The sequence below is a fragment of the Puma concolor genome, chromosome C2 (assembly GCF_028749965.1).
Source record: "Puma concolor isolate L17-30 chromosome C2, mPumCon1.1.hap2, whole genome shotgun sequence".
NCBI classification, from domain to species: Eukaryota; Metazoa; Chordata; class Mammalia; order Carnivora; family Felidae; genus Puma; species Puma concolor.
Window position 1 is genome coordinate 144,339,741 of NC_141675.1, and position 213,503 is coordinate 144,553,243.

A 213,503-nucleotide genomic window follows, 5' to 3' on the forward strand; every position below is an offset into this window, starting at 1 on the left:
GTGAACTTACACTGATACATTGTTATCACCTGAAGTCCATCGGTTACATTAAGGCTCACACTTGGTGTACATTCTAAAGGTTTTATCAAATGTATGTATGTTTCACCATTATAGTATCATACAGGATAATTTCACAGCCTTAAAAATCTTCTGTGGCTCACCTTCATCCCTTTCTCCTCATTAACCCGTAGCAACTACTGATCTTTGTACTGTCTCTATAGTTTTGCCTTTTCTGGAATGTCATACAATTAGAATCATATGATATATATAACCTTTTCAGATTGGCTTCTTGTACTTATTAATACACATGTAAGTTTTCTCCATATCTTTTCTTGTCTCGATAGTTCACGTCTTTTTAGGGCTAAAAAATAGTCTATTGTCTGGATGTATCACTGTTTTACGCATCCATTTATCTACTGAAGGACCAAATAATCTTAGTTGCTTCCAAGTTCGGGCATTATGAACAAAGCTGCTATAAACATCGGTGTGCAGGTTGTTGTGTAGACAGAAGTTTTCCACTCAGTTGGGTAAATAAATACCAAGGAGTGTAATTACTGGATTGTATGGTAAGAGTATGTTTAATTTTGTAAGAAACCACCAAACTGTCTTCCAAAGTGACTGCCATTTTGCATTTCCACCAGCAGTCTATGAGAGTTCCTACTGCTCCCATTGTTAACTTGAGATTTCCTAATAACATAATGTTGAACATAGCTTCATATGCTTATTTGGGATCTGTATAATTTCTCTGGTGAGGTGTCTGTTCAGATCTTTTGCCCTTCTTCTTAATATGTTTTTTTTTTCTTATTGTTGAGTTTTCAGATTCTCTGTATATGTTGCGTAAGAATCCTTTATCAGGTGGGTCTTTTGCAAATATTTTCTCCCAATTTGTCTCATAGTGTGTTTTTGGTTTTTTTGTTTGTTTGCTTTTTTGTTTTTAGAGAGAAAGCACAAGTGGGAGAGAGGTGCAGAGGGAAAGAGAGAGAGTATCTTAAGTAGGTTTCACACTCAGCATGGAGCCCAAAGCAGGGCTTGCTCTCACAACCTTGGGATCATGACCTGAACCAAAATCAAGAGTCAGATGCTCAACCAACTGAGCTACCCAGGCACTCCTGTGTTAATAGTGTTTTGTAAGTGTAATGATCAACCTTGAAGGATTGATGCTTTATGGAAATTAAAAAAAAAAAAATTTAGGGCGCCTGGGTGGCGCAGTCGGTTAAGCGTCCGACTTCAGCCAGGTCACGATCTCGCGGTCCATGAGTTTGAGCCCCGCATCAGGCTCTGGGCTGACGGCTCAGAGCCTGGAGCCTGTTTCCGATTCTGTGTCTCCCTCTCTCTCTGCCCCTCCCCCGTTCATGCTCTGTCTCTCTCTGTCCCCCAAAAAATAAATAAACGTTGAAAAAAAAATTAAAAAAAATTTAGAAAGAATTCTTTGGTTGTAAAAATTTAGAATGATTTTTAAAAGATGTACTTAATATTAGCTATTTTAGGCTCATGAATTATTTCACTAACCACTAGACTATGGTAGAATTAACTAACACCCCCTACAAAGTCCCCTTATATCAAGAGGAGACTTGTAATCAAATTAAGATTTGGGCCACTCTTGGATTCATGGAGAGCTCCAGCTGCAACTTGTGGTTTCTACTAAAACACAAGCCATGGGATGCTTGGGTTGCTCGGTCGGTTGAGTATCTGACTCTTGATTTCAACTCAGGTCATGATCCCAGGGTTGTGGGATCAAGCCCCACATTGGTCTCTGCATTGAGCATGGAGCCTGCTTAAGATTCTCTCTCTCTCTCTCTCTCTCTCTCTCTCTCTCTCTCTCTCTCTCTGCCCCTCTCCCCCATTCACACACTCTCTCTAAAATTTTTAAAAATGCAAGCCAGGCTTAGGTGTGATAAGAACCTGCTAAATAACTCTTGCCAAAAAAAGGGAGAAGGGGAAGGGGAAAGGGAAGAAGAGGAAGAAGAGGAAGAAGAGGAAGAAGAGGAAGAAGAAGAAGAAGGAGGAGGAGGAGGAGGAGGAGGAGGAGGAGGAGGAGGAGAAGAAAAGTATACCTTTTATACTGCAAGAGGCTTGGACCAAAATCTTTTTAAGAGTAAACATCTCTTGTTACAATATGCTATTAAACTCTGTTGTCTCGGAGTAAAGTGAATCCTCACTAGGAAGATGAAATCAAAATGCCTAAACATATGATCCTAATACCACACCGCCAAAACCACTAGCAATGCCCCTAAAATCTAAAACATCTCTGAAATAAGAAAGCAGTACTGTAATATACCAGAAAATGCCACGAATCCTCATGTATCAGTGAGGGTTTTATTGCATACAAAATCCACTCCAGTTTGGTTAAGCTAAAAGGAATTTATTACAGGATATCTAATGGGTATCATAGTCATTGGGAGGTCTGAAGAAGATCAGCTCTCAGCTGAGCTTCAGGGAATACCTCTTAAAGCCACGTTATAGAACTGAGCTTGTGGCCCTGCCAGAAGCATTTGGCTGCTGCAGCTGTTGGCTCCAGACCCAGGCCACCTATGACACCATCCACGGCATCAAAATAAAGAAGCTATGCCCTGCCTCTCACCTATGAAGCTAGAGCTTTGAGAGCCCTGCCACAGTCATTGCAGGAAAATCAAGCTCCTCTACAACCTGTCTTGCCAGTTGAAATAACAGAGGCAACAGAAGTCAACCTCTACCTCAGCGTGTTGCCTGTGTGCCTTCTAAAACTCACGCAATGCTTAAAACCCAGTTGGTTAAGTGTCCGGCTCTTGACTTTGGCCCAGGTCATGATCTCACAGTTCATAGGTTCGAGCCCCGTGTTGGACTCTCCGATGTCCAAAGAGCCTGCTTCAGTTCTTCTGTCTCCCCCTCTCTCTGCCCCTCACCCACTAGTGCATGCATGCATTCTCTCTCTCTCTCTCTCAATCTCTCTCTCTCAAAATAAATAAATAAAATCTAAAACTCCTATGTTGTAAATGATTAGTGGGACCTAAATCACATCCAAAACTAGAGCTTCAAGGAAATCTAAAAAATGTAGTTCTGAAGGTTCCGGCCTCAGTATTTCAGGAAGGCATACTAAAAGAAAGATGGAAAGGATATTCAGTGAGGTGATACAGTGTCCCGTCTATCTTGCAAAGAGAGTACAAGGCATGTGATTGTCAAAGGAAAGCTGGGAGGGATTCCAGAAGAACTCCACGTGTAGAGGCTGTGGACGCAAGTTATTGGAAGGAATGCTGGAGTAACTACCAGGGTGGCTGATTTCATCAACCCACAACCAGAGCAGAGACTGGAGCACTGGGTGTGAATGTTGGGCTGGGCCAAGCTCCGGAGGAGGGGAGAGCTCCAGTTTCCAAAGAGAAGCTACCGTATAGCACTATCTGGCAGCTAAACGCGCCCTCTTCTACAATCCCTGTGGCTGGCTGTGGTGCACATACCACCTTCACGCATAGGCTAACCCAATCTCAACTACAAAGATGGGCACGCAACCAGAAAGTACACATCTAAAGTAAGCAAATACCATGAAAGAGTAACATGCAAGCTAAGGAACAAAGGAAAGGTCACCAGATTAGAATTTATACAGCAAACACATGGAAACTTTGACAAGAGTATAACTGAAAACCTCAGAGGGAGGAGAACCGATGCTGCATTCATAAAACAAAAGATTAATTGTAAGAAATTAGAGGGGCGCCTGGGTGGCTCAGCCGGTTGAGCATCCGATTCTTGATCTTAGCTCAGGTCTTGATCTCAGGGTCATGAATTCAAGCCCTGTGTTGGGCTCTGCACAGGATGTGAAGCCTACTTAAAACAAAACAAAACAAAACCCATATTAGAAAAAAAATGCTTACCAAATAAAAATCTCAATAGATAAGCCAAAAAGCAGAATATATTCAACTGAAGAGAGGATATGCTAGTTGGGAGCCTGAATTTCTCTCAAAATGGCAGAATGGTATAATGGGTACTGTGGTGCACTACCCAGATTCCCCCTGGGGGCCAAGGCACCAGTGCTGCCACCTGTTGGCTGCTGGCAGCTCACAGGCAAGTCTCTCTCCAGGAATTGCCCTTGGGAAAGAGAGCTACTTTGCCCAGGGTTATGTCCTTAAGAATTTTGAGTCATTCCCAAAGTCCAGTAAACTTTTCTTTTTTAAAAAAGTGTTTATTTATTTTGAGAGAGAGAGAGCACTCACGAACTGGGCAGGGGCAGAAAGAGAGGGAGAGAGAGAATCCCAAGTAGGCTCCAAGCTGTCAGCTCAGAGCCCAATGTGGGGCTCAAATCCATGAACTGTGAGATCATGACCTGAGCTGAAGTCGGACACTCAACAGACTGAGCACCCAGGTTCCCCTCAACATCTTTATATGTATTGGGATGGGGTAGAGGGCAGACAGGGGGTGATCAATTAGAAAAACCTATGCAAATGACAGCATAGTTACTACTAGGTGTTGCGGGTTAAGTCACATTCCTCAAAAAGATACGCTGAAATCCTAAACTCTCCCCCACCCTGCCCCTATATACATACATGTGTCTTATTTGCAAGTAGCATCTTGGCAGACGTAATCAAGTTAAAATGAGGTGGGTCCTAAATCCAATGACTGGTGTCTCTTATAAAGAAAGAGGCTTGGAGACAGACAGACATACAATAAAAAAGTCTACTTGAAGACCAGGGCAAAAATGCCTCAAGCCACGAAATGCCAAGGATTACGGCCAACCACCCGAAGAGAGAAGAGGCAAGGAAGGATTCTTTCCTAGAGCCTTCATAGGGAGTATGGCCCTCCCACCACCATGATTTCAGACTTCTGTCCTCCAGAAGTGAGAGAATAAATTTCTGTTGTTTTAAGCCATCCAGTTTGTGGTCATTTGTTATGGCAGACCACGGAGATTCATATACCAGATGATTATTAGTCTTAAGGAAAGCAAAAAGTTGCGCAAGGACAAAAGTAACTGGTGTCATACAGATATCAGTTCCAGAGAGCATTTCTGTTCCAGGGAGCATTTCTACAGACAGAATAATGTAAAAATAAATAAACAAACAAATAAATAAATCATGATATAAACTTATTGGGCAGATAGGGAGAGGGGACCTGGCAATTACATTTGTTTACTGGAGGCAGGAGAATCAAATGTTTGCCTTCTATCATGCAAACTTTACCTTCTATCATGGGAACTCAACAGATAATGCAAAAATTGAGAAATGAAGTAATATCATTATAAGCTTGGTATGCAGAGACATGGATAAATAGCCAAAGAAAGAGCTAAAAGTTGAAAATGGTCACCACTGGAGCAAGACACGTGAGAAACTGGATACTGGTGTACAAGAGTGGACTGGTTTTTGTAAGAAATCATGTAGAATTATTTGGCCTATTAAATTACGCATGTATCAACTTTGATGAAAATAAAAACAAAATTAAGAAGGAAAAATAAGCAAAAATGAACAGACAATTCAGAAAGAAACTCAAATGAACAACATATAGAACACATGCCTAAACTTAATTAGCAATTAGACCATTTCCATTTAAAATAAATAAATAAATAAGTCTAATAATATTAAATCAAATACTAAATCTGCCACCAACTAAGCACAATTAGTTTGGAGAGAAATCTGGAAACTTGAAAATGTTTAGTAAAATTGACAATGTGTATACAACACGATTGATCCACTCTGGCTTCAATCCTAGGAAACTTTCGTACAGGCCCAGAAAAAAACCATGTTTGAGAAAGTTAATTACAGTGTTGTTTATAATAGTGAAAATCTGGAAAGGATTAAATGTTTACCAATAGATATTTATCCATTCCAGATAGGATATTTATATTTTCATGTAATACTCTCTCTGGCAATTAAAAGGAATAAACTAACTTTATATATATGAAAACATAGAGTGAAAATTGAGTGAAAAAAAATGTGAAGAACCGTATGTCCAACCCATTACCAGTGAAACAAATCTGGTAACACACAAACCATATGCTGCTCATGATTATCTGAATGTAAAAGCATAAAAACATTGACTAGAGAGATACTTGCTAAATTCATGACAGCAGTTACGTTGGAGGAAGGGTTACAAAATGGAGCTGAAGGCGAACATCCACTTCAGCTGTAATATTTTAGTTCTTATATTTAAAAACTCTTTTGGGGCGCCTAGGTGGCTCAGTCAGTTAAGCGTCGGACTTCGGCTCAGGTCATGAGCTCACAGTTCCTGAGTTCGAGCCCCACGTCAGGCTCCCTAGTCAGCGTGGAGCCCAATTGGGATTCTGTCTTCTTCTCTCTGCCCATCTCCGTATCACACTCTCTCTCTCAAAAATAAATAAACATTAAAAAAAACAAAAACAAAAACAGTAACACTCTTAAAAACTCTTTTAAGGATGGGAAATCGGCTCTGCAGATTTTGATTTGCCAGTCTCCATAACCGTGTGAGCTAATTCCCTATAATAAATATTATATTTAACACACATATTAAATAATAACATATAGTATGATATAATATGTACTTAAAAAGGTAAAATAAAAACTTTTAAGGAAACATGAAAAAGTACTATTAATTGTAAATTCCAGGTGGTAGGTACTTAGGGTTTTTAAAAATGTAAACTATATTTTTCTGTATATTTATTACGCAAATTTTAAAAACCAGATGTAAAAATGTTTCATTGGGAAATTTCAAAAATTGACTCAAAAAGAATGTAAATGCCTGAATAGTCTAATAACCTATAGAAGATGATCCAAAACATCAGAGAACCACCCACTAATAAAAACACTAAGCCCAGCCAATTTTATGGATGAGTTCTACCAAATGTTCCAGAAACAATGTCCTAACTCATCCCGTGAGGATAGCATAATCAAAACAGAGCTAGATTATAAGCATTCCAAATTCAGCAGGGTATTAAAAGAAAAATCATCTTGCCTCAGTGAGGTTTATAAAAAGAGTGCATGTATGATTTAACATCAGGAAGGTCATTTTTATAATATACAACAGTAAAAAAATTAAATGAGAAAAAAAGCTTAAGTGTTCAGTTGATGTAACAAAGGTAAAATTTAGTAACCATTATGTCTTTTTTTAATTCTTTGCAAACAAGAACAGAAGAAAACTTTCAAATGTAGAAAAAAGAAAAAAACCACCCCCCTTAGTCAAAAACAATCGAGGATGCCCTGCATCAACTGCTAATCCATAAAATGAAACAAATTTAAATACTCGAAATAAGAAAGCAAATATCAGCAGTTGCAGATTATGTAACTGTTCACTTACAAAATCCAAAAGCATTTACAGAGACTGCTAGAAAGAAGCCCCGATTTGCCTCTCCGCCTCCGAAGCCCCCCCCCCCCCCCCCCGCCGAGCTTGCGCACGCGCAATTTTGGCGCATGCGCGTGGGACGGAGAGAGAAGCGAGATGGCGGCGCCGGGTCTCCCGACGCCGCTGCACGGACATGTGGGCCGGGGCGCCTTCAGCAATGTGTACGAGCCGGCGGAGGATACGTTCCTGCTGCTGGACGCGCTCGAGGCGGCAGCGGCCGAGCTCATGGGGTGCGAGGAGGGCGAGGGTCCCAGCGGGAGAGGGCTCGGGCGTCCTGGAGAGGCGGTAGCGAAGGAGGGCCAAGGAAAGGACCGACGCTGTCTGCCGGGAGAGGAGACAGTGTCAGCCCACTTGGCGAACACTGAGACCAGAACGCCGTTATTAAGGATTTGCCTGTAGATACATGTAATGAGCGTGCCAGGGATCTGTCTACTTTTGCCATTTGTTTTGGTCTCAGGAGCTCCATAGCTCCCTACCACGGTAGGATGGATCTTTTCCTTCCAGCTGTTACTATGCAGAACACAAAGCCCCCGAGCGCAGCGATATTATAACACGTCCAAAAACCAACATTGCTTAATATTACATTTTTTAGTAAATGTTAAAAGTCGTGCGGCACTTAATTTACTCAATACACAGAAGCACCCTCGAGCAATGGAAGAGCACAAAAATGAAATGAAGTGAGATACTGGCTTGGGGAAGTATTTTTAAACGCATTGAAGAGCATGCTCTGTAGCAGTTGCCTGTTAGCCACGTGTGGCTACCGAACACCTGAAATGTGGCGAGTGCGACTGCAGAACTTAATTTTTCATTTAATTGTTAGAAATGTAAATAGCTACATAGCTAGCAGCCTATAGAATTTTTCCTAGAGCACTTTATAAATATTAAAATTGACTTGTTGCAGTGCCCCAATAAATTTTAAATAACATTAGAAAATGAATACCTATATTGTAATTTTTTTTAAAAAAAATTTTTTTTTCCAACGTTTTTATTTATTTGTGGGACAGAGAGAGACAGAGCATGAACGGGGGAGGGGCAGAGAGAGAGGGAGACACAGAATCGGAAACAGGCTCCAGGTTCTGAGCCATCAGCCCAGAGCCTGACGCGGGGCTCGAACCCACGGACCGCGAGATCGTGACCTGGATGAAGTCGGACGCTTAACCGACTGCGCCACCCAGGCGCCCCGTGTAATTTTTTAAATGAAAGGTATTTGAGTAATTAGATTTATGTAAAGATCAAGACTTGAAATTGGTTTTCTCAAGATGAAACAGCTGTTAGGCTTTAAAGATTTATATTGTGTTTATTTATCTGTCTTAAATCTGGTCAGATATAAAATGTCCCAACTCTTATTAATAAAACTAGCTTTTCATTGTAAACGATGGAACTTTTGGATTTACTGGAATATAGAACGGAAAAGTACTGTTTTTATAACTTGTCTTTTAGTCTCAAGATATCCCAGAAAGATTTACAAGCACAAATTGCATTGCAAAGTATGCTGTGAAAGAAGTTGATTTTGTTATAAAGTGGGATTACTTCTGGTCTCGGAATTCTAATTGTTTATGAAACCATGATAGTTATTTTCAAATAAAAGCCGCCTGGTAAGATTCAACAGACCTTCCCACAGAATAATAAAGGTTTGTCAGATGATGTGGACGGTTCCAAAAGTTAGAAGCAGCTAGCATTTTTTGTTGGATACTTGAGGAGTTAGGTGCTAGAAAGGCTCCCTAAGTCTAATCAAACCCATTTCTGTGATGGAGATAATTGGTGCTTTTGATGCATATATAAGATCATAGGGAAATAAATTCAATTGAAGGATAAAATATAACAATTTATTCAAAAGCATTTTAAAGATTATTGTTAATATTCTAAAACCAGATACTCTGGTATTTTCCCGGTTCAGCATACAGCTGTGCAAATATGGAATTTCTTTGCTGCTCTAAATCTGTTAGAAAGGGGGAACTTTTTTTTCCCTAGGATATGCTGATCAATTTATGAATGTTAGGTACTTTTAAATTATAGAGAAAACCTCTTTCATAAATAAATATTGTAATAACACTGACCCTGTCATTTTAGGAAATACTAAACCAGAAGCTCCTTGTGGGAAGGGCTGATGTCTTTCATGTTAATATTTTCAATCCTCAGTTTTATTCCACAGTTTTTGTGTAATGTTTTGTAGAAATTAATTGAAAGCCATCTATGTTATGAACTCAAATTACACACCCCAATTTTGAGTTAAATAGTACTAAATATGCAGAAAACAGTTGTCAGAAATTAGCATGTTTATCTTTTTTTTTTATATTTCCATATATTTGCAGACAACTGATGATGCTGGAGAAATATACATTAAAAGTAGGATGAGAGTAATTTCCTGTAATGTGTATTTTAATCTTACTACACTAATATTTATTTTATTTTGCTTTTTTTAGAGTGGAAATATGCCTTGAAGTAGGGTCAGGGTCTGGAGTGGTATCTGCATTCCTAGCCTCTATGATAGGTCCTCAGGCCTTGTACATGTAAGTGTAAGTATATCAAATTTATCCACATCCTCCGCTAAGAAATTCACTAGGGGTGTGACTACTTGAATGGAATCATTTTTGTAAATAAATAATATATATCTGAAAGGGTCTATTTAAGTGTAGTAAGGACTCATTGTAAATTATTCTTCCCTAAAAATTATAACTGCATGTTCAAAACTGTTCCATCATGCTACATAATTATAGAAGCAACAAAACAATTTTAGGTCATTTCTAAATTTGAATTTGTTTTTTAGGTAAACAGTCTGATTACTGGAAAAAAATGAAAGCTACTTAAATTTTTAAAGAAAATTTGAGAGTATGGAAACTATAAAGAAGAAAATAAAAATTACTTCAAAATTTTATCATGGTCCAAATGTGTTTCCTTCTTTTTTCCTCATTTTCTCTGTTTTTCATTTAATATTGTATCATGAATGTTTTTCAAAAATTCCTTTTAAATTTCATTTTGTGGGGGGTACCTGGGTGACTCAGTTGATTGAACATCCATCTCTTGATTTCAGCTCAGGTCCTGCTCTCACGGTCATGGGATCAAGCCCCAAGTCAGGTTAAACCTGGAGCCTGCTTGGGATCCCCTCTCTCCCTCTCTCTCTGCCCCTCTGCTGTCTTCTTTCTCTCTCTCTCTCTCTCTCTCTCTCTCTCTCTCTCTCTCACGCTCTCTCAAATAGATAAACTTTTTTTTAATCTTAAGAAATATTTCATTTTTGGTGGCTGCATAGTATTCATTGGATTCGTAATTTATTTTTACATCGTCAATCTCGATGTTTTATTTATTAAAATTTATTTACTTACTTTGAGAGAGAGAAAGAGCAGGGAAGGGGCAGAGAGAGAGAGAGAGACAGAGAATCTCAAGTAGGATCCACACTACCAGTGCAGAGCCTGACATAGGGCTTGAACTCACGAACTATGAGATCATGACCTGAACCAGTATCAAGAATCAGACACTTGGGGCGCCTGGGTGGCTCAGTTGGCTGAGCATCCGACTTCGGCTCAGGTCATGATCTCACAGTTCGTGGGTTCGAGCCCCGCGTCGGGCTCTGTGCTGACAGCTCAGAGCCTGGAGCCTGCTTCAGATTCTGTGTCTCCCTCTCTCTGTGCCCCATCCCCGCTCATGCTCTGTCTCTCTCTCCCTCAAGAATAAATAAAACATTAAAAAAAAAAAAAAAAAGAATCAGACACTTAACCAACTGAGCCACACAGACGCTCCTGGATTCATAACTTAATAAATTCCTTCAGATGTGTATGCATGTATATTTTTCTACTCTTGCACATTTATGTCAATATAACAGTCTTTTTCATTAATATGACAAGTCTTTGTTCTTTTCATTCACCATTATTAAATAATTTTCATTTTTTTCTAAATTTGCTTTATGTAAAAGCAGTGGAACATTTTTAAATTTTTCAGTAATAGATGTACCTCCGGGATGTAAGATACAGTTTTCTTTCTTTTCTGTTTATAGGTGCACTGATATCAACCCTGAGGCAGCAGCTTGTACTCTGGAGACAGCACACTGTAACAAAGTCCACATTCAGCCAGTGATTACAGACTTGGTAAGCTGTTAATCCTTGTCTAATAATAGTTCATTTCCTTTTCAAATAATGTTAAGATGATTTAGGTCAAAGAAGCTTGAGTCATAATTAACTTCTAATCCACTAAATAGTATACCCCATCATTTTCAAAGTAAATTCTTGATTGATGCAGTCCATCTTGTCCACAGTTCAAAGGTAATTTCTAGTGGTTTGTATGGATCAGTCATCTTTTGGATAGTAGTGACAGAGAATCCAGTACAAACTTAAGTAAAAAGAGTGGGTGGCTTCAGGCACAGCTGGCTCCAGGAACTCAAATGATAAGACAGGCATCTTTTTCTTAGCTCTGACCTTCTCTCTCTATTGGTTCTATTTCTAGGTAGTCTTTAATTTCATGGTAACAGGATACTTGTGTGTCTGTATCTTATTCCTCAGCAAACAGCTTCTTCACCACCACCCACCCCCAACCCCCTCATGGTAAGAAGCTCTTTCTATTCAGTTAGTCTGACAAAAGCCCCAGAATGAGTATTGCTTGGATCAACTTGGGTCATATGCCATCTCTCAATCTCTCACTATGGCCAAGAAGGATTGAAATATGGAGACGACTGGTTTAGGCACAGTGATTTGCATGGGATCACTGAGGTGGTTTTGCCCTTTAAAATTTTAACTTGTTTCTTTAATGTGTCCATAATTAGTATTAAATATGTTTTTGATATAATAATAAAACTTTAGAGATACAAGAAATTCAGAATATCTTTTTTTTTAAACAGAGGTAGAAACTGAGGTGAGATTCATTTTTTAAAGTCACATAACTAATAAAGTGATAAATCCAGAATTTTAAAAAAAGTGTTTTTTAAAATTTTTATTTATTTTTTTAAAATTTTTTTAATGTTTTATTTATTTTTGAGACAGAGAGAGACAGAGCATGAATGGGGGAGGGTCAGAGAGAGAGGGAGACACAGAATCTGAAGCAGGCTCCAGGCTTTGAGCTGTCAGCACAGAGCCCGACGCGGGGCTTGAACTCACGGACTGTGAGATCATGACCTGAGCCAAAGTCAGACGCTTAACCGACTGAGCCACCCAGGTGCTCCAAAAGTGTTTTTTTTTTAAGCTTTATTTATTTTTGAGAGAGAGAGAGCATGAGTCGGGGAAGAGCAGAGAGAGAGGGAGACACAAAATCCGAAGCAGGCTCCAGGCTCTGGGCCGTCAGCACAGAGACTGATGCCGGGCTCGAACTCACAGACCGCGAGATCATGACCTGAGCTGAAGTTGGACGCTCAACCGACTGAGCCACCCAGGCACCCCGATAAATCCAGAATTTAAATTCAGATCTTGGGAATCTAAATGTAGGTGTCTCACAACTTTCAGGACATGGCTCGTGGTAGCCCATGCCGGAGTCAGCTCTTCATGCTGACGTGTGGCAAAGAAAGAAGAGGTGAGCATGAACATAGGTATTATGATCAATATACAAAACTCTACGTTTGTTTATATTCAGAACACTAGGCATAGATTATCACAATAAAATCATTGTTTTGGGTAACTAAGCTTACCTGTTTACAAAGTAGTACTTTTGCTTTGTTTCTTTTTTTAGTTTTAGAAGAAAGACTTTTTCAAATACATCGTATGCCTCTCCTTACATTCCTAAAACAAACTAAACATAACTACCTTTTACTGACTCAGGGCCGTTATTATGCACATCATTTATCATCCTGTGCTGTGATAAAGAGGCTTATTCAGGTGTTTCTGCCTTCACGCTGAGGGGCTATAGCCTGCAGAGATTTGAGTTCTTATTTCCTCTCCTCCTCATCTTCTCCTTTTACCTGCTTTATGCTGTCTTATTTTACTGCTACCTGTTAGTGGCATTTCCTCTCTCTCTTCATGTGCTCTGTGCTAGAATACCAAACAAGTGATTTAGTTAGACTTGTATTTAAACTAAGAGTTCAGGGGCTCTGAACAAGTACCTCTCATGAATAAATAGCACATGTTTTGCTATACGGATTTAAAACTTCTTGTCAGAGGCCTCTTTGCTTACTTCCCAGTTCTTGGATCTGTTCTAATGCTCTGAGACCACACAAAAGCTGAATATGAGTGGGTGAGGGATGCCTGTGATTAGACTTTACATCAGTAATTTTCTCATTTAAATCCATTTTCTTTTAAACTACATTATTTTCCATGTTGTTTCCTTTATTTAAATCCATCAGTTTTTTCCTTTATTTAAAATCCAGTACTGCAATGATTATTAGTATATAGTACCTCAGGGCCATTGTAAACAATTGCAAAGCAAATTCTTTTCTAGTTTCCTTACTGAACATTTCTGGAAAATTACCTTCCGGACTTCTTTTTACAATGTGAGAAGCTTAATTTCTTTATGGAATTGAAAATAAAGCTCTCGGCTGTTTCAGCTGTATTTCCTCACTCTCCAGTGTTGCTCCTAAAGGGAACAGCAGATTAACCTTAGTCATCTTCTACTTGCAGACAAGGATGCATCTTCATTACTTTCCTCAAAAATGGCACTTTTCTCTTTTGAAAAGAATAGAGAAAAAAAAGTTACCTTACAACATCTCCTCAAAGCCAGTGTTCCAGTATTCTCTTTGAACTACATAGTTAACAGGCTTAAAAATGATAAAAGTAGTATTTCTTTTAGAAACAGGGTAAAATGGAAGCTCTAAGGCAGTGTTTCATAATGTATGTAAATAATAGGCCAGTGATGTGCCCAACATTAGAAGGTATGGCTGAGTTTTAAATAACTTTGAATCATATAATGTCAAAGCTGTTTCCTCTTTAATTCTCTTTCAGCCATTGTGATTACATCCAGGAGAAGGTCTCAGTTTGTTGTTGTTATTTAACACCTTTTAAACACTTACAGATGTCTCTCTAATAGAGACAGATGGCTTGGGTCACTCTCAGCCTGGCAACAGTAATGATTAACTGTAACTATTTTTTTTAATTCTTATCTCATTTATCCTTGTAGTCATTTCTATTTCCAGAAAGTAATAGTGATTTCCCTTTACAGCAAATTTATTTAACAACAAAAAAAAGCCCATTTAAAGAAAAATAGTAAAAAATGGTAAGTGCGTGTGCATAAATGGGGAAATTGCAAGAATGTTAATAAGAGAGCTAACACTTTGGACACTGCCGTGAAGTACCTCAGCTATTCCATCTCAAGAAACAACCTCAGAAGTCATGGGTGAGAGTCTGTACAAAGTGATAATTGAAGGAAATGGCTTTAGAGGTGAGAACCCACCCAGATACCATGTTTTCACTTTACTGTGCCTGTGAAGGTGCAGGGTGACATGACCAGACACGATTTTTTTTAAATACTTACTTAATTCAATCATCAGAGGAGTCAAAGGAAGAAGACTTTAAATCACATCTTACCCTGAAAAATACCCTAAAAAGACATTTTTATTAAAAAAAAAAAAAAAAAAGACATTTTTATTGCGGTTTCACAGAAAATTGGAACCCAGTTTAAAGATTTACAAAATGCCAAACAATTAATGTTTTCAGTGTCTCTTCCACTCTTTTCAGTCCTTTCTTTGGTCTCTAATTGTTCCAGCCAATACATTTATGAGTCATTAAAGAAGTAGAAAGTAAATATATATATATATATATATATATATATATATATGTATGTATAATACGTTATACCTCGATGATAGAAAATGTTTAAGTTACAGCTATAGCCTTAAAGTGTGTGCATATCTATGTAGAACATAGGAGTGCTCGCTTTCTTATTTAATCTTCTAAAAGTGAACCCAGTGTGTAAGCATTAGCTGTTGAAAAACAGGCTTTCTTGAACATTTTCTGTTCATTCTGATAAATAGTTTAATTTCATATTTTTAGGTAAATGCATATAATCTTTATATGCATGAATGAAAATGTAAAAATATTTATCTCTATCTCTGTCTACATTTTTGGCCCTCTCACACATTTTTCTCTACATGGGAGGAGAGTATTTTTAAAGATATATTTATTTATCTGTTTTAATTCCGAGTCCAGCTTAACATTCTGACTATTGAACATTTAGGTCAAAGGCTTGCTACCAAGATTGAAGGAAAAAGTTGATCTTCTGGTGTTTAATCCCCCCTATGTAGTGACTCCACCTGAAGAGGTAAGACGTGGAACAAAATTTAATTATTAATGTTTTCAGCTATTTTCTTTATAAAATCAAATGAACTTCATTATGACATTAGTCAACTGCTGATTAACACAGACTGCTCTGATATTAATCACAATTGCCAATAATTGAGTATGTCGGGAGACGTAGGAAAGGAGTCTAAAACTAATGAAATATAGTGACCCATATTCATCCTTAAAATTCCCATTGAAATCAGGCCGTGTGTTTAAATTTGCTCATGTGTGTCTTTTATCACAAATGGCAAATTTGCAAAAGAGCATTTCTAATCATCCTTAAATTCATATAGTAATTATTTCTGAAAGTCTCAGTTTTCCTCCTTTCACAGGTGGTGGGGGAGGATTCTTATTTCAGGTAGGGAAAAGAAATCATCTTGGAACAGATGATTTGGAAAATCTTCAATAATGAAGAGGTAAATCAACCATTTCCCAATTTAAAGAGAGAATGGTCAAGGCAGACAAAGTTTAGTATTGGACTAAGGCTAGCTTAACTAAATCATGGTCTACAAATTTCTGGCAGGACTGTGAATGCAGAGGAGATTCTGGAAACATGGGGATGCAAACAGGCTTCCTTTCTTCCACATTCCCATGACTGAGCTACGTACTTGCTTCTCCTGAGCCTTACAGCTGCTGGGACATACAGATAATTGAGTGTAGACAGCACCTTGGGCTATTTTGCAGTCCCAACAGAGAGAGCTAGTGTCATAATTCCCATGAGCTGAGCTATTAGCTGGGGAGCAGAATCACAGTGCAGCACAATGAAGATCTCCTGGAGCCTAAAAACATATTTTACAAAATAAAACCTTAGGAAAGGAATTAAAAGAGAATATGGTCTCCGTGAAGACCTGAATTAGTGTTCTGGAAACCAGATGAAAGATTTAAGTGCATAGAGCATGAAGATAAAAAGAAGGAAATCATGAAAGTAAAAGATAAGAGACTTAGAGGTTAGATCCAGGAGATATAAAAATAATAGTTAAGTTTGTGTCTATAAAAAATTTTGGCTATGCTTAATAGTATATCTAGAGACACGAGGTTAGGAACCTCTGGCTTGTACCTGTGAGCTCTGAAGGAACAGGAGCAGGTCTGGCAAGGCTCATGTAGCAGGCAAACAGCAGACCACCAAACATGACTCCTCCTTGTAAAGGTGGAAACCCTCCCTTTGTGGCCTTAAGAATGTGCCTGGTGCCAGGAGACCTTCCTGTAGGAGCATTTCTAATGCAAGCAGATACACCTGGCTGAGCATCCCTGGGGAGGCGTATGAACAGGGTCTAGCACAGAGAGATCCTGGTCCATTCTGGAAGAGAATGACAGGAGACAGGCTTGGCACAACCTGTCATTCACCATGCAATCTGTCCACAGACCACTTTACCTGATAAAACGTCCAGGGAATGGGCTCCACCAAAATAAGGGGGTAAACCAAGGAAGAGGAACACACGAGCCCCAGAAAAAGAGGTGATTCTAGGAATGCCAGGAAGGGGACATCTCCAGGAGGAAGGAACTGATAAATTTCCCAATATGATTAACTTTGTGGAAATTGTATTGAGAAGTGTACGGTAGATATGGGAATAATTTAAATTAGATACAAAAAAAAGTAAGTAAATGAACACTTTGGCTGCCCATCAATAGCTACATTAAGATATGGTAACTTTTCCATTATAAAATCGTAGACAGCCTTTAAAAGAGTAAATTAGAACCATACCTGATCACATGAAGAGCTCTCCATAAAGTGTTGATGATTGACAAAAGCAAGATATGGTGCAAGAATGTAGAACATAATCCTGTCTTTGTAAAACATGGACAAAAAGGAAAAACATGTGTATATAAGATGAGGGAGGAACAGACCAGCAAAACAGTAAAAGGGGAAAGTGCAGTTCTTTCTAAGGCAGGTATATGAACATATTTCCCTTATTTACAAAATAATATATGTATATAGTTACAGGCATAAGGAAATTTATTTTAATGGAGAAACATGCCATTTTATATGAATAAAAGCAACAGGCATGATTTATACAATTAATTTAAACTATAGATATGGAAAGAAAATAATTGTTAGGGTTAAAATATTTTTTGAATTCTTTAGTTTTGAAACCATATACAATAATAATCTAAAGATTTTTAATACTGTATGAACTCTCACAGGTTTTGCTTCTACAGTAGAATTAGATTGTTACAGGAAGAAAATGCTTTGGTGAGCCTTTATATATTAAATGGATTCCTTAAAAAAGGTCTATACAATTCATACTTTAATCTAGAAAAGAGCCAGATGCAGGGGGGCATTTTGAAACTAACTTCCTGCAAAGTAGATATTTTATAATATAGGATCTCTCTTTTAGTTTCTTCCTGATTGTTCTATGTTAAGTACAAGAATTACCTATGTCTATCAACATAAGCATTGCAGAAATAGTAACAGCTTAAGCACTTGATATGTACAGGGCCCTGTTTTCAAACTTTAAATATATTTCTTCAGTTATTCCTAAAAATGGAAAAAAATAATTTTTATAATTTTACTGTTGAAACTATTGTTTTCCTGGTTTTATAGATAAGGGAGGAAACTCATAAAAATTACAGATTCACATAAGATCACATGGCTAGGAAATGGTGGGGCTCAGACTCAACTTTACTGCCTCCTGGACAGCAGTAAAATACAAAGTGTATACAGTACTTGTTTGGTAAATGTTCCTTGTCAAAAAGATTCTGTTTGTGATTCTAAATGTAACTGTTTGTGATTCTAAATGATTCTAAATGAATAGATACAGAAGTCTTTTTTAAATGGTCACAGGTGGGAAGTCACGGAGTAGAGGCTGCTTGGGCCGGTGGCAGAAATGGTCGAGAAGTCATGGACAGGTTCTTCCCAGTGGCTGCAGATCTTCTGTCACCAAGAGGATTATTCTATTTAGTTACCATTAAAGAAAATAATCCAGGTAATACAGATCAGTTTATCTTTTAACCACTGACTTTGCTGAAATTGTAATTTAATCATGTTAAAGAGTATAATTTATAAAGTAGCCTGAAATATTGTCAATATAATCACTGACAACAGCTCATACAAACATAACATTCATCTTGAAAGAAGAGAGAGATTTTTAAGACAGTTTTTCTTGGTTTTAGAAAGTACTGTTTTTTTTTAAGGGGGGGGCGCCATTTTCCCCCCAATTAATAAATTAATATTCAGACACAAAATCTGTAATTTCTTCTTTTAACACCTCATCCTGAATATTTTGAATTTTGTCTCCCCCTTGTAATCTTCATGCCCTTGACAAGTTGTGCTACGTAATGTTCAGTTCAGGTGAAGTTCCATCATGAAAGCTATCTCATGGTATGGATGTTGAGATCTTGGTTAGATTACTGTGTAAGTAAACTGACCTGAGTCCTTCTTCTCTTTCTGTACACAAGTTTGATTTTTATCTTTACCTTATGTTCTCAGCCCCTTAAATCACATCCTGATGACTAAGTTTTGTTTCAGTTTGTTTGTAGCTCCATTTTCTTAACTCAGTCTTTAGTATTATTTATTTACAAAAGGGAAGATGTTGCTTTTTTCAATGTGCCCAAAAGAGATAAGCTACTTCCTTCCACTGTGTACTGTCACTATACATTTGCCCACCTTCACTGACTTTTTTCATCCCAGAGGAAGCGTGTGAGGCCAAGATTGGAGCCAAGCAGCTGAACAAATCACTTGCTGTAATGACAAGTGTAGTTCATATTTCTGTTGAGTTCGGAGTAGCTTCCACAGCAGGGCAGGGCCTTTCAGTCTGATTGAGACTCTCAGCGACACCTTGAAAATACAGAGTGCTCCCATCTGACTCAAGTCCATTTTAATAGAAATTTACTTGGAATACATTGTTTTCGCAGATGAGTAGAACTTGTAAATCATTGTCTGTCTTTATCATCTTATTAAACTGTTTAGTGATCATACCGTCTTCACCAGATGGTTTTAATTGGATTTTACCTTTTGTTTTAATTTTCATTTTAGAAGAAATTTTGAAAACAATGACAACAAAGGGTCTACAAGGGACTGTGGCACTTTCCAGGCAAGCAGGCCGAGAAGCCCTCTCAGTCCTGAAGTTCACCAAGTGCCGTGTATTGTGCTGAATGTGCGTATATTGATAATATTGATGATGTTGAATGTATGTATGAATATATGGAGAGAGAGAAGCGGAATATATTCAGCATGTTGTGAAACTGAAGTCATTTCTTGGTTGACAAGTATAGAATTGTCAGGTTATATAGAAGAAGGTAGAAGGATATAGCATTCCCTTTTACCCAGGTATCAAGTCTATGGAAATTTTTGCATAAGTGCAAGTAAATGCGTATCCGAGATCTATTATGTGTATTTTACATATAAAACCTGAATGGGAGTCACCTATCCAGCCACTAAACATGAGTTAGGTTTGTGTGCACTGAACGTGAAGGGGTTCATAATGTACCATCAAGTGAAAAAGAGCAAATTACAAAACAGGATTATCCTGTATGTATAATTTTAAAAAACCAACAGAGAGGGCATGTCTATATGTCTATATAAGTAAGTCTCATGGGGAGCCTGGGTGGCTCAGCTGGTTGAGAGTCTGGTTCTTGATTTTGGCTCAGGTCATGATCCCAGCGTCATGGGGTTGAGCCCCATGTTGAGTTCTGTGCTGAGCCTGGAGCCTGCTTGAGATTCTCTTGCCTCCCTCTACCCTTCCCCCCTGCTCACATGCTCTTTAAAAAAAAAAAGAAGTCTCAGAAGGGAAATGGCAGGAAGGAACAGAGGGACTTTCACTCTTTTATGGGTTATTTGCACAACCCCAGTTACTTGTATAATTTTAAGAAGGTTTTCATTATTAAAAATTTTTTTAATTTACTTTCACTTGCTCATTGTCTCCATTCTATTTCTATTATTTAGAATGCCTCCAGCCTCCATGTTTTTCACTGGTCAGATTTTTCCTACCTTTTATGCTTTTGTCATATACTTCTATCTTCTTCTTGCATATATCTTGCAAACTGCTATACATTTTTTCTTAGATCAAGGAGAGTTGTATATAAACAAACTCACAACTCTTAGGTTAATCACACTTTTAAAAGCTGACAAAGGGGTGCCTGGGTGGCTCAGCCGGATAAGCGCCCGACTTCAGCTCAGGTCATGATCTCACGGCCCGTGTGTCCGAGCCCCACGTCGGGCTCTCTGCTGACAGCTCAGAGCCTGGAGCCTGCTTCGGATTCTGTCTCTCTCTCTCTCTCTCTATCTCTCTCTCTCTCTCTCTCTCTCTCTGCCCCTCCCCTGCTCAGGCTCTGCCTCTCAAAAATAAATAAAAACATGAAAACAAAATTTAAAAACTGACATGCATCTTTTAGGAAATGTCAAATTACCTTTACTAAGTTTAGGAACCTCTTCTTCCATAATTTCTCTACCATTTAAAATAATATTTATCAAAATCAAAGAACAGGACTATAGGATCTGAGTGAGCAGAATCTAGAATTAATTTTTAATTCGGCTATGTTTAGCGTCACTTGGAGAAGCTTTTTAAGATTATAAATTCCTGAACCCCACCACAGACCTGTGGAACCCTCTGCTGAGCAGACCCAAAACCTGTACCGTTTAAAATGTGCTTCCCGGGGCACCTGGGTGGCGCAGTCGGTTAAGCGTCCGACTTCAGCCAGGTCACGATCTCGCGGTCCGTGAGTTCGAGCCCCGCGTCAGGCTCTGGGCTGATGGCTCAGAGCCTGGAGCCTGTTTCCGATTCTGTGTCTCCCTCTCTCTCTGCCCCTCCCCCGTTCATGCTCTGTCTCTCTCTGTCCCAAAAATAAAAATAAACGTTGAAAAAAAAAAATTAAAAAAAAAATAAATAATAAATAAATAAATAAAATGTGCTTCCCCCTGTTACTTAAGGTAGCCCACCAAATTTTAGAACTACTGTTTTAAATAGCATTCTTATTTAATCCTTAGGACAATCCACAGAAGGAGTGAAATTACCTTGATGTTCAGAAAGATTAAATAACTTGTTCAAAGAAGCTCAGTAGTGAAGGGTCAGGCCAGTATGGCAGCACTTAGACACAGGTCAGATTCCCAGATGCTTTCTTTCCATTTGCTTGTGCTGAAAGCAGCAAAGATGCCAAAATTAGTATTTACTTAAATCTAATATCTGAAAATCTATTCTCCTTCCCAGAAATAGTGCCATCTGAAATCTTACAGCCAATCTCTTGTATCCCAGGGGAAAAAAAAAAGGTTATGAAAAGCTTAGAACTTTATCGTGAGCTTGGGGAGTGGGGTCTTGAATATTTTCAGATAATGTTTGAAACACTTTAAAATTAGCATAGGGGCGCCTGGGTGGCGCAGTCGGTTAAGCGTCCGACTTCAGCCAGGTCACGATCTTGCCGTCCGCGAGTTCGAGCCCCGCGTCAGGCTCTGGGCTGATGGCTCAGAGCCTGGAGCCTGTTTCCGATTCTGTGTCTCCCTCTCTCTCTGCCCCTCCCCCGTTCATGCTCTATCTCTCTCTGTCGCAAAAATAAATAAACGTTGAAAAAAAAAAATTTTTTTAAATTAGCATAGAGGACTTCTGTCAGCTTAAATTAGAAACACAGAAATAACTTCAAAAACTCCAAAACCTCACTTGTATAGTTGTTATGGAGTAAATTGTGTCTCCCCAAAATTCATATGTTGACATTCTAGGCCCCAGTACTTCAGAATGTGACTGTGTTTGGAGACGGGGCCTTAAAGAGGTGATTACGGTTAAATGAGGCTGTTAGGATGGGCCCTGATCCAGTCTGGCTGGGGTTCCTACAAGAAGAGGAAATCCGGACATGGAGACACCAGGGCGGGGGGTGGGGGCCGGTAGGGACATGGAGACACCGGGGCGGGCGGTGGTTGGTGCTTGGACACAGAATAAAACCCTACAAGATGCAGTGAGAAGGTAGCTGTCTGCAAGCCGAGGAGAAAGACTGCGGAAGAAACCCAACCTGCCGGTGCTTTGCTCTGGGACTTCCAGGCTCCAGAACTGTGAGAAAATACATTTCTCCTAGGGTCATGGTGACTAGGAGACTAATACAATAATTAAAGACAGGGAAATACCTGCATTTCTACAAACAAGAAAAAGCAATAGTAGTGTGAAAAGTGGATGCTTACGTCCTGGTGGTCAGTTAGAACCATGGCCCTGAGCCTTCAGGAGGAGAGTTGCAAATCCAGCTGTTTTTGTGTTAAAAAGAGCTGTTAAATACAGGAAAAAAGAGGACCTGTAAAACCGCATCATTTGGCCCAAGGGAAGCAACAAAAAAAACTTAGTACCTTGAATGAAAAGAAAAACAGTAATAATCTATGAGAAATCAGACCCTGGGTCTGTGCTACCCTCTGCTGTAGGATTTAATTCATATCTATATGAGGCAGCAACATTAACGTGAAAAAACTAAAATGATCTAAACTGTTGATCATGGAGAAGCTACAATCAATGAGAACAGAAGGAAAAATTAATAGAATTGGACACCTAAGGAATATAAACAGTGGAATTGTTACGTTCAGATTGTGGAATGTTTGACGTGTTTAAAGAGTTAACATAATCAAAGAAAAGCTCAAAGAAGATACTGTTTGGAAAGAACAAATTGAAGTCAACTTTTAAAAATGAGAAATAGAGACATGGAAGTGCATTAGCGTTAATTTATACTCACCAAAAATAACACAGTGTATTTTAAAACTGTTAATATTCCATTCCAAAATTGAGTTGTAGTTCTTTTTTTTTTTTCTTTTTCCCTCATACTTTCCCTCATTCCTTTTTCTGGGGAGAAAAAGAAATACAAATTGAGACAGGACTGAAAAAAGAGAAAAATTAGGACAGGACTGAAATGACTCAGGAACAGATGAAGAGAAATATAGCCATGTTAGGCACCCTTATGAATAAATGTAAATCATCCTATGTGTAGTTGATTCATACATGCACTAAAATTACTTTACATACAAAATAACACAATACATACCAATGTCTATGTCCATCTGTTTTCATTTTTCTTTTTATGTAAACTTTGTATTGAGGTGGAACATACCTTATGGACTGTATATGTTGTGTCTAGTTCGATGAATTTTTATAAAGTCAACATCCACTTATACTACACCCAAATCAAGAAACAGAACATCACCAGCATTCCAGAAGCTACACCAGATTTCATTCCCAGTCATGAATGGGAGATTTCCCCAAGGGAAACCATCGTCTGGCTTTTTGTGTTAGTTTATTTCTGCATAGCTGACGACTGTAACTTTACCGGTGTTGGTGTCAAACAACACAAATGTGTTGTCTCCCAGTATCTTTGGGTCAGGGCCGTGGGTATAGTGAGCCGGATTCACTGCTTAGAATCTCTCCAGGCTGTAGTAAAGGTGTTGGTCCTGGCTATGATCTCATCCAGGGCTCAAGGTCCTTTTTCAGGTGGTTATAGGACTAAAGCTGCTGTTTTCTGGCTGTCCGCTAGGGACAATTCTCACCTACAGGCTTCTCTCAGATCTTTGTACCATAATCACCTCCACAGTTCACAAAATGGCTACTTCTTTATGGCCAGCAGTAGAATTTCTCTACCTTCAAAACTACATGAGGGCCTAGAGGCCCTTTTAAAGGGCTCACCTGGATAGGACAAGTTCACCCAATATAATGAAGATTATATAAAAGGAAGCTTTTATTTTTTAAAAATTTTTTTATGTTTATTTAATTTTGAGAAAGAGCATGGGGGGCAGTGGGTGGGTGCAGAGAGGGAGGCACAGAATCCAAAACAGGCTCCAGGCTCTGAGCTGTCAGCACAGAGCCCGATGCGGAGCTCAAACTCATGAACTGTGAGATCACGATCTGAGCTGGAGTCGGACATTCAACTGACTGAGCCACCCAGGCACCCCCCTTTTATTTTTTTTATGTTTATTTTTAAGAGAGCAAGAGACAGAGCATGAGTGGAGGAAGGGCAGGGAGATGGGGAGACAGAGAATCTGAAGCAGGCTCCAGGCTCTGAGCTGTCAGCACAGAGCCGCACGTGGGGCTTAAACCCACGAACAGCAAGATCATGACCTGAGCTGAAGTCAGATGCTTAACCGACTGAGCCACCCAGGCACTCCAGTGTTCCTTTTAATTAATTAATTCAGACTCCACTGTTGAGGGACCTTAATTACAACTGCAAAATTTTTTTGCCATTGCCATTTAATGTAACTTAATGACAGGGGAGAAATCAAGTCGTATCCACAAGTTCTACCTACAGTCAGAGCGTGGGGATAACACAGTGCATGTACAGCAGTGGGAGTGAACCTTGCAGGCCATCTTAGAATTCTGTTACATTCCTTATACTATAGATTAGGTCTTCCTCCTTTGAACTAATGTCCATGAGTCATGAATTCTTTCACTCAATAGTGTTTTTATGAGATTCTTCTATGCAGTTGTCTATGGTAATGATTTGTTCATTTTCATTTTTTGTATATTCATCCTTATTATTTCTATCATATGACTATATCAAAATTTATCTATTCTGTTGAACATTTGGATTCCTTCTACTTTTTTTCTGTTGTGACCACATTTGTATCTTCCAGTGTACATGCGTTTGCATTTTCTGATAAATATATACCAACAAGTTTATCTTATCTTAAATAAGAACAGTTTTTCCAGAAGTTATTTTCTAAAAATGAGAAGCAGAATTCCTAACATCAAAACCCACCATGGACAGGATAAATAGCTAAAAATAGAATTAGTGAACTGGAGAAAAATTCATATAGTGCCACCCACAGAGACCAAAGGAAAATATGAAGGAGCAATAATGATTATGAAGGATAGAATGAAAAGGTCTGGCAAAACAAGAGTCCCGAAAAGTATGTAAGAAAGGCAATATTTGGAAAGATAATGGGTAATATTTTTCCAGAATTGACTTTTAAAAAAGAAGATAGATTCTAGAAGCACAAACAAAAAGAAAATATGCTAGACATATAGCAGTGACATTTCAAAACATCAAAGGCAAAGAGCTCTTAAAAGGTAATCAAGGAAGGATGGATGCGTGGATAGCTCAGTTGGTAAAGTGTCCGATTTCGGCTTAGGTCATAATCTCGTGGTTCATGAGTTCGAGCCCTGCGTTGGGCTCTGTGCTGACAGCTCAGAGCCTGGAGACTGCTTCAGATTCTGTGTCTCCGTCTCTCCCTGCCCCTCCCCTGCTTGCATACTGTTTCTCTCTCTCTCTCTGTTTCTCTCTCTCTCTGTCTCTCTCTCAAAAATAAAAAATTAACATTAAAAAAAAAAGGCTTTAATCAAAGGGAAGGTATAACTCACTCCAGCAGGGGCTGGCAAGCGTTTTCATCACTAAGATGTTAGAACACAGCCATGCCAGTTCACTTATGTGTTGGGTGGGGCTGCTTTGGCCTCTAGTGACAGAATTGAATAGTTACAGCTTAGACCCCAGAAACCATATGGCCCACAAACCACAAAGTATTTACTATTTGTCCCTTTAATATATTTGCCAACACTGCTACAAAGAAACTATAAAGTAACAACAGATCTCTTGAACATCCTCACAACAAATGAAAGCCGGAGGCTAGTGGGATAACATCCTCAAAGTGTTGGGACTAACAGTCTATCTATTTTGTTCCAACAAAACTTGCATAAATGAAGGTTTAGTTTTGTTGTTGCTGTTTTTTTGTTTTGTTTTTAGAGAGAGTACACACAAGCGGGGGAGAGAGACTGAAGGAGAGAGAGAATCTCAAGCAGGCTGGTGCTGTCATCACAAAACCCGATGGGGGTTTGGGGGGGGGGGGCTGGGTCCCACGACTCTGGGGTCATGACCTGAACCAGAACTAAGAGTCAGACACTTAACTGACTGAGCCACCCAAGTGCCCCACAAATGAATGGTTTTTAAAAGTAATATTTAGAGATAAAAATGACAGAGTTTACCAACAAGAGATCTACAATAAAGCAACTTTTAAAAGACGTATTTCAGGAGAAAGGAAAAACATCCCAAAAGTCTCAAATGGAAGAATTACTGATGACAAATAAAATGGAAAATATGTATATAAATGCAAACAAACATTATATAAAATACTACTAATAATTATAGTGTGGTTTCTGTGGTTTGAAAATAATAACTAAAATACTGAAAACAGTTGCATATAAATTAACTAGGGCATTTGTTAAGGGTGAAAGTATTCTAAGTCCTCTTTGTATTATTGTTCAGGAGGTAAAGATATAACTTAATTTTGATATGCATGTGTGGTAGGCTGAATAATAGCCCCCAAGATATCCATGTTCTAATCCCTAGAGCCCTGTGAATGTTACCTTATATGGCAAAAGGAACTTCACAGATATGATTAAGGATTTTGAGATGGGGAGATTACCCTAGATTAGCCAGATGGGCCCTGAGTAGAATCACAAGTGTCTTATAAAAGACAGGAAGAGGGAGGTTTTAAATCAAGAGAGGAGAGGGTATTATGATCATGCTGCTGACTTTGAAGAAGGAGCAAGGGACCACAAGCCAAGGAATGCAAGGAATGAGCTCTAGAAGCTAAAAAAGGCAAGGAAATGATTCTCCCCTAGAGCCTCCCAAGGGAGTCAGGCCCTGCTGACATCTTGGTCTTGGACCGGAGAGACCCGTTTCAGACTTCTGGCCTCCAGAACTGTGAGAGAGTAAATATCTGTTGTTCTAAATCACTGAAGTTGTGGTAATTTGTTCCAGTAACCCTAGGAAACCAATACAGTATGGTCAGAGTTCAAGGGCAACTATGAAAATAGTAGAAACAGGAGAGGTAAGCAGCAAATTAGAAAGCAAAAAGCCTAATTAAAACAAATTAGAAAAGGGGGCAAATCCAAAGGTAAAGTGATAGGGGGCGCCTGGCTGGCTCAGGCAGTACAGCATGCAACTCTTGATCTCAGGGTTGTGAGTTCGAGCCCCATCTTGGGTGCAGAGATTACTTGAAAACAAAATCTTTAAAGAAAAAAAAAAGATAAAGTGATATAATTTAGAATACCTCCATTATCCAAATAATGGAAGTAAGCTATGTAAATAGATATTATGATCGATTTTTTTTTTAATTTCAATTATAGTGATGATAAAAGACTTGAAGTGTAAGTACATTTTAAGACTGGAAATAGAGGGATGGAGGAAGATACATCAGACAAACCCACAAGGTGAGATAGCTACATTAATAGTTGACTGTACTGGGTTGAATAGTTGTCACCACCCCCCACCCCGCTCCCAATTCATGTCCAACCAGAACCTATCAGTGCAATCTTATTTGGAAAGAGGGTCTCTGCAGATGTAATCCAGTTAAGAGGACATTAAGGTAAGGAGGGGCCAACATGGTGGAGAAGTAGGGGGAATCCATGCTTCCTATGTTCTCAAACAAAGAAGTGTAGAAGCCAAAGGACTCTGAACACCAGAGTCTGGGAGGAAAAGAGACTGAATCTACTAGGAAGAAAATGGGGAAGCTGTAAAAAAGGTGGGTAACTGCAAACTGGGGGAGATAAAAAAGGCTGCGTGGGCACGGAGTGGAGGGACCCCCTTTGCAGAGAGACAGAGGGAAGAAGAGAAAGAGTGGCTGGGAAAGTGCAGGACCCTATCTGGCCAGGAGAGAGACCTCGGACTGAGGCTGAGAGGGATCCCATCTCTAACTGGGGGGCTTTCTTCGGACCGGAGCCGGCTCCCTGTCCGTGCCCCTGGGGAGGAGGGGAGCCGGGCCTGGGTGCGGTGGTAGGTCAGGGGCTCAGTCCGCAGCTGGAGAAAGCGGTTCCCTCCCTGGAGGGCTGCGCGATAGCACAGAACTGCCTGCGTCTGCCACCCTGGGGGCTCGCGGGGGCAGCGGCTCTGAGTCCGCAGTAGGAGAAGTCGGTCCTCCCAGAAGTGTGGCGGCACAGACAAAGCCAGCCGGGGCCACACATCGCCGCACTGAGAGGCGCTTTCCCAGCGTCAGAGCGCACGGAGCGGGACTTTGAATCCTAGCCAAGTGCGGGGTCAGGGGAGTTGGCCAAGCGAGAAGGACCTCCCCGTCTGTGCCCGCCGCACAGTGAGGACGAGTCAAACGGAGTCCACCGGGTGGGCTCCACGGAGAAGAGACTGGGGATCACCATTCCATTCCCCACCCCCCACCTCCCACCATGACCAAAGCGGGGCCTCAGGGATCACTCCCGGACCCACAGTAGCGGTGGGTTCAGAATACGCCAAACCACGCCCCCTTGCACTGGGTAACTGCTTACCCACCCGAGGGGCACCGACACCGCGGACACCTCCTCCCGACCAGACCAGCCACGCAGCATTGCCTGGATTAACTCTAGGTCAATTCTGGATATACAGATATATTCTCCCCCACCCACCAGCCCATTTCTCCTCCTTACCTCTTCCCTCCCCTAGGCTGGTTACTCTGGTTATTGGTCTGTCTAAACAGACATATTTAATCCGTTGTCTTGACACATGTTCTACACCTCCTTCTTTACGCGCCTTTCTCTCTGGAATAATCAAGCGGTAGAGTTTCTCTGTCTGGGTAACTGTATCTTCGTTTTGTTTTCCCCGCCTCCTTCTTTATTTTCCTTTCTCTCTCTCTGGATTAAGCCTTTTAGTCTCTCTGCCTAGTCAATGTTTATTTTTTCTTTTCTCCCCCGCTCCTGTCATTTCTCTCTTTGTATGTTCTCTTCCATCAGCACCGCCTCCACCCTCTTCTTTACTTGTAGTCAGTGTTTGGGGTTTTTTTGTTTTTAGTCTTTAGGTTTTCGTTTTTGTTTATTTGTTTGTTTGTGTTATTTGTGTGTTTGCATGTTTTTGTCTCCTGTTTGTCTATCTGTTTTCCTTTACAGGGATACTCCAAGGAACAAATCAAAGCACATCTGGTGGAGGGTCCAAAATATCACTACGAGTACGGTAATAAAATAACCAAAGTCACAGCAACAGAGAGCAAGTAACAATCCCTGAGAAAACACCTCCTGAAGGGCCAGGCCCAGGACAGTGTATGACCTTCCTTTAATATAGCAGTGCTCACAGGTGTAGAGCACACAACAAGCTTTTAAAACGTGTAAGGGACAGAAAACTAGCCAAAATGACAAAATGGAAGAATTCTCCTCAAAAGAAATTCCAGGAAGTAGCGACAGCTAATAAATTGATCAAAACCAATTTAAGCAATATAACAGAACAAGAATTTAGAGTAATAGTCACAAAATTAATTGCTGGGCTTGAAAAAAGCATAGAGGACTGCCGAGAATTTATTGCTACAGAGATCAAGGGACTAAAAAATAGTTATGGTGAATTAAAAATGCTATCAATGAGGTACAAAATAAAATGGAGGCAGCCACAGCATGGATTGAAGAGGCAGAGGGGAGAAGAGGTGAATTAGAAGATAAAATTATGGAAAAAGAGGAAGCTGAGAAAAAGATAAAAAAAATCCAGGAGTATGAGAGGAGAATTAGAGAACTAAGTGATGCAATCAAACGGAACAATATCCATATCATAGGAATTCCAGAAGAAGAAGAGAGAGAGAAAGGGGTTGAACGTGTACTTGAACAAATCATAGCTGAGAACTTCCCTGATCTGGGGAAGGAAACAGGCATTGAAATCCAAGAGGCACAGAGAACTCCCTTCAGATGTAACTTGAATCGATCTGCACAACATATCATAGTGAAACTGGCAAAATACAAGGATAAAGATAGAATTCTGAAAGCAGCTAGGAATAAATGGGTCTTAACATACAAAGGTAGACACATGAGGGTAGTAGCAGACCTATCTACTGAAACTTGGCAGGCCAGAAAGGAATGGCAGGAAGTCTTCAATGTGATAAACAGAAAAAATATGCAGCCAAGAATCCTTTATCCAGCAAGTCTGTCATTCAGAATAGAAGGAGAGATAAAGGTCTTCCCAAACAAACAAAAACTGAAGGAATTCACCACCACTAAACCAGCCCTACAAAAGATCCTAAGGGGGATTCTGTGAGTGAAATGTTGCAAGGACCACAAAGTACCAGAGACCTCACTACAAGCATGAAACCTACAGACATCACAATGACTCTAAACCCGTATCTTTCAATAATAACGTTGAATGTAAATGGACTAAATGCTCCAACCAAAAGACATAGGGTATCCAAATGGATAAAAAAAAAAAAAAAAAAAAAAAAAATAAGACCCATCTATTTGCTGTCTACAAAAGACTCATTTTAGACCTGAGGACACCTTCAGATTGAAAGTGAGGGGATGGAGAACTATCTATCATGCTACTGGAAGTCAAAAGAAAGCTGGAAAAGCCATACTTATATCAGACAAATTAGACTTTAAATTAAAGGTTGTAACAAGAGATGAAGAAGGGCATTATATAATAATTACAGGGTCTATCCATCAGGAAGAGCTAACAATTATAAATGTCTATGCACTGAATTCGGAAGCCCCCAAATATATAAAACAATCACAAATATAAGCAACCTTATTGATAAGAATGTGGTAATTGCAGGAGATTTTAATACTCCACTTACAACAATGGATAGAACACCTAGACAGAGAATCAATAAAGAAACAAGGGCCCTGAGTGATATATTGGATCAGATGGACTTGACAGATAAATTTAGAACTCTGCATCCCAAAGCGACAGACTATACTTTCTTCTCAAGTACATATGGAACATTCTCCAAGACAGATCACATACTGGGTCACAAAACAGCCCTTCATAAGTATAAAAGAATTGAGATCATACCATGCACACTTTCAGACCACAATGCTATGAAACTTGAAATCAACCACAGGAAAAAGTCTGGAAAACCTCCAAAAGCATGCAGGTTAAAGAACATCCTACTAAAGAATGAATGGGTCAACCAGGCAATTAGAGAAGAAATTTAAAAATATATGCAAACAAATGAAAATGAAAATACAACAATCCAAACGCTTTAGGATGCAGCGAAGGCATTCCTGAGGGGAAAATACATTGCAATCCAGGCCTATCTCAAAAAACATGAAAAATCCCAAATACAAAATCTAATAGCACACCTAAAGGAGATAGAAGCAGAACAGCAAAGACACCCCAAACCCAGCAGAAGAAGAGAAATAATAAAGATCAGAGCAGGAATAAACAATATAGAATCTGGAAAAACTGTAGAGCAGGTCAATGAAACCAAGAGTTGGTTTGTTGAAAAAATAAACAAAATTGATAAACCTCTAGACAGGCTTCTCAAAAAGAAAAGGGAGAGGACCCAAATAGATAAAATCATGAGTGAAAATGGAATTAATACAACCAATCCCTCAGAAATACAAGAAATTATCAGGAAATACTATGAAAAATTATATGTCACAAACTGGACTACCTGGAAGAAATGGACAAATTCCTAAGCACCCACTCACTTCTAAAACTCAAACAGGAAGAAATAGAAAATTTGAACAGACCCATAACCAGTGAAGAAGTTGAATCAGTTATCAAAAATCTCCCAACAAATAAGAGTCCAAGACCAGATGGCTTCCCTGGGGAATTCTACCAGACATTTAAAGCAGAGATAATACCTATCCTTCTCAAGATGTTCCAAAAAAATAGAAAGGGAAGGAAAACTTCCAGACTCATTCTATGAAGCCAGCATTACTTTGATTCCCAAACCAGACAGAGACCCAGTAAAAAAAGAGAACTACAGGCTGATATCCCTGATGAATATGGATGCAAAAATTCTCAACAAGATACTACCAAATTGAATTCAACAGCATATAAAAAGAATTATTCACCATGATCAAGTGGGATTTATTCCTGGGCTGCAGGACTGGTTCAGTGTTCGCAAATCAATCAGTGTGATACATCACATTAATAAAAGAAAAGATAAGAACCGTATGATCCTGTCAATCGATGCAGAAAAAGCATTTGACAAAATAAAGCATCCTTTCTTAATAAAATCCCTCAAGAAAGTCGGGATAGAAGGAACATACTTAAACATCATAAAAGCCATTTATGAAAAGCCCACAGCTAATATCATCCTTAATGGGGAAAGCCTGAGAGCTTTATCCCTGCAATCAGGAACACAACAGGGATGTCCACTCTCACTGCTGTTGTTTAACATACTGTTGGAAGTTCTAGCACAAGCAATCAGACAACAAAAGGAAATCAAAGGCATCAAAATTGGCGAAGATGAAGTCAAGCTTTCACTTTTTGCAGATGACATGGAAAACCTGATAGGTTTCACCAAAAGTCTGCTAGAACTGATGCATGAATTCAGCAAAGTCTCAGGATACAAAATTAATGTACAGAAATCAGTTGCATTCTTATACACTAATAATGAAGCAACAGAAAGACAAATAAAGAAACTGATCTCATTCACAATTGCACCAAGAATAATAAAATACCTAGGAATAAACCTAACCAAAGATGTAAAAGATCTCTATGCTGAAAACTATAGAAAGCTTATGAAGGAAATTGAAGAAGATACAAAGAAATGGAAAAACATTCCATGTTCATGGATTGGAAGAATAAATATTGTTAAAATGTCAATATTACCCAAAGCAATATACACATTCAATGCAATCCCAATCAAAATTGCACCAGCATTCTTCTCAAAGCTAGAACAAGCAATCCTAAGATTTGTACGGAACCACAAAAGATCCAGAATAGCCAAAGTAATATTGAAGAAGAAAACCCAAGCGGGAGGCATCACAATCCCAGACTTTAGCCTCTACTACAAAGCTGTCATCATCAAGACAGCATGGTATTGGCACAAAAACAGACACATAGACCATTGGAATAGAATATAGAGTCCAGAATTTGACCCACAAATTTATAGCCAACTAATCTTTGACAAAGCAGGAAAGAATATCCAATGGAAAAAAGACAGTCTCTTTAACAAATGGTGCTGGCAGAACTGGACAGCAACATGCAGAAGAATGAAACTAGACCACTTTCTGATACCATTCCCAAAGATAAACTTAAAATGGATGAAGACCTGAATGTGAGACAGGAAACCATCAAAATCCTAGAGGAAAACCAGGCAAAAACCTCTTTGACCCTGACACAGCAACTTCTTACTTGACATGTCTCCAGAGGGAAGGGAAACAACAGCAAAAATGAACTATTGGGACCTCATGAAGATAAGCTTCTGCATTGCAAAGGAAACAATCAACAAAACTAAAAGGCAACCAACAGAATGGGAAAAGATATTTGCAAATGACATATCGGACAAAGGGCTAGTATCCAAAATCTATAAAGAGCTCACCAAACTCCACACCCGAAAAAACAAATAATCCAGTGAAGAAATGGGCAGAAAACATGAATAGACACTTCTCTAAAGAAGACATCCAGATGGCCAACAAGCACATGAAAAGATGCTCAACATTGCTCCTCATCAGGGAAATACAAATCAAAACCACACTCAGATATCACCTCACACCAGTCAGAGTGGCCAAAATGAACAAATCAGGAGACTATAGATGCTGGAGAGGATGTGGAGAAACGGGAACCCTCTTGCACTGTTGGTGGGAATGCAAATTGGTGCAGCCACTCTGGAAAACAGTGTGGAGGTTCCTCAGAAAATGAAAAATAGACCTACCCTATGACCCAGCAATAGCACTGCTAGGAATTTACCCAAAGGATACAGGAGTACTGATGCATAGGGGCACTTGTACCCCAATGTTTATAGCAGCACTCTCAACAATAGCCAAATTGTGGAAAAAGCCTAAATGTCCATCAACTGATGAATGGATAAAGAAGATGTGGTTTATATATACAATGGAATACTACTTGGCAATGAGAAAGAATGAAATCTGGCCATTTGTAGCAACTTGGATGGAACTGGAGAGTTATGCTAAGTGAAATAAATCAGGCAGAGAAAGACAGATACCATATGTTTTCACTCATATGTGGATCCTGAGACACTCAACAGAAGAACAAGGGGGAGGAGAAGGGGGAAAAAAAAAGTTACAGAGAGGGAAGGAGGCAAACCATAAGAGACTCTCAAATACTGAGAGTAAACTGAGGGTTGATGGGGGGTGGAGGGGAGGGGAAAGTGGGTGATGGGCACTGAGGAGGGCACCTGTTGGGATGAGCACTGGGTGTTGTTATGCAAACCAATTTGACAATAAATTTCATTAATTAATTAAAAAAAAGTTAAGAGGACATCATACTGGGTTAGATTGGGCCCTAAGTCCAATATGACTGGTGTGCTTGTAAGAAGAGGGAAATTTGGATGTAGAGACGCAGCTATGGAAAATGCCATGTGAAGATGAGGTGGAAATTAGGAGTGATGAGTCCTCAAACCCAGCAGTGCCAAGGATTGCCAGCAACCACCAGAAGCTACAAGCAAGAAAGGATTCTTCCTGGGGCACCTGGATGGCTGAGTTGGTTGAGTGGCCCATTCTTGTTTTGGCTCAGGTCATGATCTCATGGTTCGTGAGATTGAGCCCCAAGTTGGGCTCTGCACTGACAGCGTGGAACCTGCTTGGGATTCTCTCTCTCTCCCTCTGTGTCCCTGCCCCTCCCCCACTCATGTTCTTTCTCTCTCTCTCTCTCTCTCTCTCTCTCTCAATAAATAAACATTAAAAAAATAAAAATGAATGGATTCTTCCCTAGAGGCTTCACAGAGAGCATGGCCCTGCTGACACCTTCACTTGGATCTCTAGCCCAACAGGAGTCTGAGAGGTTAGGTTCCTGTTGCTCCAGGGCACCTGCTTTGTGGTGCTTTGTTACAGCTGCTCTGGAGCCTGCTTCGGATTCTGTGTCTCCCTCTGTCTCTGCCCCTCCCCCTCTTGCACTCTGTCCCTCTCTCAAAAATGAATAGACATTTAAAAATGTTTAAGTAAATGATATAAAACTTCATACATTTGCAAAATTTAAAATCTGCTTCTGAATAATTCATAGGTCAAACAATAATAATGGGCACTTTTTAAATTACTGAATGATAAGAAAATTTCAGTATCAGAATTTAGGGAATGCAATGGAAGTAAAACTGAGAAGGAAATTTGCAGCCTTAAGTGCTTATTAAGAAAATTTATTTTAATGTTCATTTATTTCTGAGAGAAAGAGTGCAAGGGGGAGAGTGGCAGACACAGAATCCAAGGCAGGCTCCAGGCTCCCCGCTGTCAGCACAGAGCCTGACGCAGGCTTGAGCCTACAAACTGTGAGATCATGACCTGAGCTGAGGTCAGATGCTCAACCAACTGAGCCACCAAGGCTCCCCATTAAGTGCTTATTTAAAAGAAAAGAAAAGAGGAGGGGAGGGGAGGGAAGGGAAGAAAAAAGGAGGGGAGGGGAGGGGAGGAAAGGGAAGAAAAGGAAAGGGGAGGGAAGGGAAGGGAAGGAAAGAGAAAAGAAAAAAGAAAAGAGGAGAGGAGAGGAAAGGAAAAGAAAAAAGAGACCGAGAGAGAAAGAAAGAAAGAAAGAAAGAAAGAGAAAGAAACACTCAGAATTAATATACTAAGTATCCAGTTTGATAATTTAGAATAAGTTCAGGTAGAAAATGGGAACTATAATAAAGATAAGTACAAAAATCAATTTTAATAGACAATAAATGTCAAAAGGTGAAATTTGAACAGATGAAAATCTGTTTATATTGATACAAAGAAAAGGCACAAATGAGAAGATGATATTATGAACACTTTGATGCCAGTAAGTTTTTCTTTTATTATTTGTTTTTTGAGAGACATAGTGTGAGGCAGGGAAGGGGCAGAGAGAGAGGGAGACACAGAATCCGAAGCAGGCTCCAGGCTCTGAGCTGTCAGCACAGGGCCCGACGCCAGGCTCAAACTTGTGAACTGTGAGATCATGACCTGAGCCAAAGTCGGATGCTCAGCCTACTGAGCCACCCAGGTGCCCCGATGCCAATAATTTTTAAATGGAGATGAAATGGACAACATCCTAGAGCAATGGTTCTCAAACTTCAGCGCTCACCTGGAATCACCTGGGAGCCTTGTTAAACCACAAGATTCCTGTTAAAACACTGTTGGGGGGCGCCTGGGTGGCGCAGTCGGTTAAGCGTCCGACTTCAGCCAGGTCACGATCTCACGGTCTGTGAGTTCCAGCCCCGCGTCAGGCTCTGGGCTGATGGCTCGGAGCCTGGAGCCTGTTTCCGATTCTGTGTCTCCCTCTCTCTCTGCCCCTCCCCCGTTCATGCTCTGTCTCTGTCTGTCCCATAAATAAATAAAAACGTTGAAAAAAAAATTAAAAAAAAAAAATAAAACACCGTTGGAGTTTCTTATTCACCACGATTTGAGATTTGTATCCTAACAAGTTCCCAGGTGTGGTAGATTTAAATAATTGTCCCCAAAGATTTCAGGCTGTAATCCCTGGAACCTGTAAATTAGTACCTAGATGGAAGGGTGAATGTTACTTTATAAGGCTAAAGATGTATTTAAAGGATCTTGAGATGGGGAGACTCCTGGATTATCCGTGTGGGCCCTAAATGCAGTCCCAAGTATCCATACAAGAGGAAAAGGAAGATACGACCAGAGAGGAGAAGGTTCTGTGACCATGGAGGCAGAGATCAGAGTGCCTGGAATGCCAGCAGCAACCTTGTCTGGAAGAGGTGAGAACAGATCCTCCCCTAAGGCCTCTGGAGAAAGCATGGCCATGTTGTCACCTTGATTTTGGCTCAGATTTGAAACTGATTTCAGACTCCGGGGCTCCAGAACTATGAGGGAATATAAACTGTGGGAAGCCACCACATTTATCATAATTTGTTACAGCAGCCACAAGAAATGACATACCAAATGACATTGATGCTACTGGTCTTGGAGGAAAACTAATGAGAACTAAGAAGCCTGAATAATTACATGCTTATTATGAACACCCCCTCAAAAAAGTTTAAAAGTTCAGGCACAGATGGTTTTACAGGTGAGTTTTTCAAAATTTCCAAAGAAAAGATTATTTCAGTTTTATACAATTTCTTCTAGAGAATCGAGAAAGAGCGCCTGTAGTAGCAAGGGTAAGCTAACGCTGTAGCAATCTCCAAATCTGTATGACTTAATGAAATAAAAGTAATTGCTTGCTCAGGTCACAGTCCAGAAAGGTTGGGGGGAGGGGAACAGCAGAGCTCTGTTGCAGGCAATTATGCAGGAGCCCAGAATTGCCCCTCCTGTGACACCGCCGTCTCCAACGTGAACTTCCAAGGATGGGGGATGACCTGTGGGAGGTTTTTATGGGCTGGTTTTCTAAGTGACTTTCCTCACTTCATCCTTAATGACATGGCCAGAACGCTAACATGACCCCAGCCTAATTGCCAAGGTCCGCAAAATTAATTTAGCCATCTCAAGAAGGAGAGGAGATGGAAGGGTGTGGTAGAGCAGTAGCTAGCAGCTGTGTCTCTGGGGAGAAGTCTCCTGTGTTGTTCTTTGTGACTCAGTTCTGCCTTGTCTGTGCTTCCCCTTGGCCACATTTGACATAGGTGTTACCTGGTGCCACTGTCACATACAGCACATAACCTCTAAGTCACCATGAAGAAGGGATAGAGAATGGAGGATGACCCATGGGAGATTTTTATGGGTATAGCGTACATCCCTTCTGTTCACACTCCAATAGTTAGAACATCTTAGGGGCCAAGAAATTTTTGCCATCGGCTCTCTACCCACCCAGGGCTGTTCTAAGGCACATTCAAGAGTTCAAGAGTCACAGGGGTTTTGTTTTGTTTTTGCGGAGGTGGAGGGAGGGAGAGGAAGGGGGAGGGGACACTGGGTTTCTTTGACAATAGATTTCCTCAAACAATAGGTTTCTGATCCATTTGCTGACAGTCCCTTGTGCCAAACACCACATCCAACTTATTTGTTCCTAGGCATAGTTCTCAAGCCTGCTTTGTAACTTAACTTTACACCTGTGCCTTTCTCTCAATTAAGTGGTGGAAACTGGATGGGAAGATAGCACTCTTGATCCAGTCTTAATAAGACTGTGTTATTACTTACTATTTGAGATCTAGAGGCTTTTCAATCATTCAGTACCTTGCATTTTTAGACTCCCTGTGACTTTCCATTATTTCCTGTAAACCAGTGTGTTTTTTCCTATAACACTGCCAAATGTAGTCAACGATCAACATACACTACGGTCACAGTTTACCAACCTCTTCTCCTAAAGCTCAGCTGGTACTTAAATGTTGTCAATCACAGTTTTATCCATTATTTTGCCAAAGTATAACATAGGTTACCATCTATTCGGTTTCTGTTATCGTTTCTTCACCTTTCCCTAACCCCGAAATGACTAACCCAATATGACATCTCTTAGGATTTTATCAAAATGGCAGTCCACTTCAATGTACCAAGTTCTTTATTAGTGACACACAATACAAGTTTTTTATTGCTTGTTCATTTTATAGTGTAACATGTTTGTCTAGGGGGTGGAGAGTGCTCTGTTCCACTCAGAGACTCGGGGTTCTTCTATTTTGTACCACTATCACATTCAGCTTTTAAGTAAACATGGTTAGGGAAAGAAAAGAATGGTAGATTATGCATGGGAGATTCTTATGAACCAGAACTGGAAACAGCTTAACTCACTTCACATTCCATTGGCCAGTTTTCAGTCAGATTGTTACCAAGAGCGTATGCCCAAGAAGAAGAGATGATTCTTTCCCAACTAGTTGTATGAGGCAAGTATAACCTTAATAATAAAACCAGATAAGGATCATATAAAAAAAAATAAAACTTCAACAAACTAAGTCTAGCAGTATATATAAAACAGATGATACACCATGACCAAGTTGAGTTTATCCCAGGAGTGTAGGCATGGTTTAATAGAAAAATCTATAAATTCCATTTATCATTCTAATAGATTAAAGGCCCCAAATCCCCCACCACATTATCACCTCAACAGATGTGGAAAAATGTTTTTTTTAAATTTAATACTCTTAGAAAACTAGGATGAGTAAGAACTTCCTTAACCTGATTTGACCTTTATACCAAAAATTACAACAAATATTCTTGAGGAGAAACTCTGGAAATATCCCCTTTAAAAATCAAGAACAAGACAAAGATGCCACCTATCACCACTCCTATTCAACACTGCCACTGGAAGTTCCAGCCAGCAAAATAAGAAAAATAAATGAAAAAGGATAGGAAATGAACAAAATTGAGATTATTAGCAGGTGATATGATCAGTTACCAAGCAAACCCCAAAAAAGCTACAGAGAAAATTTTAGCAATAATAAAGAGCTTAGTGGGGTGGCTCGGTTGAGCATCCAACTTTGGCTCAGGTCTTGATCTCACAGTTTGTGAGTTTGAGCCTCGCATCGAGCTCTGTGCTGACAGCTCAGATCCTGGAGCCTGCTTCAGATTCTGTGTCTCTCTCTCTCTTTGTCCCTCTCCCACTAATGCTCTGTTTCTCTCTCTCTCTCTCTCAAAAATAAACATTAAAAAAAAATAATAAAGAGCTTAGGAAAGTGGTTGCCTATAAGATCAATACTCAAAACTTATTTGTATTTCTATGCACTAGTTCACCAAAAGAAGAAAACTTGTTTTAATAAAACCATTTACAATGAAAAAATGGTCACTGTGAAGTGAATCTAATGTACACACAAGACTAGCATGCATACATTTTAAAAATTTGATTAAAAGACATTTTAAGGACTTAGAGGGGTTACTCAAGAATGTTCAAGAATAGGAAGACTTGAGGGATGACTGGGTGGCTCAGGCGGTTAAGTATCCAACTCTTGGATTTCAGCTCAGGTTAGGATCTTGTGGTTCATGTGTTCTAGCCCCACATTGGACTCTGCACTGATAGTGCAGACCCTGCTTGGGATTCTCTCCCTCCCTCTCTCTGCCCCTCCATTGCTCATGCTCTCTATCTCTCTCTAAAAATAAATAAAACTTAAAAAAATTTTAATAAAAAAATGCTTAAATGACAATAGGGGAAAATTACCATAATATTACCATATTATTAGGAAAATGCAAATCACGACTCAAATGGGATCTCATTTTAGAAAACTAAGAAGTCTGACAATCCCAAGTATCAGTGAAGATATGCGACATGGAACACTTACTGCTGTTAGAATGTAAACTGGCTCAAATTTTCTGCAAAGCAATTTGGCATTATCAAGTAGGGTGAAAGATAATAATGCTGTATTATCTAGAAACTCCACTTCTAGATATTGATACTAGAACACCAGTGGGCATATACAAAAATATTTTACAGCAACAACAAAATACAAAAACATTATCCATAATAGGAAAAGCCGGAAGCAACCTTGACCAAATTAACTGGTCCAAAAAATGGATAAATTAATAGTGGAATATATAAGTGAAAATGAGTGAATTATTCATCAACATAAATAAATTGCACAAAATATTAAACAGAAAACTCAGGTTGCAATATATATCAAAAGATATTTAATAGTAAAAAAATTCATTTATGTATTGCTTAGAGATATATACATACATATGGTAGGCAGAATGGTGTCCATGCCCCCTACTCCCTGGAACCCATGGATATTACATTACATGGGGACTTTACAGTTGTAAAGATATGGACCTTAACATAGGGACGCTATCTTAGGTCACCTGGGTGGACAGACTCTAATCACATGAGCCTTTGATAGCAGAGAACTTGGGGCGCCTGGGTGGCGCAGTCGGTTAAGCGTCCGACTTCAGCCAGGTCACGATCTCGCGGTCCGTGAGTTCGAGCCCCGCGTCAGGCTCTGGGCTGATGGCTCAGAGCCTGGAGCCTGTTTCTGATTCTGTGTCTCCCTCTCTCTCTGCCCCTCCCCCGTTCATGCTCTGTCTCTCTCTGTCCCAAAAATAAATAAACGTTGAAAAAAAAAAAAAAAAAGAAAGCAGAGAACTTGCTCCAGCCTCAGCCTGAGAGATGCAGATTGAATTAGATGCGCACATGAGGTATGAGCCTTCAAACATTGTTAATTTTTTTTTTTAAGCTGACTGGTGACTACATTAATGTTCATGTTTTCATTATAGTTATTTATTCCTGCATAACAAAGTGCCACCACCACCACCAAATAGCAGCATAAAACAACGAATATTTATTTTGGAGGGTCAGAAATTTGAGAGCAATTTAGCTGGGTGATTGAGGCTCAGGGTCTCTGAGGTTATAATAAAGTGTTCAGCTAAGGCTGCAGTTATGTGAAGACTCAAATGGGCATCAATGATCCACTTCCGAAATCATTCATATGGTTGTTAGCACAATTCAGTTCCTTGGCTTTGGACCTCTCCAAAGGCTGCTCACAGCATGGATTCTCCCAGAGCAAAGAATCTGAGAGTGAGAGACCAAGATGGAAGCTGAGATCTTCCATAACTTTATCTCAGAAGTAACATAACATCACCTCTGCTGCATTCTGTTGATGTGAAGCCCTCCAAAGACCCCATTACAACATCAGCTCAGCATCTGGAACCTCATTATCTTGTTTCTAACCTATAGCACCTAATGGCCCTATTCTATTTTTTTTTTAAGTTTATTTATTTTCAGAGAGACAGTGTGACTGGGGGAGGGGCAGAGAAGAGGGAGAGAGAGAGAATCCCAAGCAGGCTCCATGCTGCCAGTGCAGAGCCCCATGCAGGGTTCAAACCCGTGAAGCCATGAGATCATGACTTGAGCCGAAACCAAGAGTCAGACGCTTAACCAACCTAGCCACCCAGGTGCCCTGGCCCTATTCTATTTAAGGTATGTGTAAGTCATCATAAGTATGCTCAAGCAGAGGACCCAAGACGAGGTGACTGGCACATTTAATACAGCGCCAGTGTAGAGTGGTGCTAAAAACTCAGGACTAGGAGTGGAGGAGACCCCTCAGGTGTGGTTCCTCAACTATACCAAGGGCAACAACTCTTCCTCTGTAGATCAGTACAACTAAAGAGACCAATTGTCTGCCTCCCCCACACCCAGCGTTCAATGCTGGACCGAGCATACAGTAAGTGCTGTATTACTGGTCAAAAGGAGAGAAAATGGAGACACAATGATGTCACTGGTCCAGAGCAGTTCTGAAATTCAGCTGGGCAAATGTTTGAACATCCTCAATTTGGATTCAGTGCTACTGTGGCCCAGATATGACTCTCCATGGCTCCTGGTCCACCCATCTAAGCACTTGGTTTGTCCTCTGATTTCTTTTCTTTGTCATTAATGGTACCATGTGACTGCATCTGAGTAGTTTTCTCAGGCTGGTTCCTGCTTTAGGGATGTTTAGAGGTCCAAAACCTCTTTTCATTGTTGGTATGTTCTTCTGTCCTTTTCAGTCCAAACTATTCCCACTGATATAGTCCTCTTTAAAATTTTAAGGTCTTCCAACAATCTTTTGGGGGTTAGCTCCATTAGTATATAACACACACAGAAATCTTTTCAAGATAACTCCACTAAGAACCTTGGCTTGTGCTGCGATGTCTTAAAGTTAATGCCCTCAAGCTTCCTAGAGGCCCTATTATCTGCATCTATGAGGCACATCTGTAAAATCTTTAGAGGGCCTTCATTCTGACTGAACATGCTCTGAGGCAGCATCTTTGATCTTTCTGAGGTCTTAGGAAAGAATATTATAGTCATACCTTTAGCTTCAGGCCATGGTTTCCTGAGCATGACCTGAATTTGATTTTTCCTTGAGATGGCGAAGTAGAAACAACTTGAGTTTTACCACTGTCCTCAGACATCTTTGCACTCCAACCAGATTGGCCTAGCTCACTGGTGTAGGCAGTGGAATTGGCCAGAAAGCCTCACACTTCAAGTAAAGAGTGGGAAAGGAGTGAGATATAGATGACCCCTCTCCGTGGTCACTGGGGAGGCTTGATTGTTTCTAAACCTACAGCACTCAGCTGCTGTGGGTAACCACAGGGGTGCTTTCACAAACAAGCCATAATAAGGCTCTGGGAGTGAACGACCACATGAAGGCCCATCGGCTCCAGTAAGCCAGTACTAGTGGAGGTTCTGAAGGACACTGTACTGTCGAGAAATGTAAAAGATCTAAACTTTTGCCATACTTGCAAGGTGACTAGTTAGCCTGACTCAGTTTCCCTGTTGGCAGAAGAAAGTATCTGGGTCAGAGACAAAGAACTTCATTGCTCAGCACAGCAATTAGTATGCGCATCAGCGTATCTTCATCAGTTTCTCCTTGCTCCTGAATCCTATGGGAGCAACATGGATGGACCCAGACAAAAACCTGCACACACAGTGGGGTGCATTCTAGGAGAGAAACCCTGAATTTAGGAAATCCTAGTTTTTCATTATGGGCATTAAGCATGCCTTCCCTTTGCTGTGGAGAGGCACCATGTTTCTTTAGAGCTCTTTGCTCCAGAAGTGTCTTCTCTTTGCTTTGGAGAGACTATTCCAATCTGCCAAGGATGTTCACGACACACATATTCTCGAAAATATAATCTAGAGCAAAGGTAGTTTGTGCCTTGCATGCAAGACATGAAGAAATCCAAGAGACCAATGAAAAATTCTCTTCCAGGGGCACCTGGGTGGCTCAGTTAAGCATCCGACTTCAGCTCAGGTCATCATCTTGTAGTTCATGAGTTCGAGCCCCGTGTTGGGCTTTGTGCTGACAGCTCAGAGCCTGGAGCCTGCTTCGGATTGTGTCTCCCTCTCTCTCTGCCTCTCCCCTGCTCACTGTCTCTGTCTCTCAAAAATAAACATTAAAAAAAAAAATTAAAAAAAAAAAAGAATTCTCTTCCAACATGCCTCTTCAGCCAAGAAGGGTATGTGACTCATGAGACATAGCAGTATCACAGTTTTGTGGCAAGAGACCTGGACACAGGGTCTTCTGGCACAGAAGCTATTTCCCATGCATGACCCTGCCACAATAGGGTAATGGTAGGCATTCTGTTAGAAGGATGGGTTCAGTCCTATTTTTCCAGACGAAGGACACCACAACTGGGTCTACACCAAAGCAGCTAGTTCAAATGGGTGAAGAACAGGGAAATCAAACAGTTTGCCATTGCCAGAATTCAGGACCCACTAGTGAGACTCCTGCAGCTTGGTGGCCCTACTGGAGCCTTCATTTGTAGCTTCAGGGTGCAATTCATGTTTCATTGATCTAGTTTAAGGGTTGGCACATCACAGTTCACAAGCCACATCTGGCCCACCACGTGTTTTTGTAAATAAAGTTTTATTGGCCCACATGTTCATTCACTTACCTTTGTGATACACTTGCAGAGCTGAATAGTTTCTTGTAAAGCCTAAAATATTTACTATCTGGCCTTTTACAGGAAGTTTGCCAACCCCTGTACTTGGTACTCAAGAAGGAAACAGAGCAATGCTTCTCACCCCTTGCTGCACACTATGATCTCCTGAATAGATTTCAAAATGTACTGATGCCAGGAGTGCCATCACAGACCACTGAATCGGTATCCTGGGGAACTGACAATTAGTATCTTTCCAAAACTCTCCATATGACTCTAATAGGCAGCCAGGATTGATAACCACAGGATTAAAGGCTCTGGGAAGGGATGCCCATATCCTTCACAGGTGCAGCGATGGCTGTAGAAGTCTGGGCAACTCCACTGTCTCAGAGTAAAATAAAAGGGGACACTTTACACTGTCAAGGACTAGGCTAGCCCTAAACTGGCCCCAAGGATACATATATTGGATCCAAGAAGAGAGCCTGAACCAACGGCCATGAAATCCCTTGCTCTGTAACTGAGCATCTCACCACAGTAACTGCCATAGGAATCAAAGAATTGATAGTTTGTGGCAGTCTATACTTTCGGGAGGGAGGCATAGCCTGTGTTGATGGGCTAAGTCAGTCCTTGAGCACCTGGTGGACCTATTCTATTTAAGGTGCAAGTAATCATCAGTGAAGTGTGCCACAGCTAGGAGTGCTGGTAATAAAGAATCCGAAAGTGAGGACGTAGACTTTTGAGAGCTGATCATAAAAGGCATTACAGCTTCTGCCTTACTGTCTTGGATCACTTTCTCTAGAGTAATCCAGAGTGTGAGGACGCTCGAATGGCCCATGGAGATGTCCATGTGGTGAGGGAGCAGCATCCTGCCCACAGCCATGTCAGTGAATCATTTGGAAGAGGACACTCCACCCCCAATCACGCCTTCACATGATGACTACAGGTACAGCCACAAGCTGACCTCAGTTTCATGAGTCCAATTCAGAACTATCCAGATAAGCCATCCTCAAATTCCTGATACAGAAACTGTTAGACAATACATAGGTGTCACATGTGTGTTGTTTTTAACTGCTTCTGTGTTTGGGGGCGCCTGGGTGGCTCAGTCAGTTAAGCGTCTGACTTCAGATCAGGTCATGATCTTGTGGTTCGTGAGTTTGAGCCCCTCGTCAGGCTCTGTGCTGACAGCTCAGAGCCTGGAGCCTGATTCCAATTCTGTTTCCCTCTCTGCCCCTCGACCCCCACCTCAGAAATAAATAGGGGCGCCTGAGTGGCTCAGTCGGTTGAGCGTCTGACTTTAGCTCAGGTCATTAACTCACAGTTCATGAGTTTGAGCCCCACATCAGGCTCTGTGCTGAAAGTGTGGAACCTGTACCCTGCTTTGCATTCTGTCTCCCTCTCTCTCTGCCCCTACCCCCTCACGCTAGCTTTCTCTCTCTCTCAAAAATAAACATTAAAAACATATTTTTAGAGAAATAAATAAAACATTTTTAAAAACTGCTATATGGGGCGCCTGGGTGGCGCAGTCGGTTAAGCGTCCGACTTCAGCCAGGTCGCGATCTCGCGGTCTGTGAGTTCGAGCCCCGCGTCGGGCTCTGGGCTGATGGCTCAGAGCCTGGAGCCTGTTTCCAATTCTGTGTCTCCCTCTCTCTCTGCCCCTCCCCCGTTCATGCTCTGTCTCTCTCTGTCCCAAAAATGAATAAACGTTGAAAAAAAAAAATTTTAAAAAAATAAAAAATAAAAAAAAATAAAAAAATAAAAAACTGCTATGTTTTGGGGTATAGTAATAGATAATAAAACCATAAAACAAACAGGTTTCTATTCAGTGTTGAGCTTTTTAATGTGTAACTTGCACAATACTGTCAGATGTTGAATCTTCAACAGAATGAATTTCCAGAAAGTTAATCTAGTTCCTTGAACTGAATTTTTAAAATTTTGAACCAATTTTGGCATTCATTTAACTGATCTCTTTTGACATATCTGATGACATTAATAGAAAACTGGCACCGTTTAACTCCAAAGATCTGCTAACGAACGAAACACATCCACAATTACAGCTTTGCTTTTCATATGTGAAATCAGAAAAACTAGAACAGAAAATGAAATTATTTTAGAATAATCACTTGAATTGCTCAAATGAAAAGTCATGCTTCCCAAAGTTATGTATAAATGTATTTTCCGCAGTACCATGCGATAAAACCATTGTCTTTGAGCAGTCATCTTAAAATAATCATATTTTTGAAGTAGATGGTGCTATTTAGTGATTTGCTAAGTGCTGCTGTCTCCCTGGCTCCTATGGTGTATGATAAATGCCATTTTCTTTCATTAGTTTTCTGACCGAGTGTAAGTAAAATGCAACCAAAATGTAGAGGACTTGTTAGAAAAGGTTTGATGCTTTTCGGGGACATTCACAGTGAATTATAACAGCAGCTCAAAGTCTCAAAAGCATCTAAAGCCTAATTTATGACAGCAGCAAAGAGAAAAGGAACGCACTGCTCTGCTGAAGTACATTGTTTAGTATCAGCTGGAGCGTTTATATCATTTAGTATAAAGAGTGTGTGTGTGTATAAATTAACTACAGGCTATTTGATGGCACAGCACAGTCTGGATGTAATCCTAAATTACATAGTCACCTCAACCAATCTTAAATTCACTTCTGCTTCATAGCTTTCTTCAAAAGAACACTGTTTTTGGCATAACCCTGCTCCATCAAAATCTGTATGTGCGTTCTCTTCACCGTGGGGCTTTTCGTTATGTCCACAAATTCTTTGCCACTCCTCCCTTCAAAAGGTGGAGTCTACTTCTGCCCCCCTTGAGCGTGAGCTGGACTTAGTGATTCATGCCTTAGGAGGACAGTATGCCGGAGGAAAAACAGTACCACAGTGAAGTAGAAATCATAACCACAATGAAATCCATGTAGAAATTTATTTCAAAAAGTGAAAATAAAATAGCCAAAATGCTTCCTATATTTTTGAAACAAAGAATAAAAAATCCTCACTTTTAGATAACTGGGCCAAATTAACAATCATATTGAAAATTGTAAGGTGAAAAAGCACCACATATCACCACTTGTGGAATATAGTTCAAGAAGTATATAGAAACACATCCCCCAGATGCATCTATTAGAAAAAAAAATAAAGAAAAGTAATAAGTAAACATTCAACTCAACAGGTTACAAAGAGTATAAGGATAAACTATCAGAAAGTATAAAGAAATAACAGAATTAATAAAACATAAGAGAATCTGAGCAGTTAAAACAAAAACGTGTTCTCTGGGAAGATTAACTAGATAGACCTCTAATAAAGTAGACCAAGAGAAAGGAAATGAGGCACAAATAAATATTAGGGATGAAAAGATCATATTTGCAAATAGAGTATAAATATTAAAAACCTTAAGAAAATACCATGAATAACTTTATAGCAACAAATTTGAAAACAGATGGATAACTTCCTAAAAAAATAAAACTTGTGAAAAACTAGAACAAACACTTTAAAGAGTCTCTGACATTTAAAGCCATTGAATTAGTTGAGTACCTGCCCATTCTCCTTTCACTCCATAAAAGCACCAGATATTTTATAGGTGAGTTTTACCAAACATTCAAGAACCCTAATGTTTTAGGGTTTTTATGATTCTAGTATATCATTGATAGCAAAACCAAACAGAAACAATGTAAGAAAATTATAGGTTAATCTCACTTATGAATATAAATACAGTACAAGAAAGATCATGGGTTGATTTTATTTGTGAACCAAGATGCAAAATTTGAAAAAATATTTTTAAAACTCACAAATATATTATTAGTAATAATAACATTGATCAAGACCAAGTAGGCTTTATCCCAAGAACACAAGAATTGTTCAACATTAGAAAATCTATTTATGTAATCCACCTCAAGGACAGAGGAAGGCAAAAACAAAAAACAAAAAACCTTGCATTTCAACAGATGTAGAAAAAGCATTTGATAACACTCATCATCCATTCAGGACTTTAAAATATAAGCAAAGAACAGAAAGAAACCTCCCAACACACAGTACGTACCCCAAATCTATACATGTATATCGTGGTTAGTACTTGAAATATTCCGTCATAAAGCTAATCAAGAAACAAGGAAGATTGCTCACTGAGAGGTCCTGCCAGCACAGTGAGACAAGATGTGAAATTCTAGAGGCACTGCCCTCAGAACTACTGGCAAGTTGGCTATGACAAAGCTCCACATTAGGCATGAGGAGGTGTTAAATTAAGGAAAGCGCTTTCTAAAAATTTAATTAATTATAATCTTGTGACAACCACAAAACCACGGCTAGTAAGACATGTCAAGATGTATATTCTTCTGTTGATAGAAAATATAACCTTTTCAGTTCTGTTATTAGCGAAGAATTTAGCTCTGACAACAAAGAGTTCTGTTTGATTTCTCTCTTTTCCAGCAATGGTTAGAATCCTAGCGACAGAGCCTCTGGAAGATCTGGCCCAAGTAGTAAAGCAATTTATTCAACATTTCCTAGCACCCTAACTTGACTGGCTCACCTAGAAGACAGACAGTGTGACATGCTACTCGTGACAGATCCTCTAGCACCAAATCTCAAGTTAAAAATATTTTTCAATCTCTATAAAACTATCGACACAGATCTGTCGAGTTTGGTATGGGAACCTGCCAGCCCACCTTACACTTGTCACCTGCCAGAACAGTGTCATCAAACTTTATTGCTTGCAGACCTCTGAACAAATTTTGGGAAAGTATGTACTGCTTCACATAGTCTTAAATCGTAACTAACATGTACCATCATGAGTTTAAATAAGATAGCTGCCCTAACAATTTGATCAGCACAATAGCAATCTGATTCCACACCCCGGCCTCCCACTATCATCTCTAAAATAATATGATAACAAACTCTTGAACAGTCAGACATTTAATTAACATCATTCATTGGGTCAGGATTTTTATTCCACTTTCCTCACAGAATTATGGTATACTTCAGTACTTAAAATATTTTTATTTATCCCTCTATAATACTATACTGTAACAACATATGAATGTAAATTGAAATTTAAAAAATTAACTGTGGCCGGACTAAAGGTATTAAAAATAACTTTTTTGTAAGTTATTAACTAACTACTAGAGCACAGATGATAAAAACATGAAGAGAACAAAGACTAAAACGACAAAACAGGGAAAGATCTAAGACACAAATGTTACACGTTTCATGGTGAAAAGTCCTCACTGAGTAGGGCAGGAGAGAGAGAACGGAGCAAAAGTGCCACTGGAGAGTTCATGCATATTCATCTCCTATCCTTCGCGCTGACTGTAAAGTGCTCAAAACTAGCCACAGCGTCACTGGCCAACCCGGACCGTGGAGGGGAACCACAATTTGAGAACGGTGAAGCAGCAACTAAGAAACCTAGGCCCAGCATGATTATAGAGCTTTTTATAACAGCCCTGACCTGCTAACTTCTGGACTTCATTTACAAGGAGAGAAATTTCTTGTTTAAAGCACATTTACTTCGGATTTTTTGTCATTCAGAGACAAACCTCATTGAGTTCTCAAGTACTTCTCCCCAAATGAAACAGCATCAATATCCCTCTAAAAAGCAGATCTTGGGGTGTCTGGGTGGCTCAGTCGGTTAAGTGTCTGACTTCAGCTCAGGTCATGATCTCGCAGTTCGTGAGTTCGAGCCCCGCGTCGGGCTCTGTGCTGACAGCTCAGAGCCTGGAGCCTGCTTCGGATTCTGTGTCTCTCTCTCTCTCTCTGCCCCTCCCCTGCTCATGCTCTGTCTCTCTCTCTCTCTCTCTCTCTCTCTCTCTCTCTCTCTCAAAAATAAACATTAAAAAAAAATTTTTTTTTTAAATAAAAAGGAGATCTTGCTCTAGTATCCAGTCTTGTGTGTGGATGTAAGGTCTTACGACTCAACAACAACAAAACATTTTTAAAACGAGCAAACGATTTGTATAGATATTTCTCCAAAGAACATACACAAATGGTCAATGAATATACAAAAAGATGCTCAACACCAACGGTCATCAGAGAAATTCAAATCAAAACCACAATGAAACACAACTTCACATCCACTAGGATGGCTATGACTGGGGAAAAAAGCAAACCAGCACGTGCTGGTGAGGATGGAAGATTTTGGAACCCTCATACACTGCTGAGAATATAAGATGTGGCAGCTGATGTGGAGAACAGTTTGGTGTTTCCTCAAAAAGTGAAACATAGAACTACCAGCAATTCTACTCCTAGGTATATACCCCAAAGAATTGAAAACATGTACTCATAAAAATACTTGTACATGAATGTTCATAGATGCACTATTCACATCAGCAAAAAGGTAGAAACCTACTCTTATTGCCCATTAAGAGAAGAATGGAGGGGTCCCTGGGTGGCTCAGTCGGTTGGGTGTCCAACTTCAGCTCACGTCGTGATCTCGCGGTTTGTGAGTTCAAGCCCCGTGTCGGGCTCTGTGCTGACAGCTCGGGGCCTGGAGCCTGCTTTGGATTCTGTGTCTCCCTCTCTCTCTGCCCCTCCCCTGCTCATGCTCTGTCCCTGTCTGTCAATAATAAATAAAGGTTAAAAAAATATTTTGTTTAAAAGAGAAGAATGGATAAACAAATTGTGGTATACATATGCTATGGAATCCTATTCAGCCATAAAAAAGGAATGAAGTACCGATTTGTGCGACAATGTGGATGAGCTTTGAAAACTTGCCAAGTGAAAGAAAGTAGACACAAGGTCACATGTTGTACAATTACATTTATATGAAATATTTGGAATAGGTAAATCTGTAGAGACAGAACGTACATTGGTGGTTAGGGTAGGGTGGGGAGTAACTGCTAATGTATTAAATGTTACTAAACCGGCCATTTAAAAATGGTTAATTATATGCATGTGAATTTCACTTCATTTTTTAAAAAGTAAGGCTAGCAAAAACTTCTATAGAACTGACAAATCTATTAGGAATAACAGAGCCTAGTAAAAGTGAATAAAAGACTGTTCTACAGCCAGTAACAAGTAAATCGGAACCAGTTTTAAACCTGTTTGATCATGTATAACTTGCCTCAGTTTAATCTTAATTGATCACTGACAACTTGTATCAGAAGCCATTCAGTGACAGTCTCATACTTTGAAGGTCAACCAATCAACAATAAACTTATCAGTAATCTGCTGAAAGCCACCTGACCGGCATGTCTTGTCAGAATAACTATGTTTGTGAGGCTGACATCAATTTTCTCCACCTCTGTAACCAACACAACAATCCCTGACTCAAAAGCCTCATATGAAGTTAGCAGTTGGTACTCAAAATGAAAGGTCTAACCAGCATCATTCTCCCTTTCCCAGTTCTTGCTTTAGTTATCAGGTGGTAATCTTGATCTCTTCTTTGGACAATTCTCACAAGATTACTTACAATACCTCACTTGACAGTATTCCAATGGATTCTTGGACCAACAGGAAAGATCAGTGGCTTCTTGAGCCCCACACTCCCAATAGTTCTCAATTCTGTTGCCAGATGAGTTTCTCAAAAACAATCTGAACTTTGGGCAGTTTCATTGAGTTCTTATTGCTGAATTTATTTCATCTAAGACTTCTACTAAACAAATAGATCTTCATATGATAAGGTACTTATTATACGTTGTTTTGTCCACATGATAATCAGACCTTCTGATTTAGAAGTGAACCATTTGGTAAAGATTTTTGCCATTAACCTACCTATGCTCCCACCGCTTGTTTTCATCATTTTTGTTCATCTATTCATACAAATTTATACAAAATTTTGTATTATGTGTTGTTTTGCCCCTTATTGTCTTGTGTGTGTTGAATGTATAAGGAAGTGCTTCATAGGGAACAGATGGAGGCATAGGCTAAGACTCCAAATCAATATAAATTGACCCTAAAGACTAATGGTCCATTAGACTGATGACAATTGGCTGCTAAAATGATTGGTCAAATTTTGCCTTGGGTCATCTGTGAAATCTTCATGAGTATTCCTCAAGGCCGGGCAATTTGTCAAACAAGTTCACTTTGTTTAGTCTGTATCTCAGGATCATCAGTGTTTGGGGTCACTGATCACCAGCTCCTCCCTATTCTCCGCTTAGCTGGGCAACCCCATCTACCATTAACAAACACACTTTTGATAAATGCACTGTCTTTTTCTTGTCATTGATTTGTCTATGGCAAAGACACAACCTCCTCCTGACATCTTCACACTACAATTCTAACTCTTGTGCTTAACTTCGCAAAAGTTTGCTACAAAATGACTCGTATTACTTATAGCCATTATAAGGACCTTCTCATCAAAATTAATATATTCAAAGGAGCTCTACAAAAATCGGGGCGGGGGGAGCCTAAAATATGCAACAGTCAACTTTTGACTGATATGTGGAGGCCTCAAAATGAAACAGTGACTCACTGCCATTCAAACGTTCTGAGACCGCCCTCCTGGCACCTTTTTTCTACCCAGTTTTATCTTTACCATCCATTCAAACTTTCTATCCTTCTGCACCTTCTTTTACCTCCAAAAGAAGTGATCTTTTGCTCAAGGTTCTTTTTAGGGAAGATCAATTACATCATATCATGGCCCTTCAAAACTACTGGGACAGAATGCAGATCTAAAGAAACTAATATTTGATCCTTAGCCTGGAATCAAGTAGAGAGCTATAATAAATAAAGGATTTTCTTAACCTTAAGAAGACAAATCTGCTGTAGAGTTCAAAATTTTATAGATATTGATTGTCCTGGAGTCTGTACCAACCAGTTCACTTAATTATTAGACACTCGGATGGGAACAAAATAGTTAAAAGCAGCAAAACCAGGGTGCCTGGGTGGCTCAATCAGTTAAGTATCTGACTTTGGCTCAGGTCATGACTCACGGTTTGTGCATCTGAGCCCTGCACTCGGTTCTCTGCTGTCAGCATAGAGCCTGCTTCAATCCTCTGTCCGCAACCCCTCCTCCTCCACTTGTATGCGTGCACGCTCTCAAAAATAAACATTAAAAAGAAGGCAGCAAAACCAACAACAAAAATACCAAAACTAGGAGATGGTTTAAATAACCCAGTTCTTCATAATTCAAGGTCTGACCTTGAAAGGGAAAGCAAATAGGAAATGTAGTACCTAAGTCCATTCCAAGAGCCTCTCCTTTATGGATGGATTGGACAAAATTCAAAATTATAAATAAACAAGATGAATTAAATAGCAGATTCCAAAAACTGACCCAGGAAAAATTTCAACCAATATTCTGGGGTATCCTCAAGAACTAATTTGTAAAGGCAGATGGGGTTGTCCTTTTAATTTCAAAAATGGATTTAAAAATGCCAATTTCAAAGATGTCACTTAACATTTCAAAAAGCTAGAATCAAAACAAATTTCTGGCCCTCAAGATGTTCTGTGTTCTATAAGAATTAGAAAGCTATGATTAAGGATACCATAAGCAGAAGGGCCATGGGAAAAATTAATGTCCTATGGCAGCTAAAAACAGGGCAACTATCCAAAATCTCTCCGGTAATGTCACTCGTGCTAAGACATTAGCACTTAAAACTTTCCCGACCTTCTTCTAAACTAGGAAGACAGGTCTACAAATAAAGGTGGGCGACAAAATGCAGATATGGGTCACTTTATCCACTAATAATTCCACAGAACACCAGATCCCTCAAGAGTACTACAACCACCCAAAGTGTGGAAATGTCTAAATCTATAATGGTTATAGTACTGTATCCTGGGACCAATATCAGGATACAGTACTTTCTTCATGACACAACCATGTAATAGGTAAGGTTCTATTTAATGAATGGAACTGCCAGGTAAAATTTGCAGCAGGATTATTTTTTATATATGATCAAATTATGGCTGATTTGGACATATAACCATACTGTGTACGTGTGATTCAAAAAATAACCAAATGATAAGCTATGATCCCAGAATTCTTACAGGCTAAAGACTTTCAAGACATAGGTGAAGGCGAGCCTGGGTGGCTCAGTTGGTTAAGTGTCTGACTTTGGCTCAGGGCATGATCTCACGGTTCATGGATCCGAGCTCCACGTTGGACTCTGTGCTGACAGCTCAGAGACTGGAGCCTGCTTCTGATTCTGTGTCTCCCCCTCTCTCTGCCCCTCCCCCACTCACACTCTGTCTCTCTCAAAAATAAACATTAAAAAAAAAAAGACATAGGTGAAGTATTTGGAGAAGTCCAGATTGATTCATCCTAGATTATCATAAACCTTTCTTTTTTGTATGTACATGTAAAGCCAGGCCTGCACTACAAATGTCCTATGCAACAGCCACTAGCCACACGTGGTTACTAAGACTTGAAATACATCAAGTGTGACTGAGGAAACTAATTTAAAATTTATTTAAATTTAATTTTAAACTTCAATTAATTTAAACTCCAAAATGGAAAGTGATCCAGTTACTGGAAAACTTTTAAGTAGGTTTGGAAAAACTAAGGTATGTGAATTTACTTTAACTGTACATTTTCTGAAATCTAAATACAGATCAATTATTTCTGATGAAAATTTCACATCTGAATTGAAATGTACTGTAAATTTAAAATACACACCGGATCTCAAAAATTTAATAACTAATTCTTATATGGATTACATGTTGAAATAGTATTGTGGATGCGGAGTTAAAATGTGCTATTAAAAATTAATTTCACCTATTTCTTCTTATATTTTTTTAACGTAGCTACTAGCTAACTTTAATTTTTAAAATTATTTTTATTTATTTTTGAGAGAGAGAGACAGAGCGCAAGTGCGGAAGGGGGAGAGAGGAAGGGAGACACAGTATCTGAAGCAGGCTCCAGGCACTGAGCTGTCAAGTTCACAGCCAGACGTAGGCTTGAACTCGTGAACCGCGAGATCATGACCCGAGCCAAAGTTGGATGCTCAACCGACTGAGCCACCCAGGTACCCTGCTACTAGCAAACTTCAAAATAACATATATAAAGGGGAGCCTGGGTGGCTCAGTCAGTTAAGCATCCGACTTCAGCTCAGGTCATGATTTCGGAGTTCAAGAGTTCAAGTCCCACACTGGTCTCTCTGCTGTCCCAACGAGCCCGCTTTGGATCCTCTGTCCCCACCCCCCCACCGCTGCCCTTCCCACACTTGCACACATGCCTTTCTCGCTCTCAAAAATAAACATTTAAATAAAAAATATATAAAATAACAAATATGGCTCCCATTATATTTCTATTCGATAGTGCTTGATCACTCCATGCTCTAAGGCAATCAACTAGGGGTCATTTTGCCAGCCAGGGCACATCTGGCAATGTCTGGACATTTCTGGTTGCTACAGCTGAGATGCTGAACTGGCATCTAGTAGACAGAGGCCAAGAATGCTGCTTAACATCCTACAATGCACAGGGAAGTCCCCCAAAGAATTATGCACCTCAAAATGCCCAAAGTACTAAGGTTGAGAAACTAATTGTTTGTTCTTCAGCAGCATGGCATACATAAAAACAAACAAATACCATTGTCTCTTAGTAGCTTATCCTTGGATCCAATAGCTTATTTTCTTACATCAGAGAAACTGCAGCCTAGACTAAGTTGTTGAAGACATCTTCACATTTGTACTAAGTTCACCTTTAAGTCTGATTATCAACCATAGCTCATATCACAATTTGCTGAAAGCCTACCCCTTAAGATCAAGAATCAGACAAGGGTATCTGCTCTCAACACTTCAACACTGGAAGGTTCTAGCCAAGGCAATTAGGCAAGAAAAAGAAAGAAAAGGCATCCAGATTGGAAAAGAAGTAAAACTATCTCTATTTGCCAGTGACATGATCTTACATATAAAATTCACACATACACATACACACAAACCTATTAGAGAAAATAAGTTTAGCAAGGATGGATGGTAGAAGATCAATATGCAAATTAAATCTGATGGTACCACATAAAGTATATTATCACTTTCTCTTTCTCATTTTACCATCCACTGGTTCGGCTTTCTCAAATCCAGAAATGAAAAGAGAATCCCATGATCCTGGTTCTGCAGTTCGAGAAGGGTCAATGCCCAGAAAAGACATTCTGAACACTGCACTAGTAAATTCTTACAAATACTGCTTGTTAATGGGTTTTGTTTTAAAGAATGAAAAGGAAGACTACCACCTGGATACACAATACACCACGGTCTTTTAGAATACTGTAACTTACCAGAAGCCAAACAGGCTCAAGTGAACAAACCTGTGGTCTTTTATAAGGTCTCTTTTTGTAAGTCTTTTACAGGACACATCACACTGTTAAAAATAAAAGAGGAAATCAATAGCCAGTATATATTTGAAATAACATATCAATTTAGAATGCCACAGATACAGAGGTTTCTTAATTTCCCCGGATACCCCTAATAAAATCTGGATACGAAATATACACATTATTTGATGCTTCGGTGCCCCTCAAAGAAGTTGCTATCCTTAAAAAAGAAATCCACAGTAAACAACAACAACAACAACAACAACAACAACAAACATTATCAAAGCTATTGAATTAGCAGCCCTCCATGCTAAACACCCAAAGTCTTTTTGAGCCCAAAGTCTTTTTGCAAGGAACTTTTATAAAACAAAAAGACAAATTCATGGAGAGGTTCAAGCATTCTGTCACAAACACACAAACTTTTTGCTTTAAATTTTGAAACAAACAAACTGAGAATAATTGAGTTGGAAGACCTTAAGGATAAGATCTGGCAAAGCCAGAAGGGCCACCTGGTTACACAGATAAAACTTAAGATGGGCACTTGTCAAATTCTTCCATAAATCAACTTATTACAGTGAGGACAAACTAGCCACAATAATAAGCAAGAGAAAGGGAGTACTTGAACTGCAGAGAATACGGCTCTCCAAGGAAAGTCTTGAAAGAACAAGAATAGAGGACTTCTTACCTACTCTTCAAGATTAATTATAAAGCTATTTTTTCAAGAATAAAGAATCTGTGTAGAATTAACACAGATAAGTAAGCCAATGGAACAGAATACAGAACCCAGAAACCAATTCACACATGGAAGAGGATTTGGTAATATAAGAGAGGAGGCACTACAAAGTTAATGGGGAACAGGCATGCTATTTGATAAAGGATGCTACGAGAACTGGTTATCAATATGGGATAGGATTTGTGCCTTCTAACAATCACAAAATTTAATTTCAGGTGAATCAGGCATATTTTGAAATTTATATCTTTTGAAACAAAATATAATTTTCTTTTAACTCAGGAGAGGAATAAATGTTTAAAACCTAACACAAAAAAGGCTCAATCATAAAGGAAAAGGATGATAAATCTGACTAAATTTAACTGCAAAATTCTATATAATTAACGACAGACCACATTAAAATGAAGCCACATACTAAAAGCAGCCATGTAATAGAGAAAAACAGGTATATAGATAATAAATTCACAAAATAATGACCAGTAAATATATAAAATGAAGCTAAGGTTCCTGGTAGCCAGGGAAACAGAAATTAAAACAAAAAGCTAATATCTCACAGCTCTGACTAGAAAATTTTAAAAATCTGGTAAGACTAAGTAGTGGTGATAAGACAAGAAAACCAGAATTCTCTTAAACTGTCACTGGGAGTGCAAACTTGCGTACCACTTTGGAGAGCAATCTGAGAATATCTAAAGTCACAGAGTATACATATCTACTACCTAAAAATACATTTGAGGGACGTATGTCTGGAATACCTAGCACATCCGCATGAGCAAATGTTATCAAGAATGTACACATGCAGCACGGTTCTAAAAAGCAAAAAGTTGTAATTAAAATGACCATCATTGGGGGAATTGGCAGGTAAACTAATATACTAAACAACAGTTGAGTGAAAAAGCTTACAAAAGATTACGTACAACAGGCTCTCGCAAAAAAAAAAAAAAATTAATAAAACTGCTATATAATTACTTATGGATGCAAACACATGGTAAAGTATAAAATCTTAAAACAGGAAAGGTCACGCCAACTTCAGAACAGATTAGCTAGCTCTGGGGAGGGAAAGAGGAGATGGCATCGGGGAGGAGTACAAAAGAGGAATATTTTATTTCTTTAAAAATCAGAAGCAAATATGGCAAAATAGTTTGTGAAGAGTACAAGGGCATTTATATTATTACTCTGTATATTTGAAATATTTTATCATTAAAAAGAATCTTAATGGGCACATATGGTATAACAATAAAATAATAACATTAATCATTCACACCACAAAAACTTATCAAGTAATAACATTAATTATTTAAGCCACAGAAACTTATATACATACATTAGAGCATGTGATAAGAGTTAAAAATAAATTCTAAAATTTGCAATTTACATTAGGGTTTTAAATTAATAATTTTGCTAATGGGCTTTGAATCTCATGCAATTTTTTAACGTCCTTACACTAGAATTTTACGGATGCTCTGCAGAGTTGTTAAAGCTATATAAACAAAACTTTAATCAATCATATTTTGTATTTCAGTCTTATTTTTGAAAGCCTTTTCTGTAGTATATAAACAGTAACAAGCTTTACATATATTTACAACTCTCAAAGACTAAGAGTCCTAAGTATGAAGAGTAGGTATTCCACTTTATTATAGTGTTTCACCAAGAGCCTGATGCCCTAAATACAAATGTGGAAAACAATGCTCCATTATTCCCTTTTGTGTTCTTCTTGAGGTTTGGATCAGAAGCCAAGAAGTACCAATACTGGAAAAGTTATAAACAAGGTCTTATTATAAAACCATTTTTAAAGGAAAAGTGTGTAACTTTCACAGAGGAGTAACACAATCCTTTGGGATTACTATGTCAGAGAGAGACGTAAAAGAATATTTTAAGAAAGGGGTTAAGTAGAGGTAGTAGAATTTTGCTACCTGTTCTTCACTTACTGACTCCTTGAGTCTCAAGGCTATAAGATAATAAACACTACAGAGAAAAATCCAAGAGACAGATAAAACTGGGTAGGATACTGCATCTACAAATTCAACTCAAGAGGGTCCATAACTCACGCATAATACTTCACTCTCGACTACAATACTCTGACCACATTCATTCTAGTTCAATAATAACCATTTTACCCAGTTGATGGTAAGCAGTGATTTTATTTAACATGACTTGCTTTTTGCCAATTAAACATTTGCAACAGAGATGATCAGCTGATCTTTCAAGTAAACTTGCTACTAGATATGCTAATATTTCCCGTGTAATGGAAGACTGCAATAAAATGATTCCAAGTTCCAAACTTCCACATGTTTATATCTTGGGCACAATTTTTTAAGGGTAACAGTGCTGTGGCAAAAGGCAGGTTTCCACCTACTTCATTTCAGCCCATTATACTGAATTTTACTTAGTACTAAAATTATTAACTTGTACTTCTAAAGGCTGGAAAAAATAAGCTCCCCCAAATCTCTAATTTAGTGTAATCTTGGCCAGTAAGAATAGCAAAGTTTGCTTACAAAATTGAAAGCCTCCTGCAACATTTTTTTTCCACCAATGTTAAATTTCAGAAATACTTATTTCTTCCCTCTCAATAGAGGGATAACTACCACTCTGCTTCCTGAATGAAATAATCTAATTTTTGCTTCTCTCAAATTCATATCCTCTGGAGACTCACTCAAACTGAGTAATAATAAAGTCACTGACAGATCTGCAATTCAAATTTCATTAATACATGGAAATTCTTCAACAGCAAAAGGTCAGTGCCATGAATTTTCTGAATTTCATAACCCTTGATAAATGGAGACACCTTAAAGTTCAGTTTACACTTTGCTATAGGATTTCAAAGCATGCTTCCAATAGCTTATAATAAGCTATATTAATAGCTTAGCCTCATTTTATCATTAAAATAATCTACAAATATCCGAATACTAATTAATTTTGTTGTCATAACTAATAAATAAGTCTTAAAATATCTGTAGATAGAAATCAACCTTCTCCATTCATTTGCGTCAGTTGGACTTTTAGAATATAGATGAACAAACTGTGTTTTTTAGTATAATATAGTTGTACAGTGCTTTCACAAATTCCAATTCTGTAATTTAGGGTTTTTCCGTATTTATTTTGAAATATACAAAAAGATTAAACTATTAATATAAATATTTTCTCTCAAATATGTAATATTCTTATGTAAAAGAAAAGGTTTCCAAACATTTACAAAGCAATCTAAAGATAAGTAAACCTGATTTAGGATCATTACATTAACCAAAATAATTTTCCAGAGAAGGTCTCATTTAAAAGGAACGCTCACTGGCCTCCTCACATCAATACTTCAAGGTGGATCCAGAGCCACACTCTGCTTGATTTACTTCAGGGATCACTTCCAATGGAAAAAAATTTTCAGAAAAAGGTCTCACGACAGAGTGGACAAGTGGATTTGTTGCTAGACGTAAACCATTTGTACTGAAAAAGAAAAGGTTTTGAATGTCAAAAGAACTTTTTAAAGCTGCTGTATTACATATACATCTAAAGTAAGCTTAACAATGATAACGTGGAAAAGGGAGAATACCAAAATTTTAGCTTCCTCCATTCATCTCCAAGATCAACACAACTCAGTATTACTTCCAAAGGCTATATAGTATGATGCTTTCTACCTACACACAGCCACGGAGACATGCGAGGAAGACAAGACCTCCTTATGAAGCAACTGTACACAGCTGATGATTAAAGAAAGAGAGCAAAGAGCTCTGATGCCAGCTGGCCCCTGCTTCCAATTTTTTCAGTCTCATTTAGGCTACTGGTCTCAGTGAACTACTAATTATCTTTTGCAGATTTTGAAAAATCATTTTAATATTAACTACATTTAAGAGTTTAACATTGTTTTCTTTTCCAAAATTAGATATCACACATATAAAATATACAAAAAATATAAATAAGCTAATTTCTCTTTGGACTTACCAAGCAGGCTGAATGGAACTTCTTCTTGCATGTTCTACAGGCTTTTTTTGGAAGAGAATAGTTGAAACCATGAATGACTGAGAAACAGATCATGCAATCTTCAACACCCTCAAAACGTTTGTCTACATTATTTTTCCATAATGCTAGGCCTTCCATAATGCTTCCATTCTGTTAACAACAAGAAAAGAAAAAGAGAGTAAACATGCCCTGAAGTGCACCAAAGTTATTTTTATTCAATTTCATAAATTTTAAAATTAAATTTTAATTTGGAGAGGAGAGAATCTGCTTGGCTATCTTCACACCTCCTGTTTTCTGAATGCTGGTTTTTAAAATGACCTCCCAAGTTTCAGGAACCAGATATAATTTCTCTTCACTAAAGACAGACTTGAAAGAAAGGCTTCTGCACCAATACATCAAGCTTTATAGTATCAATATGTAAACAACTATAATTTGTTTTAAAAGTCAAAGATCTTTGAGTAGTGGGATTTCCCTAATCACAGAAGGACAGGTGAAATCTTAGACTAAAAGTAGCTCCAAAGACATTCATCAGTCTGGTATCTTACAAGAAGATTCCCTCTCAAACAACTTCCGTAACACTACATATTGTTCCAGGTCATCCACAATGCCAGTGGGGTAGAGTCAATCCCTCTCAAACACCAGGAAAGAGATTGTAGAACCTTAAAAATTAAAACAGCTTGGCAGGTTCAAGTCATTTAGGCATATATGTGTGCTGATCCAAGGAAATACAGTGTATCGGTTTCAGCCTCAAGCAGAAGGGGTGTATTTTAAGTTTGCCCTTTCAAAGAGCAGGTCGGCAGTGCTCTATCTGGGAGGTCAATGCGGACACAGACACTTACTTGATGGGTGAGGTAAGTGCTCAACTGCAGCATCCAGTTCCGCCACTGCTGAACAGCCACTCCCACTCTCTTCCCACTCTCCACGGTTATTGAGCCCAGTGGGTAATTTGAAGGCAGCTGTATAATAAGCTCAATAACTATGTCCTCAATAGCGTAAGTAGCCATCACTTCTCGAGTAGTAGCCCGAGCTTTAACCTGCAACATGGGAAAGGTAATACTTTCTTGCAAATTTCTTTCTTTTGTTCAAAAAACATCTTGATAGGATAGTCAGTCTTCATTCAAAGACAACACAGGTAAGCACGTTGGTTTATTAGACAAGAGGTATTTAGTAAATAGGTTTATACTTTAAAGTGATTTTCATGAAATTCAAAGTCAGTTTCAAAAGAAATTCTGCTCATAAAAATGTATGTTTTATAATATTTGGCTTATCACATAAGTTTGTGAACAGACCAATGACAGAATGAGTTTTTAATTATTCCTTTTCTTCCACACAGGGTATCAAATATCACTTCTATTTTGAAGTCTCCCAAGTCTTTCTCTGCCATCGCATTCTCTTGAGCTTTAAAGCCAACCATCAACTGTTGGACTATTTCCACCTACTAACCAGCTACAAGTTCAAAAAAATCACCACAAAATTTCTAACATTCCTCTCCTTTTATGGAACAGTCCCATTGATACTACCTCACTCAGGTCCTCTTTGTTACTCGTAATGTCTACACCAGTGGTATCTCCTGGCTATGCATTTGAACCCAAGCTCCATGCCAACAGCCAGTACTATACGTTGCAGTCAGAGCAATTTCACAGATTAGAACTCTGACAGCGTCACTTGCCTCAAAGGAAAGTTTTCAGTGGCTAAATAGGACCAAATTATTTTAGACTATTATTTGAGGCCTTTCCCAATATGGCCTAATTCATCATGGAAGCAGCTGGTTCTCTATTTACTTTCAGGAATCCTGCTGCGTATGAATAGCGGCTTATTCATCATTTCTTACAGTCACAGAAATTACATTCTCATCTCCAAACTTTTTGCTTTTGCAATACTGCTTCTTCTATATTCAATCCCTTTCCCCTCATTGTCTTGCCCACTTCAAAGTAATCTTTCTCCATAAAGTTGCATCCAATCTCTTCAGCCAGATGAACCTTTCTCACTCTGATCGCAGAGCACTCTTCCTCTTAATGAGCCACATTTTAATTTCCAGTTGCAAAAAAGATTATCAGGATCACGCTTTCCCCTTTATCAGATTATATGTGATTAGACAATAAGGATCTGGCCTACTAAACCATTCATTTCCCAAGTGATTGACACACAGTGCCTGGAATGGTTTTCCAATATATATTTTGAATGAACTAACGAATGTTCAAAAACTTTGATGGGGGTATATGAAATCATAACACTTTTTGACAATGACAATGACAATGAAATCTGACACCTAAGAATCAGAAAACAAAGTAGACAATTTGTATAATTCTGAACCACTGGTTAATATTGTGATGATATACACTACAAATGGCAGACATAATCAATATTCAAACAGCTTTCCTGGAAAAAAATTCAAGACAATACTAACCGTCATGCCATTAAATAGTTGTGTACTTGTTTGTACAGAAGAAATTTCTTGAAAAGAAAGAACACTGCTGACATACTTGCTTGTAAATCTATCTACAATATTGAAAACACGCTTCTCACTACTATTCCACCACAGCCTAACCATGGCAGGTAAGTCTTTTAATGTCATATGATAGACTGAACAAGCCAAGTGTGGGATATGGTATGGAAGAGTTGCTGTTTCTGAGGAAAAAACAAAGTCTTAGTTAGTAACAGGTATTTCTTACATAGAATAACAGACTAGAACATCATTTTTAATTCCTTAACGCTAGAGCCAGAGCTCATAAAATAAACATACCAAAGAAACCAGAACTCTGGAGCATTAGCGTTCTCTCATACGTTCAAAGTGAACCATTAGAATGGCAAAAAAGAAGCAAAAAGAAGGAAGATTCCAACTGACAACGAAAACTCTGCCTAGAAATAGCATTCTGTATTCCACATGACAGATCACAAAAGAAGAGGAAAATTCATATTTTAAAAAAGAGGACCCCCACCCCCTGCCCCCGGGGTGGAAAAAAAATTAAATAAAAAGGAGGAAAAGTTTAAAGACTGTCTTTCTTATAAATTATGAAAAGGAGTTTGGCCCCTACACTTTCCCCAGAGCTCACTGATGTGTTATACAAAAATCCTAGAATATCCACTTCAATACTCGTAAGACATAGTACCCTCCTCAGATCTCCAAGGCATTTAAAAAATTCCAATTGCAAGGAAACCACTTAAAACACTATAGTACAACTAGATGCATGTATATCTATCCCCTCAGCTAAAATCTGAGCTCATGGAGTGAAAGAAATAAATTTCGTTCATCTTTGTTTTCCCAACTGAAGGCTACTTATATATAAGTATATACTATGCTTATAAATATAGACTATTTACTTATAAAGACTTATAAGACCACAGACTTATTTAAGACTATAAGACTTATTTAAGACTATAAGACTTATCTGAGACTATAACTCTATAAGACTACTCATTTATAAGTATACATTATTATTTTATAAAACATTATCATATAGTTGCTTACAGAATATTGGCTTACAGAATAAAAGATAACACTCTCAACAAACTAGGCTTCAAAATGTAAATTCTTACCCTTACCCACAAGATCTAAGTGTATGTCCTATTTAAATGAATATGGAAAATCGTGTCCTTCAACATTCTTGTGGCCACAACTCACATTTGGGGTTATTCTCCAAACTTGCAAGAATAAAGCATAATAAATACAACCCAATATGGACGTAGTCTCCACAAAAAAACACAAACACACGTCTTACCTCTAATACTCAACTGGAGCTCTTCTGTAAAGAATGTTTTAGGCTCCTTATTAGAGAGCTCAATAGCTGTCTCTGCATAAGTCGGATTTTCTGGCATCAGCCTGAACAGGTGATAGAGCAATTTATTCAAACTTTTTGTTTTTCGAAGGTACATTGAATACAGTGCCCGAAGCTGGTGGGGAGTAAAGAATTTTTGTTAGTAAACCCAATTAAACCAAGAGAAGCAGTAGAGAAGAACAAACCAAAATAGAATAGATTGTACAACACAATGAAAAAGGCATTAATTTGAACACTTAGAATTACATGGAGGAGTCCTACAAAGTATGTGCCACATTCGTACTTTCCAAACATGTCATTTGCTGGCACTGCTCCCTTTCTTTCTTCACAAACAAGCAGAAGTTTTCACTATCCCCTCATTATTAGACATATGCTTCCAACATCTTTCTCAAACTATCTCCCTGTTAGCAAGTTCACCTCTACTTGGAGTCTCTCAAAATCTACTCCCCCCTCCCCAGAGGATTTTCTCCCTCTCCCTCCCAAGTCTTCCACACACCCCTTCTGCACCATAGGCCTTTATCTTTCAAAATCCTGCTTAAAACTACTCCCATTTTTATGACTGACCTCACACCATATCAAACAAACATATCAAACAAACATATCACTCCGCCAGCTTTATTCACCATAACCAAAAAGTGGAAACAATCTAAATGTCCATCAGTGGATAAATGAATAAACAAAATGTGGTATACTGATACAATGGAATACTATTCGGTCATAAAAGGGAATGTGGTACTGGGGCACCTGGGTGGCTCAGTCAGTTAAGCGTCTTGGTCTGAGGTCATGATCTCACCGTCCGTGAGTTTGAGCCCCCTATCAGGCTCTCTGCTGGCAGTACAGAGCCTGCTTTGGATCCTCTATCTCCCTCTCTCTGCCCCTCCCCCACTGGTGCTCGCACGCGTGCGCGCCCTCTCTCTCTCTCTCTCTCTCTCTCTCTCTCTCATAAACACTGAAAAAAAGAATGTAGTGCTGATACATGCCATACATAGCATGCATGAATTTGCAAACATCATGCTAAGTGAAATAAGTCAGACACAATGAAAGACCACATATGTGAAATGTTCACAATAGGCAAATCCACAGAGATCCAACATAAATTGGTGGCTGCCAGGGGCTGGCTGGAGGGTTTGAGAGGAAATGGCACAGTTTGCAAATGGGTAAAGGTTCCTTAATTCAGGTGCTGACATGGTCTAAGATTAGATGGTGGTGATATTTACACAATTCTGTGAATATAGCAGAAATACCAAACTGTATACTTTAAGTAAGTAAATTTGATAGTATGTGAAATACATCTCAGTAACACATGATGAAACTCAGTTTCATCTCTCATGAAACACACATATGAGCATAGCTTTGTTCCAGTTCAATCTGGTTCACTGGGAGTTTTGTTTGTAAGAAAAAATTTTTAAAAAACCAGACTTAGGACTGATAAGTTTTTAAAAAAAAATCCTCAGCTTGTTTTAGAATTTATCTAATTAGTGCTATTAACATCAGTTATTCTGGTTTAATATCTACAGCTCAATTCAAGTTCCAGGCTCAGTACGTACTGCTCTACAATTCTTTGTAGAACTTTCCCTAAACATGTAGGTCAATGGTTTAATGAAAAAAGTGATGCCTAGTTCTTTTCTTTTTTTTTTTTAAGTTTACTATTTATTTTGAGAGAGAGAGAGCGCGCTCAAGTAGAGGAGGGGCAGACAGAGAGGGAGAAAGAGAGAATCCCAATGAATCCCATGGGTTCGATCCCATGAACTGTGAGATCATCACCTGAGCTGAGATCAAGAGTTAGATGCTTAACCAACTGAGTCACCCAGGCACCTGTGCATGGCCATTTTCTAAATTTCTGAATATAAGACAATAAGAACAAAATTCCTACACGTGGAAGCCTCACTTTCCTCCAACTTTTTAGAGATCAACAGTATTTTAAGAAACAAATGTAAAAGCCCAACAAGGAGTTCTTGAACTATATCACCAGCAAATAAAACTATCTCAAGTCACAAACATTAAGTGGCAGGCTTGAAGAAAAATAAAACTATTTTTTTAAAGTTTATTTATTTATTTTGAGAGAGAGAGAGAACATGCAGGAAGGGCAGAGAGAAGGGGAGAGAGAGAATCCCAAGCAGGCTCCACACTGTCAGTGCAGAGCCAGACATGGGGCTTGATCCCATGAACCACGAGATCATGACCTGAGCTGAAACCTAGAGTCAGACGCTTAACCTACTGAGCCACCAGGCACCCCAGAAAAATAAAACAATTTAAATATCTAGATCACTGTTGCTTCTCTGATTTGACTTTCCTCTTAGATATAAAAATAAAAAGATGCATTTGTTCATGTATTTGTATCAGGATCTGAGCTATCAGCAACAACATAAATTATACCTTAAGAAATCTGAAAAAAATCACATTTGAAAAGAATGCCATATTTAGTCACATCTTAAATATGAGGTAATAAACTGTCGGTTATTCGTACTGTCAAAAAGCCACTGTTTCTATTTAAAAAGTCCTAAGTTTATTAAACTGACTCAATCAGTATTTGATTAAAACTTTTAAAATGGGGAACTGCCTAAAGAGTGAAAAGGAAAAAAAAAAAAAAAAAAAAAAACCCCACACACACACACACACACACAAAACTGTAGTAGATTTTTCCAGCTTCCTTCCTAGACAATGAGGTCTTACTTCCTAAACATGAGACAAGAGAGACATCTAGTGGCTGCTAGAATTTGGGCAAAAGAGTTCTCAGATATTTTCACCAATGAGAAATAATAGTTTGAATTACACAGGTAACATTTCACAGATCTTTCTCTAAACACTGATTTTCAAATAAGGTATATTCCCAATGATGTTTTGACTAGAACCTCCACAAGAGTCAGAAGCTAACCAAAAAAAAAAAAAAACAAAAAAAAACAAAAAACCAGCAAGATAGAATTCTTTTGAAATTATTACCATGGCAATACAAAATTAAATTATATAACTCTTGTTCCCTGCAATAAAAGGACTTGGTGGCTACATTCAGTTAGAAAAAAACTGATTCAAGCACATTACAGAGATTAATTACTTTTGCAAAAACTGTGTGTGTTGGCGGTAGGGGGGTGGGAGTTGATGGGGAGATCAGGAAGTAAGGGACAGAAATAAATTTAGCGGAATATCTGAAGTTAGCCAGATAAGATTAGATTAAAATGTAAGGCATTTCCCCCTGTTTTTCAAAAGGAGGGGAAACAAAGGGTTTAGGACAGTAACAAAGAAACACATAGAAGACAGAACTGTCAAAAGTTATTGTATCTTTATTTACCTGAGATGAAGCAGCTTTGAAGAAAGTAAGTATTAATTTCCAAGTGAGGAGATATCCCAGAACATAGCAGAAGTCTTCACTCAGTGGCTTAATAGTAACTATCTGTCCAACAGGAATACACCCCAAAACATTTTCTAGTAAGTCCTCTTGAGTGCTAAGAAGAGACATCAGCGCTGCTGGTGGTGACCTAAGAATCAATGGTCAAACACCACAATTTCCTCCATAACTTGTCTTTACAAAAACTGATGATTTCCCACAAACCATTTTTGGGTTCCTGAGTGACTCAGTTAAGCTTCCAACTCTTGATTTCGGCTTAGGTCATGATCTCACAGTTCATGAGTTCAAGCCCCACATCCGGCTCTGCACTGACAGCATGGAGCCTGCTTGGGATTCTCTCTCCCTCTCGCTTTCTGCCCCTCCCTTGCTCATGCTTACTCACACTCTCTCTCTCAAAATAAACAAACTTAAAAAAATTTTTTTAAGTCCCCCTTATAATTCAGTTTTAACTTCTAATTTTGCATAATGGCAATTACAGAATCTGGGAGACATAAAATGTATGAATGTATATAAAATACATAAATATATACTTTTTCATATTTATTTAACACATACATAGGATGTATATATATATTTTAAAGTTTCTATATTATTGTTGAGAGAGAGAGACTACGAACAAGGGAGGGGCAGAGAGAGAGGGAGAGAGAGAAGCCCAAGCAGGTTCTGCGCTGTCAGCAAAAAGCCCAAAGCAGGACTCCAGAGATCATGACTTGAGCCAAAATCAAGAGTCAGACGCTTAACCAACTGAGCCACCCAGACACCCCTCAAATACATAAAATATAAACATAAAACATAAGTTTTGTATTTATAAACATGTAAAATATTTTTCATATTTGTATATTTTAAAAATATATGAAATATAGTATAAAATACAGGCTCTAGAAGTTAGCACTTAAAAGAAAGACCCTTTTAGAAAAGATATATTTCAACCTTCTATTTTATGGATGGGGAAAAAAAAATTCACACAGCCACAAAGGCTAAATGATTGGTCTCAAGTCCGTCAGCTATAGGAAGGGGAATGATGAGGGATACCGACTCCTACCAGGTCCCTAGAAAGGCATAAAAGCATAAGACGGTGTACGTCTTTTCAGGAAAGTAAATTCAATATTCAAATTAACTCATGGCAATGTAAGTTAATTTTCTTCTTTCCCAAACTAGTGCACTCTTTAACACTTTCGGATAAACTTAGGAGATTCTCAAAACGTGAAATACTTATGTATATCCTGTCAAATTCTGACACTGTAGTTCAGTTCTCTCACCTCTGTAATGTTTCTTTCCTTGTGGCCTCCTTTTCCCAGCCCATAAACACAGGTCTTCTTCAAGCTTCTGCCCTTAGGCTTTTACCTTCAACACCACCATCCCATGTACCAACCCTTCTCTATTCCACACCGACAGTGACTAGATTTGACAAATACCAACTCAGATATCTCTCCACTTTCCACACTGCCCTCCATGTACTGTTACTGTTTCTAGGATGGTCTCCACGTCTGCTTGCTTCTTTGTATAATTTGATTCATACTATAGCCAGAATCAGCTGGTACTGTTCCCATCTTCTACCAAATATGCCCCCAACCCCAGAAAATGTAACTTTTAAGGCCCTTTTATTATCTTAAGTACCCTTCCAGCTTTATTTTCCACTATACCTTCCCTGACTACTCCACATATTCACTCACTTATCCTTTTATTCAGCAAATGATCGGTATTTATGGGTCTGCTTTAGGACAGGAACCATTCTGGGTGCTATGAATACAGTCGGGAACAAGAGACAAAATTCCTGACTTCACAGAGCTTCTACTCCAGTGGAGGACAATAAAAAATGTGTTGAGTGGCAACTACCCAACACCCCCAAACACATCCTGAATATTCATGCCTTTATGCCTTTGCACGTGGTATTCCCTTAACTTACATGGCCTTCCCCGCCCTGCTGAAGTGCTACCTAACTTTAAAGATCCAGCATCAATGTCTCCTCCTCCAGAAAAAGTCTTCCCTGCTGGTGCACAGCAGCTGTCTCTCTGACAGCCTGCTGCCTATCCTCTTCCATACCACCTGCCACACACTGGCTACTACCACAGAGGAATACTGTCTATAACAGATTATAAGCTTCTTAAGGACAAGAAGGATTACTCAACACCATAGTCTCCCGTTAGCATTTAATTACTACTCTGCATAAAGTGGGTGCTCAATAGATATTGGAATTGATACAGTTTCCACACCTATCATGTGGTCAAAGAAAGTTTTGCTAAAATGTAGCAAATTGAAAATATAACTTAGGGGGGCGCCTGGGTGGCGCAGTCGGTTAAGCGTCCGACTTCAGCCAGGTCACGATCTCGCGGTCCGGGAGTTTGAGCCCCGCGTCAGGCTCTGGGCTGATGGCTCAGAGCCTGGAGCCTGTTTCCGATTCTGTGTCTCCCTCTCTCTCTGCCCCTCCCCCGTTCATGCTCTGTCTCTCTCTGTCCCAAAAATAAATAAACGTTGAAAAAAAAAAAATTAAAAAAAAAAAAAAAGAAAATATAACTTAGGAACAATTAAGGAGAGAAACTATCTTTCTGGCTGAATTCTAGATTTCATTTATATCTTACAGAGAACTTTAAAAGATATATTGAATATATACTCTAAATTTCGAGCTTTTGCATTTATCAATCTTCTGAAGTTACAAGGTAGATTATAAGAATTAAAAAAAATTACTTAAAAAACTTACAAGGCTGGTTCTTCTTCTTCATCTCCGTATGACTTCAGATTATCCTGATCATATTGTGGTAATTCAGGCATCAATCTGCGGGTCAGAATATATTTCATATTATATTAAATTGTTCATTGTTAAATCATGCTCAAGAGCAGAAAGACCAATACTTACTTTGTAATGAGGATATTTTTAAATGGTTGTTTTCTGAAATAACCAACAATGGCCAGGACTATCTAAATGGAAAACTGTGTATGGAGAATAGTGACCTACATGATCAAAACTTTGGCATCCCTGTTATTAAAATGCATGATCAAGTTTTGTGTTTTGTTTTTAGTTTTTTACTTTGACTTTTTAATGACTAAGAGAACTAATATATTCTATTTTTTATACCACCACCACAATAATTCAATTGGAAGAATTCTTACTTGTATAGCATATGGTAAACAGCAATTTGCACAGGCCGAGCTCTGTAGAGGAGTAATGGGGCCAAAGTATTTAGCAAAGTCTGAAGATATTCTGGTAAGTTTGTTTTTTGGCCAGCAACCAATTTTGAAGGGAGTTTTTGACTCAATAGCTGGTCCTTTGGGATATATGTTAATGTTTCACACATGGGCTTCAGCACTGCATTCTGGAAGGATGTTTCAGATGTATCTTTGCTTTCTCCTGATGACAAAAAGGAAAGAAATATGCACATTCCAACACAAAGTAAGTAATACAGCTTGACTGATTCACAGAATGTCAGATGTCATTATTTAAAAAATGTTTATTTTTGGGAGAGTGTAAGTGGGAAAGGGGCAGAGAGACATGGGGACAGAGGATCCAAAGTGGACTCTGTGCTGACAACACAAAACCCAGTGCAGGGCTTGAACCCATGAACCACGAGTTCATAACCTGAGCTGAAGTCAGACTCTCAACTGACTAAGCCACCCAGGCACCCCCAAATGTCATTTAAGAAAATGAAGTTAAAAATTGACAAACATTAGTACTGTCCTAGCTAGAAACTGTCATTTTAACAGGTGATCATAACTGTTTAATAACTTCTATTAAAAAAGAGAGAAGTTTGGGGCTCCCGAGTGGCTCAGTCGGTTAAATGTCCCAACTCTTGATTTCGGGTCAGGTTATGATCTCATGGTTAGTGAGTTCAAGCCCGACATGGGGCTCTGCACTGTCAATGCAGAGCCTGCTTGGGATTCTCTCTGTCCCTCTCTTTCTGCCTCTAGCCCACTTGTGCTAAATAAGTAAATTTAAAACAATTAAAAAAAAGAGAAGTTTGAGTTATAAATAATCTATTCATGTTATCCGAATTACTATTATTTTAATGCAATAGACTTTGGATAATTTGTTATTTTTCAATTCTTGACTGTAAAGCAGAAGCATATGTGATGCTTCTAGATGCCAAGCTTTTTCTCAGGCTCTTTTCTTAACTATTCTGTACTGTTTGACTTAAACATCCAAAGTATTTGTTTTGAAATTTTCAACCAGTCATTTGCAATGAATCTCACTATGATTCCCCTTCCACTTGCCTGTAACAGTCACCAAAAGAGGTAAAAGCAAATTGTGGATGCCTTGGGAAAAAAATTCTTTCCATTCACTGATTAGATTCACGGGGAGATTGCCAATGGTGTCCAGAGTTGTGGAATCAAAAAAAGCACTGAGCTCACAGGCCAAATCACAGCTGACACAGGCAAACAGTTGTACAAGTGGAACAGAATACAGTGTGTGATTCTCCCTTGTTGTCTGAAGAAACAAAAATATAATAGGTAAGCAGGCGTCTGCCAGAACACCACACATCAAGGCAACAAAGAAAAGGCTCTTTCATTTCTCTAAACTTTAAAATAAAAAGCAGCTGAAGTGTAGAGTCTCTGGAGACACACATTTTACATCAAAATAGTTTTTTTTAATTAAATACTAAGAATCAGAATCAATTTATTCTGAAATACTTTTTTTATTTCTAAAACTATGAAAGAAAATATCAATTACCATTTACCAAGTAAAATATATTAAAAACATTTATAATCTCAGGAGCCTAACTAATTGGGCATTACTAAGTCTACTTTAAAACAAGTAAACTGAGGCTCAAGCAGGTCAGATTTGAACACCCTAAGCCACACACATAGTAGCAAACGCAGGGGAGATTCAGAACAGTCTAACCCTGATGAATTGCTTTGTGTGTCCATAAACATCACACTTGCTTTGTGTCATAAAAACAACACTAATTCCCCTGAATTTGCTTTATCTTTAACTTATTACTGACACAGTACATTTTATGAATAATTTAAGAGTCAAAAAGATCAAAAGAATAGTCACGAAAGATAAAATCTGCAAGGGCTGCACTACAAATACTACGTTAAAATGAGCTGATGGAGAGAACACTTTAATAGCAGGGGGTTCGGTCACTCAATGATACTGGCAGACATTAAAACTCTATCACTTTACTGTTCTATCAAACGGTACCTGGTGACAAATACATCTTTAGTGTTTAAATGTTTGCAAAAGAGCTAATTACTATCATTACTTGAAGAGTAAGATTAGTAATTGGTTCTAGTATACAGATATGCATGAAGACCCAACAGAGGTGATGACACATCGAGTTAATTTACCTCCAACCAAGCCAACATGGAGCACATGATGAAGTCCCATTCACTCTCTGCCAAAGGAGATGAACAGTATTTCAGGAACAAGGAAAGGAACCGGATTATTTCTATATTCACACCTAGTATCTCTGGACTTACTTCTGATAGATTACTGTGATAAAGACAAAAGCAAAACAAAACAAAAGAATTATATGCACAATTAGAAACTATTTTATCTTAAACCTTACTTATAAAAGTCTGGTTTAAATGTTTACCATCTTGTTACTGTACAAAACTGTGATTATAAGATACGCAATTCTAGATACACATTGTAATGGGGGGTGGGGAACACAGTATAAAATATCACCTACCAACTGAAAAGAAAAACATCTTCATGATCTTTCTTCCAGGATATTAGAATTTTTAATATACCATGTAATAGCTCCCCATCATCTATGCTTCTGGTTTGCAGACAAGAGTTGAAAATGGCAAGATGTCCAAAACCTCCTAAAGTAAAATTCAAAATGAAAATTAACCCACATCTATCTATACATATTGCCTTAAACAAAAGTCTTGTCTTACAGATGTAGAAATTACTGCTTTCTCTGATAAAACTGGTGTTTGAAAAAAACTAGGGATGATCACTCTCTTATCAAAGGATAAACAAGTAGGACACTCCTGCTAAGGCACCAAGTTGTAAAAAAGTATAGAACAGGAGAGACATCACCGAGGATGGTGACATAGGTTGTTCCTGACTTTGCTCCCCCTCACAAGAAAAACAGCTAACAGCTATTCAAGAACAAGGCATCACTGAGAGACTGCTATGGGTTTGAGGCTGAAGCGCCCCTACACCTCTGAGGCCAACACAATATGCATTAGGAAGGGAAGAGAAGCAGCTCTACCCTGACTGCGTTGCCCCTTCCCAGGAGAGTGCAGCACTGTGTGGCACGGTCTCCCCTGAGACTCTGGCTCCTTCGGTAGGAAAAGAGAACCCAGTGGGGAAAACCAGCACGCCTCATTTATTTTGAGTTGCTTTCTGGGAGCCCCTACTCTGATCTTGCCCCACTGGGACTGTGGGGAGTCTGTGACAAAGAATGGGGAGGTGACTGTAACAACCAGCACATAGATCTTGGCAGACCAAGTTCACAGCTGCATTGCCCAGTTGTAATCCTCACCAGTGGCTTTTTTATCTGTAGAACCAGGACAAGGGTGCACTCTGACCAGTGAACACAGTGGGGTACAGATCTGCCTGATTCTGATCCTGGAAGTTTTGCCCACCCCAGAGCCCAGTTTACCCATGCCCAAATAAGCAGCTGAGTCACAGCCCCACCCACCGTGGAGCATCTTCCAGCCCCATCAGACCAGAAGGGCCGGAGACAACTCCTGAAAGCTGTGTGGCCCGATGGCATTTGAGCCAAGAGGGTGCTGAGCAGGGCTAATCGCCCCAGAGCAAAGGCAGTACTGTGCCCTGAGGCTTCCCCTGCTACACACAAGCACAGTGATTAATTCCCAGACAGGCTGAGGGTAGCCCCTGGCTCCTGCCAATCACAGAACGTGTTTGGGAAACTGAAGAGTAGCCTAAAGCGGCCTCTCTCCGTCCCAGCCAGGCAAGGGAGTGGAGACGTAGCCCCACACGTGGAGAGTCTTTAGGCCCCATCTGACTGGAGGGCTAGCAAAAATTCCCGAAAGCTGTACAGCACAGCAGCACTACAAGTGAGAGGCGGGCGAGCAGAGCTGATAGTTTACAGAGCAAAGCCAGTGGCCCTGCTCAGTCAGGGAACTTGAGATGTACTTCTGTTTGGGTTAAGACAATCAGAGCCTTACTGGCTTCAGAGCTACTTCTGTTACTGTGCCCAGGCAGAAAATCTTCATATGTAGCTCCACGCTTTGCCAAATACAGCCTTTGGCCGGTATGACCAGAGAACCTAACTAGAGCACACGGGAAGCTCCATAACCCGTCCACTGGGCTACAAAAGGTGACACCCGGACAGAAAGCAGAAGCCGCGGCCTCCCCCATCTGCAGGGCGTCACCTCCTAAGGGAATTCTGTGCACATTCTTGCCAATTCAGGTCCCCCAGCAGTGAGCTGCACAGACTCTGGACTTTGTCCTGCTGCCCTGCCAGGGCAGGAAAGCTAATTCACAGCCCAATCTGCTACGAATACAGTACCCAGTCCTAACTAGTGAGTCTGACCAGAGAATCCAGGCAACTACAGCACCCTCCTACAGCCTCAGGTATGGAACCAAGCCACAGTTCTGTCCAATTGTTCTCCCCAAGCCTGTCCTCAGAGCTCAAACAGCCTTGTCCAAAAGCAGACTAACAGCAGGCTCTACTTACAAAAGGACAGTGCCAGCAGACACACCTGAAAACCCAAACTGAGCTGACTGATAAAGAACGATCTCTGCCACAACCAACCTACAAATCATAACGTTTGGAAGAGGAGCACAACTGAATGTGCAGATACTGCCGTAAGGAAAAAAAGGATCACAAATAATCAGATAAATCTGACACCATCAAAGGAAACTACTAAAGCTCTAGCAAATGACCCTGAAGAAATGGAAATCAGTTAAACCGGCAGACCAAGAATTCAGAATAATTCTCTTAAGAAGGTTTTTAGCAAATTATAAGAAAAGACAACTAAACAAAGTTAGAAAAACAATGCATGAACAAAATGTGAAGTTTGATAAGGAAACAGCAACCATCAAAGCAAACAAACAGAGGTGCGCCTGGGTGGCTCAGTTGGTTAGGCAACTGACTTCAGCTCAGGTCATCATCTCACAGTTCGTGAGTTCGAGCCCCGCGATGGGCTCTGTGCTGACAGCTCAGAGCCTGGAGCCTACTTCAGATTCTGTGTCTCCTCCTCTCTCTACCCCTCCCCTGCTCATGCTCTGTGTCTCTGTCTCTCAATAATAAATAAACATTAAAAAAAAAAAATAAAAAACAAAACAAACAAAAACACCCCCCAGAAATCCTGGAGTTGAAAAATACAGTAAAATGAAATGAATTCAATAGTTTCAAAAGTTGACTGAACTATGCAAAAGGATCAGACACCTTGAGAATAGGACACTGGAAATTATGTAGTCAGAAAAGCAAGATGAAGAAAGAAAATGCCTATAGGAATTATGGGACACAACGAAAAAAGAAAACAACTACAATATTCACATCATGGTAATTCCAGAAGGAGAAGAGAAAGGGACAATAAGTGTATTTAAAGCAATAATGGCTGAAACTTCCCGAACCTGCAGAGAGAAATGCACATCCAGATCCATGAGGATAATTACTTGGTAATAAACTGAATGTGAATAGGGTTACCCTCAGTCATATCATAACTAAATTGTCAAAAGTCAAAAGAATTTTAAGAATAGCACAAATGATAAATTTCATATAAGAGACCTCCCATTAGAGTATCAGTGGTTTGCTCAAAAGAAACTTTTCAGGCCAGGAGAGAATGGGATGACATTCAAAATACTGAAAGAAAATGAATGCTAACCAAGAATTCTATGCCCAGCAAAGCTGTCCTTCAGAAATAAAGAAGAGACAGAAAGTTTCCTGGATAAAACAAAAGCAAAAGGAGTTCAATACCATCAGATCTGTCTTACAAAAAAGGCTAAAAGGAGTTCTTTGAGTTGAAGTAAAAGTACACTGGTTAGCAACATAAAACATAAAAAGGTAGCATAAATCTCACTGGTAATGGTAAATAAAGAGTTGAATTCTACAATATGACAACAGTGGTACATAATTCACTTACAACTCTAGTTAAAAGGTTTCTTCTTTTTTAATATAGTAAAAATGGGGCAGCTGGGTGGCTCAGGGTTGGTTAAAGGCCCTACTTCTGCTCAGATAATGATCTCACAGTTTGTGAGTTCAAGCCCTACATCGGATTCTCTGTCTCCCTCTCTCTCTGCTCCTCCCCTGTGCAGTCTCTCTCAAAAATAAACATTAAAAAATAAATAAAATAAAATATATTAAAAATAACCATAACTACAATAATCTAGCAATTATATAATATAAAAAAAACTGCAAACTGTAACAACAATGGTAAATTAGCAATGATTCTAATTTAAAGTCACCAGCTACATTAGCCCCTAAGAGTGTCAGCCTGTTCTTTGAAGCCAGCCATTGACTTCTCCTCTCTAGCTATCAAAGTCCTAAATGGCATCTTCCAAAAGAAGGCTGTTTTGTCTACATTGAAAATCTATTATTAGTATAGTCACTGTCATTAATTATCTTAGCTAGATCTCCTGGATAACTTGCTATAGTTTCTATATCAACATTTACTGCTTCACCTTGCACGATTATATTATAAAAATGGCTTCTTTCTTAAATCTCATGAACCAACCTCTCCTAGCATCAAACTTTTCTTCTGCGGCTTCCTGACCTCATTTAGCCTTCTTAGAATTGCAGAAAGTTAGGACCTAAAGGGAATGTTGTAGCTGGTTTGATCTTCTATCCAACCACTAAATCTTCTCCACATCAGCAGTAAGGCTGTTTGCTTTCTTATCATTTATGTGTTCAATGGAGAAGCACTTTTCATTTCCTTCAAGAATTTTTCCTTTGCACTCACGACTTAGCTGCTTGGTGCAAGAGGCCTAGCTTTCAAGCTATCTTGGCTTTCAACATGATTTCTTCACTAAGCTTAATCATTTCTAGCTTTTTTTGTTTTGTTTTTTAATCATTTCTAGCTTTTGATTCAAAATGAGACACGTGACTCTCCTTTCACTTGAACAGGCAGAGGTCCTTGTAGGGTTATTAACTGGCCTGGAACAGGCAAACCGAAGGAGGAGGAGGGAGACAGGGAATGGCCAGTTGGTGGAACAGTCAGAACACACCACAACACTCATCAATTAAGTCAGATGTCTTACATGGGCATAGCACATGGCACCTCCAAATAATTACAATAGTAACATCAAAGATCACTGATCACCAGAAAAAAACATAATGAAAAAGCTTGAAATACTGCAAGAATTACCAAAATATAACATATAAACATGAAGTGAGCAAATACTGTTGGAAAAATGGCACTGATAGACTTGCTTGATGAGGGTTGCTATAAGCTTTCAATTTACAAAAAAACAAAAAACAAAAAAACAAACAAACAAAACCCAGTATCTGCCCAGTGCAATAAAGCAAAGTGCAACAAAACAAGGTGTGCCTTTACTTTATATCAGACAAAACAGACTGGAAATGATAAAAAGAGATGAAGACATTATAATGATAAAAGGGTCAATTTTTCAAGAAGATAGTATAATACTAAATATTTATGCACCCAACATTGGAATACCTACATATATAAAGCAAAAACTAACAGAGCTAAAGGAAAAATACAGTAATACAGTAACAGTTGGGGACTTTTAATACTGCACTCTCAACAATGAAGATAGGTTATCCAAAGAATCAGTAAGTAAACAGTGGACTTAAACAACACCAAATGGACCTAACACACATAAAAAGAAGAAAACAGACTCCTATATCCTAACATATATGTATTTATTTAGAACATTTATGCTTCTGTTCTATCCAACAACAGCAAAATACACATTCTTCTAGGACAGACCATAGGCTGGACCACAAAACAAGTCTCAGCAAATTAAAAAAAAACCCTGAAATCATACCAAGTACTTTCTCTGACCACAATGGCATCAAACTAGAAATCAGTAACAAGAAGAAAATTTGAAAATTCATAAAGAAATTAACACTTTCCTAAACAACCAATAGATCAAAGAAGAAATTAAAGCAGAACTAAAACTTTGAGGTAAACAAAAATGGAAACACAACATACCAGAACTTGTGGGATGCAGCAAATGCAGTCCTAACAAGGAAGTTCACAGTAATAAATGCTTACATTAAGAAGCAAAAAAGATCTCCAAATCAACTACCTAATTCTATGACTTAAGGAACTAGAAAAAGAACAAACTGAGCCCAAAGTTAGCAGAAGAAAAAAAAAAAAAAGATTAGAGCAGAAATAAAAGAGAGAAGAGAAAAATAATAGGAAAGATTAACAAACTAAGAGTTAGTTTTTGAAAAGAAAAAAACTGACAAACCCCTAGACAGACTACCCAAGGGAATAAAAAAGAGAAAGGACTCACATCAACAAAATTGCAAATGAAAAAGGAAACCTTACAACTGATATCACAGTAATTCAAAGGATCATAACAGGCTACTATGCACTATACATGCCAACAAATTGGACAACCTAGAAGAAATGGAAAAATTCTTAGAAACATACAACTTAACAAGACTGAATCAGGAAGAAACAGAACATCTGAGTAACACTAATCAAAAATGAAGAGAAGGCCAGGACCAGATGGCTTGATTGATGAATTCTGCCAACTATTTAAAGAAAAATCAACACTCATTCTTCTCAAACTCTTCCAAAAAATGGAAGAGGAGGGAATACTCCCAAATTCCTTTTATAAGGCCAGCATTATCCTGATACCAAAATCAGGAAAGGATACTACTAGAAAAGAAAACTACAGGCAAATGTTCCTAATGAATACAGATGAAAAATTTACAGTAAAATACTAGCAAACTGAATTCAGCAGCACATTAAAAGGATCATTCACCATGACCAAGTGGGATTTATCCCTGGAATGCAAAAATGTTTCAACATATGCAAATCAATATATGTATCACAGTAATAAAATGAAAGAATCATATGATCATTGCGATACACAAAGAAAAAAGCATCTGACAAAATTCAACATCCATTCATAATAAAAACTTTTAACAAATTAGGCACAGAAATAACATATATCACAATAGTAAAGGATATATATGACAAGGCTTCAGCTAACATCATATTCAATGGTGAAAGGCTGAAAGCTCTTCCTCTAAGATAAGGAACAAGACAACAGTGCCTGCTCTCACCACTCCTTTTCAACATAGTACTAGAGGTCCTCGCTAAAGCAACCAGGCAAGAAAGAGAAATAAAAGGTCAGAATTGGAAAGGAAGAAGTAAAATTGTCTCTTTACAGATGACATGATTTAATATATAGAAAATCCTAAAGACTCAACCAAAATTCCTAAATTTATTTAGGAATAAATTTAACTAAGAAAATGAAAGTCCTACTTTGAAAACTATGGGATATTAATGAAAGAAATCAAAGAAACAAATAAATGGAAAGGTATCCCATGTTCATGGACTAGAAGAATTAATATTATTAAACTATCAATACTACCAAAAACCATCTATAGATTCAATGCAATCCCTATTCAAGACGCCAATGACATTTTTTTACATAACTAGTAAAAAAACACACCTAAAATATATACAAAACCACAAAAGACCCAGAATAGCCAAAGAAATTCTGTGAAAGAACAATGCAGGAAGCATCACATTTCCTGAAACACAGTATAATAGGGCATAAAAACAAACATACCAATGAAACAGAACTGAGAGGCGAAAATTAACCCAAGTACATATGACTAACTAATAAATGACAAGAGATCCAAGAATACTCAATGGAGAAAAGATCGTCTCTTCAATAAATGGTGCTGGGATGATAGGCTATTCACATGTAAAATAATAAAACTGGTCCCATATCTTACATTACTTGCAAAACTAACTCAAAATCAATTAAAGGTTTAAATATAAGACCTGAAACTATGAAATTCCTAGAAGAAAACAGGGGAATAAAGCCCCTTGACATGGGTCTTGGTAATTAATTTTTGGATAGGACTCCTAAAGCACAAGTAACAAAATAAAAAAACAGACAAATAAGACTACATCAAACTAAAAAGTTTCTGCACAGCAAAAGAAATCATCAACAAAGTGAAAAGACAATCTACCAAATGGGAAAAAATATTTGCAAGCCATATATCCAATAAGGGATTAATATCCAAAATATATAAAGAACTCATACAACTTGAGAGCAAAAAAACAGCCCATTTTAAAAGGACAAAGGACCTGAACAGACATTTCTGCAAAGAAATATATTTCAGGCCAGCAGATATATGAAAGGATGCTCAACATCACTAGTCATTAGGGAAATGCATTAAAGCTACAATGAGATATTACTTCACACTTACTAGAAGGGCCATCATCAAAAAGATAGGTAACAAATGCTAGCATGGCTGTGAAGAAAATGGACTCTGTGTGCACTGTTGGTGGGACTGTAAAATGATACAGCCACTATGGAAAACAATAGGCAGCATCCTCAAAACATTAAAAACAGAACTACCATATGATCTAGTAATTCCATTTCTGGGAATATAGTTAAACCTCAGATAAGGTAGGAATTAGGGGCACTGATCTCCCCACCCCATGCTCTTGAAAATCTGCATATAACTGCTGACTCCCCAAAAATTTTACTACTGTTGACTGGAAGCCTTACCAATAACATTGACAATTAACACATATCTTACATGCTATTTGTATTAACTATATTCTTATGGTAAGGCTAGAGAAAAGAAAATGTCAAGAAAAGCATAACGGAAATACATTTCTAGTACTGTATTTATTGAAAAAAACGTGTATATAAATGGACCCACACAATTCAAACCCACATTATTCAAAGGTCATCATATAACCAAAGGAAACAAAAATGCTAACTCCAAAAGATATCTGCACCCCCATGTTCACAGCAGTATTATTTACAATAGCCAAGACATGGAAACAATCCAAGTGTCCACCAATGGATGAAATGGAAAAGAAGTTGTGGTAGATATATATAGAATGGAAAACTATTTGGTCACAAAAAAAGAGGACATCCTGCCATTTGTGACAACATGAATGAACCCTGAAGACATTATGCTAAAGTGAAATAAGTCAAAGACAAATACTATATAATCTCACTCATAAGTGGAATCAAACCAAACCCAAACTCATAGAAAAAGAGATCAGACTGTGGTTACCAGAGGTGGAAGATCAGAGGAGAGGGGGCTTGGAGGAAAGATGTTGTAGAGTTACAAACTTCCAGTTATGCGATAAAGAAGTACTAGGGATGTAATGTACAACATGTTGTATGATATATAGGAAAGTTGGTAAAAGTTAATCCTAAGAGTTCTCATCACAAGAAGGAAATTCTTTTCCTTTCTTTTCTTTTTATTATATCTGAGAAGATGGATGTGACCTGAACCTGCCAAGGTAATCATTTCACAATATATGTAAATCAAACCATCATGTTGTGCATCTTAAATTTACACAATTATGTACATCAATAATTTTTCAATAAAACTGAAAAAAAAAGTATAAAATGTTAAAAAAAAAAATCACAAGTTTTGGGGCACCTGGGTGGCTCAGTCAGTTGAGCGTCTGACTTCAGCTCAGGTCATGATCTTGCAGTTTGTGAGTTTGAGCCCCGCGTTGGGCTCTGTGCTGACAGCTCAGAGCCTGGAGCCTGTTTCAGATTCTGTGTCTCCCTCTCTCTGCCCCTTCCCCACTCATGCTCTGTCTCTCTCCATCTCTCAAAAATGAATAAACGTTAAAAAAAATTTTTTTTTAAAGAAACCACAAGTTTTCAGTATGGCGAGGGTCCAGGATGAAAGCAAAAAGAGGTAAAACTGGAGAGATCAGTTGTCATAAGACTGTAAAATGTTCCATAGGCCAAACTAAGGACTTAGGTTTTTATCCTGTAGGTAAAAGGGAACCAAGGAAGAAAAGGGGGAAAAAATGTATAATGTATTTAATCCTCCTTTAAAGGCAGAGGAAGAATTTTTTTTTTTAATCTTCCTGGCAAAAGAGAATAGGCAGCTCAAGTATAATCAGAAACAATGGATTTTCTAATAACTAAATAGTGAAAAGTACATTAGCTAATTCTGTTTCATTACTTTGGCTGAAAGAGCAAACCCAGTTGTCAAATCTCAAAAACATTCCTCCTCCTCAAGGGCTTCCACACAGCTAGGCACCTCGTGGTCTGTGTGACACTCAGCCCTGTCTCCTGCCCCTGCTTCTCCTCTGCCATCCTTCAGTTAGTTATAACCTGGGTGGGAGAAACCACCCACACTCCCATTAGGTAATTCTTCTCCTCTCCACACAGCCTGTCCAACTGCATCCCCTGTTCCACGACTGCAAATCCCAGCCTTAAGCGAACACAACTATAAAGCTTACTGCCCTAAAAATTTGTTTTTGACATCAGCTAGCCCTAGGTGCCATAAAGTAATTCTTTTTGACAAATGTCTGTCGATAGGCATATTCTTCATCCACTACTTCAAACTTTCATTACCTTCTTAAAATCTGCAATCCAGCTTCCACTCATCAAATGACTGAGCCCAAAGAGACATAAAGCTAAGTAAGGAACACATGAAGTTCCCTATGTTTTCTTTATTCACATCTGCCCCCTGCCCCCACATTTCTCCTTAACTTCTCTCAGAAGAAAGTCACTCCACCTACACAAGGTCAGCATCTTCTAACTAGATCCCATCCCTCTCATCTCCTCAGTGGGAACTATCATCAATGACTCTGTCTCTATTTTCTATTCCTCCTCCTCTACACCTGTTTTCCCTCTGACCTTGAATTCGCCTCCAGTTCTCACCTTCTTTCTACATCCCTTTTCACCGAACACTTAGAACTATCTGGCTCGGGGCGCCTGGGTGGCTCAGTCGGTAGAGCGGCCGACTTCGGCTCAGGTCATGATCTCGCGGTCCGTGAGTTCGGGCCCCGCGTCGGGCTCTGTGCTGACAGCTCAGAGCCTGGAGCCTGTTTCAGATTCTGTGTCTCCCTCTCCCTGACCCTCCCCCGTTCATGCTGTGTCTCTCTCTGTCTCAAAAATAAATAAGCGTTAAAAAAAAAAATTAAAAAAAAAAAAAAAATAAAGAACTATCTGGCTCTATTTTCTCACCATTCTTCATTCCCGTAATGCCAAAGCTAATGGACACTTTTCAGTCCTGAATTTTATTTGAACCTCTGTGGCATTTAACACACGTGATGAATACTACCTAAAACTTCTCTGCTTCTCTTTATCTGTGGCCCTTATTCTTAAGTCTCCATCCACCCATACACCCCTTATATTTACGTACTGGTGTTCCCTTGATATTCTTATCACTCTTCACTCTCCCCAGACAAGCTCATTCTTATTTATAAATTAGACTACCACCTATATGACGTGGGCTTTGAAAGGAGTATTTCCATCAAGTCAACAGACAATCTCCATTTGAGTATTATTCCAGAGTCACCGTAATCTAATGTTTTCAAATTTTAACACTGGCTCCCTGTATACCCCTCCCCTATCTTCCTCCCAACCTTCAAGTCTCCTTTAAAGGTTCTCTCATGCACGGTTTAAAAAACAACAACAACAAAGGTTTTCTGTGAGGACTAATGGTATTTCCTTCTATCCAATTAAGATATAGAATCACAGAGCCATGCCAATTCTATTTCCTTAATCTCTTTCACTTCCAAATCCTCTCTTCCATCTATACCTTTATTTAAACTGTTTATCTCTCATTAAGTCTATTCCAACAGTTTCTGTCTTATAACCCAAATCTCACTTCCCTCATATCCACCTTTCACAGTTATCAAAATAATTTTTTTTGAATGAGAGAGAGAAGAGAGAGAGAGAGAGAGAGAGAGAGAGAGAGAGAGAGAGAGAATCCCAAGCAGGCTCCATGCTCAGTACTGGGTCCAACATGGGGCTCAATCTCATGACCCTGAGATCATCACCTGAGTCGATATCAAGAGTTGAATGCTTAACCAACTGAGCCACCCAGGTGCCCCTCAAAATAATTTTCTTTTTTTTTTAATGTTTATTTTTGAGAGAGAGAGAGAGAGACAGAGTGCAAGCGGGGGAGGGGCAGAGAGAGAGGGAATCACAGAATCTGGAGCAGGCTCCAGGCTCTGAGCTGTCAGCACAGAGCCCAACGCAGGGCTCGAACCCATGAACCACAGGATCATGACGTGAGCTGAAGTCAGATGCTTAACTGACTGAGCCACCCAGGCGCCCCTTACAATAATCTTTCTAATGAGATAGTCTTAATACTCTCCTACCTAATTTGAGCCAACAGCTCCTTAGTGCCTACCTCTTAAAGTCCAAACTCCTTAACCTACAATGTTAGGCCTTTTCCCTACTATTTTCTCAAAATTCAGCTTCTTGTACATCCTAACACCCTTTGTCCCCAGCCTTCTTCCTGAAATGCCAGCCAAACTGAACTCTCAACACTTTTTTGTTTCTGTGTACCTGAAATGCCCATCCCCAATTATATCCACATGGAAAACTATCCTTCATCACTTAAATTTTTCTCTTTGTGAAATCGCCACTGATGCTGCAAAGCAGAGCGGGGAAACTTGTTTTCTGCTGCTTTGACACACAGGCCATTTTTCTGGTACATTGGTTACCACGATATAACTTTATGTCTGTCCTTTCCACAAAAGGAACTGCCACAGAGCCATGTTCAGTAAATGTTTATTAAATTAACAAACTAACTAATAGAGTACAGAGTGTCCAAAAAGGTTTAAAATACAACGAAAGCTATTCTCTCTGTTACCTTTATATGTTCAATCAGTGGTTGACTAGGGAGAAACTGAAATTAAGCATAGCTAAAAATGCTATACGTGGAAATAATTAGAGGACATTGGTGGTTTTTTTGTTGATACCTGTGGTTTTAGTCTTCCCTAAGGCTGTAGCATTTCTGTACTGCAAAGTGGTAACAGCCACTCCCCAAAGACACCCATACTACTGACTGTCAACGTGTTATGTAGCAAAGTATAAAGTAGGAATAAATCAGCTATAATTCAATTTACCTCTGCTAGATCTGGATTTAGATATTAAGCAATAATTAAAGAAATATTTATTATCAGGCACTAACCATTAGTACTGCAAAGATCTTCCTTAGTCCAGGCCAAAAGGGGAGGTATACATTGAGCAATGAATTCTTTCTTGTCTTCTTTTGACAAAAACGGACAGAGACTTTGAATGGTATGCATATTGCCTTCCGTTAGTGGGAAAAACCTGTTTAAAGGAAAGGAAAAGTATGAATTATATTTATCCTAAATATGCAGTTATTTCACAAAATTCCTGCCCTTCAAAATATTCAAGAAGACTAATAACTCCACTATATAAAATAACTGTACAGGAAAAAAAAAGAAACTATGAAAAGAGATTGACAGCTGCTGATTCTTAATGATGAGATTGCGGATATTTTTTTCTGCTTCTCTTTTTTACATGTTTCTAATTTTTATTTATTAAAAAATTTTTTTTTACTGTTCATTTGAGAGAGAGAGAGAGAGAGAGAGAGAGAGAGAAAATGAGCAGGGGAGGGGCAGAGAAGAGGGAGAGAGAGAATCCCAAGCAGGCTCTGTGCTGTCAGCACAAAGGCCAACGCAGAGCTCAATTCACAAACCGTGAGATCATGACCTGAGCTAAAACTAAGAGTCAGACGTTTCACTGACTAAGCCATCCAGGCAACCCCCCAAATGAACTATTTCTAAGTGTACACTTCAGTAGTGGTAAGTACATTCCACCTGCTGTGCAACCAATCTCCAGAAGTCTCTTCCTTTCACTAAACTGAAACTCTACCCATGAGGGGCACTTGGCTGGCTCAGTCTATACAGAATGCAACTCTTGATCTTGGGGGTTGTGAGTTCAAGCCCTACACCAGGTTCTGAGATTGCTTAGAAATAAAATCTTAAAACAACAACAACAACAACAACAACAAACAAAAAAAACTACCTATGAAACAAGAACTCCTCATTTCCTCTCACCTCAGGCCCTGGCAACCACCATTCTACTTTCTGTCTCTCTGAATCTGACTACCTTAGGTATCTCCCAGAAGTGGACCATATACTATCTGTCATTTATGATTGGCTTATTCTATTTAGCATAATGTCCTCATGGTTTATCCATGTTGTATCATGTGCCAGAATTTCCTTCCTTTTCAAGGCTAAATAATATTCCATTGTATGTATATACCATATTTTTGTTTATCCATTCATCTGTCGATGGGCTCGTGGGTTGCCAGAAGTTTTCACTTTTACAAAATCACTTCTTTTATAGATTCTGGGTTTTTGTGCTTTGCTTAAGATCTTCCCCATATCAAGATTATACAGAGCTTCTTAATTTCCTTTAATACTTTTATAGGTCTGCTCTTTACATTTAGCTTTCATTTGGACTTCAGTCTTGTGTATAATGTAAGAGACAGGCACCTCACTATTTTTTTCAAACACATATCCAATTTTACTAACATCATCTAACATTCACTCACCTCACCGATTTGTGGGATTTATTTATTTATTTATTTATTTATTTATTTATTTGAGACAGAGAGAGACAGAGACAGAGCACGAGTGGGGGACAGGCAGAGAGAGAAGAAGACACAGAATCCGAAGCAGGCTCTGGGCTATCAGCACAGAGTCCGACGTGGGGCTTGAAGCCACAAACAGTAAGATCATGACTTGAGCCAAAGTTGGATGCTTAACCAACTAAGCCACTCAGGCACCCCACTCACCTCACTGATTTGAAAGGCCACCTATGGCTCAGTTTCTGGATTCTGTGTCTTGATCCACTGATTTGTCTATTCACCAATTTAATACTGCTTAATTATTGTATTGGTAAGACAATTCCTTTTCACTTTTATCTTTCAGAAATTTCCTACCTATTCTTGAGCATTTTTTCCTTCAAATGCATACTGTGTTTAGAGCAGTTTGTCAAGTTTTTCAAAATATATTGCTGGAATTTTTATTGAGATTGCATTGCAATTACAGATTGATACAACCATTTTTACAATTTAGCTTCCTACCTTTTTTGTAATCTTTACTAAAATTTCATAATTGCATTTTTGTTGTTAAATTTATTTCTAGGTATAGTTTTGTTGTCATTGTGAATAGAATCTTTTTTCCCATGACATTTTTAATTATTACTACTGAATAAGAAAGTTTCTGATTTTTCTGTCAAGTATATATATCCATATTAGTAATTAATTCTAATATGTCTCCAGTTAATTCCCTGTTACTTTCATAATCAGAAGAATTAAATTATGCTGAATAAAAAAGCTAATATCGAAAGATCATATGCTGCATGATTCCACTTATATAACTTAACTAAATGGTAAAAAGAACAGATTACTGGTTGCAAGAGATGAGAATGGGAAAAAGAAAGGTGGCCTGGCTGTGAAAGGGTAACACAAGAGGTCCCTGTGGTAACACTGTTCTGTCTGTTGGTCTGTGGTGGCGTCACACATGGGATCTACACAGAACACACACACAAATAAGTACATGTAAACTTGGTCAGTGGATTGTATTGATGTCATTTTCTTATTGCAAAACTGTATTAAAGTTATGCAAAACAGTACCACTGAGGGAAACTCAATGAAGGGTATATGGAATCTCTTTATATTATTTCTTACAATTGCTTGTAAATCTATAACTACCTTAAAATAACAAGTTTAAAAAAAATTTTAAATAAGAAAAAACTGAAATTTATTTCATGATTTTAGTGTACAAGATCATATACATATCATTTCAGAATTCTTCTTGGTAAACCAGTAAATTCAAAATGCCTCTTGGTAAATTTCAACTAAATGTTTGAGGTTCAGCCTCTCTAATATGACCAACTCTAGAACTCTAGTATGCCCAACCCCACAATCTATTTCTTTGTCTTAAGAACACATTTATTGCATTTCTAGAATATATTTCAATAGGATGATCCTTACTAAAGCAAAGGATAAGTAACTTTCCCTATCACTTCCAAACAGCAAATAAAGTAACAGAAGAAGGATATTAGGGAGAGGTAAAAGAAAGATTTCTACCAAAAAGATTTCTGAGGAAAAGAGAGCAAGTTAACAAAATGCTAACTTTTTAAACCAAGTACAAAATTCTACAACAAAATATTATAAAGTTTAAAATGCTTATATGAGAAGGTGTGTCCCAAACCTAAAATAATTTAAATTGTTTTAAAGTCTTTAATCTCATTTCCTTGAATTTCCGCATTTCTTAAACCTTGTTTCCTTGACTGATATAGAGATTATTCATTAGTTGGGCTTGCCAAAGTGACCAAATACAGCAAATTACAAAGTATAAACATTTTAAATCAGAATACCCTTCTTTTCTCCTATAATGCCGTTTTACTTCATCAGATGAAACACTCCGGGAAAGGATCAACTTAGCAATAATAAGAGACCAAAGGGTGCCATTTTCCATGGATCTAAAAAAAGAAAAAAAAATCCATTTTCAAAGTGTTTACAATTTTTACCATTTATCTGGATTCCTTTTACAGAATTAAATCAATCACCTTGTGAGGGTATCAATTCACTCAGGGCTTTTGCCCCTGAACAGCTGCCATTACTGAAAAGACTGGGAGCCTAGCTTTCCAACACTCCTTTACAACTGGTACTGAGCTCTCATCCCAAAGCCCTTCAAATCCTAATAGAGGAGAGCAGGTTTGAGGATCAGAGACGGTAGCTGGAAAAAGGACATATCCCAGAGGACACCAAGCCTGGTTAATGTTGAAGAACCAAGGAGGTATTCATATCTACTGGGGGAAAGTTCTGAGTGTCCTAGAGTATGTAGATGGAGACTGCAGAGAAAAGCTCAGCCTGGGACCTCTGATAAGGCAAAGCATATTCAAAACATCACAGGCAAGTGAAAAACAAAGAGAGGCAGTTCAACACAGTAACTTCAATAAACTCCCGTCAATTAAGGGGAAGGTTTTGTGTTTACAATCTTAAGACCTATCTGTAACAACATACAAAGTATAAGGTTTGAGAGTAGCGGGAAGGATGGACCACAGATGACAAAACAACTTCTACAAGGCTTCTATGTCTTTCATTGTCATCTGCCCCATTCCTCAATGTAATTTATGGATTTAAGAACACAGGCAGGGGCGCCTGGGTGGCGCAGTCGGTTAAGCGTCCGACTTCAGCCAGGTCACGATCTCGCGGTCCGTGAGTTCGAGCCCCGCATCAGGCTCTGGGCTGATGGCTCAGAGCCTGGAGCCTGTTTCCGATTCTGTGTCTCCCTCTCTCTCTGCTCCTCCCCCGATCATGCTCTGTCTCTCTCTGTCCCAAAAATAAATAAACGTTGAAAAAAAAAAAAATTAAAAAAAAAAAAAAAGAACACAGGCAAAGTTCAAATATCTCCCTAGATGAATAAATCAAATACTCAGAATCCACGAAGTACTTATTATTAAGAACTGGGTTTAATTTAAATCAACCCTCTGAAAGATTAGCATTAAGTGAGCTTAACATTTTACAGAAACAAAGCCAAAAGCCAGTAAAACAATCATATAAAAACGGAAGCTGAAAGGGATTCTTACCTGTTAAATAGCAGCTGTAAAAGGCCAGAGGTATTACCAAGTCCACATAAGTTATCATATGTAATATTCATCTTTTGAAGCATTTCACAAAATCCAGTTAGAAAAATAGGGGGATTGTCTAATTCTTCATACCACTGCAGTGAATAGAGCAGTTCTGCAACTACAGAATGGACAACACATTATCAAGTGGACTCTGTGAAGGAACTTTTGATCATTTTCATTTCACCGCCCCATTTTCAAATACTGCTACGCCTGCCAGTCTCAAAATATCTGTGAACTGATTTCTAAATCTGCTTTGAGATGTTCAGTGATAACGAAAACTGAGATCATTTGTCTGATACAAAATGCCACTCTTCTCCCAAATCTTATTTGGTCCCTTTTCTAATCAGTGAACAATGTGACAGGCCTAAGTTACCAGAGATAATGGAAGAATTTCCTACTCTTTGCCACAGGTGGTAACAAGTTACACAAAGGACAAACAACTAAGGGCCCCAAGACCTGAGATGAGAAGTTCAAGCCAATGTGTTAAGAAATGGGAAACACCATGATATAGTAAACAGGGCATGGACCTCGGTGAAAGACTGGTCTGGACTCAAATTAAGCTGTGTGCATAGTTAGCAATTAGAATACTAAAATCTAGCTCAGGGACTGCTGTGAGAATTAAATGACCAAGAATCTCTCACAAAACCTAGCACATCATAGGTTTTAACACACAATTATCACAAGTCTGTTTTATAAAGCCATTTATGGACTTTGGAGTCAGAAGACTTGAGACCTGGTTTAAAAATCTAATCCTATCCCTTACAAGCTAAGTACCTCTAATCAAGTCAAGCTAAGAAAACCAGGTAACAAAAACCATAATAATAATAACTGACAGGGTTGATAAGAAGCTTAAATACATAATGTTGTCAGTTTGTAATTAGTAACACACGCCACAAAAACACACTATTGCAACTGCAGGCTAATCTCCTTGCCCTTTACTGCATGTGGAGTTGGCAAATCAAGAAGTATTCCAGCTTTCTTCCACAGGGCATATATTTTCCTCTAGTAACTATGCTACAGCTGAAGTTTTACAAACAAGACTGACAGAGAAATTATGCAAAACTTCTACCTTTAACACCATTTTGTTTAGGTCACACTGCTACTTACAATTCTACACCATTTCCTGGAATGGGGGAATTTTAAGTCCTAAATCCCCATGGGATTCAACATTTGGACCTCCACTTGCCAGGAAAAAAATATATATCTACATACATACCTATGTATCCCTATCAACACGAAGGTATAGTGTTTTAAATCACAATCCATGATGAAACACTAAACTCAACCATTTTCTTTAGAATCATGCGCCATAGGACCTAGTACTGATGTCTCGCCAGCTTAAGTAACTGATCTTGTAACAAATTCTGCTCTACAGCTAACAAGATTATAGAAAATTTCAGTATGTTTTCATCCGATTTGCAATTTACCATTCGTCATTTAAGTAACCTCAAGTTTCTCATCACTACAATAGTTAATAGGAATGGAAGATTCTTGATTTTTTAAAGATTTAAATTGCAGAGTAATCAAAAGTATTTCAAAATTATACTTAATACAAATTATTTCAAAACAATGCTATTATATCTGAATGCTCATATATACTTACTTATTTTCTCAAGCTCATTATTTTCTAGGACTATTTCCTTTTTCAGTGCAACTAATATCATTTTGCTCAATAGTGCTGAAGTACACAAATGGCTGGGAAGTTTCTTTGCATCTTGTTCTTTAAAATCTGTTTTGAAACACTCATAATTCAAACTCAATCTTCCTTCTAAAAGAGGTCTATGCAACCACTGTAAAAAGAATACATTCAATTATATACAAAAATCATTAGATATTCTAAATTATTTACTATCTCTGCAAGTAAGACAGGGAACAAAAATGAGCTTATCAATCTTCACAATGTTATTAGAATAACTTCAAAAATGAAGTTATTACTAGTTTATCAATAAAATCACAGAAGCCTAGAAGTTTGGGTTTTGCTTCAGGAAATTATCAACATGTGTATTTCTTTAAGACTCCTTCAGGACAGAACTAGATCTAATTCACCTCGTACCGTGGCAACTGCCAGTGTCTCACAAACAACAAATATCCAATATGTGAGCATTCAGAGACGTAAAGGCAAAGCAAGATACTTGTTTCATTTACCTTTTTTTCTCCCAAGGATAAAACAAAAGATATTCATTTTGCTCAATTTTTTCCCTTCTCCAGAATAAAATTAAAATGTTTAAGCTTGGGGCGCCTGGGTGGCGCAGTCGGTTAAGCGTCTGACTTCAGCCAGGTCACGATCTCGCGGTCCGTGAGTTCGAGCCCCGCGTCAGGCTCTGGGCTGATGGCTCAGAGCCTGGAGCCTGTTTCCGATTCTGTGTCTCCCTCTCTCTCTGCCCCTCCCCCGTTCATGCTCTGTCTCTCTCTGTCCCAAAAAATAAATAAACGTTGAAAAAAAATTAAAAAAAAAAAAAAAAATGTTTAAGCTTGCATGAAGTCCAAACTTCAGAACGAGATAAGCACTGTCCAATCTCAAACATACCTGCATTGGAAGAGACTGTCTCATCTTTTCCCATTCACTGTTGCTTGGCATTACACTTCCAATATAAACTCCCAGAAGATTAGTATCTTCACTTTCTAGAAGCATATTTAGCAAGTCATCAACAGCACACAAGAGGACTTGAAGACTGAAAATAATGCAAACAATGTGACAATCATGGTTATGCTATGACTAACTTGAGCACTCTGGTACACACTAAATACTATGGCAGGGAACACTTTACCTGAACAAAAAGACCAGTAAAAATGAAACTAAGCAAGTCCTTTACCCTGTATCTGACATACACACCATCAAATTGGGGATTTAATACAACATTTATAGTTTGAAATTGAGTGCTGCTTCTGTATCAGAATGAAGGGAACTTGACCTATTTTGGAAAAGGTATTTCAGAAACACAACTACCTCATTATATGGGGGGAGAAGCCATGACGATCAGAAAAAGATATGACCCAACCCTAAAAGTCTCTGGATGCCTTCTCTTCGTTTTCACTTCTATAAATGGATTTAGGTATGTGGTGTGAAATATATTTGCAATTCAACATCTTAAAACAGAGGCTACCAGGGCCCCAAAATTAAACAATGAAGAATAACCACGATGTGTGGTAGTCATGGGAGGTTATGGTTATAATCCATACCCACAAGACACAGGATAGCACTACGATCACGTCACCAGCATAAATTAGGAGTCCAGCAGATATAACAAATCATTCTTGAATTGAGTTTAAATTGATGATCATTAAAACAAATTCCTTTTGGAAAAATATTTTTGTCTGGGTCTTCTCTTAAGAGTCCCGTAGATTTCTTACATAACAAGTCATTTTTCATAGACAGGCTGTAATTTAAAGACAGTGATCAGGTATTGAAGAGATACTGTGCAAATGAGTACAAAAAAAGTTACCTTTTGATATCCAAAGATGAAGACTGAACTTGGTTCTTCAGCCACAGAGCAGACAAACATAGGAAGGTACTCTGTTTACATGTACTGCCAGTTTGGTGGGTCAATAAATTCACACCAGAGAGCCAAGTATTTTTCAGTTTACAGACAAGAAAGTCTAAAATCAAGATGTCAACAGTAATTTGTAATCCCTGCGAAGCAACTATAACCAGTACAAAATGTATGAAATAGCTCAATGCAGACCTGAGATTTTTAAGGTACCGTTAAAAATGGAAAATATAAAATTACCATTTAATTGCCAAAACAAAATAACTATGTCATAAATATGCAATAATACAAACTAGCTCATGCCATATAAATGTAAACATGTTAAGATTTTTAAAGTTAGCTCTTGTCTACTCTTATTTACAAGAGCATTGTCCTTTTGGAGATGTGAAAAATATTACACCTTTTCCGAACAGAGTAGTATGAAAGAAAGGGTTGGGGAGGAGGGCTCTCTATCGATACTAGTGTTTTTTAAAATGCCTTTCATAATTAAGTCTCAACATATAAGGCAATATAGTCCTTACAAAGGCAATTTCAGTTTTATTTTGATATATACCAAGAGTGAATAAGAGAAGGACATATTAATATACCCTCCTTTATGAATGTGGAAACTGGAGCATCAAGAAATTAAACAACTTGCCAAACAACAGCTCCTAAGTGAAAGGGCTAAGATTCTAACTCATCTATCATAGCCCCTTCCAAAACTGTTTCTTTGATATCAAGAAAGAATTTAGACATAAGGTCTACATATACCTTTGACTTGGTTTCTAAAGCTGAAAGTGTTTAAGATTTGTAGCCCTCTCCTCAAAATGCTTTCAACTTTCAAGTACATTATGATTCAATTAATAAAGCCTGGGCACTTACACTATGAAGGTCAGAGCCGGAGATTCCCAACAAAACATTTGAGCAGTAGGCTATTACCTGGCAAATGTGTTTTTTCTTTGTTCTGAGCACATAACTGAAAGAGAGTTAATAATAAGTCTTCAGAGGATGGCATTAGCAAGCATCCTTTTGCTGAGCTGAAATAGTTATAGGCCACATCACAGATAAAAGACACTGATGAATCATTATTTTCAGCTTCTGACAATTCCTTTACTTTGGATAAAGTTTCATGAAGTTTAACAATAATTCTTTCAACATATACTTCTCCAATCAAGTAATCTAGAGAAAAAAAGTTCACACAAACAAAAAATTAAAAAATATTAACAGTGTGTTTTTTAAAATCTTACTTTGGGTTAACAACCACTTAAGTCTTTCCATGTGTTTAAAAAAAAAAATTATGTATTAGACAAAAGAAAATTGTATCAACAAATCAATCTGATCTCTCACATATAAAAACTCTCATGTAAAAGAGCAGTTTTACATTAAGTTAAAAAAATAATAAAAAAAAGCACAATGCTCTATACAATTAGTGAATAACTTTGCTAAACTCAAAACCCTTTAAAATGTAAAACTTTTTAAAAATATTAAAATGTCTTCCAAGTCATGCTACAAGGCTTAAATATTTAGGGTGCTTACAAAATTAAAATAGCTGCATGAATTAAGTCTTGTTATTCTCAACCAATAACATACAGACTTTGTAACATGGAATCCCTTCCAAAAGTGAAAACTTTATTGCCTACTAAAAAACAAAAGCCCTATTTCTGCTTACCATTTTTAACATGTTGGGATAATACCAAGCTTAGAAGAGCCCATCTCTCCGAGAAGTAAGAATCAGAAGATACTGTGGATTCCAAGTCCTTATGACAAAGATGATCTGCCAGGGTTACCAATTTCTCTCCAAGGATATCTCCTTTTAGCCAAGGAGTTACTAAAGCATGTTTATCTGAACTAGAACATGCCTAAAACCATAAAATTAAAGCAAAAATTTTCAAGATCAAAAAGCATATCTGCCTATACTACTTGTACCATATTACCTCCCTTCGTCATCATGACCCCAACACTAGCCCCCACTCCTCCTCAAGTTCTAAGGCGGCTGATACCGTCTCTGTTCCCCACTAAGCCTTACTTACATACATTTTCAGGCTATTTTCCCAACCATAAATATTCTCTCTCTTCTTTATCAAAATCCCATCCATTCTTTGAGAATCATTACAAAGCCAACCTGCTTTATGAAGGTTCCCCCATCCACTCAAGCCCATACTCCTAACTGCTTTTCTCTGAATTTCTAAAGCACTTACTGGATTTTATTATTATTTATAATGTCTCATCTGTGTATGTCTTGTTTCCAATGAGATTGTAAGTTCCTTGAGAGCAGAGACTGTCTTAAACTTCTTTGATACCTGCTATCAACACTGCAGATATGTTCAATGAATAACGAACGGATGAACTTTGAAGACAGATTTTAAAATGCTCTATGTATTAAATTTTTGTTCATTAATTTTACTAAAATTAAAGAACAATTAATACTTAATAGTGGTAAATACTTCAATATGAACAATGGGACATATTTCCCCAAATTCTCTGCAATAGTAACTGGGGCCAGATAGCTAACAGCAACTGGTTTATTTTCATGGGGTGGGGAAGCAAGAAAAAAAAAAAAAAAACACACAAAAAAACTGTAAATCCACCCCCAAAAGCATGCTGATCCATGTTCCCAGAGCTTCTTTTGCTTTAAGGGCTGATAAGAAAGGAATTTGCAACTTGGTTCATTTCAAAGCAATCTGGAAAAAAAAAAAAACAAAAAACCAAGTGCGGATTGGGTAGTGCCTAAAAACTGTTTGTTCTTTATTAAAAAACTGTAGGTAACCTGGGCTTTTATTTTAGCCCAAGCTTTGCCAATCTTCTGGCTTTATGATCCTGGACAAATCTCTTAACCAATTTGGGCCTATTTCCTATTTTAAAAATGAAGATTAACCTAGAAAATCACTAACGTCCTTTTCTGATTACAAAATGCAGGTTGTTTTTAAAGAAGCTGAGTTTATGACTCTGACCATAAAGTATAAAGTTGCATAAAAACAAAGAAATCTGGAGTTTAGATGGCTATAATATTGGTTTTCCTAACACAGTTTACTAAATAAAACCCATTTATTTTATTGAATCTAGGAAATAAACTTTTGAGTAAAATGTCTCTCAAATTAGAAAGATATGATGTACAGTACTCATTTTAACATATCCATAGAAAGAACCTCACCAGCTTTAAGGGATGGAGACATCAGTTAGTCATGGAAGTACAGGAGGCAAACACTGGCCATGAACTTCTAAATACTGCCCAGGAAGAAAATAGTCTTCCCAAAGGTTAGGAGTATTTGAGCTAACCAGCAGGCACATTCCTAAGTTGCAAATGGGTATGTCTTCTCTTATCAAATTACTTACTCCCTTTGTTCTAATTCTAGACTTACCAAGTAGATTTCTGATAATTTGGCTTTTCATGTAACCTGCCTATAGAGAGAGAAGGTACTGAGTAAACTAATATAAATGCTGTACTTCATACGTTCTATTTCTCATTGAAAAACAGTAAATTAATATTCTGTATTTATTTTGTAAAAATAAACTATTGAGGGAAATAGGGAGTCACTGTTCAGCGGGCACAGAGTTTCAGTTTTGCAAGATAAATTCTGGAGACTGGTTCACAATGAGAATATACTTAACACTACTGAACTATAAACTCAGAAAGAGTTAAGATGGTACATTTTGCTATGGGCGTTTACCATAATTTAAAAAGAAACTTGTAAATTAAGGAGTTATCTGTGTATGTGAATTTTAAAAATAATAAAAAATGCTAAAAAAGAATTTTAGGTAACTTAACAGTGCAAAACAATCCCCCCATTTCTATGGTTGAAAAGTGTTACATGACTTACATCTTCATTGGGGAAAAAATACTTTAAAACTTCTAAATTGCTTATGTTCCTTGATTTCTTTTCATTATTTTCATCACTAATTTTCTTATTTAGTCAAGTGGCAATCAGACAAAGTCTGAAAGATTTTAATTTGCCTGTATAGTATTCCAAAGCAGGACAAATTTAATTTCTGAGGTGTTCGAGCCAAAGCTAAAACCTCTCAATCTACTTCTATAGAAGAAAAAATAACTAGGATAAGAGTAGAAACCTGTAGTCTTAATTTAAAGATAACCAAATATTTAGTTCTCCCTTTGTTATCTTCCCAGGAAGATACTGGATTTACCAGAGCCTTTTCAGTCTTTGCTGATATTCCTAACCAGAAAAATAATACTATAGAAAGGTAAACACCTAAACCTAAAGCCTTCCCAGGTTATGGGAAGAAAGCTACAATAATAAAGAAGTTTTCTAACACAGACACTTGACCACATACCAGCATGTGAATATGACTAGTTTTAACTTCTCTGTACTCATAAATGCAAAAAAGGGAGGAAAAGAAAAAAAAAATCCCTAAGATACCTTTTCAATGACCTGAAGAATAGAATTCCATTTCAGATTCCCCTGAAAGAGAAAAAAGAGTTAGAAATAAATTTTTAGAAGGAATGAAGTCACTATGTAATCATAAAAAAAGCTAAAACATTTCTAGCTACTCCAGCTTTTAAAAGTATAGACTAGGGCGCCTGGGTGGCTCAGTCGGTTAAGCGTCCGACTTCAGCTCAGGTCATGATCTCACAGTCCGTGAGTTTGAGCCCCGCGTCGGGCTCTGGGCTGATGGCTCAGAGCCTGGAGCCTGCTTCCGATTCTGTGTTCCCCTCTCTCTCTGCCCCTCTCCCATTCATGCTCAAAAATAAATAAACGTTAAAAAAAAAATTTTTTTTTTAAAGTATAGACTAAAATGAACTATTGGGACCTTATCAAAATAAAAACCTTCTGCACAGCAAAGGAAACAATCAGCAAAACTAAAAGGCAACTGACAGAATGGGAGAAGATATTTGCAAATGACATATCTGATAAAGGGTTACTATTTAAAATGTATAAAGAACTTATCAAACTCAACACCCAAAAAACAATCCAGTGAAGAAATGGGCAAAAGACATGAATAGATACTTCTTCAAGGACGACATCCAGATGACTAACAGACACATGAAAAGATACTCAATATTACTCATCATCAAGGAAATATAAATTAAAACCACAATGAGATACTACCTCATACCAGTTAGAATGGCTAAAATTAACAAGTTGGGCAACAACAGATGTTGGCAAGGATGCGGAGAAAGAGGATCTCTTTTGCACTGCTGGTGGGAGTGCAAACTGGTGCAGCCAGTCTGGAAAACAGTATGGAGGTTCCTCAAAAAAATCAAAAATAGAACTACCCTATGATCCAGCAATTGCACTAGGTATTTATCCACGGGATACAGGTGTGCTGTTTCGAAGGGACACATGCACCCCAATGTTTACAGCAGCACTATCGACAATAGCCAAAGTATGGAAAGAGCCCAAATGTCCATCAATGGATGAATACATGAAGAAGACGCAGTGTGTGTGTGTGGGGGGGGGGGGTATATATACATTACAATACAATGGAGTATTACTCGGCAATCAAGAAGAATTAAATGTTGCCATTTGCAACTACGTGGATGGAACTAGAAGGTATTATGCTAAGTGAAATGAGTCAGTCGGAGAAAAACAAATATGTGACCTCACTCATATGAGGAATTCAAGATACAAAACAGATAAACATAAGGGAAGGGAAGCAAAAATAACATAAAAATGAGGGAGAGAAGGGGCACCTGGGTGGCTCAGTTGGTTAAGCGACCAACTTCAGTTCAGGTCATGATATCGCAGTTTGTGGGTTCGAGCCCCGCGTCGGGCTCTGTGCTGACAGCTCAGAGCCTGGAGCCTACTTCAGATTCTGTGTCTCCCCCTCTCTCCACCCCTCCCCTGCTCATGCTGTGTCTCTCTGTCTCTCAATAATAAATAAATGCTAAAAAAAAAATTTTTTTTTTTTTAAATGAGGGAGACAAAACACAAGAGACTTAAATACAGAGAACAAACTGAAGGTTGCTGGAGGGGTGGTAGGTGGGGAGATGGGCTAAATGGGTAAGGGGCATTAAGGAGGACACTTGTTGGGATGAGCAATGGATATTATACATAGGGGATGAATCACTGGAATCTACTCCTGAATCATTATTGCACCATATGCTAATTAACTTGGATGTAAATTGAAAAAAAAAAAAAGTATGGACTAAAATACTTAGCCTTTCATTGCCGAGCATTTGTCACCTCACCATACTTACTCAACACATACCCATAAGCCTCACACACTTCCCCATCACAATCAAGAATATACTGCTTGCCTGTGCTTACTTTGTCAGCACACAGACTAAAATTGGAAAGAATATGCTGCTCTTCTTTAAATAGTCAAGAAACGACTCAAGAATAACCTCCATGCAGGTCTCATTCTACTCACTTATAATTAGTGTAGCGATGTAAGCCACTATAGTTTAAAGAGATATACAACAATAATACCTCAATGAGATCATCCAAGACATACTTTCTTTCCATATTATTGTCACAGCAACAGAGGGCACTGTACAAAATGTCCACCAAGAAACCAGCATCCTTCCTTTGATCTTCATTTAGCCAACCTATCAGTTTCTGGTATAAAAACTGTACAGCAGGATTTTTTTCTACAAGTCTGGCTATTTCAAGACGTTTGGCTTTGACAATACTCTGTTTTTCATCACATAGTAGCATTTTAAATACTTGGGTTGAAGAGAAAGAGCTGAGCAGAGTGGAAAGAAACTTTAGATGTTGCTCTGACTTTTGCTCATTGACATAATTAATACTCATCGCTGCTAGTTTACAGACCAAGTCTTCCAAAGGTTTCTTCCTTAGTGGCGATACAAGGTCTGAACAATTATGAGAGAGAGAGAGTTCAGTCATTAATTCAGAGCCTTCACTGTTTTCGCCTTCGGAGGAGACACATTTTTCGTTCTCTTTATTACTTTCAGGCAGCTCGTCAGCAAATCTAACCTTACCAACTTTTTTTTTATTTGACTTCAGTGAGCTCTTTGGCTTCTGAAGGACCTGTAACAGGTTAGAAACACCTGACACGGATTTCACATCAGCTTCTGGCTCATTGATTTTCTCCACACAGATCTCTGACAGTCTTTCCCAAAAATTCAGTAGTACTTTGTCCAAACTGTGAGCTATTTTATCATCTTTTTCCACATCTGCTTTGGCTTCCCAGGAACTTAAGGTTTCTGCTAAATGGTTAAATAGCTGCCCATCTTGCAATCTTGGGTCTTTGAGAACTGCATCAATAAAAGGAATCAACTAAAAGAGAAGGCAGAAATATAAAAGTTCAGTTTTCAGGGGAAATAAAATTTAAACACAGTATTTGTAAAACATTATAAAGTTCCACATTTAATAACTGAAAAACATGGATGTTCCCTCCCAAAACTCTGAAGAGTTAACTTGAAGATCATTTTCGTATCATACAAAGAAGTTAATGATTTCACTGCATTCCCCTAAATTACTTTTTATGATATAGTTAACCAAGATTATTGATCATTAACAAATAATACAGTTTTCTTTGCATTTTCTGAACTTAATCCAATTTTTTACTTTTTTCTAAACCAATGTGAAAGACAGTACCCACAGAATTCGGAATTCTTTTCCTTAAATTACAAAGATAAGTTAACTGAGACATAAACTAGGATCTAGGCTTATATAATTTCATTAATTTCCTAACATAAGGAACCATATTCCAGAACCTGGTCTCATCACTGGTTCTAAAAACCAAGCACAATTGTTCACACACAAAAAATAAATGTAGCTGAATATTTTAGAAGTAACAAGATGATTATTGTGTAATTTATACTTAATATAAAAGGTCACAAATGGGGTGCCTGGGTGGCTCAGTTGGTTAAGCATCTGACTTCGGCTCAGGTCATGACCTCACGGTTTGTGGGTGCAAGCCCCATGTCAGGCTCTGTGCTGACAGCTCAGAGCCTGGAGCCTGCTTTGGATTCTGTGTTTCCCTCTCTCTCTGCCCCTGCCCCACTCGTGCTGTGTCTCTCTCAAAAATAAAATAAAAAAAAAACAACGACGACAACAACAAAAAAAGATCACAAATAGCATCTTCAAAATTATGTTTTGTGTTGCGACTCTATAAGGCTTGCACATCCAGAGACTAATTAGTACTCAGGCATTATGGTATTATTCTAGCAACAACAGTACAGAATTTTTATCTGTATGGTCAGAAGTACACATTACTCAATTTGTAAATTATAAGAATGAAATTTTTATAAAGCCTAATTTAAAAACGGCAACAAGATGCAATGAGTTTGATACTTTGCAGTCAGTGTGCAAAGGCATGATGATTTCTACATTATAAATACCTGATCACTGATGAGCATCTCTTCAATCTCTTCCTCACCTAAGTTTTGCTGCATTATAAAACGTAAGCATTCAAAAAAAGCTGATATTACTGCTGAGCACTCTGAAAAGCTGGTTTTGATTCTCTCTGTTGACAGCCTAAGAAATAATAAACAACTACAGCTTACTCTTTCACAAAACAATAAGCAACTCAGAAACACCAAAATAAACACATGGAAAAGGCATCACACCAAAAGAAGAGGATTTTTTAAAACAAAATTCTTAAACTAAAAACTAAGAACAAAAGGAACTTGGAAAGGTGTGGAAAAAAGCACATTTTCAAATAGGTGTCAAAAAAAGATAATACATATTTATTTTCCAGTCAGGAACAAGTCCATCTGCAAATTTCAAAGAGACGACTTAACCAAATAAAGCTAATAGTGTAGGAAAAAACAGTTCTGTAAGCATTAATAAAAGCGAGTGTCTTTTATTAAGTTCAACAAATACACTGAAATAATTTTTTTTAATTGTGACTTTAAATAGCTATCATATTTAAGCTTATGGAAGTTTTAAACTCTTCACTGGTTCATTTTTACCATTTGGACATTTGTATTTATCAACATACCAAAAAATGCTCATATAAAAAAAAGTCTATTTCAATCTAAGGCCCTTACAATAGTCATTGCACTTTCTGTTGTGCATGACCACTGATGCCTTGAAAGTACCCAAGAAAAAAATCTCAATTGAAATTCTATGAAAAGTTTAATTAAAAGTGTTTAATGAACAACAAAACAATTTGGAGAAATTTAAATGAGAAAGACCATAATGAGTATGTCATTTTACCCGTTTGTGAAACCAAGAAAAATCTCTTCTGCTCTAAAGATCAAGAATTGAAACTCCTTACCCTGCAACTACAGAGGTGAGGAAATTTTTGAAGAAATCCAACTTTGGATCTGTAATGGACTGAGGGAGTTTGCTGATAAATGGCAAAAGATAAGGATATATGATGGTAGCCAGACCCCGACCGCCTTCACGAACCACAGCTGACAGCTTTGGAAACACACTTTTTTTTGCATTTACATGAAGCCAACAGTCCTAACCAAAGAAAAGATGGTAAGAATAATTAGAGATCATAAAATACTTCTCCCAATTTAGACACACACAGGCTGTCAGAAGTAAATATCAAGTATTCTACCTAAAGAGGATAAAATCTCTCACCACCACTGAAAACTAAACTCGGAAATTTTAAGAAACTTATTACATATAGTAATCATGTACCCCACATAGTGAGGACAACATTGATCAGAAATAATTATTTAACTTAAAAGATTTATATAAAAGCTGCTTTCCAAAAGGGACACTAATATCTAATCTTAAATATAAGATTCAGATAAACTGACTTCACTGGACTACGTAAAGTTTAAAGAATAATTGATACTGGCTGGCTAAACTGAAAGTAAAACAAAAACTCTACACTAATTTTATGGTCAGTTTAAGATTTATACCAAGTTTTGGATTAAGTATTTTATTTCCAAGAAAGCATTTTCCAGTAAGTTTTAGGTATTATCATCTGATAGGCTCTGTCTCACATCATATCTAAGGCTTCTAAAATACAAACTAAGACAAGTATCTCAAATGTACTAAATGTTACCTTTCTTACACACCTCAATAGTTGTAAGTGTATAAAGTACAGCTTCCCAGAGAGCCGGGCATACAATGGGGTCACTGTCATCAATGCTAAGTAGAACAGATGGGCTCACTTTGGATGCTTCATCTTTCATCACCTGTGGAATACGCTGGCACAAAGCAGAAACTAACTCAAAATAAGCTGAGCGGATCTAAAACGAAAAATGAAAAGCTGGATTAAATTAAAGCCTAGTAGAGCTATGATAAGATTTTTTTTTTTTTTTTTTCAACGTTTATTTATTTTTGGGACAGAGAGAGACAGAGCATGAACGGGGGAGGGGCAGAGAGAGAGGGAGACACAGAATCGGAAACAGGCTCCAGGCTCCGAGCCATCAGCCCAGAGCCCGACGCGGGGCTCGAACTCACGGACCGCGAGATCGTGACCTGGCTGAAGTCGGACGCTTAACCGACTGCGCCACCCAGGCGCCCCAAGATTTTTAATTTAATAGCTGATAGGTTATTCATACTAACCCTCCCATTAGTAAAACTAAAAGGGCTAGAAAAAAGTATCTTTAAATCTTCCGTCGAGTATCAAATGGCTGAAAGGACATTAGGAATTACCACATAAAAGTGAAGGCAGAAAGAATCCAACTTTCGATTTCTCTGGCTGAAGCAAATACAAATCCTCTCTAATGGCCAAGGCGTTCACCTGGGCCTCATATTATTCCTATTAATATACTAGGCCACACCAAGTTAAATACAGCCAAAGAAAAACTAAGAAACCATGAGTCACTATCAGCAGAAACAAAAGATGACAGAGATCTGAGACTTTAAATCTTAGGTTTATCAGTTACAAATTCCTTAGCAACAGTTCTTATTATATTTAAAGAAATACAAGTTTATAGAAATCTGAAAGGAAAAGGATCTTAGAAAAAGCACAGATGTGAAAAAGTACGAAGCACAATTCCTATTCCTAAAAATAGGCAGAAAGACAGATGATAGATTAAAATTCAATTTTAGTTTAAGAGCAGAGAAAGTGAATTGAAAGTACAAAAGAAATTATCCACCAAGAAGCACAGAAAGACAAAAAAAGGTAAAAAACACCAAGGATAGTGTAAGAGACAAGATAAAGAAGGTTTAACATATATTTAAACAGAATCCCAAAGGGAGAGAAGAGAGAACGAAGCAAAGGAAATATCTGAAAAGGTTAATAGCTGAGCATTTTGTAGAGCCAGTGAAATACACCATTCTACAAATTCAGGAACTCCAACAAATCCCAAGCAAGATACATAAAAAGAAATCCACACTGAGACACAGAATGGTGCAACTGCAAAAAACAAAACAAAACAAAACAATACAACAACAACAAAACTCCCACAAGAACAAAGAGTAAACCATAAAAGTAGCAGAAGAAAAAGACAAACTACCTTCAAAGGAAGGACAGTAAGACTGAAAGATGACTTCAACGACAACAATGTAAATCAGAATACAGTGGAATATCTTCAAAAATAAATTAACTGCCAATATTCAATCCTGTACCCAGTAAAAATCTATTTCAAGAATGAGAGTGAAGGAATGCCTGGCTGCCTAAGTCAGCAGAGCATGAGACCCTTGATCTCGGGGTTGTAGTTTGAGCCCCACGATGCATGTAGAGATTACTTAAAAAAAAAATAAAATCTTAAAAAAAAAAAGAGTGAAATAAAAACATCTTCTGATAGAGAAAAAAAGACAATCATCAGCAGACCAACACAAAAAGAAATTCAAAGACGCCTTCTGTATTGAAAGTAGATGATTCCAGAGGGAAGGTAAGAGATGGAAAAAAGAATAATGAGCAAATAAAGCAACAAATATGAAGATAAATCTAAATGAAGATTGAGAATACAATAATAATGTTTTCTGGGATTAAAAAAAATACACATACACATATATTTAACCCCACAAAGTACTTTATTTCTGCATATTTTATATAAAATATTACCAAATGATGTTAGCAGTGTATTTAAAAAGATAAACACATAGCATGACTAGGCTGGAAAATAATATGATCATTTAAACATATGAGAAAGGCAATCAAGAAAATTTCATCATTATTTTATGACAAAAATACTCAGCAAACTAAAAATAGAAAAGCAATCTTAAACTTTATGAAATCTACAGCAAGCATCATAATCAAAACATAAGAGTTTACAACTATTTCCATTAAAGTCAGGAACAAGAAAAGGATGCCAGCTATCACCACCTCCCTCAACATGGTAGTGGAGGACCTAATTCACACACAGATAAGGAAAAAATAAAAAGAATTGGAAAGTAACTCAAACATGTAGCATAATCATAGCAAAATAACAGGCTATAAAAAATATTCAAAAAGATGTAAACACTATCAGAACAAGAGTTTGGGAGAGTTGCTGAATATACAATTTACATACAAAAGCATAGTATACATCTACCAGTAGAAACAAAAAAACGTAATTAAAAAACATAGTGACTGTCACAATAGCAACAAAACCATAAACACGTTCAGGATGGAACATATTATAAAAATAGTACTCTGAGATGAAAAGGGCCTAACACAGCCTAAAAATTTTGGAAGAAGAACAAAGTTGGATGGTTTCTAGACTTATTGTAAAAAAATAATAACTAAGAGAATATGGTATTGGTGTAAGGATAAACATATAAATAAATGGAACAGAATAAAAGAGTCTAAAATTTAAATCCAAGATATAAGGTCAACTGAATTTTGACAAAGGTGCCAGAGTAAGGAAAAGACAATCTTTCAACAAATGGGATACTTCTATGAAAAAAAAATTAATTTGACTCTTACCACTACATCATATACAAAAATTAATTCTAAATGAACCTAAACTATAAAACTTCTAGAACAGAGAAAATCTTTGCAAACTTGAGGTAAGCAAAGATTAAAGATAAGAAATCAAAAGCAAGAGCCATAAAAAATTGACAAACCGGACTTCATAAAGATTAAAAACCTACTCTCTAAAAACCATTAACAAAATGAAAAGTTAAGCCACAGACTAAAAGAAAACATTCATGATTCTTTATCTGACAAAATACTTATATCCACAATAAGTAAAGCACATTCATAACTCAAAACTAAAAAACCAAAAACTCAATTTTAAAATGGGCAAAAGAGATAAATAAATAAATAGGTAAGTGAGCAAAAGAATATTGAGTAAAAAGACTGATACACTGATCTTACCAAAAACAACCATAGGTTCTAGGAATAAAACGCAAAAAACAACTGAAGACAAATCAAAATATGGGAAATCAAAATACGGAGTAAGCAATCCACACAAACAGAGCTTGCATTCTGTGCAGCTGTGCCTGGAAGGTGGTTGCGGTCACCACCGCAGAGGCACAGGGACAGCTACAACTCCAATAAAAAGCCTCGTTGGAGGAAGTGGAAGAACCAGAAAGAAGAGCCCAGGGTAACCAACTCGGCAAGAGAGTGGCAGGAACTCTAGGAGGGAGCGAAGGGAACCCCCACATTTCTGTGTTTATGGTCTAAAACAACTATAGTTGACTCTTGAACCATGCACAGGGTAAAGTGAAAGCTGTTCGAAGCTAAGGCGGAAAGAACTGAGCTGAGATCGGAGATGCTGTCCGCAGCAGGCATGACAGTTTGCAGTTAGAGTCTATCCAAGTTAACGGTCTACCAACACAAAAATATCAACACCCTTGGGAGCAATATAAAACAATTCAGTCTCTAAAACATAACTTTCAGAGTACAGCCCAAGTGTCTATGAACAGGATACGATCTAAAATTACTGAAATATGAAGAGTCAGGAAAACGTGATCCCATTTCCTAAGACAGTAACTGAGATCAATCCCAAGAAGAACAGATGTTATTATCAGACATGAACTCTAAAGCAGCTATCAAAACTACAATCCGTGAGGTAAAGGAAAAGAGAACAATGAATAAAAATAAATAAATAAGAAATAGAATGTACAACACCAAGAATCAACCTTAATGTAAATAAACTATGGACTCTGGACTTCATCGTTTATCAATGTAGGTTCAGGGGTGCCTGGTTGGCTTCAGTCCGTAGAGCATGTGACTTCTGTCCGGGTTGTGAGTTCAATGGCCACACTGGGCATACAGCTTGCTTAAAAAAATGTAGGTTTATCAATTGTTACAAATGTAGCATTCTGGTAGGGGATGCTTATAATGGGGGAGGCTAGGCATCTGAGAGGGGAAGGGATGGGAGGGCATATATGGGAAATCTGCATCTTCAATTGTGCTATGAACCTAAAACTGCTCTTAAAAAAGTCTTTAAAAAAAAAACAACAGGAAAATTCATCAAAGAAATAGAAAATACAAAAAACCAAGTAGAACCTTTAGAAATAAAAAAAACATTAAATTCAAAAGTGAGCAAAAGACTTGGACACCTCAAAAAGATATACAAATGGCCAAGAAGCACGTTAAAATATGTCCAACATCATCAGCCATCAGGGAAATGCAAATTAAAATCACAATGAAAAATCTCTACCCCAGAGGTCAGTAAACATTTTCTTTAAAGAGCCAGACAGTAAAATAGTTTAGGCTTTGTAAGCCATATGGTCTCTCTTCCAACTACTTAGCTTTGCTTTATTAGCATGAAAGCAGCCACAGACAATACAAAAAACTATTTACAAAAACAGGTGTGCCACATTTTGACCCATAAGCTGTATATATCGTTTGCTGATCCCTGAATCCCACACCCATGAAGATGACCTAAATGAAAACAATTGATACAAAATCAATCTCATACACCGCTGACAAAAGTACACAACCACTTTGGTAAATAGTTTGACACCTTCTTACAAATTTAACGTATATATATGTACTCTATGAACCATCAATTTCCTCCCCTGAAATTGCCCAAGAAAAATGAAAATCCATGTCCATAACAGAGACTAAACAATAAAAAGGGATGGACTGCTGATACATGCAACAATGAATAAATCTTAAAAACATTATAGTGAGCAAAAGAAGCCAGAGACAGAATGTTTGGCTCCATTTATATGAACACCTGTATGTCGGTAGCAACAGAAAGCAGGTCACTGGTTGCCTACAGTAAGGGGAAGGATGACTCAAAGAACCCATTTTTGGGTGATAAAAATGTTTAGTATCTTGACTGTAGTGGTTACATGGGTATGTACATGTAGATGGGTAAATACATTGGTCAAAACTTGTTAAACTCTATGCCTAAAATGGTTACATTTTGTTGTGAGTAAATTATACCTCAATAAAGTTGGTTTAAAAATTATTCTAGGATATTTTTTATATACCTGAATACACTGGGATACGACAGGTTCATCGTAACATCAGGCTCAATAACTTTATAAAGAGAGCAAGCTTCCCCAAATCATTCACTTTTTTGAGGAATTCAATAAATTTACTGTAATTTATAGGGAAGAATAAAGTCACATATTCTACGAATTGAGCCAGCCAGATGCCCAGAAGAATGAAGTTCTAAAACAATTTGGTCAATCTTGAAGATGAAGACAAAAAAAGTGATTCACCTGAGCAGTTATCAGGATACATCATAATGTCACGTTAACATGTGATATTAAAATGGAATGGATACAGACTTCTGGTACTGGCATAAGAAGAAACAAAGACCAATGGACCAGAAGGCAGAGTTTAGAGACAAACTTATGAACATATGGAAATTTAATGTACCATATTGGCAGGACCACAAATCAATAGGGAAAGAATGAATAGTTCACTAGGTGATTTTTAGGAATACTGACTTACTACACATGAAGAGAAAGGTGACTAGGTATCTACTTAATGCTGTATAAAAAAAGGTAGATTTATTGATGGATTAAAGACTTCAGGGGCTCCTGGGCGGCTCGGTCAGTTGAGCGTCCAACTTCGGCTCAGGTCATGATCTCGTGTTTTGTGGGTTTGAGCCCCGCCTTGGGCTCTGTGCTGACAGTTCAGAGCCTGGAGCCTGCTTCAGATCCTGTGACTCCCTCTCTCTCTGCCCCTTCCCTGCTTGCGTTCTCTCTCTCTCTCAAAATCAATAAACCTTAAAAAAAATGTATTAAAAAAACAAAGACTTCACATGAAAAGTAAAGGTATTAAAAAAAGATATAACTATTAAAAATACAAGAATGTTTTTCTGGCTTAAAAGTGGGAAAGGCCTTCATATGGCAAAAGCAGTGATTTTGATTACATGAAAATTACAATGTCTTTCTAAAGAGGACACAGGAAAGGTAACAAAGTGGGAGATTATTTGCAATGCCTAAAAACAACAAAAGGACAAGTATTTAGGATACACAAAGAACTCTAGTAAAATAAAAAACGAAAACTTCAAAAAAAGGGGAGAAAGACATAAACAAGTAGTTTATAGAAGAAACACCAAAATTCAAAAAGCTTATAGAAAGATCCTAAAAGTCACTAGTTAGCAGAGTAATGAAAAAAAAATTTTTTTGAAACCCTATTAGACTGGTAAAAATTAGGGAACTAAGGATTCTAGTCCTGGCTAGGATATAAGGATACACAGGGCTCATCAGGCAATGATGGTTGAGTGTAGAGTAATGCAGCCATTCAAGAGAGCAATCTGGCACCAGTCAGAAAATTAAGTATGCATATCCTCTTTGACTCAGCAATTCAAAAGCTAAGAGAATTTCAGAAAAAGAAATCCTTGCAGATTTGAAGGCACATGAATGAAGATGTTCACTGCTGCACTGTCTGTGACAGCAGGGAGTTGAAGGCAATCAGTGCATCTATCACTGAGGGAATGCAGAGGTAAAATAGAAGGGATGCGAATTTCTTAATCCTACATAGTATTTAGAAGGCCTGATCAAATACTCATATAAGGACATGATAGATTTAAAGTATTTTTGTACTTTTAAAAAAGTACTGAGAACTTGGGGCACCTGGGTGGCTCAGACAGTTAAGTATCCAACTCTTGATTTTGGCTTAGGTCATAATCTCACAGTTCAGCAGATGGAGTCCTGCATCAGGCTCGGTGCTGACAGCATGGAGCCTACTAGGGATTCTCATTCTCTCTCTCTCTCTCTTCCCTCACCCCACCCAAATAAATCAACTTAAAAAAATAAAGTACTTAGTTCTTAAAAAGCACAAGTAAAAAATACATTCCAAAAGGCGGTGATATACCCAATAGAGAAAGTGTTACAGAAGCTTCATTCAGGCATGACTTCTAGTGCTATTGTCTTTGTCAATGTTAATGAATCAACAATATCTATTAATGTCTTTACAGAGACACACATAAAACAAGGTTTCTTATTGACCAACGGACAAAAATGTGACCAGAGACTCACAGGCACCCAATCCTATATTTCCCCTAAGAGTAATGCTGCAGTATTCACTTAATCAATATTCATGGGTTCTTCATATAAGCTAATTACCATGAATAAGAAGAATCAACTATACATACAAAAGGACATACACTAAGCACATTTAGAATGGTTAGCTAGCAGAGGATGGAGAAGGAGACAGAGACATAAGAGAAAAAAAAAATGCATGAAATTAGAAGACCTTCATGCACACCAACAATTTTAAAGTACCATGAACAGAACAGTGTGATAATACAACTCTGAAGTCTAAATAACTAAATAAAAAAGTGAAAATACAATAACATTGCAGTAAAAGAGGCAATTCAGTCCAACCACAAAGATGTGTTTGCAGAGTTTTAAACCTAAACAATAAGCATAAAACACAAACATAAACTAACAAGATCAGGGTGGAAAAAAGGAGTCACAGATGTTTACAATAAAAGATTAAGATACCTGAGGTATACTGTGTTTTCCATATTTCCAAAACTTATTCTGTGATAAAAGAGACTTAAATTTTTCCTCCAGAGAATCAAGCTCATTATCAGGTAAGAGGCAAAGCAATTTTTTTAATGCCAATAAGGAACAAGTTACAACCCGATAGAATTTAGCTTCTCTTTCTTCCTCTGGAACCGTTCTTGATGTGAAAAGAAAATAAACATATATAAGAATTGAGCATAAGCCAAACTACATACTTAGCACTTCTATTTTAAATGTTTTATCATTAAATATCTACCAAAGTTGCTTTATTTTTATTTCTGCATTCTATTCGTCCTGTGCCAACCCTCCTCCCTTAAAATACAAACAAACACAAAATTTGAATCACATATTTTTCAACTAATACAAGGGGAAAGTAGATGAAAAGCCGTGGCTTGAAAAAAGTGGGCAATACACTGTTCTCAGTAGCAAGTAATAGGATGAGTCTAGGGAATGGATATCAGTGCATCTAGGATTACTTGCCATTAGGGACTCCTAATAGTTTGACTAGTACGCAAAAGTAAATGGGTGATTTTACCACTCTCAACAGAACTATTCAGAGTTCTTCCACTAGTTCAACCGGACCTTAAAATGATTCCTGCTAGGACAATCAAAAGGTAAATGTGGAAAAATATAAAAACATCTCTTTTTAAACAACCAAATGTGTAATGCCCAGATAATTCAAGTTAAATAGCAAGATAACTGCAAGTAAAAACACTTAAAATAGCACCTGGCATATAGCATTATAGTAAGTATTCTCATCTCTACTTTAAGAATCTCTTTTTTAAAAATGTCACATTGAAATTACCATCTTGTTATGGATGAGTGAAGCCAATCCTTAACGTGAGTTACATAGATATAACACAACTTACTGTGGATCACTGAGTGTATCAGGTGTTTCTTTTATAAGATGATCCTGTAGCACCTACACAGGAGGAAAAATCCCATGAGCCTTGAGATTTTATTGAACTGTCAATGGTGAACAGTTAGAGCATAAACCTCGTCTTACTTAAAAGCTCTTACCCCTTCCCCGCAAAATTAGCAAATTTTAGCTAATTTTAAAATTAGAATCACTCCAAGAACTTACACTTGTAATTTCATCCTTACAAAATGCTATGGCTTCAGGTTGCTTGCTTGGAGGGAAAGCTGCTTCAAAGGCATCTTTTGCTGCAGATGCAGCTGGCGTGTAAGTATCACACTGAGCCATTAACCAATAGCCCATTAAACTTTTTAAATAAGGAGCCAAGTGTTTCTTTACTTTAAGGATAAGCTTTTCAAAAGCCTGCTGCGTGGCTTCTCGAACCCGGCGATCGTGATCCTATTGAAAATATAATATGGTTTAAAATATCTCTAACCCATAAAAACATATACAGACATTTCCAGATATGCTATGATGACCCATTAGTAAGAATTCACCTATGTGCAGAGCTAAACTAAAATTAATTATTATGTGAAAAAAATTGATTAATCTTTCCTTTTCCCCTTCTCGCAATGATAAAAACTATTCGAGATAGACTATTCAAGGTTAGGCCTTCAATAAATATTAAGCAATTCACTCTCATTCTCTTCCAGCAAATATACAAAGAAGTTAAACTGTCAGAATTTACTATAACTAGAAAGTATCTAGGTAATCCTCTAGTAATCACATCAGTTTTGAAAACCCAGACTTCAAATACACTTTATACAACTTAACATGATCCAAACTGCATAATATTGACATAACATTCTATACTCCTCACCAAAAATGAATCATGTACGTGTAATAGTTCTCATGACTTCAATCAAAAACTGTACAACGAAATAAACTAGTGTAAGTTTTTAATACTTACAAGTGAAATTTTGCAGAAAATTCTTGGCCAGTATGGAAGAACTCCTTTTACGACTTCTGTGTCTCTCTCTGTACACATGGTTCCAAATTCCTGCATAGCCTGAAAGTAAATTCGCAACATTACTAAGAATCAACCGCCATAATATTGGCTACTCATTAGATCTTTTCTGTGCTAGAAACAGTCTATTTTATGTAACGGGAGAATGCACTGCTTCTGTTTGTGCCATATGGGACTAATTTGAAGGGTTCCTTCACAGCATACTATGATAGAAGCTTCTCAATTTTTTTAAAAAATAAAATATGCACAAAGAACTCAATTTAATATTATAAGGTCAAATTTCCCATTCTCTAACGGGAAAAACTGCACAGCCAGAATTCCAAAATGGTTCAAGTAAGTGCAGAATGACAAACAAATTTGTAATCCAGAAGACAAATGGTAAACTAAGCTTAAGTCTATGTGTCAGAAAAAAGGACAATTGTAAAAGAACTTATTAGTGATAAATGATTGCTCATTTTGCTTTACATAAAATATACCAATTGACACGTTGTTCTAACTAAAGAATTTTCTTGATCATTTTTATAAAAAACAACATAAAACTTACTTTTAACTTTGTTGTGACATCTTTCTTAGAAAGTTTCCGCAGCACCATTCGGAAATCAGAATCTACAAGACTGTCAATTTCTTCAGCTCCCTGAATAGCAGGAACATAGCCGAGGTCATTCTGTGACGTTCCAAAACCAATAAATCCAGGCACTGTTCCCTGTTCTTTGGCAAGGAGTTCTGCAGCTCGGCCACTGTTTGAAGGCTGATAAGAAAGTGGGGGGCAGGGGGAGATTCAGAGTCTAGGAAGAGTTCAAAATTTAATTTTGAGTTCTTATCCTTCACAATTCCCAGAGAGGAACAAGCTTTTATTTGAGAAGTTTTGTTTGCTAGTTTTTTTTTTTTAATAAAGCCTCTCTTTTTAAATGTTTTTTTAAATTTATTTATTTTGAGAGAGAGAGCATGAGTGTACACACACACACACACACACACACACACACACACACACACACACACACGACTAGGGGAGGGGCACAGAAAAAAAGAGAATCCCAGGCAGGCTCTATACTGACAGTGCAGAGCCCAATATGGGGCTTGATCTCATGAATCAAGAGATCATGACCTGAGCTGAAATCAAGAGGCAAAAGCTTAACTGACTGAGTGACCCAGGAGCCCCAAGAACTTTTTATTTCCTAGCCTAAGATTTCATCCACTGCAATGTTCCCATCACTAAGAATCTATTAATAATTATCCTAGGAACCATTTTCTGGTTTGCTAAACATCAGAAAAATGTTTATTAAACTGGACACAATCCATTAGTGGCTCATGATATTAACTTAATGGGTCAAGACAGCATTTCAAAAAAATAGAATAAAATGTTAAAACTCAGAATGCATCACATACAGTAAGAATAAATACTACTTTATAAAATTAATTTCCAAATTTGTATAAAGAGTATATACACACAAATGTGTACTATGTAATGATATAAAATTGATTCATAAATGAATTGTATCTTTTCATCCATTCAACAAACATTTATTAAACAATCACCATGGGACCAATCTAATGATAGCTATTTCTACGACTAGGAGTTCCTTGAGGGCAGACACACTCATTTCTACATACCCAAAGTTACTCTAACTTCTTTGAGCTATAATGGTCACAAATTATATTACTATGGACATAAAATCAATACAATGGTCAGGATATATGATACATTCCTTTGAACCATAGCCTGTGGTTTGTTAAATCGATACACAATATAGTAGCTTCCTAGTACAAAAAGTTAATAGGTTGATTGCGATAAAGAAAACATTTAAACTGCTAAAGAAACAAACATATCCATTGTTAGCTAATAGAAAAATGCCTCAGTTCAATGTCTAGCATGACGTTACAACCCACGTATTCATCTGTTCCTGACCTCTCTAAAAGAATGGCTGAAAGGTGATTCAATTTGCTCATACCTAGCAAAATTGTGTTTGGGAAACTCATTTGTCAAGGAATAATCTCGGCTACTTTCTAAACTGAATGACCAGAAATGAAAATGATAACATGAATTACATTTTTTTTTCAAAATAGTAGCATTTAAGACTAATTTCAAAAAAAGTTCTCCATTTTGGAACTTCATTAAAATGAACTAACATTATTCAGTTCGCCTTTCTCAATATTGGTACATGAATAAAGAGCTACAAAGGAAGTTAGTGAATTATAACACAATGTTGAAAACTAAGTATGATGACACTGGGACATCAGAATTTTATCTATAATACCATTTGTAAAGTTTTATTATAAAACAGAATAATGAACTAGTATAAAAAACTAGTTAATGCTAAAAGCTAAAGGAGTCTAGGCTAAATTCTGAACTGACCTGAAATACCAGAGCTGCTAGAGGTAACTGAGTGAAGAAAGGTATGAGATTTCCAATTTCCAATGGTAAAGTAACAAATTATTTTTAAAATAGGCTAATTGTGTCTTTTTATTCAATGTTTACTTTGAGCTTAAAATAGTTACTGTTTCTTATTACTTCCTCTACTGTATATTAAATGCTTATACCCACAGTTCAAAAATTAAGAACCTTGATTTTATTCCTTATACTACATGCGCTTCATTTTTCTTTTTTTTTTTTTTTTTTTTTACAGAGAGAGAGAGAGAGAGAGAGAGAGAAAGCGCACATGAGCAGGAGAGGGGCAGAGAGGAAGAGAGAAAATTTCAAGTAGGCTCCACGGTGTCAGCAGAGAGCCAGACGCAGGGCTTGATCTCACAACCGTCTGTGAGATCGTGACCTGAGCCAGAACCAAGAGTTGGGCTGGACACTTAACTAAGCCACCCAGGCACGCCCCTACTTCACTCCTTTGTGCCTGTCTTCTAGAGGTATCTGAGGTGGCAATCCTGACTCTACAGTTTAAAGGCCAAACTCTGGAAGATTTACAAGATATTTCAGCATCTGGCCTCCACTTCTCCAAGGTGTATCTCCCAACACTCTTTTCTTCCCTTGTCACAGGTCCCCCCCTCCTCTCCCAATTTTGCTGCCACCACTGATGTTCCAGTCCCAAAGTGAATTCACAGTTCTCTGAATAGGTTATGCCCTTCACAATCTGATGTTTGTGCAATCTCTTCTCTTTGCCTGAAAACCTTTTCTTTCTTCCCATTGCCTGACAAACTCTTATTCATCTTTCAAAACACACTCTTGTTTTCAACCTTTGTCTCCCACAGGTCAATTACCATTATTTTTCTGTTCCACTGTTTTCTTTCTACTCACACCTGTATCATAGTTCTTTAATATACTATAATCATTTGCTTACTTATATGTCTCTCATCTGACTAACAGTTCAAGAATAAGAAACATCTATCATCTTTGAACACATGGCATTCAGTACTCAAAGTCTTCTGTTGAATGAAAGACTGCCACTCTGAGGTTCAAACCTCAACTATGCAACTTCCTGGCTAATGAACGTAGGTAAATTAACTCCTCTAAGCCTCCGAACCATTATCTTTAAAATGAAAAAAAAAAAAATAGCAACTAAGCTGTTACTTGGGTTACTGTCAAAACTAAATATAGTTTTTAAACCATTAAAATTGATTGCAGCAAGAAATCAACAAAGGATGCTAAAACAATTAAGTGAAAGTTTGTGAGAGAACAGGTTATTCTCAGTCTCAAAATACCACTCCCAGTGTTATTTGCTAATAGCCAGTAGAAAAAGATACTCTTATAATGGACATCACATTAACCAAGTGATTAAATAACATCACTAATAAGACACGCAAGCATCATGTGCACCCGATCCACTGATGATGCTACAGCACCTATGAAGCATTCCTATCAAAACCTGTTTAACCTGAATCCAATCAAAGGAACAATTAGACAATTCTAAATTAAGTAAAACAAGTGGCCTAGACTTTTCCAGACTGTCCCTGTTATAGAAGAACTACCCTCAAAAAAGCAGCAGCAGAAGAAGAAAAAAAAACAAAACAAAACACGGGAAAACTACCTAGAACTAAATAACTGAATGGAATCACTCCATCCTTGATTGGACCTTCAGTGTTTTTTTTAAAATGCTGTATCTCGGGGCGCCTGGGTGGCGCAGTCGGTTAAGCGTCCGACTTCAGCCAGGTCACGATCTCGCGGTCCGTGAGTTCGAGCCCCGCGTCAGGCTCTGGGCTGATGGCTCAGAGCCTGGAGCCTGTTTCTGATTCTGTGTCTTCCTCTTTCTCTGCCCCTCCCCCGTTCATGCTCTGTCTCTCTCTGTCCCAAAAATAAATAAACGTTGAAAAAAAAATTTAAAAAAAAAAAAAAAATGCTGTATCTCATAACAAGTCATAGAGAACATTATTGAGATGACTACAGAAATCTAAATAGTGTTCTATGTTATTAGATAATAGTATTTTACTGAAGTTAAATTTTCTGCATGTTGTAATTGCTCAAGGTTATGTAGAAGAATGGCATTTGTTTAGAACATACCTGCTGAAGTACTTAGGAGCTAAGTGTCATGATGTATGCAACTAGTTCTCATATGGTTCAGCAAAACACATATATTTAGAGAGAGAAAACAAGCGTCACCAAATATTAACAACTGGTGATTCTAGGTAAAGAACATATGGCTTGTCACTCTAATATTTTTGCAACTTTCCCTCATATTTGGAATACTTAAAAAAAAAAACAAGAAAATTATTTAAATAAAAAAATTAAAATCCAATGAGAATGCAAGTGTTTAACACAGTACCCGCACAAGGCAAGTCACTACTATTGTTGGTACTATCTGCCAAAAACAGACTAAATGACAGATCTAAGACAATGTTGTACTGATATCACTAGAATTTGATCAGAAACAGGGGAAAAGCACTCCCATAAAATTGGACTGTGCCATAACAAACCTAGTACCATAAAAATACATTATGACATCCCTAATCATGTAGGTTTAATCCACTTGTGGGTATTCTTCAAACAGTATTTAGCTAGCGTCTACTCTATGCCAATCCTTGTCCTACGCTCCTAGAATAACAACAGCCTTCATGAAAACACCTGACTTCATAATACTTACATCCCAGGGAAGCAAGACAGTACATAAAGGGAGACAGTAAATTACACGGTATGTGAGAAGTCCTAAGTGCAAAGGAGTAAGATAAAGCAGGAAAGGAGCACAGGGAGTGGGAGGAGGGCTACACTTTAAAAACAGGCGATCATGAGAGAGCTCAATGGGGTGTCTCCGGCAATATTTGCAGCCACCTAACAAAAGAGCGTTGGGGAGCCTGCCAGGCAAGGTCAAGGCTCGGTGACGAGGTCAGTGTGGCTGGATGGAGGGAGCGAGCGAGGAGGAGGACGTTGAAGATGGTGCCAGAGACAGGAAGGGGCCAAAGGCAGGCCACATACCATCGTCGGGGATTTGGCCTTTACCCCGAGGAATGTGGGGAGCCCCAGGTTTTTGAGCAAATGGGCGACATGAGTCGAGATGCCCCGCACACCAGGCTCACTTTAAATGCTTCCTACCCAACTCCCTTGTTCCTAACGCCACTCCCCCCACCCGAACCCCTGCTACCCCGGCCAGGTAACCTTCCAGTTGAGACAGACACTGAACCATCTCTTAATGGAAACTGTTGGGGTCTGTGCTCAGGTGGAGACAGCTCTAGCATGGACCATCTTTTCTCTCGCAAATCCCCAATCTCCTCGGAGGCAACCCATCCCGCTCGTGGGGACGCACACACAACCGGGAGGTCACACTCGACACGCAAACACACGCCTCCCCACAACCGCGCTCCACAAGCCCTCCGGCCGCGCGCGTGGTGGAGCCAGCCGCTTCGAGAGAAGAACTCCTCCCGGTCAGCCGAGCCACTTCGCACTCACCCTCAGGTTCCCCTTGGTCCGCTGCTTGTTCTTCCCGCCCATGGTCGCGGTCTCAGCCACACTCCCAGCCTGCAGCTCCCAGGTTGACACCGCCGGGCCACAACTTCCGGCCCCTAGCGCCGGAAAAGGACCCACTGGAGCCACTTCCCCGGCCCTCCCCTTCCGCCACCCACCCCGCCCTCCAGCATCCTCACTTCCGCTCCCGCCTTCCGCCGCGTCCTTGACCATCCGCCTTGGGAAACGTCACAACTAGAGCCACGCCTGGCCGAGTGACGTCATCCATGCCCAATAAGAGGCCAAGCCGAGCACCGATGCTCCAAATCCTGTCTTTCGCGCTGTCCGGGGGCTAGGTTTGTCCCTTATTTAGTGGGTAGGAAACTGGTGTGAGTCACGTACGGGGCATTTTTCTCCTATGGTAGCAGAAGAATGACATGGTCGTGGCTGTGGAAAGATAGCAAAATGTTAAACCTTCTAAAATGCAGTCATTAGCATCACCTGGGCATTTATTAGAAATGCAAACTGTCAGATCCACCTCAGGACTATTGAATCAGATTTCGCATTTTTTATGTTTATTTATTTTTGAGAGAGAGAGACAGACAGAACACTAGTGGGGGGAGGGGAGACAGAGAGAGAGAGGGGGAGACACAGAATGGAAGCAGGCTCTAGGCTTGGAGCTAGCTCAGTCAGCACTGAGCCCCAAGCGAGGCTTGAACCCGCAAACCGTGAGATCATGAGCTGAACCGACTCAGCCACCCAGGCACCCCCAGATTTTGCATTTTTTTTTTAAATTTTTTTTCAACGTTTTTTATTTATTTATGGGACAGACAGAGACAGAGCATGAACAGGGGAGGGGCAGAGAGAGAGGGAGACACAGAATCGGAAACAGGCTCCAGGCTCCGAGCCATCAGCCCAGAGCCTGACGCGGGGCTCGAACTCACGGACCGTGAGATCATGACCTGGCTGAAGTCGGACGCTTAACCGACTGCGCCACCCAGGCGCCCTAGATTTTGCATTTTTAACATGATTCCCAGGTCTTATTAAAGTTTGAGAAGTTAAAAAAAAACCAAAACTTGAGAAGTTATGCTCCAGGTAATATTCTCTAAATCCCCCCCTTTCATATCAAAAATGTTAAGTGCAGTTTTTGGAAAAGTCTATAAAAAATTGAGATGTACAGATCTTGTACTAAGTGATTTTGCTTTTTCAATGTTGCTAGTTATTGTATCTCATGTCCACACATTCACCCCTTTATACAAACTATTTCTCCTTTATTCAACTGGCTTCCTGTTAGACTCCATCAACAGTGGGGACTAGAACGATACTGACATGAGGAGAAGCGACTTGCTCCGTTCTGTTAGCATCAAACCAGCAGCACTGCTTTGCTCCAGCAGCATCAATTCATTTAGGGGCAGTTGGTTTCACTCTGCATCTTTTTCTTTTTTCCAAGAATCAATCACCCTTATTGTGCACCTCAGGAGTACCAGCAGTGGCAGCCAGGCAGGAACCTTCCCGAGACGTCTGATTCCTAGTTCCGTGGGACACTTCCTCTAAGCTCCAGACTTCTCTAAATATAGCTTATTCTGTAGACTGGAATTCAGAATCAAGTAAATACTTCACAGGATTTTAGCACAAAGTTAAAAAAATTTAGAAACTGTCCCTAAAACAAGCAAAGTGAAACAAATGCACCTGTATATCAACAAAGTTGATGGCTTTGTAACACAAAGAGGAATTATTTCAGTGGACTCTAGAGCACATTTATTTGACTATATATCTATATGGAATATACCTGACAAAAACACTTAAAAAATTCTTAAACTATTTTCAGTAATTATAATAGCATAATAGTATCAGTACTATTATTGTGAAATCAAATCAAATAAGTAATTATTACAAAGATACACGGAATTCTGGAAAGTGATGAAAATATTCTGTATCTTCATTGAGGTAATGGTTACAACTATGTGCATTTGTCAAAACTCATAGAATTCTACTTGAAAAGGATGAGTTTTCATCTAAATTCCTATCTGATTTAAAAAAGCAAATATGTAACTATGTTAATGCCATTGGGAACTAAGAAAAAAATACAAATATAAAATGAAAAGGTTTAAGATAGGGGTGCCTGGCTTGCTCAGTCAGTAGAGCAGTCAACTCTTTTTTCTTTTTCTTTTTCTTAGAGAGACAGAGTGTGAGAGGAGGAGGAGAGGGGCAGAGGGAAAGAGAGAATCTTAAGCTGGCTCCAGGTCTAGCACTCAGCCTGACATGGGGCTCAATCCCACATGACCTGAGCCAAAATCAAGAGACAGGAAGCTCAACCAACTGAGCCACCCAGGCGCCCCAAGCATGCAACTCTTGATCTTGGAATTGTGAGCTCAATCCCTGTGTTGGGTCTAAAGGTTACTTAAAAAATAAATTTAAAAAATGGAAAAACAAGGCTTGAAATAAAATTTATACCATATACAAAAGACCCACTGCCAACATCATCCTCCATGGAGAAAAACTGAGAGCTTTTCTCCCTAAGGTGAGGAAAACAACAAGGATGTTACACTCTCACCACTGTTATTCAACCTAGTGTTGGAAGTTCTAGCCTAAGCAATCAGACAGCACAAAGAAATAAAAGGCATCCAAATTGGAAAAGAGGAAGTCAAACTTTCACTTTTTGTAGATGACATGATACTCTATGTGGAAAACCCAAAGACTCCACCAAAAAACTTCTAGAACTGATCCATGAATTCAACAAAGTCATAGGATATAAAATCAATGTACAGAAATAGGTTGCATTTCTATACACCAATAACGAAGTAGCAGGAAGAGAAATGAAGGAATTGATCCCATTTACAATTGCATCAAAAGCCATAAAACACCTAGGAATAAAACTAACCAAAGAGATGAAGAATCTATACATTGAAAGCTATAGAAAGCTTATGAAAGAAATTGAAGAAGTAATGAAAAAATGGAAAAACATTCCATGCTCATGGATTGGAAGAACAAATATTGCTAAAATGTCAATACTACCCAAAGCAATCTACATATTCAAAGCAATCCCAACAAAATAACATCAGCATTCTTCACAGAGCAGGAACGAACACTCCTAACATTTATATGGAGCCAGAAAAGACCACAAATAGCCAAAGCAATCCCGAAAAAGAAAACCGAAGCTGGAGGCCTCACAATTCCAGACTTCAAGCTCTATTACAGAGCTGTAATCATCAAGACAGTATGGTACTGGCACAAGAACAGACACATAGGTTGATGGTACAGAACAGAGAACCCAGAAATGGACTCACAAGCATATGGCCAACTAATCTTTGACAAAGCAGGACAGAATATCCAATGGAATAAAGACAGTCTTTTCAGCAAGTGGTGCTGGGAAAACCGGACAGTGACATGCAGAAGGATGAACCTGGACCACTTTCTTACCCCATACACAAAAATAAACTCAAAATGGATGAAAGACCTAAACGTAAGACAGGAAGCCATCAAAATCTTAGAGGAGAAAATAGGCAACAATGTCTTTGACCTCAGCCGCAACAACTTCTCACCAGGTATTTCCCTCCAGAGGCAAGGGAAATAAAAGCAAAAATGAACTATTGAGACATCATCAAAATAAAAAACTTCTGCACAGCGAAGGAAACAATCAGCAAAACTAAAAGACAACTGACAGAATGGGAGAAGGTATTTGCAAATGACATAGCAGATAAAGTTAGTACCCAAAATCTATAAAGAACTTATCAAACTCAACACCCAAAAAACAAATAATCTAGTGAAGAAATGGGCTGAGGACACGAATAGACACTTTCCCAAAGAAGACATCCAGATGGCTAACAGACACATAAAAAGATGCTTAACATCACTCATCATCAGGGAAATACAAATCAAAACCACAATGAGGTACCCCCTCACACTGGTCAGATTGGCTAAAATTAACAACTCAGGCAACAACAGATGTTGGCCAGGATGTGGAGAAAGGGGAACCCTTTTGCACTGTTCATGGGACTATAAACTGGTGTAGCCCTCTGGAAAACAGTATGCAGGTTCCTCAAAAACTTAAAAATAGAGGGGTGCCTTAGTGTCTCAGTAGGTTAAGCATCCGACTTTGGTTTAGGTCATGATCTCACGGTTCATGAGTTTGAACCCCCAGTTGGACTCTGAGATGACAGCTGAGAGCCTGGAGCCTGTTTTGGATTCTGTGTTTCCCTCTTTCTCTGGCCCCCAACCCCCGGCCATGCTCTCTCTCTCAAAAATAAACATTAAAAAACATTTTAAATATATCTTTATAGAGACACACATCGGAACGTACAGATAAAAAGATATGATGTCTGGGATTTGCTTCAACAAGTCCAGTGGAGTAAGGGGTAGGAGGAGAAATTTGAGTGTATCTATAAAATACTCTCTAGGTTACTGATACCATACTTTCAGACTTTTTCTCGTAATCTTCCTTTCCTTGGTTTCCTTTGATGACTCATTTGCCTCTACGGAGCTTTCAAATATTGAATATTGGAGTCCCTCAGGATTCCATTCAGGCCATTTGCTCTCTTCATTCATAGTCTCTGCTTAAGAAATTTCATCCATATTCACAACTTTTCTCCCAAATTTATATCCAGTCCAGACCTACAGACGCAATTTCTATTGGAAGGCTTAGGCACCTGGGTGGCTCAGTCGGTTGAGCAACCAACTTCGGTTCAGGTCATGGGTGCTCTCTCTCAAAAATAAACAGTAGAAAACATTCTAAGGGGTGCCTGGGTGGCTATTGATTTTAGCTCAGGTCATAATCTCATGGTTCATGGGTTCAAGACTCAAACTGGGCTCTGTGCTCACAAGGTGGAGCCTGCTTTGGATCCTCTGTCTCCCTCTTTCTGCCCCTCCCACCCCAAAAGTAAATGTTTAAAAATTTTTTAAAGAATTAAAATAAAAAAGGGCTTAATTTGAAGTCTTTTGGACACTCAAATTCAAGCTCCCCAAAGTGGAATTATTTTACCCCCAAACTTGGGTGTCTTGTATTGTTTATCTTGGTAACATGCACCACAGTAAATCCACTTTCACAAACTACACTTTTGGAATAAACCTTCCTATTCCTCTCTCCCTTTCCCCACTGTTCAATAACCCCTCAGAATCCTAACAACTTAACCTCCTAAATACCTCCCAAATGTTCCTGCATTTCAAACTCCATCACCATCTCTACTGTCTAAGCCAAGAATCATTCCTTGGCAATAGTCTCCTAACTGGTTTATAAACGTGCATTTTCCCTCTTCAATCTAGGATGCATGCTGCAGCTAGAAGGATTTTTTTTTTTAAATAAAAATGGCCTATAAGATCATGCATTACATGGCCCCAGCCCACCCCTCCAACTTGTCATGCCACTCTGTTCAGTACTTGTCAATCACAAGCCCCACTAGCCTACTTCATCTCTTAGGCATGTCACAGACTTTCCATCTTCAGGGTCTTCACTAAGGCTACTCTTTTGGGGTGAAAGTTTCTTTGCCACTCCCTCTGTCCAAAATCCCCCACTCTTCCCAAGTTCAGCCGGGTCAGGTTCTGTTGTATGCATTCTCATGGATTGCTCTACTTATCAAATGGAAAGAAATAGTAGTCTCAATAGTTGTCAAATGCCTTACTCTCAAACCAGAATACAAACTTGATGAGGACTGGGTCCACTTTTATCCATTCCAGAGTGGGTAAACAGTTATCGAATAAATAATAAGTATTAACATAAACCTGGGGGAAACAAACAGCACTCAATTACTTGACTGTTGATTCTGTAGTTCCAACTACCACAAAAATATATCGAAAACAAATAAGTAGTATAAATATTGGAAAATACGCCACTGGAGGATTGTTGGCAAATTATGTCTGTCTATTTGAAAAACACAAGATTATTAATAAAAGAAGTACTCAAAAAACACTTTACAAATGCAGTCAGATCTCAAATAAATATCCAGTATTAGTACAGGTATTGATTTGACTAATAATAATGGAAAATATAATAGAAAAAAACAAGAATAAAATAATAAAATGTGTTATTTCCTATGTGGGGGGAAAAACCATGAAAACTTAGGAGCATAAAATATAATTGGAAAGATATCTCTTTCTGGCCTGAAAAATGAAATAATGGGAAAAGACAAGTTCTGGGTTCATGCTGACTTTCTATCCCAGCTCTTCTACTTACTAACGGTGCAAATTTGTACATCTTACTTAACCTCACTGATCCTCAGTTTTATCACCTGTGAAGTGAGATAATACTACATCTATATACTATATCTATCAAAAGGATTGCTGTAAAGAGACAGTCCTTGGAAAGGCACAAAGCCAGATAAGCATTTTTAAAAAAATAGGTTTATTTATATATTTTGAGAGAGAGAGAGAGACAGACAGAGACAGAGACACAGAGAGAGAGAATCCCAAGCCCGACCGGAGACTCAATCTGATGACTGTGAGACAAATGCCCTATGATTCTCCCATAAAACAAACAAAACGAACAAAAACCAGGTACCACCTACTACCCTAGAGTGGCCTGTCTCTTCCTTCCCTCGCTGCCCCCCCCCCAGTGGGAGTTTACATCTGGAAAGCTCCCAAGGTTTTGAAGCAACAGAAAGCCTTCTCAGTTGATACCCCAAAGAAAGAAAACCATAAAGAAAACTACTGCTGATTTAAATACATTAAATTAAAAAGTGTTTTTTTTTCCCATGTCAGAAAAAACAAGTAGACTAATGAGGAAATCTGCAACACTAACTGGGGGCTAATATGCTTACTGTTAAACAAATTCTTACAAATAAGTATTTTAAGGCTTCCCAGTTAAGTAAAAATAAGTAACACATAATCAGGCATTTACTGCAAAAGATACATAATTGACCCACCCTGAGTTAAATGAAAATAACATAAAATGCAGATTTTTCATCTATAAAATTGATAAAATAATAATAATCAGTGTTGACAAAAATCTAGAGAAAAGGAAAATTCAGAACAATTGCAATTTTCATTTGTTAATCTTTCACAAGTACAATTTAACAAGACAAATCCAAGGCTTAAGAGTGAATTTCCACTTTTGGAAATCTAAGGCGAAGAGAAAATAGATGCCCACACCTTTGTTGATTGGAAAACAAAAATAAAACAAAAACCAAAAAAGGTTAAGACCTCATAACATAACAGTGAACTGCTGAATTGCAGTACACTCAGCAATACAATTCTCTTTGACAATGTTGTTGAAAAATCTATATCATTGAGACATCTAAAATCTATTTTTAATTATTATTTTTTTAAGTTTCATTTATTTTTGAGAGAGAGAGAGAGAGAGCATGAGCGAGTATAAGCTGGGGAGGGGCAGAGAGAGAGAGAGAGGGAGACACAGAATCTGAAGCAGGTTCCAGGCTCCAAGCTGCCAGCACAGAGCCAGACGCTGGACTCGAACCCACGAACCAGGAGATCATAACCTGATCTGAAGCCAGATGCTTAACCACTGAGCCACCCAGATGCCCCAAAACTATTGTTTAATGAAAGAAGGCAATACAAAACAGTATGTGCAGTATAATTTAACTGCTTAAAAAAGAAAGTAACACATGGGCACCTGGGTGTCTCAGTCAGTTAAGAGTCCTACTTGATTTCAGTTGGGGTCATTATCTCAGCATTGGTGCCGTTGGGCCCTGCATCAGGTTCAATGCTAACAGTGCAGAGCCAGCTTGGGATTCTTTCTCTCTCCCTCCCTGCTCGCGCTCTCTCTCTCTCTCAAAAACTAAATAAACTCAAAAAAAAAGAAAAAAGAAAAAAAAAGAATATACTACATATACACATAAAATATATATATATATATATATATATATATATATATATATATATATATATATATATATATAATGGAAAATGTTGTCTTCTTGGGGGCAGTCTTAGGGTGGGTTTTATTTATTTTGAGAGAGAGAGAGAGAGAGAGAGAGAGAGAGAGAGAGAGAGAGATGGAATGCAGGCATGTGCCAGTGGGGGAGAGGGGCAGAGTGTGAGGGTGAGAGACAATCCCAAGCAGGCTCCACTCTCAGTTCAGAGCCCAAGGAAGGGCTTGATCCCACGACCCTGGGATCACGACCTGAGCAGAAATAATGGTTTGAGGTTCAACTGACTGAGCCGCTCAAGCGCTCCTTAGGGCGGGTTTTATATCCAGTTATCTCTACATTTCCTATAATGATCATCTTTTCTAATAAAAATGTATTACATACGCATTTATATATGGGGGTGGGGAGCAAGACAGAAGAGATTTACAAAATCCAAACAGCCAAATGTGGGGGGTAGGGTGAGGGGCTGGAGGTGGATTAAACCTCCATTTAGGTAATTCCCTGGTTAAAATCTGGAGACGTGGTGGACCTCGACTGCACACCGCCCGGATCGCAGAGAGCATCGTTCCACCAATTCTCCCGGCTGCGGCAACCTGGAGAAACCCAGAAGAAGAATGCAGACCGATACCTCTTTTCCCAAAGATAGTCAAGTGCTAAAAACAAAACAACAACAACAGCACCCCATCTGGCAGCACGGCCGCCCCCGTCTGGCTGCGAGGTCCCCAGGAGAAGGGTGAGCTCGCAGTTTAGGACTACAGCCCTGGGTCCAAAGCCTCCGCCCACAGCCGCAAGGCAGCGCTGGTAGCTGAGGTTCCGCGACCGGCCCTACGGGCTCCCACACTCACTAAGGTCCCCGACACCGGGCTAGCAGTTTCCAGGCAAGTAGGTAAAAGGGTGGGGCGCCTGCGCGAAGCGTCGTTAGGTCCGTCCCAGCCGCGCTCCAGGTGAGCCGCGCGCTCCAGGTGCAGGGTCAGTGGAAGGCCACGGAGTCGGTCAAAGCCCCGGAGCATTTGAAGCCCTCTGGGGATCTGGGTGTCGGCAGGTAGCCAGTCGCTCGCCTTCCGTGCTCCTCGAAGGGTTCCGACTTTGATGTTTGATATTTGGTGGGGATGGCAAAAGACGTGCCTCCCTCCCTCCCCCATCCTGCCGGGAGCAGGTTGCCAAATTGTGCTTACGCACGCGGAAGGCTTATTGTGTCCCTTTGCAGAATTTTTATGGGCTCAGCTGGTTCGAAATAGTTGTAATCGCTGTTGCAGGGGGTGGGTGCCTAGGAAGCAACACTCATCAGTCCTGAAATGCCATAAACTCTTAGCTGCCTTGCAGTCTTTATGGAGTTTCACGAATGACATATTTTTGGGTTTCTCTCATATCCTACTCTACAGCTTTCTAAAAAAAAAAAAGTCTGGAAGTTTTTATATTAGTGCTAAGAGTGGTCATCAGTTCTGCACAGCAGCAGATGCAGTTTTGTATGAAAATGCAGTTTATCAAATTAATGTGCAGATGACAACAGTGACTTTGACTTTGTTAGTGCAAATTAAACTAGGATTGACGGGATTAATTTTACAATTCACAATTTTTTAAAAAAATTACTTAAGAATTGTTTGTACAGGAATTACTTTTACAAGTAAAAGTGGACATGTGGACAATGTTTCCTGCCCACACTTTTATTTTCTAATAATCCTTTGAACTTTTAACCTTAGTTTGATTTGGTACTAATAGTTTCTTTTCAGAATTTGACATTATTTCTTTGTAGATTATGTCCAGTTCAAGATATATATCAAATTAATACAGTGATAGACTGTCATTGTGGAATAAATGTACAAGCAATTTTTCCTATTAAGGATGTTTATATATCAAGTATGTAATCATTGGTAATAGTCTAAGGAAGCCATGTTTCTTATGCCTCTAACATTTTTTACTTAAAAAAATTCTGTAATATTTTTGAGAGAGAGAGAGCACGTGTGCAAGTGGGGGAGGGGAAGAGAGAGAGGGAGACAGAATCTGAAGCAGGCTCCAGGCTCTGAGCTGTCAGCACAGAGCCCTATGTGGGGCTTAAACTCACAAACCGCAAGATCATGACCTGAGCTGAAGTGGGCTGCTTAACTGACTGAGCCACCGAGGCATCCCTATTGCTATGTCTTAATAATCTAATGTCTAAATTTGACAGAAGGTCTCAAGGAAGAGAATTTATAAAGCTACTTAATTTCATTGTTTGTATGTTACACTTGAGATTATCTGTACATAGAAATGTGGTATGTAAATTAAAATAATGTACAAAGACTGAAAAAGTTTCAGCATTTTGGTCCTGCTAAAAGTAACTGCATCATCTGGCCCCTTTGAAGGCTTCTAGGGATGTCAGATCCTTTGCTCTATAGGCTTTTTCATTCACATCTGGAAGTGAATGGAGGACTCACTCTACATGAACAGCTGGTCCATCTGACTGTTGTGACAGCAAAGGAAGGATTGGTATTTACAGGGCAACTGACACAACAATGGGCAGTAGGGGTGGAATCTGGAGAGGTGCATAAGTGTTCATCCAATATAGGCCCTGTGCTATAAATACCTTTCTGATTCTTATTTGTGTTTGTGTGAAGCAGACTAAAACATCTTGGACAAATCTGCCATGATGACCACTCTGGGACTTGAAGCCTTCTTGAGCACAGGCCACCTTTCCCCATTCTTTCTCTTGGTCTAACTACACCCTTAGGTAGATCCTTGGGGCATAACATCTTTGATGTCCTCTGGAGATACACCTGTTCTCAGGTATTTCCTCCTGAGTGGTCCTGCAGCATATACTCCCAGCCTCCAGGGCTGTAAAAAAGTAGGTCCTAGGAAAGATGGACTTGTGGAAATGTACTCATGTTGTGGCCATCCAAGACTTGCTTCTGTCCCTTCTGTCCTTAAGTCCCCCTAATAAACCATTTCTTGTCACGCTGGACTCATTGGCCTTTTCAGTCTTAGGGCCTTGGTTTTTGGAGGTCATTTTGCATATACCTCCCTTCCTTTTACAGAATGGTGTTTAACCACCTTTATATTTAAGATCTACTCACATTGCCTTGTTAATTCTACTTTATTCCTTCTGAATTCTACATAGTATTGCATCATATGTATCATATTGCACTTACTGATTCACTTAGTGATGGGCACATAGGTTGCCTCCAACTTTTTACTAAGATAAATAATGTATTGTGTCTGCCCCCGCCCGCCCCCACCCATTCCTCTAACCAAGTTTGAATCTTCAAGGAATACTCATTGCACGGTACTGACTGGAGTGCTGGCAGCTAGTAAGTATTATTTAATAAGTATTTTGGGAACTGACTTATGGAGGGCCACAAAAACCAGGTAGTGTGTTTATCTGACTCTAGGTCAATTGCTGAAACTAAATTTATAGAAAGCCATTTCCAGTATGAAAAATGTGTTGATCCAGTTTGCCAAGACCAAGTTTTGTAAATTACCAATCTGATGAGTTGTTGAAATCTGTTAAAAAGTTTGAGCTCTGGTGCCTCAGACTTCTGTGAGGCGAGCCCAGGGACAGGGACAAGGGAAGTATACCAAAATAGAGAGGAACTGTCAACTCTGTTCAAGAAAAACTTCCACCTGTTTGTGTATCAAATGGCTGGGTAGATGCAAAACTAAGACTTTGGGAAAAGTCTACTTGGCAATCTGGCTTTCAGCTGCTAGTAACAGGCACAGAAAATGAAACGAAACTGGTTTTATTTCATAACAAGCTGTCTAGAGATAGGCAGGGGCTGGTGTTGGATCGGCAGCTCAACAACGTGGGGACGGGCATCTCTGTGGTTTTCTTGGCCCTTCCTACCCTACTGCAGCTTCAGCCTTTTCTGTAGTGTCTGTGGCAGGAAGGGGAAGAAGAGGTGCCCTCGCTGCATCTGCGCTTTTGACCAGGAAAGCAGAAGTTTCCCCAGTAGTCCCCCACCCAAAGCCGTGTGTTGATACCACCCCTAGTGGAAGAGAGGCTGGGAGAGTGAACATCTAGCTTTTCCAGGTTCTTAGTGGAAGCAGGGCTGGGGGGACAGGTGGGAGCAGATGGCAAGCTGGACCTGCCTCTCCCTCTGGTGTAATTAATTTCTCTTTCAAAATGGGTAATTTCTATGTCAAGAACTTTCTATCAACGATTTTAAGATTATACTTAAAACAGTTCTCCTTTCAGTTATGACATCTTTTTAACAGATACATTTCAGCTATACTACCTTTTTCCCCCCTAACATTCTGGAAGGGGGCTAAAAAAGAATTACTTCATCTTTCAAGAGACAGTGGGGGGGGGGGAGTCGAAAGGCCAACAGTGACAAAATACTTTCAACTACTCCTCTGCCCAGTCATTGTCCTTCCACACCAAAGAACATCTGGAAAACATTTGCACAACCTTTGGAATTTAAAAACTGATACAGCTGACCGAAATCCATATGGTTTCCTCGGGCTCCATTCACGCTGAATACTTTTTCTTCAAAACATGAAAATTTTCTTTCTCTTTCAATTTTGTCATTTGCACCATCAAAAGGAATGTCTTCTCGATGGCGAATTAAAATTCTTTTCCAGTTTAATTTTCTGAGTCTGAAAAGAAAGTTTCAAAGTAGAAATACTGAGAATTTGTTTTGCCTTCTAGAGCACTGAAAATACAAGTTATATAACAGACTTAGCAATGCCTCTTCCTGGAAGTAAAGAAACCTACTTTTATCTCACAGGGATTTGTTTTAATCAAATATGATACTGGTCACCATCCTATCCCCAAACTCATTTATTGCTACCGCCTCATATCAACATTTTAGAAATGTGGAAACTGCTCTCAGATTCTCAAGAGGACGTATTAGAAATTCATTTAGGAAGTCAGTACAGAAATGAGAAGATTAGAAATCCCTTTGTTTCATAGGTATGCACAGTTTGTCACATCAGTAAGAAGAATCAGATCAATGGAACTGGAGGGGATCATAGCATATTGGGCAGCGGCTCAATTCAACAGTTATTTATAGGACATCTTCTATGTGCACTGTGTCAGGGAAGGGGGGGTGATGCCAACCATGTGTAAATTCTGTCTTATCCACTGACTTGAGACTGAATCTCCATAAGGTACAATCCCAGGGATATACTAATTCCCTCATTTCTAGTATCCTGTTTACTACTAAAATTATTGACCCAGCATACAAAATTTGTGAAAGCAAACCTTGACCAGAATTCTTCACAGGCACTTTGTGGGCCTTCCACACAAACAACACCAGGTTTCCCAGGCATGCTAAATCCAGAGAGGGAAAGCTCCTTTGCCCACTCTAGAATATTCTTTCTTTTGCATTTGTTGTAGATGTGATGGCTATAGATCCACAGTCTTGTGAGAATGAGATCAACTGGCTGGACTGTACTTCCTGGAGCAGGGCAAGGTGTGGTGTCTCTGCTGATATAGCCAGAAGCATGGTCTCTAACCCACTCTGTGGCATTCAATATACAGACATCTCCGAGACAGTTCTTTTGCAGGTATGCAGTTAGATCTGTGTTCAGCTGAGTCTGCTGAGATCTACTTAGTGATACTGATCTGATGGAAAAGATATGGAATACAAAAACTAAATCAATTTTCTTGCAACATAAAACAAACTTAAGAATTGCTTTCATTTTCAGATAAATTTGAAGTCTAATGTTGGCCAATTTCTGTAACATACCTGACAGTAATTTCAGGCAGAACTTCAGGGTATTTAAAGGGAAGAATACAGGCCAGAGAAAACATCACCTGATAAAAAAGGAAGAACATGTCCTAAGTGCTGTTTTAAGTCTCGATATATTTTAGTTCTTCCAAAAGCAAACTGAATTACCATTTCTTCCTCAGATATGTCCAGGTTCATATTGATAGTAAAGTAAACTTTTGAAGATCGTCCATCCATTGTCCTCTTTTCAATACAATCTTTCACTTCTGCTAAAGCCAGCTGGTCATTCACTATGAGCTCGTTTTCACCGGGGAACATACTGGCGAGCAGGTCTAGCTCGGAGAGCTGGGCCTCTGCCTGTTCAATCTCAATCATTTTTGGATATCTGTAAAATTCTAAGGAGGTGAGGATAAGAGAGATAATTTATAAATACAATCTTGGGAGAACTTAATAGATCAATATAGGTACTTATTGAAAGTGTATTTGATTTCTTCATAAAACACGAAATTTAAACAGATGTAATACACTAAGGATCCAAACCATAGGCCAATCCAGTGAAAGCCATAAAACTCTAATAATAACCAGGCACCAAATCCCTCTGTATCTAGATAGTTGATCTGGCATCTTGAGGTACCACAATGAGCAATTTCCTTGAAGTAAACTAATTATGTAGTCAAGAGTCATATCAATGATATAGCCAGGAGAGAGGCTATGACTGGTTACTTTGGAAACCTAGAATGAATAGAGTAGAGTTAGTTATGTAGATGGTAAATATTTTTCTCTTAATATTAGTGTTTACTGGTTTTTAAAAAGCAGAAGACTGTGAAGAAGAGAAAATAAATGCTAATAATCCACAGTGCAAGTAACCCCTACTAACATTAAAAAAACAAACAAACAAACAAAAAAAAACAAAAAAAAAGGACGAGGTAAAAAAGTCCAATGGTAGAAGGTTGAAAAATGAAGATACAGTTTCTGCTGGTGATCTCTTCCTCTATCTGCCTAAGTCTCCCGTCCAAGGCAAAGAGTTTTGGTATTTCAGAAACAAAACATTTTAGGCATGACATATATACCTCTATAGAAAATAGATGCTGGTATAAAGTTTAAATGTATGTAAAAAGTGAGATATATAATCAAAGTATACCCACAGGGATCACATATACATATATTCCCCCCCCCACACTTCTTCCCCTCCAAATATATGTTGCAGATCTATTCACAGTCAGTACATAGGGGTTTGTCTCATTCTTTCTAGTGGTTGACTGTCAGACTGAATCATGCAGACATGTCATGATTTATTGCATTCTTTACCTATTGATGGGCACTTGGGTTGTTTCCACACTTTTGCTGTTATGAACACTTCTACAATAGAAGTTCTTTTTAGATATACAGTTTGGCAAACTGTTAATACTGTGTACTCAAGGGTAAGTTTGTAGAGGTGGCTTGCTGGAGCAATAGGTATAACATTTAAAATTTTGGCAGATATTGCCAAGTTGTCTTCCAAAAGTTGCCATACTAAAGCTTAAGTTTTTACATAGTAACCCCTCTCCTGTTTAAAAACAAAGAATTCATTTTTGATTTATTTAAGTAATCTCTATCCCCAACATGGGGCTTGAACTCACGACCCTGAGATCAAGAGTGGCACACTCTTCTGAGCAAGCCAGGCAACCCTAAGAAAATTCTAATAGTCTTTTTTTGTGGTATTTTGTTTGTGTCTGTGTGTACCACTCATGAGTTTTTAAGTAGGCATATTCACCAACTTTTGCTTTCATAGCTTCTGGATGTTGAATCTTTGTTAGAGAAGTCTTCCTCATTCCAGGCTTATAAAGGTTACTGAGATGCTAATCAAGTAGGATTTTTAAAAAATGTTTAGTTATTTATTTTGAGAGAGAGAGAGAGAGAGAGAGCGCACAAGTGGGGTAGGGGCAGAGAGAGGGAGAGAGAGAGAATCCCAAGCACGCTCCACACTGTCAGTGCAGAGCCTAACCTGGGGCTCAAACCCACAAACCGTGAGATCATGACCTGAGCCAAAGTCGGACATTAAACTGACTGAGCCACCCAGGCACCCCCAAGTAGGATTTTTTAAAAGATAATTTAATTGCATTTTCCTGAAAAAGTGTGGGGACTTACTTCTGATAAAACATGGAGGATGAGTCTTGTATAAATATTTCCCTTTCTCTGTGACCCCATTAAAATGAGAGTAAAAGGATAAATTCTCAAAGACAAAGGGAAAGGGAATAACAAAAGCTATTAACAAAATTTTGAAAGGTGGAAAGTGGCAAGTGAGTTATAACTAACTTACATTTCAGCTTTCTTTCCTCTATTAGCTGCTTGGTCAGGTGGGTAGGGAAGTTGTAGAACTTTAGGAAGGCTCAGGAACCAGCACTAGGTACCTTAGAAAGCAGCTAGAAAACATGAATTTGTTGAAAGTCTAGAGTCTAGACTTAACAACATTCTAGTTTAGGATTTCTCAATCTTGGAACTATTGATATTTCAGACCAGATAATTCTTTGTATGTATGGGTTTGTGTGGGGGTGAGGGGGGCAAATCTCTGCCTTTTAATTATTGTATTTAGACAATTTACATTTAATACAATTACTGATATGTTAAGGCTTAAGTCAACTATTTTATTTTCTGTTTGCTTTCTATATTTTTCATTTCTTTGTTTTCTTTTCCCTGCCTTTTGTAGCTTGAAGATATTTTGGAGTTCCATTTTGGTTAATGTATAATGTTTTTGCATTTCTTTTTATAACTCTTTTAGTGGTTATTCTACACACACCTATATAAAACATCACACACACACACACACACACACACACACACACACACACACACACACACACACACACGTAAAACATCACCAGTGTCTTATTTTAACAGTTTGATGTGCAGAAACTTTGTTACTTTATGTTCCTTTACCTTCCCCCATTTGTAATATAATGACCTTAAAATTTTCTTCTGTATACATTTAGAACCACAAGAGTGTTATACTTTTTGCTCCAGCCACCAAGTATAACTTAGAAAACTCAACAGAAGGGAAACCCATTTTATTTGACCATACTGTTGCCTTTTTCATGACATTTCCTCCATAATAATTCCTTTTTTGTTTCTTTTCCATATAGAGAACTTACTTGAGCCATTTTTTTAGGGTAGGTCTGCTGGTGACAAATTCTCTTAGTTTTCCTTCATGTTAGAATTGTCTTGATTTACCCTACATTCCTGAGGATATTTTCACTGGATGTGGTATTCTAGGTTGACAATTCTTTACTTTCAGCACTTGAAAAATATTATGCCTCTTTATTTTGGCCCCCAGTTTCTGGCAAGAAATATTCTCTTATTTGAAACTTATAGCTAAGGTTCATGTCTTGCTTGCTTTCAAGACCTTTTCTTTGTCTTTAGTTTTCAGAAGTTTGACTATGATGTCTTGATTTGAATTTCTTTGAGTTCTTTGTGCTTGACATTCATTCAATTTCTTGAATCTGTTTATGCTTTTTGACAAATTTCAGAAATTTTCAGCCATCATTTCTTCAAATACTTTTTCAGCTCTGTCCTCTCCTTTTGGAATGACATGTTAGATCTTTTGTTATAGTCCCACATGTTCTTAAAATTGTTTGTTCATATCTAAAAATTAAAATTGTTTATTTTTGGCCTATTTCACTCCATTGTTTAGATTGTATAATTTCTATTATTGTGTTTTCCAGTTAAATGATCCTTTCCTCTGTCTCCTTCCTTCTGTTGTTGAGTCTATCTACTGTGTCTTTAATTTTGGTTATTGCATTTATCAGCTCTAACATTTTCATTTGGTTCTTCTTTATATCTTCTATTTCTTTACTGAGACTCTTGTTTATTTATTTTGAGAGAGAGAAGGGGCGGGGAGGAGCAGAGAGAGAGGGAGGAAGAGAATCTTGAGCAGGCTCTGTGCACTGACAGTACAGAGCCTGATTCAGGGCTCGATCTCATTAACTGTGAGATCGTGACCTGAGCTGAAATCAAGAGTCAGACACTCAAATAACTGAGCCATCCAGCTGCACCACCCCCTGCTTTTTTTGCTTGAAGTGGGTAATTGCTCACCGAAAAATTTTAATGATAGGTGTTTCGTTTATTTTTTAAGATTTATTTATTTATGTATGTATGTATTTATTTATTTATTTAAGTAATCTCTATACCCACTATTGGGCTTGAACTCATGACCCCGAGATCAAGAGTCCCGTGCTCCTCCAACTAAGCCAGCTAGGCAGACTTAGGATGGGTGTTTTAAAATCTTTGTCAGGTAATTCTACCATCTCTGTTATCCTGGCATTGACATCTATTTTTTGTTTTTTTTCACCTAGTTTGAGATTTTCCTTGTTTTTGGTATGTGAGTGATTTTTTTATCGAAATCTGGACATTTTAGGTATTATGAGACTGAACACTACTCAAATCTTCCATTTTAGCATACTTTTTCTGATACTGCTCCAGAAAGGAGGGTAAAAAAATGGGGGACTTATGGCTAGGAGGGGTGGGAGTGCCTCCTTATTGCTACCCATGTGGCCTCTGCTAACACCATGTTGAGGGGATCCTTTGTTACTGACAGGCGGTGGTGAAAATCTGGACTCCCCACTAGGCCTTTTGGACATCACTGCAGCTGGGTGAAGGAGAGATGCCTTGTTATCGCTGCATGAGAGTGGAAGTACAGGCTCCCCATGTGGTCTGACATGGATGTGACACAGATCTAACACCAAAACTGTGGTAAGGTCCTTCTTATCACCAGGCAGGGAAGAAAGTCCTGGGTCCCTAATCAGATTATTTTTGGTACCATCCTGACAAGGAGTGGGCACTGAGTGCTTATTACAGCTCAGTGACGATGGAATCAAGGCTCCTTTTGCTGGTGTGGGTCAGGTAGAGGCTACAGTGTTTTCTGTGCTATTTGCTTGGTATAGAGCATTTAACTATCTAAATGTTTTCCATCTTGCTTGGCTGCACCTTTCTTGGTACTTTAGAGAGAGCAGGCTTTTTGGGGGCTTTAAAACTCTTTTTTGGTCTGTACCCTTGGTATTTCTGGTTTGCTGCTTCTTTAATCAAGTCTGGGATATTTGAGGCAAAAAAGAATACCAAAGGAAGTTACCACTGTGTCCTTCCTTGGGTCCCAAGGTCCCTAGTTGATCTGCCTTCTTCTCCACTTCTTTTGTGTTTGCTTTAGAAATAATGTTCAAGATTCCTAGTTGTATTTAGCAGGACAAATTAGGAAAAGTATACCTATTATGTTGTTCCAAAAGTGGAAGTCCCCCTAACATGATAATTTTAACTTATCAAATTGGCATGTGTTCTCACACACACACACACACACACACACACACACACACACACACAAAGGTGGTTAATGTCTGGTAAGTGTCACAGAAGAAAAAGTTGCTATAGGAAAAACTGGTCTAAATATTCCAATTCTGTGAAGCTGACCTATGGAAAAAAATCAGACATTATATAAAAAAAAGTTTTTTGTAAGGATGTTCACTGCTTATTATTTACAATAAATCAGAAATGACCTAAGTGTTCAACAATAGATCAGTTAAATAAATATGTATCTAAATAGTAGAAAATCATGAGATCATTAAAAAAAATGTATATTAACACTGATGTTCATGATACATGGTTACCTAAAAAAAGTAGATTGTAGAAGGATATAAACAATTATGGTCTTACTATTCTTGTTGTATCATTACACATACATGAACAAAGTCAGAAAGAGAATTTACCAAACTATGAAGAGTTGGATAAATGTGGGTGGAGGGAAGAAGGGAAGGACTGATTTGTATGTTTCTGTATTGTTTGAAGTTTTAGGATTACTATTTAGTGCTTTTGAATTCAGGAAAAAAGAAAGGTTACACATCTGAAAAGAAAAACAGAGCTCAGTCCCACTGCTGCAAAGGAAACATGGCTTACCTTCTCCAAGAGAATTTACTCTGTGAAATCAAACACCATTATCTTGGTTAATCCTGTCTGTCTTCATGGAATTCTTCTCACCTCTGGTAAATGTTTATTGAGTAACTACTATATGTAGAGCTTCATCCTTCATTCCTTCCTGGGGTTTTCTTTTTAGTTTGAGGATCAGGACGTATTATCTAATAAGATATGTAACAATGAAGATAAAAAGGCTAAGCGTTAAATGACCAGTGTAGGCATTATCGTGGGGATTAAGAGGAGTGCACGATCAATGAAATGGGCCATCAGGAAAGATTTAAGGAAGGAGACAGGATCTGAGTGGAACCCTGAAGAGAGGCTGAGACCAGTGGAGAAGGAGACATAGTGGGGAGAGAAGAAAGGTCTGTGAGGCAGGAAAGCACAATTAAATTGGTATGGGCCTGAACCTGTCCCTTCCTCACAACCCTGACCACCAAGTCCTGGTTAGGGGCTCATCATTTGGACAATTTTCTCTTGTGCTAGTTACTTTTTGTTTGTCCCCTAAACACATGCTTGGTCCTTCTTTTCCCTGCTCTGGACTCTGAAAAACTGACTTCTGCAGCCTATACCGTTCAACTTTCTGCTTTTCTTATGGTTAGGGGTTCAGCTAATGCCCCGTCAGGAAGGAGGAGGATGGCAGGAGAAAGAGGGTAGGGTATTTCTTCACTACCCCTTTCCTGTTTGGGTGGGATTCTAACAATGGCTGTGACCCCTTAAGACCATAGCTTTTGTGGGCAGTCCTTCTTCCTCAGTGCCAGCAGACCTTTCAGGCCTCAGGGTAGTAAGCGTTTCTTTAAACCTGGCCACACCTCTGTAAACAGCCCCTTCATTAAGCGGTCTCTTCAAAATTTCAAAGTTGAGTGTATATCTATTTCCCTCTAGAACCTTGACTTCTCTTACCTGGACTCTGCCTCCATCAACTCATGCTCTGAACTGTCATCATACGTATTGTATGCAGTGTCTAACGGAGGTCTCTGAAGACACTCAAGAGAGTACCGACTATCTAACAGAGAAATGTTCACATAATTTGTGATTGAGTGAGAGAGTTGCAGTCTGAGAGGAGGGGTCCGGGTGTGTTAGGTTTCCCTCAGTTCGTGGCAAACTAGCCCAAGACCCTGACAGCTACTTAGTGGAGTGAATTCATCCCAGTTGGTGATCTGGCTGTTAGTTTCACAGACTGGTAGCACAAAACACCAGCACATGTAGAGGGGATCCAGGTCACGAAGGTGCCTTGGATGATCCATTATCAAGCCCTCTAGCAACATGTCTCTTCCGTTATTCAAATCTTCTTTATTCCATCCAATATAACTGATCATTTCTTTAATATCAGAAAATGGTATTTGGTTGACAATTGAGCTAGTTCACTGTATGGTACTTTCAAAGAATAAAAAAGTTCTACTTAAAGAGAAATGTCAATTACTCACAGGTGGCAGATCAGTAACAGTAATGGGTTCTGTCACAAACACTTCAAGGATTATGAGAATGACTAAATGTGGTGGGGTGTTAAATTCATTAGGATTAACTGGATAGGAATCAGGAAAATTTGAGGCACTCTTGCACACAATAGGCTATCTCCACAGATCAGAGCATAAATCAATGCCAACACATCATTCCTAATCCCAATGCTTTTTCAACTTAAAGTCATTAAAACATGGTTTATCAGGGTGTCACTGCCATGCTGGGGAAAAAAAAATTACACAAAGAATTTTGGGCTTAAATAAGTTCTGGAATGCTGAATGACACAAAGTTTATCAAGCTTCTTTAGGGTGACCATGAGTCATGCCGTTGTACCAACTTAGTTTAGCATTTATCTTAGACAAAAATAACCCCGTTTGGAAAGTAAATTATATGGGCACACTTTTTGTGTGTGGCATCTCAGTCTTTATTGTTACATTCCAATATGCATTGTGAATTTCTAAGAAGTTTAGGATACTGAGTGTCCCAAACCTATTTGACCCCAGAACATTTTTTTTCCCTAGACCTTCTACACAGATCAGGAATCCCTGGTTTGTCCTCTAACCACCCCAATTTAAGTAGTTTAAATATTACCAGCGCTATTCACCATCGTTAGGCCTTTTCAAAAACTGTTAGAGCAGCAAACACTTCTCCCTCCCTTAAACACAATGTTTCCTTTACTAGTGACTTCGTATAATTTTATACCCTATTTCCATTTGACATGCTACCTTAAGCATTTTCTCTGTTATTAAAAAAAATATTCATGTAAGTATTTAAAATCCCTGACCTCACTGGAATTCCATGAATATCTTTTCTAGTCTGTTTTATTTTTTAAATGTTTATTTTTGAGAGAGACAGAGAGAGGAAAGAGAGTGCACGGAGGGGAGAGGCTGAGAGAGAGGGAGACAGATAATCCTAAGCAGGCTCTGTGCTGTCAGTGCAGAGGCCAACATGGGGCTCGAACTCAGGAACCCAACTGTGAGACCATGACCTGTGCGTCAGAACCAGATGTTTAACGGACTGAGCCACCCAGGCACCCCTAATCTGTTTTAAAAGGAATCCAAGAAACAACTGGGTAGATGGCTATTAGAGGAAATGAATTTACTTTGGCTTTTTATCATAGTGGCTTAAGGATGTACTCTGTGACTTAGACTGCCAACGTGCCCGTACCAACTGTGTGACCTTAGGCGGGTGGCTTAATTTCTCTGTGCCTCGATCTCCCCATCTCCAAAATGGGAATGATAGGGTCACTTGAGGACTAAATGATGATGTGTGGAAAGTGCTGAAAACAATGTGTGGCAATACAGCAAGTACTATAAAAGTGGTTGCTATGATTGTTATTTGTTATTCATCCACAGATGTTTCTTGAGTCCCTATTGTGTGTCAAGCATTGTCCTTGGCATTAAGACTATAACAGTGAACAAGAATCACACAAAAATCTCTGCTATCATTGAGACTTAATTCGGTGGGAGAAGACCGTGACAACAAAAAACAAATATGTATGTTTAGTGGATAAAGACTGAAGAAGATGAAGGGGATAAGGAGCAAGTGGGTAGGAGGGAGGAGAGGGTTTTTCAACTGTACACAGGGTAGTCAGGGACCACTTCTCTGCTAAAGGTGACTACAAGGAAGAGACTGGGAGGGACTGAAGAATGAATCTAAAGCATTAAGAGATTGGAAGAATGGATTTGGCATTTATTTAGGTAGGGAAAATGGTGGAAACTTGAAGCCTGGTTTTAGAAATACTATGGAATGGGGGTGCCTTGATGGCTCAGTCAGTTAAGCCTGTGATTTGTGATTTCTGCTCAGATCATGATCTCACAGTCCTGAGTTTGATGGGTGGCTCAGTTGGTTAAGCAGCTGACTCTTGATTTCTGCTCATGATCTCATGGTCTGTGAGTTCCAGTCCCGTGTGGGGCTCTGTGCGGACAGCATGGAGTTTGCTTGGGATTGTCTTTCTCCCTCTGTCTGTCATTCCCCCCTCGCACACACATCCTCTCTCTCAAAAATAAATAAACATTAAAAAAATAAAAATAAAAAATTCTCTAACAGTACATTAAAAAAAGAAAATATGGAATGAAGTGCCTATTAAGACACCTATTCAGTAGAGATGTTCAGCAGACAGATGTAATTATGCACTTTATGAGGTATCCAGGTGGAGATGTAATTTTGGGAGTAACCAACATACAATAAAGGCATGTTTGTTTGGTCACTCAGGGAGTGAGTGAAGTTGGGAGAAAGTCCCACAGAGTCTGGAGGTCTGGAAGATGAAATGGAACCAGCAAAGAAGTTTGAGACCCGTGTGCGGACAACTCTGGGAGTGATGTCACAAATATATAATTTACTTGTTAACCTTATTTCCGTACATGAGATTTCAATGCAAACAAACAAAAAAAATCTTGAAGAGAATTTTCTGACTCAAGATTTCAATGAATGCTGTACAAACGTAGAATAAAACTTGAGTTTCCTAAGTGGAGCCATTCTTTTTTCTCGCAAATTTTTATTTTACAGAGGGGATGGGGGCCAGGCTGCACAGGACCTGACACTCGGCAAGCGGCTGGAGCCCGTAACCGAAGCCCTGTGCGCAGGCGCCGTCGCCCCTAACACCTGACCCGCACGGGGGGTAGTGGCGGATGGGGGGGGGGGGGGGGTCCCGGCTGTGGGCGGTCTCAGGAATTGCTCTAACCAATGAGCAGCGCGTAGCCCGCTGGAAGGCGGTGCCACTGCATCGCCAAGTTGCCTTAGGGTAAGACAGGCCCGCAACATGGGAAACCCCCGGTGCGGCTGGGTGGCAGTAGACGGAAACCTCACCTGGAGCGATGGATCCCCTCCGTGCTGGAACCCCGGATTTTCTGGCTGCACGAACAGCTCAGGTCTCATCCAGAAGGAGCCTCAGAATTCCAGAGCTAGGCAATCCGAAGCCCGCAAACTCCAGCGGGGCGGCCTACGGGAAGGGAGACGACACCCTCCCGGCTTGGCGCATGCGCGCGCTCGGGGCCGCGCGCCCCGGAAGCCCAGTGATGCTGGCCGGTTGGTCCTGGCACCTGCTGGGTGGCTGGGATTCTTGGCTCCGCTCTGTTCTCAGTCATAGAGTTCTTCTTATTCTACCCTATGGGGACTTGCCAGCTGCTGCCACTGTCACGGAGAAATGTTAGCACTGTTTCCTGGGTCAAGGAATGGCCTATTAAAGTAACTAACGCTCCTCAAATTCAAGCCTGTGTAGGAATCATTCGGTTTAATGTAGCTTGGGTTTCGGTACGTAGATATAGGGCCCCCTGTTCTGCGTTCCTAACATCTTACCACACAATAGGGATGCTGTTGGCCCCTGAATGGCAAGGCATTAGGGAGAGGTGAGCCTGGATGGTGGTTGTGGCTGACGACCTTAGGAAATGCCATGTGCATGCATAGAACTTTATCTCGGCTAATAAAAGGGTAGTTTGAAGGCGACTCCACTATGAGAGTAATTTTTAGATTTTTCTGCACAGTCTAAATATCGGTAATGCACTTTTTTCTTTGTGATGTTATTTTTAGAAATCTCAAGATTTTTTGGTAAACGCTGATATTCACTAGTATTAATAACTCGCACTTCCCCCCCCCCCCAAAATAAGATTAGTACATGTGTTTTCATGGCGTCATCTTTTACTTGGTGGTTTGTGGGCATTTTCCAATGTCATTAAATGTATTTTTTCTCCAACTTCTATGAAAAATTTCAAGCATAAAGTTGAGAGAATTTTATAGTGAAACAGGAGCAATTCTTAAGGGTGTGGAAAAAAAGTGTGGGTGATTTTGCCCCCCCGGGGGGGCAAAAATGTCTCAGAAGATATTTGGTAATGTCTGAATATATTTTGAGTTGTTACAACTGGAGGAGTGCTTCTGGCATCTAATGGGTAGGGCCTAGCCATGCTGCTCAACTTCCGCAATGCACAAGACATCTCTCTACAACAAAGAATTTGCTGGTTTAAACTGTCTGTAGTGCTAAGGTTAAGACACTGACACTATCATGAATCTAGACACTATCATAACATTTTATTCTACCAGCTTTGTCATGTATCTAATCCATTCATCCCATCTATCTGTTTTGATCCATTTCAAAGCAATTTGCAGACATTAGCACACTTCTCCCTAAATACTTCAGCATGTATAACAGACTTAAATATTTGATTTTTTTATTTTGGGGTAAAAGTGAAATGCACATCTTAAATGTATATTAGTTGAGTTTTGACAAATGCATACGACTTTGTAGTTCAAACCCTATTAAGATATAGACCATTATTAGCACCCTAGAAATGCTCCTTCCTAGTCAGTCCCCCTCCAAACCCCCAACAGGGAACCACTGTTCTGAGTTTTTCCTGCCATAATTAGTTTTGCCTGTTCACATGCATGGAATTAGTAGGTATTTTTGTATAAGGCTTCTTTCAGTATATTTTGAAGATTCGTCCATATTCTTGTGTCTATCAATTTTATTGCTTAGAATTCCATTATAAGACTATACCACAGTTTTCCTATTCTTTTGTTCAAAACATGAGCTGTTTCTAGTTTTCTGGCTATTATGAGTAAGGCTACTATGAACACTCTTGTAAAATTTTTCATTTCTAATGACCTTCAATAAGCATTAAGCATTTACTATGTTGCCAACCCTTCTGGTACAAGAGAGAGCCGTGAACAAGACAAAGATGTTTCATCTCTCAAAGCTTACATTTGCACATTTCTGTGTATGTATGGGAATTAGGGCGGGGGGGGGGGAGGAAAAATATATAAGTAAACATGAGAAAAAAATAGTAGGTAGTGACAACTGCTGGGTAGTGGCATAAAATAAAGTGATGTGAGTGATCAGGTGGCTATATAACCTAGATTGCCCAGCCAATTTCTGTGAGAAAGTGACTTTTAAGGTGTGAACAGAATTACAATTACCAACCACAGAATATCATGGGGAGCAGCATTCCTAGGCAGAGAGAGCAGGTGGTACAATGTCCCCAAGGCTGTGTTTTAGAATGGAAAAAATAAAAATGCCTGTGTGCTAAGATACCTTAATGAAGAAAGCTTAAAAAATTGTATCAGCAGTAAAGAACAGGAAAGCCAGATTCCCCCCCCCCCCGCGCCAAGAGCCAAATGTAACCATTGTTACTCTGGACAATTCGACAGATTAGGACGCCACTATCTTAACCTACTTTTATCTGCTCACTAATATGGATGAACATTTCTTCATATCTTTTAAGACCAAGTGTCCTTTTATCGTGAATTACCTGTTTATATCCCTTGCCTATTTTTCTACTGGCGCTTGCATTTTTTTTTTTTTTTTTTTTTTCCAAGCGATTACTGTGTCTTCTGTAGAAGACTAAATAAATCCCAGGGCAGCGAGCCTGTTTGTTTAATTCACTTCACAAGGGGCTCGGCACGTACATATCTTGAAAACGAACACAGTAAATGTTTGAAAAATTTACCCTCCCTCGGCAAGATTAGTTCAAGACAATATACGTACTTAACTTTAGAAGTCGATCGGACAGAATTAGGGGAACTGCATGAAATGTAAATGTCACCCTCTTGGCCACCCTTCAGATGTAATATGAATAAGGTAACCCATCAAGGAGATTCCAATACTCTGACCACCATCAGGTACTTAAGCTTCCGAAGCATTTAAACAACCCCATAGTTAACCAGAGTGGGGAAAACTGCTAGACTCCTCCGAGCAGCTGAATCTGAACTTCCGGAGGGAGCCGCGCGCAGGCGCTGATAAAATAGCGTGGGCTCCGCCGGCCCCTGGGGATAAATTACTTCCCATAATGCCGCGTACCGGAAGTTGTTGCTTTCTAGCGGTCACTCTGGCTTCGGCTCTGTCGCTGTCTCTGTCACCAGGAGGAAGACGGAGCTGGCTGTCCAGCCCAAAGGCCCATTAGGGGATGCAGCTATGGGCGCTGTCGCCGTGGGTGAGTTCTGTTCCCACTGACTCTCAGTCACCGCTCGCAGGACGTCCTGCGTTCCGAGAGCCCGAATTTCCTGCCTTGACCTCGTTCTCCTCTCGAAGGCTCCTCTTCCTTAAGCACGTTACCTGGCCTCGGCCCGGTACCGCGTTCTCATTGGTTTCATGTCCTGTCAGTTCCAGGAGCTGGCCAATGAGTTGTCGGTGCTGGCGCCCTGTTCGACCCCGGACCCCAAGGTTTCTCCGTGGATGCGGAGCAGTTGGAAGGGAAGGGAAGGGGAGGTGTGATGGGCGCCGCGCGGCCCGGAGCACCCTACTGGTTGCGGTTGGGTTTGCTGCCGTGTCCATATGGTGGTTAGTAGGAAAAGCAGGATCTGTCATCTCTCCGAGTCAGTGAACCTAGGGTAGGTCAGACCTGTGCCAAACTTGAAAGCCATATTTAAGACTTGCTGACAAAGTTTTCCAAATACTTCCACTTTTTTTTTTTTTTAATGGAATCGAGCAGGTATGGGAAGACTGGGAAGGGAAGGGAACTGGATTAATATGCGAGCTGGCAAGACCAGCTTTGATTTACATTTTGTGTGGAGTCCTGCAAAGAGTAATTTGGCTAAGAAGCTGACTCTCCTCTGAAGACTCGCCTGAAAAACTTAATAGGTTTATTGATGTTTTATAGCTGATGGTACTTACCACTCTCTTCTCTCGACTCATTTGATGCCCTTTAATAGCTGCTAAAGATTTACTGCAGCGTTTTCCACAGCTTTGCAGTGACCCCCTACTGTCCTCTCCCTGTACTAGTTACAATTAGTCTTTGAAGTTTTTCTTTGGAATCTGGGCTACTCCACTCCTCAAACCAGATTTGCTAGTTCTGTTGTCTTCACTACTGGAGACTTCTTCATTCTTTACCTTTTTGATTTCCCAGGAACCTGTTTGCTTCATTCTAATGTGTGCCTACCTTTGCGCCTTGTAATCACCTTTATGTCTCAGGTACTATGCTCTTTTTCTATTTCGATGCAAGAAGTATTTCTGAGGACCTACTATGTACTAACAATCATTAGATGCTTTAGGCAATTCGGAAGAAATGCCTAAAACCTTTCTTTTTCTCCTAGAACTTTAGATTCCAGACAGAAATAACACATGTCCAGAACAAAGATTTAAGAAGCCGCCCGTTATTGTATCAGGTTAGGGGACAAAATGAGTAGTGCACATTATAAAGATTGGGGAAATTCAGTTGAGAGATTTATTTAGAGTAGAATGGTTGTCTACAGTTTCATTGAAAGGGACAGCTTGGAGGATTGATGAGATTTGGATGGATGGAGACAACTCCCAGCTAGAGATCAAAGGCCTAGAGGTGGGGCCGTGGTGTTTTGGAGGGGACATTAGGGGAGACAGTGGCTTGACTGGAATGTAAATAGTGGTGGTCTTGGAATGAAAGATCTGTGTTTTCAATCCGTCTCTGCCACCCTGTGATCTTTCATCATTTTCTTTCTGAGTTCCTTCTTATAACAAAATACCCCACTTAAAGGGTTGTTGTGAAAATCAAATAAGATAACGTTTATGAAATGGCTTGGAAGATGGAAAGCACCATCTAATTACACTTTAGTGGTTTTTTGGGGGAAGTAATGAGAGTCAGGATTACCAGAGTATTGGGACAGTTTATAAAGGACTGTGAATGTACAGCTCAGGAGCATGGATGTGATGAAAATGGTATTATTAGATCTATCTGGTACTGGGATGCAGCACAGATTAGAGCAGTTGGATTGGAGGCAAGAACTTGAGTACTATTTTCTTCCCCCCTAAAATCTACAATTCTGAATAAGATAAATTATGTAACATGTTATTTTAGGGTGACAAAATGTACACAAAGTATACCCTAGTTTTATATATATCCATATACTTTGTGTTCTTTTGTTAGTTGTTAGTTAATTCATGTATATTGTAGACATGGAAACTTGTTACATTTTAGATGATCCTTGGAAAGTTTAATAATTACTTGATGTGGCACTCATTTTCCACTGTTTTGAATTAACTATATTTACACTAACCAATTAAGAGCTAGAAGAGGAATATTTCTAAGATGCTAAGCCAGGACAGGATGACAGCTAAGTATCAGAATTAATTGGGAAGTGTTTTCAAAATATATCTTCCAGGTCCTACTTTTCACTTATGTAATCAGAATTTTAATAAGCACTCCAGGTAAAATAACTATTATAGTCATTTAATTGACTTTGGCACTAAGTTATCCTATGTGAAGAACAAGTTTTTAAAATCATTATTATTTAGGTAGACCTGGATGTACTTTCAGTGCTTTTGATGTTTTCTAATTTTGAATTGTTGACTAAGGAGGTGAAGACTTGATGTGCAGCTAGATTTGTCATAGTTGTCCAAACTGATTTTGGCAATAACATAATAATGTAAACAGTCAAGAATGTGATTGTAATAAATTCTCAGCTATTATCCATAGGAAGTCCTGGTGTGGGAAATGCGGAACAGTGGATCACTTTTTAATTTTTTTTTAACATTCATTTATTTTTGAGAGAGAGAGACAGAACATGAGTGGGAGAGAGGCAGAGAAGAGAAGGAGTCACAGAATCCGAGGCAGGCTCTAGGCTCCGAGCTGTCAGCACAAAGCCAGATGCGGGGCTCAAACTCACGAAACATGAGATCGTGACCTGAGCCTAAGTCGGACACTTAACCAACTGAGCCACCCAGGTGTCCCGGCTTCGGCTTTTTATATTTGGCTTTGAAATTTGTAAATTTTCTAACTCCCTTTAGTAGATTATCTTCAGACTTGTTTTAAACTTTTCTTGGAGAAATGATCAGTTTAGACTGCAGACCTAAGAGGCATAGTTTAGAAGGAAGGGGCATTATCCTGTTTCAAAGTGCCTACCACCATTCCACATTTATGTAGTGAGAAATTGAATTCCCAGTAGTGTGAAAGTACTGAGATTTCTCAAGAAAGACAGGTTCTTTCCTGACCTTTACATTCATTGCCAAACTCTAAACCTTATTAAGAATCAGTTTTCTAAGCTATGAAAAACAGGGGTAATACTATCCTGTCTCCTTCAGAGTTCTTACTGATAATATGTGAATGGTCTTTGTATGTTACAAAGTGTGATGGACGTGCAAAGTATGTGGCTTAGTTATATTACTGTCTCCTAGAGAAATATAAAACCTACTTTTTTTTTTTTTTTTGTCAAGCTAACTTTATCTTGTTTTCTAGATTGTTATTTTGTGTCAGTAAGTAATCCATAAAGTGCCAACATGGGAAAGAAACGGACAAAGGGAAAAACTGTTCCAATTGATGATTCTTCTGAATCTTTAGGTATATTTCACCAATTGAATCTTTAAAGTTATGTTTATATCCCTAAATGGACATATATTTTAATATGTACAAATGGGATCAAAGTGTACATTATCATTTTGTAATTGCATTTTAACTTAATGTTTATATCTATATGTTATTTAATAGTTTTGACAGCATTAAAATTTTTTTTTAATGGTTATTATTTATTTTTGAGAGAGAGAGAGAGAGAGACAGAACATGAGTGGGGGAGGAATAGAGAGAGAGGGAGACACAGAATCTGAAGCAGGCTTCAGGCTCCGAGCTGTCAGCACAGAGTCCAATGCAGAGCTTGAACTCACGAACCATGAGATCATGACCTGAGCTGAAGTCGGACGCTTAACTGACTGAGCCACCCGGGCACCCCTTGACAACATTTTTAATGGCATGATATTCCATTGATGTAAGGACCATGGGTGCTGATTTCATAATTTAGGTAATTCCCCACTGTTATACATTTAGGTAATCTTTACCTTTTCAGTGATATGAATGGAGTGATCTTAAACATTTTTGTAGCTAAATCTCTGTGCACATCCAGTTCTCTTTTTCGTACATATTCTGGAAGTAGAATTGCTGAAATAAATGGCATACGTGTTTTCAAGGCTCTTTTGGTTCTGTTGCCAAAATGCCCTCCAAAAATATTGTAGTAATTTACAGGCCCACTAGTAGTGAAATAAAGTGCCAGTTTCCCCAACCTTTATCAATACTGGCTAGTATCATTTGTAAAGACCTGCTGATTTGCTAGTTGAAAAAGAGTATTTTGTTTTTTTAGTTTGTGTTCCTTTGGCCACTTGCTGGGATTTAGTAGTTTTTTAATATGATCTCATTTGTATTTATTTTCTTTTGGTGCAAGTTCATTGTGCGTAAGCTAAATGTGCCACTTGACTGGTTTCTGAACCTCTGGGGTCCTTGAAACAACTGAAGCACTTTAGAGTGGCTTGCAGAGCCCTTTACTGATCTGGTCCCAACAGGGTTTTTGGTCTCAGGTCCCGCTGCTCATTTTTACACACGTGTGACTGCCAGTCTGAGGAGACAGTATGACATTTTATACCTCCATACTCTGTTCATGGGATGTGGCCTTTTCAGTTGTTTTTCACTCCACGAGTTCATAGCTTCAAGTGTGAGCTTTGAAGTCAGAAAGATGTGAGCTCAAATTCTGGCATAGCCACTTAGTAGTTATGTGATCTTGGGCACTAAATCTTAGTTTTCTCATCTGTCTTTGGGGATAGTAGTGTCTTTCTTTTAGGGGGGCATCTGATAATTAAATGAGATAGTGTATGCAAAACATTTAGTACAGTATTAGGCTCATAGTAAGTACTTAATATCAGAACATTTTATTACTGTTATTAAGGCTGTACAGATGTTGCCTCCTGTATGTAAACTTTATTAATTTCTAGCCCTTCTTGTACTGCTCTAGCACATTTTGGAGATTCTTATGTGTTTATTTATTTATCTGCTTCTGCCAGAATATAAGCTGTTCAAAGAGAAGGGCTGCGACTTGGTCTTTTTTAGGTTCCCTGGCCTTTACCACAGTGCTGGCCCTGCGATAGTTTTATTGTTGACTGAATGAAGGACCTTCTCCGTGAACCTTTTAAGATAAAGGGGATAATTAATATGATAAAAGCCTTAATTTTAAAGGAAATAGTTAAATAAATTGAAGTGATTGGAATTGGAATGGTGATGGTTGTACCTAGGAGTTCAAAAAACAAAATTTCAGATTTGTGTAAAATCTCTTTCTCACGTAATCATAATATTCAAACATCAAACAGGAATTTAAGTTTTTAGATTAACAGTTTGTTAATGGAGTAAATTCATTTTTAATGTTCACATGAATGGTAAGTTTTGAGATTAACCGCAGAAAGCCATATTTTACCTCACCTACTCCTTTTTATTTGTTTTAATAGAACCTACGTGCAGACACATTAGAAAAGGATTGGAACAAGGTAATTTGAAAAGGGCCTTGTTGAACGTGGAATGGAATATTTGTCAAGATTGTAAGACGGACAATAAAGTAAAAGATAAATCTGAAGAAGAAACGGAAGAAAACCCTTCAGTTTGGCTATGTCTTAAATGTGGCCATCAGGTATGCTTAGGTTTTGATCAACATGGGGTTTTGTAAAACTCTTTGAATTTATTTTAGAAGGTATTACCTAAAATCGCAGTTTGGGTGAGTAGGCTACCAGCTGGCATAGGCCCTGTTCCCTGGAGAACAAATCTGGGGACTGAGGTTTGTGTATAGGTGGTTTACTGCAGAGTGCTTCCTGGTACCACAACCTGGAGGAGAGTTAGGGAAGCAGGATTAAGCACAGGGAGAAGTTGAACTAAAGTGGAAGTGCGATGGGGCCTCACCTGATCCCATGATGAACTCTGGCCTTCAGAGAGGTTCTGAATTGAGGCAAGGGGCCAGGCTTTTGTACTTGTACGTAGGCTAAGCATTGGATGCGGGATGCCCCTGAGAAGGGGGACTAACCTTAGGCGAGGCAACTCCATTCCACTGAGGATAATTCCTGCGGATGGACAGACTGAGCTGTGAGCTGTGAGCAGGCCACATTTATGGCAGCTGGGGGATGGGTAACTTCATCGTGGGGGATGGAGGGTATCTAGTAACAGAACAATTGACAGATATTGCCATGGTGCTGAAGGTCAGGGACTCTTAGTTTCTGTTAGTGGTGGCAAGTCAGGTTCATATTTTGGGCAACTGGGCTGCTAGGCATTCCTGTCATGAAGCTTTAAGATGAGGCAGAGAACTTTTGTTTTCCCTCTTCAGTTGAAATTTCTATTGAGATAATTATAGATTCACATGCAGTATAAGAAATAATAGAGATATCTCTATGTAGTTTGCCCCATTCTCCAAGTGGCAACATTTTACAAACGTCATAGATGTCTGTAGAGTTTTGTCACCTAAGTAGATTCATGGATCCACCACCACAGTCGAGATACCAAGTAGTTTGAAATCACACGGATCTCTTTGTTGCCCTTTCTAAATCCTACCCACTTCTCCACTGCCATCTCTCGCCCAGGCCCATGACAGCCACTAATGTGTTCCCTATTTCTAAAATTTTGTCATTTCAAAAATTTTACGTGAATGGAATCGTACAGTATACAGCAATTTTGGATTGGCATTTATCACTCAGCCTAATCACCTGAAGAGCCATCTAAATTGTGTGCATCAGTAGTTCTTTTTTTTATTGCTGAATAGTGTTTCCTGGTATGGATATACCTGGTATATCACAGTTTGTTTAACTACTCTCCTGTTGAAGGACATTTGGGCTGATCCCATTCCAAATTTGGTGATTACAAATAAAGCTGCTATGAACATTTGTGTACAAGTTTTTGTGTAAACTTAAGATTTCCTTTTTCTGGAAAAATGTCCTCAAAGTGCAATTACTAGGTCATGTATTAATTGAATTTTTAGTTTTTAAGAAACTGCCAAACTTTTCCAGAGTAATGTTTTTTAATTCCTACCAGCAGTGTATGAGTGATCAACTTTCTCTTCATTCATGCTAGCATTTAGTATTGTCATGACTTTATTTTAACCATTCCAATAGGGGAATAGTGATAGTTCATGGGTCAGACAATTTGACGATATCTGAATGTTAGCAAAGAACATATTTATTGTATTTGAAAGGTTTTCACTGAAGGTCTTAAGTATATAGGTGAGTATATAGGTGAGAATTGTTACTTCAAATTTTCCAGAATACATTTCTTATTATATATTTTATTTTGCTATCTTTTTAATTCCTAAGGGTAAGACAGTATCACTATCAAGTGTTAACTTTTGTCCTACTCTAGTTACCTTTTGCCCTGTTAGCAGGTGATTCTCTCAAGACAGGGCATCTCATTCTTAGGTTTCAGGTGATCTCAAATGGTGTTATATTTTTCAAAATTAATGTCAAATTTTAACTTATTTATTTTAGAATCGAATGTTGAGTGGGATAAATTAAATCATTAGTGTTGATATCGTAGTTAAAAGATTAGAAACCATTGACGAACATTTCCCCTTCAAAGTATATTTTTCGTTATTATAGAAACAGGACCACTTCTGTAGTGCAATCCAGTGGAGTTAGTTGGTGGCCTGGTTCAGATAGATACACAGGGAAGATATATCTTAGCAGTGATTTGACCGGCAAAAAGCAGAAAATCCAGTCAAGTTCTTTTATGAATAGGCCTCTACATCTTGTAGGTGGAAATCTCCCATTTACTTGTTCAGTTAATGCTTATTAACCTCCTTCCATTTGCTACATTTTTTGGGTAACAGAAAGATTAATTCTGTTTTCTGGACTTTCAATATTTATGGTCCAGGGGAGGAAAGGATACAAACATTGGTAACTTTAAAGTAAAGTGGAAGATAAAGAATGCCACAAGGAATTTACACCATGTTTTGTAGGAATTTGTTTACAGTAAGACTACAGTGTTTTCTCATCCGGGAGAATAAGCATAGGCTTCTGAGAGGAGGTGGCTTTTGAGCTAGATCCTGAAGACTGGGTGGGATTTGATACAGGAGAATATGGGAGTTAACCCTGGAAACATAGGTTGAGGTCAGATGGTATCAGGTTTGTTAATTAGGGGTTTCAAAGCAATTTGTAATTTTTGAATGGAGTGTATGAACAGAACTTTGTTTTAGATACCAATAAACTGAAAAATACGACTGTGAGGAAAATGCTTAGGAAGCCGTTAAGTTGCTCCCACCATACCTAGTGAAAGACTTCATTAGCATGGTGTAGTTGGGACTAGAAAGGACAAGTTGGAGACGAGTACTTTGAGTGCACAGTTCCTAAATACCTTCTTCCTGAGTTGTCCTCAGTTGCCTGTTCCTATTTAAGTTTTCACAAAATTTGGACTCTGTCTAGAATCTAACATCTCATTTCCAAAATTGTAAGAATGACAGTTTCTCAGGCCACTTCCTTGTGCATTAGGGATTATGAATTCTCTTGGTGAACGACTGTGGCTTTGAGGTTTCTGATTATGATTCTCTAGGGCTGTGGCAGAGATTCTCAGGAGCAGCATGCATTGAAGCACTATATGACACCAAGGTCTGAACCTCATTGTCTGGTTCTTAGTTTGGACAACTGGAGTGTATGGTAAGTTTCAACTCTTGTGCCTGTCGGTTGACTGGAAACTGTTTGAAGTATTGGAGAATGGGAGTGTTTGAAATGTTTCGGGAGCAAGAAGGTTTAAATTTTTGTAGAATTTCTTTAAATACCATCACTTTTAGAAGGCTAGAGAATGTCATATTTGTGTGCCTTTTGCTTAGTATTGTACACGCATAGAAATGGTTGCGTGTAGAAGACATAAATCTTTCATCCTTTTGTTTTTCTTGCTTGTGGTACTATAAACGGCATGTGGTCAGTTATTATTTAAAAATTGGGACACTGAAAACAAATTTCAGATGAAGTGAGAATATAGTAAAATTTTGACAGTTAATTTGCGTGAAAATCAATGTGGTGCTGGTGTGTATATTTCCTGTATTGTAACATCATCAAAACAAATTTTCACATCTTTAAAAACCATTTACACAGTGGTGTACATTGAACATCATCTGTCAGTTGTAAGATTTGTTAATTTTGATGATGTAGATCTATATTTTGAAATCTGTGTAGAAAAAAACTTTTGACTTTAATATTGTAAATATCCATTTCAGTAAAATATTTGGAGTTTTTTTCACCCTGTTTGTATATAGCCATGGTTCTGGCTAACCTTACTAATGGTCTCCTATTAGTAAATCTTGGACACTATGGATAGTCTTCTTCAAGAAAACACAGAATTTTTATTTTCACTTTCTTTAATAGGATAAATTGGTTGTTACACACTTTGGGTTCCAGGAATTATAATTTGTCCCCTTTTTTGGCTGACAGTTTGTCACTTTTCTTCTCTGTGATCTTTTGGGACACAGGTGTTACCTATGTGATGATGAGGTCCAGTATTGTAGTTCAAACAGATTGGGTCAGGTGGTTGATTATGTTAGAAAACAAGCTGGAATTACAACTCCAAAATCAGGTAAAATTATTTATTTCTCAATATACTCTGTAATGTTGACTTGTATATGTTACCTGTCTTATGAATGTATTTAGATTAATTTACCGTACTACTTGGCATTACATAAACTTCAATAACATTAATTGTGGTTTATTTCAAACTATGAAACTATTTTTGGTTAAGAATGTAAAACAGTGGGAACAGAGATAAGTATGTGTCAGAAGGAAATCTGAGGAACAACCTAGTCAGATGTGATGAAGAGTCTGTGATGAGTCTGGAGTAAGTAACGAACAGTGATGCCCTTTCTGTCGGGGCCTCGAGGTACACCTGCCTCATACTGAATGTATTTTGTTATATTTGGATGATATACAAGTGAAGTGCTTGTAACTCCTTCAAAAGGCCAGGTATTTCACAGATTTTCTTCATACATAGTTAAATTGGTTTGGCATACATCATCTGCTGCTTTAAGCTTGTTTTGATTTTCACAGTCACAGAAGTATCTTTGGCACAGCCAGAATTGTTTGTTCCTAACTTCAGTATTTGTTTTTGACCCATGGAATTTCATTTAAAAATTTATTTCATGTCTGCATTCTTCACTTGATTGTTTCATACTCTAATTTCATAAAGTAGGATGTGCTTGCTCATTTGCAAAAAGCTTCTGTGTAGTAAAAAAGGGAAGATTTGTGCCAGACATAAACTGTTTGGTTTTATTTGTCAAACTGTTGCTTACATCACTTCTGAATTTGTTTTATTGATTTTTCTCTTTTGATGGTAATTTACTTATATTTGTTAGAAAACATTTAAAATGAAACAGCTGGTGAATAATGATGTTGGGTAAAATTCACAAATTCTAGTATTCTGTCCCAAGTATTACTTTGCATTTGGTATAGTTGTACTACACATTTTGCCAAATCTTTTTTCTTCCTTTTTTTTTTTTTAAGCAGCAAAAGATGGTAACATTGAACTTGAAAATAAAAAATTAGAAAAGGAGAGTAAAAATGAACAAGAGCGAGAAAAAAAGGAAAACTTGGCTAAAGAAAATCCTTCCACGAATTCTGCTTCCCAAATAACTGTGAAAGGACTCAGTAATTTGGGAAATACATGTTTCTTCAATGCAGTTATGCAGGTGCCAATGTTAATTTTTCCCGTATTAAGAAATTTTTTCCCCTCATAATACAGGATGTTTTTGCATGCTTGTTACTTAACAGTATTTTTTCCCCCCAAGTAATTTATTTCTGGGTTTTTAAAGAATACTTAAGGAAAGGTTGACTTCGCATGACAATAAAACACTGTGCTAAGTATTGGGGTGCGTTAGAGGCCATGCTGGTCTTGAATTCTGCCACTTGGGTGGGGGAAACACAGGATAACCTAGTACAAAAACAAATACTTGGCAGGGTAACTACTTCATGTTGGGTAGTAGGTAGTGCCCTTTTGAAGTGATGAGTAAACTCTAAACTGAAGTACTTATGAGCCAAATAAAGTAGGGAGAATAGCCTGCTGTTACTTTTTGTTTCCTGAGATAGATATAATAAAGGCTGCAGTGTTGACAGTGATTTTCTGTTTCGATAGAATGGACACTTAAGAAATACTTGAATTATTTAGGGGCGCCTGGGTGGCTCAGTCACTTGAGCGTCTGACTTCGGCTCAGGTCATGATCTCACAGCTCTTTTGAGTTAGAGCCCCACATCGGGCTCTGTGCTGAAGGTTCGGAGACTGGAGCCTGCTTCGGATTCTGTGTCTCCCTCTCTCTCTGCCCCTAACCCACTTGCATTCTGTCTCTGTCTCTCCGAAAAATAAATAAACATTAAGAAATACTTGAATTATTTAAATATTTGAATGATGAAATAAATATTTGATTTGCCTTTAAATAATTTTCCTTTCCTTTTCCATTCTACGTTTCAGAATTTGTCACAAACACCAGTGCTGAGAGAACTACTAAAAGAAGTAAAAATGTCTGGAACAATTGTAAAAATTGAACCACCTGATTTGGCACTAACTGTACGTACTTTAAGTTTTGTTTTTTTTTTTTTTTTAAGTTTATTGATTTATTTTTGAGAGAGCTTGCAGGCGCGTGCAGGGGAGGAGCAGACAGACAGAGAGAGAGAATCCCAAGCAGGCTCAGCCCTTCCAGGGCCGAGCTCAATGTTGGGCTGGATCTCATGAGCTGGGAGATCTTGACCTGAGCTGAAATCAGGAGTCAGACGCTTAACCAACTGAGCCACCCAGGCGCCCCAGGATTTTCTTTTACAGTCAGTAATTTTCCTCTCTGAATATACACATTCTAAATTACTATCATTATTACTTCTTAATGTTTATTTATTTTTGAGAGAGAGCATGAGCAGGGCAGGGGCAGAGTGAGAGGGAGACAGAGAGTCCGAAGCAGGGTCCATGCTGTCGGTGCAAAGCCCAGTGTGGGGCTCGAACTCATGAACTGTGAGATCATGACCTGAGCTGAAGTTGGACACTAAACCGACTGAGCCACCCAGGCATCCTGCCATTCTAAGCTATTTTAAAGAATTGATGCTCATTTTCACCTTTTTTGTTTGTTTTGTTTGCTTTTGTTTTAGGCTACTGAGTTAAACATTTTCAGGCTAATAGATTTAGCTTTTAGATTTATTTGCTATGTGTATGTCATATTCTGCTGTGCTCTAGCGTTCAGTGTCCTTCTTGGGAAAGTTGTTGATATGCATGAAGCCCTAGGCATACATTATTTTTTTTAACAGCTTTTAAGGTGACTTAAATGCTGTGTAGCCAAATGAATTTTACCCTATCAATTTTTTTAAAAGTTTATTTATTTTGAGACAGAGATAACACGAGTGGGGAGGGACAGAGAGAGAGAGAGGGAGAGAGAGAGAATCCCAAGTAGGCTCCACACTGTCAGCATGGAGCCCGATGCTGGGCTCAAACTCATGAACCGTGAGATCATGACCTGAGCCGAAACTAAGAGTCTGACATTTAACCGACTGAGGTGCCTAGGTGTCTCCTACCCTTTTTTAATTATTCATATTTTGCTCTGGCTCTTTCAGTTCTTAGGTGGTAAGCTCCTGATACTCTAAAACTAAAACAGTAGAACTGAATTCTTCATCAATAGTCAGTGACCAGGAACTTTCTCTGTTGTTCCTGATGTACATTTTGAATTTTTAAATGGGACAGTTTTGTCAGGAACACTGGCAATGCAGGCAATACTAGCTACATTTTCGTAAAATAAATGTTTCCAAAATTTGACTGAAGAAAGCAATTTTTATTCCCATATTCAGGAACCCTTAGAAATAAACCTTGAGCCTCCAGGCCCTCTTACTTTAGCCATGAGCCAGTTTCTTAATGAGATGCAAGAGACCAAAAAAGGAATCGTGACACCTAAAGAACTCTTTTCTCAGGTCTGTAAAAAGTGAGTATCTGCCTTGATTCTGTTTTCAGTGCCTCAGTAAGATGCTGAGAATTAATATGAAAAGCTCAGTAGCGTTAGAAGTCAACCCAGTAAATGTATTATAGTGTGGTTTATTTCTTTTGGATTAAACAATATGAACTTTATGTGAGAATTAAATCTGCCAAGGATGTTGGTGAACTAAAGGGAAATTTTGAGAAACTGCAACACTCTGAGATTTTGGATATGATCTTAAGATTTTTGTAAAAATAGTTTCATATTTTAAAAGACTCATCATTGCTTTTTTTCTTTCTTTTTTCTGTTTTGTTTTCTTTCTTTATCTTTTATTTTCTGTAGAGCAGTACGGTTTAAAGGCTATCAGCAGCAAGACAGCCAGGAGCTGCTTCGCTATTTATTGGATGGAATGAGAGCAGAAGAACAACAAGTTAGCATATTTCGACCCGTATATTTTATGATCCCATCTTCATTAACTTGTCTGTCATTTGAGGTCTTAAGGATTGTTAAAGCAATGAAAGCTAGTTACTGAGGCCATTGTATTTAAAATTTTTTTTCTATACCAGTGTTTTCAACCAGTATGTTTTATCACTAGAATGAATGAAGAGAATTAGAAACGATTCTCCTTTTCATGATGCTCTGTTTTCCTTGCTGGTTAGAGCATTATTGTTCTTTGGGAGTTCTATCGTACTAGCCTACACCAGAGAGCTCCAAAGCGTTGGAAAATGTTTCTCCCAAAACAGTTCCCAGTTGCAGCGCATTCCTACTCTTATTCTGAGTGTGATTTAACACAGCTTTTTGAATCTAGGAAGTGCGTTCACTTTTAAGAGTCAGGGAGCATAGTTACATTTAGAAATGTCTGCAAATTGCAGGATATAAAGTAAAGTATTTGGGGATGTTGAGTATAATTAATAAATGTAATAATAAGACTAGTGATAACAAGTGATAACTAATGATAATATTTAGTTTGCTCTTATTTTATGTCGAGCACTGTTCTCAGAATCTTATGTGCATTTCCTTACTTGGTCCTCACAACCTTTCTGTGAGGTAGATGCTGTTAATCATTTTCTCACTCCATAGATTGTGAAACTGGGATGTGGAAAAAGTGCATTACCTGGTTGAGGGTCACCCAGTAATGATGGCGCTTGGCTTTGAGGACCAGAGTCCCCTGTAGCTCTCATTTAAACAGTCTGCTTCTAGGACATGATATTTCAGTGGTCTTTCCAAAGGAGGTGGGCATGTGCTGACAAGCTTTGGTTTGAATAGATTAAAATCTTGAAGTAAGACAGTGCCTTTGTTCAGGGGTTAGTGCTTGTTTTATAATTCTTTTTAGCTCCTTGAATTAGTTTTGAAAATGTGATTTTAGAAATACTATTTTTTATTCAGTAAGTTTGGGGAGCTAATTCTTGATCACTTTCTTGATTACATATTTTCTAAGGAAAACAAACTATAAACCTTTAAAAATTTAATAGTATATATATATCCATTTTATTACTTTTAGAGAGTGAGTAAAGGAATTCTTAAAGCATTTGGTAATTCTACTGAAAAATTGGATGAAGAACTAAAAAATAAAGTTAAAGGTAATGTCTGACTTTTTGAACTAAAACACTATAGTTGAATTCTTCTGTATCTTAGGACAAGATATTGGCACGTGTATTTCAAATTCACAGTTATTAACATACATTTTTCTTTATCACCATTGATTTAAAAAAATTATTCAGAATTCCAAGGGTGAATATTTTGGAAAAATTTAACTTTTGGTGTATTTTTATGCACTATTGTAGTGAAATTTTTAAAGGTAGAGCTAAGATGACATCACAGTTTTATATTTCAAAAGCTGACACAGTTGACTGTCGAACAATGCAGAGGTTAAGGGTACCAGTCCTTTCCCTGGCCATTCCCACACAGTCAAAAATCTACTTATATAACTTTGACTCTAAAAACTTAATTACCAATAGCTTACTGTTGACTGGAAGCCTTACTGATAAACAGTAAAGTAACACATATTTTATGGGTAATATATATTATGTACTGTGTTCTTGTTCTTATAATAAAGGAAAGAATGTTATTAAAATCTTAAGGAAGTTAAAATACATTTTGAGTACTTACTATATTTATTGAAAAGAATCGCACGTGGACCCGCACAGTTCAAACCCGTGTTGTTCGAAGGTCACCTGTATTTCTAATGAGCAGTGATATGTGAATTAGACTTGTCTGTGAGTTGTCAGTAGCTGGCTTATTAATTGTGGAACCAACTTCATTATTACTGTTTTGTGTGGCATTTAAAGGTTTAGGACAGATCAGTCCACTAGAACTTTTGTGATAATGGAACTCTTCCGTATTTATGCTGTCTGATATAGTAGCCATTGGCCACATGTGGCCATTTAACCCTTGAAATGTGACTGGGGTGACTGAGGAGCTAAATTTTTATTTTTATTTAATATTAATTTAAATTTAATATTCACAAGGTCTAGTGGCTACCATATTGTAAAGCACAGTTTGTTTTTTTAAGTAGACTCCATGCCCAATGTGGGCCTTGAACTCTCACGACCCTGAGATCAAGAGTTGGATGCTCAACCAACTAATCCAGCCAGGCACACTTGTAAATCACAGTTTAGAATCAACACATAGCACCTGTTTGCCTCCTTGGTGTCCTTTAGGGCCAGGCCAGTGACAGAGAGAATCCTGCCCTGTTGGCACTATCTGTCATCAAGTGTGTTTCTGTACAAATGGGTACATTTGAATAAGGGTGATTTGAATCATTTGAATAAGGGTGATTTGTCATTTGAATAAGGGTGATACATTTCTTGTGTTTAGAAAATTGGGTGACCAGGTAGTAAAATTGTCACCTTACACTAACTTACCAAGAAAACTTACCGAGATTATTTCTGGGAACATAGAAAAATCAAAAGAAAGATTTTGTCTGAAACATTTTCCTGATGGTTTTCTTGTGTTTTGTTTTGATTTTAAATGGAGTTCAGTCTTAGAGTTCGTAAAACAAGTTACATGCATTTTCTCCTGTGTTTGCTACTGAATATTAGAATGGTAGAGCTAGAAGTGGTCTTGAATATCGTGTAGCTTAGCCCCATCTGTTCATTTTAATAGTGGGGATATTGATAGATAGAAAGTCTCACTGACTTGCATGGTTTATTTTGCACTGACTAGATCTAGGGTGAGAACTTTTTCTTTTTACAAGACACGATTGTGTTACATTGTGTTTATGCTCAAAATTGGAATATATCCTGCTGATGATAGCATAAAAATAAAAATAAAAATTATAGTAATTATGAACAGAAAAAGCCTATGGGATCAGAATTAAAAATAAAATTTTAAAGTTAGGTAAGTAAATAGTTTTAACTTACTCAGTTAATTATATAAGGGTAATTGATAAACATTTTTCCCTTTATAGATTATGAAAAGAAAAAATCCGTACCAAGTTTTGTGGACCGCATCTTTGGTGGTGAACTAACTAGTACAATCATGTGTGATGAGTGCAGAACTGTAAGTTGCTGTGGTGTGGACTGGATCCACGCATTAAGATTAATGCAGTGTAGTTTGTGAGTTGTGTCCTTCAAAAACAGAAGTATCTAGTTTTATAAGCTGTTCTTGGTTCAACTGCCCAAATCTGCATAGTTCTGTCCTGGGACTATGAACCCGCCCCTTAGATCTGAAAGGAGTTAGTTTAACATTTTAATTTATTTCCCCTAACCCTAAGTTTTCAATGCTGTATAATTTTTCATTTTCTTAAGTCTTTATTTTAAAATGTCCCCCTCCCCCCATGATCTTACTATATAATGTCTAAAGTGAATCTTTTTCTTCTTTTTACCTTTTTTTTTTTTTTTGGGTTGGTTAAGGTCTCTTTGGTTCATGAATCTTTCCTTGATTTGTCTCTACCAGTTTTAGATGATCAGGTAAGACTTACTCAACTTATTTTATTTAAGTAGATTTTTTCCCCCTGTGTTAGATTTTATAATGGAAGCCTCGTCAATTTTTTTCCAAGTTTGTACATTAGCCCTTGTAGGAATTTTTAAACATATATTTAAGATAGAAGAATTTTAAAGATTTGAATAAAAATTAGGGTAAATATCTTTTTTTTAAAGAGGATAGTTGGTGTGTCTAGAATTCTTTATAGATAATTAACTTGATTGGTATACATATAGGGAAGTCTTTTCTTCATATTAAAAGTTGCTATTTCTTTTCATTATTTAAGAATAGACACAAATCCTTTAAAGTCTTCAGTTCATACACGTTAATAAGAGTATCTCAATTTTCAGCCATATCAATTTGGTTCCTATCAAGTAGTAGTTGGAGAAAAGAAAACACGTTATGAATATTGGATAAATCATTATTCAAATTAATATGAATGAGGGGTCCCTTTAATCACTGTTACTTAGTGATTAAAGTCTTAAACCAAACTTACTTTATTTTCTCTTTTTCTAAAACTCTTTAACGTGGAAAGGAGAAAGATAAAAAGGGCTGCCTTAGTGGGACAAGTACATCACTGATAAACACGAAGTGCATTTAGAAACAGACACAGTTACAGTGTGATAGAGCATGTACCTAATAACATTCATTATATTCCTTTCTAGTTAACTTGCATGTAAAGTTGTCTTTTTTACTGTTTTGTTTGTTTGCTTGTTTTCTCAGTATGTGAGGATTGCTTTCTAGTAATTGAGATGAATGAATTTTGTCTTGGATATATTTTCAAACAGTGTGGAAAGTAAACGTAGTGTAAAATAGTAGAAAAATATTTAGGTAACATGAAATCTTTTCACCAAATAGTAGTTGTAAAATTTTATTTTTGGCCCATATTTTAAGAGTGGTAAGAAAAGTATAAATGATAAAAATTTGAAAAAGACGATGGAGGATGAAGATAAAGACAGCGAGGAAGAGAAAGATAATGACAGTTACATGAAAGAGAGGAATGACATTCCCTCAGGAACAAGTAAGCACTTACAGAAAAAAGCAAAGAAGCAAGCCAAAAAGCAAGCCAAGGTGGGTAACTGGGAAGAAAACTATGCTTTTCTAATTTTATATCTGCAACTGTTGCGTTTGAAGTCTGAGTGACTGAAAGAAAAGGTTGTGCTTTTTTGTTTTTTATCTTGCATTACTTGTGAGAACTTTTAAGAATTTTAGTCCATCTTAAACAATTTTTTGAGTTCTTAAAATTTAAAAATTTAAAAATCTCTAAAGATGTACAGTGAGAGGCCCCCACCAAGCCTGTCCTCTTACGACGTAGATGACCACTTACTTAGTTTCATACGTGTCCTTCCAAAGTTTTTTGGGAAATAGGATTAAATACAAATACGTAGTCTTGGTTTTTCCTGCTTTAAAAAATTATACACACTGTTCTGGACCTTGTGTTTTGTTTGTTTCTACTTAATTAGACTCTTGGAGATTTTTCTGCGTCAGGATATAAAGAGTCGGTTGTTTTAAACAGCTGTATGCTATTCTGTTTTATAGATGTAACCATAGTTCATTTAACTGCTCCTCTGTTGATTTAGGTTTGTAGTCTTTTGCTAGGTAATAACCTGTGCTCTGCAGGGAATAATCCTATACACCTGTCATCTGTAGGGCACATTTTGAGAAGAGGGATTGCATTTGTAATCTAACTGCCCTCCACAAAGGTTGTACCAATTTATATTCCCACCAGCAGCATACGAGACTTGCTGTTTCTCTTCATCCTCGACAGCAGTTATGTTCTATGACTTCTCCCAGTCTGATGGAAAATACTATCTCAGTGCAGTTTTATTTTCCATTTCGTTTAACATAAGTGAAGTATGTTTTTATGTTTGAGTCGTTTGTGTTCCCTTTCCTTTGCACTATTGTCTTCTGTCCGTTCTCCATTTTTCTTTCATGGTTTAACTGTTTTTAGCCAAAACACATTGGAAAATGTGTCCTGCGTATTGTCCTTCAGCCGTCTGGAATTACAGATTAGCCTCACAGGGACTGTCATTTTACCTAGAGTCTTCAGGCATTCCAGTGACAAGAGTGTGCTGAAATGCCTTCCCCTTCTATGAGGAAATGGGCTGCAAATGGGAAATAAAATGCTTCTAGGAAGGAAGTCCTTTGTCGTCCTCTGTACATGAGACTTCCTTGCTTCCTCCCTAATTTTGGGCTATTTGTTTCCTGGGATGTTCTCCTCCATCCTGCCCAAAGCAGTCCTGTACTTGTGCATCCTTGAGTTTTCAGTTTGCTTTTTCTTCCCTCAGTGAACCTTTGACCCAATAATCATAACTCGCACGGGTATACCCATGCCTGTTGTGTGTATAGTCAGACTCCCTGCTTGGTTCCATACTAGTCTGCTTAGGTGTAACAGTTACCGTCTCATCCACTGCTCTGTCTAGATCACTTCTCTTAGAGCACAGACCATGCCTTGCACAGTTTTATTTGCCCTGTGTAATAGTATTTTGATGATTGGTGATGGTTTATTCCTGCTTTAAATTAAAGAACTTTCTTCATAATTTCTTTGATCCCTGATAGTAAAGGAACTTTTAGGATCAGAATTCTGGGAATGAACTCTTCCTTATAAACTTATTTTGGATTGATAAGCAAGAAAACCTGATGTGGTACATGCATACTCTTTCTCTTCCTATTTTTAAAAAACGTTTTATGCTTTTTGCACAGAACCAACGAAGGCAACAAAAAATTCAAGGAAAAGTTCTTCATTTAAATGATATCTGTACCATCGACCATCCTGAAGATAATGAATGTGAGGTTGAAATGTCACTTCAGGGAGAAGTGGATGTTAAATCCAACCATATCTCAGAAGAGGAAATCACACATAAAGAATATTGCGTTAATCAGAAAGATTTGAATGGCCAAGAAAAAATGATAGAAAATAAAACTGACAATCAAAAATCCACAGAGGAAGTAGATATGAGAAATGTCAACATGGATAATGATTTGGAGGGTCTGGCCTCTTCTCCCACTGAATGTCCTAGGAATTTAAATGGTGCCTATCTGACAGAAGGGAGCAGTGGAGAAGTGGACATTTCCAGTGATTTCAAAAACCTTAACTTGAATGCTGCTCTTCAACCTGATGAAATAAATATAGAGATTCTGAATGAGAGTCATTCTCCTGGGACCAAGGTATATGAAGTTGTAAACGAAGATCCAGAAACTGCTTTCTGTACTCTTGCAAACAGGGAAGCTTTCCATACTGATGAATGTTCAATCCAACATTGTTTATATCAGTTCACCCGAAATGAGAAACTTCGAGATGCAAATAAACTGCTTTGTGAAGTATGCACCCGGAGACAGTATAGTGGACCAAAGGCAAACGTAAAAGGTATTTGGAGTCTCTCACTGAAAGTGAAATTCATGTTCAGGGGCCCGTTTTGCACTGCATAGGTAGAGTACTGCTATTGTAGTTGTATCAGGATTTGGATGGCATCTGGAAGTTCCTTCTCCTGTGTAAATATTTTGGTAGAAGGATAGACAGATTGAAGTGGCTGATGCTGTGTGGCAGCCTGACAGCAGATAGAGCGGGACAGTTCACTCTCCAACACCTCTTTCTGTGGCCAAATTATCCCCCTGGGATTTATCACAACAGGGTCCTTACCCTTACAGATAGTGGCTACTTCTTTGCATCCTCAGTTTCCTGTCAGCATTTGTGATGGCCCTCATCTCCTTTGTATCCAGGAAGCTTCACTTCATCAGTGTACTCATGAGATATGCCCAGTGCCAGGTACTAGGAGGACAGCGCTTTCTCTAACCTCCCTCAAATATACAACAGAAAAATACTGACAATTCCCTTTCTCCCCAACACCCCCCTCCCCTTTTTTTGAGCTTGAGTAAGTGGGGTAAGGCGGGATTGTGGATTCCTAAGGATTCTTCCTAGAGTTGTTGAAACGTTTTAAAGGTCTAGTTTTTTATTTATTTGCATGTCAATACAAATAGTAAATTGTGTTGATTTTATAGCAGTTCTGTTCGCCTTAGAGCAGACATCGGCAAACTGTTGTCCACAGGCCAAGTTTGGTCTGCCATCTGTTTTTGTATGGGGTCTAGACATGTTTTTATTGATGAACATTTGAAAGTGATCTGATGGCAGTACTAAGTATGAGCCCCAATTAAATGGTATCTGTCCAAAAATGATTTCATTTTTTCCCTCAGTAGACTGTAGTCGTACTCATTTGTTACTATATTTAGAATTACATCAGTGAAAAGTTGTGGGAATTTGTGGAAATTTTTACTGATACCTACAACATATACTTAATTTTGCCTCTTGGTCCACAAAGCCCAAAATATTTATTATCTGGCCCTTTCCAGAAAGTTTAAAGATGATTGCTTGAGATGTTTGAAATGACTGTATAGTAAATGTGAATGCTTTAGAAATCTAAAACCATTTCCACACTGCTAAAATTTCTTTTTTTCTTTAGGTGAAAGGAAACATGTTTATACCAATGCCAAAAAGCAGATGCTAATCTCTCTTGCTCCTCCTGTTCTCACTCTCCATTTAAAGAGATTTCAGCAGGTACCCTTTTGTTACCTCAAATTTGTTTTAAATATTTAATGCTTTATTTGTTACTGTCTCACTATATTCCTGTGTTTCTTTGGTTTTCTGTTATTTCTTAATTCTAACTTTCAAAAAAGTAGGGAAGTAAGAAATATATACGGGTGTGACAAAAGCTTAGATGAAGATACCCGTCAAGGTGGAGGAGAAACTTAGGCACAATCCTTCCTCAGTTTTACTAGAATTCATGTTGCTCTTTTTAGTAAAATTAGTATCTCACTCTATCCTTAATTTCAGGTTAAAAAAAAAAGCCCAGTGTACTAGCTGTATTTCACAGTTAAGAAATTAGTGCTATTTTTCTGTTGTGTGTGTGGTACGTTCTTTGTACTGACCCTTGATAAAAAGACATCGATACCTTGGATTTTCATCATTTTGGTGACCCTGTTTTTTTCTGGAAGACTTTTACTGTAAGCAGTACAAGTTTTAAACTCAGTTCCAAATTTCCAAAGAACCTTAAGAATGTATTCCCTCCTGTGGTTGTTATATGGGTTTGATTAATTGGGTCGGTGTCTCTGAAATAAGCACTAAGCTTGGGTAGGGAGGGAGGCTCGAGAGGATGTGTTGTGCAGGAAAGTATTTTCCAGTTGTTGAGTTTTAAGCACTTAAAACCTCTGGTCTAATGTGGCTTTTCTGGATGGCTAAAGCAGAAACACTGAGAATTTTCTCATGGGAGTAGATTTTTTTTTTCTTAAGTTTATTTATTTACTTAGAGAGCATGTATGCATGCTTGGGAGGAGCAGAGAGAGAGGGAATCCCAAGCAAGTTCTGCACTGACAGTGCAGAGCCTGAGGCGGGGCTCGAACCCACAAACCACGAGATCATGACCTGCATTGAAATCAAGAGTTGGATGCTTAACCGACTGAGCCCATGTGCCCTGGGAGCAGCTTTCTTAATCTGTTGGGGTGTGGGGTGTGTGTTTGGTGTGCACTTCGCAAAAATCATTTAGTGGTCAGAAAGAAAAGAGTCTCCTGAGAAGACTGAGCTAGGGTTTGATGTTGGTGTTCTTTTGTGCATTGGGGTGGGAGTACAGTTTACTTAATGTGTACAGCTTTTCTAGGAAAATAACTCAATCTGTTGTCTCTCTTTTTTAGGCTGGTTTTAACCTACGCAAAGTTAACAAACACATAAAATTTCCAGAAATCTTAGATTTGGCTCCTTTTTGTACCCTTAAATGTAAGGTAGGTGAAAGTGGTCTTTTTGGGAAAATCCTTTAAAGGGAAATCATAGCTTATTTTCCAGATACTCCCAACAGTAACTCACTGAAGTATGAGGTTGATAAGAATGAATAGACTGGGCCTTTGATCTTTGTACCATTACAGTTTCAAGATCTGTGATGAATCATTTGGAACATTATTAGGTTGTTAATTTCAGTTAATTTTTTGAATCTCTATTAATTGTGGCAGACATTGTCTTGGGAGCTGACGGCACAAAACTAAAGATCAGCAGACACATTAAGTAATTTCAGTTAAAAGAAATTTTTTTTTAATGTTTATTTGTTTTTGATAGCGAGCAGGGGAGAGGGAGAGAGAGGGAGACACAGGATCCAAAGCAGGCTACAGTCTCTGAGCTGTCAGCACAGAGCCCAATGTAGGGCTCGAACCACAAACTGCAAGATCATGACCTAAGCCGAAGTCAGAGGCTTAACTGACTGAGCCACCCAGGCGCCCCAAGTAATTTCAGTTTAATATGGTTGAGTGTTATAGACACAGAGCGGGGGTGGTATGCACTTAACCCAGTATGTTGGTGGTTCAGGAAACGCTCTGTGAAGTAGACCACACCTTAACCACTCTTTACAGGAGTAAGAGTTAGTGTGATGGGTCAAGAGGAAATTCAGTTTTCCAGGCAGAGGGACCAGCCAGAGCAAAGACAAGTAAAATGACATGGTGGGGGGTAGGGACTAGCAGTAGAAGCAGTTGTAGAGCTTCTGGTACAAAGCTAGAGAATGTTGGGAGGTGAAGCCAGAGCAGTGAGATGCAGTGAGGTTTGGAAGATTATCATGGTGAGCAACTTGGGCTTTATTAGGTATGCAGTGGGGTGCCACTGAAGAGTTTAAAGCAGTGGGGTGACAGCCAGATCTGTGTTATTATACGAGTTACTTGCTGAAGCATGGAAGTTGGATTTTAGGCAGGAGCTCTCTAGTTTGGAGGCTGTTGAATTAATTTAGTCAATAGATGGTGAGAGCTTAATTTAGGATAGGAGAGGGCAAGCTTGAAAGAATATTTCATGGGGTAAAATTATCCAGACTCATGACTTATACAGGCTCTGGAAGCGGAGGAAGAGGCCTTGAAATGGATGGTAAGGGTACACAAAAGAGTTGAGCATGATTCCTGAGGCCTGGCTTGAGTGACGAGGCATTTGGTAGATGGGAGTACCATTCATTGAGGTAGGAAATAGAGGAAGAACAGGTTGGGAGGTAGAGAAAGGATAATGAATTTGGTTTTAGATACACTGAGTTTCAGGTATTTTTGAAATACTCAGGGGGACACATTTAGATGTGCATGTCTGAGGCTCAGGGCAGAGAGGTCGGGTCTGGAGATAAAGATTTGGAAATCAGTACATAGGTGATGGTTAAAACTATGAGGCTAGGATCCCCTGTGTAGAGCATGGAGAAAGAGAAGAGATGGTTAATGACAACTCTGGTGAGCATAGGGGTGTAAGAGGCATATGTAGAAGAGGAGGACACCACCAACGATCTTGACAGATCTCCGTGTTGAAGAATTTGGACAATTGGAGAAGCTGTAGGATTATATTCGGATTTCAAATGCTTCAGTATAAACAATAATTTGTGTGCAGAATTTGAAATGATAGAAATTCTCCTATCCTCCCTCCCAACTTAAAATTTTAAAATTCTCCAAGAAAGGTATTTCAGAGCTGGTGGGCAGAGTGAATTGTAATTGTTTTTATATTATCACCATGGTGCAGGGCCACTTTTGCCAGTAAGCAGAAATACCTTTGGTTGGATTAGTTTGAACACAAGGGTATTAGGAATCCATTGTTTGCCTACATTGCCCTGCGCTCAAGCTTAAGGGAGAAGACTGGGTGGCCTCAAGTGTCAGCATATCAGAGAAAAAGACCTAGAAAGTATTTGTGGATTAGAAGGTATAGAGGTCATGGTAAAAATTTTAAGAAGTATTGGTGACTTCAGTGGATTGAGCAATGAATGACAATATTGGAAATAAAGCATCTAGGTATGTTTGAGGCATTGTTGAAAAGCAAAAGTGGTAGATCAATTTTTTTTTTTTTTTTTTTAAGTCTGGGAAACTTAGGTGGGTTTGCAGAGCAAGAGGAAAATCTAGAAATTAAAGATACAGAAAAGAGAGGTTTGACTAAGCAAGACCCTGGAGGAAGCCAGAAGGGCGGGGATGAGGACACTAAGTTGGACTGTTGTTTCCGAACAAATGGGACAGGATACTTCATCTTCCTGAGAATGGGCAACTTACAGTTGGGTAGGTTTTATCTGTTTTCCTGAAGTGGGAGGTGAGGTCAGCTACAGAGAATAATAAAGGTGATAAGGAGAGGCTATAGGAGTGGTTAAAGACTGGGCCTGTTGCTGTGAAGGATAGCTGTGGAACTAAGGAGCTAACTAGGGAACAGGTTCCAAGATTAGACAGTCACATGGGGGACCCTGATGAGTCCTCAGTGAGTTTACCAATCTGCAGGGATATGTAATTTTGCTTTCTGGCAATAGCAGCTGTTTGGGTGTGTGGTTGGGAAGGTTCATCGTAGGATTCAGAAAGGAGTTTTGTTTTAATTAAAAAAAATTTTTTTTAATGTTTATTTATTATTGAGAGACAGAGCAGAAACACAGGAGGGGCAGAGAGAGAGGGAGACACAGAATCGGAAGCAGGCTCCAGGCTCTGAGCTGTCAGCACAGAGCCTGATGTGGGGCTCGAACTCATGGACCGTGAGATCACGACCTGAGCCAAAGTAGACGCTGGACCAACTGAGCCACCCAGCCGCCCCTGGAGTTTTATGATCAGTGTGCTGGCAAGGCTGGTGGTGGGTGTTAAGAGAGATTATTTGTAAGACTGATACACATGGTTCAAGTTCTCCAGCTTTAATATGCATGTCCTTTGGGCATCAGTAGGTCTTGGGTGGGGGTCTAAGATTCTGCATTTCTAATAAGCCCTCAGGTAAATGCTGACACTGCCGTTCTGTTGCCATCTTGAGCAGTGAAGACACAGACCTGATAGGGGAATGAGGCCAAGAGAGGCTTCCTCGGCCAGGAGAAAGTGAGGACTCCAGGATCCAGTTAGGTTAGAGAGAGGGGAGATCGGTGAGAGAACTGGAAGAGCGGAAGCCTTGTGAACGGAGACTAGAAAAGTGGGAAGACTTGAAGTTGAACAGTTCTGGGTGAGGATCGATTGCAGAATATAGGCCTGGCACTTAAAGTGGGATGGCAGGAGAAATCCTGAGAAGCTCACTGAAGGACAACTGAAGTCCCTAAGGAAGCAGACAGGACTTGGAGTGAAGGATGAAGTTCTTCTGTGAAGAGGGGGCCACAGATTAAAGAGACGTCAGTATTATTGACAGATAATGATGCCCATTCAGGGGGACTTTTTACAAGAGAACCTAAGTGGAATAGTTGTCTGAAAGCAGCCCCAGCTCAGAGAATGCCTGTCCTTGTCACCAGTCAACCCTGTAGCATATGGGGTCTTAAAAGAATAAGCAGCCTCCACCATCTAGCTAGTGGAAGTGAGCCCTTGAGAAGCCAAATCTCTGAGGAACGTTTGTAAACATAAGGGGTGGTTGGGGCACGACTTAAACGCGATCCTCTTGCTGTCAAAGGCTTACAGTCTCGGCAGGAACTGGAACGATAGAGCTGTTAAGGTATCTCACAATTATCAGAGCCCAGGACTCCTATGGAAACTGGCAAGTTCGGTTACTGAAGTATCTGGGCCGGGAAGCGGCAATTGAGGCAAGTGGCCTCTGGTTTGTGATTCTGGCAGACCGCAACGGTGACTTTCTAATAAAAACCTAAGTGTGACACTACTCTGTAGGGGGAAAATAGTAGTCAAGGTCAGACTCATGAATGATTTTACATTCTCAAAGGTTAGAAAGCCTTCGCTTAAATTATCTTGCCCATGGCATCTATAAACGGGACTAGAACTAACTTCTGAATTCTCTTCATTTTGAAAGAATGTCGCGGAAGAAAACACAAGGGTACTTTATTCCTTATACGGAGTCGTTGAACACAGTGGCACCATGAGGTCAGGGCATTATACTGCCTATGCAAAGGCAAGAGCTGCCAACAGTCACCTCTCTAATCTTGTTCTCCACGGTGATATTCCACAAGGTAGGAGGGCGTGGGAAATTCTGGCATTCAGAGGATTATGGCCAAACCAAAAAATAACGGAACTTCCCATTTGTTTTCTCCTGACAGATTTTGAAATGCAGTCAACCAAAGGGCAGTGGTTTCACATCAGTGACACGCACGTGCAAGCTGTGCCGACAACTAAAGTCCTGAACTCACAGGCGTACCTCCTATTTTATGAGAGAGTACTATAATCGCTTCAAAAAGTGCTTTCTCCACAAACAAGTTTATAGCTTTTAAAGTGGCTCTAATTAATAATAAGCGAAGACTGACTGTAAAATCATGTTTAATAAAGAAGTGAAGACTCTAAGATCATGTTCACTTAAATACATGCCAGAAGAAATGTTTATTAAAATATTGAAGGGAAAATACCTAAAAATTTACAATGGTTTTGTATTGTCATAGTGGTTTTTATTCTTGCTTCCAGTTTCTGGAAAGGATTTTGAACCCCAGTCCTCTGTGCTTAAGTATGTCTGGTTGATGGGTTGTAACACATCAATAAATCGACTTACCCCCAAACCTTGTTTTGTTACTTGGAAGATGTAAAGTTGTGTTCTTACTCTACCACGTAACATTTTAAAATACGTTTGGCTAGGGGCGCCACCCAGGCGCCCCTCAAATGTATTTTTAAAAAGTGTTGACTTTATAAGCAGACATTAGATAATGGCAGTAGTACATACTTGGAAGAAGTCTCTTACCCACAATTCTGCTGACACCATACAGTGTACATAAGCTGGGGTGTAGGCCTGACTGCTCTTTTTCTGTGAACAGACCCAAAGTAGACACTCCTGCGACTCTTAAGTAATTCAGTACCAGGTCCCCTTAATGCCAGCATGCCAGAGAAAGTCTGCGAACTGTCCTTTTACCCAAGTGAGCCAGCATCTGGAAGTTGCATGCAATCCTAAACCTCAAGGCTCAGCCTCTGCTCTCTAAACTTCCATTACTCTCAACACTTACTACCTAAGACCCAGTGAGTCTTACTGCTTCCAAAATTTCCTTTCAAATACCAAAAACATCATTTTTTTAAAAAATGTAACTTTTTATTTTTTAACGTTTATTCATTTTGAGAGTGTGCATGCGGGGGAGGGGGAGACACTCCCAAGCAGGCCCTGTGCTGTCAGCCCCAAGCCCAACCCGGGGCTCCATCTCACAAACAGACCAGGACTTGAGCAGAAATCCAGAGTCCGATGCTTAACCGACTGAACCACCCAGGCGCCTTCAAAATGTTATTCAAAGACCAAAGATTATTATGTGACCAAGACATAGGAGTTAGCACATGTCCCATAAAATCAGTTGACCTTTCATGTTGTTTTTTCAAAACTCCTTACTGATCTTAAGAAAAAAGATCTACTTTACAAAAACCGAATTTCTATTAGCAGATATGTTTTCAGTGGTATTACAACTGTCTTTATACTACACTACTAGACTATTTTAACTAAGCCATTCAACAAATGGGTATTAAAAACATGTCCTCTCAAGTCTTAGAATTCCCAGAGCAGAGATGTGAAAAAAACCCTGAAATCCAGTCTGGGGGTTGACAGACTTCCTGCAAAGGAACAGATCTCAAATATTTTTGGCCCTGTAGGTCACTTGGTCTCTATCATGACTGCTTCATTGCCATTTCCTTGCAGGAAACAGCCATAGACTATATGTAAATACAGAAGAACGGCTGTAGGCAAACAGGCAGCAGGCCAGATACACACAGGAACAGGCCCCTAATTACTTAAGTGGCTTGCCTTCAGTCCCACAGCTAATTTCATTACCAAGGTTGAGACAAAGAGGTCATTTACATCCAAAAACGGTGCTCATCAGACTATGAGGCTTTGATAGCAACATGTTTATTTATCATCCAGCTGAGGATATAAACACAAAACACTTCTTAATTTAAGGAGAATACGAAAACATCAGGCAATTCCTAGACTATTACTACAAACGTAGTCTTCACCTACAGTAAAAACTAAGGCAGTCAATCATTTTGGTCATCATCCCAGTCTTTCTTCCCACTTGGAGGTTTGGGCCCACCGGCTGGTTTTGCCATGATGATCTGAGAAAACAAAACCATAAGCACATACTTAAAACTAAACCTTTAAAATGAAGAGAAAATATTTTTCTGAGGCTGATTCAGGATGAAGCAATCATCTCAACATAAGCGATCTGTTATAAACTGCATATGAGCCTCTATCAACATCAAGTTGTTAGCTTCCAGCAAAGCGTTTCCTGCTTTTATGGACATGAACGGCCACACGATCCACGCACGTTAGTAAAGGGCATTTTGAGACACGCACTTCAAGAACTCGATGGCCCTGTGAGCCGAATGTGAAAAATATCCGCATGCATTACTAGTATAAATCCGTCAGCTCGGCACCTGATTTGCTACTTATATATGAAGTTCGTCTTGCCAACCATCTTTATCCCAATTTCCTTGTGGTTTAGGAGCTTTAGGTCCACCTGCCAGTTTTGCCATTATAATCTAAAGTGGTTGGTACATAAACAAATATGTATAAAAATTTAATACTGAAATTTCCTAGTACCTGTAAAATGAAAACCATTCAAGTGGTAGGAAGTGTGTATTCAAAAAACGTTACCCAAGTAGGTAGCTTCCCTGGTAACTTAAAAGAACACAGCAGGAAACCTCCAATTTATCTAGAATGCATTAACCGAGTACTTTGCAAATATAACCATCTAGCATTTTTAAAGGATTCGTTTGGAGAACAAAGCGGGGTGGTGGCAACTCTGGGTTCAAATAAATTTGGGAGAAGCTAAATTAGCTTCCTCAAAGTGGAACTCTCAAACTCTAATCTACGTTCTGAATCTCAAAACTGTAAACAGTATTCTTTGCTTCCCAAATTGACAGGACTGAGATCTTTCTGTACAACATCAAGGGGTTGGGGATGTGTCTCAACACTAAATTGTAAAACGTCTTCACTACCACTTCCAACAGATTCAGCACCCCTTTTCAGAAGCTTCTGGAGGAAATCTAACCTTGAAATCCTTGAAGTAACATTTTACTAACTGAGATTAAGTTCAGACTGAATTAAAGGCACTAAGGACAATTTTAGAACCTAAGTGTAGCTTGATTAAAAAAGACAGCCAGAACAACAGTTCTCAAGCTGGAAGGCACCAATCATTGCAGAGCTTATTTGAAACATACTCCTGGGGTGCCTGGGTGGCTCAGTCAGTTAAGCATCTGACTTCGGCTCAGGTCATGATCTCATGGTCCGTGAGTTCGAGCCCCGCGTTGTGCTCTGTGCTGACAGCTCAGAGCCCGGAGCCTGCTTCAGATTCTGTGTCTCCCTCTTCCTCTCCCCTCTCCCCTGCTCATGCTCTCAGAAACCAACATTAAAAAAAAAGATAATAAAAAAATAAAAAACTCCTGGCCTTCTTCCAGAGTTTCTAACTCAGTGGGACTGCTTAGGGGCCTGAGGATTTATATATAATTTTTCGCGTTCTTAGGTTATCTTGATGCTGTTGATTTGGGGACTGTATCTTGACAACTAGTGAAATAAACACTCGAACAAAGATGAACCCAGCTCCACATTATCCAACACTTAAAACTTGATTTACATGTCCCTTTCCAGACTATATACTATGCAAAATTAGTTAGAACTATTAAAGAGTACAAGTTCACTATAGTTATTAACAAACTGGTTATTGATAGTCATGGGTTCTTCAGATCATGTATTTTAGCAAAGACCAGGGAAACATAACAACGAACATCCTCTACTGTAAAACAGAGACTTCCCAGTTTAAAACCAAAACTGACAAGTGTCTTTGTGATCAAGGAACTTGTATTATTACAATTATTATGTCATTTGGGTAATGGACATTCAAAAAAGTTCCTCTATTAGAATTCCGGATTACCTCATTCTTCAATATACTCAGCTTCCCATGTCCCTTTCTATTTTAAGTTTCCCCTATTAGCCACATGCTAATTTTTAAAACAACCATTTCTTTAGGCTTCTATTATCATTTCAGAACTCCAAAACCGCATTCTTCCACTGAAAATTACCTAAATTTACTGATATAAAAACACCTATTAGTAAATCCAGTACATGAACATCCAATTTATTTCCAATGGTTGAAATTGGACATCCAGCTCCATTTTCTGGTCATCTCAAGCTAGGAAAAAATTGTTCTTCCTCTTACTGAGATGGAATGTTTGCTGTAATTACCACGAACTAGTCCTTGTTATGCCTAGAGTAAGTCTAATTTCCTTCTTGTTTAGTTTTTACCTACAATTTGCTTCTCCCAAAATTAATTTGGCATGATTTCCACCTAATGGATCTGCCCTAGGCCCCTTGCAATTGCAATTTTCCATTAAGTATTTACAAATAGTTTATTGCTTAATAATCAGTTCGAGAAATCTGCAAGAAAATGGATTTCACTGTTTTACTAGAAAACATCTTTTTGAAAAACTTTGAATTCAAGCTTATATCTGAACCTACCATTTTCCTCTGTGCCACAATCTCCCTCCCACTACCCTCTTGGAAAAAAAAGGTCAAAAATACTATGATTTTTAACACTTTTCTTTTAGTTCCTTCAAGATATAATTTGTCACACCCAGAAGAACTTTAAACACATAGATTCTACCTCCATGCACAAGTAGAGGTTTCGTTTTCCTTAAAGTTGGTGGCACACATGTGTTTCAGGGCTTTATGGGCCTTCCACATTCCACATTATTACACAGTAAACTCCCTCTCCAGACTGTTTGTATAAAGAGATCCTTAGGCTAAAAAAAGTCGGAAAACTATAAACCTTAAGTTTGTTTTAACGATTCCAGTTTAAAAATGGCAGAAGTTTCTTTCACTGGAAAGATCCTTTCAAATTAGTTGAAATATACTAAATACAATTTAAAACTGTAACAGAAAAAAATAAATGGGTGGGTGGGGGGGGGAACTTTTAGAAACACACTTTTGAGTAGAATGAGAACTGTGCTATATTCTGGTTCCATAAAAATACACTACTGACCCACATGAAAATTAGTACTTTCAAAGATCAAAACTTCACTTGTAACTCACCTGATCCACCCTAAGTACAGTGACAGCAGCATTCGTAGCCAGTTTGATAGCCCAGTATTTTCCCAAGTAAGTGTCTAGAATACCAGCTTCCAACATGTCCTTTACAGCGGGAACTTCAGCCTGTTGGTACAAAACAATTTTCACTCCTTCACCCTAAATTCTTATGTGAAAATTAACTCAGTAACAAAACCCCAGGGCTCTTTGCCTGGAAGTTGCCAGGCAAAAGTCCTCTCCTACACACAATATAAAATAAAGACTATTTTAAGGAAAACCATAGACAAACTCTGTCAGAGCTCTTTGTTATGAAAATCATTTGCTTAAAAAATCAGAACATTTTTGATTTTCTTTTAAACTTACTACTTCTATTTTTATATTACACATACATGAAATAAAAGTTTAAATTCATAGTTTTTTTTTCCAAATACCTCAATATCTAATCCAACATTTTTATTTCCTTCTTGATGTACTGCATAAAGTTTAGAGATTACTTCATTGGCCTTCACTCCAGAATTTTCTGCCAGTGCCCGGGGAATAGCTTCAAATGCCTCTGCAAACTTCTTAATGGCGTACTGTTCCAGTCCAGGACAGGTCTACAAGAAAAACGTGTTTAGTATTGTATTTTATTCAAGGAACATTAAGGAAGGCAATTTATACAGAGAAAGCTGTACCTCTCCATATGACGTGATCTGTTTGGCTAATTCGATTTCCGTTGCTCCACCTCCGGGAACAAGACGTTTATCCTACAATATGTAGTTAAAAAAAATTTTACTAAGAAGCAATTTATAGTTTCCTAATCTTCTCAGACTCCAGTACTCCAACCAGACTAGAGGTACTGTTACTCAAATTCTAATTACAAACTTTGTAAAAATGGAATAATCTGGGCAAATTACCTTACTGTACGTAGGGTCTGATATATGAAAGAGGAGAACCAGAGTGAGGAATGGGAGCAGCACACAACACCTCATCTGCATGTCCACAGATGTAGCACTAAGAACATGCTTAAGCAGCTGAAGGTATATTTAACTCAAGAACAACCATAAACTACCTTTAACAGTTAAAATTAAGATCACTGCTAATACTAACCCTTGTGAGAACTTTGAAAGTATTAACACCGTCATCTACTGCCCTTTCTATATCATCCATCAGATTGTCTGTAGAGCCTCGAAGCACAATGGTAGAAATGGCACCATCTTCCTTTTCTGTCAATAAATTTAAAAATATTACTACAAGCAAATGAACAGCCCCCACTTAAATAAACATACTTTGCCATCTCCACGTACCATGCTTAAAAACCACCACCTGTGTGTCTCCAACTTCTGAGAGATAAACACTGTCACAATGTCCCATTTCTTCAAGGACAGGAGGAGTCTGTAAGAAAGGGACTACTGTAAAAAAGTAATTCCAATACATTCTACTATCTTTTAATGTTGTCCAAAATACATACCAATCTAGGAAGAGCTGTAGCACCAACTGTTTTACATAGTCTTCTGAGATCCCATTTGGAATTCAACCTTTAAAAAAACCCGAAGACCTTAATGAAAATTTTAACACCATTAGGTGCCACAATAAAATAGAGATGAAACAGGAAACCGTACACTGGTCCCCAAAAGTCACATTCTTTTGATCCTGAATTTAAGCTCAGAACAGGTCTGGACAGCACAGTGTAATCCACACACAGGTGTATACGGCAGTGTTCTAGAATTGGGAAAATTCAAGTTTCAGTAGAATGTCACAAGTTCTAGTTCTAAAACACTAAGGAAGGCCTGGTATACAGAAAACTTGCTATACTCTGGGCAAGCGCATGAGCTGTGAGGAAGAGGAGTGATTTATGCTGCAGATTTGGTTTGGAGGTGGGAACGGGTAGGTCAGGTGTCTGGTGTGCCCCACAAATGGGTTCAAAGGTTAAAAATGACATTCCTGATCCCACACTCTGACAGCGTGTACCAGGCTTGCGTCTGGTCTCTAATGTTGTTTCTTTTGTCTGGAATGCTTTTCCCTCTTCCTCTTCAAGTAACATGTTGATTGCTCCACCTCTCAGTGCAAATGTAAGCTTTCTCACAGGTGTTTCCTGTGTCTCTAGATCAAGTTAAGTCCTGCTTTTGGAGCCAAGATGTTATATCTGCCCTTTTGTAACAGGCATGAATTCACCATGTATTGAATGTGTTTTGTGTTTCACCAGCAAAGGGCCATTTACTATACAGGTTAATGGAACACAGCAGTCTTACCTCACCAACATGATATTGTACTTGTTTGCGTAATGAAGAGCCATGTCTGCCACTTTGCCGCCTGTTACGATGACATTTGCACCGGTATCAGCTATAGCTTTGACTTGTGCATCCATGAGATTCTCTTCTCCCCTACTAAAATTCATCAATTCTTCAGCAGTCTTTATCAGCACTGTTCCCTAGTAAGACAAACATGCTCTTAAGAACCATTTTAGTACCTTGGTGTCTGAAGTCACTGGGTAACATTTTACTGAAGAAATATTTGGGGAAAATAATGAGATTATACATGCATTATGAAATACAAAGTATGTATGAAACTCAGCTTATTCCTAGACCCTCCCACTCCCAAAACTGATGCATTTTCCTCTTTGACAGGCACTTTGATGGAGTAGTTGGGAGAAATACTTACACCTATTTTAGATATATTGGGCAGGTGTCTTGGGATTTGTCTTTTGACAAACGTCAACTAGCGTACCAAAACAACCACATTGTGGTTCTGAATTTTTTTTCTAGAATATGGACTCAATCACTCTTCCTGGCCTATCTCCAACCTGTGGAACTTCTACAACTATGAACTCAGATTTTAAGAATTCTAGGGACCAAGACAGAAGTGACCTATAAACAAGAACTTCAAACTTCGTAACATGTATTTTTAAAAACAAACCTATCGATTTCAAATTACATTGGCGTATGGTTTCAGGATGCTATAGGACCTCAATATTAAAATACATTAAGGAAGAGCACACAAGTATTTGTATTCAGTGAGCATTCTACTTGCCGAGCATATAAGAACATGCTGTATAAGAAGAGCTGTATACTAGAACATAAACAACACTGCCACCATTTCACGTTTCAAATTTAGTATCTGAATTAGGTATTCAAAAAAGGAAGGGAATCTGACTTTAAAAAGCAGACATAGGGGCGCCTGGGTGGCTCAGTCGGTTAAGCATCTGACTTCTACTCAGGTCATGATCTCGCGGTCTGTGAGTTTGAGCCCCGCGTTGGGCTCTGTGCTGACAGCTCAGAGCCTGGAGACTGCTTCTGATTCTGTGTCTCCCCCTCCTTCAAAAATAAATAAACGTCAAAAAAAATTTTTTTAAAGTAGATATATAATCCTGGGGCATCCGGGTGCCTCAGATGGTTGAGTGTCTGACTCTTGACTTTGGCTCAGGTCATGATCCCACGGTTTCAGGGGATCGAGCCCTGCGTCGGGTTCTGTGCTGATAGTGCAGAACCTGCTTGGGATTGTCTCTCCCTCTGATTCTCCCTTGTTCTCTCTCAAAATAAGTAAATAAATACTCCTGTAACATATATATACACATACATATATATATACACATACATTATGAGTGTATATATGTGTATGCGTATGTGCGTGTGATGCTACAATCTTCCATAATTATGTAGTATTCACTGAAGAGCACAATCTCCACCTAAAAACTTAAAAATCATAAAATGTTAATCCGAACAGGCAACCCCAAATTTTTACTTTTAAGGTTTTAAAGTCTACATACCTTAGTTTCAGTTATCATGCCATCAAAAGGACAAGAATACACTGCTATTTTTGCACTTTTGACAGATGTTACATCACCTTCAGTTTCCTTCTTAAAAACCATGCCATGCAATACTGAAGAGGAATAGATACCAGAACCCTAAGAAATTGAATACCAAAATCATCAGTGATCTCATGAAAATAACATCAGGGCTCAGTTGTTAATTCTTCATGTACCAAAAATAACGTTTTCCACATAACATAATATGCTAAGGGGTGACTCCTGGGAATAAGGAGTGGGGTGGTGGATGTAAAACACACCAGTCTACTTAAGGTAGAAACCACTCTGAGAATGAGCTATTAATGAAAGGGGGGCCTTCAGGGTACCGGGAACAACCAAGGACTGAGAATAACTCTTCTAAGTCATTCATTCACTCACTCACCAAATACCTGGTGCCAATGTACTAGGCACAGCTATTAGCACTGGGGACAGGAGACGGAACAAAGCAATACAAGTGTCAGAAAAGGCACAGCATCTATGCATGCATGAGCGTGCACACAGATACACACACACCCTTGTATTTACGTAAGCTAAACTCAACTCCAATCACAGGTTTTACTACAGGAAGCACTAAATTTTTTAAATACAAAATACTCTTATTTCAATACTAACAACAGTAACGTGAGTTCTATTATTGTAGATCAACAGAACATCTCATTCAAAACTGGTTCTGAAGGTTATGGTTTTAATTCAGCACACATGAAGAATTCAAAACATGTAATATTTGATGCATTATTCTCAACCTTCAAAGTTGTGATGGAAAAATGATGATTTCATAAGGAGATAATACATCAAACACCCTTTAAAATTTAATAGTAGTATTACAACCTCCAAATACCAAAATGTTACAAATGTAATAAAGTCCTAAATATTCAAAATCTGAGGTAAAATTTGGGTTTTGATAAACACATACATTTTTTCTTTTTGCAAAATATAATGGACCTATTAGACAACACTTATGCATTTTCTAAACTTACCAGAATCTTACACACTCTGATGTTATCAACATTGAAATGGCCGGAATCAGGGAAAATAGACACTGTTTAAGAAAACGAGACACGTCAAAAGATGCATGGAGACAACAAAGAAGATATCTTAGTCTCATTAAAATATTTTTAGTTTGGATCTTTTCATTTACTGAGATTTACTCACCACATGCCTGAGCAATGAGCTTGGCCAGAAACACTTCATTGCCGTACTGTTTACTCATTATGGAGGTATGGAGCACAGAAGACACTTCATCAACATCTCGAAGATTTTTTGCAGAACAACACACTAAATCAGGAAGAATCTCATGGGCTTTTCTGCAGGCTATTTCATAACCTTCTATGACCTTTAATGTAAAAAGCCAAAGTGTTTCTTCAAAAGACACAATTTTGACATGACTCTAAAATATAGCTTATTTCAGTACCCCAACGAATATGGGTATTTGTTTTCCATATAAAATGACAAAGCACACTTTCAGAACAGCATTCATGGCAGGACGTGCTCATCACGAGTGTAGGCTTTTGTGATGGCCCGAAATTGAATGCTGTCACTTATTAGCTGTTAAGATCTTGAGTAAGATTTTTCTAAGTGTCACTTTCCTCATCTAAAATAAAAAATAATTAATTTTTATTAATTTTTAATTACTCACACGATTCTTAGAAGGATGGAGTAAGATACTGCATAGACAGCACATGTACTACAATGCCTGGCACAGAGTAAACTGCTCAATGTTAACTATTACTACAACGATGACTCTATACAGGCACAAATTAAATAAAAGTGCATTACAAAATGAACACTCGCCTCCGAAACCGAGAGCCCAATTCTCAGAAGCTCTTCAGCTAGTTCCAGAAGGGCTCCAGCAAACACCAGCACAAAGTTTGTGCCATCTCCAACCTCTTGCTCTTGCATGTGAGAAGCCATTACGATCATTTTTGCAGCAGGATGCTGTACCTGGTAGGAGGGGTTTGAATTTTAAAGTGCGAAACATTTGATCCTGAAAGCAACGTGAAGTTTTTCATTTTCATTTCTTTAAAAAAAAAATTTTTTTTTATTTTTACATATTTATATATTTTTGCCAGAGAGAGACAGAGAACGAGTGAGTCAGAGCACGAGCAGGGCAGGGGCAGAGAGGGAGGCACAGAATCCAAAGCAGGTTCCAGGCTCTGAGCTGTCAGCACAGCCTGATGCAGGGCTCGAACTCCCCAACTGCGAGATCGTGACCTGAGCTGAAACCAAGAGTTGGATGCTTATACAATTTAGCCACCCAGGTGCCCCTCATTTCCATTTTTTCTTAAGCTAATACACTTCAATCTCCCTGTGGGCCAGGTAACTCCAAAATCACACTGCTACATACTACTCAGTGCGGTGGCCAGAAGACAGTCCCAGTCCCTCAGAGACTATCAGCACAAATGCATCACTACAAATGCAAACAACCTGAAACCGCATCTTCTTTTAATGGCCAGTCACCCAGTACATACATCTCTGCACATAAGGTGCAGAAAATTACATGTCCACTAAGTTAAAAAAGTAATTCCAAAAACCAAACCTAGGCATTAAAAACCAAAATAACCACCTCATTTAATCATGTGTGTCAATGCCTATGTACATTTCTATTGTAAGGAGTACCAATTGTGGCTTTTTAGAAGACAGAGGTTTCTTAAAAAAAAAAAGGTATCAAGATTTTAAGCAGTCTATCCTTTGGATTTAGGGTTTAAAAACCAAGCAAGGAGTAACAACCGATAGCGGTGAGAATACTACAAAGTTGACACTATCGTTTTTATTGAGGCAATATTTCCATCATGGCTGAATAACTCCTGAGACCACCATAGCGTCCAACATTAACACTCACAAAGACTAATTCCTCCTTGTGGAATTAAATTTGTTTTGTTCACTACGTTAACGATATTATTTAGTTATTTAAGCAGTTAGAGAAATGTTAACACACCTATAGTTTCATTTGAAAAAATTAAGCTACAATTCTCTAAGAGCTAAGTTCAGGACAATTTCGTGAAGTTGAAAACATCTTTCAATTACAGAGCAGCTAGACGAGGAATAGTTCTCTGATGTTCAGGTGCCAGACTTTACTTATAATTCTGCCTGCAGAATCTATTCTACACACTCTGCAATATCAAAACTGCAGGTAAGCAAAGCAAAATGCCACCATTTTTGTGTTTCATTTTCACAAAGCCAAAGACCTGGTTTAATTTTTTTTTTTTTAAACCACTGTTTTAAGTATCAGCTGTTTCTGCATTTTTGAATAACTCACTTTGGTGTCATACTCTACAGAATGAGACAGCATACGCAATTTGATATATTAGCAAATGTATTTTTATCACAAGCAAGCCTCCATAAATTAATAACTTGGGAGATTTTTAAATTTAAGCGGCTAAAAAGTTAAAACTACATAATAAATTTTCAAGCTGGGAAAAAAAATAGTCCCTTATTATACTAAGAGGTTTCTTCTATGTTAAAATATGTTTAATTTTGGGGGCACCTGGCTGGCACAGTCGGTTAAGCATCTCTGACTCTTGATCTCGGCTCAGGTCATGATCTCACAGTTTCTGAGTTTGAGCCCCACACTGGGCTCTGCGTTGATGGCATGGAGCCTGCTGGGGATTCTGTCTCTCCTTCTCTCTGCCCCTCAACCTGCTTGTGTGCTCACCCTCTCTTTCTCCCTCCAAATAAATAAACTTAAAAAATATATACATATACATATATACTCAATTTTTGACATCACCAAAACATTTCTTGGCTTCAAAGTAATGACATACTTCTAGCTCTCTTAAAATAGTGGCTGCGTCATTTGTCACAAACAACTTCTCCAGGTGGTTGATAACCATTTTGTTCATTCCTAAAAAAACAAAAAACAAAACACAGAAAAAAAAAGTTAGGGGGGGGAAAATCGCTCAAATCTGTCTCCAAATACCCCCCAAAATTTAGTCAAGAAATATAAACTTGTATCTATTTCTTAAGGTAACTTTGTAAAAACTCAACACATATTATCTACTCTGGCACCCTAATGGCACCCCCGTCATTATTCCTGTCCTTTCTAATCTCCTATAATGTTTACTTGGGAGGATGTCAATCTTCTTAGTTTTGTTCAATCAATGTAAATTACATTAACATGTAGAAAAGACCAAAAAAATCTAGTTTTGGGGCGCCTGGGTGGCTCAGTCAGTTAACTGTCTGACTTGATTTCAGCTCAGATTATGACCTCAGTTTGTAGGCTCGAGCCCTGCATCAAGCTTTGTGCTGACGGTGTGGAGCCTGCTTGGGATTCTCTCTCTCCCTCTCTTGCTGCCCCTCCCCCCACAAAATAAATAAACATTAGAAAAAAAAGTATAGTTTTATTGCTTTCCATACATTTGTGTCAATTAAATTCAGTTGACGGTAGGAGGCAAGAGAGATTCTCTCCCTTACATCAGGTACCATATCTCAATGGTGAAAGCTCCGTAATTTTTCTATCCTCTCAATATGATAAAAATTAACATTTTGATTCCTATTTTTCTAAAGAGATATGAGTTGTTGATTAAAAACTGAAAGGGGCGCCTGGGTGGCGCAGTCGGTTAAGCGTCCGACTTCAGCCAGGTCACGATCTCGCGGTCCGTGAGTTCGAGCCCCGCGTCAGGCTCTGGGCTGATGGCTCGGAGCCTGGAGCCTGTTTCCGATGCTGTGTCTCCCTCTCTCTCTGCCCCTCCCCCGTTCATGCTCTGTCTCTCTCTGTCCCAAAAATAAATAAAAAAAACGTTGAAAAAAAAATTAAAAAAAAAAAAACTGAAAACATTACACTGGTGGCAATAAACTGTACAATTACTTTTGTATTATGGCTAAAACTCAGTTTATGTATCATATTCTCACAGAATAAGTTGGAAGAAGCTAGCACACAAAATTCTAGTATTGTATCTTTTAAAACATGAATTTAGAAATTACCGTTTGGTCCATATGCTGTACGAGTTGTTTGGGCAAGCTCCTTGCAAGCCTGTATGTTCCTGTATACAGCCTCTTCTAATCCTGAAAAATGCTGTAAAATAAACCAAAAACAAAAACCTTTCTGATTAGACAAAACAGTGAAACACAATAATCTTCTTCATCTGTAAAATGGGGATAATAATAGTACCTACCTCACAGGACTGTTGAAAAAAAGTCAAGCAAGGTTTATGTATGTAAAGCATGGTGCTTCAAATGATCCGTAAATGTGCTCACTGGTTGAATATAATGACATTTTCAGAGACTACATGTATCTACTTACACGTCAAAACGCAAAGCATATATTTTAGGTAAAAATACCTCTTCAGAGTTTATCATTATTTTTTGAAAAGTTGAAATATGGTATATTTCTTTTATTGTTAGGAGCCTGAGCATCATAAAACCATCAGTTTTCCGATCCCTGGGAAATCCCACTTAACACACCTGCTGCCCAAATGTTTAGTATCCTGACTGCTGAATGCTCTTGTGAATTGCAACACAATTCCAATGTGTACACATTGAAAAATTGCCGAACTGCTCACAATACGAAAATTCTCAAATTTTACACTGGGCTTCTTTTAGAATTGAGATTTACATGTAGCTTCAGATGGGTTTCATGAGCTTCCAGTTTGTTCATGTGAACATTTTTATACAGTTGCTACACCCAATAAAGGAGCCACTGGTCACATGTGGTTAAATTGCAAGTAATTAAAATTAAAAATTCGGTTTCTCCACTGCAGTAGCCACAGTTCAAGTGTCCAGTAGCCACATGCGGCTCACGGATACTGTATCAGAATGAATATAGCATACTTCCATCATTGAAGAGCTTCTAGGAGACAGTTCTAACCTAGGCCATAAGACGTGGCTTTTATACTACTCATAAAAGGAACTGTCATCCAAACGAGGTGAATAATCATTACTTTAGGAGTAGTGTCTTCAGAGTCAAGGGTTGACGGACTCTTATGAAAGCATTTAGTCTGACCTGGCTTACACTCTAGTTTTTTCCCTTTACCCGTTCTCTGAGGAACAGCCATGTGATCATAAATCAGATCCCATCAATGGTCTGCCGTCACTCTTAGGATAAAATGTAAATCCCTCCTGAAGGCTACAGGGTCCTATATGTTCTGGTCCTAACCTACAGCTCCTCTAAAGTCATCTCTCACCATTTTTGCTTTCCCTTGATGAGCTTCAACCTCATTACCTCTCTTGCTGTTTTCTTTTTTAACAGGTCAAATTCCTTTCATCCTCAAGGCCTTTATACTTACTGGTTTTTCAGCCTGGAATACTGCCTTCTTCAACCTTGGCTGATTCTTTCTGTCACTTAGAACTAAGCTAAAAGTTCTTCCTTGAACATCTTATTTACTGGTTCTATCTATTCCTGACTCTTCCCTTTTTTGGGGGAGGCAGACTTGTTTACTTCATTCTCTACTACAGTACTTTCTATCTAATCTTTTTATTTATTTTTACTACAGTATTCTTTATTTCCTTTATCATTATTTGAAATTATCCTGATTTGATCGTTTATTTCAGCCTCAAAATAAAAATTATGAAAAAATTTCAATTTTTTTTAAAGTAAGCAGTCCATGGGGCATCTGGGTGGCTCAGTAGGTTGAGTGTCTGACTTCGGATCAGGTCATGATCTCACAGCTCGGGAGTTCGAGCCCCGCATCGGGCTGTGCGTTCACAGTTCAGGGCTTGGTGGCTGCTTCGGACTTTGTGTCTCCCTCTCTCTGTCCCTCCCCTGCTTGCACTGTGCGTTGTCTCTCTCAAAAATAAAGAACCGTTAAAAAAAATTAAAGTGAGCAGTCCATGTCATTACCTGCAAAGCTGTTTTACCAATATTTACATCAAACCCTGATATGTGATATGCTGTTATCCCAAAAGTGTATTCTGCAAACAATGACCTAGTTCCCTAAAACTGTTACTGTAAACTGCACGACAATAAATTAGATCTCTTTATCGAGGCATAGGGAATTTGGGGGACAAATTAAGCCAAGATTTGATTTGAACACAAGAGACAAATTTATCAGCAGTATATATTAAGATGTTTTACACAAATTATGCTCTTGAAATACATTCATAATCTGAGCATAAAACGAAGTCGTTTTAATTAGTCCAGGGTGTCTCTTACACTTACAAAGTCAGATAGTTACAAGTCAAAGGTACCATCTTTTGGTCAATTTAAAGATGAGGCAAGGAAGATCTGGGGGTTGGTTTTACATCAAGCCAGCTAACCTAAATTGGCATACAATCCATTTGGATTGAGTAACGTTTGTCCTACCACAACGCACTGCTGCGAACGAAACGGGGAGCCCTCTAATTCTCATCCGAAGGAAAACTGTCGAGAACTGGCCCCTGTCCCTCTTCTCTCCGGATTACCCCCTCCTTGAACAGTGTCAACTGGCTTCGCGATTCCCAAGACTACATTATTCGACTTCACCCTCAAAACACCCTTTAAGGGTCGAGTGGCAAGTCAGTCCGGTTTTAGGGGTGGAAGGAAAATGCACGAACGGCTTTCCTTTTGCCCAGCGAGGAAACACAGAATACGAATCCTGTGGCCTTGCCTCTCTTGCTCCTTCTGCCCGTCGACCCTTCCCTGCATCGGGGAAGAAAGAAAATGCCCGCTCGCCTTAGTGGCCGAATCCCCTCCTTCGCCCCCCTTCACCGAACACCTCCCTTTCTGGAATCTTCTCTGCCTCCGACCGCTGTACCCAGGGAGCACACCCGGCCCGTTACCAGGCCCTTCTTCCCTCTAGCCGCCGCAGCCTTACGTCGACTCTCCTCCCTCACCCTTCTTCCATTCCTTACCTTCGCCCCCTCCTTAAGCATCTGGGCAAAGCCCGGGGCCTTGGGGACGTGAAGCGCCATGGCCTCTGCAAATCGCCGTTCACGCGCTCGCTCAGAAGATCCCGGAGGAAGCGAGGGGCACGCAAAGCCTCCTGGGAACGCAGCGTGCGGCGACCTTACGCTCCTCCTTTCTTTCCAGCTGAGCCTGCCCCTTCCTTAGCCTCCTGGTCAGAAGCCTCGCGAGAAAAAGCAGTTCCCGCAGCCAGAACTGAGTTGACGATCCTCGATCATGTCGATCGGCTAGGGCACTCGAAGGGCGGGCCTTTGGTTTTCTGGCTGGCGCACGCGCAAGCGGTGGGCCGTTATGACTCGTTCCGATTTAACCCCTTTGCCAAGACTCCAAGGTCGGGACGTTTGATATTTGCCATCTGTGACCTGAAACCCACTCCTCCTAAGATTTAACTTGCACGAAATCTTCCAGACCCACCCACAACGTCAGGGTTGGTGTGCCCTTCCCCCCTCACCTCCAGGCAGAGCACCTGCCTTCCCCCCCCCACCTCCCCCTTCAAAATCTTTCTCTGGGCGTCTGCCCTGTTAGAAGCGCGGGCGACTTAAAGGCGATAAATAAAACTGTAAGAATAACTACACACCGAATGCTCATATGTGCCGGGTTCTGTGTTATTTAGGTGCGACATTTTAGCTAAGGGTCGATCTTACAAGTTAACTATTGCTATCTCCATTTGATACATAGAAAAGTTTATAAATGGTAATTTGTTCAAGATCACAACGCTACTAATGTTAAACGTAGGATTCCTTTACGGATTGACTGACTACAAAATGCAAGTTCTTTTTTTTCTTTTTCTTTTTTAAATTTAGATTCAAGATAGTTATAGTGTAGTATTGGTTTCAGGAGTAGAATTTAGTGATTCATCACATAACACCTATTGCGCATCCTAAGAAGTACCCTCTTTAATGCCTATCACCCATTTAGCCCATGCCCCCCACCCCCACCTCCTAGCCATCAACCCTGTTTGTTATCTATGTTTCAGAGTAGGTAAGAGTACCTAAGAGTATGATTTGCCTCCCTTTCTGTTTTTATCTTATTTTATCCCCTATGTTCATCTGTTTTGTTTCTTGAATTGCACGAGTGAAATCATATATTTGTCTTTCTCTGACTTATTTCATTTAGTATAACTTATTTTGTTTATTTCCATCCACGTTGTTGCAGGTGGCAAGATTTCATTCTTTTTGATTGCTGAGTAATATTCCAATGTATATATGTACCACATCTTCTGTATTCATTCATCAGTTGATGGCTATTTGGGCTCTTCTCATAATTTGGCTATTGTTGATAGCATGGCTATAAGTATTGGGGTGCCTGTACCCCTTCAAATCAGCATTTTTTGTATCCTTTGGATAAATGCCTGCTAGTGCAATTGCTGGCTTGTAGGGTAGCTCTATTTTTAATTTTTTGAGGAACCTGCATACTGTTTTCCGAGTGGCTAACCAGTTTGCATTCCCACCAACAGTGCAAAAGAGTTCCTCTTTCTCCACATCCTCCCCAACATCTGTGCTTGCCTGAGTTGTTAATTTTAGCCAATCTGACAGGTGTGAGGTGGTACCTCATTGTGGTTTTGATTTATATTTCCCTGATGATGAGTGATGTTGAGCATCTTCATGTGTCTGTTAGCCATCTGGATGTCTTCTTTGGGAAGGTGTCTATTCGCGTCCTCTGCCCATTTCTTCACTCATTATTTGTTTTTTGGGTATTGAGTTTGATAAGTTCTTTATAGAGATTGGGTGCTAACTTTATCAGATACGTCATTTGCAAATATCCTCTCCTATCCCATGGGTTGCCTTTTAGTTTTATTGATTGTTTCCTTTGCTGTGCAGAATCTTTTCATCTTGATGAGGCCCCAATATTCATTTTTGCTTTTATTTCCCTTGCCTCCAGAGACATATCTAGTAAGAAGGTGCTGTGGCCAAGGTCAAAGAGGTTGTTGTTTGTTTTCTCCTCTAGGATTTTGATGGCTTCCTGTCTTATGTTTAGGTCTTTCATCCATTTTGAGTTTATTATTGTATGCAGTGCAAAAAAGTGGTCCAGGTTCATTCTTCTGCGTGTTGCTGTCCAGTTTTCCTAATACCATTTACTGAAGAGACTCTCTTTTTTCCATTGGATATTCTTTCCTGCTTTGTCAAAGATTAGTTGGCCATACGCTTGGGGGTCCATTTCTGGATTCTCTATTCTGTTCCATTGATCTGAGTATCTGTTTTTGTGCCAGTACCATACTATCTTAATGATTACAGCTTTGTAATACAGCTTGAAGTCTAGAATTGTGATGCCTTCAGCTTTGGTTTTCTTTTTCAGGATTGTTTTGGCTATTCGGGGTCTTTTCTGGTTCCATACAAATTTTAGGATTATTTGTTCCAGCTCTGTGAAGAATGCTGGTGTTATTTTGATAGGGATTGCTTTGAATATGTAGATTGCTTTGGGTAGTATTGACATTTTAACAATATTTGTTCTTCCAATCCATGAGCATGGAATATTTTTCCATTTTTTTTGGTGTTTTCTTCGATTTATTTCATAAACCTTCTATAGATTTAGGTCTTTCATCCACAAAATGCAAGTTTTTAACCATTACCTATATTCCTCTCTTCTGCTTCTTCCTGGAAATAGAAATCTCTTTTAGGAATAATTTCACACTGTGAAAGTAATCCATTCTTATTGTAGAAAATACAGAAAATGTGAAGCAGAATGTTTTGGTTCAATATTTGTTCTTTGACTTGGACACTTGCAAATTGCTTTTTTTTTTTTTATAATTGGGACAGATTTGGTGTGCCTTATGTAATAATCAGATGTGTCCAGTGTATCACCAGTTATAACTTCTTTTTTTTTTTTTTTCAGCGTTTATTTTTATTTTTGGGACAGAGAGAGACAGAGCATGAACGGGGGAGGGGCAGAGAGAGAGGGAGACACAGAATCGGAAACAGGCTCCAGGCTCTGAGCCATCAGCCCAGAGCCTGACACGGGGCTTGAACTCACGGACCGCGAGATCGTGACCTGGCTGAAGTCGGACGCTTAACCGACTGCACCACCCAGGCGCCCACCAGTTATAACTTCTAATAAACACTTAAAATACATAATTATTGAAATAAAAACTTTTTCCCACCTTAAATCAAATGGTTTGTGAACCATCTGTTGGGAAACATTACAAGACACCAGGGCTTCTCAAAGTGTGGTTCAGGGACCTCTGAGATGCACCAAGACCTTTTTAGGGTCTATCAGGACAAAACTATTTTCATAAGACTATGACATCTTCTTTCCCATTCTTTTATTGGGGAGTTTTCCAGAGATACATAGTGTGTGTGATTAAAACAATTTGAAGCATTTTTTAAAGTTTATTATTTTTTGAGAGGGAGAGAGAGAGAGAGAGGATCCCAAGCAAGCTCCCTGCTGTCATCATGGAGCCTGATGTGGGACTCGAACTCCAGACCATGAGATCATGACCTGAGCTGAAATCAAGAGTCGGATGCCTAACTGACTGAACCACCTAGGCACCCCAAAAACAGTTTGAATGTAAAGGGCATGAGAAGCCAGTTTTCTATTAAGCCAGATATAAAAGAGATTTGCAAAAATATAAAACAATGCCACTCCTGATTATTTGGTTTTGAAAAATAGAATATGTAGATTGAATATGTAGATTGTTTTGGGTAGTATCAACATTTTAACAATATTTATTCTCCCAATCCATAAACATGGATTAACCTAAAAGCTGTAGGTTAACATGTGATGTGGTATCACTGTTATTTTAAGATACTTAAAAAGTTATCTGTTTTAATTTATAATACAACCAACATTGATAACTATAATCCACACAAACAAAAGCTCATTGAGAACTTCAATAGTTTTTAAGAGTAAAGGGGTCCTGAGACTGAAAAGTTAGAGGCCCATTGCAATAGATCAGTCCCGAGCAATAGAACCATTTGAGATTTTCTCATGGATTAGATAAAATAGACAAACAATTTTATTCATCTGCACCTGAGGATTACATATAAACATAACCAACACAAAATAAAACTGAAAGGGATTAAAAATGACACTGATGAAATGTTATTAAAAATGACTAAGGAATCAAATTTGATGAGGACCATGGAAAATTAAACTTGAGGACAACTATTGATGAACCAAGTTTCCATGGAAAGTTTGTAATAAAAAATCAATCTCACATTAATTTTAGTAAATTGAAAAGGAAATGGAAATAACTGAAATCAATTAAAATTGTCTGTATGGTAATGTACCAAAAAATTAAATTGATTTAATTGCTAAGAAAAATGCTTTTTAGATGAAAATTCATTGCCTTTGTATTATTTGGGTTAAACTGTGTATTCATCAGCATGGAATCAAAACGTCAAGGGCAACATTTCCTCAGGATCCAAATAGCAGGTCAAATATTCTTCACTCGGGGTAGAAAAGAAACAAATTCTTTTTTAAAATTTATTTTGAGAGAGGGAGCATGAGCAGGGGAGAGGCAGAGAGAGAGGGAGACAGAATCCCAAGCAGGCTCCACGCTGTCAGCACAGAGCCAGATGCAGGGTTCGAACTCGCAACTGTGAGATCGTGACCTGAGCTAAAATCAAGAGTCAGATGCTTAACCAACTGAGCCACTCAGGTACCCCTAACATAGGTTCTTAATGTGGCTTCAAGGCCTAGGTTCTGGTCCCTGCTTATCTCACATGTATCTTCTCCCTCTTGGCCTTCTTCTCTGTCTTTTGGCCACAACAGCCTGGATAGTTCCTCCTGTCTGCTTTACTTCTGCCTCAGGTGTTAGCTTCTGCTGTTCTCTCTACCTAGAATGTGCTTCTGCTCTCTTTTGGCTGAGTTCATTCTACTTCAGTAAACAGACACAAGTTAGAAAGCCTTTGATGACTCTCAAGACATTTTCCACTGGTTATTTTAATAGCTTCTGTGTTTCCCCTTCATAGCACATATCAGAATTAAATTTTTTTTTTAATGTTTATTTATATTTGAGAGAAAGATAGTGAATAAGGGAGGGACAGGGAGAGAAGGAGACACAGAATCTGAAGCAGGCTGTAGGCTCTGAGCTGTCAGCACAGAGCCCGACGCGGGGTTCGAACCCATGAGCTGAGAGATTATGACCTGAGCCAAAGTCTGAGGCTCAACCAACGGAGCCACCCAGGCGGCCCACCCTTATCATAACTGTAATGATAAAATTAGTTATAATCTTTTCTAACCAGTAGGTGGTGCTGTGTCACCAGCACCTTACTGGACATGGCGTAGAGACCTAATGGATGACCAAATGCAAGTCAAGAATAGGAGACCAAAGAACGTAGAGGTGAAGTCTCTATTTGTCCCATCTGGACAAATGTGCTGTAAAACCAGGCAACAACAAAAAGCAATCAGAAGGGTTTGCCCAGGAGTTTGCAAACGGTCAAGGAGATTGTAGGTTTCTTCTGCTTTGATTTAAGAGTCCAGGTTCCTCTTGTTAGGTAGCAACGGAAACACATTGCTTCCACCATCCAGATGCTTTGAGGATAAGGGGGCCTCCCCCTTAGCTCCCCATTCAGGAGGAACTCCACTGTTGGCCTGGGGATGTCTAAGCCATCTAAGAACTTTGATACAGACTCAGGTCATTAATTGTTTCCTGTGGCTACTTCTATTTTTTCCTCTTTCCTTTGTTTGCCTAAAGTTTTAACTGTTTTGCTTCAGACTTGTTTTAACATTTTTGCTTTGTCTGTGTGTTTTGATTTTTCTTTTTTCTTTTTTGGTATTCTTATTTAATTTTACCGATTCCCATTAGGTCTCTAATCTTCTGGCTTTATTTCTATCCCCTCCCACCTATTTGTATTATCTATTTTGTGTTACTATACCTTACTTTTCACTATTTTCTATTAAAATTTAATTCTTTTTATTTGATTTTGGGACTTTATGACTCATTTTGTATTGGCTTATTATTTTCCTTCATTTTTTTTCTTTGTTAAAATCTCTTAATTTTCCTTTGTAAATTAAAACTTTTTTTTCTGTTTTAATCAAATTTCTTTGGTCTTAGGGAATCTGTGTTCCCTCTCCAAGTTTGGAAATAATCCCATGGGAGTCAGGCAGCTGGGATTGGGAGCATCACTGGACTTTGGAGGATATGATTTGGTGTGAAAGCCCAGACATGCTTGTTCATGGTTGCTGCATTGCACTGAATTGCAGTGCAGAAGCAGAAAAGAGGATGACAAAAGACCAGCTCTTAATGGATTGATTCCATGTAATCAATAGAGGTGGTTCCATGTCAGTTACCTATCAAACCAGATCACTCCCTCTAATCAGGGGAAGTAAGGAGCGAAACAGCAGGACAGGGGGATTGGGGAAACCCAGAGGAATGCAAAGAAACACCCTCCTCCCACTGTGTTACTTTTAGGTCTTCACCTCCCTCCAAACCTGCAACTCCTAACCTTCTATCTATGGGTTGGGGGCATGGTTGCACGAGATTGGGCCTCAGACTACCATGTCAATCTCATGGCTTTTCCGGTTTCTGTCAAGCACACTTGAGACAAGGGAAGGTCAAGGCCAAGTCCTGACTGATTTGGATGATAAAGATACAAGGCACCACAGAGGGGCTGGGAGATATCAATGGCTGGGAGGTTGTGGGATATTCACTTGCTGAGGTGCTAACTCTAGACTAATTGGATTTATATTCTGCCCCTCTATTCTGCAGAGAGTAGAATAGGAAGATCCATACCTCATCAGAATGCTGGAGATGATGAGAAACTGCCTCATGACAGCTTCCCAGAGGGGAGGGGAGGTGGTGAACTTTCTAGACCCAAGATGGAGCCACTCCTGTGCAGGTTGGCATATCAGCAACCTGAAACTTAGACTGCTCTTGTGTCCCTGGAATGCTCTGCTTGACAGAAATTCAGTATATTCAGTTTCAGCCAGTCCCCAAATGTCAAGTCAACCCTGGGTTTTCTCACCCCCAACAAGGTTGAATCTGTGAACCCAGACAATACAATCAGAAATTTTCTATTTGTCTCTTTCTTATTTTTTTTTTTAATGTTTATTTATTTTTGAGACAGAGAGAGACAGAGCATAACAGGGGAGGGGCAGAGAGAGAGGGAGACACAGAATCTGAAGCAGGCTCCAGGCTCTGAACTGTCAGCACAGAGCCCGACGTGGGGCTCCAACCCATGGACCGTAAGATCACGCCCTGAGCTGAAGTTGGGTGCTCAACTGACTGAGCCACCTAGGAGCCCCTTTATTCTTTATCCTATAAGAGCTTCTTGTCTTGCACTGTATTTTGCAGTTCTTCATAAAGGTGACTGCTTCATGAAGTGTTAAATAAAGTTTGTTTTTATCATCTAAATAGTCTTCTTTAATATTTTTTTTTTAAACAGAGGTGAGAGGGAAATGGCCTTGGAGAAGCTCTTTGCAGGCCTCCCCTCCTCTTGTGTTCCAAAAGGATTACAAGGCATACTGCCAAGACTCAGATTAGTTTGGGATGAGCCTTAGCCTGTGTGGTCTATGTGGATACATGCAAAATTGCCATGGTGCCATGGCAGAGCCTTTCCCCTAGAGTTCCTTGGCACTGCTTTTCCTTGTGGCTATCCTTAGAGGGCTCACTCCAGCTGGGATTCCTGGTCCTCAATGAGGCCCATCTTACCATTCCATCCTTTGAATGCTTATCCTTCCTCCCAGCTCTTCTGAAATAACACTTCCCTAGCTCCATGTTGTGAGAGATCTTATAGCCTTTGGATACCCCTGATTATTTTCTTATGCCTGTAGTTTACTGGCGTCCTACAATATCACCAAGACCACATGTTTATGAGACAAAGCTCAGTTTATTGTCCTGCAGTCAGGGAGAGTACTACTTTGACAGTCTTAGTAAGATCTCAGTTGGGGGAGTTGCAAAGTTAGGATGTTGATAAGTTTTTGAAATCTGGGTCATGAAGGTCTTTCAGTGCAGGGGTTTGGGTCGGTCTGAATAAAGATCATGATACAGGATTGATGAGCACAGCAAGGTAAGGATTTGAGGCAAGGTGTTCAAAGAATCTCGAAGTATAAATTGTCATTTGATGCTTTCTTTTGAAGAGTTGGTGGGTATTTCAGGAACTTCCTGGAATAAACAATAAAGCTATTTGCAGTTTTTATCTTCCTGGGTCAGTGTTTCCTGGAATAGTTATGTTGATGAAGACATCGGGACTAGTAAAGTCATGCTAATGTGGACGTCACACTGTGTGGGTTGAGATGGTTTCAGTTGTCACTCCTGACACTTTATCTAGTGACAGTCAAAGGAGATCCTCTCCAGATGATTAAATCTCCCATGAGCTCAGCAGCAGGAATGGTTTCTTGGTTCAGAGAGCCTGTGCATTTCCTTTGATCCAATTGCTGTGGGGGAGGCCATGTTTGGAATCAGAAGGGGGGCTGGATCGATGCTGCACTATCACAGGCAGAGGCAGCTGTTGCTGACACCAATCCCCACACCATGACCAATATGACTCTTCTCTACTAGCTGGATGTTGTTTCCCTTCCAATGAATAAAATTCCTCTGTTAGCAGGTGGCGTACTTGGGACCTTAAGCCCTTATTTTAAAAACTTCTAAGTAAACTTACTATATGTGTTCTCGCACTATTAGTCATTTGAAGGAAGGAATCCTTAAATCCAAGGTTTTAGGTCCCTCTTTTCCTGGTTGAGGGGGGAAAAAACTTTCACAGAGACAAGGAGGTGCTACTTATGTTCACGTTTTTCAAACTTACAGGAGGCACAGGGATATTGCTCCCATGCTCTCTCTTAGTCAGCTCAGGCTGCTATAACAATATAACCACAGACTGGGCAGCTTAAGCCAAAGAAATTTATTTTCTCACAGTTCTTGAGGCAGGGAAGTCTAAGATCAAGGTGCAGGCAAGGCAGGTTTTATCCTGAGGCCTCTTTCTTGGCTGGTAGGTGGCTGTCATCCTGCTGTATGCTAGATCCTTGATGTCCCTTCTTATGAGGACATCAATCTTATTGTATCAGGGCACCACCCTGTTGACCTCATTTAACCTTACTTACCTCCTCGTAGGCTTATCTCCGAATATAGTTACATTGGGAGCTAGAGCTTCAACCTACAAATTATGAGGGAGGTACAATTCAGTCCGCAGCATTCTCCATTCTTATAGAAACTTTCGTCTTGATTAATTTCTCTGATAAATCGGATGAGATTCCCCTCAATGCACATATTGCCCTTAGCAGACTTCCCACCGTCTTCTGGGTGTTGGCTACATTTCTGTCATCTTTGGACGTTCATTTACTCTATGAACCCCCTAGCAGGAAGAACCATTTAAACACCTGGTCTGTGAAAGAACAGATGGAGACATTCCTCAAACCTCAAAACATCAAAAGACAGATTTAATTTCCCATGAGCCATTTCTCTGGGGCCCCCAAGGAGATGTTGAATGGCAAATTTCCCACCAATTTCATTTTCAAACAGAGGCTACTCATTCTAAACAGGAACGCAAGGCATAAACCTGGAGAAGTCATTTCCCTCTATCCTGGGAAGGGTTATTGTAGGAGTTAGGCTTCTGAGGTTGCGGGAAAGGAAATCTACATGCCAAGATCACTTTGGAGGGTGATGTTTTTGTGTTTTTTTTCAATGTTTGTTTATGTATTTATCTATCTATTTATTTATTTAGAGAGCAAGTGGGGGAGGGGCAGGAAGAGAGGGAGAGGGAGAATCCCAAGTAGGCTCCAGGCTGTCAGCACAGAGCCTGACACAGGACTGGATCTCATGACGGCGAGATCATGACCCGAGTAGAAATCAAGATGCTTAACCAACTGAGACCCCCCAACCCCCCGAGGGTGGTGTTTATTAAGGATTATAAAAAAGTGAGAAATTGTACATCTGTCCCAGAGTCGGATGACTTTCCATGTATACTGCTACATGTTGGGTGTCTCTGAGTTACTATTTTTATACCTTAGTTTATCTCCGTTCTTATGGCTTCTACCAAGGTGGCATCTGCTTTCTTCACCTCCTTTAACTTTTTGTTCTCTCTACATCTTAGCTTCAGCTTGTTTCCTTTCCTCTATGTGTCCCTTAGCTTCCCTGCCTTCCTCAGGTGGGTATCTGTGTGTCTCATATTTAAACATCCCAAAAGAGAACATCTGGTTGGTTCAGTTAATTGCTATCTAAAGAAAAGCCTTCTGGTTCTTTTGAATTCTCAAGTCAAAGATACTATAAGCCTCTATGGCTGCCTTGGCCTCAGCAACAACTGCTGGCATACTTAACGGTGACCAGGGGCTGGGATCATCTGTTAACTTTAGTGTAAAGGATGCTTTATGGCTGTTTTGTTCCAAAATGGGGTGTGCATGTGATCCAAATTTAGAGTTTCATAAGCAGGCCAGTCAATCTGTCCAAGGCAGTGCTGTAGTTAATAGCTCCCCTAAAGTCTTTCTGGATCCAAAGCAGAGTATAGAGAAATGAAATGTGCGATAGTTAATCACTCCCTGATTATTACCATTCTGAAAATGGAGATCTTGGATGCTATGAACCTGATCATTTCCCCTTACTTTAAATGATGGCTTAGTTGTCCCTGGGCCGATTTGTACCTAGCCAGGATTACACTGGTTAGGTTATGGGGATGAGAAAGTTGAAATGGAGCAAGACATGTTTAAATTCTATTGGTGATGCTTTGGATCTCGGGAGATTGATGAAACCTCTGTCTCGGGGGACTGGGAGAGAAGTTTGCCTTTGGCTTTTACGAAGAGATTGTTGATAAAATAAAACTGTGCTCATCAGTCCCTCTTTTAGAAAAACTAGGAGTTATTGCCATAGCTTCCCAATAGACATGCTAGACTGGCCTGTGTTGCAGAGGCCAGGAAGCCAACTGTATTTCCCAGATTCCCTCTCAGTTACGATTCTGGATGTAAATGAGTCCCCGGCAGTTAGACACATTCAGATGAGGCTGGAAGGTGGCAAGGAAACCCGGTTTATTTTCACAAGTCCTTGGTGTGTCCTTTAGCAGACAAAGTCATGATGGGTGGCATTTTTGGCATCAAGATTCCATAGTTACTCTTCATGCAAAATGTGTGGTGGGGTGACAGCTTCCTCATCCTGGCCTCTTGCTCTCTGCATTAGAGCTGTAGTGGGGATGCTCTTGGTCTCAGTCCATCCATCCAGTGGTGTTTCCTGATTCCCAACTTTCCCATCATTTAGAAAATATAGCTCCTAAGGCAGAGTCAGTTCTGTGACATCTGGAATTGGTTCCCAGAGGCCAATCCTCTCACGGTTGTTTGAAGCATCTGATTCCTTGTATTAAAGCCTTTCTGCTTAGAATACCTGGAATGGTTTCTGTTTCTCACATGGGATGTTGATTGAGAAATTCCTGTGTATGTGATTTTTAGCTAAAAGCAGTCATGGCCAGCCTTGTGATCTAATATAGCAAATGAAATTCAGAAGTCACTCAGGATCTTGCCAAATCCAATTTTTACCCTTGATTTAAAAAAATTTTGTTTTGTTAAACTTAATTTCTTGTGGCTGGCTCAGACGTGGCAGTTGGAGCTGAGTCAGGAGAGATTTTGAGATGAACCTGGTGTGGATAATTGAAGAAGATCCAATAACAAATGATGCAAGAGACCAAGTCCTCCTTTTCTCAAATTTATAGTTTGAGATAAATTGCTCTCTCCAGTATATTCAGAAAACATTCCTTTTCATAGTCTTGCTGATTTAAAAGATCAAATTAATGAGTTCTCTGGTGAAGGTTTTCTGTTCTTAAAATAGTTTACAGTCTGCTGACGATTGGCCTTTGTAACGTTGTTATTTTAAAAAAATGTTTATTTAAGAGAGAGAGAGGGAAAGCATACAAGTAGGGAAGGGGCAGAGAGAGAGAGAGAGAGAGGGAGAGAGAGAATCCCAAACAGGCTCCAAGCTGTCATCTCAGAGCCAGACGCAGGGTTCGGTCTCATGAAACATGAGATCATGACCTCAGTCGAAACCAAGAGTTGGACGCTTAAGTTACTGAACCACCCGGATGCCCCTGTAACTTTGCTCAGATGGACCAAGAATATAGTATGTCCCACCCTTCCACCCCCAACTTTAAAAAAAAGATAAATCCTCTACTCCTTCCTAATTATGGATTTATCAGATTACTGTTTCTTTCTTTTTTTTAGATTAGTGTTTCTTTAAAAAATTTTTTAGCTAGTTTCTCATGACAAATTGCAAATCTGGATTTCTCAGACCAATATTCTATGGAAGGAACAGGCTTATGGCAAGGCTATTCCACAGTAAATTATTTTTCCTTTCTGTATATTTTATGCAGAAATCTTTCAAGAACAAGATAAGATCATTCACATCTCTTATTGATCCTTACTCAGTATTTGGCTTTGAGGATAGGAACCAGTTGTAGTCTAAACTGTACAACCTTGGACCCAGTCCTGAATCTTCCATAGAATTTGCATCTTAATTACCAATGTAGAGATCTGGGTTTGGAAGAACAGTTTCCTGATCAATTAAACAATTATTTAAAGATGAGTGAAGCAGAGATGTATGAGAACCTCTTTTCTTTTTACTCATTTCTTTTTCTTTTCTTTAAAAAAATTTTTTTTTACGTTTATTTATTTTTGAGACAGAGAGAGACAGAGCATGAATGGGGGAGGGTCAGAGAGAGAGGGAGACACAGAATCCGAAACAGGCCCCAGGCTCTGAGCTGTCAGCACAGAGCCTGACGCGGGGCTCGAACTCACGAGCCGTGAGATCATGACCTGAGCCGAAGTTGGACATTTAACTGACAGAGCCACCCAGGTGCCCCTTCTTTTATTTTTAAGTTAATTTTTATTTATTTTGAGAGAGATAGAGATAGTGTGAGTGGGGGGACAGAGAGAGAGGGAGAGAGAGAATCCCAAGCAGGTTCTAAGCTGCCAAGGCCGAGGTAGGGCTCAAACTCAGGAAACCGAGAGATCATGACCTGAGCTGAAACCAAGAGTTGGATGCCTAATCAGCTGAGCTACCCAGGTGCCCCTCTTTTTTACTCATTTCTTAATATTCAATATTGCTTTTGGATGAACTAATTGAATCCCTCCCTACTCCCATTGAGAATAAAAGTAGGAAATATTACCTACTGATAGTACCAAGCTCAAGAAATGACTTTACCAACTCTTGGTCCTATTTTCTAATACGACATAAAAGAATAGCTCGAATTCAGGCACTGTAGCCGTTAATGATTGCTTCATCCATTATCAATAACAAACCACTCCAAAGCTTAGTGGCTTAAGACAATAGCCGCTTATCATTCCTCTCACATACAGGACTGGTTAGGCACCTTGGCTGAACCGGGCCAGGCTTTGCTGTATTAGGGCAAGGACTACATATGTATCTAGAGAGTCAGCTGGTGGGTAGGCTGGGAGTCAGCAGGTTAAGAGGTTAACTAGAACAATTCAGCTGTGCTTTACATGGCTTCATCCTCCAGCAGGCTACCTGGGCTTGTGCTCGTTGAAATGGAGGGTTCCAAGAGAGCAAGCAGAAATGTGCAAGCACTTTGTCCAATTTGCTACTATTTCACTGGCTGAAGTAGGACACATGGCCCAGTCTAGAATCAGTATGGAAGGACAGTATCAGAGAGTGTAGATGCAAAGAAGTCTGACAACTGAGGACAATGGTGCAGTCAATCTACCATAGCCACTCAAACTCTAATAATCTTTTTTGGTAAGAGTTTTCCAACATTCATTGGCTTTGTATTCAATAATTCTACTCAGCAAAGTCATCTTAGGAATATATCAGAATGAATTTGTTTTGTAGGATTCACTAGAAAGCATTATTACTTGAACTAAAGTTTTCTTCAGTGTTTTACAGATTTTTCTCTCTTTTTCTCGAGCCACAGTGAATGATTGTAATATCTGTATTGAAAAGATTCAAGCTAAAAATTAGTGTGGTTGGGGTGCCTGGGTGGCTCAGCCAGTTAAGTGTCTGACTTCGGCTCAGGTCATAGTCTCTCAGTCTGTGAGTTCATGCCCCGCATTGGGCTCTGTGCTGACAGGTCAGAGTCTCGAGCCTGGTTCAGATTCTGTGCCTCCCTCTCTCTCTGCCCCTCCCCCACTCACACTCTGTTTGTCTCTCTCTCAAAATTAAACATTAAAAAATTAAAAAAAAATTAGTGTGGTCATTCTTTGTGTTGTTGAGCCTTGGTATCGTTGCCATTTATTTATATTTTGAAGTGAATTCAGAGATTTTTTGCAGGCACGACATTAGTCCATTCTAAAGGTACTTGGGTATTGGTTAGTTTTTCAGTTTTCTCTGCTTTATTCTGCTACACAGAATATCTGCACCTTGGAATTCTAGTTTGAGAATCTAACTTTTAATCATCCTTTATCCTTATCAGAAGCCTAATTGCAAAAATTTATGTTTGAGAGAAATCCCCTGAATACCAAGCAACTCATTCTCCTTTAGATAATAAATTTGCCATTGGATCAAGCCAGACCATCAAAATTCTAGTTCTTTGGAGAACTGAGTTTGACAAATTGCATTTTGGTACCATGCCATTGTCTTATAATAAGGAAGAGCAAAAGGCACAGCCAAATGTAATGGACTGTTGTCTCTAGGCCTGTTTTTGTGGATGTCAAACATTTCATTACATTTCCTTTATTTTTTTTTATTTTTTCTTAACATTTATTTTAGAGACAGAGAGAGACAGAGCATGAACGGGGGAGGGTCAGAGAGAGAGGGAGACACAGAATCTGAAGCAGGCTCCAGGCTCTGAGCTGTCAGCACAGAGCCCGATGCGGGGCGCGAGCTCACTGAGTGCAAGATCATGACCTGAGCCGAAGTCGGATGCTTAACTGACTGAGCCACCCAGGCGTCCATTACATTTCCTTTTTATGTGACTTGTCAGGAAAACTTATCTCATTATTCAACCATTGTTTTTATGTCCTCTATGAATCTTACAACTGTTGTGTTAAACTGCTGGAATTTTTGAGCCAAATGTGTAACCTGGCTTTGCCAACCATAGGGGTCAATAGTGCACCATTTTGTATACTACTCTTACTACTTGATTATTGTTTATTCAATTTTTCAATTTTTTAAAAAATGTTTGTTTATTTTTGAGAGATAGAGAGAGAGTGCAGGGAGGGGCAGAGAGAGGAGGACAGAGGATGCTGATAGCAGAGAGCCTGGTGTGGAGCTCGAACTCACACGCTGTGAGATCATGACCTGAGTCAAAGTCAGCTGCTTACCCAACTGAGCCACCCAGGTGCTCCACTACTTAGTTTTATTATTTTCTTGCTTGTTCTTTCTATTTTTGCCCAGACTGTCTCAACTTCAAAAAAAAAATATTGATTTTGTTTGCTCTTATGAGCCACGACAAATCCTTTACGGAATGAAATGGGATAAAAAAAATATATTTAACGTGCTAGTTTATGGACTTACACATGATTTGAGAATGATTAAAGGGGTTAGAAGTCTCACTTCAGAATTTTTTTTTCGCCACTGATTTAGGGAGAAGAATTTACAATTTTTGCTAGAAACAACCAACAACGAGTATGACAATACCAAGGTATAAAACAAGCTTGAGAACCTCTCACATTACTATATATAGATTCTGTTAAAAATAATAAGGGGAGCTAAAGGAACATTGTAGAATTCTTTTCCTCAAGGTACGCACACTGATTGATTCATATTAGATGGTCCCTGGTTTCTTTTGGGTACTTAGCCCATGAGGCAGTACTTATTTTTTGTGGTTGGATTAGTAAGGACGCTTGATGGTTCAAATGCTTATCAGCCATCGTCATGCTTGCTTGTCCTATTCTTAATGTTTTGGCTATTTTTATTGCAGTGATTTCCACTAGGATTTTCATTAGGGTCAGTTTCAGGGAGAAAAAAGTAAGAACGGATCCATGTGTCTATTTATGTAGTGGTTGGCTAGAGAAATTACATGTTCTCATTGCTATTTGATTTAACTGTTTTCTATTCCTTCACAGATATTCACTCTTCAGGCTGTGCCAAATTGTACTACTGAGGCCAGAGTTAAATCACATCAGAGATCCTGATGAAGAAGAAGGGTAATGGCTACCAAAAATCCCTTCTAAAAGGTCTATCCCCTTACATCACCATACAGGAATCTTTTTGACAACTTAGGAAAATGCAACCTAACAACACTTAGAAATTAACTTTCTATTTATTAAAAAGTTTATTATTTATTTTGAGAGAGAGGCAGAGGGAGAGGGAGAAAGTGAGAATGGTAAGCTGACAGCACAGAGCCCCATGTGGGGCTCGAACCCACAAACCGTGAGATCATGACCTGAGCCAAAATCAAGAGTCAGATGGTTAACCTACTGAGCCACCCAGGCGCCCCAAAATTAAGTTTCTGAGATGAATAAGATAATTTATGCATAAATGAAAGATACGGGAAATATGTTTGGAAAATGCAATACTACATGGTCACTTATCTCCAGATGACTCTCCAATGGTGCCAAAACATTGCAAAGGACAGAGGAAAACACGTTAGCAAGGAAAATGCAACCTCAAGCCCACCACTTTCTTCTCATTTAAGATATGAAATGACTCTTAGGCCCTTAGCTGGGGCCTTTTGGACTGAAAATTATTGTCCCAAAATGCCACTCACTCCCATAAACTTTGTGCCATAGCCCAGGTTCTCACACATGGCAAATGGGAACAGGTGTGAGAATGCACAAGCTAATAGTCAGTCCTACTGGTAATAGTGAGGAGTGACAGATAATAGCCAGACGGACAAGGACCTGACATACTTAAATGTTTATTTATATTTGAGATAGGGAGAGGGGAGAGCACAAGTGGGGGAAGGGCAGAGAGAGAGAGGGAGACAGAGGATCTGAAGCTGGATCTGCACTGACAGCCGTGAGCCCAATATGGGGCTTGAACTCACAAACCCAGAGATCATAACCTGAGTCAAAGTTGGACACCTAACCGACTGAGCCACCCAGGTGCCCTAGGAGCTGATATGCTGAAAGGAGACGTGAAGGGACAGAGGAGGTCAAGTGGGGCTATCTGGTGAAGCCATCCCTTTGCAGCAGTGTGTTATGCTTCCAGCGATCACTGGCTGTTAAAAGATAAAACAGGGGCACCTGGGTGGCTCAGTCGGTTAAGTGACTGGCTCTTGGCTTTGGCTCAGGTCATGATCTCATGGTTTATGAGTTCGAGCCCCACTTCAGGCTGCACACTGCTAGCTTGAGATTCTCTCTGTCTCTCTCTCTGCCCTGCCCTCACTCTCTCTCTTCCAATAAATAAATAAATAAATAAATAAATAAATAAATAAATAAGACAAAACAAATAATGGTTCTTGCATCTTGTTTAAGTGGTTGTTGAATATGTAAAATACATTTAAATTCTATCAAAAATGATGAAAAAACATCTTTTGATCCTTGATGGGGGGAAGATTCACTTGTCTGGAAAATTCATGTCTGTAGAAAACCTCATTCCCCCCCATATTATATATGAGTGAAATGTGACTATGGTTAACAGTATCGAATGCTAATGACTGGTTAGTATGTTGTTTGAAGCAGTGCTGTGATGGCTTTGATGTAGAACCCTAACTCTTTACCACTCTTTGTGAAAGACAACTGGGGTAGTTAGCATCACTTGCATGTGAAGAGACCAAGTCATTCAATCACTGCACCTTTAGTAGTCAGATGGGATGTGACAACAGACCTTACCGTATGGCGGCCCTCTCCCCACCCCTTCCTCGTAAGACCCTCAGCCACAGTCTTGTTTTCATTAAAAATAGGGTATGAAAAATGTAGAAAAGCAGCAGAGAGAAGTGAACCCAGAAGTCTCATAGCCAACTATCGTTATTGGTCAACTGTGGGCAATCTGCGTGAGGTTAGTCGTCTGTTGAAGTGCCGATTGAAACTCTAAGGTTCTTTCCTTTAATACAAAACCAGTTTCCAGCCAAGTCATTTAAGACCTTTTGAAAACCTTCTCTAAAATAGCATGTGATATCCTGAGGAAAAAATAAACCATGATTTAGTAAACTAAATGGTCCACATAGTAAGGATGACTTTATATGGTGGTGTCACAGAAAGAGAAGGCACAGATGGTCAAGTGTGGCCAGGAAAAAAAAAAAAATTCTTTGGCACACCCATGTGTGCAACTTGAAATGGACTTCTTGATATTCCCAGCCCAGTTAAGTGTTTGCTCCCTACCAGCTCTGGGAAATGGGTAGAAGGATTGTCACCAAACCTGGGAAATAGAAAGTCCACTTACCCAACGATGCTCTGGAAGAAATTAACGAATGTTTATGTCATTTCATAGCATTAAGTATTGCTCCTTCAGATTGATTTTGCCATAGACACATTATCATTTCACTCTGGATGGCAAAAGTCAAGGATGGTGAAAAGTGCTGGCCTAAGATTGGACCTCAGTTTAATTGATGATAGTCATGATGAGAAAGACAGTACAGTAAAAGAGGCCGCATGAAAATGAGAAGCCTCATTATAATGAGAATTTGACTTTATGGTGCTTGGCAATTGACTTCTACCCTCTGATCAGGCCCTTTTCTCAATTAATCTTACAATAAACTGACCCTGACTTTGTTTTTTCTTTTTACGTAGGCTTCATGCCCAGTGCAGAGTCCAATGCTCATGGCTCTGAGATCAAGACCTGAGCTGAGATCAAGAGTTGATTAACTGACTGAGCCACCAAGTATACAAGTTTGCAGCCTTGACCCTGACTTTTATAGGAATAAACATTTTGGGCCTCACTTACGGTATCATGTGTCAGAGTTATTCATGTGACAATGATGATGACGACATCACTTCCAGGTGAGTCCTCACTACGTGCCTTGAGTTTGCTACATGGAACCCTTCATGGAGGTTATCTCATTTAATCTTTGCAACCACCCTGATGCAAATCCTCTGGTGACTTCCCATTGGACTTCAAACAAAAGCCAGACCCTAAACCAGGAGCTCTAAGGCTCGGCATGATCTTCCCTGTCTCTATCTCACATCCTGCTTCTTTTTCACTCATTCTGCCTCATTTTGCTCTTGGAACACGCCAACCTCATTCCCTCCCTAGAGCCTTTCTACCAGCTGTTCTCTCTGGACATCTCTTCTCCTAGACCTCAGCACAGATGGCCTCACCTTGTCATTCAGGTCCCAGATGAAATCTCACCTCCCAGAGAGGGCTAGCTCAACAACTCTATCCAAAGGACCTCTGGATACATCCTTCAAGTCACTATGCTTTATTTTCATCCTAACACCGAATACTCTCTGACAATGTTCATGATAATTTCAAAACTCTCTATCCCCACCCATTCTAATGTAAACTTCCTGAGAACTTGGACCACACATGCTCTTTATTATTATGTTCCCAGCTCTTACAACAGTGCTTGGCACATGGTAAGTATTGGATAAATGAATGAACTACAGTTTCCAGAGCAAGAAAACTGAACCATCAAGAGGTTAAGATATCTGTCTTAGGCCACACAAATCGTAAAGACGCATGCAGGATTTATCCAGGCTTAATTCCAAAACCCATTTTCTTAACCACTGTGCTATGACATGGATTAATAGATCTCTTTACATCAAACCTGGACTCATATAAAGGTTATAGTGAAAACAAAACTTAGATGCCCATGAGGGGGATTCTGGTTGTGTTTTAATCTACTAAGTTAATTGAGTGGGTTCAGAGCTTCTTTTTTGAACCGCTATGCACTTTTTTTCTGAACCACTATTAAATAGTGCCTATATTGCTCAAAAGTGCTGGATTTCAAGACTGTGCACTCAGGAGAGAGCAAAACTGTGAAAATATTTCACTTATGTTCTAATAACTCTGATCAAGATAGATGCTTTCATTTTTTCAGTAGTTGATGGGAAGCAAAGCTGAAATGTTTAGACACACAATTTAGGCTGTTCTAAATATTCTTGCTTAAGAAGTTTAAATATAGGCACAGGAAACACCAACTAACAAATGCTAACATCTTTGTTGCATTGTTCTGCATTTGTTTATTTTAAGATATGTAATCCGTATTTGACAAAAAGTGTACAAGTTTGCAGCCTTGCGTTACATTTTCATCATGTCTTGAATTATGTGTAAGAAATAGGGGGCGCCTGGGTGGCGCAGTCGGTTAAGCGTCCGACTTCAGCCAGGTCACGATCTCGCGGTCCGTCAGTTCGAGCCCCGCGTCGGGTTCTGGGCTGATGGCTCAGAGCCTGGAGCCTGTTTCCGATTCTGTGTCTCCCTCTCTCTCTGACCCTCCCCCGTTCATGCTCTGTCTCTCTCTGTCCCCAAAATAAATAAACGTTGAAAAAAAAAATTTAAAAAAGAAATAAATATAATTTCTGGGCTCTCCCAATCTCCTTCTCTGAAGCTCTCCTTAAGTTATTTCACACCCTGCAAAGTTTAATTTAACCATGCTAGTTTTATTTGATAGGTTAAAAGGAATTAAATTGGTTTTAAAATAAATTACACTGCAAATAATAAAAATGCTAATAGGAAATATATTCCATAACACTAATGCTATATTTCTTGAGGCTACTGAAGCCCAGTTATTATTATCATTACAGACAGTCTTAGCCTACAATTGACCAATTTATGGATGAATTTTGGTGACACAAGGAAAAGTGTGTGTGTGTGTGTGTGTGTGTGTGTGTGTGTGTTGGAGAAGGCAGGGCAATCTACCTTTTGTAATTCTTTCTTTCTTCTTTCTTTCTTTCTTTCTTTCTTTCTTTCTTTCTTTCTTTCTTTCTTTGTAGTTCTGCTTTCTTTGATGTCACTAAGATGAGAAATTCCCTTTGTTTCCTTTTTTCTCTAGTTTAGAAATCTTGGGGTGTAGTTGTGCCAATGAGTGAGCTCCCTTTTTTGGCAACATAGAAAGCTAACAAGACACTGGTGCTCAAGGTATCTGCCATAGGTATCCCAGAGGTATGTACCTCTCATCTCTAAATCCAAGAGCTATGAGAGCTGCTCATACTGTTCAGGGAAAGGAGGATGGGCTCCTGAGATACCAAGTTGAGCCTTATATTTGTGTTCCCCCACCAAAAAAAAAAAAAAAAAATACTGATATACTACTATTTGACAGAGTAGAAATAATGGTGTTATTAGTGTAATGTGTATTTGTATATTTTCAAGCTTGCCCTTGAGCAAATGAGAAAAATTTTTCCAATTGTAAACGGCCAGTGTATAAGCTGCCTTTGGAACAGGATAACCCCTTCCTAAGTTGAGGGCTGCTTACCATGATGCACTAGACCCTATTAAGTTTGTAGCTGGTGAATGTTTGTGGTCTCGCTGTGTCTTGACCTTGTCTGTGTGGCTGGGCTTGGAAACATGAATGAGGTATTAACCTCAGGAAGACATTGTACAGAAATAAGCAGCATGCATCTCTAAGTTGAATTTGACCTTATGGCTTCTGTCTTTACACAGGATTTATATAGAAGGTGTGTCTGAAGGGCTCAGAGTGAAAGAGAGAAAAAAAATGAAAGGAAAGAAGGAAGGAGGGATAAAGGCAGGAGGGAAGAAAAGTAGAAAGAGTTGGCATGACCTAATAACTAGTTTCTACATTATCAAACCTCTTTTCTTGCCTTTCTTTTCTTTTTTTTAAAGTTTATTTTATTTATTTTGAGAGAGAGAGAGAGAGGGAGGGACCGAGACAAAGGAGAGAGAGAGCCCCAAGCAGGCTCCACGCTGTGAGCACGGAGCCTGATGCGGGGGCTCAATCCCACCAACTGTGAATCATAACTTGAGCTGAAATCAAGAGTTGGACATTTAACCAACTGAGCCATCCAGATGCCCCTTGCCTTTATTTTCATCATTATTGAATCCATGGTGGAAACTGTAAAAGCAATAATGTGACACGTAATTCATTCATTCATTTATTCATTCTACAAGATTTTTACAGATTCCTTCCCTGGGCTTATTTTTTTCTGTTAAAATTCTACTAAACAGCCTGCAGAGGGCGCACTTTCCTCAATTTATGTCCTTTCAAAGACTTGCTGACCCACCGAGAACAAATTGTTCTATAAGATGAAAAACTGTTATCTTGTCATTCATGACAACATGGATGGACCTGGAGGGTATTATGCTAAGTGGAATATGTCAGACAGAGAAGAACAAATATCATATGATTTCACTTACATGTGAAATCTAAAAACAAGACAAATGTACAAACAAAAACCAGAAAAGGACTCATAAATACGGAGAACAAACCGGTGGTTGACAGAGGGGAGGGGTGTGCGTGTGGGAAAATGGGTGAAATAGGTGATGGGGATTAAGAGGTACAAATATCCAATTTATAAAATGAATAAGTCACAGAGATGAAAAGCACAGCATAGGGAATATCGTCAATAAGATAATAGTGCTATATGGTGACAGATGGCTGCTACACTCACTGTGCTGAGCATTGTGTAACATATAGAATTTTAAAAACTCTAGGCTGTACACCTGAAACTAATGTAATATTGCATGTGAACTCAACTTCAATAATAAAAATTAAGAAAACTTATGCAATAAAAAGAGGTGAGAGAGGTACAATTTCTCTTTTCTTTCCTCTACCAAATATTACAAAATGGAATATGTAAAAGGCATACCTCTATTACCTTTTTGCTAATAGAAAAATCAATCTTGATGTCTTCCTTTCCTTATGTGGAGCTAGGATCATCAAGCCTGTATCCTCCCTCATGAACTTAGTCTTTTTAAAAAAAAAAAAATTGCTACATCCTTGGGGCTTCCTTTTTTCCTCACTTGTGTGTGTGTGAGGGAGGGAGGAGTAGGGGGGTATCCATAACTAAAAGTGTATTACAAAATGGTGCTATGTATGCAGGGACCCTTTATGTTTAATAATCTACTAATTAGGAAGCAGGAAACATGAGAAATGGACTGTGCTCCTTTGAGAGACTTTCATCTACCAGTTCTGAGAGACTTTTAATAGAATGTAAATAATATTTCTTAGTCACTTTTTAAGTGGCTCTAATTTCTTCTGTCACAACATGAGGTATAGTTTAAAAAATTTTTTATGTTTTTACTTTATTTTTGAAAGAGAGACAGAGTGCAAGCAGGGGAGGGGCAGAGAGAGAGGGAGACAGAATCTGAAGCAGGCTCCAGGCTCTGAACTGTTAGTGCAGAGCCGGACACGGGGCTTGAACTCACGGAGTGCGAGATCATGACCTGAGCTGAAGTCACATGTCCAACCGACTGAGCCCCTCAGGCGCCTCAACAATATGAGGTATAGATTTTAATCAAAGCCTTCGATTTTATTTTTCTGGGTGTCCACTTTCAAACAACTACCATTTATTTTATACTCCCTCTGTGCCAAGGATTGTGTGCTAATTGTTTATCTGTAGGCTTCCATTTAAAAGGTATAGGGGCGCCTGGGAGGCGCAGTCGGTTAAGCGTCCGACTTCAGCCGGGTCACGATCTCGCGGTCCGTGAGTTCGAGCCCCACGTCGGGCTCTGGGCTGATGGCTCAGAGCCTGGAGCCTGCTTCCGATTCTGTGTCTCCCTCTCTCTCTGCCCCTCCCCCGTTCATGCTCTCTCTCTGTCCCAAAAATAAATAAACGTTGAAAAAAAATTAAAAAAAAAAAAAAAGGTATAGTAGACCTGGGGGTAGCTGGGTGGCTCAGCGTGTCGAGTGTCCGACTTTGGCTCAGGTCATGATCTTGCAGTTCTCAATTTTGAACCCTGCATCGGGCTTGCTGCTGTTAGCACAGAGCCCTCTTTGGATCCTCTGTCCCTCTCTCCCCGCCCCTGCCCCACTTGAGTGCTCTCTCTCTCTCTCTCTCTCAAAAATATAAATAAACATTAAAAGTTACAATCGCCCTTTGGGTTGGGTACTATTACCATCACCTCTATTTTAAAGATGGGGTATCTGAGGATGGGAAGGTTAGGGAGTTGTCCTGTGTGGCCCAGCTAACATGGCAGAATTGGGACTTCATGTTAGGTCTCAGTGACTCTAATGCCTGGCTTTTTAAACTTTACCCATGGTGTTTCCCAAGTTGTGGGCATATTAACTGCAAGTTTACGATGTTGGTAAAGAGGAGAATCATACTAATGGAAGGAATCCTAGGCTTTCTGTAATTACATCTCTCTGCTTTATGGA

The 213,503-nt window shown here is 38.8% G+C and overlaps 5 protein-coding genes and 1 long non-coding RNA gene across 16 annotated transcripts; 3 read left to right on the forward strand and 3 right to left on the reverse strand.

Moving 5' to 3' along the window:
• The first annotated feature begins 7,325 nt into the window (after nucleotides 1-7,325).
• On the forward strand, nucleotides 7,326-27,625 carry HEMK2 (HemK methyltransferase 2, ETF1 glutamine and histone H4 lysine). 2 transcript variants are annotated; one of them, XM_086675799.1, is made up of 7 exons: nucleotides 7,326-7,502; nucleotides 9,696-9,782; nucleotides 11,261-11,351; nucleotides 15,355-15,438; nucleotides 18,241-18,382; nucleotides 19,432-19,552; nucleotides 27,470-27,625. In XM_086675799.1, exons 1-6 carry the CDS (start codon nucleotides 7,369-7,371, stop codon nucleotides 19,548-19,550), a joined length of 657 nt encoding a protein of 218 aa, XP_086531925.1. In that variant the 5' UTR covers nucleotides 7,326-7,368; the 3' UTR covers nucleotides 19,551-19,552; nucleotides 27,470-27,625. The 2 variants fall into 2 exon arrangements, with proteins under 2 accessions (XP_086531925.1, XP_086531924.1); XM_086675798.1 differs by lacking the exon at nucleotides 27,470-27,625 and having other exon boundaries at nucleotides 19,432-20,174.
• Nucleotides 27,626-59,400: 31,775 nt separating this feature from the next.
• Nucleotides 59,401-128,542, reverse strand: LTN1 (listerin E3 ubiquitin protein ligase 1). 3 transcript variants are annotated; one of them, XM_086675800.1, is made up of 33 exons: nucleotides 128,305-128,542; nucleotides 120,972-121,232; nucleotides 119,843-120,089; nucleotides 119,649-119,761; nucleotides 114,369-114,572; nucleotides 113,768-113,866; nucleotides 113,026-113,256; nucleotides 112,811-112,863; nucleotides 111,918-112,098; nucleotides 104,198-104,371; nucleotides 103,438-103,628; nucleotides 102,557-102,692; nucleotides 100,680-101,489; nucleotides 98,667-98,708; nucleotides 95,963-96,152; nucleotides 95,233-95,472; nucleotides 94,270-94,423; nucleotides 93,354-93,498; nucleotides 92,430-92,616; nucleotides 90,785-90,944; nucleotides 89,570-89,674; nucleotides 86,343-86,485; nucleotides 73,977-74,112; nucleotides 73,633-73,777; nucleotides 72,556-72,769; nucleotides 71,458-71,695; nucleotides 71,048-71,122; nucleotides 68,293-68,479; nucleotides 64,950-65,121; nucleotides 63,638-63,858; nucleotides 62,070-62,264; nucleotides 61,213-61,380; nucleotides 59,401-60,717 (listed from the first exon to the last, which is right to left on the reverse strand). In XM_086675800.1, the coding sequence occupies exons 3-33, from the start codon at nucleotides 119,874-119,876 to the stop codon at nucleotides 60,655-60,657; spliced, it is 5,406 nt and encodes a 1,801-aa protein (XP_086531926.1). In that variant the 5' UTR covers nucleotides 119,877-120,089; nucleotides 120,972-121,232; nucleotides 128,305-128,542; the 3' UTR covers nucleotides 59,401-60,654. The 3 variants fall into 3 exon arrangements, with proteins under 3 accessions (XP_086531926.1, XP_086531927.1, XP_086531928.1); XM_086675801.1 differs by lacking the exons at nucleotides 111,918-112,098; nucleotides 113,026-113,256; nucleotides 113,768-113,866; ... (3 more) ...; nucleotides 120,972-121,232; nucleotides 128,305-128,542 and having other exon boundaries at nucleotides 112,811-112,837; XM_086675802.1 differs by lacking the exons at nucleotides 111,918-112,098; nucleotides 112,811-112,863; nucleotides 113,026-113,256; ... (4 more) ...; nucleotides 120,972-121,232; nucleotides 128,305-128,542 and adding an exon at nucleotides 105,587-105,802.
• Nucleotides 128,140-142,964, forward strand: LOC147577574 (uncharacterized). Its single transcript, XR_015240409.1, has 2 exons — nucleotides 128,140-128,341; nucleotides 142,715-142,964. It is a non-coding gene; the product is annotated as an uncharacterized LOC147577574 (long non-coding RNA).
• On the reverse strand, nucleotides 131,157-144,044 carry RWDD2B (RWD domain containing 2B). Its single transcript, XM_025913451.2, has 6 exons — nucleotides 143,305-144,044; nucleotides 139,021-139,199; nucleotides 133,273-133,499; nucleotides 133,123-133,190; nucleotides 132,636-132,998; nucleotides 131,157-132,028 (listed from the first exon to the last, which is right to left on the reverse strand). The coding sequence occupies exons 3-6, from the start codon at nucleotides 133,477-133,479 to the stop codon at nucleotides 131,794-131,796; spliced, it is 873 nt and encodes a 290-aa protein (XP_025769236.1). The 5' UTR covers nucleotides 133,480-133,499; nucleotides 139,021-139,199; nucleotides 143,305-144,044; the 3' UTR covers nucleotides 131,157-131,793.
• A 2,239-nt stretch (nucleotides 144,045-146,283) lies between these two features.
• On the forward strand, nucleotides 146,284-173,453 carry USP16 (ubiquitin specific peptidase 16). 7 transcript variants are annotated; one of them, XM_086675803.1, is made up of 19 exons: nucleotides 146,301-146,417; nucleotides 147,330-147,394; nucleotides 149,631-149,732; nucleotides 151,655-151,833; nucleotides 154,728-154,831; nucleotides 155,644-155,747; nucleotides 156,668-156,852; nucleotides 157,629-157,724; nucleotides 158,984-159,114; nucleotides 159,448-159,535; nucleotides 160,607-160,685; nucleotides 162,515-162,606; nucleotides 162,960-163,016; nucleotides 163,924-164,100; nucleotides 165,733-166,396; nucleotides 167,487-167,581; nucleotides 168,712-168,798; nucleotides 172,760-172,916; nucleotides 173,004-173,453. In XM_086675803.1, the coding sequence occupies exons 3-19, from the start codon at nucleotides 149,672-149,674 to the stop codon at nucleotides 173,126-173,128; spliced, it is 2,481 nt and encodes an 826-aa protein (XP_086531929.1). In that variant the 5' UTR covers nucleotides 146,301-146,417; nucleotides 147,330-147,394; nucleotides 149,631-149,671; the 3' UTR covers nucleotides 173,129-173,453. The 7 variants fall into 7 exon arrangements, with proteins under 7 accessions (XP_025769918.2, XP_086531933.1, XP_086531934.1 ...); XM_086675804.1 differs by lacking the exon at nucleotides 146,301-146,417 and adding an exon at nucleotides 146,608-146,814; XM_025914133.2 differs by lacking the exon at nucleotides 147,330-147,394 and having other exon boundaries at nucleotides 146,284-146,417.
• A 1,303-nt stretch (nucleotides 173,454-174,756) lies between these two features.
• Nucleotides 174,757-189,647, reverse strand: CCT8 (chaperonin containing TCP1 subunit 8). 2 transcript variants are annotated; one of them, XM_086675810.1, is made up of 16 exons: nucleotides 189,495-189,647; nucleotides 186,651-186,741; nucleotides 185,492-185,571; nucleotides 183,522-183,671; nucleotides 182,883-183,063; nucleotides 182,708-182,769; nucleotides 181,692-181,829; nucleotides 180,178-180,356; nucleotides 179,397-179,463; nucleotides 179,233-179,320; nucleotides 179,036-179,151; nucleotides 178,621-178,692; nucleotides 178,378-178,542; nucleotides 177,953-178,072; nucleotides 175,300-175,404; nucleotides 174,757-174,978 (listed from the first exon to the last, which is right to left on the reverse strand). In XM_086675810.1, the coding sequence occupies exons 1-15, from the start codon at nucleotides 189,552-189,554 to the stop codon at nucleotides 175,312-175,314; spliced, it is 1,662 nt and encodes a 553-aa protein (XP_086531936.1). In that variant the 5' UTR covers nucleotides 189,555-189,647; the 3' UTR covers nucleotides 174,757-174,978; nucleotides 175,300-175,311. The 2 variants fall into 2 exon arrangements, with proteins under 2 accessions (XP_086531936.1, XP_086531937.1); XM_086675811.1 differs by lacking the exon at nucleotides 175,300-175,404.
• Between the last annotated feature and the right edge of the window lie 23,856 nt (nucleotides 189,648-213,503).

Coding starts and splice junctions, on each gene's coding strand:
- HEMK2 (XM_086675799.1), top strand. CDS start 7,369: ATGGCGGCGCCGGGTCTCCCGACGCCGCTGCACGGACATGTGGGCCGG. Junction 7,503..9,695: donor GCAGCGGCCGAGCTCATGGG/GTGCGAGGAGGG, acceptor TGCTTTTTTTAG/AGTGGAAATATGCCTTGAAG. Junction 9,783..11,260: donor GGTCCTCAGGCCTTGTACAT/GTAAGTGTAAGT, acceptor TTCTGTTTATAG/GTGCACTGATATCAACCCTG.
- LTN1 (XM_086675800.1), bottom strand. CDS start 119,876: ATGGTCAAGGACGCGGCGGAAGGCGGGAGCGGAA. Junction 114,573..119,648: donor GGACCAAGGGGAACCTGAGG/GTGAGTGCGAAG, acceptor CTTTCTTATCAG/CCTTCAAACAGTGGCCGAGC. Junction 101,490..102,556: donor AGATGCTCATCAGTGATCAG/GTATTTATAATG, acceptor CTTCTCTTTTAG/TTGATTCCTTTTATTGATGC.
- RWDD2B (XM_025913451.2), bottom strand. CDS start 133,479: ATGATTGAGATTGAACAGGCAGAGGCCCAGCTCTCCGAGCTAGACCTG. Junction 132,999..133,122: donor CTGCCTGAAATTACTGTCAG/GTATGTTACAGA, acceptor CTTTTCCATCAG/ATCAGTATCACTAAGTAGAT. Junction 132,029..132,635: donor TGTGAAGAATTCTGGTCAAG/GTTTGCTTTCAC, acceptor CTTTCTTTTCAG/ACTCAGAAAATTAAACTGGA.
- USP16 (XM_025914133.2), top strand. CDS start 149,672: ATGGGAAAGAAACGGACAAAGGGAAAAACTGTTCCAATTGATGATTCT. Junction 156,853..157,628: donor TCTTCAATGCAGTTATGCAG/GTGCCAATGTTA, acceptor TCTACGTTTCAG/AATTTGTCACAAACACCAGT. Junction 160,686..162,514: donor ACTAAAAAATAAAGTTAAAG/GTAATGTCTGAC, acceptor TTCCCTTTATAG/ATTATGAAAAGAAAAAATCC.
- CCT8 (XM_086675810.1), bottom strand. CDS start 189,554: ATGGCGCTTCACGTCCCCAAGGCCCCGGGCTTTGCCCAGATGCTTAAG. Junction 185,572..186,650: donor TACAGCATATGGACCAAACG/GTAATTTCTAAA, acceptor TTGTTTTTTTAG/GAATGAACAAAATGGTTATC. Junction 178,073..178,377: donor ATGTTGGATTAGATATTGAG/GTATTTGGAAAA, acceptor TTGTACCAACAG/GCTGAAGTTCCCGCTGTAAA.